The sequence below is a fragment of the Coturnix japonica genome, chromosome 32, assembly GCF_054131305.1.
Source record: "Coturnix japonica strain WE chromosome 32, WE-NBRP24, whole genome shotgun sequence".
Classification (NCBI taxonomy): domain Eukaryota; kingdom Metazoa; phylum Chordata; class Aves; order Galliformes; family Phasianidae; genus Coturnix; species Coturnix japonica.
Window position 1 is genome coordinate 2,920,024 of NC_140694.1, and position 288,358 is coordinate 3,208,381.

General features: G+C 42.1%; 3 protein-coding genes and 1 long non-coding RNA gene across 8 annotated transcripts; 2 read left to right on the plus strand and 2 right to left on the minus strand.

The window, feature by feature from the left end:
- Positions 1–3,425: 3,425 nt before the first annotated feature.
- LOC107319954 (uncharacterized) lies at positions 3,426–5,962 on the minus strand. Its single transcript, XM_085525610.1, has 2 exons — positions 5,365–5,962; positions 3,426–5,270 (listed from the first exon to the last, which is right to left on the minus strand). The coding sequence occupies exon 2, from the start codon at positions 4,876–4,878 to the stop codon at positions 3,430–3,432; it is 1,449 nt and encodes a 482-aa protein (XP_085381736.1). The 5' UTR covers positions 4,879–5,270; positions 5,365–5,962; the 3' UTR covers positions 3,426–3,429.
- Positions 5,963–7,923: 1,961 nt separating this feature from the next.
- LOC146755472 (uncharacterized) lies at positions 7,924–43,581 on the plus strand. 4 transcript variants are annotated; one of them, XR_014938079.1, is made up of 6 exons: positions 7,924–8,125; positions 9,414–9,832; positions 10,165–10,250; positions 10,859–10,968; positions 11,274–11,397; positions 16,015–17,337. It is a non-coding gene; the product is annotated as an uncharacterized LOC146755472 (long non-coding RNA). The 4 variants fall into 4 exon arrangements; XR_014938080.1 differs by having other exon boundaries at positions 9,686–9,832; XR_014938078.1 differs by lacking the exon at positions 16,015–17,337 and adding an exon at positions 42,955–43,581 and having other exon boundaries at positions 7,924–9,832.
- A 4,137-nt stretch (positions 43,582–47,718) lies between these two features.
- Positions 47,719–224,153, plus strand: LOC146755473 (receptor-type tyrosine-protein phosphatase T-like). Of its 2 annotated transcripts, XM_085525445.1 has the most exons (9): positions 49,094–49,291; positions 55,998–56,224; positions 58,273–58,441; positions 126,635–126,760; positions 178,694–178,965; positions 183,104–183,185; positions 186,104–186,219; positions 188,372–188,546; positions 223,344–224,153. In XM_085525445.1, the coding sequence occupies exons 4-9, from the start codon at positions 126,739–126,741 to the stop codon at positions 223,697–223,699; spliced, it is 1,023 nt and encodes a 340-aa protein (XP_085381571.1). In that variant the 5' UTR covers positions 49,094–49,291; positions 55,998–56,224; positions 58,273–58,441; positions 126,635–126,738; the 3' UTR covers positions 223,700–224,153. The 2 variants fall into 2 exon arrangements, with proteins under 2 accessions (XP_085381570.1, XP_085381571.1); XM_085525444.1 differs by lacking the exons at positions 55,998–56,224; positions 58,273–58,441 and adding an exon at positions 47,719–47,770 and having other exon boundaries at positions 49,071–49,291.
- Positions 159,955–161,431, minus strand: LOC146755474 (uncharacterized). The gene is given in 3 exon segments (XM_085525607.1): positions 159,955–160,395; positions 160,397–160,435; positions 160,437–161,431. Coding segments are annotated over 3 exon segments (693 nt in total). The 5' UTR covers positions 160,650–161,431.
- Positions 224,154–288,358: the final 64,205 nt, after the last annotated feature.

A 288,358-nucleotide genomic window follows, 5' to 3' on the forward strand; every position in this document is an offset into this window, starting at 1 on the left:
TCGTGATCGTGCCACTTGGTGTGTCGTTCCTTGGTTGGTCCTTCCGTGAAACTTTGTATCCATCGGGGAGCGCTTTGCCTGTAACTATGCAGAGTACACAATCTACCCATAAAATTAGAGTGTTCTGCAACCCTTGTGGCCTCCATATTCCACCATCACATCCCGGTCCTAATGAACAAGCACTCCACCACAATGCTACCACATCCCGGTCTTAATGAGCAAACATTTTATCACAGTCCCCCCTTTTCTTTTATTGTACTATTTTGTTTTGCTCATTAAACCGTTTTAGTTCTTGTCGACTCCTGGGCTCTTTTTCTTTGTTCTAACTGTTTTCTTAGTTCAGGCATTGTATCTATTGCTACCCCCGTTTGATCAACGTAGGTGCAACATTGTTCTTTAAGAGCCACACATAGTCCCCCTTGCTGCAATAGGAGAAGATCCAACCCCCTTCTATTTTGTAACACTACTTCTGATGGGACCACTTAAATGACTCATGTGTCTGTACCTCTGTACCCCAACCCTCATTAATGAGACTTAATATTATTATCAATTGAGCTAGTTTTAGATAGGCAGTTTTCCCACTGCAGTAGTGAGTCTTTAATTGTTCGGGGGAGTTATTTCCAGTCTTGGGGTATCTTCTGGATTCTAAATCTTTGGATTCATTCATAATGGAGCAGACTCCTCCACATGTTTTATCTCCTCTGCCTCGCCCATCGACTCGGTTGCCTCGAGCCATGGGGTGTATAATCTTCTCGGCAGCAAGAGTATTCTTCAGGAGGGGCTGGTTTTGCTTCCCTTTTAAGTGGGTCTTTGGGGTACTGCACCCTATTCTTTTTCCCACTGGTTATACACTTAAGTGATGCTGGTAAGGATCCAAATTCACCCTCAGGTTTACCCCCTTCTATTAAAATTTCCACGGCCACTCTGAAGGCTAATAACCAATTTGTGTATCCCTGTCTTCGCAGTGGGTCCACTACCCTTCTAAAACATATCCCAACAGTTGCATTCACAATAGTCAAAATATTCCCTTCTACATTAAATTTTATACTGATACGTTTATACAATCATTTTTAATTCATGTTCTCATTTTCCTTGACGGAGGGTTTCGTGACAGTTTTACTTTCAAATCACCCGCTGGACTAGTGACTCTCCATTCGTGATTTTGTACTGGACCCTTAACATGACTAGCATGTGTCCATCCTTTTTCAGCAGTTCTGATGGCAGTATTGGTAGTCAATAATACCAGATAGGGACCTTCCCAGCGAGGCTGCAGTGTGGTTTCTCTCCAGGTCTTTATCAGAACCCAATCTCCAGGCTTTATTCGATGGAGGGTAATGTCCAGAGGGGGTCTTTGAGTCAATTGTCCCTTTTTCCACAATTCCTGTTTATACTTCCCTGTAATCTTTTTAGTGCCTGTAAAACAGCATACAGCTCGCAAGCTTGAGCTGACCAAGTGTTACTCAAGGGTCCTGATTCCAATACCCGGAGGGTCTTTCCATCTACTATTGCATAACCTGATCTTCTCTTTCCCTCCACTACTCTAGAGGATCCATCCACAAATAATTTTTCCCCTTCTCTTAATTCTTCTTCTTCTAAATCTGGTCTGATTTTTGTTTGTTCTTCTATCGTATGTAAACAGTTATGAATGAGTCCCACATTTTCGGGTTTTCCATATAAGAATTCTGCAGGATTCTGGAGACTTGTGGTCTCCAGGGTTAAGTTAGGGGCTTCCAGTAAGATACCCTCATACTTTAGAAGACGAGAATCAGATATCCATTTTTCAGCTTTTTGTTGGAGCACATTTCTAATATTGTGGGGAGATAGTACCTTTATATTGCTGTTAAAAGTAATTTTCCTGGCTTCTTCTACCAATAACGCACACCCAACAATTGCTTGTAAGCAAGTGGGCCATCCTCGGCTCACAGGGTCTAATAATTTTGACAAATATCCAACGGGTTTCTTCTTCCCTGCCCAATCCTGTGTTAAAACCCCATACGCTGTACCACTGTCTATGTTAACGAATAAATAAAAGGGTCTTTTTAAGTCAGGCAGGCTCAAGACAGGGGCATTGATGAGATCCTCCTTCAGCTTTTGTAGATTCTCTTCATCTTGTCTATCCCACTTTATTAATCCATCGGTACTGAGCTTTTGATATAGAAACTTTACTTTACTGCTATAATTTTCAATCCATTGTCTACAATATCCCACTAATCCCAGCAATTGTCTTATTTGTCTCTTATTGTTTGGCGACTTCAGGGACAATATTCCTTGTATCCTTTCAGGATCTATCTTCTTTTCTCCTTTACTCAGGTAATGCCCTAGATATCTAACCTCCTCTTCCACAAATTGCAATTTCCTTTTTGATACTTTAAGTCCTTTCAGTCCCAAAAAGTTCAGCAATTTAATACTTTCTTTCCGAACCTTTCCCTCATCCTCTCCAGCAATTAATAGATCATCTACATACTGTATTAATTTGGTATCAGGATCTAGCTGATACTCTTGCAGGATCTGTTCTAGGGCTTGCCCAAACAAATTAGGGGATTCTGTGAAGCCTTGGGGGAGTACAGTCCACCTTAATTGCTGTTTTCTGTTAGTATCTGGGTCTTCCCACTCAAATGCAAAAAAATCGCGGCATGTCTCATCTAAAGGGCAAGCCCAAAAAGCATCTTTTAAGTCTATGACACTATACCACAAGTTGTCGGGCCCTAATTTACTTAGCAATGTATAGGGATTAGCTACAACTGGGAACCTAGATACAGTGCGCTTGTTAATTTTCCTCAGATCATGAACCAACCGATATGTTCCATCAGGTTTCTTTACCGGTAATATAGGGGTATTAAATGGGGACATACAGGGTTCCAGTAATCCTTTGCTCACTAATCTATCTATTTCTGGTTTGAGACCCCTCCTTCCTTCCAGGGAAATAGGATATTGTTTTATTTTTACTGGGATTTCAGGGTTCTTGATTTTTACCGTGAAAGGGGGTATTTTTAGTTGTCCCACACTCTCGGGGGTATACCAGACATCAGAATTGATCTCTTGTTCATCCTCTACCCTAAGAGGGCAGAGTTTGATTCTCAATTCTTTATTCTCTACTTCTAGTCCTATGCCTAATGCAATAATCAGATCCCGTCCTAACAAATTGAACTCCGCTTCAGGCAGTATCAAGAAATCACCCAACCCCACTTTGGACTCTGCTTCTATCATTACATTTTTAACTATTCCTACTGTAAAAGGTTCTCCCTTTGCTCCTATTACTTTGGTAGTTTCCCGGGAAGGTTTGCATCCGAGGGGGATCTGTTGTATAGTAGACCTTTCTGCTCCTGAATCTACTAGAAACTCTACCTCCTCAGCTTGGGGACCAATTTTCAATTTTATCAAGGGCTCCTGTTGTTTCTGGGTCCCCAATATATAGAGCCCCTGACACCCCTAGTCTTCTTGGAAGGACTTTTCGTCTCTCATTCTAACCCTGCAGTCCCTCTTCATGTGTCCCTTTTTCCTGCAATAATAGCATATTCTCTCCTCCTCCCTGTTTTCAGGCTTCCTAAATTTTTGCTGTCCTGGAATTCGATTTTGCGTCCATCCCCCCATTTTCCTTTCCAATTCCCTACTTTCTCTGACCGCTGCTACCATCATCCTAACCTGCCTATTATGTCTTTCTTCCTCCCTTCTTACATATACCTTCTGAGCTTCCCTCAAAAGTTCATCAAGCCCCCGATCCTGCCAATTTTCTATCTTTTCTAGTTTCTTGCGGATATCTTCCCAAGCCTTAGCTACGAACTGTGTTTTGAGCAGAGCCTGGCCTATTGGTGTATCGGGATCCAATCCTGAATATAGTTGTAAATTCTTGCGTAACCTTTCTAGCCATTCAGTGGGTGTTTCCTCCTTCTTTTGTCTTTCATTAAAAGCTTTATTTATATTCTGACCTCTTGGGACTGCCTCCCTAATGCCCTGGATAATGATAGTTCGCAGGTCCTGCATGTGAGTCCTATGATGTTGATTTTGATGGTCCCATTGCGGATTCTGTAAGGGCCATTTAATATCCGCAGCAGGCCCGTGGGCATGTTGAGCATCCCAAATGCGCATCCCTGCACGCCTAATCATACCTCTCTCTTCTGCTGTGAACAGTATACTTAGAATAGATTGTAGTTCCTCCCAGGTATAAACATTTGGCCCTAAGAACTGATCTACTCTGTCTGCCACCCCCAGGGGATCTTCTAGTATATTACCCATTTCCTTCTTAAAATCTCTAACATCCCCTGAATTTAAGGGCACTGATATAAACCCCATCTGAGGTTGTGGACCTCCCATGGGCATTTCTCTTAAAGGGTAGAGGTTATTTTGTCGTGCCTTTGCCCGTGTCACAGGCCCTCCCCCTTCTATCTTTTGTACTTCTCCCTCTCTCGAATCCATCTGCCCATGATCCAACTGAGGAGGAGAAGGTAGGGGAATTGCTGGTGGTACAGCATATGGTGGGGGTCCCACTAAGGCCTCCTCTTCCCTTCGAGGTTTACGTTTTTCGACATCTTTTTCTTTTCGTGTCAAATTAAAAATGGGGACTCCTAAACCCTCTGGGCGAGTGACCCATACTGCTGCATAGTCACTTTCTTCTTGATTGAAAGGGGTTTTGGAGTTTACCCAAAAATTTAATTGCTGTTGTACCCAATCTTCATTAGAACCATACTTAGGCCACCATACTGCCGGGCCAATTTGTTGTCCGCTCCAAATTTCTATACAATAATAAATCATCTTTGCTTTATCTTTATTTCTTGTTCCTGGATAGTGCGTCCAGGCAATTAGCATGAACCCTAAAGGTGAGTCCTTAGGAATGGATGGTCGTTTAGAAGGGGTGGGTGGTTTAGTTTTACACTGCCCCATCTCGTTCTTTACTTCTTGCTCTCTTGTTTTATTCAACGTCTGTAGCTCCCCCTAGTGCCCGTAGCTCTAGGGGAACACCTAAATAATAATCATCCCTAGTGTCCGTAGCTCTAGGGGAACACCTGAATAATAATCATCCCTAGTGCTCGTAGCTCTAGGGGAACACCTAAATAATAATCATCCCTAGTGCTCGTAGCTCTAGGGGAACACCTAAATAATAATAATCATCCCTAGTGCTCGTAGCTCTAGGGGAACACCTGAATAATAATCATCCCTAGTGCTCGTAGCTCTAGGGGAACACCTAAATAATAATAATCATCCCTAGTGTCCGTAGCTCTAGGGGAACACCTGAATAATAATCATCCCTAGTGCTCGTAGCTCTAGGGGAACACCTAAATAATAATAATCATCCCTAGTGCTCGTAGCTCTAGGGGAACACCTAAATAATAATAATCATCCCTAGTGCCCGTAGCTCTAGGGGAACACCAAAGAATAACCCTCCATAGAGCCCATAGCCCTAGGGGTTGTGGTGGTGAAAGGGTCCCGCTTATACCCTGTACCCACCCTTCGGCGTGCCCTCACTCAGTGTTGCATTCACTCGCTTCCCCCAGGTCGTGGCCCACGCCCTCGCGGGCAATGGGAACCGCACTACTGTGGGGTCCACACTCGCTCGGGTTAGTGCCGGCTGCCGGCCCCCCTTCACAAGCACACAACACTCGCCACACGCCGGATTCCCAACCCAGACCGGACTATACTCACCTGTCCTGCGTCTTCGTCCGGACTTTCGTGCACGAAATTTAAAGGGTTAACCGGTTTTTCCTTGCCTTTGTGTTTTAAATTTCGGATCGTCGGCAGGAGTAGGGCGGGAGGATAGGAGCCGAGGCCACCTATTTAGGCGGGGCGCCCCCTCAGGCTCGTACCCACGCCAGTATTCCCATCCGAGTCACGGCACCAAATTGTCATCAATTTACAAGCAATGAGCCGATAATGTTCCAATTAGAAACTTTTATTAATTGTAGCGGGTAAAACAAAAAGGCAATTCAGCGCTGGGCGACAGGGGAATCCTCGTTCCTCCAACTGCCGCACCTTCCCGTCCCTTGCAACTTCTTTTGTAAGGTCCATCCCGAGTGTATTGTCCTTTAATTGGTCGGTCGTGATCGTGCCACTTGGTGTGTCATTCCTTGGTTGGTCCTTCTGTGAAACTTTGTATCCATCGGGGAGCGCTTTGCCTGTAACTATGCAGAGTACACAATCTACCCATAAAATTAGAGTGCTCTGCAACCCTTGTGGCCTCCATATTCCACCATCACATCCCGGTCCTAATGAACAAGCACTCCACCACAATGCTACCACATCCCGGTCTTAATGAGCAAACATTTTATCACATGCAGGGTCTCCAACCAGCAGACCAGGCTGCCCAGAGCCACATCCAGCCTGGCCTGAAATCTGTCCAGGGATGGAGCATCCACAACCTCCCTGGGCAACCTGTTCCAGTGTGTCACCACCCTCTGTGTGAAAAACATCAACCTAATATCCAACCTAAACGTCCCCGTATCACTTTAAAACCATTCCCCTTGTCCTATCACTATCCACCCTTGTAAACAGCCATTCCCCTGCCTGTTTATACACTCCTTTCAAATACTAGAAGGCCAAAGTGAGGTTTCCCTGGAGCCTTCTCTTTTCCAAGCACAACAAGCCCAGTTCCCTCAACCTGTCCTCACAGGAAAGGTGCTCCAGCCCTCTGATCATCTTACTGGCCCCCCTTAGCATTATTTGCAATTCTCTTTTGCCTTCCTGCAATGACACCTGCTTCAGGGCACATTTCATCCCACTGTTAGGCCTTGTAAGAAGCACTATGGCAAGTCCATATGCAGAAAACAATGGCATTCCATTCACTAACAGAGAAACTATTCTGCCCTTGCTCCTGACTCTTGTCCCTGCCTCCTCCTGCACTGGGCAGTGTTTGTGGGCAATGAAAGAAATACCCACATTCTGGAAAATACAGACAAAAAAGAAACAGGCAGAAAAGCGGCACTAATACTTTGTCACTGGTGGGAATCTCCACAGAAAGTGCTGTGCTAAAGGTGTGAGGTTAAGGGATCATCACTGTCACGATAAAAGTCACAGCATGGAAGATTTAGCGATGGCGTGCTGACTAGAAGGAAAAAACAACACTTACCTTGGAGCTTGTTCATTTTCTCTCCTATCATCGGATATCTTCTCATCATCTACGTAGCTCTGAGGTTGGCCAAAGCCTGTTGCCATGAGCTTTGCTAAACGCAACAGTGCTGTGGCTCAGAGGTATTACACCGGCACATAGCATAGGAGAACTCCATAACCCAAGTGTCAAGGGAAGAAGAAAGGGGAACTGTTACAATTAATTACGTTCACTAAATTGATAATTGTAGGCTTCTTGTCACACACTACTGCCTACAGCAAAACAGCACAGATGTTGACAACTGTGATTTCTGCATACAAGCAACCACTCAAGGCTGAGCACTCTCTCCTGTCTCTTTGCCATGTCGAGAAAGACCCAGAAGAGCTCAGTGTTCTCTTGCTGTTAGTTTACATCCTCCAAGCACTTCCAAAGGCACGCTGCTCTGTAGAAAAAGCTGAGCTGCCCAGAAAGTTTGTGCAGGAAGAAGGCAGCAGTGTCAGTGCACGTCATCCTGGGGGATCTGAAAGCATTTGTGAAGAGAACAGGGAAAGAAGAGGGAAGAGAGCAAAACCAACAGGCACTAGCACTGCTGCCCACAGGGGGCGTGGCTTGAGGCAGGGCCTGTGCCAGAGGGGGGCCTGGCACAGTTAGGGCCAGCTCAGGGCCCAGAGCAGAGGGGGAGCAGGCAGAGGCAGGGCCTTGGGGCCCAGGATGGAGGAGGACCAGGCACAGCTGGGGCCAGCTCAGGGCCCAGAGCAGAGGGGGACCAGGCACAGCTGAGGCCACTGCAGGGCCCAGGTGAGAGGGGAACCCAGCACAGTCGGGGCTGCTTTGGGGCCTGGGCCGGAAGGGGGCCCGGCACAGCCAGGGCTTATCCCCCTTTTTTGCACATATGAAATGCTCCCAGCTGTGTTGCACAGCAGAACATCTTTCAATGGAGATGAAAGCCTGTGAAATGAAAGAATCCTTTCTTATTTCTTTCACATTTGTGTTTGTTGACTGCAGTTCCAACCAGGTGGACTCGCAGTGTCTTGCAAGTGCCACCTGGAAGCAGGTACAGACTGGAGACACAGCACCCTCAATGTCCAGGTGAGTAACAGCAACCAAGGAGGCCTTTGGGCTCTGCAGGGTCCAAGTGTGGAGCATTACACACAGGAACAGGTGAGTATAAAGACAGTGGCAGAGCTGCAGAGCTTGCCATAGTAGGGAGGCACAGTGGCTCAGCTCATTTCCCACAGTAACACAGGAAATAAGAGCCATGAGGGAAATGCAGATGCCTTCTGCCCCCATCAGAGGGGAGGAATGAGCTGCACTTCCACAGAGACATTCATTCCTCTCACAGCCACTCACACCTCAGGTGTGGAGGGACGAGCTGGGGCTGCTGGTGGCAGCTGTGGAACACTGCCATCTGTGGTGCTCCATCCTACCTTGGAGGTGGGCATGTAGAGCTGAGGACCTTTGTCACTGCACAAATGACTGCAAGCAGAGATGTAGCAGAGGGAACATAAAGCATTTAATAACTTATCACACAAAGCAATGAGTAATAGAAATGACAGTATTTCCAACCAAATATTCCCCATCCTAGCAGTCATATCTGATCTCTACAATCCCACCCAAACAATTTCCCAGCCCCCTCCAATTCCTCCTCACTATCCCACCCCTGAATTTCCCTCCCCCAATTCCCACACAGTAATTGCCCACACTAATTACCAGTATGCAGGGCATGGGGAACACCTGTTCCTTGTGTGCAGACACCTGGAAAAAAAAGAAGTGTCAGGGAACTGGAGGTCTGTAGCAGGTTGTGGAGGCTCTGCATAGAACGTAACCCCAGACCACAACCCCATCAGCTGCTGGAGCAGCATCATCCCTGTCATTGGGGGATGTTGCCAGTGGTGGACAGGGACACAGGGAGAAGCCACACCTTGGTGTAGCTCTGATCTGCTCATGTCCAGTCCAATCCTCTATAGCACTTTCCATCTTCTGTCCTTTGTTCTTAACCGTATCCTTCCTTCTCTTCTACTCTTTTCCTTTCCTTTAGGTGTCTTACCTGTATCTGCTTTTCCCCTCTTCTGTTCTTTTACTGCTCTGGTCAGCATCCAGTGTCTGCACCGCAACTCTAGGTTTTGGGATGGAGAAAGGTACACAGGGCATAGATTTGTACAAGAAAAGCTCTCTTGCTGTGCTCAACAGATGACAAAAAGGAACCCTCAGGACCACAAAGGCAGCTTGTTTCTCCAAAGGCCACAGCGTAAGCTCGTGTAACTGGGAAGGACTCTGTTATACATCTCCTAGAAGTGCCTTTGAATGAATAATTTTCTGGTCTTGTTTCCAATTGTTGCTCAGAGGAAATGAGGTTTTTATCCTTGTATCTTTGCAGGAAGACAGAGAGGAGGGAACCTGTTTGGTGAAATGCTCAGGTGCCGTTTCCTTCCTTGCACCAACAGCCTGTTTGTGTCCACACGATGCCAGTTGTCCTCCTGACAGTTTCTACCGGTCCTTCTCCGAGTCCTTCTGCTAAGCACTGCTATTTCTGTATCCTCGGGGCCCTATTAGGACTAAAAAGAGGAGCAGATAACAGATGGAAGGATCTGGCCTTCTGCTGGGTGATAGCCGCCTGCATGTCCTGTTCCTGCTTTCTCTTTTCCCCAGGTGGCATTGTGCTTCCCAAGGAGCATATGGACCTTTTAGATGGGAGTGTGCAGCAAGGAACACATGGGGTCTCAGCTTCCTCCCTGCTCTACATCTGAGTGAGGGACACTGTGACCTGCTCAGGAGGCAAGATGTCATGTCAGGGAGGTGTGTTTTCCTTGTTGTTTTTTATCATCTGTGCTTTGCTTTGCTGTGTTATTTTTTTTCCTTTGTAGCTCTATGGTTTTCTTTCCTATTTGGTGTTTTCTATGTCGTGTTTTTTTTTTTTGTTTTTTGTTTTTTGTATTTTGTTTTTTGTTTTTTTTATAAGTTTTTTTCTGTTTTTCCTTGTCTTAGTTTTTTTCTTTTGTTTGGTTTATTATTTTTTCTTTGCTTTTATTATTATTATTATTTTTTTTAAATTCTGTGTTATTTCCTAAAATCCTTCATGGTTTATTTGTTGTTGTGTTTTTCATCTATGCTTTGTTATTTTTCTTTAGATACGCTGTATGAGAACTGTTGAATCACAGTCTGAGCCACTGATTATCACCTAGGGAAGGGACCTGGTCAGCCCTGGTTAGTGCAGGTGAGGGCAATGCAGCTGAGTGACTGGAAGGGATGGAGCCTGGCTGCACCTCTCTTACAGCTCATTTTTGAAGGCTGACTGCCCCTGGGTGGAATTGTTTTTGATGGTTTCTCCTCTGTGGAGTTTGTTCTGTGCACTTCCATCCTCAGTGGTGGGTGAGCCATTCTTTCCTTACCTTTGTAGTATATTCACACTGTGCTAGTCTTTCTGCTGTTACAGATAGTATGTGTTTTTTTTCTATTTGTTTTCTGTGGTTTTTTAAACTTTGATTCCCTGGTTTTTGGCTTGCTTTTTTCTTTATATTTCTTTTTTTTTTTTTTTTTCTTTTTTTTTTTTTTTTTTCTTTTGCTGTGTCCTATTCTGCTTTACGGTGACATTTGCAAGAGACTGTGAATTCTTCTGGTTCAAATTGCAGTTGGCTTAATCAAATGTGTAAGAAATATATAAGGGCTGCTGAGGCCAGGCTGGAGTTGCATTTCTTTATGAACTGGGGTGTTGCTGCAGATGCACTTATCTCCTGTTTTGTCTCATTCGCGGCTGTTCAAGAATATTAGATTGTGCTATGTCAGTGTTTGTTGCCATCCTGCTTTCTCTTCTCTGTCTTGCAGGTCAGCTCGTGCTAGAAGTCAGTGGTATCACTGTATGAATGGAGGTCAGTTTAGGAGCAGCTGCTGATGGAAGGAATCAAGACCAGGCTAATAAATGGAAGCATCTCCTGGTAAGGTGTCAGAGGTGGCAGTAATGATGTCTGTCATCATAAAAACCAGAGGGCAGGATCATCCGAGTGCTTGCTGACTGATACTTCGGAGTATCTCGTTCTCCAGCTGAACGATAAGAAAGCTAAATATGCTGAGCCATTACAGCTTGTGCTGAAGTTGTGAAGTGCCCCCAGATGTTTCCTTTAGTGGTAAATCATGTTCGGGCACTGTGGTAGTCCTATCTCTGTCATGATCTGGAGCACCGTGTCTTGTTGCGAGCCTTGTGTGCCTGTTTCCATGAACCTTGCTTTCTTTCTCTCTTCAGAGTAAGGGCAGGGTGCTTCCTTGCTCTTGGTGGATTCATCCAGGAGGCTGTTAGAAGGCCAAATGCAATGTTCATTACATGGAGGGACAGGATGGGAATGGACTGTCGTTGCCACCAGGCAAAAGTGAGTTTCTTATGTCATGAATGATATAATTTTGATTATTCTGAGCAGTTGCAGTGTGGTAGAGGATGTCACGAAACCATTTATTTGGGAGCGCAGGGAAGAGTCATGAGAACCGAAACCGTAGTTTCTGTTTTGGCTGTCAAAATGGTGGAGTTTCTTTGGGAGGGCAATAGCTGGGCTTCCTGTTAGCAGGCCCCCTCTGAGAGATTGGTCTTTGCTTGCTGCTTTGCTGTGCCTACCTGCCTGCTCCCTGTGCTTGTTCCTATTACCTTTCCGCGCTTCTTTTCCCTTGCTTTGATGCTTTCCCTTTCAGGGCTCCTTTTCTCTTTCAGTGCTTTGCCCTTTTTGTACTTCTTTTCCCTATCAGTGTTGCTTTATGCTGTTCCTTTCCCTTTCAGGTCTCCTTTTCCCTTTCGCGGCTGCTTTTCCCTTTCAGGGCTGCTTTTCTTTATCAGTTCTGCTTCTCCCATTCAGGGCTCCTTCTCCCTTTCAGGGCTGCATTTTCTTGTTCCTTTTCCCTTTCACTGCTGCTTTTCTGTGCTACTTTTCCCTTTCGCTGCTGCTTTTCCCTTTCGCTGCTGCTTTTCCCTTTCGCTGCTGCTTTTCCCTTTCGCTGCTGCTTTTCCCTTTCGCTGCTGCTTTTCCCTTTCGCTGCTGCTTTTCCCTTTCGCTGCTGCTTTTCCCTTTCGCTGCTGCTTTTCCCTTTCACTGCTGCTTTTCCATTTTAGTCTTGCTTTTCCCTTTCGCTGCTGCTTTTCCCTTTCGCTGCTGCTTTTCCCTTTCACTGCTAATTTTCCCTTTCACTGCTGCTTTTCCCTTTCACTGCTGCTTTTTCCTTTTAGACTTGCTTTTCCCTTTCACTCTTGTTCTTCCCATTCAGTCTTGCTTTTCCCATTCACTGCTGCTTTTCCCTTTTAGTCTTACTTTTCGCTTTTAGTCTTGCTTTTCCCTTTTAGTCTTGCTTTTCCCTTTTAGTGCTGCTTTTCCCTCTCACTGCTGGTTTTCCCTTTTGGTCTTCCTTTTCCCATTTGGTCTTCCTTTTCCCATTTGGTCTTCCTTTTCCCATTTGGTCTTCCTTTTCCCATTTGGTCTTCCTTTTCCCATTTGGTCTTCCTTTTCCCATTTGGTCTTCCTTTTCCCATTTGGTCTTCCTTTTCCCATTTGGTCTTCCTTTTCCCATTTGGTCTTCCTTTTCCCATTTGGTCTTGCTTTTCCCTTTTAGTCTTACTTTTCCCTTTCACTGCTGCTTTTCCCTTTTAATCTGCTTTTCCCTTTTAGTCTTGCTTTTCCCTTTCCCTGCTGCTTTTCCCTTTCACTGCTGCTTTTCCCTTTGACTGCTGCTTTTACATTTTAATCTTGCTTTTCCCTTTAAGTCTTGCTTTTCCCTTTTAATCTTGCTTTTCCCTTTTAATCTTGCTTTTCACTTTTAGTCTTGCTTTTCCCTTTTAGTTTTGCTTTTCCCTTTCACTGCTGCTTTTCCCTTCCACTGCTGCTCTTCCCTTTTAGTCTTGCTTTTCCCTTTCAGTTTTGCTATTCCCTTTCACTGCTGCTTTTCCCTTTCCCTGCTGCTTTTCCCTTTTAGTCTTGCTTTTCCATTTTAGTCTTGCTTTTCCCTTTCAGTCCTGATTTTCCATTTTAGTCTTGCTTTTCCCTTTCATTGTGGATTTTCCCTTTCACAACTGCTTTTCCCTTTTAGACTTGCTTTTCCCTTCTGGTCTTGCTTTTCCCTTTCAGTCTTGCTTTTCCCTTTCAGTCTTGCTTTTCCCTTTCAGTCTTGCTTTTCCCTTTCAGTCTTGCTTTTCCCTTTCAGTCTTGCTTTTCCCTTTCAGTCTTGCTTTTTCCTTTTATTCTTGCTTCACCCTTTCACTGCTGCTTTTCCCTTTTAGTCTTGGTTTTCCCTTTTAGTCTGTCTTTTCACTTTCCCTGCTGCTTTTCCCTTTGACTGCTGATTTTCCCTTTTAGTCTTGCTCTTCTCGTTTAGTCTTGCTTTCCCTTTTAGTCTTGCTTTTCCCTTTCACTGCTGCTTTTCCCTTTCAGTCTTGATTTTCCCTTTTAGTTTTTCTTTTCCCTTTCAGTCTTGCTTTTCCCTTTCAGTCTTGCTTTTCCCTTTCAGTCTTGCTTTTCCCTTTCAGTCTTGCTTTCCCCTTTCAGTCTTGCTTTTCCCTTTCAGTCTTGCTTTTCCCTTTCAGTCTTGCTTTTTCCTTTTATTCTTGCTTCACCCTTTCACTGCTGCTTTTCCCTTTTAGTCTTGGTTTTCCCTTTTAGTCTGTCTTTTCACTTTCCCTGCTGCTTTTCCCTTTGACTGCTGATTTTCCCTTTTAGTCTTGCTCTTCTCGTTTAGTCTTGCTTTCCCTTTTAGTCTTGCTTTTCCCTTTCACTGCTGCTTTTCCCTTTCAGTCTTGATTTTCCCTTTTAGTTTTTCTTTTCCCTTTTAGTCTTGTTTTTCCCTTTCCCTGGTGCTTTTCCCTTTCCCTGGTGCTTTTCCCTTTCCCTGGTGCTTTTCCCTTTCCCTGGTGCTTTTCCCTTTCCCTGGTGCTTTTCCCTTTCCCTGGTGCTTTTCCCTTTCACTGCTGCTTTTCCCTTTCACTGCTGCTTTTCCCTTTCACTGCTGCTTTTCCCTTTCACTGCTGCTTTTCCCTTTCACTGCTGCTTTTCCCTTTCACTGCTGCTTTTCCCTTTCACTGCTGCTTTTCCCTTTCACTGCTGCTTTTCCCTTTCACTGCTGCTTTTCCCTTTCACTGCTGCTTTTCCCTTTCACTGCTGCTTTTCCCTTTCACTGCTGCTTTTCCCTTTCACTGCTGCTTTTCCCTTTCACTGCTGCTTTTCCCTTTCACTGCTGCTTTTCCCTTTCACTGCTGCTTTTCCCTTTCACTGCTGCTTTTCCCTTTCACTGCTGCTTTTCCCTTTTAGTCTTGCTTTTCCCTTTCAGTCATGCTTTTTTCTTTTAGTCTTGCTTTTCCCTTTTAGTCTTGCTTTTCCCTTTTAGTCTTGCTTTTCCCTTTTAGTCTTGCTTTTCCCTTTCAGTCATGCTTTTTTCTTTCAGTCTTGCTTTTCCCTTTCTCTGCTTCTTTTCCCTTTCTCTGCTTCTTTTCCCTTTCACTGACACTTTTCCCTTTTAGTCTTGCTTTTCCCTTTGACTGCTGCTTTTCCCTTTGACTGCTGCTTTTCCCTTTGACTGCTGCTTTTCCCTTTGACTGCTGCTTTTCCCTTTGACTGCTGCTTTTCCCTTTGACTGCTGCTTTTCCCTTTGACTGCTGCTTTTCCCTTTCACTGCTGCTTTTCCCTTTCACTGCTGCTTTTCCCTTTCACTGCTGCTTTTCCCTTTCACTGCTGCTTTTCCCTTTCACTGCTGCTTTTCCCTTTCACTGCTGCTTTTCCCTTTCACTGCTGCTTTTCCCTTTCACTGCTGCTTTTCCCTTTCACTGCTGCTTTTCCCTTTCACTGCTGCTTTTCCCTTTCACTGCTGCTTTTCCCTTTCACTGCTGCTTTTCCCTTTCACTGCTGCTTTTCCCTTTCACTGCTGCTTTTCCCTTTCTCTGCTGCTTTTCCCTTTCTCTGCTGCTTTTCCCTTTCTCTGCTGCTTTTCCCTTTCTCTGCTGCTTTTCCCTTTCTCTGCTGCTTTTCCCTTTTAGTCTCGCTTTTCCCTTTTAGTCTCGCTTTTCCCTTTTAGTCTCGCTTTTCCCTTTTAGTCTCGCTTTTCCCTTTTAGTCTCGCTTTTCCCTTTTAGTCTCGCTTTTCCCTTTTAGTCTCGCTTTTCCCTTTTAGTCTCGCTTTTCCCTTTTAGTCTCGCTTTTCCCTTTTAGTCTCGCTTTTCCCTTTTAGTCTCGCTTTTCCCTTTTAGTCTCGCTTTTCCCTTTTAGTCTCGCTTTTCCCTTTTAGTCTCGCTTTTCCCTTTTAGTCTCGCTTTTCCCTTTTTGTCTCGCTTTTCCCTTTTTGTCTCGCTTTTCTCTTTTAGTCTTGCTTTTCCCTTTTAGTCTTGCTTTTCCTATTCACTGCTGCTTTTCTCTTTAATCTTTCTTTTCGCTTTCACTGCTGCTTTTCTCTTTTAGTCTTGTTTTTCCCTTTCTGTTGAGAGTGTTTTTTACAGCTAGTTAGCTGAGAAGGGTTGTAATCACGGTGCAGCTAGGCAAGCAGCTATAACACCTGCAAGGACAGCAAGAATAACAAGATGCCTTGGGATGGTGAGAAACTAGCCATGGTTCTGGGAACTCAGCAAGGGAGTAGCTTTCAGTTGATAACAACAAGCTGTTAAGATACTCGGGGATAGTATGTAATTGGGAACCAATGATGAGCTGCACTTTTGCAATATGTATGAGCTAATTATCCATATTATAAAGGTACACGCAGCCAAGGGTTAAATGAGATTCGCTGATCATATGTCAATGACAGGTGTGGTCGTCTGCTTTTCTCCCGCCGTTCTGCAACAAACACCTATATACAAATTTAAGAACACAACGGAGTAACTGTTACTGTTTATTAACAACCAGTTTTAATAATACGATAAAAGTATGTCCTGAGAAAGGGGAACAAACATGCTTCTTCAAGGTTTTTTAGCTGTTCTGGATCTCAGCCGTCGCTTGATGATCAGATGATCACTTTCCTTCTTTTGTTCCTCAGATTCCTGAAGAAAACATTTCAAAAGTTACTCATCTTTTCACACAAGACTGACAAGCTCTTCTTGACCCACGCAAACATATTTCTTCCCCTAAATGGATTTCAGAATGGAATTTGCTTATTATATTTTATTCAGAAAACTATGGGATACCGAGATCATTTTAATGCAGCTTAATCACTCCGCCAGCTTCCTCTGCTCCATATGTGCGCGTAGCAGTACCTGCTAAAGGAGCGCTGCCTCAACACCACGTGCGTGAAGGCCAAGCACAAACAGACATTTTCTGTTGGGGTGACCTTCAGTGAGAACTGACAACTGAGGAGTGAGAGCGAGAGCAAACCCAGGCTCTGTGGGAAAGCATCTGGCGTGAGTCTCTGCTGCCAGCCTGCACTGCAGCAAGCACAGCCGTGGCTGCCAACTCTCACAGAGGGTGGATTAGGGATTAGAAAGTGCAGGAAGAGAAGACAAAGGCAAGGGCTGTGTGCTTGCAAGCCCTTGCTGCCTGCTAGGGTGCAGTCTTGTGTAACTTAAGTCTTGTGATTGGAATAACACCCACTACAGAGGGGTGTAAGATCTAGGAATATAAAGGTATGCTAAAGGATTCAGTAACTTTCTAGAATGAGAAATATGAGTGCAGACAATCAGCATTTCTCTCTAATTTAGATAGGTGATCTGACCTGTCCTTTATCTGGCATGTAAGGCCATGAGAGGTAGCACAGTGGATTTTGCTGAAGAAATGGGCCAAATTTGGTTGGCTGCTCCACCTTTTATCTGTGAATTGCACGCATAGCAAGGCAAGAGACCCCAAAAGATGGGCAAAGAAGGAAGACGGACATCAGTTTTTATGTTGGTGCGCCGAGCCTTCACATGGGATTCTTGCACTTTCCCAGTGTCTGAACGGGAGTCTTGATTTCCAGACATGGGAGCAGATTTCCCATGGACATGTGGCTCACGGCTGACAGTAAGGCTGGTGTCCATGCGAGGATGAGCTTTGCTACAGAGGCTCAAGGAGATGCGGCAGTAATGGCATGGCCCACCTCTTGTTCCCCTCTTGGCAGGCTCTCTGCCCTCTGATGAGATTTCTTTGGCTGGGGAACTGCACAATCACTTCTTCCTTACCCAGATGCTCTCCCAGAACTGGTTGCATCTGGCTATCCGTGGAACTTCCAACTTTGCTGGCAAATACATTCAAAGCTTCAGGAGGTAGGAGGGAATGCATATACGAACATACACTTATGTATATCCATTTGCTACCTTGCAGGACAGTATCATCACAAGTGCTGTTTCTATGGAAACAAGACTAAAAATACAGAATAACAGAAATTAGAGTCTCATCTAACAAGTATTTTCTATCCTGGACAAGGTTATTCTCATTTATATACTGTGCCTGCACATGTTTGCATGGAGACGGGGTTTCACTTTGTTTTGTTGGTGCTCTCGTCTGCTCTTACATGCAGAGCCTCTCAGCAATAGTCCTGCTGTTATTTCTTCTGAAAAGAAATGCTGCATTGCATCAATATGTGCTGCTGAAGCACCTCAATGAGATCAAGAATTGACGTTAAGGATTCTTCCCCATCTCAGCTGCTTTGCAGCTGCGTCTCCAGGGCACTATAGCAGGTGCCCAAAGCAGGCAGCTTTTGCCCTTTGGCTCAGGGCAGCCACCTGCTTTGCTCCAGTGCTGGTGGTGTCGGAAGGGCACTGCAGGCACTGATCTGCCCTCACCTCACAGCTTTCCCAAACAGGCCTTTGGGGCAGCAAAGCACTGAAGCACCAACAGTGTGTTGTGTGAACCCCGTGCCCTTCCCCACTTGAGCTGCCCGGGCCCACTAAAAGCTTTAAAAACCCATGAAAGTGCTCTTGCAATTTGCATATAAGCAAGACTGCACTTCAGAAAATCTTACATTTTACTTCATAAACATAGGCATCTGCTGCTAATTAAAGTAGCAGCGTATAATTATACCCTTTCTTATTAGTAGATATAGAGTCTGACAGTTGCTTAGATACAAAATAAGCGACCACGGATTGTCTTCTGCACTTTAACAAGCAGAGAGAGCAGGAACAATAGAAATGTAAACTTATTCTATATTATCTCTGGTAAGTGCGCCTGGGAAAAATGTTTAATCTCATTGGTAGCTTGTAATTTTAGCTCTAAGGTTCTTCAGCAACCCCCCTGTTTTCCACAGTAAAATACCAACCAGTTGGTTCCTTGCCCCATCCTTGGAGGTGTTCAAGACCAGGTTGGACGGGGCCCTGGGCAACCTGATCTAGTAAATGTGTATGTTTGGTGGCCCTGTTAGGCAGGGGGGTTGGAACTACATGATCCTCGAGGTCCCTTCCAACCCGGGTCATTCTGTGATTCTGTGGTTCCTCTGGGGAGAGCAGTGAAGCTCCTTGGGGAAGGTGTCGGGCAGGAGGAGTGATAGTGGAGCTAGTAGACACCATTTTTCAGAGACCCCATCTTCTGGCTTTTTATTTCCAGGGAAGTAATGTCTGCTTCCTGATTAAAATAAAACCAGTGCAATCCAGGATTGTCACTGTAGACAGAGGCAGATAAACAGGAGCAAAGTGAACTGTGTGCAGAGCGTAGGTAAGGTTTTTAAAAGGCGGTGATGTTGCCAAATGTGGTTGCCTTATTTTCTAATGGGTTAAGTTTGCAGCCAAAGCAGCCCGGATGTGACAAGATGGATCTTCAAAGTCCTTACTGCTTCTCGTCAAAATACTCATGACGCTGTAGTGAAAAATCACTTCCCTGCCCCACTGAATATGTCAGCTGCATCCTGAGAGGCACATTGCAGTGCGTGACCTTTTCTTTCCTCTTGTTCTGCTAATAACCCCCAACTTTCCTTGCTCGCAAATCTAAAACTCTGTTGATACACCTACAGTCTAAATGCTCTTGTTATTAAACTGTAGGGAAGGTAATCAGAGCAGCTAATGCCACGATAATCCCCCTGATCCATACTGTTATCTTTGGAGATATCAGAAATGATGCTGCCTGTAAAAGCGATGATGTATGTTCTGGTTAATTCTGCACTGGGAAACATTTGAAGCTAACCTTCAGAGTGTTACATGCTGGAGGCTGCAATGGGATTTCAATTGCCTTTCTTATTGACTAACAAAAAGTGCAATATTTCTCAGCAGAAACCACTGGCTTATTTCTAAAAAGTCATAGTGATAATAAGAAAGTTCATTTTGGGAAAGGTCCTTCTTCCCTCTGCAGCACTGTGACACCTAGGCAGAAGGCCAAGGCTCATAGGGATGGGCAGCAGCCTCCCTTCCTTCTCCCTGTGTGGGGCGTTAGGAGTTGAAGAGAGACATGAAGCTTCCCTTTGCGATGTCAGCTGGAGCAGAATTTTGGGTATGGCTTCCCGTGCTCTGAAGACAGATTTGGTGGGCTGTTGCTGTTCTCTCTTTTCTGAAGCATCACCAGTTTTAGGTTCTGCGTTACTGTTTTGGCAATGATGCCAAGGAGATGGCACAAACACTTTGCCAGCCTACTTGGTGCTTTCCAAGCTGGCCAGATCTACAGCATGGGCATTGCTGGCACACCTTCTGGTTCAAAGTTTTTCTGCTATGGCAGCACTGGGATGCCAGTGGAGAAAGGCCAAGGCAACTCTTTCTCTCGCTGTGCCAGTCCCTGGAAACCACCTTGCCACCTCCTCCCAGCCTGCACACAAACCAATTGATTTGCTCCACTCTCTGAGCCTCCTGGCAGCCCACTGTGAGCTGACACAAAGGAAGACCCACAGATCAAAAGAAACCAGCACAGAGACAAGGGGAAAGCATTACAGGAAAGCAAAGTGCTGCAGTGAAGTTCTCTTAGCATCTTTTTCCATCTCTGTTTTTGTTACTGGGCGATTTCCTTTTCATTCCCAGTGTGATAGAAACTTTATCATCCCAGTAACATTAATTTGCTAGATCCACCCCTCTCTGAAAGACTCCTGACAAGAGGACTGCATGGCAAACTCCTGTGCTCTCTGCCTCCCCATCGAGTTTCTCAAATATTCTGATGTTGTCTCAGAAGTGCCTTTCTTCTGCTGTTTTTGTTTCTCAGCATGAACTTTATGGTCCCCAGAGGTAGATTCAGAGCTTAAAGGTAAGTGAAATGCAGTGTCACTGGGTGTGCTTCAGGCTCTTCCGCATGAAACGCGGAAACAACAATCTCTTCACCTCCTTCCAAGCATAACTAAAGCCCTATTTTCAGTAGAACAAACTCATGCAAAAATTCCATAAGGTTCTTAATAGAGCCAGCTGAGTTTGCTGCTCACCCTTTCAATCCGTGGGCATTTGACAATTGTGAGATGATGTTATTTTAGCGAGTATCTGACAAAGCATCTGGTAAATTTTGCCCCCCTATTTTTCAGGAAACCAGATTTCAAGGTAAGGTGATCTTAGAGGTTGCCTATTGCAGCCGTGCTTGACATTTTGGCTGCAGGCAAGACATGCAAGTGCACGGCTGTGCTGTGCCAAAAAGGTATTTCTCTTTTGTTCTTGGTGTGAAGTCTCATCTAACTCAAGTACAGGTGAAGAGGTTACCCAGTGTTAACAACAGTGGGCTTTCTCCGTGCCTGCTTGCAGGTATAGGTTCTACTAACAAACCATGGGAGACTCACATGTGGTAAGAAAAGCAACCTCCAATGAGCTTGCATAGTTTCTCTGTTCCTTACTATCCCGTTTTTTTTCATGCACTTTTCATTACAGCTCCTTTTTTTGTACTTCACTGATCCCTCATTCTTTTTAGAAAGACTTTTTTTTTTTAAATAGCTTTTAAAAATACAGCTTTCTTATAAGATGGGCTCCTCAGGCAGCACGCCTCCCTCGAGACAACAAAGTAGGCATCTCACACAGAGCCCTGAGAGGCTGTGGATGTCCTACCCATCAGTTCACTGTTTGCTTTCCCATCACCCTGCTGAGGATTCTGCTACTTCAGTGATGCTACAGCAGCAAATAGACTTCGTCTGTTTTAGGCCTTCGCAAGGCAAAGGGTGACAGCTCCCAGCTGTCTGCACAGGGCTGCAGGAGGAGGCTCTTCATATGAGCAAGTGCTGCCCATGGATCAGCTGGTGCAGAAACATTGCTTCCACAGGTCCATGAGCTCTCTGTGCTGGCCAGTGTCTGTGTGGGCTGAGGAAAGGGGCCCAGGGGAGAGAGGCTGTAAGGTGGTTCAGTACCAGAATAGGAAGGGACGTCAGGGAGCATCATTTTGGCTGCACCTGGGGGCTCCTGTGTGGGCTGGTATAGGGCTGATACCACTTCACCACATGAAGGGGCTAGGCTGAGAGCCCCCACAGCAGATGTCTCTCCTTACATACACATTACAAGTTGCTGTAGATCCAGGAATGAGTTCCTAGTGCAATGTGTATGGTCTGGGAAGGAAGGTATCTGAGAGGTGGAAATGTAATCCTCCAGCAAGAGTGGAGGTAAAACATCAGTGTACCAAAGGGGTTTTGTACATCCCCATATATGCTGAAGCAATATTTAATTTGTGCTCTCACGAATGCACAGAGCTCATCAAAGCTGTAAATGCAATAAGCTTTTGTAAACTGACTCACAAGAAAGGAGGAAAACTGGGGACCTGGGAACTGCTCTGGAGACTCGGCATATCATCTCGATAAACTGCCGTTACCATCAGTGCATCAGAGAGCCTAGAGCAGGGTCCTGTTGGCAGTGTTTCTCTATTGGCTATGGGATATCTAAGAGCTACAGCTAACTGATTCCTTGCTGTACCTCAGTGTATCTAGCATCTCCAGCATTAGCAGTATGTCTGCTAAAAGGCGTCTTGGAACAATCTGAAATACAATAAGTGCTGTTGTACAGAAAGCTGTTTTTGTGTCTGCAGTCCAGGCAAAACGGGTAAACACCTATACTGTCACAATGGGGTCATGTTGTTCCCTCAATAAAAAATAGGGTTTTCGCAGCATAGGTTGCTAAAATTTGCTAGTCACAGCATATTTGAAAAAGAGCCTCCAATTTCCCTGTTAGCTAGTGCTCTTTCTCTGCCATAAACAGTAATGCTCGATCAAACATCTTGATGCTGTTATAATGAGCTGTACCTAATACCTTAACGAAAACATCTGTGTAGGCTAAAAGGGAGAACAGACTTTCTGGCTCTCAGCAGATTTAGAGCTCTGTATCTGATGCAGTCCAGCCAGATAGTCTCTGTTCATATCTTTCCCTGTTGGCTTTCTTCTTTTCCTACATCTGCTCAGGTAGCACTGGGTGTCCACGACCAGTCACAAGTCACCAACCTATACAGATGTTCTGCTTAGGGCTGTGCCACCTGTGGAGAGGAAATCCAGCAGTGATGGGAGTTAGTGGTTTCTTTGCAAGCCCACCCCATGTGCCATGTCGTCCTGTTTTCCCCTTCAGTAGACCTTTGATTTCTCTTTTTTGCAGGCTGCTTTCAATATTCTGTTTCTCCAGATACTGGTGCCCTTCTCTTGCATTCTCTGTGTACCCCCATGCATGTAGTACCTCATGTAGTAGCACGTAATACCTCATTCATAAAATTTCCCAGGCACGCTTCTAGACCCAGATAGCAAGGGCATTTGTTAACTGAGACAGGATTTCAACCTGTGTGATGCAGTATCTGTGGAGTTGACAGAGCCTGCGGAAAGCTGACAAGAGATGATTTCATTCAACTGTGAAGCCTTGAACCATGAAGATCGCAGCGCTGCTCATCCTTTCAGAGCACTGTCATCATTTGATAGATTAATCAGGGTTACTTAGCAGGGATGCTTACCTGGCAAGGCAATTCCTTAGCTTTTGTACCCCTTGAGTAAAAAACTCAAGAGCAATGAGCAGCTGCATCTGGCTCCAGCAGCACTATTAAACTCCAATACCAATGGGGTATTCAGTGAAGGGTATGAGGGCTCCATGTCTTACAGTTGATTTTTTTCTCCCTTGAAGATACCTCTGTATTTTGTCTTCGGTGAGGTGAAAATTTCACTGTAACCCGCATTGTTGCATCTGATAATATTTACAGAGCTTTCTGCCTTAGTAGCCTTGAAGAAATTCCTGTCTCTGGTTTATATTTGCTATGAGCAGACCAGTGCACGTTACCATTGTTGTTTAAAGGATATTTGTGCTTCAAGACCTTTTGTGTAGCATCTCTTTCCAGCTTTGGAGTCAGACTTTCTGCTCCTCCCCTGCAGGTCTTCATGCTTCCTAAAGCGTGCCCGTGGGCACAAGATGAAGCACACACGTACCAGTGTCCTGAGGCTCAAATGCTTTCTGTCCTCAGGAAAGATCCTGAAAAGCCTTTTCCTAAGTGAAGCTCTGGCCCTTGTTTGGGTTGGCTATGAGCTGGCAGAGACGAGATCCTTAATGCTACCTGCATGCATGCTTAGATTGGATTTTATGGCTTGTGAGCCTTCCTGCAGCCCTCTGTGTGGCAGCCTGACATTTAGGCTTCTTTCTTCTTCCATCTTAAAGAGGGGTCAAAAGCAAGTTAGCTTTCTGCCTTCTTTCTTATCTGATCTGGTCTTTGTACCATGATCTGAGCTTTTGTCACCTGCGTGGACAGCTTATATTAACACTGATTTTAGTTTCCAGTCTTTGATCTGCTCTCTTCTAGCTATTAATCGTCTTATCTCGTTCATCAGTAAGACTGCTTTTCCCCTGAGGGGAGATATTCTCTTCCTCTGCCCCGTTTTCCTTTATATTACTGCTACAGCATGTTTGCAGTGCCTGAACTTGGCTCTGCATTGTATTTTCTCTAACTTCTTGCTTACAGATGCAGATTATCAAATAACATTCCATCTGCAAATGGACTCTTAAATTAAGCTTCATAGTATCTGAATATCACCACGCTGCAATCACATCAAGACTGAAGGGAGAAACACGTTTTGCAGAATGGCAGTGTTGTATTTCAGATTGGAGTCAGCCTCTTGTGAAAGCAGCCAACACTTTTGCTCCAACTGGAGCATACTGATGCTTCTCTTCTGTGACTCACTTGAGGCTGCAAATCTAGCTCAGTAACATCTTATTCTTGGTAACAGTGATCTTCAGAATCCCTCCAGTTTTGGAAGGCTTGTATCACATTTTTTTTTCCCCAAGGACTGAGCCATAGGTGGGCTATGGCTTCTAGGCTGCAGACCTTGTGTATGTTTTTATAAACCTAAAGGAAAGAACTAATATCTTTCCTAAACAACTTAGTACAAGCTGTGCTACGTTACTTGAATACCCTTTCCAATTAACATCTTCTGTGTACAATTCTTGAACGGCCACTAATTTGTGTTTGCTCCATTTTAGTGTAGCACTGTTTAAGACATCAGTTTATTCATTTAATTATTTTAGCCACAGCAGTGGCACTCCCAAATATACTTTTGTTCCACTGTCCAGGTAGCTTGTCAATGTGCATATTGTTAATGCTTTTGTTTTCTTCTTTGCTTTCCCTTCTTTTTTTTCCCTCCTGCAGTTCTGCTGCAGTCAGCCCTAGAAATATCTTGAAGCATAGATTTCTTCTCTGTGCTAATTCTTTAAATGCCAAAAAGTCTTCCTGCTTCCATATGGAGGCTTTTAAGCTTTTTCTTATGCAGAAAACAAACATTTTCTGACAGCTGCAGAGGAATTCAGCCTGCTCTGGCATTTCACTACAGACACCTTTTTGCTTGCTAGATAACCACTTTGGGATGAGAGGTAGTCTTAAAAGTAGAATTTTATCGAGTATTTCCTTCCTTTCTCATAACAAAATTCAAAGCCTTTGGTCTACAAATACATATGACTTGTACCTGCCTCACTGCTTCTGAGTGTTAGCAGCAGGGTGCAATGAAGCCCTGTTTTCCTGAGTTACAGAAGGTCTTCTCCACCTGCACAGAGGCTTTTTCACCTCCCGCTAGTGCTGTGCAGTGGGAATCAGGGCTCATTTGGAGCAAGTGTAGATGACCTCTGGGTGCTCACAATGCAATGAAAGTACAGTAAGCCCAAATACAGAGCTTGCTGTACCTAACACATTTACTTTGCAGATCCCTTTGTTCAGATTCCTGTTGCACAGAGTGATATGCTTTATCCTGCATAAAGATGGGTCACGCTGCTCCTGGGAGTGCAGGCTGTACAACTTTCCACTCTCTTCTGAGAGCATCGTGCCTGACAAGTCTCTCTTCGATCTCGCTAGACCCTCAGTAGCTTCCAGATATCCAGACAAGAATAAATGCCAGGATGTTCTTTCATTCTTCATTGTCAGAAAGGATTGCAAGATCATTTTTTCTACAGACTGACTGAACTTGCTCTATCTATCCAAGCCTTTTCCATCTTCATATTAAATTACTTCCTCATATTTCTACATCGGGCTATGATGAGTACAGCATATGGGAAAGTTAATAATGAAAAAGCAAAGAAGTTAAAAGTAAATCTGGAGTTTTAAATTTATTCACGTTAAAAAGCCAAGTGCTACTTTAAAAATTATTTCCTATGTTTTCACAGTGTTATTTCAAAAAATATCTCCACTAAGAAAGCTAAAAATCAAATGTGAGTTGAAACTTTTTTAGTTTCATATGATGTTAATGAAGAATCTGGGCAAAACAACAAACTCTGAACCCAGATTGCAAAGTCTGTACAACCAAAGGAAACAAGGGGGGGTACCTACTGGGGGTGATGGCTGACAGGCAAACCGAGAAGAACGTGAACCCGAAGTACTTCAGCCAATAGGAAAAGGGGGAAGGGCTCACTACTGTTGGGGTATAATGATAAAATAGAGGCTGTGTCCCTCGGTACTTTGAGACATTCCACAGGGGAATGCCCCAGTGAATTCAAAATGAGAGAGCTGAAGATTCGCCTCTGTCTCTTTTTGGGATGATTGAATAAGCCTGCTGGAGCAGAAATTTTCCAAACAACTGGTTCAATGGTTCACCCACAGGTCTTAGGAGAATGGGAGGAAACTGGGGAGAGGCTTATGCATTTCTTTCTGCCTTTCTCTTGCCTGTGACACAGAGGTAGTACTGCAGCATGCAGAAAGGCTGCTCTGCTGAAGAGTGCTGAGCACACTGCCAGCTGCAAAAAATGTCATAGTGTGAGATTTAAACAAGAAAAAACAAATTAGTTCTCCTCACCCTATCTTGGAATTTTGAGGTGTCTGTGGGACTATTTTCTAAGGGCTGGAGGGCTGGAGGTTTGTGTTCTCTTCTCTCCTTTTGCTTTTTAAAAGATAGCTAAATTTCCTGTGGGATTATGTGGCTTAAAAAGCCGTAAGAGAGGGAAGTCTGAATCCTCGGGAGCAGTCATTGCCCTGCACAATGCAGAATGTGCAGGCAGGTGGGTAGGAAGGCTGTTAGTGTACAAAGATTTGTCTTCGTGCATTTTCATCCTGTGAGGACTGTTCAAAAGCTGCTCTTGTTTAAGGCAATTGCAGAGATTATCATTGATGAAGAGTGATTTAACAGTTCCTAGGTGCCATACATTCACTGTGCTGGCAATCCGGGCTCTCCAACAGCCTCCCCAAGGGCGGGCCTACAGCTGGTAAGGACATGCTTAGAGGCGGCATTTTTTCTGACTACTAACTTGAAAAAGTGGGCCAACTACTCCTTGGTGTGAGCAAAGGAGGGACATCAGAGAGTGAGGGTGGCTGCAAGACCCCTCCCAGTGCCACGCTGGCCCCTCTGCCCCAACAGCTGTGTGAGGCCTCACCTGTGGCCTTTACCCACCCCTGCCTAGGCCCTGTTTCAGCCCTTCTGAGGTCTGCACCAAAGGATAGCTGCTACAGATCATGCAGGTATGTGTATGTATGCTGTTTTGGTGGGTACCTAGCTCTGTTTAACACAAGTTTGGTTGGCAAAAGATGTCTGGGTGCCTCCTCTCTCCTGCTCCACCATGCAAGACTTGCGCTATGCAGGACACATGGCTGGAACTTGCCTGCTTGATGTGCTAAAGCTAGCCAAGTCTCTGTTGTGTCAGCTTTATAAGTCAAGAGGAGCTCCACCTGAGGCTTTCTTTTCCTTTCTCTGGCCAAGATATCTCAGCCCTGGAGCTGCCAGCTGGGGTGTGGGTGGTAGCCGGTGTGCAGGACTCCACCAGAGCTCGCTGCTTGCTTTTCCCAATGTTAGCAGGGAGAGATGAAGAGTTTGAAAGGAAAGAGGATAACTTCCTCAGTTGGAAACTAGGGGTGTTGGTAACTCTGGGAGTCCTTTCTAGCCTTGTATTTCCCATCCCCTTCCCCTGTGGGAAACCTGAAGGAGCAGAAGTAATCTACTTCCCGCTGCTTAGCTGTATTTATTTTCCACTGCCTGCCTCTCTGCCTGCAGCACCACTAATGTTCCCAAAGCACCTGAAGTCATTTATTTTCTACCTCTGCCTATGGCAGTGGTATTGCACCCTAGAAGGTTTTTCTTGAAACCTTCTGGGCTTTGTTGGGTGCGCTCTAGGCATGTGAGAAAATAAATGGGCATAGAAGCAGTATGTGTTAAATCCACAGCGGGTGTCTAGACTGCCAAGGCTTGTATATGTTTTCACTTCTAATAAGTGTACATAGATATATTACTAAGTATCTAGTAGACAAACATACTCTAGATGCTGGAAACTTGCTGCTCCTATGGTCCTCACAGGAGCAGTTTGAACAGCATCACCTTCCCTTTATAAACACTGTAACATTTCTCTAAGAACTTAGATTACTTTTGATGCTCTCCATTTAATTAGGAAAATCTCTGCTTGTTTTACAAGCTTTTCTGGGTCATCCAAAGCCCTGTGTGAGAAAAGATGCTTGGATGTTGCTGGGGTTGTGCGGGTCTCCCTGCTCTGAACTGAGCTATGCATGCATAGACCAAGGTTCAGCATTTTGGTTAAGAGGAAAGGAGCCAGTCAGCTGCTTTTTCAAAGAATGATGAGGTTTAGAGTGATTAAATGTCTACAAGCTTCTAAGGTAACAAGGCTTCAATTCTTCTGTGATTATAAATGGCTGAGAGTCAAAATGGGACTATTTATTTCCATGAGTGACTGCGTAGGAAGTGCCTAGTTCATGCTGTGAATAACTTGTGTTTTTCCTCTTCTTCATTCCCTCGGCTTCTGATGGTCTCTTGCAGACGAACTTAGACACATTTCTATTAGCTGTCCCCAGCTGGTGTCACTGGCATCTCCTAGATCTACACCAGCAGTTTTTTGGCCTCAGTCATTAAAAAATACATGAGTAAAAATACAAGTCACTGGCTCCAAGGTGGACATAGTGAGCTAGGCTGCTTTCCCCAGTATCTAGCCAGTCTGCATCTAATGGTGAGCCTGCAACCAATAAAGTCCTGAGGAAGGCACATAAGATGTAAAGCCTTCCCCCTCTTATTTCCCTTGGACTGTTTTTCCCATCTTTCCTCATGTGTTTTGCTAGCAGAAGCACCTGTTGTTTGTCAGACAGCTACTTAAGACTTAGGCTGGAACAGGCACATGATACAGTCAAAACTTTTGTAATTTGAACTCCTATGTAACTTTCCTACTTACCACAGGGGAGATAAATCCTCTTACCCACCTGTCAGGTAGGCCCAACAGAGCAGCTGGAAAGAAGAAAACAAGCTGTGCATGACCATCCAATCCCTGCTGACCATTGCGGGTGTTGCTGGGAGCATGCTTTGCTTTCTCCTGTGTAGAAGATATTACCTGGAGCTTTACCTCTGGGGTCTTCCTAGGCACTCTGGTGCTGAAAAGTCCATTCTGCTCAGCAAAGTCATCAGAGGTGAAAAAAGCAGTTTGAGCAATTGATAGAGCTTAAAGTTACAGATGAAAAGGGAACTTCTCATCAACTTTTTCTATAATGTTGCTGCCCCCAGGCTTGCTCTGCTGATGACTCTCTGTTGGCCTGTGCTCCTTGGGGTCATAGGAAAACTGCTTTGTCTGTTGAAGATGGGGGTGGAGGAGGAGAAAATAATAAGTTGGTCTTTCTTTTTTCTTATTTTTTTCCTCTCTGGAATTGAAAAACATGCAGTTTTAGAAGACATTATGTCAGTCTGTTCCTGCTACGGAGCAAGATTAGTGTTGTATACAAATGGAGATGTTAGGAGAAAAATGTAATGCAAAACAATGTCTTGTTCCCATGCAAGCTAGAGTGGCTGCATAATAAATACAAGGCATCCAGTCTGTGTTTAACATACTTTTTTGAAGCCATGAAAAAACCTTCAGTAAAAGTCTCCTAAAAAGCTATGAAATGAAAAAGTAGCAGCTGATTCTTACAAATGTTTCTTCCTGGAGGTTTATGTTTATCTTCAGTATTTTTGTTTAGGATTGTTTGACCCTCACACAGCCCTGTGCAGAGGGCATATATAAAATCAGAACAGCTCCATTTTGAAACACGTGGGGTGGCTTCTGAGCTCACTGGCTCTGCTGTAACTAACACTGCAGCACCTCTCTATCTCTCTCTTAAAACTGAGACATCAAAAATGTTTTCTCCAGCCTCCTCCTCCTGGCCACACTTCACCAACATGTACCTTGCAGAAGATGAGGGATAGCAATCCATGAACTTTACGGCTTCAGTGCTGGGGTTGTTCCTGGGCCAGCTGCTCCTCTGGGTCCTGCTGATGGTCAAGGTATGCATCTCTGGAAAAAGCTGGCTTCTGAAGCAAGAGGTATAGCATTGAGACCTATTTGAGATCAGTTCAAGTGCACTGATGAGCTGCAAAGCAATAAGGCATCCAGTAGGAACACGTAAGGTGGTATTTCAGCACTTGCCAAGGAAGGGCATTTATCTGCTATTAAGTCAGCACCCATCAGGATAACAACTAATTGAAACCAAAGGGACCGCTCACAGCGTAATATACCAGGCAACGTGAATAATGATAATACTATTTGGCCCTCAGTTAGTCATCTACAGTTTCCTTCTAGAGCTAGAGAGCTCTGGCTGTATCTCCTGCTGCTGCACGTGGGCTCTGTGTGGATTAATTTGTGCCTCTGAAGAGGGGTGACTGCTGCTCATGTCTGCAGGTGTTTGGCCCAATCTTACCCCTTCCATTTAAGAACTGAAAAATCAGTTATTTTTTTCTTCCTCCTTTACCACAAACTATCTGGGGTCTCTCAAGTGTCTCAAATAAATCTTTCTGATTTCTCTTTGTGCCTGCTAAATTATGGCATCTTTACTGCAGGATAACAAGCCTGGCTGCCTCCCAGCTGGTTTCTTTGCTGGTTGCCCAGCTGTTAGCCTGACCAGAAAGGTGACATGGATGTCTGTCACAACGCAGGGTTTGCCTTTTCTTTCACATTACTTATGTTGCTGTAAGTATACTTGATGAGGTTCAAACACATGAAGTCTGTGGGAATGAAAATTCCTTGTTATTGCCCATTAACATCTATGCAGGGAGACTGGTACTCAACAGTACCAGTGGATGGGGATTTTTTTTCTTACTGCTGGGCTTGTTTCTTTTTGTAATATATCTTCCTGGAAACTGATTTTGGTTCTCCCGTTGCTGTCTGTGAACTTTAACAAGTAGACAGACTACTGTGATGGCTGCTGCTGCTGAACAATATTGGATGAGCAGACAGGGTTAGTGCTAAGTTTTGGAACACACTCAGCATGTGCCCCTTGAAGTCTGGATTCTTTCCTGGGACTTGAGGTCCTTCTGTGGACTGCTGCTGTGGCATTGCCTCTGCTCATTAGATTTGATACTTCTGTAAGTATAGAAAGGTGGCTTACTGTTAATAAGCTTCTCTGTTAATCTCAAGCGTGTCCCCTTACTCTGTAAAAGCTCCTTGCAAACATAGACTCCGAATCTCATCTTGGCTGTGCTTCTTCATTTCTGTTTGTGCCATGCATTGCAGTAACGTATCATTTTCTGAATCCTGCCAGGAAGAATGTCTGCTATTCTTCATAGTCTTCTTTATAAGATGGCTTCTGTAGTGTTAGTCCTTGCCTGCTCTGGGAAACAAATACTTTGCTGACAGTGTTTTTCACTGATACATCTTGCTGTACTATTTTTGAAAGCTGGTCTCGTCTTTGCACTTGGGCAATTCTCCCTTTAGAAAATGTGACAATGAAACCCATGTGGCACCTTTTGTTTTCGCCATAGCTGCTGATGAGTCATTGGTAGGAGACGCTCTCAATGAATTTTAAGTTTGCGCAGCACCAAATGAAAGTACTTATTTGGACACTTCCAGTCGATGTTGTGCTCAAGCACAATAGCAGCAATTAACTTGAATGTGATTATTGTGAGGTCTGGTTTTGATCCCACCAAAGATGTCCTCAAACACATCCTGCACTGTGAGCTACCAGATCTGAGGGTGGGAGGGCAAAGCACAAGGATGTGTATTTTGGCCACTTCTGAAAACAGAAGCATCTGGATGTAGATTCTGTCTAAAGGTCTCACCCTGCAAAAATGTCAGCCATCATAGTACCAGATTAGATCTTCACTTAGCTCCAGTATGTTTATCAAACTGCAAGGTTTTGCTTCCCCCATTCCCCTGCTTCTGCAGTCTAAAGCTGCTGAGGAGTTTCATAAGAATATGTAGCTGTAGTTCCTGTAAATGGGTGAGAAAAATGAACTGCCAACAGTCGTATACTTTATCAATTAGCAGACTGGAGCTGGAAAAAAGAATTATGCCCACCTGTCCTCAACAGTTTCCTGTTTACTGGATTTATTGAGCCCATTCATCTTGACTGAAACATACATCTGGATATGCAGGACTGCTGCTTAATATGTGTGAAGCGGGGGATTTAAAAATCAATCATATTGAGGAGCAACTATTTTCAGTCCTTCACTCTTTCACATTTCTGCCTTTTCACTGTGTTCTCCAAGCTGTGAAAGCTTTTAATTTCAGTGTGTTTGACTGACACCCCAGAGGATGTGACTCATGAGTTAAGGGATGGACAGGAAGTGTTCAGTGGTTTCTCAGTAGGGATACATCTGTCCTGAGGCAATTCTCCTTTTTAAGTGGCAGGGGGCTTTAGTGGGAAGAAAGAAGGTTTTGACCAGGAATTATAAAGGGTATCTAGTAGAGGCTTCTAAGAAAAATGCTCACATAAATTCTTCTAATTCTGTGCTAACAGGGACTTGTCAGTGAGCATCCAAAGGTAAAGTTTGGCCAAGTTTGATCAGCACAGAGAGCAGAAAAGGATGTGGCAGCCCAGAGTGCCTTCTTTCCCCAAGTTTCTCTGGTTGGAAGAGCCACTTCTCTGGTCTTGACAAGAGGTCTAGAAAGAAAAAGACAGATTCTGCCTACACTAGAAATAAAGCTATGCAATATGCCTACGTTCTGACACAGAGCTCCATGGGCAGTTTTCTGTGGGCAATTTCTTATTCTTTCCTTGCTTCCTTATGCTGTTCTCTTTGTCATGGTGTCAAGATGTCCTGTGGATTTTATGACTTGAATTAGCTCATGCTAAGTAATTTACCTGAATGTTAACTATATAATAACACAGGGGAGGTTCAGGTTGGATATCAGGAAAAGGCTTCAGCCATGGGGAGGCTGGGCACTGGAACAGGCTCCCCAGGTCAGTGGTCATGGCTCCAGACTGCCAGAGTCTTAAAAAGGTCTATTGGTCAGTTTAATCCTACAGCCTAAGCTGACTAGAACAAGATATGTTGCAACTATAATGAGTCTATTTATTTCAGTGTATTCTTATTTATTTATCTTTCTGTTCCATGGGTTCAAACTCAGCTATAGCCCTAATCTATTTTATATATGGTTTTCCCTGGCTTCAAAGTTTTGGTTCAGACCCCTAGGAAAGTGCAGAGAGTTTCTCCAGACAGAAATCCCTTCAGCTTTCTGATGTGTCATGGAAAGACTTTTTTTGGGTGCTCATATGTGGAGCCAGTGAAGCGTTTTGAAGCGTCCCTCACCTGCAGACCACTCTTCTGACTGCTTTGTGAGGGAGACGCTGGGTAAGGGATCTGTGAAAAGTAAAGCAGCTTGAAGCTTTTCTTGTGATCTTGCCAAGCGGGATAAATGGCTTCCCCATTTAAACAGGTCAGCCTCTAGGAGGTTTCTTTTCCAATTGGCTGCTGTGTTAGGGAAGACTCTGGGAAGACATTCTGTGATGTCTCGGATGTCTCGGAAAAGTTCAGAAAATGCATATAATGTTTCTCAGTGTTAAATTCTTTCATTACCATTGAAGGAACTTCTGGGATTTTGCTTTTTTATTAAAGAAGTCTACAGGTGTGTAGGAATCAAACTTCATAAGCTTATGAACTTGAAGCAAATGAACGCATTTCCTCCAGTTTCCTATGGCTCTAATCTCAATAGGCTTTGATAATATAAGAACAGGGAAAGGACAGCTTGTGGTGATGGACAGTTTAATCTCACCTGCCTGCTGTGAAATACACTGGTCGATCTAGAGAACTGCAAAGTATAAATTGCCTTTTTAATACTGATAAACAATAAAGGGGTAAACAAAAACTTAAGGAAATATTACATCCTAATTGTAGTTATCTGCTGGGATCAACAAATCTGGTTCATCCCACAGCTTCTGCTGTTTATTGAGTCTCTCAGCCCCACAGTAATTATTTCCTTAGCCCTTAGTTTGTTTGTGCTGTAACAATGGCTTGAGGATGAGAAATTCTGTCCATGTTTATTATGCAACCAAAGCAGCTGACCAGCTAAGTATCTGTCTGATTTTTTTTTATCAAGGAGTTTGTAAGCAAACTTATAATCTAAATGATGCCCTGATGTAATGTAAAGAAAGGGAGGTGATGGATAATCCTCTACCCCTCTCCATCCCATTCCTTACAAGTCAATAAGCTGCATTCCGTGCTACTTCAGGCTGTTTGCATGGAAAAGAGGTAAAGAGGGAATAGACTGAAATTATGTAACTTGTTTAATCGTAGAATTATAGGGCTGGCAGCAATGCTTCAAGTCTCCCTCACACCCAGCCTTTACTTGTGCCCTCGGAAGAAGCAGGATCCTTTCAGAAACTCCGAGCTGAGTCTCGCCTCTCTATCACAAGGCAGAGATGGATCTTACCAGATTTTCAGGCTGATCTGATGAAAGAGAGATGGAAAAATGCTACATCCTGTCACTTTACAATCAGGCAGCCTCCAGGTGCCACAGCTTGGGAGTACAAACACCATGAAGAGCATCTGTTTGAGAAGATCTAACGCAGGGAAAGAGAATGAAATTGAGACTGGGCAGAATATCAGAGCAATGTTTCACAGCAGTGAGGACTACTGAGTATGACTGGGAAAACAGCAGAAATGATCTTAAGAGTGGGGTGATAACTATGAACCAACCCATGCACACTGCCCTGTAAAGGAGGAGGAGCTTGTTATCTGCCTGGTGGGGAAACTGTACATCAATTGGTTGTTTGCAGTCTAATGAAGGATCCAAGTGTGCTGCCCAAAGGTGGACATTTTCACTGATTTATGCCAGAGGAAGACTCCTGGTAGCACTTCAGCTCAGTCTGATTTCAGTGTGTTGCACTCATGTCTTATTCTAGTGAATTAGGCCAGAGTAGAGTCCTTTGTTAACATAGGGTGGTCAATTGTATTTTGCCTGTAAAGCTTTATTTTTTATGCCTTTTTCTCCTTTTGCTTCAGGATCCCAAGTCCCGAAGCATTTAGAAGAGCAGGCTCAGTTAGAAGCACTGTAAGGGCGGTGGAGATGTGTGGCTGCTTACAACTGTCATGGACAGATGTCATGGGAGCTCAGCATTTTGAACAAGAGACAGGCAGAGCTGTGCTGTCATGTCTAAGGAATATGATCCCCGTAAGAGGAATGATATCTGCTATCCTGTAGGGCATCATGTTGATGGGTGATGTTAGCCTCTGAACTGCTTTTCATGACACTTGAGTGGGTCACTGGTAGCTCCCCAAAGAATTAACTGCTGTGGTGACGTGGGAAAAGATGTCTGACCTTGGATAGCTGGCCTTTGTGCCTCAAGCACAGCAGCTGGTGCCCTCCCTCTGCAATTGTTTTGTGGGAGTCTGGGAGGGCAGGCAGGCAGGCATGGAGACATCCCTTTCACAGAGCAGAAAGGGGCTTGTCTGGCTGTGCTTGTATGCTTGAAACGTGGAATGAACTTAAATATCCCCTTTAACTTTCTTAGAAGAAATCCCATTTGCATGTTACACCATTATTAGCAGAGACAATGGGACAAACACTGGTATCCTGTTAATTATGGGCATGCTAATGATATATACTTCTGCAGTCAAATAGCTCTGTAATTCTATTTCCTGTCTTAATTTTTGCTTTGCTGTTTGAAATGTTAATGAAGCCAGAATTCTCAAAGGTCATCCTCTGAATATATCGGCTTTTTTATTTTTTATTTTTTTATTTTTAATTTTGTTTCAGAACAATTTAAATGAGGTTTTGTTCTTAATGTTGCTAACAGTGTTAACTTTTCTGTTTAATTAATGAAGGTGTAGGAATATGCCTTGGCCCTGGTCAGCGAGCTAAATGAGAACAGCTCTGTGTTCTTCTCTAAACCATTCCCTGCCATTTTCTGCCCTGATATGTGTCCTGTTGCCTTGTTTCCCCCAGCAGCCCCTGCCTCTTTCTCTTCAAAGATGACATGGAAGAACAGTTAAAGGAAAAAAGAAAAAGAAAAAACAAGAACAAAAAAAAAACAACAGAAAAGTGCAAATTTAGCAGAACTGAGCATTGCATTTTCCACGAGGCCATTTATCATCCTCAGAAAGTTTAGGTTCTTCACAAATAAAAAAGCAAAGAACTGGTAATTGCAGTTTTCGGCTAATTGGCAGAACTGTGTCATGCAAAAAGGAGAATTTCTACACTGCCTTTGCTGACGATACTTGAAGGTTGTTTTAAACTTTCTACTAAATTAAGTGATTGTCCCTTGTCCGGGTTCAATGTTAATCCAACAGGTGGGGTTTTCATTTGTTTTTAATACTCTTAGATGACGGGGAAGTGGCAAGTGTAAGAGGTTGTTTCCACCAACTCGATTTGTGTGATAAAGCTCTCCAGGTCTGTTGTATGCACCTTCATATTGTAAGCTAGGTTCTGCTTTCTTTTTCACTGGAAAGCAAATGGAAGCTCTGGGTTATTTGGTGCTTTTGTACATGACCATACAGCTTTTTGGTGCCTTAAATATCTCTCATGCAGCCAAAGCTTCTCAGTGGTTAGAAAATGCAGGAGCCGTTTGTCTGGCTTTTTTCAGTCTGAACTGCTGACAGTTTCCAGCTTTAGGAAGCTCTCACCTGGCTCCCAGTGTTTAAGTCTCTGATACAGTGGGGCTGAAAAGGAACTGGCCAGGGGGAGGATATGCAGGTATTTGTTTCTAATGAATTCATCGAAACTGGATCAGAAGGGAGTGGTGGAATTTTTAGCTAGCTAATCTATCAGCTGTACTTGCATGTACCTACAAATCTGTGCATGAGAGGCAAGCCAAGAGCTTCTGCAGTAAACTTGCTATTTTTCACATATTTAGATAGCGTGATCATCCTGCATGTGGAGGGCAAATGTGTGAGTGGAATTTTACCTGCTTCTAATATAATCAACAGAGAGTTTGCTTACTTCTCTCATACACCGTGAAGGTGACTTTGGTCTACCTCTTACATTTCTCACTTTACAACTGAGATTGTCAGTGTCTTTTAGCTTCACTGCCTAGGGCTGGATAGTTCCTCAAATATTATTTTACAGCAAGTGTTTCCACCTACAGCGCTGAATTTGCATGTTAGAGCACTTCAAGGGCAGCTTCCCAGCCTACAGACCCTGCTGTTCAGGTAGATAGAGGACAGTTAATCAAGTGTCTTAATGGAGTTCAGCAAGCTTTGCACAGGTATTCCTGGTGTGTCTCAGTGTCAAAATGGGGCAGTATTTACCCTGTGGTGAACAACCCTGGATGCAGATATAACAGCTGCTTGGGGAGGAGTCTGTGGCATTTGTAGCTCAAGAACACCCACTAGCTTAAAACCAGGGTTGTGGCCACATAAACTTCTAATCTAACACAACTGGAGAGACTATAAGCCTCTTAAACCAGCTTTTCCTGGTTTGTGGACATCACTTGTCCATCAGCCATGGTAGTAGAACTGCCCCAAAACTGGGGAGGAGAACCATGCTACTGGTTAATGTCTCCTGCAACACTGCTGTTCTGGGGGGTGAAGCAGTTCGATTATCTGAATGCTTACTACACTGATATTGCCAACTTTTCTTTTTTTCCTCCACTATTATAGATCTAATCATAAAGTCCAGCTTGTACCCAAAGCACTAGCACATCCATCAAGACGCATTATGTTCTCTAGGGCTTTTTATTTTTATTTATTTTTTTTAAATAAAGACTGTATATTCGGCATTATATAAGAAATCAGTTTTGAGAGAATATTGATGTTTTCAGCAGATTTTGGTATTTTATATTTACAAAGCCCAGAGAAGTGCAGAGGGAGAAAAATATGACTAACTTTTCTTGAGTACTCCAAATAGTTAAATTGAAGTGAAGCTCTTTGTTGTTCCCCAGCAAAACAAAAACAAAAGTCTCTTTTGTTTTGTGTGGTAATTATGGATTTTCATGAGCACTCCTTGGTAATCAGGTTTAATGACACCAAACCCAAATCACATTATAGTCATTTTCCAAGGCTGTGTTGGAGACATGCCACATTAACCCAAAAGAACAAAGCTTTCGACAACAAGAAGAGTAAAAAGACAAAGGGAAGCAGCAAAGAAGTAAGATTTTTCTTACCTGTGATTGTACCCTTTGCACAATGTGATGCTGCACTAGAGGAATAAGCACTGATAAAAATATTGGAGAAATAATGTTGTCCTTGGATATCTTGGGAATCTAAGGGATAAACTTGTGTAAGGATTTACTCTTAATTTTATCTTCTTTACTATCATGTCTATTTGATTAAGCTAATAAAAAAACCGTGCTGCAGGTTGCATTATGTTATTTTAATATGCTCTTTTTCTTCTTGCTTGCTAAGCCTGACTTAGCTCAGTTGTCGAGTGCCAAGGGTTATGGGTTAGACTGTTCTGTGAGCTCATGAGCTGCAGAAAAAGGTTGGGGCTTGGTGGGTTGGAGGAACTTTCTATAGGAAACTAATGGGGGAATCTCATGTCTGCTGTGATGAGTAATGCTTTAGCAGATGCGCATGAAATGATGGAAATAGATCAACTGTACCACCACATTGAGCACTGAAAATAATTTTGGAAAGCCTGTCTATCCAGGCTATCCAAATAAAAACTTGATAGGAATTTCATTGCTGAGCTGAGGAGGGGATGTGGTCAAGAAGTAGGTAACTTAAAATTCATACAGGGAGCATGCTTTAACATAAATGCATGTTTTGAGTTCTGGTAAGATATGAAGTGTGCACACTGGCACACTTGTATCCATTTTTCTATTATGTCATATGCACTTATTAGTGAAAACCTCCATGTAATTTTTAATATGTGCTGAGTGAGTAAGATAACTCTCAGTGTGAATATTCCTGCACTATAACTTTTGCTTTCTGGCTTCCACAAAGCACCGTAAGGACTTCATCTGTAATTAGTGAGTTGTTCGCATTGCTGTAAAGTGGTAACCTGCTGTAGCTATTGTCTTCTTGGCTGTACACAACTTTCAAAAATATGGTCTAGGATGTCATTATTCTTTTCTTTGTGGTTCAGAAAAGGAATCCATTTTCTTTGATAAAAGACCCATTGATCTTTGTGATCTATAAATCATTCTTTCAAAAGAAGCCCTTTGAAATATCAATTCAAGGTATTCTCACAGAATATAACTTTATAGCTTTTTCTAGTGATGGAAGATAATCCTTGCGCCTATCAAAAAGGAAAATCCATACTATTTTTCATTGAATTTTGTGACTTTAGTTGAAGCTTTCTGAAGGCCCAACATTACCATCTCTAGCCTTGTATACCATATGAAGTCAAAGCCTTTGTGTCAAAACAGCATTTCCTTACCTCCAGCAGAGCTTGAGATAATTGAATTAAAAACAGGACTGTACGAAACAGCACTCCTTGCAGCACTGCAAAGGCTTAGCACCTTTCATGAGGAACACTTGTGCTGTGTGTGATTTCTTCCTATTTCTATTTTTATTTTATTTTATTTTATTTTATTTTATTTTATTTTATTTTATTTTATTTTATTTTATTTTATTTTATTTTATTTTATTTTATTTTATTTTATTTTATTTTATTTTATTGTCTTTTAAGGAACTGGTTTTCCATTACAGTAAACTGCTTTTAGGAGCCCTGATAAACTCTCTCCATAGGATGCATTTCTTAGATGCCAGCTTGAAAGTGTCTTACATCCAGTGGAAATACCTGATCTTGCATAAACCTGTCCTGGACAAATCTGCCTCTACCAAGGCTACAGGCCAGGGTCTGCTAAGACTGTCGTATTTGGTGAAACAACTGGAGGGGAGGTGGTGAGTGAGTGGTGTCATCATGCTCTCACACCAGCTGTCAGTCCTGTAGCTATCAAGTTTTTTGGCATAAGGGTGCATTCATGTTTCTCCTTATGCAATAAAGGACTGAGACTTTTCTTTGTATAATCTGAAAACCATGGCCACATCTTCAAGGAAAGCACAATGTACAATAACAATGCTGGCTCTATTGCTAGTGGAGGCTAGAGAGCGGGCCTGGGGTGGCTGCCTTTCAGTGCTATAAGTAATGAGCAGTCCTTAAGTGAACAGTTTAGAATTCCTCAGAGACGTTCAGAAACCTGCTGCACAAACCAAGGAATAAACGCAATGCAGCTCTTTTACATAAATAATCCTTTCTGCTTCTAATCTTCTGATTTATTCCCGTGGTGGCATATTGTTTGCGGTGTTTATCTCAAGGGATTGCTATTGATCTCTATTGAAGTGCTGAGGAAATGCATTTATCTGCATGAACCTGTGTCACTGTAGAGGCGCTCTCTGTCTGAGTGTACAGTTCTCCTCTTCGTGGTGATCACGCCTTATCTTTATTTCTCTTTTCCCTCCTCAGTTTATCTTTTGGGTGGCTGGCGCAGAGCAGTGGAATGCTTGGTGTGGTTTGTGAAACTGATTTAGGAAGTCAGCAGTGCTTCTAGTCCAGATCTTACCTCTTCAGTCTGTGACCTGACTGTGGATATAATGTGATTTGGTTTGGTTTTTTTTTAATAACTTTCTCACAGAGACATCTATACTTCAAGCATGTTCAGTGAAATTGGGGCACTCAGTAGAGGAGGGGAGAAGATGGTAGTGAGGAAATACTACCCAAACTGCATCCTTATTGAAGCTAAATAGGGTATTCCCAAAGGTTGAGAAAAGGACCAAGATCTGAAAGTAGCTGGAGTGCCATGCAGAAGGGGGAGGATTTTGTAGCAAATGTGTCCCTCTGTCTGTATTCTCCTCTGAGAATGTGAGGTCTGAAGGATTCTTCAAAGAGCAGAGCCTTCATCACAGGGTTGTCTCGTCTAAAACTGCAGAATAGAGTGAGAAACCTTTTAGGTCTGGTCCTCAAATGAGAAGATTAAAGAGAAAACCACACTTCTATTTTTGTTCATTTGTCCTTCAACATTAGAAACAAGGCAAATGTTAGATTTCTGTTAATTTTTTTTTTCCTGTTATTTTTTTTTTTTAACCTGGCTTGTATTATAGGAAATGTCAAGGTAACTGACCAAAGCTTTGGTATCATTCCTATGGGTTTTCCTGCCCCTTGAAAAAGGCAACTGAGCAGTTTTTGTGAGACCTAACATCCTGAAGATCCAGATCCAGAGCAATCAGATATGTCTTTGCCCCATTGCACAGGCTGCCACAGCAGCTGGCTTCAGGGCCTTAGGCAAAAAAATCTCCTTGGTCTTCAGCAGGATGCTGTGGAAGGAGTCTGAACTCAGATGAGTTCCTTAAAATCACCCGTAGAATTCTCCTTCACATTTCTGTAAGGAGTTCAGATGCCATTTCACTGTCTTCCTTGGGATAAGTCAGCTTTGCTGTGGAAATCAGTGAGGCAGGCCATATCCTTGCTAGTTGTTCTGCAGAACCAACCTGTTTGTTCCTGTTGGCTGGGTGAATGGGATTTTGGAAAGATGCTTTATGTCTTTGAAGTATTTTTCTGGTTAAATATTGTTAATCGTCAGAACTATTCAGTTCTTAAAGTAATTTGTGGGTTTCTTTTTTTCTTTCTTTTTTATTTTTTATTTTCTTTAAATCCATTAAAGGCATGAAATGGAAAAAATTCTTTGGTTCAAGATTATTCAATGTAATTAGAACAGTGTCACTCATCTTAGTAAAATCCTCTATAAAAGTGTTTGTTTTTTTTTCCCGCTCTCGTTAAAACTTAAATCCATGATACATAGGAAAAGATACAAGGTATTGTTCATTTACTCTGTACCTCGCCATATAATATATTCCTAGAAATAGGAGGCTCTTGGTTTTAGTTTTATAAGTTGAATGCAGCTACTGCTACTATAGGTTGCTGCATGTATGGGAGGCCTGGAAGTGCTTTCTGCTGGTATCGGATTAACTACCTCTGTAATGTATGAAATCCTCATGTAAAGGATGGCTGTGCAAGAAGTGTGGCTGGGATGTGAAATATGGATTCACTGGACACCATTAGGCAAGGCAAGCTGCAATGTTATTATCTGCTTGTAGATTGTCTTTAATACCGGAATACATGTTGAGCATCCTTCTGGCCATCAACCAGATGCTGATTGTGACTTGTTGATTTCTCGATTCCAGCTTCAGCCATGACATTCCAGGCTATGAGGAATAAGTTACTCTTACTACCAGTGCTCGGGATGATAAAGAAACTGTTATTGTTTTTCTTCTTCTCTGCTTTTGTCTTTAATTTGATTGCATAAAACCTTATTTTTCATTTTCTATTTTGTTCCTGTAGATCTCATGGTTCAGTGGAAAAGAAATCATGGGATGCTACTTCCTTCTACAAGCTCATCACTTTAAATTTTGATCATTCGAGTTAGTATTATTTCAAGGACTGTTCATTAATTAGGATTTGGATTGCCAAATGTGACATTGTGCCTTGTGTAATCATGTATCAACATATCAATGACTGTGCTGTTCAGCAAACTCTAATAGCCATTTTGGGCAGATAAAAATTACAATAGAAATTAAAAGCAGATTTAAGTAGTTTTATGCTTATGCTTTATGCTTATGGCTGCATATATCTAAATTTTCCAAGTGTTTCATTTGATTATTCTGGACTCATCTATTATTATTGAAAGATTTTTTCCCCCCTTTTCTATGCTTCTCATGACTTTTTTGTTTTTTTTTTAAGTATCACAATTTGTTCCTCTCTCTGTGTGATGAAGAGACCTCCTCCTAGTTTTCTTCACAAAAGTTTGGCTTGATCTCCACTTGAATCCTAGGAATGAATTTCATTTGTAGCCTGAAGATCCATAATCATTCTTTGTCTACATAGCTCACACCCTGTCAGAGGCTGCTGTTTCTTACAAATTGCTGAATACCTGCAGTGTTTTGCCTTCTTTCTGTTTGTAATGATTGTGTAACAGCTTCCACCATTCCCTAAGTGCTATTACTGTAGTCTGTTCTCAGTTTGCTGTGCTCAGTCTTGCACTTCAACAAGCCTTTGATATTTCCAGTTGTCCCATGTGAAGTCTCCAACAGGCCTGATTTTACCTACCAAATACCCATTTTCCTTGGCTTTGTGAGTTACCACTCATCTGACAGTCTCTTAGATGGAACTCTATCCCTGTTCCTTAGTGAGGTTGGTGCACCTGGCTGGATTGCCAAAGAAGTTTAAAATGAAACTATTATTTGGAGACATTTCTCCCGCTGTGCCATAAACTGAGGTTTCCCGTGAGCCCATGAGAGGTTATTAACAACAGGCAGTCATGGAAAAGTCTGTTTTGCAGGACACAAATAAGTTCTATGAAATATAGTCCAGTACATTATTATTACTGTGGAGCAAAGGAATCAGGTTTTATTTGTATGATCTGGAAGCTTTGGTTTTTGGCTGGATAGAATGACTGGAAGATACTGGGAGAAGCTAAATACCAGTAATAAACACTCTTCTTTAGTGCTTCGAGCTTGTATTATATTTTTCTGTATATTTGTCTGTTTGATATGATTGTCATAACTCAAATCCACTTGTTCTTAGGTGTTTAGGAACTGCTGTGAGCAGCTACAAGTATCATCCATTTATTTGCTCTCCTACAGGAAGATGTGTAAGAATACGAAGTTGCCTGAAAGAGACCTTTCCTGAAGTACTGATTTTGGTTCTCACTCTACAATGTGACAAAGCCACCTTCCTAAGACCTTCATCTGCAGGTAATATAACATCAGCTGAGTCCATGGTGCTGCTGTTAGATGCAGCCAAATTGAAAATGTATCATAACTAACAATGCACATTGTACATCAGCATACTGAATACATGCATATGACACAGTCTGTAGCTTGGGATCTCTGGATTCCACAGGTTGGAGTATTGGGCACCATCACAGGTTGTTTACTCACCTGTATGTAATGTATGCTCACTATTTAGCAAATATGATAAATCTGGTATCAAGTTCAATGATATGGTTGGTTGAGAGAATCAGGCTCAAAGAAGAAGAAATGGTATCAAAACCAGCTGTATTCTGAAGTGCTTTTGGGGTCCTACAGTTGATAGTTTCTGAAGTGCCCAAGCAGCAGGTTGTTTTTGTTTACTTTAAAGCTTGTTGCCTTCTGATTATTTTCTTTCTCTGGTCACTTTTTCTTAAAGGGAAATAATCTGAGTACCAGGTTTACCCACTGTATTTGTTTGTGCGTAGCTTCTTTGCCTTGTTCATGTTTTTGCTTGAGGGGAATGTTGTCTTTGGATTGACTAGGTACTTAGATATTTCTCCTATGTTAGACAAAATATTGTATCCTTTACAGGGTGGGGAGTGCTACCATTTAAGACGATGGAATCAGTCTGTTCCAAAACTGTTTTATATGCATTAGGATCAAGTTAAAGAAGTTTTTTTTTCTGTTGCTATGACCAAACTGTTTCGGTAGCTTTGGACCATTTGCATCCTCATCTTTGTATATTGTCATTCTGAAGTCAGTGTTTCTACTGCAACACTGGAGCTTTTACAGATTTTGTATTGAGAAACTCTTCCTCAGTCTGGGAGCGTATTTCTTGTACAGTCCAAATTATATTCACAAATAACTTGCCTTTGTGTGAGCCCCTACCACCTCCGTGCCTCAGCATGCACTGTACTTTTACAGGATGAATACATTAAAATGCTTAGGCATTCACGGCTGACATTTGTTCTGTTTAATTGAAATAATTTCATCACCTTCTAAACTAAGCTTTTATGACACATCAAAACTTTGGAACATTCTCTTTTCAATTATTTATAAGCCTTACAATATATTTCTAAATTTCTAGTTTAGTTGTCTCAAATCATGTTTTTATGTTTTCTCATAACAGCCTGCTCTTCATCTTAAGAATGCTGTCTAACCTCTAGCTTTCTAGAAAATGTGTCTCCTATGAGCTGTAGGATGAATACACAACACAATCCACTCCATTAAAATGCACACACCATAACAATGCTAAGCTTTTGATGCAGGAGTGCTTTCAAGAAACCCGTGTTTCTTTGTGCTATAACATGTCCATTGCTGAAAGTGGTCTAGTACCTAGAGCTGCCTAAATGAAGATTGTGTTGTAGCTCGACTATATTACAATGACAGTAAATGAAGGACATATTTTGTATTCACTTACCGTGTTTTTTTTTCCAATTTACTGAAATCATGGAAGTATTTATGGTTAGGTTACCTTAACTGAATGGTATATAAGCCCACTATATGGTGGTACATCTATTCTAAGAGTCTGTAATTGAATAAAGTAGGAAAACAGGGTAAGAGTTTATTGACAGAAGAGTGGTTCTGTGTTCACAGACTTCTGCACCATCTTGTCTTATTAACTGAAATGTTGTTTCCCTAGCATATAGCTGTTCTATGGTTGTCGTAATCATTTTGCTCTGAAGCCTCTAACAGCACCCTCAATGTGCTATTAGCAGCAGGGTCGTTCTGTAAATGAATAAGACAAAATATCTGTTTTTTTTCCTTTTTCCGGTGAAATTTCTCTGCCTACACAAGTTCTGTGTCCCTGGGAGCTGCAAGGAGTCAATCTTTGGTTCAGGTTGGGAGGAGTTTTATTTCTTTTTTTTTCTTCCTCCTTTTTAAATGTAGTTCAGCCAGCCACTTGGAAGGTGAAGATAAGATAGCACTGAGGTTGTCTGCAGACTCAAGTCACGAGGACTTGTAGGCTTCTCTCTCTGCTCACAATATAGTGTTGCAGCGGGCACTTCTTGGGATCCATGATGAAGGTGTATATTTGATTCTAGTTTCAGTGCTTTTCTCTTGGTTTCTGAAGCTGTGTTCTTGCTAAGCAGGAAGGTGTTTTTGTAGTGTTAGAATTAGCAATCAGTGTTGGAACTAATACCTTTGCTGTGAGCTGGGCAAGAGCGCTTCAGAAATAGCGCGTGGTTGTCATTAAATGCAGTGAAATGCGGCAGTGTCTTCTAAAAAAATTAACTTCCAGGATTTCCTGTGGAGCTGACTATTTTCTTGATCTTCATGTAAGTGCTCAGAATTAGTGCTCATAAAAAGATTTTAGTACTAATCCTCCTGTAGGTTCCTTTGAAATACAGTGTTAACTTTTTTTTTCTTTACTCCTGTAAAAGTTCTTAATGTGCCTCCTACGCTTCTTTCAGTGAACACACAGCCTCTGATTTATTAATGCACAACGTGTCCCAGAAATCAGTTTAACTGATTCCCATCCATCATTCAGCACCATTTCTTCTATTATGTTGCAGAGCGGGTGTCTTTGAAGCCCTATTTTGTATACACTGGGTGATAGTTCCGTCTAACTTTTCTGAAAAAGAGATAGAACTCACCAGTTTTATTATTTATGATTGAAGGGTGCATTAGTAACAGCAGAGCCAGAAACCTACTTTCCATAAAAATGTTGAATACTGTTTTTCAGAAGCTGCCTTTCATTTACGCTTAAGTTTTAGGAAATAAATTTAATGATCAAGAGAGGACTGACAGCACCAGTTCAAACAATGTTTAAGGCCAGGTCTGTGTACAAAAGCAAGGTCTGCAATCATACATTGTGCATTACGAATTAATCTAAACCGGAAATGTTATTTCTTGAAGGCCTGGAGCAAAGACGATATTTATTCCAGGCAAGTACCTTCTGTTCTGCCATGTTGTGTCTGTCCATTGCTCTTAGCTGCCTGTCATCTCTGCTGAATGCAAAATACACTGATTGTCACTTCTGCCCTCTGACATTATTGAAGCCTAAATAGAAGGATGTAGAGCTAGTATTTGTTATGCTACATCAGCCATAACATACTTCCTGTACCAAAACAGTCTCGTAGTCTCTGATGTTCAAAAGTAAGCAATGTCAGGGAAACAAAGACAAGCCCATCACTTGGGGACTTGTTTTATTAGCCTCCTCTAGCTAAATACTCCCTGACCTACATCTGGAGCTTGTCTGCAATTAGGAAATAACTATGTCTGCTGTGTTGAGCAAATCAGGAGAGAAGCTCTCAAAACAAGTGAGCAGTGGGTTATACCTAAGCTGGGGATATTTAAGGCAGAATCCTGAAGTTCACATTCAAGCACGGAAAGTGAGTGACGTGGTAACTTTCTGGTGCGCAATCCTACACCCTGGTCAGAAAGGTGACTGAAAGCAGCCCTCTGTGGGTTTGCTGATGGAAAAGCTGAGTTACCAGACTTTGATCCATAATCAGCACCATTATTCACTGAGACGGTTGGGATGGCCCATGTTAGAGTCAGGCAGTCTCTAATCTTTAAGTAGGAAGTTTGCAAAGCCTTGGATCAGTTACATTCTAAGTAGGAATAAGCTCTGTTTTTTTGTGGGGATTGAATATCAGTAAGACTCCAGCAGCAGGGCTCCCCTTTGCTCCCACAGTGAGGTGGTGTCCACAGCTCTGTACCTTTTCCCACATTTCATGGTGTCAATGTGGAGTTTTTAACAATCAGCAGCACTTAAGTTAGCTAAGAGGCAGGCAGTGTGTTGGCACTGCCAAGAATGTCAGCAAGCAGTTTGTGGCCACCCCACATAATTGACACATCAGTGCGTTATTCAGAGTTTGCTCCGTACAAACTGTTAAACAATGAGTTAGGATTGTCAGCAAGGATAGTCAGTTTGGGAGTATGAAAATGTGTGCATCAGCATCTCTAAAATAAGAGAAGAAGAAGCAGCTTTGAGTCTGGGAAAGATTTACAGGTAGGCAGCACCCACTTGCTTTAATTAAGACTGAAAGAGAAGAGCTGAAGGTGACCTGTAGGGGTATAAATGAAGCTGGTGTGTGTAGTAGCAGAATAGGGATTAAAAGACCTGAGGAAGGGAACTGACTATCAGTGTTTGCTAGTGAGGAAGAGGAACCTGCAGCTTTTGGATGAGTACAGAGCTCTTCACTATTCAGTAAGAACCCAAACAGATTGAATGCTGTTTCCTCCTTTCTGGCTAAACAAAGACTGATGGAATATTACAATAAACTTCAGCCTTTTACTGCTTTAGTCAGTATAAAATTATAGAGAACAGGTCAGCCCTGTGAGTGCAGAGGAAATAGGTCAGGGGTAAAGCATATGAACAATAGCATCTCCATTTTCATAAGATATATTATTCCTGTTTTGAGGCAGATTCTGGTCTTTGTGAAGTGCCAGAGGGCATCTGTTGTGAACTCTGGAACAGGTAGATGAATGGTGGCTGAATTTAACTAATATCAGGAAGCCTTCATTAACTAATGAACTGAATAAGTACAAAGAGAAACTGAGCTTGAATAACTCAGCTTCTCCTCTGAAAAGAAGAACAATGGCATGGAAATCAAATAACATACTCCTTACGTGGGAATAAATTTCTGGCCAATCAGTCCTTGATTTGTTTTCCAGGTTGTACCCGTGCTGGCAAGCTTCATTTCTCACGAGTTGCTGGTAGTTGCTGGCTCTGGGATTCGTGGGTGGTTTATGCCAGAAGGTGAGTCCCAGTCTTGGCATTTGAGCTCTGTGTTCCACATGCAATGTAGTTGTCAGCATTTGGGCTCATGACCTTATTCTGACTGACATATCCTGTCCTATGCCCTGGAAAACCCATATGTGCACAATCCACTGTCAAACAGAGTTCATAGAGAGGACACGTTATTCATATAAACCTTGTTTTGAAATCTTTGGTCTTTGCCCTTTACCTGTTTATCTGTAAGTTTATTTACAAGACTGCTCTGTGTCCATTTGTGTCTAGATGATAAGTGACAAAATTAGATCTCACTTAAGGCTTACACTTGTTTACTTCTAGAAGATGGTGTGATATAGGTGCTAGGAGAGGTGAATCTATTGCAAAACAAAACAAAAATATTTCATTCAAAATTGAGCTTAGATACTTTCTTCTTGTAGTTCAGACTCTTTTACAAGGAATACAAATATGCAATCAGGTAATAGTGCAATCAGTGTCCTAATACAAAGTCAGGGGTCACTTGCTAGATGATCTCTTCGTTTGACACAAGTAGTAGGTGGCCAGATAGATAGTAGAGGACAGACAATTGCTATAGATAAAGAAACAATACAACCAAAATCAATTCAAACTTTTTTACTCTTATGACAGCAATATGAGTCATGCTGAAAAAACCTTCACAGCTCACCTTTGTTTGTTTTTTTTTTCCCTGGTAAATGTTTCAAAGGCTGAATATGAAATTTGGGTACAATTATTATTCCATTAAAAATAAAGATGTACTGCATCTGATTTCACTGTGTATCCAAACAGTTTTTAACATTTTTTTTTTTTTTTTCCAGAACAAAATTGCACCAAGTAAATTTGTGCTAGAAACTTGCACTTTACACAGGAAAGAAACATTATTTTCTGGGCTGAGTGTACAGATGCTGCTGCTTTGGTACACGTGAAGTTCTTTTGTGTTTTATAGTCAAGTGTGTGATTTTTTTTTTTTTTCCACGTGGATGTACTTTTCTTTTGAAATGCCATAAAAATGTATTTTCTCCGCTTCCAAACAAAGACCAACAAGTATGTGATGCACTGACATGTCAGCAGTTACACAGGATAATTTTCCATGAAAAGGATGCTAATTAAACTTGAATCAAAATGAATTTGAACTAGAACTTGCCTTCTGGTGGGTGAAGCATGTAACAAAAGTAATAGCCTATGAAAAAATGGGACACGTGTATGAAGGTTTTTCTTTTGTGGTGTGGCACTCAGGAAAATACTCTTCATGTTGTGGAATTTCACGGTGCAGTGGTTGGTAAGTTTCTCTCTATTTCATTCCCCACAGATACTCTTGAAGCAGAACTGCTGAGTCACAGCCTGCACCAGTGACGGAGCTCCTGGTGGGAAGGCAGGGCCTACCCAGGGGAGCTTAAGTGCATGTAATGTGTCTGAGTGATTGGAAGGGCTGGAGCCAAGATCTACCCTTTCCAACACCTCATTTGAGGGTTGGTGGTGAAGGTGAGGATATCTTGTTGGAGATTCCTGTATACCTGAGGCCTTCTCAAAGTAAGTAGCTACTTTTCTTTATTTCTGTGTCTGCTGTGTTTGAGCAAATCCTCACTTGTTGCAGCCTGTGACCTTGCTCCTCTGCTGTTGTAGTTGTGCTTTCTGTTGTGTTACAGCCCTAAATTGTGCTCTTAGTCTGTGGTAGCTCTATGGGCTTTTTCCAGACCTTATTTAAAAACAAATGGAAAATGGGCAAAGTGGGTGTGAGAGTCAGACGAAAAAGTTTGGGTTTCACAGTGTCAACAACATGTATTGCCTCCTTTGGATTCCTTGACAGGTGACAAAAGATCAGAATTTCTATATTCTTCGCTGCACTATTTGTTACAAGGCTATACTACAAAAGGAGAACTGTGGTTTCTTTTTCCTATTTCCATTTCTTTTCTTCCTGTTCATTAAACTTCTCTTTGTAGAACATAGTTTATCAACTGGATGTATATGAAAGGATGCAGCCTTTTCAGCCAGAAATTTGACTCAAGCACTGCTGTTGAGAGGAGAATGCCAGTTGTGCTTGACAACTTAGTACTCTGTTGAGTGTGGAGTAGCTTTTGATTAGTTTTAGTTTTAATGTAGGCATTCTGCAGGTGAGAGGAGGTTCATGTAGAATCAAGGTAAATGTTTTTGAAAGGCTGTTTCATTTGATCAAGCAGCAATAATAAATTTGCAATTGTTGCATATATATTTCTAGGCAAGTCAGTAATTTGCTTCCAAAGTGATTTGGTTATGTTTGGCCACTCATAATGAAAAGCCTTATTCTGATTAATCTACAGCACATGTCAATTAATCTCTTGTGTAAGACTGAACTATAGTGCCTAATGTGGTTCTTCAAAGTGATAACCCTCTTATGCTTTGCTAAAAAAGTACTTGTCTTTGCAGTTCTGAAATAGATTAAATTAAATTTCACATTGTTGCTGTGAAGAGAGGAGGTAGGAAGAGCCCAGTCTCATAGAATCATAACTGGAAAGCAGTTTTGCTCTTCATGAACACTCTTGTAACCTCACTGTACTAACCTATGGGCAGAACCTAAAGGAAATGACATAAAATCCAATTTAACTTCAGACTCTTTCATTTTATAAGCAAGAAGAATTTGTGAATCTGCATAGATGCAATTGAACAAAATATGTAATGCAAGCCCTTTTTCATTGACTTAATTTAACCAATTTCAGCCACGTGTCAAATCACATGAGGGGGATGCTCTAGAAACTAGTAAAGTCACAAACCTCTTAACTAATCTTGTTGATGCTAATTTAAATTCTTGTAATAAATTTCTATTATAAAAATATCAGAGGGAAATAGGAAATGCTGGTACATAATGCTCAGGAGATATGAAAACTAGTCTGATTGGCTGGGAAACTTGTGCCTTTCAAAATTCCACACTTACGAGCAGTCCTATGAATGTTTTGGTCAGTTGCTGGCATTTAATGAAACCTGCAGAATTCATGGCATCTGTAAGAGTCCCACATTGCATTAGTTGATGATGGGGCTTGGGCCAACAGGCTCAGTGTCTCTGGATGATGGATCTCAGGTTGAAAATCACTGTGCTCGCTCACCCTTCTGATCATCCTGGACGTCAGATTCATGGGAAATCAAAGTTGCTTTGTTATGCTCATTTCTGAATGGAAACGCTTTGCATGCCTCTCATGTCTACATCTGGGCTTTGGGTCAGATGCTTTGCACACTCAAGATTTCATTCAGTAGCTGTGGCAGAGTGCATCATGTTAGGTTTTCATTCGTCAGTCCTGGGTGCTTGAAACTGTAAGGAAGAGCCATTCTCACAATATGAGTGAGAAACCTGAAGTTGTGGGGTCCTCAGCGCATCAGCTGCAGCTGACTAGCTAGTTAAAGATAATCTGGTCTTTCTAATTTAAAAATGTAGTGTAAGATGATAAGTTAAAGGGAACACTGTTACGGTTGTACATGACGCTAGAATAGATTTGTCCTCAGTGCTGTTACAAAACAAGTCTCCACAAACAAATTTTAGTGTCTCATTAAAGACTGCTTTATTGAGAGCATAGTGAACAATGGATATTTAAGGTTATTTTTTGAGAGCAGAAATAATTTACGTTTAAAGAAAACTTTGACTTTATTTCTTGACCATCTTAAGCTATAAATCTTAAGCTGTGTTTTACTTGCTCTGTTATTACCAGAAATGCAGTGTAGTAAAACATGAAGTACTCAAAAAAAACCCCGCAAACATTATTGAAGTCTTATATGGGCACTTAATGTTGAAACATCTTTACTACCAGTTTATAGACACTTAAAATATCATTGTCCTATAAGGTCAATTGCTCTTGCAACTTCACTAATGGCAGTTACACTGCCTACCCTGTATTGCATTAAATCTTCGTGTACTTATTTAGAGTCATGTGCTTCTTCCACTTTCAATGCTCTTACATATGTTATAGGAATCAGAACTTTTAAAGCAGGCTTTTAAAAATCGGATGTAACTTTTAAATCATATGTGCCTTCCTTTTGTTTATTTCTAGAGCTGTTAGAGACACAAATGAAAATGCTTTTGTAATATAATTGATGTCTGACTATAACATGAATCTTGTCATATTCAACTTTTACCTCTGTTCTTGTACTTGTATCATTCTGCTCTTTTAGCAGTATTGAAGAGGATAGTGTCTGGTCTTGATAGCTTGGGTACAAAAAGGGATCTATGGCGAGTCCTAAATGAAATCATTTATCTGCTTTAAAACTATACTTCAAGGACTGTTATGCCTTCAGCAGAGATTTGCAGGGGAGGGGAAGAGATCAGAAGGAAAAACTGAAGCGATGGGTCATCATGACATAGTTGCGTACAAGCATCAATAAATACACTTCTTAGGGGCAGTTGCTGGTACGTCTTCCTCCCAAATATGAGTACAGAGGTATGGTGTCTGCCAGCACCCACTGGGCAGCTCAACACACAGCTACATGCCACACACACTCAGGAGAATGCACAAAAGGTAATTTGTGTAGGCATAAATATATGTACCGAGAATATAATTCCTTAGGAGCAGGCAAGCTGATTGTTTGATTCAAATTGTTTCTTAATTGAAACACAAAACAGCTCCTCTTTAATCTTCAGAGTACTTGAAATCATGTCTAGCTGGGAATATATGAACAACAGTATATGAACTGCATCTTTGAGGAATGATGTCTCTACTTTTTTCCAGTAACAGATGCCATTTGGATTAACAAATAGGGATTCTCCTCACAGCAGCAGTATCTGATGGGGTTATCAAATTCTCTGAAACTAAAGAGAATGTGACAGTGACATCAATCAGATGTTATTGCTGCACATACAAATTCATTTGCTAGCCCAAGTGGTAGTTCATTTTTGTGCAGCTGGGAAATTCCTTTCAAGATTTGGTAATAGCTCAGCAGTGTGTATGAGTGGATTTGTATACATAAATGACATATATGGGTGCTGTGGCAGCAGTACAAAGCCATACAAATCTGGAGCTGTTTGTTCCTGATTTGAGGCTTTCCATCATCAGAGCTTTGTCTTTTTGGCCTGTGTTAAACATGGGGCGCATAACATCAAGTTGAAACTTGCCGTGGTAGATTCACAGATGTTTCACCTATGTATTTGTTAAATTAAATGTAGGTCTGTAGTGACAAATTTCAGTCTTGATTAAACCTACATCGGATTATAGTCTGGTGCTGCAGTTTTCACGTTCATTTTGTAGTGGAGTAGGTATCAGGCTTAAAACCTTAACTTATATCCATAATATTTAGAGGATGTTCAACACTAGATTCTGTTATAACATTGCCTTTATGGTTTTAAATGGTAATTGCCCTAGTGGCTATTTTATGCACTCAAGTATAAGTGCTCTATATGTGTATAATACCTGGATTTAACAGTTGTCTTTGTTCAGAGCCATATCAGGCATAGCAACAGCTCCTGTGGGTCAAAAGCTTTTGCCTTTTGAATACCCTCCGTGCCTCTCTGAGTTGACCTTCTCTTAGGAAATAGGTTCACAATAGGGCTGAAACGTCCTGCATACATTTCTCATTTCGTAGTGGAGCATTGCAACTGCTATGTCCTCTTGGGCTTTGAGCTTTGAAGAGCTCCTCTTCCTTATGGCTGCTTTTAGACAAGAAAAAATATGCCAGCAGACTCTATATCTGTGCGTTAGCACTCCATGTACTGCATTCCCTTTCTGGGCTGTTGCATTAATTTCACAGTGTTTTCCAATATCTAGTAGCTCTGAATCAAAAGAATCTTGGTCTTTTCTGTTTCTAGCAGTTCTGGATTTAGAACAGTCTAGAAATTAAACGATGTCCTAATCTTTCCTTAGTGGCAAATGAGGGAAGAGTACTTGTCTGTGTGGGCATGGCCAAATTGTGGCACTGGGACTTACAGTCCTGATGTTAATCCATGGAGAGAACATCCTCCTATCCACACTGTTATTAGGCCATGAGAAATTAGTTTATTATGAGCAGGATTTAGGAAAAAAAATTAATGAAGTGTCATTAAAATATATATATATATATATACACATATATATTTTTTCTTAAAGCACCCTGTAAAGTAAAAGCATGAATTCAGTTTGTTTGTGGAGCAGAGGCATCTCGATATGTATTCGCACTTGTTAATGAAGGGGGACAGCTGCCTGGAGATGCAGAAATTGTAGTTGAAAGGAACTCTGAGAAACACTTATAAGTGTATGTCTATGTATTTTTAGATAGTCTTTTGTACAGATTTGTATCTATTCACTGTAAGAGAAACGCTATCCTTTTACAGTCTCCATTGAGTGGTATTGGCTTTGAAAGGTATATTCCACCCCTGCTTTGTTCACATATGCACATTATTTCTATTTTAAGGTTTGCTGTGAGTAAAAGCAATCACTGGGTAGGATTCATCTCCTTACAACTATGTCTCTTTAGAGTCAGTGGAGATCACATCAGGACAGTCAGTAGATTCTCGAGTGCAATTCCTGCTATCTTAAAGCAACACTTAAATAGGTCAGATTAATTGTGCCTGAGAGGTTTATTTCTTTCCACTGATTATGGAGGGAGAGTAGATGTTTGTATCACAGTCATCAGCTCTGAAGCTCAGTGATGTGCATCCCACCTGTGGTGTCAGCACAGAGTGGTTCCTGCAGTGAGGTGCTTCCCATCTACTGGCCTCCCGCTCTGCATTTCTGTGGTTCTGCTTTCCTGCACACCAGTATGATTTTTGCCTTGACATTAGAGTTCATAGATGTGAAAATGTAGTCTCCAGATGTTTTAATTCTGCCTGTCAGCACAAGAACCACATTCTAAAACACTTCATTTGACATAATGCATAGGAGAGAAGTGGAGGTGCTGTAGGAGACTTTGTCAAATGGGTCCTTTGCTGTTACAACTAGGGCAAGTTAGCCCTGTTTTGAGCATGGTTGGATTATGCAACCTCCAAAAGCCTCTTCCAGTCTGGTTAATTCTATGACTCTTCATCCAGAGTTTTTCAAATTCATGGTTATTAGTGGCAGGTTTTAAGTCGGGCAATCTGTCTTTTAACAGGTCATAACATAGCAGCCAGTCTTGGGCCTGTACCTTGCTATCTGACCTACTCCTGGGGCTGGATGAGGAGAGCTGCCTGGATTTTCTCCATGAAGTTCGGCAGGATCTTCTGTAGGTACTCAGCAGAGCATTGCTTGGCAAACTTTTTTTCCCCTTTCCTTCCTCTACAAAGAATAAGTATATAGAATAAAGTGAAAGAAGATATTTTTCTGTTCTGCTAAGGCAATTTTGTAAGACTTGGCGTGAGTATCCTGGGAGTCTAAGCTAAAGATGGTGAACATATGGGAAAGCCCAGGAGGAAGCACAGAGTTTTAGTTTTCAAACCTTACTCTTGGATTGCTACAGTAATGTAATGAAAGGACATTAAATGAGCTGAAGTTATTAAACCCTAAAGGTTACAGAGTCCTATTGGGGGCCACATTCAAAATGTAATTAAGCCAAGTCCAGATATTTTAATTTCTAGCTGGAGATTTACACAACATAAGTAGATTCTTCTTCCAATTCTAAACTTTATTGAAAATAAGCTTGTTAACTTGTTTATTTCTCTCTAGCAGTAACTGAATAGACATTGTTTAGAGCCACTTGGCTCTAGTAAAACAGTAGGTACCAGTATCAAAGAGTCATGGTTCAAATCAGATCATGTATCTGGGAAAACAGATGCTTGCACTCTGCTATTAAAGTCTCACTCCCCCAAAACCATGTAGTCTGCAAATGGTTATCCATTCTGATCCTCCAAGGCTCTCCCTGCCTGTTGTTCCAGATGGTCCATTGCTGGTATAATGCTCTCCATTACAGTGTGTGAGAGAACAATGGTCCTAGAACTGTTAATTCTGCTTATTAGGAATATAGGATTACACTTATAAGAGGTTGTTTCCATCTAAAACATTCCGATTTCATTGTAAAATGAACTTGAGTGAGTTTAACTCTTCAAGAACACTATCTTTAAAAAACAAAACACAAGAACAACAACAACAAAAAGTTCACCAAACATGAACACCACCGAGAAAAATCCTTAAAACAAGCCAAAATCCAAAACCAAGGACATATCTTTATGGATTTGACTTGGCTTCCTATTGCTGGATTGGCTCAGCTTTTAGTAGTCCCTTCTCTCCTTCTGTCTGACTAGCTGCTCTTCTCTGAAGGAGTCGGATTGGCTCTGCTATCTATTTTCCTCAGGGAGAAAGCTGGCATGTGGTTCAGGTGCCTTGTGCTGCAGTTTGCAGGTCTGTGCTGGAAAGCTGACTCTTGAGATGACCTGGGTGAAAAAGAAGACGTCACTCCCTCTGCCCCACATCAGTTTATTTCTTGGACTAATTCTGTGACCTGTTTGGGCATTGTGACTCCAAACAAGTTTATTCATGAAACACATCTTGAGTGTGTCCTGTGACTGCCTTGGAGCTGGGAAGATGATTTGAGGGGGCAAGAAGCCAGCAGTCTGCCTTGGTGAGTTGTGCGCACACTAGCTAGGGTTTGAGTGACCTGGAATAATCAGGCACTGGCAAGGTATACCTGGGTGCTGTGAAAAGGTGTGGATTAGAATTCTTAAGGTGAGGGGAGACTCAGTCCTAAAACTCGCTCCTTGGTTGTTTGTCTTGACTGTTGGAGGCAACGGGCTGGCACTGAAAAAATGCTTAAGTTTTAAATTCAGAACAAAAACCTGCAGCAAGCCAAATCACCTTATTTAGAACTTACTAATTGCTTATAACTTTGCTACATCAGTGAAGACATTAGTTAGAAGCAATTGTGGGGCAAGGAGGAAGATAAGAACATGTTTTTAAGACTGTCTTAATATTCAGTCGTACTAAACAAGGTTGCTATGCTTGAGACAACAAGAGTAGAGGAGAACTGCTGAGAATTGCTCTCCTGCTGGAAGGTGTTTGTGTTTGGAAGTACAAGCACTCTGCCCAAGAGACAGCGGGCTGCAGGCTGGCGTAAAAGCTGCTTCAAGGACAGAATCCAGTGAGAATGGTTTGTATGCAGGTGGAGGAGAACATGAACCTTGGGCACCACTCTCCCTTTTTTGTTTTGTTTCTCTACTCTGATAGGGTTGTGTAGGGCTGGGCTTCTTAGAGGAGTAACTGTATTAAAAACAGCAATTCCTGAAAAGGTCAATTTAGGATACCTTCGTCTTGATCGGTAAACAGACAAAAAAATAGATGTGTGAGTTTTGCTCTTGAATCTCGATGAGCAGGAGGCATGTGGTAATGTGTGAGAAGAGCCTCAATGTGCAGAGCAGCCCAGAGAGACCAGTTCAGCAGCAGATCGGGATGTGGGAGTCAGACAACGCTCCCACATTAATTAATGAGGTGAGGAAATAGAATCACATGTTTTCCAAGTTTGTTCTCCAGAGAAGATTTATCTGGAAAAGCTTCTGTGTTGATTTAATGGAGATGTGCACACTATGAGGTGTTTGTATGAACAGTTCTGAGCTATTTGGATGCATGTCCCAAAAGCAGAGTAGGGCAAGCGGTGAGAAACTTCTCCCCTGCTTTTTTATTTGCTTACCTTATTTCTCACTGAATGAAGGTGCATTGGGTCTGAGGGCAGTGTCTGAGCCAGTTATTCCTCTGTCCTTCCGGGGTACAGTGCCAGTCCCTGCCTGTTCCCTGCCGGGTGTTTCCTGAGGGAAAACTGAATGAGGAGTGGGGAGTGAAGAACCTGTTTCCCCCAGGAGAGCAGCTCAGGGATTTGTATTGAAACAGGCCAATGATTGAGCTTAGTCCTTAACCAAAGTGTTAATGCTGGCAGCTTGCCTGCACAGTATAAAAAAAGAAGTAAAAAAAAAGGTAGGGGGAAGGATGAGGGTGAAGATGTGGATGGAAAAGAAAACACAGCAGCCTGTACAACCCATGCAAAAGAGACAAAATGAATGTGCTACAAGGAAGGCAAGCTTCCTGCGTGAGGTCAGAATGGAGAGGGGAGCAGGTCACAGGCACAAGCTTGAGAAGGTTAGCTTTGAAAAGCACTCCAATGGCTTTTTTCTGTGCTAGGGAGCAGCAGCTGTTGGTTGTGCCTCTGCTGAGGTTGAATTTTGATCTACTTCAAGCTGCAGTAAAAAAGATGCAATATCCTCTGCAAAATGCCTGCTGAGCACAGAGCTGGGTTTGTAGGGATTGCATGGGTAGATCAATCTATTGGCTTATTAGCTAAAATGATCAGGAATTGCATCACAATGGACTATCGATGTCCCATAGCAGCTGATGGCTCTGAATTCTCATCTCTTCTCTTTGAATATCTATTTTATGTATGTATGTATATGTATATACATACATACATGTATATAAATATAAATTTAAGTTTCTTCATAAATTTTTAGGATACAGTGCACTCGTACCTTGTAACAATTGTATCTTCTGAGATAATTGTGCCCTTAATTTTTTCTGCTGGTTGTTTCTTCTAGGCTTGCCATCTGTGGGACTGGCAGTCCTCAGTGGCTTCAAACATCCCAGTGAAATTTGATCTGATCTTTCCTTTTTCTTTGTCTAAACAAGCATGGTCTAAACTAGTTGGTTCAGGGTGCGTGGCACACAGAGCATGCTTGACTGAGAGTTTCCAGGCAGGGTGAGGATCCTTATGAGGAAAATCCATTCTCTTCAGTGAAAGCTGCCTTCAGAGCCTGGGAGCCCTGGGACAACTGCAGCCGTGCCTTGCAGTAATCTGGTAAGCAAGAGAAAGATGAGGCTGATTGGAAAATAAACCGAAATGATACAATATTTGCAATGGATAGCTTTCCTCCTGTCTCTGCATATATTGAAAGTTTGTGCTATTTGATGATGCCTCTCCTTTCCCTACCAAATGTTTTACTGTTTTGCTGCTTGCTCTGAAGCTCTAGCAGAGACCTGCTGTGGTACGTAACTTCTAATCTGAGGGTCAGCAGGTTGGGCTCATTCAACAGCAAACTCTGTGGTCACTAAAGTGTCACTGATGCCATGTCCCGAGATACATCCCAGTAAGGTTTTCCAGAAGTGAAAAGATGACAGTTCTGACAAAGGCCGATGAAGTGGGAATTATCAAAGCAATGTAAAAGGGGAGTGTGTTCAATGAAGAAAAGAGAAGTTTCCTTTTGGGATTGGGGGAAAGGACTGAAATGAAATGAAGCTTTCTTGTAAATATTATAGAGAAACCCTTTGCTGGCTTGGCTGAAAGACAAAGTTAGCATGAAGTAAACCGGACAATGAATTGTACAGACAGTTGGATAGGCAGGCCTTGGATTTCTTCATAAAGACCATTTCCTGTGTGTTGTTAATCCTGTTGATTTAAAAACAAAACAACAACAAAAGGTTTCCTTAATTGTCCAGAAGTTTGCTGGACCCAAACCTTGATGGTTATTACGTATTTTCCACAGATTGCACAAATCTAAGTTTAGTTTGGATGTCATTCTAGCTGACTCTTTTTCAGCCATGCAGTGGAATTTGAATGTGGGTTATTATAGTGGGTCCCTTTTTCCTTTACTGACAATTTTCCCAGCGGTGTAATCAGTCTGTGATAAGTTTTGATTCTGCGTTAACTCTTGTGAGATTGTTTTTATGGATTCATAAGGAATCAGACCTTTGGAACCTGCGTTAGCAGAACAGAAAAACTTTTCCTCTTGTCCTCTGGATGCAGAAACGTCGTGTCACCTAGAAAAAGTGACACAGTAATCACAAGCTGAATGTGAATTTGCAGAAGAAGGCTGTTGTATGGTCCTTAGCTTAGAACTGCATGATGCTTCTTCAGAAGGGAGACCCTGAGGAGGCGTTCAAAATGGAGTACTTGATATGCTTCATGTAAAAACCAATGCCTTAGTGGAAATCATGTGTTGCATTTTAATATTTCTGGTTTTGCTAAGGGAGAGGAGAAAAAAATAATCCAGGTTGCTATTTCTAAATGAGTTCTAGCAGTGACCCATACAGTCCACCTTCTTCTTTTACACAGGCACACAAGGGATCTCTCACAGTAAAGAGTGCTAAGTTTGCATGCTTAAATTTAAAATCCTGTTTAAATAGAGTTTAACTAAGACCTTAACTCTCTTGACATTAGACCTAATAATTATTAGGCAAAGCAAGTACTGTCTTTTATTAAACTAATGGGTAGAGTTGGAAGGAAAAAAAAGACAAGCTCCTGGGTGTAAAAGAATTTGCCTTTTTTTTTTTTTTCCCCCCAACATCTCTTAGCGAGAGGTGGGGAGAATGAAGTATTTTCTCTTTCCATTCAGTGCTTTTCTTGCCCATGTCCTTGATTGACCATAACTCTGTTATATACTACATTATGAACTATTGCTGTTCTGTGGTTGTGTGATTAAAAATGAGAGAGGTCCTGTTGGGGGAAGCTGCAGTCTGACTGGGACTAGACTCCATGGTGAGGTGCAGTAAGCAAAGGAGCAGCATCAGGAAGAGACAGTGAAAAAAGCATGTTTACAAAGGTCAGTTCTCCATGTGGTTTTGGTTTTGAAGACCAAGTACGTAATGCAGTAAGCTTCAGAAGCTATCAGCAGCTTCTCCTAGCTGACAATTCAGGTACTGGGGATAAAAGAAGTGATTTTGAAGGAACTGATGAAACTTGTGAGGTTACATGTCAACATCCAGTAGATGTGAGCTCCCAATTGCCAAGCTGGCCTCTGTGTTCTTTCATTTTTTGAGGCCTGTGGCAGATGTAGGAAAACATGAGGAATTCTGACCTGTGAATTAGGTTGGGATCTTTAATTAGGCAGGGAACACTTAGGAAAAAAATTGGCCTGAATGGGGATTTTTGAGCAATGAGCTGATTTGAGAGGTTCAGGTTTGATATCCTGCCAACTAAAGTTTTGCATTAATACTCAGGCCTCTCTTGCTGCGTGAAGTAGGATGAAATCTGTTTGGGTTTGCCCAGTTTAGCAACATTTTAACTGGTACAAAGCACATATAAACTGTCTGCAGGCTGCTCAGTGACCCTGACTCATGCTGGATACAAGCAGCAGTTAAAGTTACAGCATCCCATTCTCCAGCTATGCCTGGTCTAACAGGGCAATATCTGCTTGAGACTAAGAATGGTGTGGGTCTTCCTGGCCAGTTGGAAGAAAGCTTTAGCACGCAAGCCTGGATGTGGAAACAGTCTCGTCTGCAAGAGTCTCATTTCCATTGTTCTGAGACCTCATTTTCTATAACGATGTGGAAACACTGCTAATGAATTTCAATTCATGTTCATCAGATCTCTTGGATTTGATCAAATATAGGCAGGTCTAGTATAAGACTCAGTAAAAGGGGATTTAGTTTCTCAATAGCAGGAGTTATGTTCTCTCTATTGCCCTGTATTATCCAGCATCAGAACTAAGCTTGGTAGAGCCTGTTGCAAAGGTGGAATGTGCTTAGCTTAAAAACTAGGTCATGGTCTGAGTAGGCAGTGATTAATATCAGGGTTCAGACCATGTGTAACCCATTTCTGTGAAATATTTATATTCTCAAGAAGGATTTTATCATGGGAGGATTTCCCAGCAGGTTAGGCATATACCAATGTAGCCTTCATTTTTCATGCTGTGATTTAACTGGGTCTATTCAAGAAATGAGTAATTGCTACATCATTGTGATTTTTTGCTTTATCTTAGAACTGCAAGTTTACCTGTTGCCTACAGGGTTCTAATATGAACCTGGTGAACCACGAACGAAATGCTGTTTTGGAATGTAGCTGAAATTAAATCTTGATGTGGATCCTTTGCATGATTTCTAGAATAATGTTCTGCAGGGTATCCCATAACACTGCTGTGATTCTAACACTTGCCTGTAAGAATGTTTCCAATGGCATCCCTAACAGCGACTGGGAATCACTGTATGTTTTCATCTGAGATGTGTACTGACAAAACTTTTAGAAGAGTGTTTTGAGAATGTGATCATTTTCTATCACTTCTATTTTGTTGGAGTGTTTGCTGTGATCATAAACATAATAATAAGAAAGCAAGAGGATGAAAACTGAGACACAGGCAAGATCCACGTACTCTACCTGGTGCTAGTATTGCCTCGCTATGAGAATCATTGTTCTCATCAGCCACAGAAAATGTAGTTTAGTTTTGTCTTCTCAAGCTTATCTACTTTACGCAAGCAGCTCTAAGACACCAGGCTCTGTCATGCCTGGTATGCCTGGTAGATAAGTCTACTTCATGCAGTCATTTAAATTACAGTGCTTATCCCTTTCATAGCATAACGAGTCGTTTTTTCATCTTTGAAGTGCTTTCAGACTGTTTGCTCTTAGTTCACCTAACACCTGAGAGACAGTGACTGAGAAACGGAGGTTAAGGGGCTTGCTTCAGGCACAGAAACAGTTGGTGTCTGGGCTAAATTCAGGTTTCTGTACACTTGATTCCCATTCCAGAATTAGGAGCCTCCATTTAAAAGCCAACTAAAGCTTATATCTCCTTTTTGTTTCTTTACTTTTTTAAAGGGTAAAAACTATTTTGTTGCTCCACTGCAGCAACGCTAATGCAAGTTTTAATGTGGTAGCTGTAAGAAGGTATTTGTTACAGGTGACAGCTTAGAGTTTCTCATAATGACAGCTCCACACAAATAATAATCCAGTAGTTCTGTGTTAGGGTTGTCCGATGGCAACAAAATTCTGAGAATCAAAGGTATGGATGTAATTAGGAATCTTGCTAATGATTCTGTGCGTTTTTGTTTTTTCCTTCTCAATGAAATGAGATTCACACAGATTAATTACTACCTGCTATAAATAAACCCTGAGAATGGCAATCTGCATCGCAGTGGCAGAGGGTAGCTGTCATTTAATATATCACAGCTTTCCACGCACCTGTTAACCCGGTACTGTTCCTATGGCAACTACACTGTCACGGTTTGAACTAAAAATCCACCTGCGTCCGTGACAGGGGCCGTGGGCCCCGGAGGGGCCCTAGGCCGAAAGGAAAAAGTTAATTAGGAAAAGAAAACAGCGGCAACGATCTAAGGAGGCACACTTATTTACTAAATACTATATCGAAATACAGGATAACACAATATAATACAATATAATTGAAAATTGAGCTAACGAATCAAGCGAAATAGGAGAGAGAATGAGTCCCGTAACCGAGAGGCCTACTGTGAAATCTGGGTGAACGGCTGAAGGCTCCCACACACTCCCCTGAACGCCAGAACTCGAAAGACGTCAGTCTGTTCTGCGACTGAGTTAATATAGAGTCCAGGTCCCGTGACCCATCGTGTTGTTCCCTGGGAGATGTAGTCTTCTTCTGTAAGTTGCAGATTCAGTAAAATTATTCATGCTTAATATGATGTTATGATGTGGAATACTGATAGCAAAAATTACAAAATTATTAAACCATGACATTCCACCCCTTATTCTACATCATTACATTATGTTTATACATACATACACACTCATATGTATAATTGTGAATAATCAGCAACCTTATTTTTCTCAACAATTTATATTTCTTCCATACAAATCCCTAAGTTGAGAACAAAACTCTATAACCTAACCTACTATTCATTAATTTTGAGAAAATGGCAAAACTGCCAGAAAAAGGAAAACATGTCAGCGGTAGAGGGGAAAGGCAGCGCTAGTAGGGCGTCCCCCACATCAAGGTGCACTCATCCTTTCCCAGCCACCACAGCAGATTTCCTTTTGACTTATACTTCTTTCCATGTGTGCTCTACACATGCATGGCCAGTGCAGGATATAGAGTCCAGATGGAAAACTTGCTTACAGAATGCCTAATTAAGGTATATAGAGAAAAAGTGTTTCCTTAACATTAATCCACTCTATCTTAAGTCCTATACCTAATTGAACTATTCTGTACCTAATTGAAATATTTTCTGAGACTCTACCTATATATCTACAGGAAAATCATTGGCTGCACTCCCCCAACATCAAATTCCCTTGTGGTACACATTGAACATTCCCATTTTTGTCCATCACCCACCACGTGCACCCAGGTCCCTGGGCAAAGGCAGTACCCCGGAGAGGTTTGCCCTTTCCAGATGCTGGAAGGACCCAAACCGTCTTTCCCAACACGCTCTTTATGTGTACTACAGGAACCTTATCTCCCTCCACGGTACGTAGGGAGCTGGATTGATTAGGACCATTGCGATTACTAGATCCTCGAGTGTTGACCAACCAGGTGGCTTCTGCTAAATGGTTCTCCCAATTTTTATACGTTCCGCCACCCATTGCTTTCAACATAGTTTTCAACAACCCATTGAATCGTTCAATCTTACCAGAAGCTGGTGCATGATAGGGAATATGGTAAATCCACTCAATGCCATGATTTTTGGCCCAAGTGGTTACAAGGGAATTTTTAAAATGGGTCCCATTATCTGATTCAATTCTTTCTGGAGTGCCATGCCGCCATAGGATTTGCTTTTCCAACCCTAATATGGTGTTTCGGGCGGTAGCATGGGGTACTGCGTATGTTTCGAGCCACCCAGTGGTTGCCTCCACCATGGTGAGTACATAACGCTTACCATTGCGAGATCGTGGCAAGGTGATATAATCAACCTGCCATGCCTCTCCATATTTATACTTTTGCCATCGCCCTTCCCCCCAAAGAGGTTTCATCCTCTTGGCTTGTTTAATTATGGCGCATGTTTCACAATCATGAATAACCTGAGCAATAGCGTCCATAGTTAAGTCCACCCCTCGGTCTCTGGCCCACTTATATGTTGCATCCCTTCCTTGATGACCTGAAGTCTCATGGGCCCACCGAGCTAGGAATAATTCACCCTTGTTCTGCCAGTCCAAGTCTATTTGAGCCACCTCAATTTTGGCAGCTCGATCAACCTGAAGGTTATTTTTATGTTCTTCAGTAGCCTTACTTTTAGGCACATGAGCATCTACATGGCGCACCTTTACAACAATGTTCCTTATTCGGGCAGCAATGTCTTTCCACAGTTCAGCAGCCCAAACAGGTTTACCCTTTCGTTGCCAATTATCATCTTCCCACTGTTGCAACCACCCCCATAAGGCATTTGCCACCATCCATGAATCAGTATAAAGATGAAGCATTGGCCACCTCTCCCGTTCAGCCACATCTAAAGCCAGCTGAACAGCCTTTACCTCTGCAAATTGACTTGATTCTCCTTTACCTTCAGTGGCCTCTGCAACTTGTCGTGTGGGGCTCCATACAGCAGCTTTCCATCTGCGATGCTTCCCTACAATACGACATGATCCGTCTGTGAATAGGGCAAATTTCTGTTCGTTTTCTGGTAGCTCATTGTATGGTGGTGCCTCTTTAGCACGTGATACCTCTTCTGTAGGTGGTATTTCAATTTTTTTACTCTCAGGCCAGTCCATGATCACTTCTAGAATTCCAGGACGGCTGAGTTTTCCCATTCGAGCTCGTTGAGTAATTCATGAAATCCACTTACTCCAAGTGGCATCAGTAGCATGATGGGTGGAGGGAACCTGTCCTTTAAACATCCAGTTTATTACTGGCAAGCGAGGTGCTAGAAGAAGCTGAACCTCTGTCCCAACTACTTCAGAAGCAGCCCGAACCCCCTCATACACGGCTAAGATCTCCTTCTCAGTCGGAGTGTAGCGCTCCTCAGACCCTTTATATGCTCGACTCCAAAATCCTAGGGGTCGGCCTCGGGTCTCTCCTGAGGCTCTTTGCCACAAACTCCAGGTGGGACCTTTCTCTCCAGCAGCAGTGTAGAGGATGTTCTTCACATCCTGTCCCGTCCGTACTGGCCCCAAGGCCACGGCACGGGCTATTTCTTGTTTTATCTGCTCAAAAGCCTGCTGCTGCTCAGGACCCCATGAGAAATTATTCTTCTTCCGTGTTACCTGATAGAGAGGGCTCACTATGTGGCTGTAGTTTGGGACATGCATTCTCCAAAAGCCCACTACTCCCAGAAAAGATTGGGTCTCTGTTTTATTTGTGGGCGGAGACATAGCAGTGATTTTGTCAATCACATCTGCTGGGATGTGACGACGTCCATCTTGCCATTTTATGCCTAAGAACTGGATTTCCTGGGCAGGCCCCTTCACCTTGCTGCGCTTAATGGCAAAACCAGCTTTCAAAAGAATTTGGATTATCTGTTTCCCTTTCTTGGAAACCTCTGCTGCTGTATGGCCCCACACCACAATGTCATCAATATACTGCAAGTGCTCAGGAGCATTACCCTGTTCCAAAACAGCTTGGATCAATCCATGGCAAATTGTTGGGCTGTGCTTCCACCCCTGGGGTAAACGGTTCCAGGTATACTGAATACCTCTCCAGGTAAAAGCAAACTGTGGCCTACATTTTGCAGCCAATGGGATGGAAAAGAAGGCATTAGCAATATCAATGGTGGCATACCACCTAGCTTCTTTTGACTCCAATGCATACTGGAGTTCTAGCATGTCTGGTACAGCAGCACTTAATGGAGGTGTGACTTCATTCAGGCCACGGTAATCTACCGTCAGCCTCCATTCCCCACTGGTTTTACGCACTGGCCATATGGGGCTGTTAAAAGGCGAGTGCGTTTTGCTAATCACTCCCTGATTTTCTAATTGGCGAATTAGCTTTTGAATGGGGAGCAATGAGTCCCTATTGGTGCGGTACTGCCGTCTGTGAACCACTTTGGTGGCAATTGGTACCTCTTGGTCTTTTACCTGGAGCAACCCCACAGCAGAAGGATCATCTGACAGACCAGGTAAAGTTGACAGCTGCTTAACACCATTTGTGTTTACAGCAGCTATCCCAAAGGCCCATCGATACCCCTTGGGATCCTTGAAATATCCCATCCTAAGGTAATCGATTCCCAGTATACATGGAGCCTCTGGACCAGTCACAATAGGGTGCCTTCGCCAGTTTTTACCAGTGAGGCTTATTTCAGCCTCCAACATAGTCAATTCTTGGGAACCCCCAGTCACTCCATGGATATATATTGGTTGTGTCCCTTGGTGACTTGAGGGCATTAGGGTGCATTGTGCACCAGTGTCCACCAAGGCTTTATATTTCTGTGGTTGAGATGTGCCAGGCCACTTAATCCACACAGTCCAGTATACTCTGTTGTCCCTTTCCCCCCCCTGGCTGGGGGCAGGGCCCCTCTATTGTTTACCTCGTTGACTTGCAGCAACTGGAACTCTCCCCTTCTTGGAAGAGTTCACCTTGGTAGTTGTTTCACCTTGTAATTCTTTCACTCGTGCCTGAAGTGCAGAAGTGGATGAATTACACCACTTCTTCATGTCCTCCCCATGACTACAGAGGAAAAGCAACAAGGCAAGACGTGTAGTCTCATTGTTGATTCGAGGTGACTTATCATCGTCATTTGCTTGAATACGAGGACGTCTCTTTTTAATGGTTGAGATTTTCGATGATACAGGTCGAGAGGAACTCATGTTGTTTAGCTTCCTCAATAGGCGATTGTGGAAATCCTGGTTTCCATCATCTTGTACCACCGTGGATTCATCTACATCAGGCACATTAGCCAATTTGTCAATAATATCATTTTGTGTTCCCTCCACTTCGTTTAACCTTTCCACAATTTTGACAATGGCTGAAGTATACAGATTAACTTCTGTGGCGCTTATAAATAATTCAAGTTCCTGAAGTCTGCCAATTAGTTCATTCACAAAGGGTTTCCTGTCCCCTTTGCCATATACTAATGCAAGTGCACTGGCATGCTTTTCTGGAGCTGCTTTTGTAAAGTCACGCCACATTTGTCGTGGAACGCGGACTGCTTCAGGATCATGTAATTGGTCTGGATCATTACGATTGAACTCGCGGCTGTATAGCATTTCCACCAGAGCATTTTCTCTCAAAAATTGGATACCTTTCTCAATATCAGTCCATTTCTTTCTCTCAGGCTCCAAGTCCCGTTTAAAGGGGAATCTATCTCTTACCGCTATCAACATCCGCTTCCAGAGGGTGTAGGACCGATTTTGGCATGTGCCAATACCTCTGTCCACACGTGGGTCCCTGGAAATGCTACCCAGTTGGCGAGCTTCACTGCCATCGAGCCATGCACTGTTGGCACCATTGTCCCAGCAGCGAAGTAACCAAGTGACCATATTTTCTTTTGGCTGACATGTGTAATCCTTTCTTAGATCTCGAATTTCACTCAGTTTAAAAGATCGATCAATAATGGTCGTAATACTTTGCTCACCTTTTGCTCTATCAAGAGTCCCAGGTGTTGATGGTGGCAACTGTGTTGATGAGGCTGCCCCATCTACAAGTTTGGACTTGAGAAATTCTCGTAAAGAAAAAGTAGCTTTTGGCTCCTCTTCTGACTCTGACCCTGACCCTGATGCTTGTGTTATTTCCTCCAGGTAACCCTCCTTCTTTTTCCTCCCTCCTAACTTTCTCTGCTCCTCTATCATCTTCTGCTCCTCTATCATCTTCTGCTCCTCTATCATCTTCTTATACCCCTCTAACATCCTCTGCTCCTCCAACTTCTTCTGGTCTTCTGACTTCCCCTGCTCTCCCGAGTCCCCTGAGTCTCCTGAGTCCTGCTCTCCTAACTCCCTCCGCTCTTCTAACTCCTTCTGCATTTTCTCTAACTGAGTTGAAACTTGTTTTGTCTTTCGCCCTCTTACAGGGGCAACCAACATTGTATCTGGTGTCCCGGATGGTTGGTCCAATTGGACTACATGTGCCCCCGGTGGCTGGTCAGATTGGACTACATGCGCCCCCAGTGGCTGGCCCAATTGGACTACATGTGCCCCTGGTAGTTGGTTAAATATATTCAACTCACCCTGGAGGGCACATAGCTGGTCTCGGAGAGCGTTCCGCTCAAACTGAACGGCACCAAGCTCAGTCTGGAGGCTGTTGTAGTTGGACTGGAGAGTGTTGTACCTGAACCGGAGGACGTTATGCTCGGCCTGGAGGGCAGTGTGCTCAGTCTGGAGAGTGTTGAGCTTGGTCTGAAGAGTGTTATGCTCGGACTGAAGAGTGTTGTGCTCGGTCCGGAGGGCATTGTGCTCAGTCTGAAGAGCGTTATGCTCGGACCGGAGGGCATTATGCACAGACTGAAGAGTGTTGTGCTCAGACTGGAGGGTGTTGCAGTTGGATTGGAAGGCATCATGCTTGGCCTGGAGGGTGCCGCACTCAGACTGGACGGCGTCATACTTGGACTGGAGAGTGTTGTGCTCGGTCTGGAGGGCATTGTGCTCGGTCCGGAGGGCATCGCGCTCAGTCTGGAGAGTGTTGTACTCGGACCGGAGGGCGCTGTGCTCGGACTGGAGAGTGTCGTGCTCGGACCGGAGGGCGCTGTGCTCGGACTGGAGAGTGTCGTGCTCGGACCGGAGGGCGCTGTGCTCGGACTGGAGAGTGTCGTGCTCGGACCGGAGGGCATCGCGCTCAGTCTGGAGAGTGTCATGCTCGGACCGGAGGGCGCTGTGCTCGGACTGGAGAGTGTCGTGCTCGGACCGGAGGGCGCTGTGCTCGGACTGGAGAGTGTCGTGCTCGGACCGGAGGGCGCCGTGCTCGGACTGGAGAGTGTCGTGCTCGGACCGGAGGGCGCCGTGCTCGGACTGGAGAGTGTCGTGCTCGGACCGGAGGGCGCTGTGCTCGGACTGGAGAGTGTTGAGTTGGGATTGCAGGGAGCTTTTCTCATCCCAAAGTTTTTCTGCGTCAGCTCTAAGATTCTCTTTCTCGTACCAGATTGAGTCTCGTTGGTACAGGAGATCTTTTCTCTCAGCTTCAAAAACTTTTTCTCTCTCTACCTTCTCATCCCAAAGTTTTTCTGCGTCAGTTCTAAGACTCTCTTTCTCGTACCAGATTGAGTCTCGTTGGTACAGGAGATCTTTTCTCTCAGCTTCAAAAGCTTTTTCTCTCTCTACCTTCTCAGTCCAAAGTTTTTCTGCCTCAGCTCTAAGACTCTCCTTCTCGGCCCTGAGACTCTCTCTCTCAGCTTCAAAAACTTCCCTCTCAGGAATGGTATTGACTAAGGCCCGATAAGCATTAGCTAGGCCCAAAATCATTTGTGCCTCCTGAGATCTGCCTGAGCCACAACATTCCTGCCTCAAATATGCAATCAAACTCTCAGGATTCTTCAAGTGTTCAGGAGTGAAGCTCCATAACACTGAAGATGTCTGTCCTTTGAGAATCTCTTCAAAGCCTCTCCACACTCCCTGCCACTCAGTATTCTCTGGTTCTAGAGAAGACTTCCTCCGGATGTTATAAATCCAGATACTGAGTGAGATTATTACAATAATCAACAGTAAGATCAGGGAGATTGAGAGTGTGGCCCACTGATCATTCAAAAACTGCATAAAGGATGCATAGAAAGAAGGAGGAGCACGCTTAAAAATCACCATTTCTGTATAATTAGTTGCATTAGTTGCTCCTTCTGGAGCTGTATACAGATACGAAGTGAGCATTGCTAACCATGCTTTCAATCCATTATACAATTGTATAGCTCCATAAGAAAAAGTGGCTAGCTTAAACATGACCCAATATGTTTGGAGCGTCTCAAAAAAGGAACCAATGGCACACAGTCCCTGGTAAAACAAATTTAGTAGAGAAAACATTTTTTTTTCCTCCAATAGAGAGAAAAAAAGTAAAAGAAAACAAAGCTCAGCAGTATTTATAAAATATACCGGAGTATTGGCAGTCCGCCTGGACTTTCAAGGTCAAGCTCGCAGGTGCAGAATCGCAAACACGAGATAGCTCCTTAACAGGGAAAAAACTCGTAGCTCTGTTAAAAGCTAAAAGAGCAACAGAAGAAAACACAGAAAAACAGCAACTCAATTTGCCCGCATTCTCCACCAAAATCTGTCACGGTTTGAACTAAAAATCCACCTGCGTCCGTGACAGGGGGCCGTGGGCCCCGGAGGGGCCCTAGGCCGAAAGGAAAAAGTTAATTAGGAAAAGAAAACAGCGGCAACGATCTAAGGAGGCACAATTATTTACTAAATACTATATCGAAATACAGGATAACACAATATAATACAATATAATTGAAAATTGAGCTAACGAATCAAGCAAAATAGGAGAGAGAATGAGTCCCGTAACCGAGAGGCCTACTGTAAATCTAGGCGAACGGCTGAAGGCTCCCACACACTCCCCTGAACGCCAGAACTCGAAAGACGTCAGTATGTTCTGCGACTGAGTTAATATAGAGTCCAGGTCCCGTGACCCATCGTGTTGTTCCCTGGGAGATGTAGTCTTCTTCTGTAAGTTGCAGATTCAGTAAAATTATTCATGCTTAATATGATGTTATGATGTGGAATACTGATAGCAAAATTACAAAATTATTAAACCATGACAGCACTGTAGACAGCTGGACTGTGGACTGCACTAGAGTAAGTCCTCAATTCTCTTTAAAAATCAGTGGAGAGGAGCTGGTGGTTCTCAAGGGTGATTCCTCTCACCCAGACACATACATGAGGGTGAGATGACGTGCAGAATACAAGTACTGTTGTCTCTTTACTGTCTTTGCAGCCAGCAGAGGTGGCGTAGATCTCTGCGTTACCAACACATTAAGAATTAAGTGGATCCTGGCTGACATGCTTTCTGTTCCTCCCTGGAGTTGGTGGGATTTCAAAGCATTCCGTTTGAAGTGAGGGCTGTACAACACTCACCAAACCCATCCCGAGCTGCCAGCGAGATGTGAAAGCCGTTCCGCATTTGTCCTAAACTTCAGTGGGCGGCGAATTGCATTGCTTCCACTTGTCAGGTGGAAAAGCCTCACTTCTGGGGGCTCTGACAGGAAGGAAGAAATATATGCATTCTTTTGATCTCTGTATAGAAATGCAGCGTGGAGATTTGGAACGAGCTGCTGTCCGGTGACATCCCCAGCTCAGTGTATCAGCTTAAATGCTGACTCCATCCAGATATCCGGATGTTTTTAAAGATCTTTGTTGTATTCATTTTTGAAGCTTTTCTAGGAAGATAGTTGGTTCTTCTTGCATTTCGCATGCAAAGCATCCAGTTTAAAATACAAATCAGTTTGAAAACAATCCTCTTTTTGCTTTTTTTTTTATATTAAAGAACTTTTAAAGCTTGGATTTAGCTTTTTAGGCTCATTAATATTCACAAACACTGCTTAGTTAAGCTTGCTTTAATTTCTCTGTGTGCTTTCTTAATAGGGATTATAGTGATGTTTGCATTTGCATGTGAGACTTTTACTATTGTGTAAATTATGGTCCTTATTATGGGAAAAAGAAAACTAAATCTACTTTGCTCCCTTCAGTTCTTTAACTCTTAATACCCCATGGGTGTGTTTCTTTTGTGCTTTCCTTATTTATCAGGTGGGTTTTTCAGTTCCCTTTGGGGTTCTAAGCCATCTTTCAGAGGATGAGGAGACTTCTGGTCTCCAGGGAGGCCTGTGACAGGGACCGAAGGATGTCTACCTCTAGAAATTACTGCTTGCTGTCAACCCTGCAAGAGCAAGAGAGCATGTATGGACACTGGGCTGCCTTGTGCTCAGCTCTGCCTTGCTGGAGATCCATGTGGATAGGAGTCAGTGAGTGCCCTGTCAGCAGGGCACGTGGTTGTTGAATTAGAAGCATTAATGTTGGAAAGACCACTAAGGTCATCTAGTCTACCCCCAAACTGTTCACTTAGCACTGGTTCCTGTCATATACCTGCAGGCCATAGGTGTTTGGTCCAGAAGCTGTCAGTGCACCAATGCAGTGCTAGTGCTGAGCAAACACTGCCTCTCAGCTGGGCTTCTCACCTTGGACTTGGTGCATGTGGCTCTTGGCAAGCAAGGAAGGTGGAAGAGAGAATAAGTGATCATCTCTGGGTAGGACCCAGACCACTGTCTGAGGATGCACAGGATGAGCAGCAGCAGCAGTTCAGTGCTTGGGATAACCCTAGGAAAGCTGCAGAACTCTTCTGAGGTGTACCAGCACTCTTTAAGCACTACTGTTGCTTATCTGAGTCTCTATAGCTAGAGCATGAAGAGAGTATTCTCTTTCCTTTCCTCCTTGAAAACCCCAAACTAACAAATCAGACACAGGGAACTTGTACACCTAGGAACGTTTCAAACAAAAAGAGCTTCATTTCCACTGGCTGTTGTGAATGGATGCACTTTGCATCTTCGCTTGGCATCTCTGACAACGTGTACTCTGTAATTTCATGCATCCCTGTAATTTATCACTCACGGTGTGGCTTGTGTAGCAAGAGATGCAACCATCTATAAATCAAATAAAATACCTTGCATAAGTAGTCCTTATATCTTTCTCATGTTATGTTTTCAGGAAAAAAGATGGCTTTTGGTTGGGTTTGCTGGGAATGGGGTTGTTCAGGTTTTTGGAGGGGGAAGCTGTTCTCTGGCAGTCACGTGTGACTTCTTTTTGCATTAGGAGTTGGCAGAAGTAACACATTAATTCACTAAGCAGTTCAGAGCAGCAGGTTCAGCTTCCTTCTGCTGAGGGAGAGTTCTAGTGCAACTCCTTGGGATGTTTTCTTTCCTGCATCAGCTGGAATGGGCTGCATGCTCCAAGCTGCAGAGCATTGATAAGCCTTTCAACTTCAATAAATAAACCCTGTCTGATGGATTTGGGTTTTTACATCCTCCTCATCAATATCTCTTGTTCCATCAGTCACAGGATGCAGCTTGTGTTTGTTCTGACTTATTCCAGCTTAAGAAATCTTGGGAAATGGTGGGGAAGAAGGGGGGGGGTAATGGTTTCTGTATATTTAGCATCATGGAGATCTTCATCTGAAGCATTATTAGACTGTGCTGTCCTACCTCTGAAGGCAGCCTTTGCTGATTAACTCAGCAAATAATTAAGCACACGCACCCCTTAAAACTTCAGTTGTATGAGAGTTCTGCACGTTTGGGGGCATTTTTCTGCCCTTATGGAAGAGTAGCACGAGTTTTTCTTCTGCCTGTTCAGATGCTTTATGAAGCCAATTTGTAATACATATTACTCTGGGGACACTTGTAAATTCGGGTAATGTCTGTCTGTATGAACAGAAATTGTAAGTTTAGGAAGTGCAGCTTAACAGTATTATCAGCTGATCTCTGCTAAACTCCCTTCCCTACCTCTGTTCCATAAAATAATAGATATCTGACAGAGGTTCTGATGCTGATTCATTCTGTTGTTTTTTTCCTTCTGGTTTGCTGTTTAAATAGGCTCCAGCATACAGTGCGTAAACAGCTGTGCTGGAAAAGGCAGATCACTCGATCCTGTCCAGTTAGCGTGTGCCTTGCTGCCTCAGATCAGAGTGCTTTAGACAACTAAGATGAATATCAATGTTGTTTGAAAGATTTGGAATCAAAAGTAGAGAATTTGCCATAGGTTACCCAAGGTGTCCCTGCCTATAGCAGGGGATTGGAGCTACATGATCTGAAAGGTCCTTTCCTACACAAACCATTCTGTCATTTGATGCTCCAAGGCAAAGTAAACCTGCCAGAAGGTACCAACATTCTGAGGCTTAGTGCTGAGGTTCTGAGGAAACGAGGCTTTCAGAATTGCCATGCCATACAACAGCAGAGAAATGAAAGTGATGGAAGAAGCAGAATTGCCACATCTTTGCCTCCTTGTCTCCCACCATGATTCTACAAATGCTGTCTGTAGACCACAGCTAAGCACAGATCAGTCCTGAAGCAATGGCTGTTTATTCTGGTTAGTGTTTCTCTAGGACCAGCGCTCTGTTTTCACTGTCCTTGTGACAGTGGGATTTCAAGGGGAGAAAAAGAAAGTGTGGTCACAGTGTTAAGCGATTAATTACCTGACGTTTAATTACTATGAATTTCTGTAAGCGTGTAAATTGTGTTATGGCTTCCAGGTGTTAACTGTACCCACAGCATCTGAGCATGTGAATGACCATGAGGCACGTGAGATCTGCTGGTGCTTCTGTGGAACTAAACATAGCATCAGGGTCTGAGAATTCCTCTTGTATAGCTGACACGTTCATTTGTTATCGTGAAAGAAAAGAAGGGATGTAAGAAAGTGACTAACGATCTTATAAGAGCCATAAAAACATTCAGTTGCACAGATGTATAAGCTCTAAAGCTCAGTGCTGGTAAAGATGAGATTATTGTTTCTGAAAGCATGCTGAAATAATGCACTGTTTGCTTCTGAGGCTGTGCTAAGTCCCTTTGTGCCGTCTTGTTTTAAGAGATGAGAACTACTAAGCAACAGAATATTTTAGCTTTGTACTGGCAAGATTTTTCTGATTATGTAGGAAGGTAATCGCAAAATGGCTTTTTTGTTTTTGAAAGCAACAGCAGTAAAACATGTATCCAAAACAAAATCGTACATGGTTTGTTTTTTTTTCCTACATAGAATATAATTTTAAAGCACTCATTCAATGTGGAATAGTTGTCTTGAACAAGTCCTTTTTTTATGTAATATGCTCAGATCTGTGCTACTCTGTGGAAGGATCATTGGTCCCAAACATATTGCTCTGAGCACACTGCAGCTCTGTTTTGTGGGTTGGCCTGGTGAAGAGAACAACTGCCCAGGTTAGATATGTAACCTTTAGGGATGGGAGAACTGGACATGAGACTTCATTTGGGGTGGTGATGGAAGCAGGAGCTGTGAGATTGAAACAATGTGGTTTTATTTCGTCTTATAGTTAGGTGAAGTTCTTACAGCTCTGGACTTGTGTATGGAAGATTGAACAGATTAAGTGCTTTATTGAAATCCTCTTTGCATTCCCAATCATGCCATGGCAGTCACTTCTGCTAGAAACAGAAGAATAGTTCAAACTCAATCTAGGGCTTGTCATACCATAGGAAATGTTTGTTAAGAACAGTAGTGTTACGTTATCTAAAATGAGGCAATTTTAACATCATGTGTCTCTGTAGACTTGACTTCTCAAGCCATTTCCACAAAATTCTTCCTCACAAAACACAGAAGCTGGATAAAATGGGTCTTCAGTTCTCTGAGAAGCAAACTCCCTTTTGTGGCCCACTGAACCACATTAACATCCTAAGGGAGATCTTGTAAAACGCGTGATGCAACATGCTGTGTAAAACCTCTGAGGCCAATGGGTGTCAATCTAGCCTTTGCATATGATAATTGTGCTATTTTTGGTTTAGGGGAGGAAACCATTGCATATTTTCAGCTTTAATAGATCTGCTGGTTTCCCTTCTCTTTTCCTTCCTTTCTCTGTACTCTTTGCCAACACTTGATTTTCCAGCTGGAAACCTTGACCATCCTCTAGAGATGGAGCATCATTTCTGTCAGATCACAATGTTTCTTCAAAGATCTTTTCTTGCTTTGCCTGTGATTGTTGCTACTCCAGTGGTACAGAGGAATTAATAGAAGAGTAACAATATTGGATGAATCAACAAGCATGCTCTTGTTGGTTTGTTTTCTTCTAGAAATAAATCCTGGCATGTGAACATATAAACAATATTAGTGTAGGTTTTGTCTATATTAATCTCAGCAATGGGTACACTTAATAGTCTGGTTGTTTTCATCAGCAACCTTATTAGAACTGTTTTATTAAGACTGCTTTTCAGCTTTTTGGGGGTCTCCCTTTCATGTGTTCCTCTAAATCAAGGAATGTAGTCATTTTCTGAAGGATTATTGATCTGTATCTTCTTGCTTCTCTTTGCTCTTCTGCTTGTTTATTAAATCTCATGGAGCTTCCTGCTTGAATGTTAAAGCTCTTCATCTAACCATCAGGTTTCAGTAAATACTTTCTCATATGAGTTTTCCTAAGCTCAGCCACTGCTCTGATTTTTATTGAAGCAGTCTATCCCAGGATGTTTGGCTTCCCGTTTTCCGCAACAGCAAATTTATTACCTTCCTCCTATTTGCAGTGTTGAAACCATGGGGCATTATGTGATGATTAAGGACCGAATCACCCAAGGATGCCGCTCAGCTTCAGCAGTTTCTTCTCGTCCTTTTAAGACACAAAGTTCAGAAGGCTGTAAAGTGAACCATGTACTGTAACCATCCCTATAACTTGTTGGTTCCCAGGAATGAGCTGTAGGAGAGGCCATCTGCTCCCACACCTCCTGACAGGCACTTCTGCTCCTTCTTTACTTATTTTCTCTCTCTTACAGCTTAGAAATGGACTGTGACTGTTATCAAACCGAACAGATTTTAGCTTGCGCGTGTCTTTAAGAGATTCATCTCAAACACAGAGATGCGGAGGATGCAGCTCTCCCCCATCGTGTTCTGCTACAGCGTTTAATCACCCTTACTGTTAAAAAATGTGTCCTTCTAATCTGAAATTTTCTGGAACAGCAGCTGTGCATCTGACAGAGCAGTGCTTCATGATCTTCCCCTAAAGTGATCTAATAGTGTTTAACATCTGTGGACCACTTGGGGTTGCCAAGGTTTTACACACCCGCTGTGAGAGTGTTTGCACACAAAGGATGCCCCGTTTCTCTGCTGCTCTCGTGCACATCATTCTGGCAACTTCTTAAAAACGAGCCAACATCGCGGTATCTGCACAGCTATGCAGCAGATTTACTGTGCTTTAGAGTACCAGTGTTGATACATGTTTGCAATACTACTCATTCTTCATCCTTGTATCCATTCTGACTCCATCCTCTGCACTGTAGCAGTGGGAAGTATGTAGGATTAGCTGGTGGCACCGTTTGGGCAGATGCTGAGGACTGTCAGTAGTAGAGAAGTGGAATCCACACACATTGTGTGTTCTGGCTGGTGCTTCAGCTCACAACTTTGGTGGGTTCTGTGTGCGTTTGTTTGGCTTTGTTTTCTTAAACAAAGATCTCTTGTTACTCTGAAACAGATTTGCTTCGTGGTTGTTTGTGCTGCTTTCTATTGCTTTTCATAGACGAGAGTTCTGTTGGTACTCTGAGCTTGTTATCCACGGAGAGCTGTGTGTGTTTGGAGGCAGAAGAGAGTCTGTGCCTGAAGGTTGTGTTGTGTCCCTATGGCTTTTTGCTGTGCTCCAAATGGACCCCAGGGCAAGGCTGCATGGGACAGCACTGCTCCTCCTGGGACAGCTATGGGGAAGGGGCATGAGGGATGTGGGTAACACTGACCTGGGGGACAAATCTGGGGCTGGAGGTGCCAGCTGTGTCTGTTTGGGAATGTGGGGTGCAAGGGGAGGGTGCTGTGCTCAGCGTGAGAACAAAAATAGTCTTGTTGGCCAAGCTGGGCTGATGTTCTCTATGGGCTGTGTGGGCCTGGCTGCTTGAAGTCTTGCTAATTACCTTTGTGTGGCTTTTGGGATAATGCTGCTTCTAGAAGCATGGCCTGTAGTCCTTTATACTAAAATTTCTCCCTTGGTTCTTGCATTCTGTGCAATCAAGAGCTGTGTGTGAGCGCACTTGATCACAAGCATCTCACTGCTCCTAACCTTTGGTTGCTTGGTTTCCACAGCAGCATCTGAAAGCTTCTCTTGTCTTTCATCTGAAAGTTCGGCTTTGTATGAAAACCTGGAGGTTTATATTCATGCTGCCCCTGGAGCAGTGGGCTACACACACAGATCTCTGGGGGAGAGGATGTTTCAGGGACTATAATGGACTTGGGGGACACTGTGAGGGGAGTGGATAGTGGATGCTTGAATTAATTTCATGTTGTTTCAGGATACTTACCAGCCCATGTTCTGCAATGCTGCAGTGCTTCAGTGGTTGTGGGAGGGATGAGATTAGAGGAGCAGAAATTCAGATTATCCTTTCCTCTTAATGCTGTTATTAATTCTGGTCTGTATCGGAGTGGTCACTGTAATTATCTCTATACGCTGAGATTGATTTCTCCTTGTGCTCCATGGAGTAGAAGCTGGGCTTTCATGTAAATACATTGCAAACGTCAGACAAACTCAATATTGGTTATGAGCTGAGAGGACCTTTCCTCAGGCGTTGGTGTAAGACTTTGTACTTTGTTTTTACTCAATCTATCTGCCTCTGGCCTTCAAGTGAAATATGCTTGTCCTTCCTGCTCTCCATCTCCTGTAATCGTTCTTCAAGTGGAATCAGTTTTTTCAGATTTAGAAGCACTGCTTTGTTGGATACCAGTCCAGAACGTATTTAACTTGAAATTATATTACATTAAAGTTTAGTGAAGCTGAATCTCTCTGTTTATTTCTCTGCCAGTCAAATCAATATCCTTCATCTATTTGCTGATGGGGAGGCAGCAAAAAAGGAATCGTTGTGTAGGTGGTAGTGACTTGATTGGCACATGGTAGAAACAAACAGGTGAGAGATGTTTTCTTCTTTTGTTTCCCCACTTTGGAACTTTCAAGGAAAGGAAACAAGTTTCCCAGTAGGGTTTGAAGTGGTTCTTGCAATGATGCAGTTCTATCCCATGGGATAGATGTGGGGCACGTGCTTGCCCAGCTGGTGCTACAGGAGGCTCTTCTGTAGTGCAAACACTCAGGAGGGCAGGATTCTGCCCTCCCCAAGTCATCCCAATCAGATACCATTCATTCCTTCAGTGGCATGTGGATGTATGTGGAAAAAGTAGTGAGTTAGCTTGGAAAGGGAAGCGTGAGTGCAATGGACTGCTTCAATCTATTCCTCCTCATAAGAAATGCTAAGAAAGCCACTTGAATTTTTAAAAATGGAGTTGTAGAATTTCATTATTGCTCTTTTTGAGTCAATTAAAGCTGAAATACCACAGGCTGTGGAGCAGGGAAGGAGCCAGGGTGGAACTGTAACGTGTGGTGACTGCAGTCACAGCACCCAGTGGAAATATTAGCAGAGGTTAAGATCTCAGAGTTGTGCTCGTGGTGCCCTAATTCTGCTTCCACAGAGGTCAGTGGTGAAAGGCTCTCTGGTGTAATTTAGAGCCAATGTAAGCTAATGAAGAACATTTTGACAAGTCCACGCTGCAGACGTTGGCCCCTGTAAGGCTGCAGTCAGCTCTGTAAGGCTGCCGTCTCTGAAGAGCTTGCACTCAACCAGCACGACAGTGGCTTGATCTTTTTTTGCATCTTAATTTAGCGTTTTAATTAGAGTTTGTAACGATGAGTGTGAGCTGGTGTGGCCTTGCTTTGCTTTCCCAGGTAAGAGCTGATTCTCGGTGGATGAGAGATCTGCATGCTGAGAAGGTTAATGCAGGGTTCGGCCCTTCATAGCTATGGCTGCAATGTAGATAGGAGCATTAATGGAGCAGGTTTATGCTCTATATGGGTTTTTTGGTTGTTTTCTATATGTTTCTGCCATTGGGTGAATCATGCAGGTCCTCTTCATTAAATTTAGTTATTACTTTTGTCTGCGAGTGTTTGGTGTTCAAATAACTGGGGGGAGGGGGAAGGTTACTTAAATATTTAGGCGCATAAAGCTGTCTTTAATATGCAGTCTACAGAACAAGAAAGCAAGCTTACAAAAGTATTTTACATTTACAATGGATTTATCTGTGTAATGTAATGGTGTTTATCTACTTCATGCAAACTCAGCTGTAACTGCATTCTATTGGAGAAGTCAGGCATTTAGCGGCAGCCGTATGGAAGCTGAACAGCAGCTCTGCACTGGGCTACTGCTTCCTAAGTCCATGTTTATCTTAGCTGAAGTTGGTTTTGCTTCTGATCCACGTAAGTGCGGAGCCAGCAAACTTTGAAGTGAAAATCAATCCGTTAATGAGCTCAGTTCCTGGTCAGAAACAATTATTTGTTTCTATTTTGGAACAGACTAAAGCTTGCAACTGCCTTCCTGTATGTTTGAAGCGAAGTTGCTGAGGTGGATTATTTTGTACTTTGTGAACTTGCACCAAATGTGTTTAATGAAGTTATACCTGGCAGACACATCTGACAGTGGTTTTATGAAGTTGGTGTTCATATACTATTGAAAAAAATAGTATGGAAATGCCAGACGTGTTTTCCAGGCAGATTCAGACATGGCTATTGATTCATAGATGCAGATACCTTCAAGTTCTGAGATGAGCTTCTGGCATGGATAGAGCTGTGTTAGAGACAGAGCAGAGGAGTTTTGCCCTTTCATTGGCAAATACACAGCCGGTAACAGCTCAGGCTCACTTGTGGTCCAGAAATCAATTATCAGGCTTTTACTCAGCTCTTTTGTAACTTCCTTTTCCTTAATAAATGATGCAGCTGCCCTGATGCCAGGGTTCTCAATAAGGGTGAGCATCCCTCTGCAGCAGTGGCTGCTTTCCCCGTGCCCCCTTTTGTGGTAAAGCAATGCAAGTAAATCTTGGTGTGTGCAATGCAAAACCTGTACCCTCTAGAAATATTTCCTTATTCATATAGACGTCCATTAGCTGCTGGTGGTACTTCAGGGCTACTATCAAGCTCAGGGCTACAGTGAAAACTCCAGGGCTGCTGGTCCTGATGCTTTCACTAGTCAGAACAAAGCTGGTAAAGTTTCAATCTGGGCTCAGAACTGTTGTTTAATCAATTTCTTATGAAGTTTGAAGCTTGCACTGAGACTGTATGCTTGCATGCTTATGAAAGACTAAATTAATTATGCTTGGCTTTCTTAGGCTTTTCTTTCTTGTATGTCTGCACTCTGGGTCCCACCAATGGCTTTTTGGTATTCTGGCCATTGGAAACCGAGTTTAAGTTCGGTTACTGTGAAGAAGTTGTTTGTCAATGTAATTGCTGTTAGCAGCTGGAGAAGAGACTGAAGTATGGATTATAGCTGCAGAGAAAAATACAAAGCTGAGCTGTTCTACATTGCAAAATAACCAGCCAAACCTTCAAACCAGGGCTGCAAAACGGTGGCAGCTGCTGCACTGGCACTGTGCTGCAGAGTGGAGCCTGCATAGATGTTCCCATCACATCAGCTGAGGATGCAGCTCCACATTCAGCTCTTTGCTCCTGTGAACAGAAATGTTAAAGGCTGTGGGGTACCAGCTGCGTGGTGTTGGGGGCTGTAGGCACTAAGGGAGGGGATACCCATTAGATGCCTTGTTTTAAAAGAGAAAAACTTTAATTTAGTATGGTCATGGGAGGATCCTGGCTGGCAGCACTGCAGCCAAATCCTGTTCTGAAATGTGTTGGTACAGACATAGAGTCGCTGCTTAAAGAAATCTTGCCTTTAACCTTTGGGATTTGCAGACCTTGCAAAGAAGGTAGGCTGCTCTTGTTAGCTTCTTCTGGCTAACCTGTTTTACACTCAAGTCTTTGCTGTGCAGTGGAAGGATGCTGTGTGCCTGTGGTATTGTTATAGCCTTGTAGTGTGTCTGCGCTCTAGTGCAGAGCTGCTCAAGTTCTTTGAGATCTGAACAGATCTTGAGCATAAAAGCGGTTTGTAAAGACCCATTCATAATACTGAGATGGAAGATGGCTTATCTTGAAACAACAGGGAACAGCAGCTGCCAGAGTCTCCATAGAGCACTCAATGGAAGGATTCAGCGATGTGTATTTTGTTGCTGTTTGCTTCTTTAAGAAGGCTTGAGCATCGTTCCTGCACACTCCATGACATTCCCCACCAGAACTGATACTAATTCTTCAGCAGATGAATTAAGCTCACTCTCAACTCAAATTCTCTCACCTGAAAGCAGAACTGTGCAGTTAAGATCTGGGAAAGACTTTGTATGTGCAGATAATTTACATCTACTTAAATGTGTGTTTAGGAACTGATGCCATATATCAGTGTCTAAAATCTCTGCTTTTTAGAGCATCTGGGCCTGGCCGTCTTATTTGTGAGCAAGTCAAATTGAATTAAACACATCTTTGTGCTCATGCAACCCTGGGCCATGAGCATCTGGGAAGGAACTGCTCCATTCTGCACATCCTAATGCAAACAGCCCCTCCTGCCCCATCAGCCAAAGGTAGGCTGGGGAGAAGCCATGACTAGGAGTGCTGCAGCTCCAGGCCATCCCCAGGGGGTGCACTGGGTTGTGCCCTCCTGTGTGTATTTGCTTCTCTGCTGTTTCAGGGCATGAGCAGAGAAACTAAGCAATTCCCAGGGGATCTGTCTGGTTTTCCTTTTAGCAGACAAAATGCTTAATTTTTTTTTTTCTCCTGAAACCCTGGGGCATTGCAGACTGTAATTTACAGAAATTAGTATCTTCAACCAGAATTGGTTTAAGTCCATGAATTTTGCAGAGCTCAAGGAAGCCATAATGCCTAAACAAACCAGTGCTGAGCTGAAAGGGGTTGAGGTTGGGATCAGTGGTGAGGTTTTCTGCAGTGTTGTTTGGGTTGGTCTCTTTCAAAAGGAACAATTTGATAGTGCGTGGTGCGTTTGTGTTCAAAGTGCCCTGCACACATCCCAAGTTAACCCTGCCAAAATCCTTTGCAGTGCTGTGGAATGAGGTCTTCTGAGGCTCTGAATGAGGGACCTGTAGTGCAGTGTCAGGCTGGAAGTTGTAAGGAACAGCTGTACTGGAGATGGAGTATTTGAAAACTCATGACTGTGTGCTGAAGCCACATCCAGCCCAAACAGACTGATTAATTTCCTTAATTTTTTTGACGTAATACTGCTGATATGGATGAATTTTGGATCCAGCCCCAGAAAATATCTGATGCATCTTACTGAGTTGTCATTGGTTTTGTTTTTCAGATTTATGTTTTTAGGGATGTGTCAGAGATGTACATCTGTCTACACAGCAGTTTCTAAATGCTGTGTCTTTTTGGAAATGACCTCAGGTAACATTTGTATTAAGAAACAGCTCAGCTTTGCCTCGCTGGTTTTGAAAGCTGCCTGTGTTTTCTTGCAGTTTTAAAAGCCCCGACAAACCTATCAATCCTCTTTATAAAGGAAAGAAAGATTGAAAATACAAATAAATTTTGTATGCCAGCTCTGGCGAAGTCGTAACAAGAAATGAATGTAGCTATAGGAAATGTCACTGTTTCTGATTTCTCTGATGTAGCCGTGGCTTGTAGATATAAATGTGTGCCCTTTGCTTGTTTATCACCTTTTATTCTGTAATCAGAAACAATGCCAAGCGTGTAACACAGCTGCTCTTTGCTGCTCAAGTGGCACGGGCTTTGGGAGAGGCACTGCTGCAGCACTCTGTTCCTTTGTGCCTGAAGGAGGAGCGATGGCAAATTATTGCAGATAGAGTGTTTTGCAAGTACAAGGAATCCCGTCTAATCCATAATTTAACCTTTGCAAGAAGATTGCTTCTGTGAGGATGCTACCTGGGCCCATCTCTGAGTTCTTCCCCTAAATGAAGTGGATGTTGCAGGAGCTTTAGTTGTAGCTTCAGTTTTTGAGGAGAATCTCCACTGATCTCTCATGGCTGCAAAGTTTTGGCCACTCCCTCTGCACTGTGTGCTCAACCAAAGCCACCTCCTGATTCTTACATTGATTTTGGGCAGCGGCTTCATTGAGGAAGTGAACTTCATCCTAAAGTAAGGGCCTGCTATGCATATAGGATATTGTTCAGCTTCTGTGTGCATAACATCCCTGGAAGGTGCACACAGCACAGCAATGGGAGATGAACCCTATGCTGAGCTCTGTGTGCCATCTGGGGGTCTGGTGGCCATGGCAGCCTTTCCCACTGTGTGGTCCCAATGCAGCAACCTGAGCACCAGCAAGGTCACAAGCTGAGCATGGAGGTGTTTGGCAGCAGCTGGCACAGACTGCTCCTCTGATCCTCATTGCTGTTCGTTTGCTGTTGCCTAAAACTGGGAAATGAACCAGGGGTTTTTGTACCTGTGCATCAGTGAGCTCTTTCAGCCTACAGAACAGTGACAGTATTGTGGCACTTTGAACCTCTTGTTTAACACTGACTCTGTAAACAAACTGAAGATTTCCAGTTGTGTGTATCAGATTGTTACACCCGTGTTGCTGTGGCCTGTTCTGCTACTCGTCACCTTTGCATCCTGTTCCCACTCTCAGGAAAGCAGCCTTCTCCTTGCATTGTCTTATGACCCAGCAGAAGTGTTTTCTGCTGTGTCTGGCTTCCTCTGGCACTGTAGCATCCCCACCTGCCTCCCCAGCCCCTCGTGCTGAACATGAGCTTAGTTCTCTTCTCCAAATTAGCTTTTGTCCTTATCTTTGCCATGCATTCCATTGATTAATCCAGAATGAAAATACAAATCACTGATGTTGGGCTTTTTTGTGTGTGCAACTCACTTAAAATGCATAAAAATCCATCAGAGGCAATGCAACATCTGTGCAATTCTTTGTTAATGGCTATTTGCTGCTCTTGCAGTGCAGGAACAAAGGGACATCCAAGGAGTTTGGAAGGTAGCACATTGTGCATTTAGAACTGATTGAAAAAGAGAAGTGCACATTTTACTTGTGCCGTTCTGTCTGGAGGCGTTTTTGGGGAAGTAACTTGGCTTGGCGAAAGATCAGACGCTTCCTTGAAAATCCATGGTTAAATTATGTAGGATGGAGTTGGGGAAGAGATACAAAGCTACTGCCCCAGGGCATCAGCCTGCGCTCTGCTGTGGGTCAGGAGTTGTGGAAGGGTCCTTGATGCATCTCCTTCCCCGCAGCACCAGGGCTGAGCACGGGGCAAGTTGCTCCGTTGCTTTCATCCGATGTGTTACTCTTGCTTTCGTTTACCTAAGTACACCAATTAATTGGTCATAAAGTTGTTCAGGCTTTTCATTAATAGGGAACGTGAGTGATTTACAGCCCCTTGGAATAATCCATCAGATGAGCCGTGGAGCTCAGGCTGGCTGTTTTCAGAGAGAGGCTACGCGGCGATGCTGCTTGCATAGCAAGGAGTCGTGCTGCAGCCATTGGTATTCAAGGAGTGCTGCCCAAAGGGAATTTTTTAAAGATAATTATGACGTTTTCTCCTTTCCTTCCCCTCTTCCTACTGCACTTTGCCGACACGATGTGATGGAGACATAGCGGCGTGGGCTCCCTCCCCTCAGTGTGCGAATGTTACTGTTCCCGCAGCACAGGGAGGCAGCCGCTGTGGAAGGGAAGAGCCTTCCTGGATCACAGCACTCATAAATATCAGATGGAACCAGCAGGAAGGAATTTAGGTTGGGAGTAAAATTACACAAAGCCCCGTGTTGGTTTTACGCAGGTGTGGGGAAGCCTGAACAATTATTCTTTCTGCGCTGACAGTTGAATATTTCTTCCCTTTGCCTTACTGTGGTATTTCAGTTTCCTTGGCAACCAGGGTGGGTTTTTTTTTTTTTGCAGGCTGGCAAACCCTCCCAAGAGCAAATACAGGGAAGCAGGTGTTGGCCGTGGCTTTGCACATTGCTTGGGCTCCTCCAGCTGTGGTTCTATAGGATGCTCCTTGGGCCATGCCATGAGCTGAGTTCTGCGCGGCATCGCCGCGTGCCACCAATAGTGTTACCTGAAGGACTTAGGCTGCAGACTGTGCTGAAGTTATCAGCATTCCATTTTTCAGAGGGTGAGTTAAGTGTGCAGAAGGGCTGAGGAAATCACACCTTGGTTTTCTCGCAGAACGTGGTGCTGTAGTGATATTTTAGGAAGGTATTATTTCTTACCCGTTACCTGTGAGTCACCGTGGTTGCGAGCTCAGCCACCTCATTGCCTTGTGTCTTCCAGATCGTCTCATTGATCCCAATTGCTTCTAATGAGCTGCAGTAATAACCAGCACACCTTATCTTTGGATGCTAAGGAGTATGAAAACTAGCTAATTTAGATCTAACCAGCTTTAATTTAGATCTGTGCTTTGCCACTGGAATAAAAAGAATCTGGGCAACTACAGGCAGAGCTGTGCAGTTGGTTTTTAGCATGGATTCTGTTAGGAAAAGAACCACAAGCTTTTCTTCTTTTCTGCCTGCAGAGGCAAGGCTGAGGTGTCTTGATGCTTTGACCAAAGGGAGATAAAGCTCCTGCAAGCACCATGCTTGGTGCCATGTATATGCAAGGAACTCTATTGCATTTATGTGATTGCTGTGTTTGCACTCTGCGAGTTTCAGTAGGGAAGTGGGTTGTCTGGCCATGTCTCATTGACCACAACTAAAAAAAGCACAAGAGTAGTCACTAAAGAAGTTGATGCTTTGCTGCAAGGTGTAACGTCCCATTTTCTTGCTGATGAAAGGAGGTAAAACCAAACTGCCAGAGTTTAAAAAGGGATTCTTTTCCTCCTAGTACTATATTTGGTAGTAAGAAGACATGAACTGTAATGGAAATGTAATATGGCTTTATAAGCAACAGGTGAAATTAAGGAATTTCAGTTCTTAGTTAAGTGCTCACATTTCTTATGTTCCCCAGTTCCCTTCAGAGTTGAGCTAAAAGCATCCCTAGATAAGCAGCTTTCCAGACTATGGTGGGATGGGAAGTGCTCCAGATAACCCTACTTGGTGAAGTTGGATGTATCTGTTTCTGCTCCCAGGTGGATTCTGGTGGCGCAGAGGCCAGTGGGTGGGTGAGCTTTAAGGTGCTCAGATGTGAATGTTCTTCTCTGTTCATGCCTGATTGACAGAGCAAAATCTTAAAGGTCACACACTGCCCAAATGTAAATGTCTTCACTGACAAGCACATGTAAGTGGGGCCCGTACTCAGTCTCTTGTGCAATACTTTCATCTCTCGGTACGGTTGCTGTTTTGAGTAGTTGGTGTGTTCTGCAGGTCAGACTTCAGAGGAGTACCCAACTGTGAACGATTCCTTTAAATCAGTGCACCTGTCTGCACACCATGCTGCTGAAGCAGTATTTGTTTCTGCTACACCTGGAGGGCTCCTTCAGAGCCAGGAGCTGAGTCCTTTCCAGCAGTGATCATCTGAGTGTGATCCTTCTGGATGGTCTCACTCTGCTGTGCCACTGCAGCAGGAATGAGAGCTGAGGAGACAGTTGTAGTGCTCATCTGAACTGAGTCCACGTGCAAAACAAATCAGCAGGGCCCGTGGCTTCTCCCTACTGAACAGAAAAGAGATGGATTCAGGTACGGTGCCACTTACCCTCTTCTTCTTGAGAAGCATTCTGGTGCTCTCTCTACTCCTTCAGAGATTAAAGTGCCCCAAAATGAGCCCAGTCTGAGCACTCAGAACTGTGGGAGGATGCAGTGCTTGTTGTGCTTACAGAGAAACACTAATACAAACTGCTCCGTGTCTGGTTTGGCCACCTGCACAGAGAGCTGCTGTGGCTGTTCCTTATATGAGCATTTATAAAACCACTTTTGGGTGATGAGAAAATGAAAGCTGGGAGTTCAGCACAGCATTTGCTGTGTCCCTCTCCCATCACAGATTATTAATCCTCATAGGAGCAGCCTACTCTTTTAAAATAAAACCCAAAGAACAGCAACAATAAAGAACAGTGAGTCAAGCAGATGTTACAAGGAACAGGAAGAAGGGGAACATGCTGCCCTTCACTAATTATTGGAGTAGTGCTTAATATCTCACTCTTCTGTGGGCGTATGTTAGGCAGTGAGCTAAGGAGTACTCAGGGCTTTGATTTTTACCTGGAAGATGAACGCCCTTATTCTCAAGAGCATCGCGTTGGTGTGACTGTGCAGGGGGGAGGATGCAGAAAACCTGGAGTCAATCAAAGGACCCCCCAGACATTGTTCTGCTGTCACCTCTGCATCCCATAATGGTTCTGGGATGCTCTCTGACCTGCTGGCACCAGGAATCTCTGCACACTCAGCTGACACACAGCTGGGATTACAGAAGTGCATTGCCTGACTGTGAGCAATAACGAACAGTGAGCTTCGGGAAAACCTGACTAATAAGAGACCTTAAGCACACGTGGGTTTTTAAAGCTCTGTTATGTACCTTTAATCTTCCTGAAGATTATAGGGTGACAGGATTTTCTAGAAACGGGCAGGATTGTTAAAACAGTGTGCGGAGATCAGCTGTGAAATGACTACTTTTATCATAACCTCTCAACGAGACCTCTCTTTATGCTGTTGGGAGATAAGCGTAGGTTGTACCTGGGAAGTTATAATAAATGCTAATTGAGTTTAAGAATCTGTTCTAAAACTGCTGCTTTTTCTATTTCTAAGGAGGGGGAAAGAAAAAAAGGAGGGGGAAGAGGGTAGAATTGTGACTCTTTTGAATGGTGACTGAGCTAATTGACAAAACACGTTATTAGACTGTGCGCTGGAATGCTTTTCTGTGCTCTGTAATGGATCCCCCTAGTTTACAGAAACATGCTTTGTTTAGAAACAACCATGGCTGCATGAGATCTGGATTCACCCACCCGTATGGTTGCAAACACAAATACGTGAGGAATGAGGAGAAAAATTGCTACTGCTCTGTTTTGTAGCTGGTTCCATAAAGCTCACCCTGCTTGCAGCGGACACCAAGCTGCAGCTGGATCCTGCTGTCACCCAGCAGCACCAGTTCTCCTGGCTCTGCAGTGCTGCTGAGATGTGATCTCACAATTGTCAGTATAAGGCTGCACCTTTCTCTGTTTCCTTGATTTTTTTTAATCTGGGTGATGGGCAACAACTCTGACTCTTCTACTGACCGGGTAAGCTGTGGTGGGTGGGTATGTAGGGTGTATAGATAGCCTTTATTTAAATAACAAACACCAACAAACCCCGTCTCCCCAAAAAATATCACTTCCAAGGAACTTTAAAGAATAAATCCTGGCTCACCCCTTGGCATAGGAGATCAAGGACTAAAAAAGTGGCCTAGACACAAATCCTACTTGTCTAAAAGCTTACCAGATGTAGCCCGGTGGGCTGACCTGGCTCAGCTTCTTTGATGCAGCCTGATGCCTTCAACTTGACTTTCTAATGCTGTCCCTTTGCTCCCCTGAGAGATGCTTGCTCTTCTTTTCATCTCGTTTTCAGCTGTGACAGAGTGCATCCTTACTTTGCTAGAGCCAAGGCAGGTTTGTCCCTCCTAATAAGCAACAGACTCTGTTGTCCTTCTGTCTGTTGAGGTGTTTTGTTTAAGGCATCATCTTTTCACACTCCTCTGCTTCCTGCAGCTTCTAATTAATTTTGATAGTGAGATACTTATTGCCACAAGAGTATTCAAAATGTAGGTACAATTAACTATTGGGAAATTGGCCCTCCTCCTCCATGGAGGAATGGAATGGCATTGACTATTCCTGGCAGTGACTTCTGTTTTCCATCATGGATGGAGGTCATTGCCAGGAACTGCACAGCTTCTTCCCTTTGGGTTTTGTGGCTGTTTCTGGAGCAGGTCCTGCTCCTGTCTGCATTCTGCCCTGGCTAAAGTGAAAGGAGCTGTGCCAAAGCTGCTTCCTGATGAAAGGAGCAGCGACACATTCCCCTGTGGGCCCTTACAATAGGCAGGGGAAAAAGCACTTGTGAAGATTCAGTCTTGGCCGTGTGTATGTAACAGGCAGTGCTCCTGCTTCTGACCCTCCTTCAAGTCACCATGCCATCCAAAGAGCTCTAGTGAGGCTGAGATGGCACTGGAAGTGTGTCCTCAGGTTGTGGGCTCTTCTGCCAGCAGTGCCAATAGCAAAGGAGCATGCTGCCTGCTGAATTACCCGTTTGACAGCTTATATGCACGTAAGCTGGTACTGGTGATTTATTTATTTACTGTTGGCTCTCCATGACCCCTCTACTGCAAATGTTGTATGACTGCAGCCAAGCCCCTCTGTAGGTCCCCATGTCCCTAAGAGCTGTGTTGGCAGCTAAAGGTGAGAGCTGGTGCCTGCCCTTGACCTAATTCTGGAGCTTGTGTGTACAAATCCATCCCATAGTATTCATTCCCCCGGAGCAGACTTCAAGTAGAACGTCATTACGCATAAAACAGCAACTAGGGAAGGGAGAAAATATCAAAGGGCTGATGTTAATGCATGATGCAAAGTGCCATGTGCCACAGAAATTTAAGTACTCTGTGTAGCTATGGGGATTGAACTCGGTGCTTCAAGGCACAGCAGCATCCAGAAGCCAAGTTGGATGAGATCATCAACAGTAATGCATTCAAACCTCTGTAGGTTGAAAGCAGAAGGTGATGGTGTTTCAGGGGTTGCACGCTCCTGCTATCAGTAGGAGAAGCCCAAAGTGTGTTTTGTGGGGACATAGAAACCCTTAACCCACCTGCCTGACTGGCTGGAAATGGAATTGTGAAAGTCCAGGTCACTGCTCAGGGTGAAAAGAGCTGTTAAGGCTTAACATAGCCTGAAGTTGTACCTTCTGTGTTTGTGTCGGATAAAGGTGGGAAGAATCTGAAATCCTGTGCCAATTATTCATAGTGGTTATTAATCACCGATGAGGGTTGGGATCAGATGATCTTTAAGTTCCTTTCCAACCAAAGCTGTTGTATGATTCAAGCCATGCTATTGCCAGGCTGTGTGCATGAATGCAGTTTTGGTGGGGTCCTCCTTCACACAGTTTATACCTACAGATCATCAACTCTGTCATTTGTTAATTATTAACGTGATATCAAAAGCTTTTGTATTTTAAAAGCCACAGAAACCTTTGCTATTAAGCAGTACCTACCGCAACTTTGAAGTTCTTTGGTTCAGGGATTAACCATGCATAATCCTTTGGGTTTCTTTCTTTTGATGGTTAAAATGTACTAAGGACTGCTTCAAAGAGAAAGCAATGACGTGGCATGATAAAACAGCCACATTTAACTGTTTTTCCTGGTACAAACAGCAAAAACCTGCAGATTTGAGGTTGTTTGGAAGGTGTAATAAACACTCTCTGATGACATATGAGGCTAAAGGTTACTCAGCTTTCTTATGATGTTACATTAGGAATCCTGATGAGCCATTTCCACAGAGGGAAACTACTCATTACACAGAAGAAAGTGCAAATATGGGAGGTAATTTCTTGCATGTCTGTAGGGAAAGACAGGTGGTCTGCATTGAACAGAGGGGGAGGGCTGTCTAATGGAAGGATGAGTGGGGATGTCTGCCATTCAGAGCTTATCGGGTCAATGAAGGAAATACTTTCCTGTTTTCTTTCTTTTCTGTTCATGTGAAGAAAATAGCAATACAGAATTCTTCAGATGTAATACTAGGAGGGTGGATATGCTCACTGAGGTACAGGGCAGTGGAATCTATTTTTACCTTAAATTGCAAGTACCGGACCAGAAGCATAGTGCTTTTTCAAGCTTATAAGCTCTCTTACAGAACTGTTTGCCACAAAAGAAAATATGAGATCTGTAGGTAATTGTATTTTGGATGCAAGATGTAGAAATCATTTGCAATTTCACATTTTACATTTCCATATGTTTCAAATCACAAGACAATGAGAACCGTGTTTGTAACTTATAGCAACCGTGTGAGATCATATAGTAGCCTCCATTCTAGGACAGGCAGAACAATTGGGAACCTATGCGTTGCATGTTGGTACCTTTTCAGCTTTTATGGCATGTAAATCCAGACATCCTTAGCTGAATTTGGTAACTTCTGTAACCTAGTTCTTATCAATAAGTATAGGATCTTATATGTGTGAGTCTGTCTGTATGCCTGTAATCTATAGTCACAGCCTGAGATCCCTAAACTTCAGCCATCTCTACTAGTGTTGCTATATTCCTATTTTCCTGATAATTAGCAATTAGAAATAATTAGAAACTTCAGACAAATTCAAAATAGGAATTAGTCTCAAGTAAATTCTTAGCAGTGGAGAAGTAGGTAGGACTGAGATGCCCAGATGGGGGCTGCACTCAGTGCTTCTCTGTTCTGCTCCAGCTGGTTCAAGTTTCTGGGAGGGGACAGGGAAGTGCTGCAATGAAGTCGTGGGAATGTGAAGAGGTGCAAGGCCGCACGTTAGAAAGTTTACTTCTAAAACCTCAGACGTTTGACTTCAGACATAGTGAGGGCTTGAGCAGGGTGTACCCCCCATGCTCCAATTGCTCCAAAAAAAGTTTATTTTGGACAGAGCACTTCAGGCTTGAACTGCTGTTGTGAGTTTGTGCAAGCAGCAATATACAGATGAAGGGCTTTGGAAGACCTCCACCCCATCTCTAGCTTCTTGATGCAGGATTGCTCTGTTTTTGATGTATGATTCCTTATTTAAGGTCATTGAAGCTAATGCTGCAGTCAGGTCTTTCATGATGGATGTTTTTCTTAAGTCTATTTCACCCACCTGATTGCATGGCCTCAACCAAAGAGGAAATAAGGCAAATGAGGCAAGGAAGCTACTGGAGATGGTCCTTTGGGTTGTGCTGAGCCTTTGAGCTCCCATTTATAACCTGCTGAAGTCACATCGATACCACCTTCCACTATCAGTCCCTCCCCCCCAAAATCAAATGCCCACCTCTTTTCCTTTTGTCTCTCCACCAAAAATTAACAAAGAGTTAAGTGTTATTTGGAAGTTCTTCGTCTCAAAGTGTTCTCTTAGCCATTTGTCTGTATGTTTCCAGGGTATCTGTGGCTAGGGAGTTTTAAACGAGTAGAGAACAACTCTGGTTTGACAGCTGTGTGCTTTGAAACAAATCTAGTTGATTACTTCTGCTTTTTTTTTTAGCTGAAGTTGACTACAGACATCAGTCCTTAGTGCTTTTACTTCAAAATATATGTATTTATTTCAAAGCTCGTGCTTATTTGCAATCCCAGCTTTGTACACAGTTGATTATTTTCATATTATTTCCCACTTGAATGAAAATCATCTCAGGCAGTATTACAGATTCAATTTTCATTGCTAGTGCACATCTGTAAATATATTTTCAGTGAATATTGTACACATAGTTGAATGTTTTCTTTCTGCAAAGTGTGTGCCAGGAATGACTGTATTTAAGAGTCGTACACCTGGTATCAGTGTGATTAGAGGTAAGATTGCTCCCCAGTTTTAGAAGGAATTTACACTGCTTGCTCACTTGTTGCCATGGTGCCACTGGTTTTGTTTCTGTAAATGTAGGACGTACTTTCTTTGTAAAGGGCCTGTGAGTTCACTATTGGCTGCTTGGAGTGCAGATTGCTTTAATCCTCATAGTTTAAACAGGCAAGTGTGAGGATGTAAATAGAATAGGCAGAGAAACATCTAAGTGGCTTACCAGAAAGAATCCTATGGATGCATCCCCAAAAGTTTCAGTTGTTGGCTCCAATTTGTGTTCATTCTCACTGCTTTGCTTTCTTCAAACACACAAGGCTAACAAGGCAGGTCCTGAGCCTCTCAGAAGAGCAAGGAGCAGTGTGACTTACTCTGGATGAGTGGTAGGCATTAGAGAAAGCAAGAAAATACTTTTAACATTCTCTGTCATTGTTTCAGGGTCTGAATGATTTGGCTGAAACAAGGCATCTGTGTCATGGAGCAAATATTCATCTGGTTCTACTTGTTGTGGAGGTGATGGGGGCAACTGAGAAACAGTGGAATGCCAGCAGTGTGAAGCAAACCTTCAACTCTGTCTTATCCCCCTGACAGCACATTTAGGTGATCGTATTTGTGACAGTGGATGAGGAATGGTAGAGCCTGATTTGTGTACGTGCTCCAAATAAAGTGCTGATTTCAGCATCAGCTGAGATGTGTTAAAAGTAGTGGTATTTTTATTCCATCCTGCTTTAAGTCTGACCGTCAAGAGCACTTGGGTATTTTCTGCAGTGTTAGGAAAAACATTGTACTTTGTGCTACCTGCTGTCTGTGCTCCAGGGTCTATTAAGGGCTACCGAGCTCGAGGGCTTGAGGTTTGGTTTGCTGGTTGCAGAACAAAGTGAGAGAACAGCTGATGGTTCTGTGTGTGGTTGTTGCTCTGTGGCACAGAAAGGTTGGCACCTGTAATGAAGTATGGATGTCTAAACAGTACAGTGCACACAGTAAATAAACTTTGGTCATCTGAGGGTGAACTGACCAAAGCTCTGCAAAGCAGGAAAAAGTAGATTTGCTTTGGTTTTTTTTTGTTTTTTGTTTTTTTTTTGTTCTTCTTTTGAACACACTATTGCATAATAGTTTGATTTGTGGGAAATGTTTGAGAAATAGAGAATCTTCCCTTTTCCAGGTACTTGTGGGCTGTCTGTGAGAAGCAGCAGCTATAGCACTCATGTCCTGTGGTGCAGAGCGGGCCCATATGTCTTCACCTCTGGGGGGAACTGATGCTGTTTACTGTGAAAGATAGTCTCTTGTTTTCCTCTAGAATAGTCAAATCCTCCTCTGAGGAATCCCTAAATTACAAGATCAAATCATTGCTTGGATGCACCGAGAGTGAGGATTCTGCTTGAGAAGCACAAGCTTCTTGAATTGCTGCATTGTGCAAAGGGAGAAGGAATCCTGGCTTTCTGAACTGTAGCTCAGGTAATAAGGGAAGATGATCCTGATGGCCACAGCTTTTCAGTGCATCTGGTGCAGGGAAGAGCACTGTGGGAGAAGAAGAGGAAGAAGGATCCAAATGCTTCAAATGGAGTAGGACAGGGAAAAAAGCACAGTTTTCTCAGTTTATGTTAGAATATTGCTGTATACCAGAAGCACCAATGTGTTAAAATGCCCAGGTATTGTGCAATGGTTGCAGAACGGGCTCAGATAAGGCCTGGTGCTTCTGGGTTCTGTTTCACAGCACTGGAGAGTTCATACTGCAGTATATATCTTGCTTGTTATTTACCAACCATCCTTTTTGCAGTCCTAGAAAATTTATCAAGTTAACTCCCCTCTCTCCCACACACAGTTTTAGTATGTCCACTTGTATGGGAGAGAAAATGCAATTAAACTCTTGCTTTTATCATGGTGTTATTAGGGTGAGAAAGTGCTGACAAGGCCTCTGCCTTCAAACTTGCTTCAATCTAATTGTTCTCCATTTGTGGTTCTATAGTTGACTTTTTAACTGAGCTTTTCCTCCCCTCAAATTCAACTTGAGCTGCATTTTTTCAACATAATAATGTTGCTTAAAAGGAAGGGGGGGGGGGGGGGGGGGGCACAAACATGGCTCTGTAATTTTGTCTTCATTTGAACTCTTTATGATGTTGTTGGCATTGGGAAAGAAGATGGAGGAGTGTGGAAGGGGTTGATGGAGGAGGTGAAACTCAATGCAGCTACTCCTGTTGATAAAAGGTGGTAAAAGGTGGGCAGATCCAGGCTCTGGTCAGCTCAGCATAGCAGCAAGAGCTGGGGGGAGAAAATAATGGTTGTTGCAGTAGTAGATAACATCTTCAAGCAGTATTAATTCAATTGGAAGGTTGTAATAAAACCATTTATTTTCAAAAAATACCAGCAGAGGCCAGTTGTGTTTTCCTCATATGCAGAGCAGTTGTCAAAGGAGGTCATCAAAATGATGATTCCTCGTCTGCCCTGCTTCTTATGTCCTTGACTATTTTTATTCACTGTTTTCATAGCTAGCACATCCTGCTATGCAGAGTTCTCTGCAAATAAGCCCAAATTAAAAGTCTATAAATATTTATTTTTCTCCCCGTGAAGCAAAAAGATTTTGCGTTGCTTTTATTACAGCATTATCCTTGGTGTCAGGTAATCTATCTGAAAAGATATAAAAAGAGAGTCACACTTAGAAGGCTTTTTCACGTTGTTGAAACTGAAGGCAAATATTGACTCTGCTTTTCCCTCTAGAAGAGAAATCTGGTTGTTTTTGTATATAGGCTTCTTATCTAAGATTCAATTTGAAGGGGAAGTGACTTTGCTGCTTTTGTCAATTAGCAAGTCAGCAGTTTCAGAACTTACATGTGATTTTAACATAGTTACCCGAGGATGCATTTGAATTTGGTGTAGATACACTTATTCCACATTATGAAATTGTTTCTAACATCGTTTGCCTTTCAGAGAATTTCAAACCTAAATTGCAAGTGAAAGCTTTATAGTTACAGGCGCTGAAAGTTTGCTCACTCGTGAATGCAAACATGACGGCGGGGTGTGTGTGTGAATGCAATCTGATAGCAGAAAGCAAAGCATTGCATTCTGCAGTTGGACTCCGTTGTGTCAGAAGCGTGAACGGAGATGTGTGTTCCACCAAAGGGAGGACTTATGGTCTCTTTGCTAATCTGCAGAGCATTGAGTCCGCTTGGTGTGTCAGCTGCTGGGGAGTTCTGTTAGGAGTTCAGTGAAGGAAAAAAGAGGGAACACAGATGGATGGAAGTCTATGCTTGCTTCTATGTTGGAAATGCATCTGCCTAAAAAGAAAGTATATGAATGATACAGGATCATAGTGTTTATTTTGTTTCACATGCCCTGTGAAAAAGGGGAAACAATAACCCTTTCTTCGAAAGCAGTATTTATCTTGAAAGTGCCTGTTTGCTGTTGGACGGTGAGCATTTGAGGTCCCTAAAGAAGTTAAAGCATCCATTACTTTCTGGTTTTCCAAGAGTAGCTGCACAGAAAGTAGAACATTACTTTTATAACCTGTCTTCCTTTATAGATTGATGGATAATGGTGGTATTGTGAACTTTCAGTCAAGGTTTTGCTGAGCCTTTTGTGTTTTCCAGGTAAGGCAGATGTGCTGAGTGAGAACAATGTTACAAAGAAAAGTTAAAATACTGAATGTCCTAAAATAGCTTAACAGGGAAAGATGATACACAAGTCTTAGGACTCTAAGTTACTTCTATCTCTATTCAAGGATTGTCAAACTCTCTACAGTCTGCATCCCTGAACTGTGAAATATTCAAGGGGGAAGTCACCAAAGCAGATACTTGGAGCCAGGTGTTTAGAAAGCTGGCACCGTCGTGAATGGCCCAATTCAAATTGGGTGTATAGATAACAACAGATTTTATTTTTACTATACTGTAGAAGCTAAACCATATTTTAGAAACTGAATTATGCCTGTAGTCCTTCAGTTCTCCCCCTTTAGCCTTCTTACAAGGGCTTTATTCAGTGACCCTACAGGAAACCAACATTTTAGTAGATAAATTAGTGTTATTCTAGCAACAAATCTCAGGCTGGTATTTGGATTCCTAATTCTCAGCCTCCCAGCGTACTACCAAACCTTGGTTATCTGGGGAACCCATTACTGATTCTTTAAAGCATGCAGTGTATTAAAAATTCCAAAGAAATGAAGAGGTTTAGCACAATAACATGAATTTGTTCAAATCCTGACCATCATTTAAGTCTCTGGGGTGCTCTGATAATACAAGTGCATAGAAAGTTGCATATTCAGCTGGGTATAGTTTTCATCTCTGGCAAAATGAAAAGGGTTTGGATATTCATTCCAGGAGACATTTTTGAAAAGGACTTGTGATTGATATCTTAGTCAAAAAGACTTAAGGCTCTTGGAAAACACTTTATACTTGTCCAGAAGACACTGGTGCTGAAAGGCAGCAATTTTAATAATTTAGAACATTAAGAACATAATCATTTATAATCCAGCAGTGTCTTTGTACATGTCTGTGTTCTGAGGGGTTTCAAGCAGATAATACTTATTTGAAAGTCATACAGAAAAGGAACATGACTTAAAAATCTTAAGAAGAGATAATGATTAGCTCTGTAATCTGTTTTGCATCTCTTTTGAAAACGTTTTCAGTGTATCATGCTAGACAGTGGTGTGTGTGTGTGTGTGTGTATAAAATAGCTTAAGAGTTCATGAAGGCTGCAAAGGTCATTAAAATCAGGTGAAGCTTTCTCCATCTGCTGTAGGAAATCGCATGTTAATGGGCAGAATTAGGTGACCTTTGCAGGAGCCTGGAGATACGTGAAGCTATTTGGAAATTCTACAGCGAATGAAACAAACAAGATCACCTGCTAGATGTATTTATTTCTCTGTGTGCAATCTCTCTTTCTGAGAAAATCTTGAATGACTAATAGTTGTTTAAAACTGGGTCTAGAGGAGCCTTATAGAAGGTTTTAAGCTCACTGGACTGATTGTCCTTGCACATAAATGTAAGTACATTGTGGACCATTAAAGTGAGTAATCATCAGATGTGTCTTATGCTTCTTATTGACACCATCACAGTTGGTAAGCAATGGAAGTCTTGCTTGCATTAACATAGGCAGATGATATGAAGAATCTTGCAGTATTTTTATTGTAACAGGAGGACTGTGCTCCTCAGCAGAAGGCTTCATTTCCATCACGGTTCCCCAATTCTCAGTCTTCTATCCTGGGGGTGTTAAGAATAACCATTTAACTTGGACGGCTCTGTAATGGAGGACTGTGGAAATGGAGAGGATGATGATAATGCATTCCATTGTGATTTAGTAAAACAGCCTTAAAAAAGGGCTTGAGTTTCTGTGATGTGGTTTTGTTTCTCTTATAGAACACCCCAGATGTTACCATAGTACCATGTTGTTGTGCTATAAAACAAGGTAGATATTTAATGTTTTCAACAGGGTTCTGTGGCTTGCTTCCTAACCAAGCACTCTCACTTGGTGTCTTCAGCCAGTCGCTCTTACATGAAAAACAGGTGATTAAACTGTTACTTAACAGATGATTTCTATTTTCAAAACAGAAAAACAATACTTATTATCAATCCACATATAAAAGACGGGGAGTGAACTTCCTGACTTTTACAGTTAGCAAAAACAGGGTATTATGGGTATTCTTAACTATGTCTACATGTATTACATATACATATATATTATTATTTTATGTAAATGAACTTTTAAAGCTACTTTGAGAAATAACATGCTTTATAAACATAGTGCGTGTCAGCATTGTTGTAAAATTACACCCTAGTCTCCATGAATGAAGACCTAAGCTTGAAGTAGCTGATAATGTACTTATGAGTTACTAATTTCTAAGTCATTGATGTTTCATGTCAAAACAGTAACTTAAGATTTGAAAAAGTCAAATAGAAACTTGTTAAATGAAGGGTTTAGAGCAAGTATACTTGTTCCTTTGTTTCTCATTATTCCTTTCCTATCTATTAAATACTGCATCAATTTGACAGTACTGGAAATCAGAATCTATTAAATAATTACCCAGTTTTAGCAGTACCAGCGTGACAGTCCACTGACTTTATCTAAGAGATTAAATCAAGTAGTCAAAACCTTTACTGTCATAAACTCTGTGGGACTGGATGGGTGAAAGATTGGCTCAAGCTGGTACAAATTTTTTCAGTCACTACTGAATCGCGCAGTGTTGATTGCTACAGCCAGATAAAGATTTAATTTAGATCAGAAGTATTTGGAAACATTCATAAAGATCCTACAAGATAGAGTTTATGAGGGAACCAGTGCATGGGCATACTGTTAGACTGGATGTATCTTTAGAGAAGAAATATATTAAATGGCTGAGTCTGTGACTAACCTGAGTGTTGTTAACTTTGTGTATACCTTTCTTCTATATGAGGAGTTGGCTAAAGGAGTAAAGGATGATTCTTGAGATCTAACTTCTTTTCACTGATGCTCCTGATGTAAAAGCAATGGATGTGCAATCCATAAGCACTCACGGACGCGCAGTTGGAAGAGAGTAAATTAATCATACTGGAGGAACGAAAGCTTTGAAATGGGGTGAAATCGAAATTGGATGTAATTTAGTATTGCAGTGTGTAATGTCATGCATGTCCGGATTAATTAGATTCTTACTTAAAGATAGAGAATCAGCTGAAAGTGACAAAAAACTGCTGGAGCATTAATAAAAGGAGATTGAGGTGAGTGAGAGATTGGTCCTAACGCAGGGAACGAATTCCTGTAAGGAAGGATGGTAAAATAAGAATGCTGTTATGCAGATAAAAAGTAACTTAATTTGGCATGTTCTGTACAACTTAGGTGCTCCTTTAGAGGAAGGATTAATTCAGAACATTACAGATGCAAAGAAGGGCTATGAGGATTATTGGTAAAACTGACAACTTTCCCTGTGAGAAGACCACAAGAGTGTGACTTTATTAATCCGGAAAGACAGTGGCTCCTCATGGAAATACACAGAAAGAAAGGAAAAATAACAGAATGCTCTAAACACTCCAGATTGCTCTATTTTTCTAATGGGCACCCCTTCACTGACCAGGTCACCAAGTTACACATCCAGAAGCATCGTGGTAGGATGGCTTAACATCTTGGTGCTTTCCTCTTGGTGAGGTAGCTCAGGTTTGCTTTCTCCCATCGTGTAGGTAAATGTAAACTTTGTTCTCACATCCCCATCTCTTGTGTTCAGGAGAGTGTAGCCTGTGCAAGTCTGAAGATACCATTCTCACAACAGTGTTTTTTGATGAGGTTTTTTTTTCTTGATGTGGAAGCCTCACTCTAGAGCAGTCTGAGAACTTTTACTGAAGTGAAACAGTGTTTTGTACAAACCCCTTGAGACTTAGAAGTATATTCTTTTCTACATCGTTTTGTCCTCCCTATGGTGCCCTCTGTCGAGCCTTAAAAGGCCACGTCAAGATGATCTCTGGTGACAGCAGCAAGAAAAAGTGATGATACCAATGGATGCCATGCCATTGGCTATAGTCCTCTTGAGAATGGCTTGATATTTTCTACCTCAATCAGTACAGGTAGAGATGATCAGGTAATTAAGCTGGATTTTCTGCTAATAGATGATGTAATTTTTATTCCTGGCACTTGACTCAAGCAATAATTGCTTAGTCCTTCATTAGTTGCTGCTGTCATGCATGCAGTATTCCCAGTGGCTACTGTCAACTCACTCTGAAGAAAGAAAAGGTCTCTACTTATTCTTGTTTTCAGTGTTGAGTGTAATCAAATTCACTCAGTGTTCGTGATGCCATCCAATCTGCAGAAGAAGCGTTACGTCAATTAGCTCTGTGTACAGCGTGAAGACTGTGTGATTCTGTGAGGAGTGGGATCGCTGAGGTTGGAGCAGTGTTTTTGGAAGTTGGTGACATAATTATAAGTCAGGTCAAATATATTCCATAAATCAATGTTCCCAGCTGTCCTGCACTTGAATGCAGATGATTTATGGATATAAAATCTCTCAGAGGAGGAGGGAAAAAAAAGAAGAAAGGGGAAAGATTTCATTAAAGTAAAACTTGAACTACTCAAAACGATTTGGTATGATCTTTACATTTGAAACCAAGCCCATCGCCTTGATTCTTTTTAGTCCTTATGCTAATAAAATAACTGCTAGTTAAATATTGCTCTTCAAAGTCCATGTTAATTGTGGTAACAGTTCTGGGAAATTCTATTAGTTTCTGCCACAGATAAGTGTTTTCAGAGGTAGTTAAATAACATCTTTATTCCAGCTGGGACCTCATTGTCAGGTTTCTCTTCATTAGATAATCTTAAAATAGCCTTAAACTACTAGAACTGCTGCAATACAGTCAAGTATACCGATTCTTTTTCTCCCTGAGAGACAGTTCTTCACAAGGAGAGGGAAAAAAAAAAGTACTGTTGGCTGATAGCCTAGTGAGAAGTCTATCTTGTCCCAAAGTGCAGAATGTGATTTAAAACAGTTATGCCTCCTGGGTACAGCCCGACAAGCGCTGTCACTTACATGGGAAAACAATACGCTGTAATCCCTTTCTCATCACTAAAGTGTCAGTTCAGCACATGAGGTAAATGCCATCTCTGCAAAGACAGCGTCACTGTCCTGTGCTTGTATGGCTTTGCGTAAGGGCAAAAATCACCCCATCTCTAAGTATCCCCAGGAAAGTAGTAGCCAGCTGTCGGAGTGCGGTTCAGCTGTAGAAGCATCACAAACGTGAAGGTTCTGAAAATGGTTGGGTAGATTCATGGGGAAAGAACAACTGACTTGAGAGAGGCTTGTTTGGGGCTGGGAAGGAGTTTTGAAGAAGATCTGTTGTGTGCATGTCCTATTTCTGCATCTTTCCCAAGTGACGTCTAGCAGATGTCTGACCTTTGGTCTGACGTGCTGCTGTCACTCTTCTGTTTTGGAAGCAGCATGAAGTGCTCTGCTGTCTTTTCCTTCTGCCAACCTCAGATATGTGCAGGTTCAGGCGATTATGATGGAACCCAGGGGCATCAACAAAGGTCTGATACGGTACCATGCTTGTTCTCTTAGGCTAGGAAGTGCATGAATAACAAATGGAGATACCTGACTAGCTTATTTTTGTCACTATTGTGCTTGATGTGATATGCTAAAACCTGCATCTGAAGCCTGAAAGATCTTAAGTTGCTTTTTCTTAAGAGAAGGACCATGGGGCAAACGCCAAGAAAGCATTACCTTCATTTCTTACATTTTTGGCAGTAGTGCCTTACGTGTTCTTGCTAACTGAAGTATCAATGGAGTTACAATGTGGTTCTAATTTAATGGGTATATTTAGTACCAATTCATTTGATCAGAAACTGAATCTAATTTCTGAGTTAATATTATCATTGTAATGTTTTGAAGCATTAACTATTTAATGAATCAGATTCTACACAATTACTTTAAAATTACAGTGTCTGGCATGAAAATATTATTGAAGAACACTGAGTTGATTTGAATTTTTACACTCAATTTTAACTGCATAGCTGAGATCTTTAGGATGGCGCTTTCATCTCTGCTTCTGAGTATCTGCACTTTCACCTGGGGACACTGGGAATGCATTACATGTTAATGAGGTTGCCTGTGTCATCTTGTAAAGCGAGTGCATGCAGTTGTGTGCATAAATACCCTTTCCTCTACCAAAATCAAGTGGGAGAGAAATTTTTTAGGGCTTGATGGTGTATGGATAGAACAATATCGTAGAGTAAGTGTTTGTCTAATTAACAGAGGCAGCGTTGTTAGACCTCTACTGTAAAGAGAAATTCTGTAAGCAAAGGGATTTACTTTCTTAGAGTGATGCAAAGACTTCTTCCAGAATTAGACTTCAGCAAATGAGCTTTTTGTGCATGTGAGTCGCACCTGTGAGCCAGAACTATTTCAATGTAGGAACAGTGATGAAATCTTTGACTGCAGAACTGTTTTGTATTGCACTCTATGTAGAAAACGTCACAAAATCCTTGTAGGTTACTCAAAGGAAATATTGATGTATTGTGACCTACTGTATGTTAAATGCTATTCAGACCAGGTTCTAAACTTGGATCTTTAGGTGCCTTTCCCTGGGCCATCTCAGCTGTACCAAGTATGTTTGCACTAGAGCATGAAGCACAGGTTAGACCTGTGTGCACTTGGGATAAGAAGCTCAGGGTACCTGGTTCGTGTCTCTCAACTCAATGACACAAGGTTTAAACCGTGACCAAATATGACAGCAAAAGGTTTCCTGCTAGAAATTGGCTGTTGAGTATCTTGAAAAGTAATTGTGTTGATGTTCTGCCTTTCATATCTTGGGAAGAGGTGCTTTAAACATATAATGCTTCCTGGCATGGTTCAAACTGATGCTATTTTAAGAAGTAGGAACGGAGGAATTCAGAAAATCCTCCTTTAGAAATAGTTTCAATTTAAAACGTAGCATTCTAAGTTTCAGACTCAAAATGGAGAAGATCCATCCCAGAAATGGGAGGAAGGCTTTGGATGAGGGCATACTGTTTATTATTTTTCTGCTACCATTCAGGTTTTCTATAACAACAGCACAGCCAGAACCCATTTTGAAATGAAATGCGTAGTGAACTTAAAACATTACAAATGAGCCCATTTGTGCAGTTTGGAATTCCTCTAAAACCAAGGATCTGAGCGGATAGCATTGAACTGTTCTCAATCTTCTATTAGCAAATGATTTTCTGCATCAGAGGATGAAGGAGAAGCTGTTTTCTCCCTTAGTGGAACTGCCTTAGTATTACATGGCTGATGGTCATTATTTGAGATTACCTTTGCTTTGTCTCTGGTTGCAGCTGTTTCAGGACAACACTGTGCGGTGAGATGTGCTCTGGTGGCCTCCTTTTTAACACAATATGAGCTGCTATTAGAGAGTTGCATTTGTGTTAATGCCTTTAATTTTTTCTCCTTTCCCCTGCTGTCCTTCTCTAATACACAGTTTAGGAGCCAACAGCTGTGTCTCTGCTAAATGCGTGTTCTGGGTCTGGCACTGCAAGTTGAAGATTCAAAGCTGTAATTAGAGGGGCACTTTAGCATTTCTGCTCACATACCTAAGTTGGATATTTGGTTAAGCAGAAAGGGAGCTCTATATATTTTCAGGGACTCGTTTGCTATCAGGCAGGGATCTAGTCTTTCCTGGCACCTATCTGTGTTTTTCTCTTTGGACAAAGATATTTGTGCTACAGGCTAAAAGTAAGCAAATCTTCCCATGATTCCCATGTTTGCAGTGTGCTGCAGAGGATAACAAGGCTCCTGGTGCTGTTTGCCCCCACTGTACTATGATTCTGGAAGGCATTTCTGTTATTACAGTGCAATTGGGGCACTCAAGAACGTCAAAATGTGTGAAAAATAGAAAATAAATGGACTTAAAAAAGAAAACAAAAATCAAGTAACAGATAATTAACTTTTGAGTCCAGCTGATTGTTGGTGCCTTGGCCATCACTCAGCTGACCAGACTTTGCAAGGTCTTTCGCGTAGTCCATCCAGCATTTGACATCCTGCCCCCAGCCTGACTGCAGGGCACCTGAGAACAGAGCAGCTGGCTCACTGCTGTTATTTCAAGGCCTGAGTCTCTCCTGACACATTAAATGAAGATCATGATGCAACTGAAAACAGTTTTAAAAACACATCTCCTACTATCCTTGAACCCTGCACTTTACATGTAAATTGAAACTGCTGGCAACAAATAAGAGAGTATTTTATGGACCTCAGTCTATGGAAGGTGCAAACTCATAGCTGCAAAAATTGATAGACCTCAATAAAATTTATTTATGCAGCCAAACACTCGGAGTAACTTCCAATAAGCACAGAATTAAATTTAACAAGATATGTCAATTGCAACACTCATTGCAAGTTATTATTATTGTGATATGAGCCAATGAGATTCTGTCTGAACAGGTTATATCCATTTCTCTAGGTAACTCTCTGGTATTTGACTGGTATGCAGTTGAGCTATTACATTTTATATACACCAGCTTAAATATCAAGAAGCAATCTTTGGAGATCTATGCCACGCTGGATGCTTAAATTGCACGAGTGCTTCAGAAGCAGTTTAACAAAAAAAAATCAGTATTGATCAGAAAGAATCAAACTAGGATGTGGCTCTGGGCATCCTGGTCTGGTGGCTGGCGACCCTGCACATAGCAGGGGGGTTGAAACCGGATGATCATTGTGGTCCTGTTTAACCCAGGCCATTCTATGAATCTATTCAGTGAACCTATGAAACTATTGGATTTAAGTTTCTAGAGGAAAACTTTGAAACAGGTATTTTTAAAATTACCTGTATGCGGGCACAATCTGTAATCAAATCATGACTACCTTGTCTTTATGCATGCTGTATGTAGCTTTCTATGAGTATAAAATGGAGGGGTGGTCTTTGGATCATGCTAGGTGTTAGTGGAGGTTGGCTCTGGAAATGTGGTGAAGGATCAGTGAATGTCAGATGCAGAGAGAATTAGAGAGGTCATTGCAGACTGAATGACAGCAACTACCACAGAGAAAAGGAGTTATTTATTTCACTTGGGAAAAGCACTGAGGTAATAAAATGCCTTCTGAAAATCTCAGCTTAATTTTTTGCTCTCTAAAAGTGATAAAAATCTGTTTCAGTTACTTTTGATTGCAACCAGATTGCGTTTAACTGCTTTCCTTTTTCACTGTTGTGGCAGTTAACATGATTTCTGTTCCATTGCCAGAACTCACAAGGACAGTAGCTTAGAAGTCTTCAAAGAAAGCATCTCAGCTACAAGGAGATCCTCCTTGGGATTCCTGATAGTCCATCTTTTTGTTTTCATTCATCGCCATGCACAATATGAGTGAACCGATGACTGCTGCTTGTTTGAAGCTCTAACATACTAATTCTAGGCTTATTAAAAAAATTAAATAAAAAAGCTAGGGTTCATAATAGAATAAAGAAAATAAGTGCAAAAGAGCTACCTTCAGGCAGCTTTTCCGCTGCCTTAGTGGATGGGGAAAGTCATAGATATGTAATTTAAATGACTCTGCAGGCTGAATATCTAGCTATTCAATGTGACATTATAAAATGCTGAAATAAAGTCAGTCAGTAGAGCGTTCTGACTGATCCAAGAGCTCCAGTGGAATAGCTGATGTAGAATGTGGTTGTAATGCACCGTACACATAACATTAGATAACCCCATTCAGATTTACAGAGTTACCAGACCCAGCACTTTTCAGATGCTGGAAGGAAAGAAAAGCAACGTTACTGAATGTTGAATATTAATTTTGGAATATAAAACTGTATTAGGAGGAAAAAGGTGGCTGTGGAACTTAAAAAGCAGAAATTGGAGCCAAGTAAAACTTGGTTATATTTATGGTACAAAAATAAAGTCAAGTAAAGCGCTATGAATGTGCATTTTAAAAAAGGAATCTTAATTTTATCATACTGTGAATAGCACAGAAGCCTCCTACAGGAGTGGAAAGCTACCTGACTAATGAATTAAAAGGATATGATTAACTGGAAGTGTAACAAAAGCCATTGGGGAATGTCTATTTAAGAATGTTTCATGATTTTGAAAACCTGTGTTAATCTTGGAAGTTTAATTACATGAAGATAGGCCGGCCCGAAAACTTCCTGCAAGTTAATCCTGGTGTTTCAGCAGCCTGAAGCTAAGCTTCATTTGCAAAGCCTGGATTCCTTGAGAGCCAGCTCATGTGCCATGCTGGGTGAACTGACTTGGTGCTGTAGCTTAAAACAACATTGGGTTTATAAACGTGTATATATTTAAAGCAATTCAACGTTACAATTGGAGAATAGATAAAACCTCCCTTGCATATGTCCAAACCAACTAATACTTTGTGTTGAAAGTAAGATGGAAAGGAAGTTAATGGATCTCCACTGTGGCAGATGAATCCACCCCATGACAGTGAGGACTGATATGGCAGCAGAGAACCAACAAGTCATTGTACTTGTAGGGGAAATGAATGTGTTTGAAGCACTGGAGAAATCATTGGTGTTTCCTCCTGAAGCCCAAAATTTCTGGATAGCTTGAGAAATGCAGCTCTGTCAACACAAGACTTTGAAGGGTAAATGTGGATTTGCATTTCACAGTTGTGTTATCTGAATTTCTGTTAGGTATGAGCTCAAGCAACTGACATAAGAAAATTATACCTTGTTTTATGCTGGGGAATCTGCTCCTTAATTTCTTCTGGTGTAGACCCTCAGGTGACTGAGGGACAAAACCTTACCAGAGCTTTCCCTGCAGTTTAAAGAGAAGCATCTTCCTCATATTCTGAATATATGCAGCGAACACGTGGTAGGTTTTGAGATGGTAAAGGCAACTTTTCTCTTTACAAAAGTCTTTTTCTTGAAAAAACAGGTAATATAGAAGTAATTCAGGAAAATAAGGAGGTATTGATTGAAATTAACCAGTTACAACAGTAGATTGATAAGATGGCAGAAGGATGATTTTCTGAGGAATGAGCCTTTCTGAAACTTCCTATCTTGTACTATGCAGAATCACAAAGCTTATCACTTCTAGGCTGTTACACATGAAACTAATGATGACTCAAGTGACAAGCACCCTCTGCCTTCTCTTTGGTATGATGCCTGTTGAGAGCTGAGGTCACTGGACAGTGCTCATCAGAAATAGGTCTGTCGAAGTTGGATCTGTTCAGCTTAGCATTTCTGGTTGCTTGTACGTGTATTTCTGATGACTTCTGTGTTAACCTTTCTGGATGGAGTAGAAGGTATATGAAGTTGTAGCTACCACCCCTTGGCTTGAGGTTTGGTTTGCTGGTTGCAGAACAAAGTGAGAGAACAGCTGATGGTTCTGTGTGTGGTTGTTGCTCTGTGGCACAGAAAGGTTGGCACCTGTAATGAAGTATGGATGTCTAAACAGTACAGTGCACACAGTAAATAAACTTTGGTCATCTGAGGGTGAACTGACCAAAGCTCTGCAAAGCAGGAAAAAGTAGATTTGCTTTGGTTTTTTTTTGTTTTTTGTTTTTTTTTTGTTCTTCTTTTGAACACACTATTGCATAATAGTTTGATTTGTGGGAAATGTTTGAGAAATAGAGAATCTTCCCTTTTCCAGGTACTTGTGGGCTGTCTGTGAGAAGCAGCAGCTATAGCACTCATGTCCTGTGGTGCAGAGCGGGCCCATATGTCTTCACCTCTGGGGGGAACTGATGCTGTTTACTGTGAAAGATAGTCTCTTGTTTTCCTCTAGAATAGTCAAATCCTCCTCTGAGGAATCCCTAAATTACAAGATCAAATCATTGCTTGGATGCACCGAGAGTGAGGATTCTGCTTGAGAAGCACAAGCTTCTTGAATTGCTGCATTGTGCAAAGGGAGAAGGAATCCTGGCTTTCTGAACTGTAGCTCAGGTAATAAGGGAAGATGATCCTGATGGCCACAGCTTTTCAGTGCATCTGGTGCAGGGAAGAGCACTGTGGGAGAAGAAGAGGAAGAAGGATCCAAATGCTTCAAATGGAGTAGGACAGGGAAAAAAGCACAGTTTTCTCAGTTTATGTTAGAATATTGCTGTATACCAGAAGCACCAATGTGTTAAAATGCCCAGGTATTGTGCAATGGTTGCAGAACGGGCTCAGATAAGGCCTGGTGCTTCTGGGTTCTGTTTCACAGCACTGGAGAGTTCATACTGCAGTATATATCTTGCTTGTTATTTACCAACCATCCTTTTTGCAGTCCTAGAAAATTTATCAAGTTAACTCCCCTCTCTCCCACACACAGTTTTAGTATGTCCACTTGTATGGGAGAGAAAATGCAATTAAACTCTTGCTTTTATCATGGTGTTATTAGGGTGAGAAAGTGCTGACAAGGCCTCTGCCTTCAAACTTGCTTCAATCTAATTGTTCTCCATTTGTGGTTCTATAGTTGACTTTTTAACTGAGCTTTTCCTCCCCTCAAATTCAACTTGAGCTGCATTTTTTCAACATAATAATGTTGCTTAAAAGGAAGGGGGGGGGGGGGGGGGGGGCACAAACATGGCTCTGTAATTTTGTCTTCATTTGAACTCTTTATGATGTTGTTGGCATTGGGAAAGAAGATGGAGGAGTGTGGAAGGGGTTGATGGAGGAGGTGAAACTCAATGCAGCTACTCCTGTTGATAAAAGGTGGTAAAAGGTGGGCAGATCCAGGCTCTGGTCAGCTCAGCATAGCAGCAAGAGCTGGGGGGAGAAAATAATGGTTGTTGCAGTAGTAGATAACATCTTCAAGCAGTATTAATTCAATTGGAAGGTTGTAATAAAACCATTTATTTTCAAAAAATACCAGCAGAGGCCAGTTGTGTTTTCCTCATATGCAGAGCAGTTGTCAAAGGAGGTCATCAAAATGATGATTCCTCGTCTGCCCTGCTTCTTATGTCCTTGACTATTTTTATTCACTGTTTTCATAGCTAGCACATCCTGCTATGCAGAGTTCTCTGCAAATAAGCCCAAATTAAAAGTCTATAAATATTTATTTTTCTCCCCGTGAAGCAAAAAGATTTTGCGTTGCTTTTATTACAGCATTATCCTTGGTGTCAGGTAATCTATCTGAAAAGATATAAAAAGAGAGTCACACTTAGAAGGCTTTTTCACGTTGTTGAAACTGAAGGCAAATATTGACTCTGCTTTTCCCTCTAGAAGAGAAATCTGGTTGTTTTTGTATATAGGCTTCTTATCTAAGATTCAATTTGAAGGGGAAGTGACTTTGCTGCTTTTGTCAATTAGCAAGTCAGCAGTTTCAGAACTTACATGTGATTTTAACATAGTTACCCGAGGATGCATTTGAATTTGGTGTAGATACACTTATTCCACATTATGAAATTGTTTCTAACATCGTTTGCCTTTCAGAGAATTTCAAACCTAAATTGCAAGTGAAAGCTTTATAGTTACAGGCGCTGAAAGTTTGCTCACTCGTGAATGCAAACATGACGGCGGGGTGTGTGTGTGAATGCAATCTGATAGCAGAAAGCAAAGCATTGCATTCTGCAGTTGGACTCCGTTGTGTCAGAAGCGTGAACGGAGATGTGTGTTCCACCAAAGGGAGGACTTATGGTCTCTTTGCTAATCTGCAGAGCATTGAGTCCGCTTGGTGTGTCAGCTGCTGGGGAGTTCTGTTAGGAGTTCAGTGAAGGAAAAAAGAGGGAACACAGATGGATGGAAGTCTATGCTTGCTTCTATGTTGGAAATGCATCTGCCTAAAAAGAAAGTATATGAATGATACAGGATCATAGTGTTTATTTTGTTTCACATGCCCTGTGAAAAAGGGGAAACAATAACCCTTTCTTCGAAAGCAGTATTTATCTTGAAAGTGCCTGTTTGCTGTTGGACGGTGAGCATTTGAGGTCCCTAAAGAAGTTAAAGCATCCATTACTTTCTGGTTTTCCAAGAGTAGCTGCACAGAAAGTAGAACATTACTTTTATAACCTGTCTTCCTTTATAGATTGATGGATAATGGTGGTATTGTGAACTTTCAGTCAAGGTTTTGCTGAGCCTTTTGTGTTTTCCAGGTAAGGCAGATGTGCTGAGTGAGAACAATGTTACAAAGAAAAGTTAAAATACTGAATGTCCTAAAATAGCTTAACAGGGAAAGATGATACACAAGTCTTAGGACTCTAAGTTACTTCTATCTCTATTCAAGGATTGTCAAACTCTCTACAGTCTGCATCCCTGAACTGTGAAATATTCAAGGGGGAAGTCACCAAAGCAGATACTTGGAGCCAGGTGTTTAGAAAGCTGGCACCGTCGTGAATGGCCCAATTCAAATTGGGTGTATAGATAACAACAGATTTTATTTTTACTATACTGTAGAAGCTAAACCATATTTTAGAAACTGAATTATGCCTGTAGTCCTTCAGTTCTCCCCCTTTAGCCTTCTTACAAGGGCTTTATTCAGTGACCCTACAGGAAACCAACATTTTAGTAGATAAATTAGTGTTATTCTAGCAACAAATCTCAGGCTGGTATTTGGATTCCTAATTCTCAGCCTCCCAGCGTACTACCAAACCTTGGTTATCTGGGGAACCCATTACTGATTCTTTAAAGCATGCAGTGTATTAAAAATTCCAAAGAAATGAAGAGGTTTAGCACAATAACATGAATTTGTTCAAATCCTGACCATCATTTAAGTCTCTGGGGTGCTCTGATAATACAAGTGCATAGAAAGTTGCATATTCAGCTGGGTATAGTTTTCATCTCTGGCAAAATGAAAAGGGTTTGGATATTCATTCCAGGAGACATTTTTGAAAAGGACTTGTGATTGATATCTTAGTCAAAAAGACTTAAGGCTCTTGGAAAACACTTTATACTTGTCCAGAAGACACTGGTGCTGAAAGGCAGCAATTTTAATAATTTAGAACATTAAGAACATAATCATTTATAATCCAGCAGTGTCTTTGTACATGTCTGTGTTCTGAGGGGTTTCAAGCAGATAATACTTATTTGAAAGTCATACAGAAAAGGAACATGACTTAAAAATCTTAAGAAGAGATAATGATTAGCTCTGTAATCTGTTTTGCATCTCTTTTGAAAACGTTTTCAGTGTATCATGCTAGACAGTGGTGTGTGTGTGTGTGTGTGTATAAAATAGCTTAAGAGTTCATGAAGGCTGCAAAGGTCATTAAAATCAGGTGAAGCTTTCTCCATCTGCTGTAGGAAATCGCATGTTAATGGGCAGAATTAGGTGACCTTTGCAGGAGCCTGGAGATACGTGAAGCTATTTGGAAATTCTACAGCGAATGAAACAAACAAGATCACCTGCTAGATGTATTTATTTCTCTGTGTGCAATCTCTCTTTCTGAGAAAATCTTGAATGACTAATAGTTGTTTAAAACTGGGTCTAGAGGAGCCTTATAGAAGGTTTTAAGCTCACTGGACTGATTGTCCTTGCACATAAATGTAAGTACATTGTGGACCATTAAAGTGAGTAATCATCAGATGTGTCTTATGCTTCTTATTGACACCATCACAGTTGGTAAGCAATGGAAGTCTTGCTTGCATTAACATAGGCAGATGATATGAAGAATCTTGCAGTATTTTTATTGTAACAGGAGGACTGTGCTCCTCAGCAGAAGGCTTCATTTCCATCACGGTTCCCCAATTCTCAGTCTTCTATCCTGGGGGTGTTAAGAATAACCATTTAACTTGGACGGCTCTGTAATGGAGGACTGTGGAAATGGAGAGGATGATGATAATGCATTCCATTGTGATTTAGTAAAACAGCCTTAAAAAAGGGCTTGAGTTTCTGTGATGTGGTTTTGTTTCTCTTATAGAACACCCCAGATGTTACCATAGTACCATGTTGTTGTGCTATAAAACAAGGTAGATATTTAATGTTTTCAACAGGGTTCTGTGGCTTGCTTCCTAACCAAGCACTCTCACTTGGTGTCTTCAGCCAGTCGCTCTTACATGAAAAACAGGTGATTAAACTGTTACTTAACAGATGATTTCTATTTTCAAAACAGAAAAACAATACTTATTATCAATCCACATATAAAAGACGGGGAGTGAACTTCCTGACTTTTACAGTTAGCAAAAACAGGGTATTATGGGTATTCTTAACTATGTCTACATGTATTACATATACATATATATTATTATTTTATGTAAATGAACTTTTAAAGCTACTTTGAGAAATAACATGCTTTATAAACATAGTGCGTGTCAGCATTGTTGTAAAATTACACCCTAGTCTCCATGAATGAAGACCTAAGCTTGAAGTAGCTGATAATGTACTTATGAGTTACTAATTTCTAAGTCATTGATGTTTCATGTCAAAACAGTAACTTAAGATTTGAAAAAGTCAAATAGAAACTTGTTAAATGAAGGGTTTAGAGCAAGTATACTTGTTCCTTTGTTTCTCATTATTCCTTTCCTATCTATTAAATACTGCATCAATTTGACAGTACTGGAAATCAGAATCTATTAAATAATTACCCAGTTTTAGCAGTACCAGCGTGACAGTCCACTGACTTTATCTAAGAGATTAAATCAAGTAGTCAAAACCTTTACTGTCATAAACTCTGTGGGACTGGATGGGTGAAAGATTGGCTCAAGCTGGTACAAATTTTTTCAGTCACTACTGAATCGCGCAGTGTTGATTGCTACAGCCAGATAAAGATTTAATTTAGATCAGAAGTATTTGGAAACATTCATAAAGATCCTACAAGATAGAGTTTATGAGGGAACCAGTGCATGGGCATACTGTTAGACTGGATGTATCTTTAGAGAAGAAATATATTAAATGGCTGAGTCTGTGACTAACCTGAGTGTTGTTAACTTTGTGTATACCTTTCTTCTATATGAGGAGTTGGCTAAAGGAGTAAAGGATGATTCTTGAGATCTAACTTCTTTTCACTGATGCTCCTGATGTAAAAGCAATGGATGTGCAATCCATAAGCACTCACGGACGCGCAGTTGGAAGAGAGTAAATTAATCATACTGGAGGAACGAAAGCTTTGAAATGGGGTGAAATCGAAATTGGATGTAATTTAGTATTGCAGTGTGTAATGTCATGCATGTCCGGATTAATTAGATTCTTACTTAAAGATAGAGAATCAGCTGAAAGTGACAAAAAACTGCTGGAGCATTAATAAAAGGAGATTGAGGTGAGTGAGAGATTGGTCCTAACGCAGGGAACGAATTCCTGTAAGGAAGGATGGTAAAATAAGAATGCTGTTATGCAGATAAAAAGTAACTTAATTTGGCATGTTCTGTACAACTTAGGTGCTCCTTTAGAGGAAGGATTAATTCAGAACATTACAGATGCAAAGAAGGGCTATGAGGATTATTGGTAAAACTGACAACTTTCCCTGTGAGAAGACCACAAGAGTGTGACTTTATTAATCCGGAAAGACAGTGGCTCCTCATGGAAATACACAGAAAGAAAGGAAAAATAACAGAATGCTCTAAACACTCCAGATTGCTCTATTTTTCTAATGGGCACCCCTTCACTGACCAGGTCACCAAGTTACACATCCAGAAGCATCGTGGTAGGATGGCTTAACATCTTGGTGCTTTCCTCTTGGTGAGGTAGCTCAGGTTTGCTTTCTCCCATCGTGTAGGTAAATGTAAACTTTGTTCTCACATCCCCATCTCTTGTGTTCAGGAGAGTGTAGCCTGTGCAAGTCTGAAGATACCATTCTCACAACAGTGTTTTTTGATGAGGTTTTTTTTTCTTGATGTGGAAGCCTCACTCTAGAGCAGTCTGAGAACTTTTACTGAAGTGAAACAGTGTTTTGTACAAACCCCTTGAGACTTAGAAGTATATTCTTTTCTACATCGTTTTGTCCTCCCTATGGTGCCCTCTGTCGAGCCTTAAAAGGCCACGTCAAGATGATCTCTGGTGACAGCAGCAAGAAAAAGTGATGATACCAATGGATGCCATGCCATTGGCTATAGTCCTCTTGAGAATGGCTTGATATTTTCTACCTCAATCAGTACAGGTAGAGATGATCAGGTAATTAAGCTGGATTTTCTGCTAATAGATGATGTAATTTTTATTCCTGGCACTTGACTCAAGCAATAATTGCTTAGTCCTTCATTAGTTGCTGCTGTCATGCATGCAGTATTCCCAGTGGCTACTGTCAACTCACTCTGAAGAAAGAAAAGGTCTCTACTTATTCTTGTTTTCAGTGTTGAGTGTAATCAAATTCACTCAGTGTTCGTGATGCCATCCAATCTGCAGAAGAAGCGTTACGTCAATTAGCTCTGTGTACAGCGTGAAGACTGTGTGATTCTGTGAGGAGTGGGATCGCTGAGGTTGGAGCAGTGTTTTTGGAAGTTGGTGACATAATTATAAGTCAGGTCAAATATATTCCATAAATCAATGTTCCCAGCTGTCCTGCACTTGAATGCAGATGATTTATGGATATAAAATCTCTCAGAGGAGGAGGGAAAAAAAAGAAGAAAGGGGAAAGATTTCATTAAAGTAAAACTTGAACTACTCAAAACGATTTGGTATGATCTTTACATTTGAAACCAAGCCCATCGCCTTGATTCTTTTTAGTCCTTATGCTAATAAAATAACTGCTAGTTAAATATTGCTCTTCAAAGTCCATGTTAATTGTGGTAACAGTTCTGGGAAATTCTATTAGTTTCTGCCACAGATAAGTGTTTTCAGAGGTAGTTAAATAACATCTTTATTCCAGCTGGGACCTCATTGTCAGGTTTCTCTTCATTAGATAATCTTAAAATAGCCTTAAACTACTAGAACTGCTGCAATACAGTCAAGTATACCGATTCTTTTTCTCCCTGAGAGACAGTTCTTCACAAGGAGAGGGAAAAAAAAAAGTACTGTTGGCTGATAGCCTAGTGAGAAGTCTATCTTGTCCCAAAGTGCAGAATGTGATTTAAAACAGTTATGCCTCCTGGGTACAGCCCGACAAGCGCTGTCACTTACATGGGAAAACAATACGCTGTAATCCCTTTCTCATCACTAAAGTGTCAGTTCAGCACATGAGGTAAATGCCATCTCTGCAAAGACAGCGTCACTGTCCTGTGCTTGTATGGCTTTGCGTAAGGGCAAAAATCACCCCATCTCTAAGTATCCCCAGGAAAGTAGTAGCCAGCTGTCGGAGTGCGGTTCAGCTGTAGAAGCATCACAAACGTGAAGGTTCTGAAAATGGTTGGGTAGATTCATGGGGAAAGAACAACTGACTTGAGAGAGGCTTGTTTGGGGCTGGGAAGGAGTTTTGAAGAAGATCTGTTGTGTGCATGTCCTATTTCTGCATCTTTCCCAAGTGACGTCTAGCAGATGTCTGACCTTTGGTCTGACGTGCTGCTGTCACTCTTCTGTTTTGGAAGCAGCATGAAGTGCTCTGCTGTCTTTTCCTTCTGCCAACCTCAGATATGTGCAGGTTCAGGCGATTATGATGGAACCCAGGGGCATCAACAAAGGTCTGATACGGTACCATGCTTGTTCTCTTAGGCTAGGAAGTGCATGAATAACAAATGGAGATACCTGACTAGCTTATTTTTGTCACTATTGTGCTTGATGTGATATGCTAAAACCTGCATCTGAAGCCTGAAAGATCTTAAGTTGCTTTTTCTTAAGAGAAGGACCATGGGGCAAACGCCAAGAAAGCATTACCTTCATTTCTTACATTTTTGGCAGTAGTGCCTTACGTGTTCTTGCTAACTGAAGTATCAATGGAGTTACAATGTGGTTCTAATTTAATGGGTATATTTAGTACCAATTCATTTGATCAGAAACTGAATCTAATTTCTGAGTTAATATTATCATTGTAATGTTTTGAAGCATTAACTATTTAATGAATCAGATTCTACACAATTACTTTAAAATTACAGTGTCTGGCATGAAAATATTATTGAAGAACACTGAGTTGATTTGAATTTTTACACTCAATTTTAACTGCATAGCTGAGATCTTTAGGATGGCGCTTTCATCTCTGCTTCTGAGTATCTGCACTTTCACCTGGGGACACTGGGAATGCATTACATGTTAATGAGGTTGCCTGTGTCATCTTGTAAAGCGAGTGCATGCAGTTGTGTGCATAAATACCCTTTCCTCTACCAAAATCAAGTGGGAGAGAAATTTTTTAGGGCTTGATGGTGTATGGATAGAACAATATCGTAGAGTAAGTGTTTGTCTAATTAACAGAGGCAGCGTTGTTAGACCTCTACTGTAAAGAGAAATTCTGTAAGCAAAGGGATTTACTTTCTTAGAGTGATGCAAAGACTTCTTCCAGAATTAGACTTCAGCAAATGAGCTTTTTGTGCATGTGAGTCGCACCTGTGAGCCAGAACTATTTCAATGTAGGAACAGTGATGAAATCTTTGACTGCAGAACTGTTTTGTATTGCACTCTATGTAGAAAACGTCACAAAATCCTTGTAGGTTACTCAAAGGAAATATTGATGTATTGTGACCTACTGTATGTTAAATGCTATTCAGACCAGGTTCTAAACTTGGATCTTTAGGTGCCTTTCCCTGGGCCATCTCAGCTGTACCAAGTATGTTTGCACTAGAGCATGAAGCACAGGTTAGACCTGTGTGCACTTGGGATAAGAAGCTCAGGGTACCTGGTTCGTGTCTCTCAACTCAATGACACAAGGTTTAAACCGTGACCAAATATGACAGCAAAAGGTTTCCTGCTAGAAATTGGCTGTTGAGTATCTTGAAAAGTAATTGTGTTGATGTTCTGCCTTTCATATCTTGGGAAGAGGTGCTTTAAACATATAATGCTTCCTGGCATGGTTCAAACTGATGCTATTTTAAGAAGTAGGAACGGAGGAATTCAGAAAATCCTCCTTTAGAAATAGTTTCAATTTAAAACGTAGCATTCTAAGTTTCAGACTCAAAATGGAGAAGATCCATCCCAGAAATGGGAGGAAGGCTTTGGATGAGGGCATACTGTTTATTATTTTTCTGCTACCATTCAGGTTTTCTATAACAACAGCACAGCCAGAACCCATTTTGAAATGAAATGCGTAGTGAACTTAAAACATTACAAATGAGCCCATTTGTGCAGTTTGGAATTCCTCTAAAACCAAGGATCTGAGCGGATAGCATTGAACTGTTCTCAATCTTCTATTAGCAAATGATTTTCTGCATCAGAGGATGAAGGAGAAGCTGTTTTCTCCCTTAGTGGAACTGCCTTAGTATTACATGGCTGATGGTCATTATTTGAGATTACCTTTGCTTTGTCTCTGGTTGCAGCTGTTTCAGGACAACACTGTGCGGTGAGATGTGCTCTGGTGGCCTCCTTTTTAACACAATATGAGCTGCTATTAGAGAGTTGCATTTGTGTTAATGCCTTTAATTTTTTCTCCTTTCCCCTGCTGTCCTTCTCTAATACACAGTTTAGGAGCCAACAGCTGTGTCTCTGCTAAATGCGTGTTCTGGGTCTGGCACTGCAAGTTGAAGATTCAAAGCTGTAATTAGAGGGGCACTTTAGCATTTCTGCTCACATACCTAAGTTGGATATTTGGTTAAGCAGAAAGGGAGCTCTATATATTTTCAGGGACTCGTTTGCTATCAGGCAGGGATCTAGTCTTTCCTGGCACCTATCTGTGTTTTTCTCTTTGGACAAAGATATTTGTGCTACAGGCTAAAAGTAAGCAAATCTTCCCATGATTCCCATGTTTGCAGTGTGCTGCAGAGGATAACAAGGCTCCTGGTGCTGTTTGCCCCCACTGTACTATGATTCTGGAAGGCATTTCTGTTATTACAGTGCAATTGGGGCACTCAAGAACGTCAAAATGTGTGAAAAATAGAAAATAAATGGACTTAAAAAAGAAAACAAAAATCAAGTAACAGATAATTAACTTTTGAGTCCAGCTGATTGTTGGTGCCTTGGCCATCACTCAGCTGACCAGACTTTGCAAGGTCTTTCGCGTAGTCCATCCAGCATTTGACATCCTGCCCCCAGCCTGACTGCAGGGCACCTGAGAACAGAGCAGCTGGCTCACTGCTGTTATTTCAAGGCCTGAGTCTCTCCTGACACATTAAATGAAGATCATGATGCAACTGAAAACAGTTTTAAAAACACATCTCCTACTATCCTTGAACCCTGCACTTTACATGTAAATTGAAACTGCTGGCAACAAATAAGAGAGTATTTTATGGACCTCAGTCTATGGAAGGTGCAAACTCATAGCTGCAAAAATTGATAGACCTCAATAAAATTTATTTATGCAGCCAAACACTCGGAGTAACTTCCAATAAGCACAGAATTAAATTTAACAAGATATGTCAATTGCAACACTCATTGCAAGTTATTATTATTGTGATATGAGCCAATGAGATTCTGTCTGAACAGGTTATATCCATTTCTCTAGGTAACTCTCTGGTATTTGACTGGTATGCAGTTGAGCTATTACATTTTATATACACCAGCTTAAATATCAAGAAGCAATCTTTGGAGATCTATGCCACGCTGGATGCTTAAATTGCACGAGTGCTTCAGAAGCAGTTTAACAAAAAAAAATCAGTATTGATCAGAAAGAATCAAACTAGGATGTGGCTCTGGGCATCCTGGTCTGGTGGCTGGCGACCCTGCACATAGCAGGGGGGTTGAAACCGGATGATCATTGTGGTCCTGTTTAACCCAGGCCATTCTATGAATCTATTCAGTGAACCTATGAAACTATTGGATTTAAGTTTCTAGAGGAAAACTTTGAAACAGGTATTTTTAAAATTACCTGTATGCGGGCACAATCTGTAATCAAATCATGACTACCTTGTCTTTATGCATGCTGTATGTAGCTTTCTATGAGTATAAAATGGAGGGGTGGTCTTTGGATCATGCTAGGTGTTAGTGGAGGTTGGCTCTGGAAATGTGGTGAAGGATCAGTGAATGTCAGATGCAGAGAGAATTAGAGAGGTCATTGCAGACTGAATGACAGCAACTACCACAGAGAAAAGGAGTTATTTATTTCACTTGGGAAAAGCACTGAGGTAATAAAATGCCTTCTGAAAATCTCAGCTTAATTTTTTGCTCTCTAAAAGTGATAAAAATCTGTTTCAGTTACTTTTGATTGCAACCAGATTGCGTTTAACTGCTTTCCTTTTTCACTGTTGTGGCAGTTAACATGATTTCTGTTCCATTGCCAGAACTCACAAGGACAGTAGCTTAGAAGTCTTCAAAGAAAGCATCTCAGCTACAAGGAGATCCTCCTTGGGATTCCTGATAGTCCATCTTTTTGTTTTCATTCATCGCCATGCACAATATGAGTGAACCGATGACTGCTGCTTGTTTGAAGCTCTAACATACTAATTCTAGGCTTATTAAAAAAATTAAATAAAAAAGCTAGGGTTCATAATAGAATAAAGAAAATAAGTGCAAAAGAGCTACCTTCAGGCAGCTTTTCCGCTGCCTTAGTGGATGGGGAAAGTCATAGATATGTAATTTAAATGACTCTGCAGGCTGAATATCTAGCTATTCAATGTGACATTATAAAATGCTGAAATAAAGTCAGTCAGTAGAGCGTTCTGACTGATCCAAGAGCTCCAGTGGAATAGCTGATGTAGAATGTGGTTGTAATGCACCGTACACATAACATTAGATAACCCCATTCAGATTTACAGAGTTACCAGACCCAGCACTTTTCAGATGCTGGAAGGAAAGAAAAGCAACGTTACTGAATGTTGAATATTAATTTTGGAATATAAAACTGTATTAGGAGGAAAAAGGTGGCTGTGGAACTTAAAAAGCAGAAATTGGAGCCAAGTAAAACTTGGTTATATTTATGGTACAAAAATAAAGTCAAGTAAAGCGCTATGAATGTGCATTTTAAAAAAGGAATCTTAATTTTATCATACTGTGAATAGCACAGAAGCCTCCTACAGGAGTGGAAAGCTACCTGACTAATGAATTAAAAGGATATGATTAACTGGAAGTGTAACAAAAGCCATTGGGGAATGTCTATTTAAGAATGTTTCATGATTTTGAAAACCTGTGTTAATCTTGGAAGTTTAATTACATGAAGATAGGCCGGCCCGAAAACTTCCTGCAAGTTAATCCTGGTGTTTCAGCAGCCTGAAGCTAAGCTTCATTTGCAAAGCCTGGATTCCTTGAGAGCCAGCTCATGTGCCATGCTGGGTGAACTGACTTGGTGCTGTAGCTTAAAACAACATTGGGTTTATAAACGTGTATATATTTAAAGCAATTCAACGTTACAATTGGAGAATAGATAAAACCTCCCTTGCATATGTCCAAACCAACTAATACTTTGTGTTGAAAGTAAGATGGAAAGGAAGTTAATGGATCTCCACTGTGGCAGATGAATCCACCCCATGACAGTGAGGACTGATATGGCAGCAGAGAACCAACAAGTCATTGTACTTGTAGGGGAAATGAATGTGTTTGAAGCACTGGAGAAATCATTGGTGTTTCCTCCTGAAGCCCAAAATTTCTGGATAGCTTGAGAAATGCAGCTCTGTCAACACAAGACTTTGAAGGGTAAATGTGGATTTGCATTTCACAGTTGTGTTATCTGAATTTCTGTTAGGTATGAGCTCAAGCAACTGACATAAGAAAATTATACCTTGTTTTATGCTGGGGAATCTGCTCCTTAATTTCTTCTGGTGTAGACCCTCAGGTGACTGAGGGACAAAACCTTACCAGAGCTTTCCCTGCAGTTTAAAGAGAAGCATCTTCCTCATATTCTGAATATATGCAGCGAACACGTGGTAGGTTTTGAGATGGTAAAGGCAACTTTTCTCTTTACAAAAGTCTTTTTCTTGAAAAAACAGGTAATATAGAAGTAATTCAGGAAAATAAGGAGGTATTGATTGAAATTAACCAGTTACAACAGTAGATTGATAAGATGGCAGAAGGATGATTTTCTGAGGAATGAGCCTTTCTGAAACTTCCTATCTTGTACTATGCAGAATCACAAAGCTTATCACTTCTAGGCTGTTACACATGAAACTAATGATGACTCAAGTGACAAGCACCCTCTGCCTTCTCTTTGGTATGATGCCTGTTGAGAGCTGAGGTCACTGGACAGTGCTCATCAGAAATAGGTCTGTCGAAGTTGGATCTGTTCAGCTTAGCATTTCTGGTTGCTTGTACGTGTATTTCTGATGACTTCTGTGTTAACCTTTCTGGATGGAGTAGAAGGTATATGAAGTTGTAGCTACCACCCCTGATGAAAGAAAACTCAATAGCCCTTGAAAAGATTTACCCTGTCTTAAATGAAGTGGCTCAACACAAAGTTGATTTGCACACCCTGTGCTACATGAAGTCTGCAATCTGAGAAATTTATTACAAATGGATTCTTGTAAGACAAATCGTGTGGAATAAATTGTTTTTCTAAGGAGCCAAATGCAGCTCTTTCAGTGAAGTATAGACAAAAATTATTGATCAGAGAGCGTTGTTTGGTTTTGTTTTAATTTCTGGAGTCTTACAATTCCCAAGCACTGTCTCATTCTATGACCATCTGTTTCTTCCTGAACTCTCTTCTTATTTTGTGAGGCTAAGAATGAAATGAATCAATTTCAACCCATTTTCAGAACAAGTATTCCAGGGAAAAAGCATTGGTTGGAATGGTGTGTGCTGTTATAATTTCTATCCCCAAAGCAAAGGCATGGAAGGTGACAAACGGCACTATTGAGGTTCTTGCTCTCTTCCCCCCCTCCCCACACTGGGAATGTTGTAAATGCCTCATTGAACTGTCTGAGGGTGTGTTATTTTCAGTCTGTATCTAGAAATACAGGATAACCAACGAGGCTTCTCCCATTAGTATATTTCTTTATCCCTCTTTAGAAGTATTGTTTTTTATCTAGTGAGTCTGTGAGAGTTTGACATTGGATGACTTTATAAAACATTCTACTAATTGGATTTGTTAAAATAAATAAATCAAACACTAATTGGAACGTGCCCTGCCATTATTTTTGCTTACTGAATTAGATATAATGGCGTGAAGTCCTTTTTATCATATTTGTGCACTTATTTAAACACCCCCCTGGCGCACACTTCTGCAAATTCAATTATATATTCAAAGGAGGCACTCAATTTATGCAAGGCTGGTTTACATTTAATCCGGGGGCAAGACTCAGTAACTGATGATAGGTCTGTTCAAGATTAATTAGCATCACTCAGATGAGCAGTGGCATTGTTACAAGCCTGCAGTGTAAAACAAGGGATATTTAATCTGTCCTGTGTGAGCTGTTATTTGCTTCAATATGACCCTTTTCAGGAAGGGAACGACTTCATCCTTTTTTGGCTTTCATTTTGTGTGAAAAGAGATGGTCAACACCACATGCATTATCTTAACAATATCAGAGTCATCTCAGTTTCCTTTCTTTTTTTGCCCTACTTAGCAATTGTATTTCTTCACTTAATTTTTAGCTGATTAATGGAAAGATTCTGGTTTGCATCCCGAAATCCTTAGCCCTGTTAATTATTAACGAAGACACCAAACCCCATTTTGGTTGGTGTGCAAGTGCTTTACTTTTCCTCTGAGCTGCTTTGTGACGCTGTGGGTAGAGCTGTGACGTGCAAACCTAGAATCTAAATTCACTTCATGATATCTTTTATAATGAATTATCTTCTCTCTGTTAATGAAAATCCCTGTTCTGCAGTCAAGCAGTTTTGTTTCAGCAGTGGCTGATTTTGTATTAAGATGGAACTTATCTATGTGGTTTTTCTTCTCTTGTTATGTTCCTGCAGAGCTGTAGCTTTTAGGTATCCATACAGGTGATGTCTTAGGAAATAGTAAATATTAAGCTTGTGCTGCTGCCAGTGAAAGGAACTCACCTGCAGGTTTCAGCCTACTATGCCATTTTGGAGTCGCTATCCCTACTTAAGTAGGCATTTAAAGTCCGTAATTACATTTTTTTGTTTAGACTGAAATTAATCAGTGGGGAGTAATTGAATTTCTAAGGACCTGGCAATGAGCTGCTCATGTAGCAGAGCGGATGGCTCCATCCCAGCAGGTTAGCACTTGTGCAAATGCCACGTGTGCCTTCACCTTGCTGCCTTGCCATCTTGCTTGGGAGCTTGTTCTCACGCACACACACTTGAACATAACAGCACACTCATCAGTTGGGTCAGCAGTATTCCCCAGAAGAGGCAAGATGCTGTGCTTCTCTTTAAACTCTCTCTTCTCCCCTTATGCACGGTTTGCTCTGCTCAGAGCCTGCTGCAGCCTGGACCAGGCTGTGGGCTCCATGGGCAGTGGGGTGCTGCTGGTTGCATGGATGGGGTGATCCTATTTGATCTGGTGGCCATATGCATGGATTAAAGCAGAGTTTGGTGCTCTAAATATCTGCAGTGGGTGTCTATGAGTGGGGGCTGGCAGCAGGGCACCTCTGGGAGGAGAAGGCAGGGCTGTGCTAGGCTGGGCATGACCACTTCCACAGGGCACAGATTGTTTGAGAAAGAGCTTTCTTGCTCACGGGTGATCATGGCTGCGTCCCAACTAGGTCCACTTTTAGTTCTTGTCCCTTTTGCCACTCTCTAGCACAAAGCCGACAGGTGCTTTCCTCTTCTTGATCACCAGGATTGAGCCGTTGTGTGCTCCCTGTGCAGCCACTCTGCTTATCCGAGCATTGAGAATCGACTCCAATGCTTTTTTTCCCCCCTGTCCTCATTTCCTGCAAATTCACCTCTCCAAATTCCAATTCTGCTTCCAGTAAATTAATCCATCTGGTTTATTGCCTTGTCACTTTGCATTTGGTGGTTCCTTCACTAACTTTTCTTTCTTCAGAAATGTAGATGTGTTTGCAGCTGCTTTTAAGGCTCTCCATGGTTTATCCTTTCTTATCCAATCTCACTACACGGGTTAGCCTTGAATTTCATTCAAGGCACTTTCAAGCTTCTTAAGGTGTTGTCTCTTATCAGTGGAAACTCCCAATTAATTTCCAGAAGCTCTCACTATCCTTGTTCAGCTTGCCCTCCAACTTCACCCGCCTCTGTGTACATAAAACAATCTATTTGGCTAATTGTATCTGTATATCAGCAATTAGGTTCCCTGTTAAATAAGGACTTCTACCCTGTATTTTGTTGTCGTCTCATTTTGCTTCTGAGACTATCAGCACCTGCGTAATTTTCTCTGTACGCGAGTCCTCGTACAATTGCATGTCTTGATCAGAGTATTTATTTGCAACTCCTTCAAAGGAAGAGCTGAGAGACAGCACCACTTACTGTACTGTAGCGTGCTTTAGAGAGGTGTTGTGTAAATGGAGTTTGTCTGAAGTCCTCCTATTAGAGTGAATCTATTAAAACTAGAATGCCCTGCGTGGAGATGGAGAGCAGAGTATTTGATATTGTCTCTTGTGCCTGCTCGCTATGGGAGAAGGTGATTTTTGGCTGCATTGCATGCTTCTCACAGACAATCCAGAGCACCTGTTTTTTCTGTCAGACATTTTAATAAGCACATTTAATATTTTAAACTTGAACTTTTTCACCTAAATTAAATTAAAACTTGAGGGAAACAGCTGAAGTGCGGTCCTGCTCATTTTGACAGCTCTGAAAGCCTCACAAGAACTGTAAATTTAAAGCAAAAACTACTTTTAAATGCTGTAGGAAATACATTTGCAAGGTCTCTGCTGGAGCAGGCAAGGCTGCAAGGGTCATAAAATCTGCTAAACTCAGAACTATTTATATTAAAATTACACAACATAACAATTTTTTTCTGTTACGACAAGCTTAATCTTTAAACTTGAACAACACCGACTACGGTCAGGTACTCTATCCAACAAATCCTTCAAGCGTGTGCTTAAATAGGAATAATTTGTGTGAATTTTGACATGAATTTTTAGAAAATCATTTGTGGTTGGAGTGCACTTTAAGTCCTTTAGCAGAATAAGGATTGTATGAGGAATTTTGATGTAACTGAGATGGGTTTGGTCTTCCTTGGGACACGTAGAGAAAAAAAACACATGTTAAAACTAAAGAATGCTTAAATGACCCACTGCTGGGTAACGGTTATTGAATTGAAACCAGAGATCACTTGTGTACTTGCTATTCGTTGTGCATGTGTAGGGAATGCAGCCTGTGGGAAGGTAAAGAGCCGGGAACGTCTCTGTGCATATAACTCTGATTAGTGTCAGGAGCAATTGGCAGTTTGGCTGGCACAGCAAGATCGTGTAGCCCTGAGCAGTGCTCAGTCCCTGCAGCTCCAGAAGTGTTAGATATGTCCAGCTGACTTTGGAGTAACTGCCCAGAGATTTCTCCTTGCTTCTGTAAGAGAAAACAAAAGCAGAGCAGTGACACTGTTGTCATAATTAAGGTCAAAACCCAAACACCCAAATTACCTCATGTAATAGAGCCAGTACTACAATATGTTTGGCAAACCAAGATGGGGAGATGTGAGGAATGTACCTGAGGCAATGGAAGGGGAGGTTCAGCAGTGTAGTAATGATCCACTAGTACTAAATGGGGATAAACTAATTGAATTAGTTTGCCTGACACACGAGCATGTGTTGAAATATATATTTTTCCCCCACCGTCAATGCATTTATCTTGATTTGTAAGTGTTCAGGCAGCTGCCAGGTGGCAGTGAACCACATTCAAGTATTTCAGGAACCGGAGTAGGAAAGATCACTTAGTCAACAGTCTGGAAGGTGTGAATGCCAGTTTCTATCCACTTCTTGTTATTCTCCCATTGTAGAGAAATTAAAGGCTTACACTGTGAGGTCCAGTTCTGAAAGGCCTGGAGAAGTAGTCATGTGTCACATAGGACTTTGTGTTATTAAGCATAAGAGGTGGTTGCAAGGAAGGATGCAAGTTCTCAAAGTGCAACCCAACCCAGTGTAATTTGAATCTCAAGTGAAATCAAGCGTGTATTGCTGTAGTATAGGGATACTTTGCTTGTCTTTGCCATTTGGGTTCTTTCTTTCTCTTATTTCTTTAAAAAATCTGACCTGGAGGTTTCTGTAAATACCAGCACTGGGACCCAAATGCGTGTGCTTGTTATGTGCAATTGTCCGTGAAAATGTTAAGAAAATAGGTGGAAATAAAGGGAGCTGATGGAGGAGAAGAGCAGCAATGTGAGAAGAAAGACTTCTAAGGGATACAAAAAGGTTGAACGTTCAAAACTGTTTTCTGGATACCTTCTCTGCTCTCTGAAATATATTATACATGACTTGTTTGTTCCCCAAATTTCTCCCTCTGTAAACCTAGGTGTGAGAAATTAAATGATTTTAGTGTCATGATTATGTATAATATTAATGCAGGAATGTATGTGTTTTTCTAGCTTTTAGGTGGTTGTTCCTTTGATGAGCACTACAGTAATTGTGGTTATAGCGTGGCCTTGGGAACCAATGGATTTACCTGGGAGCAGATCAATACCTGGGAAAAGCCAACGATGGATCCTGCAGTCCCAACTGGTGAGTGAGAAGCCTCAGCAGCAGCAGAGGTGTTACTCTGTGAGGATCAGCTGTTAGCCCTGAACAGATTACTGACATATATTGTGAGCACATCATAACACCACTGTCTTTTCAGTATTCTCTGAAGAGTTCACAATAATGATAACTTCCAGTGGTTTTATTTCTTAATGGAAACTAACATTATATGTTGGTGTATATGGCATAAATCCCACAGAATGCTTTGTTGACCCTGAAGAAAAGCATATTTTAGGAGAAGGCGCTATATTTTTCTGAAAACCATAGTTTGTGCTTTTTTGGCAGTTGAAATAGCTGAAGTCCCTGCTCTAAAGCAATTGACACAATGGCAAACAGAACTGGCCAGCCAACTTGACTGCAGTCTTAAAGTATTTGTTCCAGTTAATTGATTGCACTCTGACAAGCATGAACTACTTGGCAGAATTAACATCTTGTGTTGTTGTTGTGGTATTTATATGACTGTAAATTATTGGGCTAAGAAGCCTGAAATTGCCAGGTGCCTGTTAAGGGAAGCACAGAGAGCTGATGTAACAATAGTTCCCTGCTGTAGCCGTGGAGAGGCAGGCTGGTGTTCATCCCTGTGTGTTAAAGCTATTAAAAGAAACAAAACAATAAGAAAACTTGTTTGTTTGTTTGTTTTAATTACAGCCTAGATTGGAAACTGTTAGTAACTGAATCTTTCATAGCATGTGACTTGTAGGACTATTTGTTTAGACTCTGGTATCCCAAAAGTTAATTCTGAAAGTTACGTCTCTGGTCTTGTCTGTAAGAATGCATTTCATTATTCTGAATGTGTTCTCAATGAGGGCAGTTTTATTTCTACATCTCCTCACCTTCAGCTCTTGTGTGTGTCACAGTCCCTGTTCATGGTAGACCTAACTAGGGAGAGATGGCAGTTATTTGAATTTACAGATCTCAGAATGATCTGAAGGAATAGGAACAGACATAGCTGTGATGCCATCTGGAAGGCAAGGAATTAATGGGAGGGCTTGTACTGGAAAAGTTCAGTACTTTGCTAACTCCAGATGTGAAGGAAAAATCTATCTTCCTGGCTTCCATCTGAAAGTGTTTTATCATCTGAAGATGCTGGGTCTGTGGAGAAATTGATAGGCAATCAACAGGCTGGGATGGCAAACAAACCCCAGAATAGTGCAGTGTGTTTCTTAACAAGGCCTTCAGAATTGATTTTCCCAATTAAGAAGTAGATAGAGATGTGTGTGGTTCTTTCTCTTAGTGCTGTGTTCCATATTATCAGGTAGCACTAATAGTTAGATCCATAAAAGTGTTAGAGCAACTGCAAATTAATGACAACGACAACAAAAAGCAACATAAAGAAATGCAGATATCTCAATTGTATGGAAATACAGAAGAGGGAAAGCTTCTAACAACTTATAGTGTGCTGATATTGAAACGCCATTTAAGTGAGCTTAAAGGGTATGAGGGGCAATGACAAAGTGCTTCGCTTTACTAATTGTTTTCTCAGTACTAGTCATGCAGAGCAGAAAGTCAAATCAGTAGGTAGGAAAATAAGGTTGACCACAGCAAATGTGTACAGAACACATTTCTCCACTAACAAAAATATGGTTTCAAAAGCTGTCCAAATGATGCTAACGTCGAGGTAAATTATGGTGGTCAATTAAACTGCCTTAAGCTTGCAGAGATGCTAGCGCTATTACTGGGAGTCTGTATTGCTGGATGGAATCTTAATGCATATGTTGTTTGTATTGGTTACTTGTTTGAAAGTCTGTTTTGTGAGAATAAAGGATTACTTAAAAATCATCTAGTGGCAAAGCCAGCCAAATAAACTGATGAACAGCATGTTCCACTCCTACAATCAGAGACATCTTTAAAGCCAGAGTACCAGAACATTTGGTGATTGACTTTCTATTTTGTTTAATTTATCCACAGCAGCTGAAAGCAGCAGGGTGGAAATCCATCGAGTTTGCAAGGGTGTCAAAGGTGGTAACAGTGGTTGGAATAAGCAACTGTGGCCAACTGGAGGCAGGAAATCTCTTTTAGCATGGGCAGGAGCAACAGGAGTGCAAGAATGCATAGAGTTGTGAGCAGTAATGTGTGTTTTCTTGATCAGGATGCTGTTTTAGGCACTATGCAGTTCTTGTGTGACTGGAGACAGCATAAAATACTGTATTGTGAAAGTGGTAAAGCATGAGTGAGCAGACATTAAATTGGTTCCACGATACTAAACAAGTCTGCAGCGCAACCTGCTGGGAGACGTTGGCAGAAAAGCGTGGCCTCACCCCATCCTGGTCAGCCCACATTAATGTTGCTCTCAGAGCTATTTCCTTGTTTAAAATGTCGGCTTTCATAAGCACCAGCTTATGAAAGCTGGTCCCTTTGAATTGAACTAAGTCACAGAATTCCATCCTCCTGAATACTAATGATAACATCTAGTGCTTTTTACAGTCCTTTTCATCGTTAGATCTCAGAGTGCTCTTCAGAGGAGGTCAGTATCATGAATGAGAGCCTGAGTCTGTTATACCATGTAATTCTCTGCTCAGACACTGCTGCAAAGGTCTCTGCTCAGGGATGACTTCCTATTTTTATTTATATTATTTTGAAATCCAAGTGTGCTCCTCAAAGGAGGGGGACAAAAAAAAGCACAATTAAACTGCTCTATTAGCCATGTAAAAGTTTGTAGGCAATTTGTTTTACACCACTGCTAGCAAATAAACTGTTTGTCGTGAATTCTGTGGTTAATTCCTTAGGGCTGGAAACTGTGTTAATTGGAGGATTAAGAACCAGATGTTTGTTGTTTCAAATAAACGTTTCAGACAACCTGAAATAAATGAATTTGTAGGTATCTAGTCCCCAGACTTTGGTGCAACTCTTTCCACCTCCTTGCACAATAGCAGGAGCGATTATAACAGAATATTCCATAACAGATGGGTGTTTACTTAAGCTTGAATTTCCTCAGTGATGAGTATTCTACAGCCTCTGGGCTACTTGTTCCACTCTTTGAGTTATAAAGGTTCTCAGTACTCATCTTCCATTTTCCCTTTTATGGCTTAATCTCATTATTTTTTTCTCTATCTATGACTAGGAAGAATAATCAGTTGTTGCTCTCTTTTATTATCTCTGACGTAGCTGTGTGAGGTTAAGTCTTTGTTTCCCAGGACTAAGTATGACCCAGTGCTTTTAACCTCTTTTAATTCAGAATGTTTTGCTTCCTTCTCTCTATTTAATGCCTTCAGTCATTACCTTCTTATCTTTTTTGGGTATTTGCCTAAAGCTCTCTTATCAAGCTGGGGTTTGATACAATGTATAAGAGTCTTGGCAGGATGTGTGGCTGTAATTCTGTTCCAGAAGTTTAGACTACAGTACGTAGTTATATCCTGCTCCTTGTATTTGCTTGATGCAGTTTTTATTCTTTCTTTCCCCGCAAATAACTAGTCTTTATGTGCTTATGTATTAGATGATTTGAGATGAACATGGGGGTCTAGTCTGTGTTGAATGACAGAAGATGCTTCCTTGCTGATAAAAAGGCCTGAGCTGTTGTGTATATCAGAGGCAAAAGCTTGGTTCATGGAACAAGTTCTTGTGTTAAAACTAAGAAAAACACTGGCTTTACTTTGCATGTTATGACACTGCAGCATTCCAGGAACCCTGCACCTGCCTACCCTTGCAGCATTTGTGAGAATATATTAATAATGGAAGTATTTAACATTTAGCATTTGCATGTTCAAAGTATTTTACTGGCATTTACTAATTAACTCCAATGGAGACCTTGCTGGGCTGACTAGACTGGAGCAATTACTTTAATTGTGTTAAATACAGTCGTCCTCTGAATGCAAAGCTATGGTACAATGTGCCTTTGTGCATCAGTGTTAGGCTGGCTGTTAATCTGCTGGTTTGGCTGTGTGAAGTTTGGTGGAAAGCAATCAGCACACAGCAGTTTGAAGGTCTGGCCTCATCTTCCCAACTGCTGATTTCCTTTCATTTATACAAACTGGCACTTAGTGTAAGTGCTAGTTTACTTTGTATGTATGTGTGTGTGTATATCCATAGTTATCCTGTAAAGATGAGCAATATCGCTGCTGTTTTGGGCTGAATCAAGTAGACATTGTGTTTATCTAAGAAACAAATTTAGATGAGCTTAGAGCTGAATTAAAAGGTTAGAAGAAATCAGAGCATTCAGAATTAGCACTGTGGCATTAGTGTGTCACTTACCGAGTGCAGGCAGCTTACCTTTCCTCACACCACAAAAATCAACAAGACCCATTATCAGCCAGCAGTATTTTCATGCTAGAAATGGATGCATTGTTATCTAAGGGTTGAACTCACTTGAAATGTGTAACCGACAGTTTGGAAGCTGCAAATGTTTGTGGAAAATGCCACGAGTACATAATTTTGTGGGTTTTCTTGTGTGTATTTATGTTGTGCTTCTCAAATAGCTGCTAAGTAGCATTGCACCACAGATATGGAAGTGTGCATGTACTGCATTTGCACTCTTGCTGTTTACAGCTGAGCTAAAGCATTTGAACTGTTTCACAGTGCTTCAGAAGACAGAGTATGGTAGTACCAAGAGACTGCAAGCTGCCCTATTGGTTTAAACCCTAATGGCAAGTGCAACATTGAAATAAGAGGTTCACTCTTCAGAGATGGCAGTCAGCATTTGTCCTATAGTCTTCACATGAATATGGAGAAGGGTTCTGTGCTGACACCTTATAATTGTAGATGTTTTGAGATAATGGTAAGGTTAAGACACAAACATGTCCTGTGAACTTCCGTATGTGAGTTGGTATTGCATGACACAATGAAATGAACCTAACTTGAGAGGTGCTTGGTGTTTGAATTGCATTGCTTCTCTTGAACTTGTAGTGGATTTTTTCTTTTCTCTTGCAGCAGAGATAAGGGATGGGGACTCTTCTCTCATCTAATTGGGCGTGTACTTTTGTTCCAGTAGCTGGAGGGCTCACTAAGCTTCTCACTGAAAGAACAGAAGGGTTATCATCATTAGCATTGCTTCATGAAATAACCATTTAGCAAGTGAACATCATAGGCATGATGTATATCTGAATACCAGATGGCTAAATTCTACTTGGACTCCACTGAACTGAGTGAAGTTTTATGTTTCTCTAATAGGCCAAATGCTTTCCTGTGTCACCTTCTTCTTTGCAGCGAGTGGCACTGTGAAGTTAGTGTGAATGAATAATTGTGGAACAGCTTTCTTTGGGGAAGATGATAAACTTTCCATCTATGCCTACACAGAAGACTGACAGGATTGTTCAGTTTCATTCAGAGAGGAGTGATGTGCAGTCAGTGTTAGCCTACCCAAAGAACAGAGGACCTCTGTACACACATCAGGCATTTCTAGTTTTATTTCTTCAAGGCTAGAGTAAACACCAACGTGAGTTAGACTCAGCTTTTTTAAGTTTGAAAGGCAGTGCAGTAGAATTAACATTTTCCTGTGTCAGAGTGGATTAATACTTGCTTACAAGAAAATAAACAAACTTGTTAAAGGAATAAATTAAAACCCAATTGTGTCTATGATGAATCATGATCCAATTTTGTCTGAGAGGGGAGAAGGAAAATTGGCTCAGCTGTCTATGTATTGTTTCTCCAAAAAGTATTTTTTGTGGGGGAAAATTACTAAGAATGAGTGAAATATGTTTGTTCCCACTCTCTGACTTCCATAGGAGTAAATAGATTAGCCTGGGGACTGGGGACTGAACTCAAAGTAATTTCTCAGCTTTTAAGGTCTGAGCAAAAAGGGATCTGTGGAGACTTTTCACAGTGCATTTTAATTCTGCTCTTTACCATCTCACTTAGTGTCTGTATTTTGGGGTTGGCTTTTATAGTAACAATTGTAAATAATTCTTCTGAATTTTCATCACTAACTTAAACTGACTTGAGTCTGGGGGGATGATTTACATCTTTCCCCTGATTTTATTTTAGGTAAGTGTACCTAAGAATGCTTAGAATTGGGAAAATGAATGATTTTCATCCATACAGCTGTTTATCCATACAGCTTTGTGATGGACAGAACATTGTAAACAACTAGAGGGAACTTACTTTGAACTGCACCTTTTAAATTGCTCACACTTATGCTATCTATCGGGTCTCCCCAGAAGCTATTACTGCAGCTGATTCTTTAATAGCCGCTTGCAGCCCAGTGTTAGTATTTAGCTTTCCCTCAGAGGAATATATTGTCATCCATATTTTTTTTATTTTCTCTGGTCTAGGTTATCTGTAAGTAAATCATACCTGCATTACTATATAATTTGCTTTTCAGCCAAGGGAAACTAGCAGTGAAGACCATGAGCAATTACTTCTGTTGCACACAATTGCTTTCAGGAAGGCAAATCTAAGCAATTAGTCTTGAGGGTGATTCGTACCAAATATTAGATTTCTATCTGGTGTTCCTGTATTCTAACACCAAGTAGATTTCTTCTGTGGTTAGACCTACTGATTTTGGGTGGACCATAAATAGTAATGAATTAAAGTACGTGTGAAATTACAGACTTGTAAATTAACAATCTTGCGCTGAAAAATAATAAGCATAAGTCAGCCAACTACTCTGTGATGTTATATGCAGGAGAAGTTGATTTAATTAAGAACTCTTAGCTCTCCAGAGGCTCGCTTCTGAAGGAAGCTACATCCCGGTTATTAATGTTTTGTCAGTCCATTGTGAAATAGAATCTTTCCTTATGCGTCGTTGTGAGAGGTCAGAAGAAGCTTCCATGTAGTTGGCACTTTGGTACTGTCATCTTGCTTAGCAAGGGAGCGTAGTTTGCTCTGAACATGCACATATCAAGATAAATCAAAGAGGGTGGAAAGAATGACTTCTAGGAAGGCCTTTTAATGACCGTGAAGGAAACATGTAGGGAATGCATGTAGTTACTGCAACTTGATGTGTTAAATGGTACGTTTGAACTGTTGTGAGTCTATTTCTGATCCTTTTCAGTGGAAAAAGTCAGAAGTGGGACTGTTTGTGAGTGCCAGGACCTTTCCATTATCACCATTAGAGAGACCATGACACTTAAAAAGCAATGCCATAACATCGTTCAGCATCATGCTAGGAGGAAGGACAAGAAATCCATTGTTATACATGTTTATCTTCCATAGTTCCAGGCATATTCATTTTTCTCAGAACCTGTTGGCTCTGTCAGGAACTGATGTTTTTCAGCATCTTAGATTAGGAACAATGCAGACTATGAGGGCGTGCTGTCCACGTGCCATGGGGTAGTTGTTTGAGAGCCAAGTTAAGGCGCTGTATAACCAAAGTAATGGAAAAACGTTTCTAATTTAAAACTTGAAAATGTTAGAGAGTTGGAAAGAAATGTTTCTTTTCATGTTAGGTTTCTTCCAAGTGGATAAATACGATCTAGTTTAAATGCCACAGAAGTTAATATAGTTGTGTTAAAATAAGGCTAGCGTAGAAAACGAGTTTACTTATCCTGTGACTAAGATCTTTTGTTTTAAGTAGTTAATTCTATAGCTTCCTATAACAAAGGGAAGATTGATAGTTTTATACTCCACTTGTTAGAAGGTTTGGAGCAAGAAAAGAAGTGCGCTATAGGAAGACGAGCAAGATGTGTGAGTAGGAAGAGGCTCGGAGAAGGTCTTTCTGGTGAAGCTAGTATAGTAAAACTGATAAATGTGAAAGTAGTGGCTACTAAGGAACAGAGGAAAAACAATGACTAAGGTCATCTAGAGAAGGTAGACCCAAAAAGGAATAAGTCTGAGAGAAGAATGACCTGAGCAGTCTGTATGGACAGATGGCCAAAGTCAAGATAGATTAGATATGAATAAGATATCTTTGGATAAGATTGTGAATGAGGAGCGAACGTTGAAAGATAAGGATTTATGAAAGGAAATGCTGAGGAAACAGTAGGCAAAATTACATCTCAGAAGTGATCAGAAAGCAACAGAGGAAAACCTTGGAGGCATTCAGAGCAGAGACTGAATGGAATACAGGAAAGGCAAAAGGTTTAGTCAAGGTCCAGTCCATCATCTGCTTTTATAGCAGAGTCTTGGGCAGTTCTCTATGGGTGTTCAGCTCCTCGCAGCTGCTTAACACCAAGTCAGTGGAATTTTCCTGAAGTCCTTTGAATTTAGTGGATACTGGATACAGTCACTGAAGGGTACTGTATGTTGTAATGATTGTCTGACTAATGCAGTACTTTTCCTGTTTTATTTCTTCCCAGTAAGCTCATCTTTCTACTTTTATTATTACTATTACTTCTCTCACAAAACCAGACTCAGCATCAGAGCACAAAGCTGTATTGCGGTATCTAAGATTCCAGTGTCATTAATTATTTAACTTTACCATAGGCCTAATTTGTTGTGTAGTGAAATAAGTGAAAGCCTTTCCACCAACCTCAAAATAAATGAGATGAGATTTCATAATAGGCAGAGTACATAGTCTAGGCTTTTAAATACTTCAGTCCTTAAAAGGATGCAGGTTGTTTGGATTGAATTGTAATAACCTCAGTTAAGTGATCCTGCTGAGAACTGTGACTACTAAGAGCCCTAAGTCATTTTTTGTTCTTAGGAAATACCAGCATTTCCCATTTCCAATAGTAAATCTTTAGTGCATGTAATTCAGCACATAAAAGGAAAAAAAAAAGAAAGGTCTGTTTTCCTGAAAGTCATTTGTGTGTGTACAAAAAGAAGCTGATAGCAACAGCTTTCGCATATTCTCATGAGAAAAAATAATGTATGCATCCCTTGCATTAGGCAATCCAATGCCTTCTATAGCATTCACCTCTTTCAGAAGGAGTGGGAACTGTTGCAGTTGTATTCCTTTGAGATGAAAGTTGTAATACTACAAATTATCGCTTGTTTTCAGTATGGACTAGAAAAATAAATGCAATTTATGCTTTTAAATGTGGAAAATTAAGCAAAATAAAGCAATTTTATATGTTTGAGGATCTTTTCAAATGAAAAGCTGCACTCAGTGAATTCTCATCAGTTCCTTTTCTCACTGTCGTGTTTCACGATGTGAACTCTGAATTGAATGAACAGCTGCAGTAAAATGGTACCAGTCAAGTCACAGGGAATTCACAGGGAGTTGAGACATTTCAGGCTGTGACACAGCCCTTTGGAGCTCTCATTTACCTTGAGAAATGGTTGACTTTTAGCATAATGTCTTCAGTACAGCTCACAAATAGAGAGGTGTCAAGCCCTTATTTGCAGTACTTATACTTAGTACTAAGAGTCAGCCTTGTACAAACAGAACAAAGACTCTTACTATCACTATTAGGGGTTTATATTTCTAATTGTGGAAACAGATTTTTTTTTCTCCTGGTCTTCCCCTTCAGTCTTACTTACAGTGCAAACATGAGAGTTAATATGAAGGAAATGGCAGAGTTGATCTTAAGGGTGTTTTAGGGAAAGCAGAATAGGAAATGAAAGACATGGCTCAGGTGTCTAAAAGCCTTCTTAGTTCACCTGAAATAAGGCTATTCTTCACATTAAAGATCTGACTGTATCCCTTTGATCCTTGAAAATGCCACCTACTGCAGCGTATGGATGTTGGCTGAGCCAGGATGCAGTTTCAGCTGATGTCTTGGTCCAGTCTCATGGCTGTGCCTCTGTGCACACAACAGAGGCAGTGGGCAGAAACATGCTGAAAGCACAAACAGAGGGGCAGTGAGTGGCCGGCACTCCTCAATATCCTGAAATAACAGACCTGATTAATTTGAAGATTTTTCAGAACAGATCTTCTTTTAATCTGTACAATTACAGTGGTGAAGGTTGAGCTGTGGGGAATCTGGGCAGTACAGCTGAGGTTGCCTTCTTGCTCACCCTGAGCCAAACTGATCAAGCTACAATAACTTAAATTAAGTTCTTGTTATACTTGATGCAGCGTAGGCTGATTGAGTGAAGATGCACCACAGCCTTCATTACGTGCTCTCATGGCCAGTCTGATTACTCCATCTGACCATAGCAGACAAATATCTTTCACCCTTTCCATTTTATAGGTTTAAGCTGTTTAGTAATAGAGGGAATATTAAAAAGAGGAATCATAACCAGATCGTATTTTAGCTTAGTTCTCATTAGCTGTTCATCTAGAACAGATTGCATAGGACAATCTTCTGGAGTGTGTCTAATTGCTGCAACATGGTAATTTAATGGGAACACATTTTTATAAGCTTGTTTAACCGCATCTGTGCCAACTGACCTCACAGCTTGGTGTGCAGTGATGCAATGCGAGCAACTAGCCTTTAAATGTAGGGTCTTATTTGTATGGCCCCTTTTGAACTTCATTCGCTGTTGAGCCTTTTCTAATGTGGCATCTAGCATCACTGCAGTATCTGAATTCAAAGTGTTCATCCTCCATCCCACTCATCATCCACAAACGTTTGTTCTTCAAGATAACTTTTAGGTCCTTAGAGTCTTATCCCTTACATTTTTCCTTCTATTCTTTATACTGTGAGCGTTTCTTTTCCTAAAATGTTCTTTGTCATAATTTGTCTAGGAACCAAGTTTTCTTGTTGTCTGGAGTGTTTTTACATGGCAGCAAACAAAGCAGCTCTCAGAACTCTGTGGTCCTTCAGCCCATCCCAGGAAATACACCATTTCTGTGCATCTATCTCAAAACCTTGTGACTGTTTCTGTTTTTCCCTCGATTCCTTCTTCATTGACCTCAGGCTTCCCTGTTACTCACAGCCTCAAGTCCAGTGGGCCACACTTGATTCTTGTAGGCTGCCTAGAAAAAAAGGTATGTGCATTCTGTTGCAGCTTGGCTGAATTGGTACAGAAATCATCCCTCAGCCTTTTACCCTTTAAGTGAGAAACAGGGTTTTAAAAGCTAATTTGCTTGTTTTCATGGCACGATCTTAATTCTACAAGGGAGAATAGATGATCTAATCTAATTTAATTTTGCTCTTTGAGAAGGAGGGAGATCACTTGGCCAGCTGCTGCTCTGAGCAAACATGGAGCATGTAGGCTACAAGATAAGCTTTGAACTCTATCAAGTCTCTCGGCAGTATATGCTAATGTGCGCTGTTGGGAGATTTCTGAAACTTTCTCTTCTGATTGTATTAATTAGCGTGCCACTCCAAACCAACAAAGCAGTTGGAATGAGCTGTAACTCTGTAAAACAAGTGAGTGCTGTTACACATAGGGCTTCCTCTGTCCCTGATGCTTTAGTGTGTTGGCAGTGTGGACTATGAAGATATATATTTGGCCTGATTTATGGAGTATATCTATTTCATCTCTTTCTAGAACTTTAAGCATATTTTAGCACTTTAATCTTTTCCATTCAAGCTGTTCATTTGTTAGAAAAGTGTACATGCCAATCTTGCATCTAAAGAGAAACCCTTTTCTTCGCAAATATTTAAACATTTTACATGAGGTAGGAAAGCATCTCTGAGTATCAATAGCAATACTAAATTTCTTTCTGCACTGTGACAAACCCCCTGAAAAACCAAGGCCTCTACAATTCAGGGCCTCAGAGTTCTTCAACTAATCTTCCCCAAGGTGGATTTGTTCTTTTTTGTAATCTGATGTTTGTCAGGGTGGAATAAGTTTATCAGTACTGGCTGTTGAATCTTTGTATGTAATAAGACACAGAGATGTTCCTGTATTCTTTTATCTTCCTCCATGCAGTAACGGTCCATGCAGTTGACAAAGACATGACTTTATTCCAAAAGACAGAGCAAACCAAGGCTTGGAATATAGGAGATAATTCCTATAACTTAAATGTATAGAAGTCCATGCTTGTGCCAGCAGAGGAGTTAGGGTTATAGCACTTGGGAGCTCATACTGCTTGCTGTGTATAGCAGCTTAAATAAGACATAAGATGAGAAGCAATAGTTTGTGAGATAATGTCAGGGAGTATCATAGTGTACAGTACATTAAAGCTGTATCCCCATTTGGGGAGTTTATTACTCTATGAAATTGTGAACTTTACCTGTTTCACTGTAGCCTTGTTTGTTTTTTTCCCCTTACATCATCTTTAAGATGTTATTTCACGTGTGCGGTCTAAATCAAGTCGTTACCTTTCTCATCTCATGTGAGGTCTTGACAAGTGTAGGTTCTGCCTATGGCTTCACCTCTAGCCTGTCCTATTGCTGAACTTGAAATAGCAAAGTCTGCAGGTTTTAACTTCTGTTTCATACCCATAAAGAAAGAGATGAAAACATTTAGCTAAAATCATTATATCATTGCTGTGTGAACTGGTTACAAACTGTTGTTTGGATCTAAGTACAGTTCTGGGAGAGCCTTCCCTGTACTATTGCTAAAGAATTCTTTAGGCTTTCGTATTCTATTCAGCTCCCTCTTTAGCTTTGTTTCCCCTTTTCGGATAAGTACTGATAAAAACTCACCAACAGCCTCCCTTTGAAACAGAGGTCATACCTCCCATAGTAAAAATAAAGCATTGCATCAGTTCCTTCACAAGGACTCTATTCAAGCTACTTCTTTATGGGGGAGAAAGAAGCTACTAACATTGTTATCAGAAATCAACTCTTTCCTCATGTTGAAATTAACCTAATGATTCTCCCATATTACTTCAGTTAAAAGAATATGATCAATGTTGGGCTTCCTTGGTCACACTTAAAGCTTTATTTTTTTCCTCAGAATCTCAGATATCAGATTTAATCCTCCTACCTGCACTTCTTGAATACTTTTTCGTTATTCCCAAAGTAAAAGCAATAAATAATTTCCTTTATGTTAAATATATTTAAAGCTGCCTTAAGCTCAGATAGGAAATCTAAGAAACATCTCTTGGTGCCATATACGTACAGTATGACAGCCCATCCAGAATTCATCTGGCTATGACAAATTATTTCCACAGGCATGAATGCAGTGTCTTTTATGCATGTACTCACATACTACTGCTTAACTTGAGAAAATGATAAAAGCATATCAACTTTAGAGCCTACTCAATACTTTACATAGTAGATATTTATAGGGCATCAGCTATGCTTTTTCATTCACTTAACCTACGCTTACTTCTGGAACTGTGTTGCCTATGTAGTTGCTTATTTGCTTGATTTAAGAGATGTCACCCTTTTCTTTTGTACCTTGCTCACAAGGCACAGCTGGACCACAGCTGAGCTTTCTTGTGCATCTATGATAGGAGTGTCATCCCGCTGTAGAATGATTACAGGGCTTGTAGAACATGTACCCAATTTGCAACTAAATGATTTTTGTCTGCTATCACATCGTGCTGCAGCTTGAGATCCAACCACCAGTCTACATTTTTCCTCCCTATTTACATCGTCATAAATTATAATACTTATTTTGCCAACCAATTCCGTTATCAAAAATACACAGATGTCATCTTTCTTGCCTTTGGATGTCTAACTGAAAGTTTGCTATGAAAACTGTTACCCTGGGCAGTGTGGTCATTTCTGCTATGTTTGTTTACTTTTGTTTCTATTGTTAAGGCAGTAAATCAGTAGTGTGGTGGCTGCTGTTATACTGCGAAATCCCCAAATCCTTAAACAGAAATGATGTAATCCCAACACAAGAAGTGCTAAGAAAAGAATGCGTAAGTGTGGGTAGGCACACTGGCTAATTAGCTCAAGTGCATAGGAGAATTCAGCTCACTTTTGAGTAGCTGGACATGTAGGGCTAACAGCGATTGGATGTTTTAGTGCAGAATCAAAATGCTTCATTGCAGAGTAAGCCATGTTTTCCATAGTCTTTTCACCACAACTTCAGGACACTTAATAGTTCAAAGCACTGGACTGTAAAAACTCTGTAAATGAGTCTTTAAAAGTTAGAATGAAAACAGGGGGATGGTGGTACAACCACAACAGTAGTCAGTCAACATTGCAGTAGTGCAGCCTTACTGAATTGCTGCCAAGGAATGTAGATTAGGAGCCATTCTGTTTTAAAAGCTTCAGCTAAGATAATTAATTGCATTTATTTTCAAGGTGATGTCGTGCTTGTTTGTGGGAATGAGCAACAGAGAATTAGAAAAAAAAACATGGAAATTTCATCAGTGATTACCAAAGCGATAGTGATTTACTAATTGCCTTTTGCTGTTTCCTGACAGTTTGTATCTCTTATAAGCGAAACAATCTGCCTCCAGTCACTGAAAACATTTGTGTGTTGAGAGATTAGGATAAATATACCACAAGTAATTGTTTAGTTGTAAATTTGTTCTTTTCCCTTTGTGGGGAGTTGGATTTGCCTCCTGTCTTCTGTGGGAAGTGCAAATACTTACCCTGTAACCCTTAAAGTGTGCTCAGAAGACCCTAAGCAAGATTTTGGCAGAACAGAATGTAGCCAGGAGCAAAAATCTCCTTCCAGATGTGGTGGAACGGAGCCCTGGCAAATTCTTTGCTCTCCTGGTTTTGGCTCTGGGAAATTCTTGAGAGCTGCGGTTAGCATCAGTTAAACAAAGACTGCAGACTGATGCAGGTTCTGTATGTTGTCCCCATGTTGCTGCTGTTGCTTCTTAAAGGTCTTTCCCCTCCATAGCCCTGTGTGCTTCAGCTGGGAGTTGGAAGGCAGATGCAGCTACATGACTGTATTTGCACTGTGTGAGCGGGGGCTGATCTAGGGCAGTATTTTCTGCATTTTTCCTTCTCTATGCTCTGGTATTTCTTTGCCAGCAGTGTGTGGATAGCACATTAATCAATATAATGAGATTTATGTGGTTCTGTTGAGTTCTGTAGGAAAACATATTGAACGTAGATTGAATGATGGAAATGAAGGCTCAGACAAATGTCTGACATATGCGTTTCTTCAGGCATTTCAGAGTTTAATACGCAAATGGGAAAGGTGTTGATTTTGTGACCCTTTGTGAATTGGCAGATCTAGATCCACAGAGGCAGAGATCCTTCTGCTGCCATCAGTAACTCAGTTCCTGAGTGTTTAATAAAGTGCAACCGAAACCTCTGGATAAATAAATAAGTACCTCGTACTGCAAATCAGTAACTTCTATAGTAAAACCATATTCACAGGTTTTTGCTATGTGACTGTATCCTTTTTTTCCCCCCATCCTGAAATAGTTTTTTTCTAATTAAAACTAATGTAAAAGTGCAGACAAAAGTAGTGAAATGCCATATGAAGCTGCCCCATAACCATGGGCCAGGCCTATCTTTCTCACTGCTGTAAGAACAATACGGTTCTGTGTTTGTGCTGATCTTGAAATCATCCTGCAGTACTTTGCAGTCTGAAACAAATGAAAATCACCATACATTGTTGCATGGCAGATCCCATAAACAGCAGGTCTGAACGACAAGTGTGTAGTGTAATGGGATAGGAATAATTCAGTGAGAAAGCAAAAAGCCTCCTTTAAGGAATGCTTTTTGGAATATCAAAAAACCCAACCAACCAACCCTACCCACAGCCTTTGTGCACAGCGTGTGGTTACTTTCATGCACAGAGCTGGGCTGTGTGAGCAGGGAGATGACAATCCTGAGCCTGGATGGACAACCTGGACACAGTCTTCCACTTTGGATGCTGTATGTGAACTGAACCTGGTCTGCTAGAGATGTTAATTAAGTTGTAAACCTGTGGAATGGATTCCAAAAAAGCCAGACAGTTGGAGCATATAAACAGGAGGGGCAATGGCTAATTACAAGGGTGGACAGTGATAGGACAGGGAGGAATGGTTTTAAACTGAGACAAGAGAGGTTTAGGTTGGATATTAGGAGGAGGTTTTTCACCCAGAGGGTGGTGATGCACTGGAACAGGTTGCCCAAGGAGGCTGTGGATGCCCCATCCCTGCAGGCATTCAAGGCCAGGCTGGATGTGGCTCTGGGCAGCCTGGGCTGCTGGTTTGTGACCCTGCACATAACAGGGGGTTGAAACCAGATGATCATTGTGGTCCTTTTCAACCCAGGCCATTCTAAAATTCTATGATAAAAAGGGGTATATTGATGGAAGACGGCTGGTAGATTTGCTTCATTTTCCCATGGTTCCTCTGCTATTGTTCTTGAGGAGCAGAAGGGAGTGAAATGGAAGTAGTCCTCTGGTTCTCTATTACAAGCCTGTGTATTGTCTGTGTCACCTTAAGTGGTGGAAGAAATCTGTAACTACTCAGGACACCCCCTAAACTCTGTATTCAGCACTTACTTGTTTTAATCCCAGCAGTTGCTTAGTTGCATTTAAAGCCCCCGGGCCCCATTGAGTTAACTGTTGTGACTGTCACCAGGTTGTTTTTCTTTCCTGCCCAAATGAGATGTCTCCCCTGAAAATAACATGAGTCTCACATGCAGAAAGCACAGCTTTCAAATGTTAAACCAGATGGCAATTATCCTGAATTAGTCTCTCATTTGCAATGCTCTCATTTTTTTTGAGGTCTTCTTTTTTTTTTTCCTTTTCTTTTCTTTTCTTTTTTTTTTTTTTTTTTTTTAAACTTAAAAACAAAACAACAACTAAAACAACAGCAAAAGCAACCCTTCAGCCATTTGTGATTATTCTTGTTTGGTATTTAAAGACTTGTTAACTTTTAATTGGTTGCCAAAGTCACGTACTGTTTTTGATACAATGGAAAGGCAATAGAATCTTTCTGGGGACGAGATTTGTACTATGACATTCAATGGCAAGGATGTACATGAGGGACATGGTTCTAATCTATATGGAACAGTAAACATCAAGTACTTAACTGGAGAATACATGCTTTTACATTTGGACCATCTACATTATTTCCCTCCAAATACTATGTTGGCTATATACCGTATTTCTCTGCTTTCAGAGCTTTTGTTTTCTAAATTACATTTAGAGCTATAAAACAGAATGCAAGCAGAAGGCAGGAGACTCCCTGTAAGCTTATTTAACTTACTGATGTGGACTGAAGATGGGTTTGTGGAGTTTCTAGCTCTGAAAATGGCCGTCAGAAAGCTTTGATCTCTCTCCCACCTTCAGTCAGGTCGTACTGTTCCAGGAGTAAATCTGAAGATACAAAGCAATTTCATTTTCATTTTGAAGTCATTTAAAACAGAATTGGGCCTTTTTTTTTTTTTTTTTTTTTGTGCAGTGAGATGAGTAATGTATAATTCTGAAATACAAATACTGATTTCTCATATGTGGGCTATTCCAAAAGTAATGCCTCCTATTTTATGATGCTGGCGTGCAACATCAGAGGTGTATGTTGGTGGGATGGCAGCAGAGGTTGAACCTTCCCACCAATATCCTGTTAAATTTTGTTGCTGTGTGACAGATGGCAGCAGAGGGTCAGTCTGACAGAACGGTGTTGACATGGGAGTATGTATGAAGCAGAGGTTTGGAACTGAATTCCTCCATGTGGAAGAAATGTTACCCATCAACATTCATTGACATTTGCTGAAAGTTTATGGAAATCAAACAGTGCATGTTGGCACAATGGGGTGGGGGGTAGAGCATATCAGCAGCATGGAAGACAAGCCTCATTCTGGACAGCTGTCACACCATGGAATGAAGAGTGTCTCCATCAGCTCATCTGCGTGAATGAGCAACTTGAGAACTGTGTACAGAGCTTAATATCATCTTCAGTGTGTTGGAAGTGATGGTGACTGTGTTAAAATATTGGAAAGCCTGTGCCAAGTGGGTCCCAGAAATGCGCACACAGGAACAGAAAGAGCACCATATGCAGGTTTGTCAGGACATATTGAACCACTGTGAGGATGAAGGTGACAGTTTTCTGGATCGCATCATTATCGGTGACAAGATGTGGCATCACTGCTACAAGCTAGAGTCAAAATGGCAGTCTGTGGAGGAGTGATGTGAATTCTGCATCGAAGAAAAAGCTCAAGATGCAGCAGCCCTCAGTGGGTAAAGAAACATACACTGTCCTTTGGAATAGGAAAGGGGAGGATCCTTCTGGAGTACCTGGAAACTGGACAAACCATCAATTCTGACCATTACATCATATCTGAATAAGCTGAAAGCTTCAACTTCTGGACTCTGCCAGAGACAGTCTCAGTTTTACAAGATAACACAAAGCCACATACCTGTTTAGGGACCATGGAATATGTTGCCCATCTTGGTTGGACTATCCTACTGCACTCACCATATAGTCTGGATTTGGCTCCCTCTGACTTCCATCTGTGCAGGGTGATGAAAGATGGGCTGTGTAGACAAGATTTTTCTAGCAGCAATGCCATCATAGCAGCTGGGAACCACTGGGCCATCTCTGCTGGTGCAGATTTTGACATGCATGGCATGCAGGCTTTTTCTTGTCCATCACTGGTGAAATTGCACAGTGAATGACTATGTTGAAAACGAATGTTTTATAGGTGAGAATTTGCTCTAACGAATGGTGATATTATGCTCTTTGTATCTGTTGTTGTTTCTGTGGAAATAAATAGGAGGCATTACTTTTGGAACAATCTCTACATAAAAAGTCCCAGGTATCCATATAGTTTCTTTGCAACGAAGTAATCTCTTATGGATCAGATAAGAAGAAAGCTGCTCCTTCCACAAAATCATTCTGCCTTTGGTAGTTGCTGTGTGACCACTTAGGGGTTTGGAGTGCAAAGTGAAACATTCAAGGATTGCTTTATTCCAGTATGTTTAGGATTACTTTTTCCAGCATGTAAAAGACACAGATATTCCTGTGTACATTCTGAGTTCTTTAAAAAAAAAATACAACCATGTATTCCGATGCTGAATATGCAGAATATACTGAATAGCTTTAGTTGGTACTTGGAGGCAGTTAGAATTTTTTCTTTATCAGCTGAAAAATCTCATAGAAATCTGCAGAGTGTTCAAGGAATTCAGGTACTTCAATCCCACCCTCATATATATAACTCAGTGTTTTGAAATGTAAATCCTACTGGTATCTTAAATATACATATATATTAAGTACTTCAGAGAATGTTACCTATAAAGCATTTATTTGTAGCCATGGACTGTTTTAAGTATGTGCAATAAGATACCATGTACTGCTAACATAATTCCTAATCATATTGTAAGAGCCCGCAGACAGGTTTCTTATATCACAATCAGTGTGTTTTATAATGCATTGTTCCCCAGGGCTCGGTGCTGGGGATGCTTCTATTTAACATCTTTATTAATGATCTTGATGAGGGGGTTGAGTGCACCCTCAGTCTGCAGATGATGCCATGTTGGGAGGTAGTGTTGATCTGCCAGAGGGGAGAAAGGCACTACAGAGGGACCTGCATAGGCTGGATTGATGGGACAGGGTAAACTGTATGAGTTTCAATAGGGCCAAATGTCTGGTCCTGCATTCTGGTCTTAACAACCCCAGGCAACCCTGTGGGCTTTGGGAGGAATGGCTGGAAAGCTGCGTGATGGAAAGGGACCTTGGTGTGCTGATGGACAGTCAGCTGAATATGAACCAGCAGTGTGCACAGGTGGCCAAGAAGGCCAATGGCATCCTGGCTTGTATCAGGAGTGGTGTGATGAGCAGGACTAGGGAAGTCATCCTGCCCAGTACTCTGCACTGGTGAGGCCTCACCTCGAGTGCTGTATTCAGTTTTGGGAACCTCAGTAAAGAAAGGACACTCAGGTCCAAAGAAGGGCAACAAAGCTTGTGAGGGGTTTGGAGAACGTTGCCTACGAGGAGCAACTGAGGGAACTGGGGCTGTTTAGTCTGGGGAAAAGGAGGCTGAGGGGAGACCTTATTGTTCTCTTCCAATACCTGAAAGGTGACTTCCAATCTAGATGCAGAGGGAGATATTAAATGCAAGAAGAGAATAGTTGTTGAATTGAATCTTGAATCAGGACCGAGTAGGCAACATAAACAGTGTATTTAGTTCTGTATAAGGCTGGAGATAAAAGGATAATGACCGTAGGAGGAGGAAAGAGAATTGCATCAGCCTCTGGAATGAAGGTTCTTGTTTGTGTGCATTAAAGGAACTATTATTATTCCATAGAAATATCCATGGAGATCTGAAGTAACTATGTGAGCTGGGATTAAGTATATGTATTAGGTCTTCGTAGCATATGAAGTTGTCAAAATGATCAGTCCTAGAACTGGTCTATGGAATCTTCTGACATATGAAAATGTAGCAGGGTGCTGAAAATACAGACCCAGAGTGTTTAAAGAAAAGAAAAAATGGTATTTATAATCAAAAGAAGGAAAAAAGGATCAGAATTTGTTCCTGCCAAGAGATTAGGACAAGAATTGATTTGTGATTTCTGGACAAATGTAAGGAAATAAAACACAAAAAGCTGAAAAACAACAGTGTAAGTACAAGCACACAAAGGCAGTAATAGAAAAAAAAAAAGGGGATTATAAAGGATAAAGCTGATGCCTTTAATGCGCTGCTTGGCAGTATTAAAAGCACAATGAAAAGCAAACAAATTCTGCAGTGGATACACAGAAGTAGTGAAAAGCCAAAAGGTATCTTCATAGCTGCTGGATGACTGTACTTAGTGGAGCTTACCCCATTATAGAGAAGCTGTTAGAAGAGAGATGAGGATTCAGCAAAGGTCAAACTGAAGTGGTCTGGGGTCCTGAGGATCTGAAAGTATTATGAGAGAACAGGAAAATAATATTTTAATAGCATTGAGAAAACAGAGAAGGAAAGTGATCAACAGAGGGCCTTGTTGAATTATAAGAATGTGCTTGGAATAAAATGAGCAGATGCTACAAGAATACTTGAGCTGGTGATGCATTTAGGAACAAGGAGCTGTGAACTAAAAGTGAGAGGGGGCCATGCACATTAATTTAACCACATTTCCTTAAAGAGTAATGCATCAAATAGACTTTCAAGAAGAGTAGGGTAAATGCTCCAAGCAATTTTAAAACATTAGCTAAGTTTTAACTTTCAGAGTGTGGGGAGAAAAGTGGTTTTCCAGCAGCCCTTCAGTCCCCCATAAAAATTTTCCAGACTTGCTTTGAAAAAGAGCTTTATACATCTAACTCCTCCTAACATCACTGGAATGGAGTTAGAGAGTAGAGAGTAACTGACTACTGGGATTGTTCATGAAAGTCCAGGCTAAAGAGTGAAAGAAGAGGAGGATACTGAAGTTATGTGGAAAATGAGCATCCAGTTGACCTTGCTGTTTAGCTGGACCTTCCCCCAAAGTCTCTGTTGCTTGACAGTTTTACACATGAAATACTCTATTTCTTTTTTCTTAGTAGACGCTCTTCTGAAGACACAGACATCTCAGCCCAAAAACAGCTTCTGCAAATCGAAGTTAGTAAGCACTCTGGATTGTTTGCACCTTGCTCAATATCTGCAGCAGTTAGACTTTTGGAACAAGAACACAGAATCTTCTCTAAAAAGCTAGAGATGAAGTCATTCTCCAGTGGAATAAAAGCTTCTAGTGAAACACGCTCATTTTAATTTAAGATGAATGAGATTGAAACTGTATTGCCTCAAGATAATTTCCGGCTGCACTGTTGGTCAGTCCTAGCTCTTTAGCACTTATAGCTTGGTTAACCCTTCTAGTTCTTCAGAGATTGCATTAATCCTGTTTTTTTACTCAGCCTTCCCCAGGCACAGAACTTTATTAGGGAAGAACAATATGTATTGCTGTGCTAGTGACTGAACAACGCACAGCAGAGCTGAAGGCAAAGGATCCAAACCACATTTCAGCTTTGTCCACATTTAGTTCAGTATGTAGAGCACCATACACAGTACTACTATTTTTTTCTGTTTTCTGCTATATTTTTAATTGATGACTTGCTCTAATTATACTACTAGGTGTCAATTTAAACTATACTCATCATCAAAACAAAGTTTGGTACGTTCTGTATTTGACAAGTCATGTTCTCGCTGAACAGTCGTATTTTGTGGATTTTTTTGGTGTTACTTTGACTAAAAAGCAGTCTGCTCATTAGCTTGCCTAGATACTTGCTGCTCTAACAGGTCAACATTTTCAACACCTTGGTTGTGCAGGTGATGTTTTTCAGACTCTAAAAACATTGCTCTGTCCTGAAGCAATGATTTTTGTCTTGGTCGAGTGAGAATTTCAGTAGTTATCATGGTAAATAGAACTAAGTTATAAATATGGATTTTTGCATCTGAAAAAAAAACCCAGTGTTGCCAAACGAATTCTTGCAGGCAAAACCTAAATACTTATTTTTATTCATGAAGCCATCAGTTTTTCCAAAAGGTATGCTGCAAATGCACATATTGAAATCTGTGGGAGGGTTCTATCAAGCATGCAATTACTACAGCGTGAAGTCAGTAATATTTGATAGAGACTGAAAACTGGTACCGTCAGTGACCCAGTTCTTTGGACAATGGCAATGGGAATATCTTCCATCTTCTGCACCCTTCCCATTGACGTGACTCTGGTGGTGGGTATTCTGTTGTTTCCCACAGGTGATGTTCACAGATTAAATTGATCTTGCTCTGAGGTGATATCCAATGTAAACGTTCTTTTCTGTTTCATCGTATCTCTTTGGAGGATTGGTTTACTGCAGGAAGAAATGTCAAAGTTCTTCTATCAATCAGGCAAACATCATCTCTTCTGACAGGAATTTGCTCAGTTTGGTCCTGTATATGGTGAACATAGAAGTGCACTTGTTTCTCCCTGGAATTTTTAGTTTTGGAAAGTCCTTCAGCAGGGAGTGCTGCTTAATCACTCAGTGTGACTTCGTCTCTTCTAGGTAGGCTTTTGGTGAAAGCCAGGATGAATGAATTGGTCCTCAGAATAATTTTTAAGGGAAAAATTGGATGTTTACCGCTACATGGCATGAACTTCATGGTGCCTCTTTGCCATATGATGTCTACCAATTGGCGTGAGGTTTTAATTCCCAATTAACTAGAAAAGAAATACACTTGAGAAGTGTTGAAGGTTTGTGCTTGCTTTGAGGCAAATGATCTTTGCAGATAATGAAGGCAGCATTGTATCCTTACAGCAAATTGAAGTGGAAATTTGTGGGCTTTTCTGATTGTGTGGTTTTGTTGCCATCATTTATTTCTTGGTTGTTTTTCTTTTCCCCTCTTAACCAATAGGCCAGATTTCCACATGGTGCTTTAGTTCTCTTGGAGCCTGGCTGGTTTTTATCAGTTGAGAATTTATGTCTTGAAGGGAGTGCCTCTATCAGATGTACTTGTTTTCCCAAGGAAAGAACTTCCCATTCTGCAACCTGCCTTCTCATTCCCAGTGCTTTTCAAACGTTGTAATATCTTAGCACTTTCTAAATGTTGCAAAGGATTTGAATAACTTCTACTTCAGCATATGGTATGTATCATCAGTGTAATCCACTACAGGTTCTGAGAGCTGATAGCAAACTGCATGAGAGAGTCTATGCGGAAAGTAAATGAGATGGGGAAGAACTTTAAATATGAAATTAGAGCAACAGTGAGATAAATCAATAAAACCCATTTAAAACATTAGGATAAAGTAATTTGCTTTGAATGCTCAGGAGAATTTACTATCTTGTGTTCAGTTTGTATCCCATGTTTACTTAATTTTGTCTTCTGCCTGTTTGTAATGGTTTTTTTCTGTGTTTTTTTAAAATTTTTTTTTGTTTTTTATAACTGCGCATATTTGAGGTAATTCAAGTAATGAGAGAAATTGATACTTGCAGTATAAAAATGACTGTCCAGGTGTCTTGGATGGCATTGAAACCAGTTCTGGAAGTAAACAAGTAACATTCAGGATGTTAGTTCTTCTTCACCTGCAACTTATTCTGCATATCTTGTAGAGAAACTGATGCTTCAATTTACTGTGCCACCTGGACTCTTTTACTTTGTGCCTTAAGCAGAAAGACTCTGTACTCTCTGGAGCTTTGTTATACCTCATGCTGTACTTTCTGATGCATCAGCTCATGGAGAGAAGATAATGGCACAGAGTTGTTGGATTTTTTTTTTTCCATTCCAGTGAAAATGCTTTCATTTAATTTGTGAATGTTTCTGTCACTCCACTTAAAGCAATGTTCGTGTATTTGGTTTTGCACAAAAGGTGGAAACGCTGCCTAGTTTCTCTTCACAACCTCAGTCCTTGACTTCAGCAAACCATCAGAGGCTGAATTCCTCTTACAGCAACAGCTGCAGGAATTAGGAATTTTAGAGGGTCACACTTTATCACATGCAAGTACAGTGTGTCTTGCTTCACTGGAGCTGGACTCTCGTAGATTTAATTGAACTATGTTGCCGTTGGGTTTTTTTTGGTTTTTTTTTTTTTTTACTGCTGCTTGGTCTCACTTTATTGGATATCTTAGCCATAGCTGTTAAAAAGCAACATTAGAGCTGAGCAAAAAATAAAATTGCAGAAGAACAAAATGTTACAGGAGGCAGATATCCATGTGTGTTTTATAGAAATAGGACTTAGGTTGCCAGAGGCGTTGTTTGTGACTTTATAGCCAAGTTGAATGCTCTAAACCATGTACAAAACTAAAAAGTGACATGATATAATATGATATCTAAACTAAAAAAACTAAATGACATGATATAATGCAAGATTTAAAGATGTAGACAAGAGTTGTTTGTCTTGTCCTGAAGTGTAGAAAGGACCTGTGGTGTTTGTGGAAGGAATCACCTTGGATGGACATGTTTAACCCTTAACAGCTTAATCTTCTCATGCTTTCTCAGCTGTCTCTGTTGAGACATGGGCTACATGACAAGTTTAATGTTTTAAACAGCTATTTAGAAATGTATTAGAAATTACTTGAGAAACTATTATGTAGGTTTTAGAACAACACCAGCAATACATGCCAGCAGTTGTTTTCAAATGGCCATTAAGCAAAACTTCCACGCTTGATCACTCTTTTTTTGAGCTGACATGGTGCTTTTGATGTTGCTATGAGATGATGATGGTAGAGATACTTGCAAAGTATACATGCTGCTGTCTAAAATCCCTAAGGATTAGAAGAGCAGTTGAGGCCAGTTTCTTACTGGGTCTCTGTAGCTTGCTTGAGGCCCACGGCTTAAAGAGTCCTTGAAGCAGATTTTGCATTGAGCACTAAATAAAACATTTTCTGTCACTGTTTCAGACAAGAAATTCCTTAAAATAAAAATACTTCTAAATAATTTACAGGTTATTGAGGATATATCTTCCAAATTCAGAATGTTTACGAGTAAAATAAAGCACTAATCATACTAATGTTTTTAAATTGAAATTCTTTGAAGGCAGAGCTGTCCGCATACATTGGGAATATGGTTGCTGTGCTTTTGTTACCTATGCATCAGTGGTTATATATTTTTTTTCAGTTTGAGTCTGCTATTATGATGAGGCTTCTGTCTGTTTTCTGCATCTAAAGGAAAGGATTGGTTCAGAATATTGAAATACAGAGGTTTTGTTTTTTTTTTCCTGCAAATCTCTCACAACTGGTACAGTCCAATCAAAATCAGCTTTCACGCTGTGTCTGGTGTTGCTGCCAAAGGCTGCCTGCCCTGGGCTGATGTTGATGTTTCTCTTCCACTTCTGAGAGTGTTTGTCATATTGTCTCAATCAGGCCAAATGAAATACAAACTGGAAGCAAGAGAAAGATTGGGAAATCAGTTGTGGTGTGAATGAATATGTTTGGGGGCTCTTGGGGGCTGAAGCTTGGAGACTGGGGCAAATGGGTGCTATTGAGAACTGCATTGCCTACCTGGAGGAAAAAAAGAGCTGTATGGTGTTTGCTATTTATGTTGGAAGCAGTTGTTCCTTGCTCATTAAAGGCTCAGTGATCTGATCCAGAAATAGACTTTGTTGCTTGGAGGCACGAGTTGTGATGAGTAGAAATGAACAGTGAGTAACCCATCAGCTGAAAAATGCCACAAACAGAATCCAAACTATTAGAAACCCCAAGAAAATTCATAGGTGTCAAGTTAGGTTTGTGAATAATTCATAAATAACAGTTTCCATGTTACAGAGTAAATCACTCAGGAAATTCTGCTCACCACCTTCTCATAGTAGTGACTTCTGAGCTAGTAGGTACGTTTATTATTTCTTTTGTTTGTTTCAAAACAATCTCTTTATGATTAAGTTAGCTGAATAGCTGTGCCAGGATTGCAGCTGGCATCCATTCTGCTCTGCCAGCATTTCACAAGGAGCACCTCCATGACCTGTTGTTGAACAGGTGACCTAACAGGAAAAAGAATCTTGTTAATGACATGATAGCCTCATAGGAGTTTAAGTCCTTATTGAGCTGTGTGGAGGATGTAACATGGCTGCAAGCAGTGATATGACACGTAACCAGAATCAAGAGCATGGGGATCATTTTGTAACCTCTAATTCCTGAGGGAATCTCGAACACATCCTTCCAGCAAGCACAAGTCATGGCTGCTGTAAATACTAGGGTCTGCTTTGTACAAAGATTCAAGTAGTGCATAAAAGCATTCTGCAAATATATGTATTTTGTTACGTTAATCAGTGTGCAAGGTCGTTGTGTGTGTGTATGTTCCATGTGTTAACAAGATGAGGCAGAAGCCCCAAAGAAAATAGAAAATCAAGTCTATAAATTATCATTTTGAAATTAGACAGTGTCAGCCTTGAAAGTTCTTCTTGTAAATGTAAATAATGGGACTTGGTTATTGTTATCCCTAATGATTTATTCATCAGGTAGAAAAATACCTGTATTGACAGTGCAAGATAAATCCATGTTTCTTCACAAACCGGTGACCTAACAGGAAAAATAATTTAGTTAATGCCAGGATAGCCTTTGACATTGCTTCCTCAAAACCCCACTTGCATGTGTGCAGAAAGAGCAGTGCAAAGCATTTCCAATCGTATTACAAGGGTTTGCAGAGCAGAATGGTGTGGAAAGGTGATCCAGAACGGGGAGCTGGTAAAAAGGGCTGGGATTCTAATGCAATGCTTCAGTGTTATTTTTCTGTAGGTTTGCTCCCCTCTTTGAAAGACATTTCATACTATTAAAATGTCAGTGATTTTATTCATTCTACCAAGCATATGATCACCCTTGCAGAGATCAATGTTCCTCTGACTAACAGTTTCATCTTTGCTTTGTTTTTGTGTCACTGCTATAAGCAGAACATCTGGCCTTATGGGACAAGGAAGGCATCTGGCTTCTTGGAAGAGGCAGCAGAACAACTCAGATTTTGCTGCTCTGAAAGTAATGCCTCCTGTTTAGTTCCATGGCATCTGCAACAGTTCCTCGCTGCCTTCCATCCCCCCTTCTTGGCTTTCTGTGCCCAGCGCTGAGCACAGGCCGTGCCCGCAGCCTGCCCTGGGCTGCTGTGTGCCCAGGCTCCTACCCAGCACTGATACCTGGACTGGGCCCTCACCCTGCGGGGCAGAGCCATTCCCACTGGGGAGAGCAAGAGGGGACATGGGAGTCGCCAGGCAGACCCTCAATTACCCACATGGAGAGGCACAGACTGTTTTTGCTTTTTTAAGAATTGCTCAGGTTTTTATTGTTATTACTTTGTGTTGTCCTTTTAAATCGGTTGTGGCCCACTGTTGAAACAAAAGTCCCAATGGAGCAACTGCGGTGGACCTTCATGCTGCCCTTGAGCCCTTCTTCCCGTCCAAAGCCAAGTCCTCTGCTTCTCCAAAGGAACAGCCGCCTCTATAGCTTCTGTGCCAGCGCCTGGAGGCCGCAGGGAGCTCGGGGCCGTCCGCTGGACTCCTCGTGCTGTGGTGGTGCAGCAGCTGAGAGGACACCAGTCCCAGTCCTGCCCTCTTGTCAGGGCTCAGCTGGAGGCTGCAGGAAGCTGAAAGCCATCTGTTGGACTCCTTGTCTTGTCCCAGCGCAGCAGCTTGTAGGACAGCAGTGCCAGTCCTTCCCGTCTCCTCAGAGTTAGGGGAAGAAGAGGTGAGAGGTCTTGGGGAAGGCTGAGGATGGAGGGCGGAGAAGAAAGGGCGGCAGGGAGCAGCAGCTGGCGCAGGGGCTCTCTGGCGGATGGTGCCATTTCAACGCCAAGATGGAAATGGAGAGCCCCTGATGCGCCGCCGATGGAGGTAGCAGCGTCGCCAGGCAGACACGATGTTGGGGTGCCTGCCCTGCCTCGATGGAGGTGGATCCACCTCCATGGGCTCTTCCTCCACAGGGATGTCCACCTCCATGGGCTCGACGCTGCTGTCTGGTGGATCGACATCCATCGGCTCAGGTTTGCTGCTGCTCCCCTGAAGCCGCCGCTTCTTTGGTGGAGGAGGATCCATCCTCCTCCACGAGGGACAACACAAAAGGTGTGAAGGGACTTTATATGTTGCTCCTTGGGCCACAAGGGTGTCACCAAGTCGCGAGTCTACTAAGGACTGAAGTTCTGTTGTCAGGGTCCCTGTATTTATAGCGGTTGTCAGGGAGGTGGTTTGTGACATCAGAAAGCTGTGGCAGTGTGACCGTTAGAATGTCCCATGGTGACCAAAACATGGCTGTGTTGGGCGTGGGAAGGCAGTGGCCTGAGAGCAGCCATAGTTTTCAATGGGGATGGAGGGTGCATATAATCTGAAAGATGAATAGAAATAAAACCAGCTCACAGTAATAAACAGACAAGCCAACAAACTTTGAGGCAGTGCATGCTATTGAGATCCTTCAGTCATTTGCTTGAGTTCTGTGTACAGTGAAGCACATTTGAAACATTTATACACCAGTGCACACAGCAGGTGGAAGTAGGTAGAGCAGCTGGAAGTCTTGGCAGTGTCCCATAGCTGCAGTGTCATTGGCATTAGCAAAATGTGTTGGGAAGAGCCCTGTGCCTGTTGTGTCATGATGGACGGTTACTGGCCCTTCATCAGCGACAGGCAGGGCAGTTGTGGGAGAGAAAGTGAAGTGTCATCTACCATAGGCCATGGTAGATGCAAATTAGGAACGGTGCTTGTAGATTTGTTCCTTTTAAACATTGAAGTTGAAGTTTCAAATCCTTGGTGGTGGTTGGGAATTTGTCACAAAACTTCAACCCAGGATATCAATACCACCAATATCTGCCTCTAATGTTCTGGGCCACATAATAAAATAGGAGGCCTTACTTTTGGAGCTGTTCTCATAGCTTGCATTGAATAGGATGAGCTTGGAGTGTGACCTTTGCTTCTGAAATCCTCTGCATCCTCTGGTAGCGTGTCAGAACTAAAGAGTAAGCTGGTGATTAGATTTTTAACAGATAGGAGTTTAAGTCCTTATTGAGCTGTGTGGAGGATGTAACATGGCTGTAAGCTGTGATATGACACGTAACCAGAATCAAGAGCATGGGGATCATTTTGTAACCTCTAATTCCTGAGGGAATCTCGAACACATCCTTCCAGCAAGCACAAGTCATGGCTGCTGTAAATACTAGGGTCTGCTTTGTACAAAGATTCAAGTAGTGCATAAAAGCATTCTGCAAATATATGTATTTTGTTACATTAATCAGTGTGCAAGGTCGTTGTGTGTGTGTATGTTCCATGTGTTAACAAGATGAGGCAGAAGCCCCAAAGAAAATAGAAAATCAAGTCTATAAATTACCATTTTGAAATTAGACAGTGTCAGCCTTGAAAGTTCTTCTTGTAAATGTAAATAATGGGACTTGGTTATTGTTATCCCTAATGATTTATTCATCAGGTAGAAAAATACCTGTATTGACAGTGCAAGATAAATCCATGTTTCTTCAAAAATAGGTGACCTAACAGGAAAAATAATTTAGTTAATGCCAGGATAGCCTTTGACATTGCTTCCTCAAAACCCCACTTGCATGTGTGCAGAAAGAGCAGTGCAAAGCATTTCCAATCGTATTACAAGGGTTTGCAGAGCAGAATGGTGTGGAAAGGTGATCCAGAACGGGGAGCTGGTAAAAAGGGCTGGGATTCTAATGCAATGCTTCAGTGTTATTTTTCTGTAGGTTTGCTCCCCTCTTTGAAAGACATTTCATACTATTAAAATGTCAGTGATTTTATTCATTCTACCAAGCATATGATCACCCTTGCTGAGATCAATGTTCCTCTGACTAACAGTTTCATCTTTGCTTTGTTTTTGTGTCACTGCTATAAGCAGAACATCTGGCCTTATGGGACAAGGAAGGCATCTGGCTTCTTGGAAGAGGCAGCAGAACAACTCAGATTTTGCTGCTCTGAAAGTAATGCCTCCTGTTTAGTTCCATGGCATCTGCAACAGTTCCTCGCTGCCTTCCATCCCCCCTTCTTGGCTTTCTGTGCCCAGCGCTGAGCACAGGCCGTGCCCGCAGCCTGCCCTGGGCTGCTGTGTGCCCAGGCTCCTACCCAGCACTGATACCTGGACTGGGCCCTCACCCTGCGGGGCAGAGTCATTCCCACTGGGGAGAGCAAGAGGGGACATGGGAGTCCCCAGGCAGACCCTCAATTACCCACATGGAGAGGCACAGACTGTTTTTGCTTTTTTAAGAATTGCTCAGGTTTTTATTGTTATTACTTTGTGTTGTCCTTTTAAATCGGTTGTGGCCCAGTGTTGAAACAGAAGTCCCAGTGGAGCAACTGCAGTGCACCTTGGTGTTGCCCTTGAGCCCTTCTTCCCGTCCAAAGCCAAGTCCTCTGCTTCTCCAAAGGAACAGCCGCCTCTGTAGCTTCTGTGCCAGCGCCTGGAGGCCGCAGGGAGCTCGGGGCCGTCCGCTGGACTCCTCGTGCTGTGGTGGTGCAGCAGCTGAGAGGACACCAGTCCCAGTCCTGCCCTCTTGTCAAGGCTCAGCTGGAGGCTGCAGGAAGCTGAAAGCCATCTGTTGGACTCCTTGTCTTGTCCCGGCGCAGCAGCTTGTAGGACAGCAGTGCCAGTCCTTCCCGTCTCCTCAGAGTTAGGGGAAGAAGAGGTGAGAGGTCTTGGGGAAGGCTGAGGATGGAGGGCAGGGAAGAAAGGGCGGCAGGGAGCAGCAGCTGGCGCAGGGGCTCTCTGGCGGATGGTGCCATTTCAACGCCAAGATGGAAATGGAGAGCCCCTGGTGCGCCGCCGATGGAGGTAGCAGCGTCGCCAGGCAGACACGATGTTGTGGTGCCTGCCCTGCCTCGATGGAGGTGGATCCACCTCCATGGGTTCCTCCTGCAGAGGGATGTCCACCTCCATGGGCTCGACGCTGCTCTGTGGTGGATCGACATCCATCGGCTCAGGTTTGCTGCTGCTCACCTGAAGCTGCCGCTTCTTTGGTGGAGGAGGATCCATCCTCCTCCACGAGGGACAACACAAAAGGTGTGAAGGGACTTTATATGTTGCTCCTTGGGCCACAAGGGTGTCACCAAGTCGCGAGTCTACTAAGGACTGAAGTTCTGTTGTCAGGGTCCCTGTATTTATAGCGGTTGTCAGGGAGGTGGTTTGTGACATCAGAAAGCCATGGCAGTGTGACCGTTAGAATGTCCCATGGTGACCAAAACATGGCTGTGTTGGGCGTGGGGAGGCAGTGGCCTGAGAGCAGCCATAGTTTTCAATGGGGATGGAGGGTGCATATAATCTGAAATATGAATAGAAATAAAACCAGCTCACAGTAATAAACAGACAAGCCAACAAACTTTGAGGCAGTGCATGCTATTGAGATCCTTCAGTCATTTGCATGAGTTCTGGGTACAGTGAAGCACATTTGACACATTTATACACCAGTGCACACAGCAGGTGGAAGTAGGTAGAGCAGCTGGAAGTCTTGGCAGTGTCCCATAGCTGCAGTGTCATTGGCATTAGCAAAATGTGTTGGGAAGAGCCCTGTGCCTGTTGTGTCATGATGGACGGTTACTGGCCCTTCATCAGAGACAGGCAGGGCAGTTGTGGGAGAGGAAGTGAAGTGTTGCCACCCTTCTGGGATGATGACACTGATGATGTATTCTTTAAGGACCTGAGAGGTACCTGTGCATCAGGTGCTCTTGTCCTTACGATGACTTCAACTTGCCAGATGTTAAGGGTGAATACCACACAGCTGCTATAAAACAGGTCCAGAAGTGTCCTAAAAATGGCTTGATGGTAATTTCTTGGTACAGGTTCTAGGGGAACCAATGGGGAACGGTGCTTGTAGGTTTGTTGCTTTTAAACATTGAAGTTGAAGTTTCAAATCCTTGGTGGCTGGTGGGAATTTGTCACAAAACTTCAACCCAGAATATCAATACCACCAATATCTGCCTCTGATGTCCTGGGCCAACGTAATAAAATAGGAGGCCTTACTTTTGGAGCTGTTCTCATAGCTTGCATTGAATAGGATGAGCTTGGAGTGTGACCTTTGCTTCTGAAATCCTCTGCATCCTCTGGTAGCATGTCAGAACTCAAGAGTAAGCTGGTGATTAGATTTTTAACAGATAGGAGTTTAAGTCCTTATTGAGCTGTGTGGAAGATGTAACATGGCTGTAAGCATTGATATGACATGTAACCAGAATCAAGAGCATGGGGATCATTTTGTAACCTCTAATTCCTGAGGGAATTCCTAACACATCCTTCCAACAAGCACAAGTCATTGCTGCTGTAAATACTAGGGTCTGCTTTGTACAAAGATTCAAGTAGTGCATAAAAGCATTCTGCAAATATATGTATTTTGTTACATTAATCAATGTGCAAGGTTGTTGTGTGTGTGTGTGTGCATGTTCCATGTGTTAACAAGGTGAGGCAGAAGCCCCAAAGAAAATAGAAAATCAAGTCTATGAATTATCATTTTGAAATTAGACAGTGTCAGCCTTGAAAGTTCTTCTTGTAAATGTAAATAATGGGACTTGGTTATTGTTATCCCTAATGATTTATTCATCAAGTAGAAAAATACCTGTATTGACAGTGCAAGATAAATCCATGCTTCTTCACAAACAGGTGGCCTAACAGGAAAAAGAATCTAGTTAGTGCCAGGATAGCCTTTGACATTGCTTCCTCAAAACCCCACTTGCATGTGTGCAGAAAGAGCAGTGCAAAGCATTTCCAATCGTATTACAAGGGTTTGCAGTGCAGAGTGGTGTGGAAAGGTGATCCAGAACGGGGAGCTGGTAAAAAGGGCTGGGATTCTAATGCAATGCTTCAGCATTTTTTTTTTTCTGTAGACTTGCTCCCCACTTTGAAAGACATTTCATACTAGTAGAATGTCAGTGATTTTATTCATTCTACCAAGCATATGATCACCCTTGCTGAGATCAATGTTCCACTGACTAACAGTTTCATCTTTGCTTTGTTTTTGTGTCACTGCTATAAGCAGAACATCTGGCTTTATGGGACAAGGAAGGCATCTGGCTTCTGAGAAGAGGCAGTAGAACAACTCAGATTCTGCTGCTCTGAAAGTAATGCCTCCTGTTTAGTTCCATGGCATCTGCAACAGTTCCTCGCTGCCTTCCATCCCCCCTTCTTGGCTTTCTGTGCCCAGCGCTGAGCACAGGCCGTGCCCGCAGCCTGCCCTGGGCTGCTGTGTGCCCAGGCTCCTACCCAGCACTGAGACCTGGACTGGGCCCTCACCCTGTGGGGCAGAGCCATTCCCACTGGGGAGAGCAAGAGGGGACATGGGAGTCCCCAGGCAGACCCTCAAGTACCCACATGGAGAGGCACAGACTGTTTTTGCTTTTTTAAGAATTGCTCAGGTTTTTATTGTTATTACTTTGTGTTGTCCTTTTAAATCGGTTGTGGCCCACTGTTGAAACAGAAGTCCCAGTGGAGCAACTGCAGTGCACCTTGGTGTTGCCCTTGAGCCCTTCTTCCCGTCCAAAGCCAAGTCCTCTGCTTCTCCAAAGGAACAGCCGCCTCTGTAGCTTCTGTGCCAGCGCCTGGAGGCCGCAGGGAGCTCGGGGCCGTCCGCTGGACTCCTCGTGCTGTGGTGGTGCAGCAGCTGAGAGGACACCAGTCCCAGTCCTGCCCTCTTGTCAGGGCTCAGCTGGAGGCTGCAGGAAGCTGAAAGCCATCTGTTGGACTCCTTGTCTTGTCCCGGCGCAGCAGCTTCTGGGACAGCAGTGCCAGTCCTTCCCGTCTCCTCAGAGTTAGGGGAAGAAGAGGTGAGAGGTCTTGGGGAAGGCTGAGGATGGAGGGCGGGGAAGAAAGGGCGGCAGGGAGCAGCAGCTGGCGCAGGGGCTCTCTGGCGGATGGTGCCATTTCAACGCCAAGATGGAAATGGAGAGCCCCTGGTGCGCCGCCGATGGAGGTAGCAGCGTCGCCAGGCAGACACGATGTTGGGGTGTCTGCCCTGCCTCGATGGAGGTGGATCCACCTCCATGGGTTCCTCCTGCAGAGGGATGTCCACCTCCATGGGCTCGACGCTGCTCTGTGGTGGATCGACATCCATCGGCTCAGGTTTGCTGCTGCTCCCCTGAAGCCGCCGCTTCTTTGGTGGAGGAGGATCCATCCTCCTCCACGAGGGACAACACGGAAGGTGGGAAATGACTTTGAGTTGCTCCTCGGGCCACAAGTGTGTCACCAAGTCGCGAGTCGACTAAGGACTGATGTTCTGTTGTCAGGGTCCCTGTATTTATAGCGGTTGTCAGGGAGGTGGTTTGTGACATCAGAAAGCCATGGCAGTGTGACCGTTAGAATGTCCCATGGTGACCAAAACATGGCTGTGTTGGGCGTGGGGAGGCAATGGCCTGAGAGCAGCCATAGTTTTCAATGGGGATGGAGGGTGCATATAATCTGAAAGATGAATAGAAATAAAACCAGCTCACAGTAATAAACAGACAAGCCAACAAACTTTGAAGCAGTGCATGCTATTGAGATCCTTCAGTCATTTGCATGAGTTCTGGGTACAGTGAAGCGCATTTGAAACATTTATACACCAGTGCACACAGCAGGTGGAAGTAGGTAGAGCAGCTGGAAGTCTTGGCACTGTCCCATAGCTGCAGTGTCATTGGCATTAGCAAAATGTGTTGGGAAGAGCCCTGTGCCTGTTGTGTCATGATGGATGGTTACTGGCCCTTCATCAGAGACAGGCAGGGCAGTTGTGGGAGAGGAAGTGAAGTGTTGCCACCCTTCTGGGATGATGACACTGATGATGTATTCTTTAAGGACCTGAGAGGTACCTGTGCATCAGGTGCTCTTGTCCTTACGATGACTTCAACTTGCCAGATGTTAAGGGTGAATACCACACAGCTGGTATAAAACAGGTCCAGGAGGGTCCTAAAAATAGCTTGATGGTAATTTCTTGGTACAGGTTCTAGGGGAACCAATGGGGAACGGTGCTTGTAGGTTTGTTGCTTTTAAACATTGAAGTTGAAGTTTCAAATCCTTGGTGGCTGGTGGGAATTTGTCACAAAACTTCAACCCAGGATATCAATACCACCAATATCTGCCTCTGATGTCCTGGGCCAACGTAATAAAATAGGAGGCCTTACTTTTGGAGCTGTTCTCATAGCTTGCATTGAATAGGATGAGCTTGGAGTGTGACCTTTGCTTCTGAAATCCTCTGCATCCTCTGGTAGCACGTCAGAACTCAAGAGTAAGCTGGTGATTAGATTTTTAACAGATAGGAGTTTAAGTCCTTATTGAGCTGTGTGGAAGATGTAACATGGCTGTAAGCAGTGATATGACATGTAACCAGAATCAAGAGCATGGGGATCATTTTGTATCCTCTAATTCCTGAGGGAATCCCTAACACATCCTTCCAGCAAGCACAAGTCATGGCTGCTGTAAATACTAGGGTCTGCTTTGTACAAAGATTCAAGTAGTGCATAAAAGCATTCTGCAAATATATGTATTTTGTTACGTTACCTTGGCTATTTCATCATCCTGAGCAAAGTAAGTGTTTTGGCATAGATATTTGTTGACTCCAGTAATTAAACAGCTGTGGTATGAGGAGTGAATTCAAGAAATCCAAGCCCTGTCAGTGCAGCCACCTTTGACCAAGGTGCCTTGGTTCTGTTGTCTCCCCTGAATAGAACAGAATGGTTCAGTTGGCAGGGACCTACTTAAAAAGCTTCTTGGCCTCTTTAGGGATGAAACAAATTTGTGAGGGCATTGGAGTGTCTCTTGAATACTGACATGCCCAGGGCGTCAGCATCTCTGTAGGAGGCTTGTTCTAATGTTTGGCCACCCTTGTCGTAATGGAATCTTTCCTTGTATCAGCTTTGTGTACTGAAAACTGTGCATTGTAGGATATAGTTCAAGAAGTTATTAGGGATAGTCTGGACTACAGTAGCTGAGAATAGAAAAATACAACATCAAATGTGTAGCTTCAGTACTACTTATGATTTATGGGAGAATGTTCACTGCAGCAGAGGCCTTTGCAAGCTGCCCTGGAGGCTGGGTGGCAAGGCCTGCCTTTCCTTGTCTTGACGTTCCCATGTCCTTCTGCATGTAATGCTCATCCACTATATGCTGAGGAAGGAAAACAATGTTTTAGAGAGTTATCTTTTCTATGAAAATCTGTTTTCGTGTTAGATATGGTTGGAAAATCAGCTCACTCTAATTCAGAAGGAGAGAAAAACTGTGTAATACATTTTCAATGGTCATGTTTGCATAATATATGCAATGCATAATCTTTCTTTCAATTTTTTTTCTTAGGTCTTTGAGGTAAGCTTTTCTTCATGCTTTGGTGACTTCCATTGCTAAAAATGAGACAACACTTCTGGTAAAGGTTAAGAAAACCTTCAGAGCCTTATTAAGGCTTGTACCTTGACTGATCTGTAGAGCATCTTAGACGTCAAAGTAGTAAGAACATCTTCAAAAGATTGATGAGTAATTAAAATCCACGCCTTTTCAGAGCTGCAAATGCGTTGCTATACCAAAGGCTTTACATGCTACAAGCATGTCTACAATTGCCATACAACTGTGTGGTTGAATGCATGAAATCATGTCATGCAGCACATGTATGGGTTGAGAATGCAGAAATCAAGATGTACCAGGCTTTTGGAAATCATAATTGTTGTACTTCACATGATTTAAAGGTATCTGGAGCTGTAGGCAGCGTGAATGCCGTATTTAAAGTGCTGTGCTTTCACTGACATTGTCAGAGTTTGGTACAAATCCTTAGTTGTGTGTACCCTTATGGCACTGGTACTATCTGGAATTTTAGATACTTCTGGATATTTTATTTCTAGCACCATTGCATATGACATAGAGTCATTTGGTAGTTTCCTAAATGGAAAGAAGTTAAAATCTACTATTGTATTGAGCCATATTGAAAATACTACGGAAAAAATAAGTGTGCTCATGGCCAAGAGAATTAGAGTAAGATGAGCAATATATACTCTTCAGCTCTTAACAAACTGTTTGATAGGCAAATTGTTGCATGCTGAGTCTAAGCGGTTCTGTGAGCAGGAGGAAATCATCCTCCACTGTTCTACCAAATTAGCACCCTGGATGGAGGCTGTGTGAATGCAAAATAGAAATGGAGCAAATGATCTCAGTTCTTGTTAATTCCTTTATGCCTTATTGTAAATAGAACAACTAAAATCTTGAACTGTTTAAAGTAAAAGCGTTCTGAATAGAATACGTTAGGAGGAAATTAAAACAGGATGGAATTCAGAAAGATCTCTTGGAGGAAAGTTTGCACTCAGCATACGGTATGTGTTTCACAGCGCTGTGAAATCAGACTTTCATCAAGTTATCTATGTTGAAAATGTAAACCTTCAGCCTGTTACCAGTTTTAGTGGAATATGCTGAGCCTTTGCCTTACTAGGGTGAAACATAATTGCGTGTCCTCAAAGCACAAGCTGCAAGTGGTACACATTCAAAATGGAAAGATGTGTTTTAAATGAACTGTCTGTAGGTTTGGAAATTGGATTCTTCCTTTACAGTATGAGGAGGCAAAATAGCAAAGGAAATTGTCAGGCAGCAGGACTGCTCAAATTCCATTCCTCTGGGGGCTCACATCATGGTGTTCTGAATACCAAAAGTAAGAGGAAAGACTAAACAAATGGAAAAGAGCTTGGGGTTTGTGTTTATTTATTTATTTGTTTTTAAATGTAGTTTTTATGTTTATATCACAAGCAGCAGTTGTCTGTTTTGGGTACTTTTCCTCCCCAGCTGCTGAAAATGATACGGATACAGAGCCAATCTGAGCATGGACTGTGTTTTAAGCTGTTATCATTTTTACTGCTCTTCTAGACAATGTTTTTTTAATGTAGTATATTCTCTATTCCTTTCAGTTCAGAGCTGGGAAGGGAACAGCTCTGTGCGTGTAACAACACTGGGCTCTTGACGTTTGGTTGCAGTACCTCCATGTTGTTGTGTATCGCTGGCTCAAAGATGGTAAACTTCAGGCAGTATTCCACAGTCAGCTTTTGGGTACTGGGCTCTGCATTCCAGTGCGTCTCAGTGCTTTAACAAGTAACTACAGAAGACAGTTTAAATGCTCTTAAAAAATAAAACTAAAAACTGAGTAATCTTGATTGCTTGAGAAATGCATGTGCTATCCAAACACAATACCACTGCCTTGAAAAAATGATTAGCCCGATGATCCAATAGGCTACCTGTACGTACACTGACATTTAAAGGAAAATCTAATGGGTTTCATGAGGTTGCTCACCATGCTGCATTTTGTAGATCAGCGCTCCTTGTGAATGGCAGCTGTGAGCAAGCTAAGCAAGTTATTTCAATTGAGCATCCATAAAACCTCAAGAGTAGAAACACCGTTGCATGGCTGTCAGAAATGCTGAGCTTATTTTAACAATCGTTCCCCTGGGGTATGAACTTCCTAATTTATTCTGTAAGTCTTCACCTGTGGGTAGACTGCCATCCCAGTGCCTGTGGGCAGAATAATGCATGCTGACCCTGCTGTAGCACACATAGAGTTATGCTGCTTGCAGTCAAAGTGAAAGTGGCCTCTAGAAAGGGAAGAAGTCCTAAGATCCCTCTGATATTTTTACTATGTGTTTGCCTATGTAACTGCCTATGTTTTTGGATCATGTTATAAGCGTAAGTAATGCTAATAAATACAAGTTTAAAAGTGATACGTTTTATGTTGTACATGATCACCAGAGGAAAAAAAACTGACTTACGCATTTTGAGGCATTTTCTTATTTCTAAAATGGAGCAGAATGTGGATGCTAGAGAAATCTCCATCCCAAAATCTCTGCCAGGGTGTTGACTTGAGAGCTTCCTGCAGCTGCAATAATAGAGTTCAATATATTAAATCAGGAGGCATAGAAATAGGATTCCAGAGTACATTTCTGTAATAGAGATTAATGGGAAAACTGAAAGCCTGAAAGCTTAATTGTGTCCCCATGCTTGGAATGCTAGCTTGTTTGCATGAATTTGTGGAAATTCTAGTTAGCTCGGTGTAAGTCCTACAGAAATTGCTCATTTGTTTGCAAGGCCACGAGGAGCAATTATTTTTCAAAGATAGATAATCCTACTCAGAAAGATGCTTGTTAATAATTTGGCCCTGATCCTGATCGTGCTGAGTTCAGGAGGAGCTTTATTTGTCTGCTTCATTTAGAGCAGTATCAGAACCTGAGAAAACCGCTCAAGTATGTTTTAATTTGAGTTCTTTCTACCTAAAGTGTTTACAGCCTGTTTCAACAGCGTGCTCATGGAATGGTAAGGGGGAGCTTTGCCTATGGAAAAATCTGTTTCCTTTTGAACTCATGCCAGTACTGAAAACTTCCTTCATGTTCTAAAAATACAACTGAATTTTTCACTTTACCTCTTGGCCATCTTAAACGTTCTGCTGTAATTGCCCAGCCCTCCATTCAAGTCTCGATACTTATGTTGTTTCAAGGCTGTCTCGCACAGAGTTTTAGGTTTTTTTATCTTGCTGTTCCAATTGAAGAATTAAGAAGGGTTATGTGTAGGAAACCATGCTACTGTTTGTCCTTACACTGAAGTAAGTTTATTCAAGCGTTGCTACATTTGGTGGCATCTTTGAAGACTGAAAGTATGAACTAAGAGAGATTGTTAGGGCTGCCATGGAATAAAGCAAATAAGTCATAGAATCATAAAAGATGACTTGGTGTCATCTGCAAACTTACTGAGAGTGCACTCAATCCTCTCATCCAGGTCATCAATAAAGATCTTAAACAGGACAGACCACAGTACTGAACCCCTGGGGAGCACCACTAGTGCCTGGTCACCAGTTGGATTTAACTCTGTTCACCACCACTCTCTGGGCCTGGTGTTCAGCCAGTTCTTTACCCAGCAAAGAGGGTACTGATGCCAGCCATGGGCTGCCATTATCCTGAGTGGTCAGGTACCCATCTGCATCCAGTAAACGATGGAGATTCTCATTAGCCCTTCCCCAAGAATAGAGAACTCTACCATTGCGGGATTGCTCTGCATAAGACAGCTCCTGGCCTCCACATCTCCATCAGTTCTTCTGTTTGTGAACACCAGGTCTAGGAGTGCACCTCCCCTGGTAGGCACTCTTACCAGCTGTGAAGTTTGTCTTCCATAACTTCTAGAAGCCTCCTAGACTGTGGGTCTAGATTAATGTGCAGCGTTATATTTCCAGTATTTATCAGGGGAAGTTAAAGTCCTCAATGAGAACAAGGGCTGGCAATCATACAGCCTGTGCCAGCTGTTCACAGAAATGCCTTGTCTGTCTCTTCATCCCGATTAGGTTGTCTTTAACAGACCCCCACCTGGATGTTCGCCCTGTTGGTCTTCTCCTGGATCCTTACCCACTCAGATTCAATCTTATCATTGCTGTCCCTTTGAAGATAAAAATAACATTCCACTTTAAAAAATAATTAAATAATAAAAAGAGCCTATTAAGAATAACTTTGAGGTCTAGTACAGACACTTGAAATTGGGGTAGAAAGATAATTTCAGACTAAGGTAATAAGAGATTCTAAGTTTATTTAAATCTCCTGGCTGCGGGAATTGAGGACTGATGAGTCAGCTAGAATCAGAATATCAGTAATTGGGTTCTTTTTTAGGTACAGAAATCTACACTTCAGGTAACCTAACTGATTACTTTGCACTAGCATTATTTTTTTTTTTCTCTTGGGAGGTGTGGGGGGAGGTTTTTTTTCCTTCTTTGATTCTTGGTCAAACAACCACTTGTGGTTTTAGTAACAAACAAGAAAACTTCATAATTCTCTGAGGAATTTTTTAGGGGAAGGACTTGATTTGCTAATGTGCTTTTTCACAGCTGCTTAATTGGCTACTGAAGAGAAGAGCCAGGAGTCTCTTTCTTTAACATAAAGAAAAAGAGATGATCCTAGAAAGCTTGGAGGTAAAAACGATTAAAACAATAACAAATAGATGAATCCACTTAGGTGAATCCAGCATGACAGACTAACCAGCAGAGCACTATGACGTTCTAATTTACAGAAATTTCTTCAATGCCAGTGTAATAATGGATTAAAAACTGGATTTACCGGGGATTTCAAAGCTTTTGAAATACCTCCCGAGAGTTTATTAAATAAAGTAATCCTCATGGGAGGGTTAAATTTCTGTTTGGGATTTGAAGGCTACTGAAGATAGAAAATAGTCAAATGTGGCAGAAGGTTAACAAAGGATTGCCCAAATGACTTTCCTAATAGCATATTAAACTGCATTCTGTAAGAGGAAGCGAACAATTAAATAAGTAGCATGGCACTGACTGCAAAATTTGTTGAGAACTGTGAGGAACTTGAGCTGAAGGAAGAGCTGGCATACTTGGGTGTTTAGAGGCTCTGAGGATTTCTCAGCAAAGTTATGAACTATTTACGTCACATTCTGAACATCTCTGTTTGTGTACATTTAACCCTTCTGTCACTTCTAGCTCCATGTGTTTAACCAAAGTGCCAGGACTTGGTGCAGTGTTTGTTATGTGGTTGCTAAATAATGCTCTTCATTTAAGCGGGGTCCCGGTGGCGTCAATTCATGGCTACATTAACCAGTTATTTTGGTGTGGCTGGTACAACATTTGAGTTACCTTCTGGGGATAAAGGTGGATTTAGGTTATGTCAAAGAACTTAGCAGGTAAAATATTGGAAGTTTTCACCCAAAAAGTGGTATAAACTCAGTCTGTATCACCTGCGGAGCTTGGAATGGATGTTGCACAGCCATGTTTCTCAGCAGGGAAGAGCATGGCCAGAAAATGTGATTCAGTTAATGCTATTAATTTCTAATCAAAATCTAACATTGTGTGTATAACGCTATTAGGTTCTAAATGAACTGCAGTCCACAGGGCATAAATGTATACACACTTTTGGGCAATTTAGTAAAAATAAATAAATTCACACAGGCGTCCAACTGGGCTCCAAAAACCACATGTGAATAATAGCCTCTGTGGATGTTAATAATCTTGTTGCTGCTTACTATCAAAAAGACCATGAAGTGAGTCATGATCAACTATTGCAAACTATGCACATTGAGTGTGCTGAGCGTACTTGTTTGACTAAAGCACAGGGATGTGTCCTGTGGCTCAAAGGCAGCTTCTTTTAAGCTACTCAAAGAAAAGCTTTGTTATTGAGTACAGCTGTCAAGTTGAGTAAAAATGTTTGTCAATATTCAGTAACTATTGGGCTTTTACTTAGGCTTCTGTGTAGTGATTGATCCAGTTCAGTAATCGTTAATTGCAACTGCATGGTTTGGGACTTTTTATGAGCACAAATATTGCCTTGTGTTCTGAGCCAGCCACCTATTCATCCTGTTACTGAGAAATGTCTTCTGCTTGGATTAAACTAGTATTTTATTGTGGAGAGTTTAAACCTTCTCTGAATGGTAGTGTTAGTCAAGGCAGTATTTCATTTTCTCTTCCTGAGGCATAAATAATGTTCAGCTAGAAAATGACCACCCTAAGAGGATAACATGCTTGGAAATGAGGATGGTGACTCTTCTGCTTAGGTTGCTGTAATTGTACCAGGGGTTATGATAGGCAAACAAACATTGCCTGTTTAAAAGAAAAAATCTGGTTTAATTTAGTTCCCATGGGAATGAGCAAATCACAGTGATCACAGCTGGTAAAGGTGTGGGCTGAAATGACTGAGGCTCCTTTTTGCTGTGCCAATACGCCTCCACAGTGGCCTGCATGAACCTCTGCTTTTGCAGTTTAGAGCTGCTCCTTTTGAGAAATTCTTGCTCTGCCATACAGTGTGGTGACTTGTGAGATGGGCTTCATTATTTTCTGAATTCTCTCTGCCAAACTCCATCGTTGGCTGCACTGCAGTAAACCCAGAATAGCATCACTGACTTAACAGCAATTAACACTTTCTGTTAAAACCAAGCTCCGTGAAGTTGGGAGTTTGTTACAAAAATAACTCACCAGCCAACCTTTGTCATATTCTGAGTTGAGAGTTGTGGTGCTGATCTCTTAAGTGTGTAAATAAGTGACCATATGGTCAGAACTCTGTTACGTAAAAACAAACTCCTTAAGAAACAATTCCTCTTCAGACATTGTTTGCTGCAGTTGCCTTTTGGCATTGCATTTAATATGTGTTTTCTGTCACAAATACAGACGGTAATAATCTCTCCGCGGTTGCCTGGTGAATGTTACATAGACAGACATATGGAAGTTTTACACAAGTTGCAGAGGCCGTAAAAGTTGGCCAGCAATGGAGCTGCATGCCTGCTAATGAGGTATTTGGTTCTGGCTGGCGTACAACACACTTCTTATACTTTGGAATGACATAATAAATTATTTAGCCATTTGTCTTTAATGATTAAGCAAAGATAGAATCCAGTGTATTGAAAATAAGACTGTGCTTGGATTACTTGGAATCTAGTACCTTCTAATAGACTAATAGTTTTGCTAAAATACTTCTGGTAGCCCTCATGCCAACTCCAAAGGTTATTCCAAAGTTCCTTTTGGAAAATACGCAAGTGTTGAGGTCCAACTTGCATGGCCATTTAGAATTTTTATGAATTGCAACAGCAAGAAATCCAGGAGTCTATGAACATGTGCTCCAGATGGCTGTCTTGTGGGGCACTGGAAACAGGCAGTGGGTTTTGTCTGATGCAGAGTTAGGTGCTGTGGAGCATCTGAGAACCTTGAGCTCCAGCAGCAGGGTAAGTGTCTGGTGGTGTTCCATCTCAGTGGCCTTAGATGAGTGAAAGTAAAGTAAACTAAACCAAGCCGTTCTGTGAACCTTGAGCCATCCATCCGCGCACCTCTCAAATGAGGCTGCATCTAACAGATGTCTGCTGCATACTTGAAGAATGAGGCATAATGGAGTTTGCAGTCATCTTTTAGAACGTGTGTAGAGGAGAGAAAAAATGTGTTCAGAAGCAAACCAGAAATGAGAAACACTGTAAATACAAAGTAAAAGTAGAGAATAAAAGTGTATTCTAAAGAGGGGCTGTTGTTTTTGAATGATTTTGACTGGTCTGACATTGTATCTGAACAGTGCAGGATAGTTGCTCTGTGCGGGTAGTTACAAGTTGTTATATCATGTCTGTTGGCCGTTACTTGTATATGAAACATTCAGACAAAACAGCTTTCAAAGCCAGAAAGAAATTATGTTCCTGGTTTAGTGCATACTGTGTCTGTTCAGGCGTATCAAAGCCTGTTGCCATTGGCTGTCCCAGTCCAGAGGGGCAGCAGAGCTTCCCTTTGCCTTGCTGCCCTTCCTCCAATAAGAGCTGATGTAGCATTAGCTGTAATGTACTCATTTAATTCTTTAATGACTTGTAATCAACAACTGAAAACATGCTTTCCTTGAGCCTTGGTTGGAGAGACCTTTATTTTTAGCCATTGAGTTGTAATGAGATGGGGAATTTTATTTTTAAAGTAAGTTCCATATTTGTAAGCAAAGCTATGAGGTGCACGTTCTAAACAGCAATTACTTGTTCAGAAAAATCTGTACTGACTGCTACCTCTGAACTCATTTGTTGTTGGCATTTCCTCACGAGAGCGTTCTTTAGCATCTGTCTGTAAATTATGCTCATTACACAAGCATTTGCATGCCTGGAACCTAAATAAATGGTCAGTGTGTTTTCAGAGAGTGGGTCCGGGGGTTCTACACTGAAATGCTGCGTTTCCCATGAGTGAGAGAAGCACTTGGCAGCAGCCAGTTGGCCATGGGTTAAATCAGGTGAAGAAGATATTTAGTATTCTGCTGAACTCTGAGCCTTCTTGGAACTACATTTGCAAGAGGCTTTGAGGCTTACTAATGTCCCTACAACTCATTCCTGTGGGCCTCTCTTTCAAGGCTCAGCTGTAATAAAGCTCTTGAGTGCTGAGAACAAGATTTGCAATGTCTTTAAACATAGATATTATGCTGAGTTACGGCTATTCCCTCTATTTTGCTTATTTGCCCATTTAATAACCTATGCCTTATTAAGTGTTTAAATCAGTTCTCTACATTTTACCGAAGTGTTAAGGTAGTAATTGATAGGATGAATAGTAATCAAACTACTGGAACTGAAAATCAACAATAACTCCTCATGGTTTTAGTGTATATTTTCATGCGATTTAAAAAATGATGATGCAAACAAGAAGGTATAATTAAAATCAAAGAGACTTCTGATCTTTTGATTGTAGAGACACGTGTTTATTATTACAAGATTCATTTATCTGATAAACTGGGGTAACTTCATTGCTAATGGATCCTTTTTTTGCAGTACTGCAAAGCAATTCATACTGTATTTATAAATAATGGAATAAGGACAGTCTCAAAGCATGCTACAGCAGTGACCTTAGCAACAATGAATGAAGGCAGTGAATCCATTAAAAAGTTGTTCGCCATTGAGATTTATAGAATAGTTTGTGATTCCACAGCACTGTTTGCTTCTCAGGAACAGGCTGATGGCTGTGACAGTCACTCTTTCAATAAATAAACATTTACAAAACATGGAAAGACAATTCTGAAGATGACTGTGGAGCATTGCGGTACGCAGAGCATTTGTAAGGTACATGTAACACATGAGCGATGGCTTTCATCTGGGGTCTGATACCAAGGATTTTTGCTTTGTAAATTAAAATTTGAGGGAAAGAGGTGATTGGAGCACAGATGTTATTCCAGCAAACACCAGCTGCCGGTGTTCTTCCTCTGGTTGATGATGGAAGCAACTTGCTTGTGAGGCTTGAGTGGTAAGCAATAGCACTGGACAGCATTGTGCACTTTCAAGTGTGAAATTTTATCATGAGTCTTTGTGATAAATCATCCCTATTACAGACCAGGGCTGTTAGATGGCACTGCTTTCAGGATTCATCTGATGGAGGCTTAGATCGAGGTTCTTTGGTTATCAGAGTTGTAGTTAAGTATCACTACTGTGTTTGTGCTCCATACAGATGTTAGTTAACCTCTAAGTGCTGATCTTCCACTGCATCTAGCAGTAGTTTGGGTACAGGTATACCTGCATTGAGTGCATAGCTGCTTGGGACTGCTCTGGGCTGGTGGTGAGGCCACAAAGTCCCTCTGCTAATAAGAGACCCTGCTTCAGAAGGGTCAGTGAGGCGACAGTGCCACAATCTTCACATCCTTTCAATGAGTACAGCAAATATTTGTAGTCGCTGAAGCAATATGTAATCAGTCTTGTTTCCAGAGAAGATTTATCTTATAAAAACCCTCAGCAACATAATTCTTTTCACGACATAAATATCCAGAAGAAAACGTCTTTACAAATAAAGGCTGTCTCTTTAAAAAATATTTTCCTATTATCCAACAGTTTCCCAAGTGAATGAATTGTCCTCATGAATTATATGGGACTGAACTTGCAGTTTATATTCCTGTTTATCTGTGAATCAAGCTCTTTCTTATTCCATGGCAGATTAATTCAGTGTGGCCCACATTTGAGAGATAAAACCCACGGGTCTGATTTTGTCCTAATATTTGAAGAAGGGATAGCAGCTATGAGATACGCCTTGTTTAATTCTGAGTTTGTACAAGCGCTGCTCGCTGTGGTTCATCAGTCAGGAGAAGAGATTTCTGAGCCTTCTTCAGCTGTTATTACATGTAGCTGAGAAGGGCAGGGGTAGAAAAATGAGGAAAGTACAATGGTAACTTTTTGTGAAGAAGAACTGTGAATTTCATGGTTTTAACTTTAAGCAATTATATGGAAATACTTTCTTTCTTTTTTGGTTTTGTAAGATGTGAAGTTACCAGAGCTCTCTTGGTCCTGTAATTCAACTGCAGAAGAAGTGCTATGAAACTACGGAGACCAGAGTCAGGACAAAGCTTCATGTGTTTCCAGGTCAGGGTGTTGTTATGGTCTGGGCTGGTGGTGGTAGCTGTGGAGGTGTGCACTGGTTGGCTGGCAGTAATTGGTGGCATCTCTAGTTTGGCTTCAAACTATGGGAACAGTTGATACAGTCAAGGGTAGGACCACCATCCAGAGGGGTAGAGGCAGGCTGGAAGAAATACTGTGAATGTGGACGTAGACTAGTCAGGTAGAGGGCAGCCTGAATATAAGTCATCAGCATGTTCTGACTGCTGATGCCATCCTGGGCTGTATTAACAGGGACCTAGCCAGCAGACAAATAGAAGTGGTCCTTCCTTGCTTGCCACTCATTAGATTGCCTTTAGCCTATTGTGTCCAATTTCGGGTGCCCCAACATCACAGACTCTGATGAAAGGGAGGGAGGAAAGTGAAGGCCACCGAGTGAGTGGTCAGGGCAGGAGCCAGCACCCTGGGACAAGAGGTTGAGGAGTGATGACATTGTTCAGGCTCGGGCAGGAAAGATTTGGGGGGGTCCTGGGAGCAACACCTCAGTGCCTCCAGGATGGGGTAGAGTCATTACTGCACTGAGTGGCTGGAGGGTGAGAGACAAGGGGTATGGGCTGAAATGAGAGGTTATAGGGGTGACAAAAAAACAACCTGAGGGCAGCCAAGTACTGGAGCAGGTTATCCAGAGGGACTGGACCATCTGGGAGGCTTTAGAGAGTCAGTGGGGAGAAGAGATGACCCTGCTCTAAGCACAGAAATGGACTAAATATGATGCCTTAGATATTACCTGAGGCCCCTTCTGACTGAAATTATTTCAGGTTGCTTCATTCCATGCTAACAGGGTCAGGTGTCAGGCCCTTCCTTTTTGAGGGTAGAGTTGTTCTTTGGTAACCAGAAGCACTGTGTCTGAAAAAAAAAAAAGTGCCTGTGCTGTGATGGAGCTGCTGGAAAAGCAGATTGATGTACTGGGAGAAAGAGTTTGCTGTTTCAAAGAAAGTGCTGTACTTTCTGATTTGGGTTCTCAGGGTTTCCGAAGGCTGTTTTTGCAGTTGAGCATTTTGACAGTTTTCTTTTCAAGTTTACATTCAGTCTTTAATGGTTGCTGTAATTTTACTTTTAAACAGCGCAGTTCTTCAAAGGCAGCAGTGAAAGAGCATCAGCTGAGGTCTGTCTGGTGATCATGAGGGGTTCTCAGTGGCTCATTTCTTCAGCTGTCATTTGTCAGAACACACTCATGTAATCTTAATGAACAATGTGCAAAGCCATTAAAAACTCAATTACGGCTTTCTTTTTTACTGCAGACGTGAGAAAATGCAATCATAAAGTGCTGATGTGTAAACACAATAGCCACCATCTGCTACAGAGCAGCATTTCAGCTCAAAAAGAGGGTATATGTTGCAGATGCATCAATAATAGGAAGCTTATCAAGGCATCATTATGCACCAAGCAGGGGAAAAATTGAAATTTATGGCCAGCTAGAGAGCTCTTCATGGTTTAATTCCCCAATTTTCGGTGGTATGTTTAATAACTATAAGAGAGTGCCTTTTTATGTTCACTGTCATTTGAATGGATTTTTAAAAATGAATTTATTTACCATCTTTCTTTTCTCCATGCTTTTGACTGATCTGAACGCAGCACATTTGGTTTTAGTTATTCAGGAAGGTGGCAAAGCCAGCAAGATATTAACTGATGTAACCTGTTGGTTCAAGAGCACTAAATTTAATTGACCTCATATTCAGCTCCTTTAATGAGCATTTACTTCTGTGTCCAATAGAAACAGAACAACCCAACAACTTTCACACAGCAGAGATCATTTCTTCTCTTCAAACTTTCCCATTTCAGTGTCTATTTGATGACATTTGAACTTTCCAGATGGAGGTAAACAAAAACAGCACTCAGTGTTTTTTTCTGCTCTCATTACTGTTCAAAGTCAGTCCAAATCAGAGTTTCTTCAAGGAATCTTTTGTTTTATACACATTCATGCCTGGAGAAATTTAAATAGGTTTTCAGTCATTCATTGATCAATAATTTCTGTTTGTGACACGTTAATGCATTCCCTAGTTCTTTATATGAGTGAGAAATGTGACAAATGGCTTGTTGGTGCCAGACCCGCTTGTACCTCTTTTATTTGCACATACAGGCCTATAAATTCAAAAGAAGTCCCATCAGCTTCAATTCTGCGCTCATGTTAAAGAAGTCTGTCAGGCTCTGAATCGCAATGTGTCAGTTTTTATTACAGCTAATAAGGCAAAACACGCTTGTCCTTAAAAGGCTGTTCTGAACTCTGTTTGTTTGTTTACTTATTGCTGATCTCAGAGCTACTGGTAAGCAATGCGTCCTGCCCAGAAAAGCTTTAGTGGCATGGACAGGTAGTCAGTGCATCCCAGCTGCTGGTCCAGGAGCACACAGAGCAACCTTTGGAAGGTCCTTGAGGGGAGGGGATGGGTTATGCATTCAGGTTCACAGTGCAAGAAGGGAAATGAGAATCACATACAGCTAGGTTTGTTTGGAGGGTAATTTGTGGTAGAGGGTATAAATTATTCACAGCAGTGAGATTTTGTGAGATAGCAACGTTCTTGTACCCACTGTCAGTCATGGCATGGGTGAAGTTTAATAATATCCCCTCCTAAGGGCAGGCTTGGGGTGTTGAGCACCAACTTGACCTGGCAGGAAAAGACCTTCCTGAGGCAGCTGCTATTTGAGGTCTCTGTGGAAGTAAGAGCAGGTAGAGACACCAGATGGCACAGTTAAAGATGGGAGCAGCACCAGTAGTGGAATTTTTTTTTATCTTTTTCACAATCATGTAAAACAGTCTCTCCCCTCAGGACTTTACTGGAGACAGTTATGATCTTAGAGCCTTTTCTCTTGTATTTCTAGGCATGCTATGGGGTGTGGGTTTTTGTTTCTAAGGCATCCAGAAATGAGAACCAAGGCTGTGAATAACATGCAAATGGCAATGATTTTTTTTTTATTTTTTTTTTTTTTGGTAAGGCTATTCTTCCCATAACGAAGGCTGATTATTTTATTAAGTGTTTTTTTGCTTGATGGATATTTCACTCACTCACGTTGTGTCAGTCTCTATGTACAGGCTCTATACTCCAGAGTTATTGTACAAAAGGCCATTGTCGTTCTGCAAATAGGGTATGATTCATTTTTGGTGGGTGTCAAAAACTAAAATTGTAATTATTGCTTTGAACTTTTACTAAAAGCTGATGTTTTTCTCCCAGAGGAATGCTCCTTATTTTCATACGTGAATCTGTAAAAGTGAAATCCTCCTTAAGTCTTTCTATCATTGAAACGCCTGCCTGATGTAGTACAGTTCAGGACCCTGTTGTGCTGGGCACTGTATAGCTTCAGAGTAGATCTTTAGGGCAGGGATCCATCTACTATCCAAATAGATAAGGATTTCCAAATAGGGAAAGGATGAGGAAGACACCCAGAAGTGAAATGATGTGTGCTAAGATCTGATCAAAGATGGAACAGAAATGAATGACCTCTTCTTTACTGAATGTTTGCTTTGGCTGTAGCATCACCCCTGTATCTTACCTGTTGGAAACTGTGCTTCCTGGTCATAAATTATCCCAGGTGATACAGTCTGAGCCCAAATCTCAGATTGCCACTATTTTAGTTTATTTGGGTGGATCAGAAGATTACTGCAGCACTCAGTGAGAAACTAACTGACGAAGGGGGTTTTGAGTTTGACTGAGAGCAGGAGTGAATCAACAGAGAATGTTTATCAGTCTCACCTTACAGATTTGATTATTAGAGAAAAAATTGAAGGCTTGGATTCAGCTTTTCTGTTTCTTGAGCTCTTTACTGTGAATTTGGAATCTCTGGATTGGGGGCCATTGGGATTTTTAACCTATCCAAATGAAAGATCGGATCGCTAGAGAGCACCTTACTGTAGCTTTTTTGCTTGTACCGCCTCATCCCCAGCTGTGCCTGCACTGTGCTCGAGTTTTCCAAGGTCTCAGGAGCGTGTGTGATTTCTTGTGAAAGATGCACTTTCTTCTGCATCCGTGCTTTGCAGTCCTTTACAAAATGTATACACATATCACATAAACAGAAACAAACCAACAAACCACCAAAAGCAGTTTTGTGTGAGGAAGTGGCTGGTATCTGGTGGCTTAAAAGAAAATAAAATAGAATATGTATGGCTGTCCACTGGACAAAACTGATCAGAATGTTTATCTGGCTCATCTGAGTGTCTGTCAAACTGCTGTGGCACGGAATTGGGGAAGTCAATAGGTTAGAAGTGAGGCAAGGCTTTTCAAACACAGTGTGCTGTGAACTGCAAGAGGCCAGTAGAGAAATACATTTGTAGCATGACTTGGCAGCTGCAGCAGGACTCTGAATGTCAAGAAGGCTGCATTTGATTAAAAATTATTATGCCTAGCTGCTGACACATAGATTTTTTTTTCCCCCGGATCTTGGTATTTTCTTCAGCTTTTTCTGTGAGTGTCTGCACACACATAAAGCAGATCCCTTAAACAGAATTGAATCAAATAACTCTCATAATGTTTTTTCTTATTGCTAACATTTGTCACCTTGATGCATCTGTAAAGAGATGAGTTGAGACACAATGTGCTGTAAAATAACTGCTTGATGAATCAAAACATGAGTTCAACATCCAGTGCCATGCTTAATATGATGCAAGCTTCAGGGTTAACAAACTCATAAATTGCCTTAGTATAGATTTCTCTCCTAAAATTCAGCCGGTCCTTCCCTCCTAGAAGTGTAATTGTCCTTGTTGCTGTATTGCTAGTTGAGATGTTGCTCTTGTGCTAACAAGCCTAATTCATCTAGGCTCTGTACACTGGGTTTTCTTAACACCTTGCTGCTTTCCAAAGCTTGTACCACCAAGATACAGTGTTCCCGGGTACAGATTGGCACTAAGGTGGTAGAGACCATGCAGGCAAATGCCAGCTGAGAATGTGATCTTTTATAGCATTCTTTTGTGTTGAATGTGCCTTTGGGAAAGTAGGTATTTGGGGCTGTACGCTGTAGGAGAGCCCTGTGGCTTCTTGGAAGGTAAATATGACTTTGTTTAGGGTGACTCTTTTATTGCAGTGTTATAAAACAATAAAAGCAAAGTTGTATTTATAATTTCTAAGTTATCTAATTAAGGCGGTTATAGCTGGCCATGAATCTATTTGTATTTATACCCTGTAATTTAGATCTCCTTTCTTTTCTGTTACCTAACAACTAGCATAAAATAGCTAGTTTGAGTTCTTAGGAGGAACTGTTTTGTTTGCTGGCTTCTAAAGGAATCATTGACTTTTCTAGGGAATCTGCTTTAACTGAAAGAGCTCAGCAGATGTTTAGTATTCATTCTTTTTTCCCTTGTCTGTGTACAGGCTCCTTCATGATGGTGAACAGCTCTGGACGGGCATCCGGGCAGAAAGCTCACTTACTTTTGCCCACGTTGAAGGAAAATGACACACATTGCATCGATTTCCATTATTACTTGTCCAGCAGAGATCGTTCGAGTCCTGGCTCTCTGAATGTCTACGTGAAAGTGAACGGAGGACCACAGGGCAATCCCATATGGAATGTCTCAGGAGTTGTAACAGAAGGATGGGTGAAGGCAGAGCTTGCCATCAGTACTTTCTGGCCGCATTTTTATCAGGTATGAGTTCACAGTATTTCTCTGTCTGTTTCCATTGAGTGTCTGGCTGGGTGTGAGCTATGAGCTGTTGTTAGCAATAAGTCTTCTGAAAATTAAATACAGCTTTTTTTCCCCGCATTTTTTTTTTTTTTTTTGCATCAGATAGAGTTTTCATATGACAGTTTTATAGCAAGAGATGATAGAGACATCTTGACTTAATTCTTCTCACCCTTTTTCTTTACATATGTTCTCAGGTCACAGAGGAAAAGCTGGGCAGGTGAAGTAAATTATTGGAAAGTTAGAACCCACTTATGTATCATGAAATATGCATGTAAACGGACTTGGATTGGCACTTCCCATGCACACAATGGACTCATATACTCCTTGTTAAGCAGTGAAGACATGAGAACTCTTATCTTCTGATTTTTATCGTTTTACATTCAAGGGAAAAAAAACAGTGCCTGGGAGGTAATTGCACCCTACACCTTGCAGGAAAAGGAGAAATACATATTATAGTGTAAGAAAAAAGAGCATGAGTGAGATGGGAATTACAGTAAAAGAAACTATGAAAAGGCATTGAATGCTCTACGGATAGAAAACAGTAGGAAGAAAAGCTTTTTTTTTTTTTTTTAAATAACTGGGTAGTAGGTCTGTAAAATCTGAGCTAAAGTAGAACACTTTAATGTTCTGCCTCCAAAAAGGAGCCAAGGATTTCAGCAGAATAGATAAGAGCACACTGTACAGGGTGAAGGGGAATATGGGATAAAGAGATGCAAATGCACTGGAAGTGGTGTTTTAAGGGCTGTGCACAACTTGTCACTCACTCTGAAATCATATTAAGGTGATCGATACTACTTTCATATTAACATCAACCAGAATCTGCTTCGTAGTAGGTGCTGTACAGAGAGAACAGAAATGATCTTTCACCCAGGTAATCAGTGCTTGAAAAACCTGGAAAAGACAGTCTGATCTCAAACTACGAGATCCAACTGTTAGATATACCAATACCAGACTTCCTGAACCTCATTACATCTTTTGCAAGTTTTTTTAGAGGTCAGGTTTGCTTTTCCCGAGGAAGAAAATCCTTTAAATCAAAGAAGAATTTTGCACCACTGTGCAAAAACGAAGAGCCTAAAGGCAGCAGTGACTGCCTGGGAGTGGTTCCTGCCCAGAAAATGCAAATGTTCTCTCTCTTTTTCTCTCCCTCTCCTGAGCCTCACCTTTATGATGGATAAAGTTCTAATTTCCCTCTGCTAAAGTATGGCTCTTAAAATGTTGTCAGGGATCTGATAGTCTGCTCTGTCCTTGGTCCCTAATTTTGTCCATTGGTTTCTGCAATCTAGTGACTCTCTATGTTTAAGGAAAAAAAGAAAAAAAGAAAGAAAACTTTAAGCTCTCAAAAGTGGGGGGGAAATGCAATCATGGAATTTTATCAAAATTACTGTTGGTTACATCGTAACACTTGTGGCTGAAGGAGTCCAGAGGTGGCATGGTGATAAAAGCTTCTGTGTACCGATGCCTGGGGAACGTCTCATTGACACTCACAATCCAGATTATGCTGTGAGAGTGTTATTTGTCAACTTTAAATCAAAACTGCACGCCCGGAGAACAGTTTGTGCAGAAGAGGCCTGAATGGATATTCTGTATTTCAAAAGTACAAGGTAACACAGGGGGGAAAAAAGTATTTCTCCTAAATAATGAAATCTACGTCAAAAAAAATGTTTATTTTCTTAATACCCAACAATTACACCATCAGTAATTGCTGTGTGCATTGAGAAATCTGAAGCCAACTGCCCAGGATGTAAGGTATTGACAAGTGCCCAGAGCTTTGGAGGTGTGAGTAGCAGCAAACCAGTGCTAGGCCTATTGCCAGAGGGTCGTGGTTTGGGTCTGGCAATTCTGCACAAGGGTTGTATGAGTCACCTACATCCAGAAGCACTCTGCTGAGGTATTAATGTGATGGTGGTAGAGGTTTATCAGCTCTGCCCATGAGTTAGTTGTGCCTGGATTCCCAGTCTGCAAGCGTTTGTAGTGTAGTGAGAAAAATCTATAATAGCTCTAGGAGAAAGGTAAGACGTGTGCTCTTGAATTACTGCATGCCACGAGGATTAACTTAGTCCCAGAATGCACTGAGCACAGCACTACAGTCTGCCAGGAAGGGGTGTTTTGATGTACTGATCCTGTGTACTGTATTGATCCATGCCTGAAGAAGTCTGTCGTACCACGACAGATGAGCCACGCTACATCACTAACACAGACATTGCTGGTAGATAGCAGCAGTGAAATGTGGGTTTGTTTATGGGTAAGGAAACATGAAATGAATCTTGGTATTTGCAGTTCTCAGGAGCATTTAAGAATGTTGAAGAGCCAAACTTTGCATTTGCGAATTATATTAATTTCTGAGAACTTCCAAAAATGTTAAGTATTAAACACTTGTTCTTCAGCCCAGGTGCTTCTGCTCTGCCCACTCTGACAGGGCTGAAGTGGTGCAAAACTGTATAAAAGGGTGAGAACAGTGTGGAAATCTGAACTGAGAAATAAAGAGATCTGAGAGTAGAGTTAAAAAGGTAATAAAATAGCTGTCCAAACAAAGCAGTGTGAATTGAGACCCTCTGCTCTTGTCAGTGATTTTGGCAGCAATGTGAAGATTAAATCCATGGTCTTTTTAGAAGCTGACACAGCTGCTACCGACTCAAGGTTTAGGTTATTTTGTGCTCTATTAAAGACACTGAACTGTGTCACTAATTAACAGAGGTCAGTCCGCTATGTGTTTGTTTTTACCTCAAAGAAGCGGGGAATTATTCTTTCCAAGTTCTTGGCTTTCAGGAAATTGAGGTAGTAATTCAGCAAAGCTTGTAACTTCTCAGCTATAAGATAAGCAAAGTAAAGTTTGGTGGCTATGAAGGCGCAGTTTAATCCTAGTCTGAAGGGAGTCACAGTAATTGCTGTGTGACCTTAGCAGTAAGTGCCGTGTTTATCATGAATGAATTTTCATTTATCAAATAAATTGTCATTTCCATACTGAGGACATGCATTCTATTCCTTGTTTATACAGTCCTTAGAAAGTATTCTTGAACACAGGAAACATTTATTGATGGTTTGATCATCTTCCAGATATTTGCTACCTCCTCTTATCCTTCGGACAACCTATTTTTTGCCCACCTTCATCTGCTGCAGAACTCTGTTTATATTGCTAGCACCTGAGCTTTTCTTACTTTGTTTTTTCCCCTTTATTTCTTTATTCTACCTGTTTTTATCATGGCATTTTTCTAAAGGGCTTATTTCAGGAGTGCTCCCACTTGGAATGCTTTGAACTGAGGGAGTAGATCTTAAGATATCATGGGAATATAAGTAGAAACTAAATTATGGAAGCCCAAATGCAAAGCAAAATGATTAATGGCAACCTGATTATGAAGTACATGCTGCTCCACTTTTGTAGCTTGAGCTGTGGTGGTCGGCATTCAAAAAGCTGAATCTTTTGTTGAGTTACATCTTCCAATGGAGGAGATAAAGAAAAGGCTCAATAGTGACAGGCTAGGAATGCCAAATTTTATTTAAAGTGGGAATAGCAGTGTTGAAGACTGGCTTTTAGTAGTTAACAAACTTAATGGTGTTCCGGTAATGATTTTGATAGTCACGAATTATCCTGCAAAAACAGTGGCTGCTGCAGTAGTAGTAACTGTGCCAGCTGAACACATTAATTAGCTTTGTCCTTGTAAACTTTACAGCATTTAATACTGTTTTTTTCCTGAATTTTATTTTGCTTATTTGGCAATAGTTAATTAGTTTGAATTTTACCAGTCTCCCAGAGTCCCCTTGCCCTGCCCCAAACTCTTTGCACACAGTATTTGTATTGTACTTATAGAACACTTCAAATCAGATGTAATTGCACACGTGTGTAATTGGTTTCTTTGCTCTTCCAAATGGAAGCAGTACATAGTTCTCACTAATCCTAATTAATATTGCTCTTTTTGTTATCTGTGTCAAATTGATTTTCTGTCTTTGACATGTGTCTTCATGCTGTATTGCATAGGTACCCCTTTGTTATTAATGATAAAATGCTTTGAATGTATCAGACATTGGAATAGGAGTGGAATGTGGTGACTGGCCAAATGACTAGTGCAGTTCTTTCTAAGAAAACCTTTTCTTTGTATTTCAGGTGATATTTGAATCTGTCTCTTTGAAAGGACATCCAGGGTACATAGCTGTGGATGAAGTCAGAGTTCTTGCCCATCCATGCAGTGAGTATTCTTTGTTCTTCTAACCGTCTCAATGCGTTAAATACCAGGCTTTGCAGTCTATAATACTGGGCTTGGCAGTCTTAAGTTGTGACTTATCCAATAGTGCCAACTGTAAAATCTCTTCTGTTTTGGTATCCCCCAAAACAACTAAAGACAGCCAGCCTTGTGCAATTAAATAACTTGACAATTTGTGCAAAAGGCAAAGGTGCTCTGATTCGGTCACTTGTGCCAGGATGTTTGTGGAAGTTTCTCATTGTAGAAGAGTCACAGGAACATAAAACTCTGTTTTGTTGTTTCGGAATTGTTCTGCTGTAGGAAAAGATCTAAATGTTTCTGATAATGTCCTGCGTGGTTAACTTAAGGAAATAAGACAAATTGGTTCGATATATAAAGTAGTAAAATAAGAAAAGACATATCCTAAAGGTATCTCTCAAAAGAAAGGTTTTTGATTCTGCATGAGTTATTTAATAAATAAATCTCATTTAGACTTACACAGCAACGAAAACTAATGCAGGTTCATTACACTGTTCAGAAATATTTGTTCTGTTTCTCCTACCTTAGCTGTACTATGCCCAGCTTACATTTTTCCAGCATAGAGAGACATTAAGCCTCTACATTTGTGTGCGCACTTCTTTGGTTTCTCTGTGCATCTACTGAGAGGCTCAAGGACTTTTGTATCCCTACACTGTGTATGGAGCATACAGATTTTTAACAGCTTTCATGTTCATTGATGAGTTTAGACATATCTCTTTAAAATATAGTATTTTTAAAAAGTAATCCATAATAAATTAATGTCTTTTAGTGCTTGAATTATTAATTGTTATGTAGCAGATTAAATTGAATTTATGGGTGATACTTTGGCTTATTATATTTAGGTTTGTTTATAACTTTGATGCTGTAGTATTTCCAGGTGGCCTGATGTCCTTTGGGAAGGTAGCCCACCACCCCCATCAGGTTGGAGCTTTAACAGCCCCTTTCACTGGTTCTTAGTTTCAGTAAATGAGCAGCAGCTCTTCCAAACAAAATTCTGTGGGTGAGGTTCACCCATTTTATTTCAAAGAATAGCAACCATTCGCAATGTGAGGTACATGGCTCTGCTCAAGTTTAACAGGACATTTCTGATAACTGCAGTATGGTTAATTGCAGTTTAACTGAATTATATTTGTATTTACCATGTGCTTGTTCCTCGGGCCTTTGGGTGTATTTACTTCATTAAGAAATACTTACAATCTGTGTTGACCAGATGTTGCTGATAACTGGCAGCCTCCAAACAAATCCCCCAAATGATGTGTATGCATTCCAAAGCATGTTTGGTGGTGACTGATCCCTTTACTGGGAAAGAGGCCACAGAACCAACTGTGAGGCAAAGACAAGAAGGTTATGGGATTAAAAAATATATAGCAACCCCAAATCCTGCTTGGTGAATTATTAAAACTGATGTTTAAAACTCCATCTCCAAGTACATGCAGGTTCCTCTGGAAAATTAAATGCAATCTTGGTGACCCAAAGCTGGAATTACTCAGACTATATCCAGTGCATTTGAAATCAGTTGGCAACCTGCAGTGTGTGCAGGTCCCTACAAGCTATGAGTTCTCTGCAGTCTTTGCAAATACTTCTGTCTGATTCCCAGTGTTGTCTTTGCTGTTCAGTAGTGACACTGTACAGACTAACTTTGCCCCTCGGGTTCATTTTACAATTGTTAAAACTCAAAGCACAGGAATGAGGAAGCTTCTGATTGAGCCTGAATGGCACTTGAAATTATTGGTGTTATGTTTTAGTTTTGAGGCTGGTGTGGCTATATGTGCCTGATTTGGAGCTCACTCATACCTGAACATAGGCAGAAGTCACTCCTAAATAGCCTGCAAGCAGCACATAGTACTTGCTTTGCTGCCTGTCACCCAGAGGTGGTTTACCAGTTGGCTTTGACACGCTGCTCTGACCCCTAGAAAGCACGATAGTACAGAATCCCTGCACTTTGCTTGAGTTGTCAGCAAACTGGGCATATGGAGAATGTGGCACAGGAATTAGATAAAAACCTCTGACGTAGCATGCGGGCAAGGGTTTTCTGTTCATGTGCCTGTAGTAGACAACCATCTATTTGCCAGGCTTCCTGCACACACATGCCTACATCTTCTGAACCTATTTAATTCCAATAGAAAAATGTAGGTTAGTTTGTGCTCTGAAAATATGTAATTCCTTGGCTACTTATATCCAAAAGGTAAAGATGAAGTTGAAAAATGCTGACCCTTACTGTATTAGAAGGCTGTTGTGTGTCCTACTCTGAGAGTATTTGGTTGGTGCACAAACTTCCTTCTGAAGCCCAGCAAGCACAAAGCTAATCAGATGATCTTTTTCTGCTGTCACAAAATATGTTGGTGATATCAGCATTTGGATGTTGGTGGTTTAGTGTTGAACGAATACTGAATTTATTGTCATCAAAAAGCAGATATTGGCGTTATTAACCAGTGCAGCAATCCAACACTTATCAGTAATATCAATGTTTCATTTAATATCAGTGATTTTATATCAGCGGCATTGTTACTCCACAGTTACAGGATGTATTTGATAGTCAATACAATTGAAAGGAGAAAATTCTTTATACAAATTTGTTTTGGCCAGCCACACTTGACAACCTCAATTTCATTTCATTTTGCCCTTGGTAGAGCCACAGTTTCCTAAAGAGAAAAAAATGTTCTCAGTTACTCTTAATAGAAGGGAGTAACAAATTGTTTTGGTGACCATGAAAGATCTGTAAGATCCCCTTGCTCTGCACCAAGTAGCTCAGTACTGAGGGACAGCTTTATTTTGCTAAATCTCTTTGTCAGGAGTAGGATGACTTGCTTTGTTCTGATATCTGTGTTGGTGTAACACAATCGCTGCCTTGCTCTACCCTTCCTATTCTTTGCATTTCTTGTTAGGAAAAGCACCTCATTTCTTACGGCTTCAGAGTGTGGAGGTTAATGTGGGACAGAATGCGACATTCCAGTGCATTGCCGGGGGGAAGTGGTCCCAGCATGACAAACTCTGGCTTCAGGTAAAGTGATGCAATTTTTTCAAGTAAAATAAATAGACAGAGGACAGCAGGGTGGTGGGGCGAATGTTTATCATCAAAATCCTTTGAGAACTGCCTTGAGTTGTTTCCAGATCAGAATTCAAGATGATAAAATGCAGAACTGTGCTTCAGAAGATGGAAAAAGTGGCCAGCAAAATGTTAGTTCTAAACATACATCTTCAGACCTGTAAGCACTCCTTCATAAAAAAGAAAAGGCAGAACAGGTGCAATAATCCCTCCCTTCTGCTTAATTTTTGGTCTTCTTTCCTTTTGCCCTCCAAAAATATTGTTGACAAAGGCTGAGGGAAGTATGTTGAGATGAAAACATTCCTTAAGGTATGTTATAAAAGGACAAAGCCAGTTTGTACTCATTTTGTTTCTTCCTCCCAGTTTCCGTTGGCTTTTGCTCTGCATTGGCTCTATATTGATAGCAGAATGTTCCTCTGGTTGCTCACTAAATGACCAAAGAGTTCCTTCTCTTTGTGTCTATTTTCATTCTACTGGTTGGACTTCAAAAACTGTGTTGTGCTATTCACGTAGTGACAAACTTAAGTGATTTTCAGTTCTGGAGTTAGAAATGGAGCTTTTAGCAAACTGGAAGGGTGGAGTGCTGTTTGCCAGTGAAGGACAAAGTTATTACTTGTGCCCTTTGGAGTACTTGGCTCTGTGGAGTTCCAGCATTGCCATATTCTATACTAGAGTTCTTCTGGAGACTTTGAAGATAGTTGAGTTGAAAATTGTTTGAAATTGGTAATCACAGCCTGAACCTCTGATTAATCAGCTGAGGCAAATGTTAGGTCAGCTGTGGGAGCACAGGTGAGACTAATTTAGCTGTGGTCCCAGAAGGGGTGGAGCTTGACTCCACCTCCTCTAGACCTCATTTAAGGGCTGACCACCACTGAGGCAGTATCTCTTGGAGATTGCTCCCTGGTGGAGGTTGCTTCAGCATTTCCCAGCGAAGGCATCCATATTAGTGAGTTTTTCCTCATAAATAACCTTCTGAATATCTGTTACCATCTTTGTATCATTCCACCTTGCACTAGTCTAAATACTCAGGCAAGAATCAGTTTACTAATGGTGTAAACAAAAATTAATACCGGGAAAAAGATTGTGTTGGTGAGAAATGTGGTTGGCGTTCTGTAAAAATAACAGTCATTCTAACTGTACATTATTAAAGCTGTTATCTTAAAATATACCTTTTAGCCTGAAAATTATTGGCCTATGTTGTACTTTTAGCATTAACAGAAACATATTTTGGCTTATTCTATATCTTTTTTTGAATTATTTCTGTGAAATCTTTCCACGGAAAGATTATATGTGTGTGAAAAAACTTCTGATCTGAAGCACTGTGAACCTTTTTTCCAAAGAGAAGAAGGGATTTGGGAGGAAATCATCATTGGTAGGGGGATCCTGGTTTCCATTCTTTTAAACTGGAGGATTTAATGAAAACAGCCTTGGAAATACTTCCCAAAATTGATTACTGGAAACTGGCACAATGACTCTGTGTTTTCCATTGAGGTTTCTAATAAAATAGACCAACTGAGCAAGTTCAGGTGTTTATGCTGATTTCCAGTTAATTCATCATCTGTCACTTTTCCAGTTGGGAAAATGCTGCATGGCATTGGTGGAGAAAGATTTATTGAGGATTGCTGGACATATAAACATTGCTGTTCATCCAAGCAATGTATTTAAATTGTTCTGGAAACAAAGTTTTATGCCTGAAAATGACAGGTTTATAAAATCTGTTCACTTATAGTATTTTCACAGGAGTACAAAATGCATTCATTTGTAGTATTTTCATGTCCTGGATAAGCTTCTGGATATACCCAGTACAAATAGTCTTAGCTGTCACTCTCCAGGCTTTTCAGTATACATAACACATCAAACGCACAAAAATATGTCAGAATTTAAGTAGATACAAAAAACTTAAATATATAAGAACATTTAAGCCCACTACTTCATAAAACCCAGAAAGCCTGTAAATTTTTCAGGGACGTTACCAGCTGTCTTTTCCTGAATGAATTGTACTCGTACAAAATCTAACCTAGTGAAGGTCTGAGCAGTTTTAAGAGTAACGAAGAGTGAATAATTTGTGTGCCTTTGTGATGTGAGTTGTTTTCATCTGTCTCCACAGCAGTGGAATGGGAGGGACACAGCATTAATGGTTACTCGAGTCGTCAACCACAGGCGTTTCTCTGCTACCGTCAGCGTTGCTGACACTTCGCAGCACAGCATCAGCAAATACCGGTGTGTCATTCGCTCAGATGGAGGATCTGGAGTTTCAAATTATGCAGAACTAATAGTGAAAGGTAAGTTGTATTAATACTGCAACTTGGTGTTAGTTGAGCGTTTCCTCCTGTGTCAACTGTGTGTAAAATTTGACGTCCTATTGGGCCTTTCTTTCTTTCAATCCTATTAGATTCAAGTAGGAAAAATGGGTAAAAGTGACATGAATTTCAATCATTTTCTTAAAACAAGTATTTGAATCAAAGCTTTATCTGAATACAGCCTTCTTCATGAGCTCTTGAAGTAATGTATGGTAGCTGTGGATAATTTTAATGCAGTCAGCAGAATAGTTTATCTGTCAGTCAGCTTCATCTGGCTTGCTTTACATTTCATCAGACACAAATAATCCTATGGTAGTGTTGCATGTCAGAAGAGTCTGTTCAAGACTGATGGGTGCAGGTGATCTGGAATGATTCTGTTGATGTCCTGAAGCACACAGTACAGATATCAGTAGCTCTTAATGGAAGCTGGAGGTTTCAGCTCTCTTATTAACTGTGATTCAGGAGGTGATGCTGTGCCTGACACGTGCAAGGTGGTATTTGCTTAAGAACATCCATGATGCACGGAATGAAATGCTATTTACTGCGCTGCTTTATTAATGTTACCCAAGCTGCACCACAAGGATGCTCACTGTGTCTTAGGAGAACAAACCAGAAGGTGACAGTCTCCCCTTAGACTGCTTTAGTGTCTATTGAAGGCAATACTGATGTGGGTGGAAGGAATCTTCTCAGAGAATATAGTTTTATTGATCAAAACTTTTGTACGTTATGGAGATAGAGGACTGTTGGAGACATGAGATCACTTTGTTCTACTGTAGTACTTTTTTAGCAACTTTTTCTGTCACTTAGCACTAGCACCTTCACAATGTTTTAAATATCCAATGTTGTAGATATTCAGGCTACACTGATCATGAAGAGAATGTTCAGATTAGGTGCGAAATGCTTTTAATTCCCACCAAATTATCTACTATCTCACTTGTTAGAGGAGTTAACTTATGATTAAAATGAAATCGAGTTGCCAAAAGCAGCATATTGGTACTGTAAAATTGTTAAGTAGAGGGAAGGCAGTCTTCCAGAGCAACCAATATTAGAGTATGCAGAGTTGGGCATGTGCCTGACACTTTCATGTTTAACAGTATGAGGAGGAGAAAAATAGAAGAGTGAGTTGTAAATGTGAATGGCTGGACATCCAACATGATGGACATTGGTAGACTCACTGCTGAATTACCCAGGCAGACACCTAGGCAGAGAAACTTGAGGAGAGGAATATTGTTATGGGAAGGCACACTCCTCTGCTCTGTGCTGCTGTATTAGTAAGCAGGCAAAGTTAAGTGGTTCATTTGAGGTTAGCTTGATGCAGCACTGTGAAACACTGGGATTGCATGGATGAGTACTTCTAGTCTGGCTAATTTTAGCGTGGGTAATAGCAAATTCGCAACACATATATACAGACTGAAATGAAAGCAAATTGGAATTGTTTAATTCTGAAGAGATGTTTATTGAATTGCAGTAATGTACTTGGGTATACATTAAATTAGTCTGTAATTGAAGTTCTGCTCAATTGATAGTCCTGTCCCTAAACCTACTAAATCCAAGCTAATTCTTTGCCTCACATGCTTTTTCCCAGTTAGCTGAACATAAAATCATGTAGGATTTTTTCAACAAAGGTCAAGGTTGAAAAAACTATCTATATATCTTTCTCATGTGAAGATCTGTTTGCTTCCCTTAGCCGTAAGATATTTTATTACAGCAATGAGAAAGTGATTTACAGTTCTTGATGCTGCATAATTTAGTAGACACAGATTGAGGAATCTTTATTTGAAATACATTTACTACCTCAACACTTGAAATTGGAACCGTAGATACTTCTTTCAGCAAATAAACCAGTGATATTAAACACAAACCAGCCCCTTCGGTTGTCATACGTGACTATGTGGACATTATATTTCCAATACTGAGAATGCTAGAGAACTGCCACTGCAGAGCTGTTCACTGTCTGTGCAAATACCTTCTGTAAGTGGCAGTAAATCTATTCTTCTCTTTGCACTTCAGAATCGTAATCACAAAGCCTGCAAAACCCATCATTTCCATCTGCACACCTTACCATCCTTTGGTGCTCCTCTGGAAAATAGCTCTCCTCTATTTCTTAACTTTCACAGTCTCTCATACAGTAATTTTGTGTAGGGCAGGCTTCGAGTATCCTAGAGCTTCTACATCTTGCTGTACTGATCGCATGCAGATGGAATGCTTCTAGTCCGTAATTTTCTTTTAAGTAAAAGCTGCATGGCAGTTATCCATATTCTGAAATAAATGCATATTTTGCTTGTGTAAAGATTGTTTAAAATACTACAAAACTGTCCAGGATCTGAACACGTGAGATCTGTATTAATGATACAATTCGAGTGTCCTTCCAGAAAGCCTCTTACTTCATGTGGGAGTGTGAATAACATTTTAAACTGTGCGTGTGTTTGTATTGGCAAGTTGTTTGCGATTTATTTTTCTGATCCATTTCAGGTAGTTTGAGTGCCCAAATTAATGAGTGGTAGAAATTTGTAACTTCTTTTTTCTTGAACCTGTTTGTTTTTGCAGTCTTGGCTCACCAGCAGGTCCCTTGAGATCATTTTATTGCTACCTGATGATTTTTATGAGATCTGTTCTATGCTGCCACAACAGGAGTTGCAGTATGCGACAAAACCCCTTTACAGACCTCTCAGGATATGTTCTTTTTCCCTTCAGTTTTGCCTTTGTTGATTTTTATAGTGTTTGATTACTCAACACAGATGTAAGACAGTCTGTTCCTTAGCTGAGTGGCTTTCTGTCATCCATGTGATGTTTGGGACAGCTCATCTGTTTATCAGTCACTTTTTTCTTGAGGTTTTCAGACATGAAGCTGATACTTGCAATGATGCCAGAGGGAGAGGTGGGTTGTTGTTTTTTTCCCCAGTGTTGCTTACTGTTTTTTCTCTAATTCTTTTCTGGTCTGATGCCTGTCAAGACAACAAATAACAATAAATAATTATGCATTAAGACAAAATACCTATGTATGTGGTTAAGTTGCTTCAGTATTAAATATATAGAGATATACCTTGCAAATTCACTATTAAAAATTATGAAGTAGACAACCTCTACCTGCATTTTGACCAGTCTCAGTATGTACCATTGGAGTTGTATCCAGAGTAGTTTCAATTAATTATTAAGCTTCAGGAAGAACTATTAGGAAAAAGAACTTTCCAAAGCCTAAAAAAAAAAAGAAATAAAGATATGTCTCGCACATCTGATCCAGGCTGGATCTGGCCATAGAGATGTTGCATCAGGCCCTCCATAGGTCTGCTTGGGTGAAACAAGTGGGAGTGTAGATATGAAAGTATATTATATGGCATTATGCATGTACTGCAGATTAGAGCTTGCATCTGGACTGAAAATACAATTGACTTCAATGTACTTCCTTAGGATGACATTGCTATGGGGGCCTGTAGTGACAGGATGAGCAGAAATTGCCCTCTTCCAGTTTAAAGCTGATTTAGATGTGATATCAGGGAGAAATTCCTTACTGCGAGGCTGGTGAGACACTGGCACAGGTTGCCCATTGAGGCTGTGGATGCCCCTTCCCTGCCGTCATTCAGGGCCAGGCTGGATGGGGCTGAGCAACCTGGGCTTAGAGGGAGGTGTCCCTGCCTACAGCAGGGGGTTGGAAGGAGGTGATCTTAAAGGTCCCTTCCAACCCATTCTTTGATTCTGTGACCATAAACTCCATAGTCTTTCACTTCATATTCATCCACAGTACATGTATAATTTTGTACCTTAGGATACTGGTATGAAAAGTACTCATTAAATGTATCATAATACCCTTGCCATCACAAGATAATATAGCAACTATTGCCATAACAGTACTCAGATCCCTGGGCTGGGGGTACTGATAAGAATAGTAGCAATGTTGCAGTCATCTTCTTTTGCCTGAGAGTAGCTGGAAGATCCTAACCTGGCCCCTCACTTGGAGCCATTTAGGTGAGAAACTCATCTATGGTCGGAAATAAATGCTTTTTAGATTTCACTGTTAAAATATTTTTTTATAGTGTGCAGAAATTCAGATAGGAATTTTCGTGCCTCACGGCTATTAATCGGGCTCATCCAGGTTGTGAAAGTTGCTGAGTAGATTTGAATTCATCTGCCTGAGTAATATGCATTAATCAAGGTCCTGCACGTTATCACTTTATGAACAGGGAAGCATCTCTCGTTGGCACTGTCAGCGGTATCAGGAAAGCTGTGATGGGGAGGGCTTTCCTCAGGCTTCATGCTCTCACACTCTCATGTTCTCTCTTTGCCTTTTTACACAACTGGATTGTCTGCAGAGTTAATGTGTGCAGCACCAGGAGAAGTTAAGTGTAGATTTGATCGGGTGTGTGTTAATGTTGCTCTTTTGGATTACCACAGAGTGTATGTGTGGATGTGAACCATTTGTGAAGGTTATGAAATTAGTGAACATGAGAAACTGACTTTGTGGTTGCGGGGTGCCTGAAGAAGCTGCTGCCATTCCTTTATTCCTCTGTAGTCACAGTGATGTAGGGAATGCAATGCTCCAAACCCTGGTGTTCAAATCTGGCTAATAATTACTCGAACTCTTCACTCTGTTTTAATCATCTAGTTTGGTGTTGTCCAATAGCTATTGCTTTAACTCAGATCTAATCATTGGATGTCTGTGTGCTGAGAAAAGGGGAGATGAGATTTTGAACACTCATTCCCTCTCACTGAGAGCTTTGCTTCCTCTCCTTTCACTCTGCCTTAATAGCTTTTGGAGGAGGGGAGAGCGCTGAGGACAAAGCCGTTGTTTCATAGAAATAGGCAGTTAGAAAGAATGATACGTGTTATTTCAAAAGAAAATATTTCCTTCTCCTTCTGTTTAACCTCCAAAATAGAACTGGAAATGAAGCCTTTCTTGGGAGCTGATTGATAGACATACATGATATTATAGACTGGATCCATTTTTCAGAGCTGCACTGTGCAATGTGGACTTGCAGTCGTGTTGCCATGTTTGTATTCCTTGTTTTCAGTGTTTACGTTAGCCAAGGATGTGTGAATTAGAATGGGTGTTTCCGGGAAGAATACAAAGCTACAGCTGTGATACAAGGACATTTCCTAAGCTAATTGTTGACAGTTCAGGTCTCCAATTTCTTTTCTTTCTGCCATAGCTCTTCAATTTCTAAGCTAAGCAAGCAGAGATTGCTGTATGAACTTTATCTTCATTGTAGGCACTTGGGAAATGAATACAACTTTCCTGTCACAGCACTGACTTGAGTTTCAGGAACTATCAGTGTTGTGCATATAGGAAAGAAATTGGAGATTGGGATGGGGGGAAGGCTGGGCGTTGGAGGGGGGGGGTGGAGGTTGGTGGTGTTTGATTTGTTTGTTTTCCTCCTAGAGATGCATTAAGGAGTTATGTTTTAATCCTGACTGAGCATGGTAGACAAGTAGGCATGGGATTGAGTTCCTTAGGATTGTTCTTAATATGCATGTTTCTAAGCGTGATGCTCATGATGTATAAAGTTCTTAACTGAATACAAGATAAAAATGCAATAACAAGTAGAAAAAAAAAGAATACAAAACAATCTTTTTGAAGTGAAGGAGCTTGAGTAAATCCTTGTGCTTTCTGAGTGTGGTTACCTGCAGCCTCCCTGATGTATCTCAGGAACCGGTTGTGATGGTGCAGGGAGCAGACGGCTCATGTGAGCTGTGGTTCTGCTGGCTGAAAGCCATGGGGCAAGCAGTCCTCACCAGTCTTAGGCAGAGAGAGCTGTTACAGCTTTGTAGGAGCAAGGAGGCTTCTCCCAGGGTTATCATCTTCTCTCTCTCTAGAAGAGGACTCTAGAAATAGCTAGGAATGATTAACTTAGTAAAAGGCTTGTTTGTTTTTAGTTTTGTTTCTTTAAATCTTTCCTCTCAACTTGACCTGAGTAACTGCAAGATTTGTTGTGGGAAGAAGCCTTCTTGCTGCTTTTAAGTAAGATAATGTTATGAATGTATTGAATGTATGAAATAATTGTGCCCTGTCCTATACCCTCTTACCTGCCTCTACCAAACAGAGGAGAGGAAATCTCCAAAGAGCAAAAGTAATGAAAGGAAAAGCATTGCTGTGTGATAGACTTTGTCATCTCACTAGACTGCCCTGGCATTCCTTGACTTTTCCATCAGCTATTCATGTAGACCTGCATATTTCTATATAACCTTATTCTTCTACCTGCTGTTCTGAGAAGTGTCTCCCCACATCAGACAAATACAAAGGATAAAGTGGGAATCGAAGTAAATAAATGAGCTGTTTAATCATAACAATTTCAATCTTAGTATGTTAAAATTGCCAAAACAATTTACATAAGGTTTTGGTCTTCAGAGAAAAGATGTGGTCCAAAAGTTGGTGGAAATAATATGTTGTTTTTTGGTTAGTGTTCCAGTAAACATCTACCTATTAGCTTCCTATTGTAGAGAAAGCTCCCAACAAACAGTTCAGCTGGTGGAAGGAGGAAGCTTGCAAGAACAAATGAATGTGTTTCAGTCTGCCTAGGATTACACTCATGCTTGAAAAGTACAGACAAGGTAATTTCGTATATTTCATGCTGCCTTACATCGTGGAGGAAGATAGCAGTAATGCAATTTTCAAGTATCTATTGCTGCTGGGGCGTACAGCGTATTAACTTATGTTGAGGGACTTTCACTGCTGGAGGCTTCTGTTGTTCTGTAGTATTCATATGACAGTCTGTAGTCTTGCTAATACCAATTCTCATTTGTTTATTTTTAAAGGGATGGGAGGGGTAGCAGTTACTTGGCCAGTGTTGTTTATTGTCCCCATTAGCTTTCTTGCTTTGTGGCTAAAATATAGTCAAAATACAAAATTGTCCCTTTGTTAATTGTTCTGCAATCTATGCTGCTGTTTCTAGTAGGGTTTGATCCTGCTGGGTTATGCCTGTAGTTGATATTTGGCAGTCAGAACACACAGCCCTCTCCGTGCCCATTTAAAATCATCAGAAAAGTTGAAGGCAGCTGCAAAGAAATTAATTCAGGTGTGCTGCTATCGGAAGGAAAAAAAGCATCAAATGCTAAGGAGATATCTTAAAAGCCTTTGCTAGCTGGAAACGTTCTTGCAGTTAGGATAGCTTGGCAACTCAGACGATCAGATGTACACCATGCAAAATGTATCTGGAACTTTCCATTGTTCTTTGTTTCTTTCCAAGGTACGGTGTTTTCTAACAGCTGATTGCTTGTGATGCTCATATGATATTACAATTCAAAATGACGCCCCCCCACCCACCTTATGACTCAACTATGAAATTTAGCAGAAGGTTTGAGTCACATGCGTCGTTAACTGTCTCTCTTCCACTCATCTTTCTTCTGCCTCTTTAATTGTAGGGAAGTTATTAATGAACTTTCAAACCTCTTGGCAAATGGAACCTAGAACTATTCTTAATTTGCCCATGCTGTGGTTACAATCCTGTTAAGTGCTTTTAATTCAAGAGAAGGCACTTGAAGTACCATCTGTCATTGTACTGGATATTGGTGAGGAGTCTGGTATGATTAGGAGACCTTTGACACTTGTTAGATATAATTGGTGGATATGAGCTGTTATCTCCGCAGGAAGGATATCCTTTCTACATCAAAATATCTTTTCTGTTGCAGGAGGGGGGAAAAAAAGCCCAAAATTGTAGTGCTATACTTAATATGAAATGTGGGCAAAGATTCATTAGATTTCTCAGTGTGCAATGGTCATTATTAATAAGAGAACCTGTCAGAGTAAACTGGCAAAACAGCACGGATTCCATTTATATGTGAGAAATGGTTGAATTTCAAATGAAGGGAGTAAACTCATTCTATTGGGATGCAGGTGCCTCAGATCATGATGACTGGAGATTGTAGGAAGTTTGTGGTGCTAGACACACAGAGTGTAAGGAAGCATAGTTACTGAGCACTTTCAGGAATGCAGTAGTTACTGCAGCTAATAGGCTTGCTGCAAAAGTATTACATTTGCTACTGGACAACTGAATGAAGTCAGGTGTGCTGAATGGAGGCCCTTCAGCCAGCTTCTGTTAGATATTGAGGGAAACAGGGCTTTTAAAGTTCACACAGTATTTGCCTCTGAATGATGGAGCTGAACTGCTTTGCATTCAAAGCCGGCAGAACTGAACTCCAGGGAGAAGCTGGGTGTTGGTTACGTTAACATTCGCCCTATCCAAATGAAAAGATTAAAGAGCATTTTTCAGCGTTAGGGAAGGAATGCTCACTCTGCAGTCAGCTCCCACTCAGCTTCGAGATTATTAGAGGTAGGAAAATATCCGAAGTTGCAGTTTTGCATTTAGATTTTGCAGTCCCACTTCTTCCCCCCTGCTCCACTGAGGAATTTATCTGAGCCAATGATTTCCCAGCATCCATGGTAGCTGTCAGGTGAGGAAATGCAGATCCCAGATGATCACCAACAAACCCCAAAACCTGTTGTGATGCTTTTCAGCTTTGATCTGATGTGTTAATCTTCTGCCATGATAAATATCACCACTTGTTGCCCTCCTTTACTGGTGCTGGGATGCTTTGCTCACTTCACATCCTTCCTGTTACTTCTGCCCTGCTGTGACTTTGAGAGATGCCTTCAGATGTAGGGGCAGAAACCTGCTGAGCAGCAGTTAAGTAGTGTGATTGCAGCAAGCCCTGCCTCTATTGTAATCCTTAGCCTATGGATTTGAGGGCAGAAAAAAAAAACAAACATCAACATAATATGAAGTTTCTTGGCTTTGTACAGACTAGACCTATCTCTCTACAGGTGAGATTTCCCTCCCGAGCATCTCTCACTTCTCTTTCTCGGCAGGAAACTTTCTATCAGTGCACGTTTGTATGTGAGGAGGATGCAAATAGCTGCACGACTTAGGCTCTCTCTCTTTGGATCCTATAAATCAGTCTTTGCGTGTGCTTTACTGTCCTATTTATGAGCCTGCAGCTAATACTGAATCACATGGCAGACTACAACTTACAAACTGCTTGTTCCCTCAGCAGGATACAGACACAAATTAAAATGGAAAAGGGTTGAATTGCTTATTTCTTTAATTCTCTCTTTTGTTTCTGCTGTTTCTAAGTTTCTGACTGGCCCCTGTGAGCAGTGCTGAGAAGATCTTATTCCCTCTTACTTGGCATTATGGTATTATTCAGTCCTTTGTTCCAAACTCAGTATTTCTCAGTATTTTCCATGGTTTTGAGGCTGGAATTCTCAATATAAGCACTTTTGTGTTTCCTCTTGCATTTTCTTTTGCCATCACTCTACTACTTAGTCTTCCACATACCTTTGTCTACCTGTTGAGCCTTGCCAAATCACTTACTTCTGCTTCCTTGTGTGTGTTATGGATGAACTTCTCTCAAGTCTCAGCAAGGAACCTTAAGCATTGGTAGAGGCAAGCACTTGGGCAATGGAATTACTGCTTACCCCTGGGTAAGGGCTTCCACAGTGATGCTCCCAAGAACTACAGGAAGACACAAAAAGCATCAGCTGAGAACAGCATAAGAGCATGAAAAAGTAATTCTGAAGTTTAAAACTGTACAGTTGGTGATGTGTTCTGGGAGACAATTATTTCAAGTGGTTTGTGTACACTAAATCAGCAGCCTTCCGTATTTACTGCATTTACGGCTGTATGCTGTACGATCTGTTTATAAGTAAAAAAGTAAGGTGTCTATCCTTAGTGAATCCACTGCACATCTCTGTGTCAGTTCTTATGCTTTTATATGCACCTGCTGCTTCTCTTTCCTGTTAGCTGCTCTCAAGAGGAGCAACTCAAATGACAGGCCATAATGTTATCCACTCATTGACTTGTCTGTCCACATCAAAATGTTTTGCTGCAGACAAGGTGATAATTTCCCTTACATCAGTCAAACTTCTGTCAGTAAGATCAGACAAATGTCCCTCTGGTTGCTGCAAGGTATATTTATCCTGTTTCCAGTCTGAACAAAGAAAGGAGCAGTAGGTAATTCTGGTGGAACGGAATAGAGCAAATTACTGATAATTGACAAGTAAGACACTTGAGTTGCTAGGGTTACTCCAGAATAGGAGAGGTTTATGTATAATTACAACAGTTCAGTTCCTTGCGTGGGACTGCACTATTGATTCCCCTTGCTTTAGATATGTTTGTGAGAAAAGCAAAAGAGAAAAGCCAGTGTATTTCAAAACAAGTAGTGAGAGTGTTGTACACAAAATGTTCTTTCATTTTGGCTCCTCCATTAAACTGAAATTCCTTGGGCACTAAGCCCAAGAGTTCAGAGTGACATTTGTAAGGTTACGGTCTTCTATACGTTCTTTCTCTTGCCATTTGTGTCCAACAAGCCAAGAGTCCAGACAGTTACATCACAAATTGAGAGGAGAGTTCAGTTAGTAGTTGGATGTGTGAGGTGTTTATATCTTTGGGGACAAATGAGTCAACTTTTCTGATCAAACTATGATTTGATAGTGTTCTACATCAAAATGTGTAGAAAAAAATAAACAAAACCCAAATAACAGATTAGTAGAAAGCGTGAGAGAATCTAACTTAAAACATAACTATTGATTGTTCCATGTGTTCTTATTGTCCCATCTGCTGTTGCAGAATCTGTCATGATTTAATCATCTTAAAAGTTCATTTTTAGGATAGAGATGTCTTAGTCATATATATCTGTCAAGTCTTGACTATGTGGGCAATTCTGGGATTCACCAGTGACTCTCTTCAGTTGTTTTCTCTTGAATATTACATAGTGGTTATTTGAAAAAGATGTAATATCTGGAGACCTACACTGCTGTTTTTTTGTGTTCTTTTTAATTTTATGTTTTCTGATGCTTTATATATGTCTGGTCTGGGTGGCAGCTCTGTTTACTAATACTGCTTCCAAATTGATTCATGTCACCAGACGTGCACCACATTTCCTGTGCCTTTTGATGCTTGAAGGGAAAAACGTGTTCTACGTACACAGCAGTGAATCAGTTTGGGTATTTACTCTTGTAAATAGATGGAGACAGGAGACAAGCTTTCGCCAAACTCAAAGGCAGTGGATCTGGTGGTATTTATAATTCTAGGAAGCTTTCAAACAGGAATGTGATGGTTGGCTGACAATGGATGGCATCCAGTCTGCCAAAGCTGAGTTATCTGAACTTGAGCAGATCTTTCTCTCAATGGCTTCAAAGGCATCTGCCTTTCAGGGTGAACTGTGTAAGAGACTGAGGCACTTGTTCTCCAAGGCCATTTCATTAGATGACTGGAATTCATCCTCAGGATAGCTATACTTGTACAAGTTAATGTGCATATCATTTCGAAAGCGGCTGTAGCTTTAGGCACAGCAGGCTTAAAATAATCTCTGTAGTTAGGACAGTGGATGCCATCATACTGGAGTACAAGCACAAGTACAGATCTCACTCCACATTGTGTCACACGTGCAAAAGTAAGCATTTACCATATTGCAAATCTAAGCCTATATTTGTTAACATGCATGCAAAAATGAACCCAGGGGACTTTAAGATGATATCTAACTAAATGATTGTGCTTGGGGCCCTGAGGCTAATGGCATAAAATGTGGCAGTGCATTAAGATCACTTAGCTGAAATAGCACCTCAAACAATTTATATGTTAAATGAGTTGTCACATATCTTGCTGGGATCTGCAGCCCTCTTTTCATTATATGCATTAATATATTCCTGTTTGGAACCATCCTTTTTTTTAGGGGGGGGAGGAGGGGGGGGGATGAGGTGGGGTGGAAAAAAGGGAGTATTCAATAAAACCCCACTGGGTTCAATTTTCAAGAAAATTAACAAATGCCAACTTAAATAGTGTAATAAAATTGTGAAGGATGGGGTGTGGTTAATATTGCATGAAATACGTATCCAAGAAGAAAAAGCAAATGGATTTTTGTAGGAATGCATGTTTGGATCCATCTGCAGTTTATAATAGATGTTTTGTTCAGATCTACACAACAGAAAGTTGAATTAGTGTAGCAGGTGTACGTTTTTTGTTTAAATACACTGATTGGCACCTGCTTGCCCCTGCATCCCCTCCTCTGCTCTTATTAATGATCAGTATCCTGTTAGAGTGAGAAAATTCACTTTTCATTCAGTTATATACAATTCATTTGCACTGACAATTGTTTTGAGATGGAACATACTTCAGCAGATTTGAGCAGCATTGCTAGTCAGTGCCCACAGTCTGTAGTTGTGGTGGTTGTCCTTAGCTCTGTGGGGCTTTATATGCACTTAAATCCATACTTTCTTCTCTTATTCTTCTGAATGTCTGCTACGACCACAGCATTCTGAGTTACTTATTGTCCTCCTCTATCTGTCCTCCATCACCTCATTTTTCTTATTTCACTCCTTCAGTCCTGTCCTTGCCTCCTAATCAGGAAAACACACCTTTAACCTGTTGCTAATGCCCTTAGAAAACAATGATGCTGTTTGGATCTTTGCATAGACATGCTATGGTCTGTATCAAGGGAAAAGAAGTTTTTCTCCTGTTCCCAGACACAACTTGGAAGGAAACGTACTTAAATCATCTCTGTCACACGTGTTTCTGTGAAGCAGAAGGGCAAAACATGATACTTTCTAGATTAATACTGCTGTTAGTCAAGGTCGTTGTATCATCCATCAAGAGGCTAATCCTGCTGGGTAGGAAGGTTTGAATTTTCCAAGTCTTTCCAAGTGAAAGGCAAGCAGACCATTAGCATAGTGCCTGGGATATCTCTGTTCACATCAGTTATAGGCAATTAGTGTTTTATTTTCCAACTGAATAAACAATTTCAAATATAATTAGTCAACAGAATGTCTTTCCTGTTCTTTAAATGCAGCCTTAGGGAGTGTTGGTTTCAAGCAGGTTAAAGTTCTTATTAGATCAGCTGGAATGTTGTAACAAGATTTATTTTGGTGCTGTATGGTAGAAAAGAAAAAAATCACTGAGAACAGCTTTTTCTTTGTGACTTTTTAGGAGAGAAAAAAAAGCCTACAGGAAATACTGCTGCCACTTGTTTCAGATAGGACTTTTAGGGACTTGAGATAGAACTTTTAGGGCTGTGAATGTCCTTGCAAGATCTGGGAAACCCATTCCAGAAATTATTTCACTCTCCAAGGAAGTGTTTGTTGATCCCTATTGTGGGCCACACAAATGGGAAGGAATGCCATGTACCCACTGAAATAAAATAATAACACTTTTACATTGGTTGTAAATTGCAGATATAATCATGCGTCCTTTTCCGTTATCTGGAAGCAGTGTGTTCCTTTAAAAGCTTACTAATTTTATTTTAGAAAGGGAACATAAGTATCTGACTCACTCTCTCATTCGTCTGCCGTAGAAAATGCCTTCTCTTCAGTATTCAAGGCATCTAACAATGCTTATTCACGTGCCTCTTGTTTCTTTAATAACTAAATAAGCATTTCTGAATAAGTACCATTAAACCAATTAGCACAAACATCTATTGTATTGTTGTCGGTAAAGGAATAGCCTGTATTTACTCTTTCTGATTCAACCCTTCCTCAATTAATAAATATCTTCTGAGGAGTCCGTGCTAGTAAATCTCCTTTGACCTCTCTCTTCTGCTGTACCAAGGCCATGTGTAAGCGCTTCCTTGGGAAAGGAGTTTAGTTCTTACTCTATGTAAGCTAAATAAGCATCACTGAGTTTGAGTTACCTCACAGCCTGTGGCTGTTTTCCTGTGCCCACTCCCAGGTTTGGGTGGCATATTGGCTCTGGTTTCTCATCTTCATTTAGTGTGATGGAAGACCCCAAAGTCATCCATTGGACATGGCTGCTCATACTCTGCTCCCTGCGTGCTTGATGTCACCCACCTGTCTGACTACGTATTGCTCGTCATGCCCAATGAGTTTTATGAGTTTTTACATACATCCAGAAAGCCATCTTTTCCTATTAATGCAATTTATATCAATGTGTATGAAATAATAATATTTTGTATAATTTTGCTCACTTATAGTTACACCTAAGCATTGTTAGTTATTTTTCTGAGTGTATTAATAAGGAAAACATTGGTGTACAGAATAGTTTCCCTCAGTTATCCCAGTGGCAAGGCAATTAGTGCATCTCTGCTGGCCACTGACTTGAATCTTGCATGGTTGTAGTGCTTTTATTCACAAGCTGTCACTGTTATTCTCTAATCTATCTAGTTCACAGGGAAATAAAGTATGCCATCTTTCGGGATTGCGTTGGAAATGGAAATAACGAATAAAAGATATTTAGTTTAAAAAAAAAAAAAAAAGTAATGCCTAAACTAAACTGTAGCCTGATTCTTCAGGGAGAAAATAAAATACCTGCTGACAGCTCTTACCATAGTGACGTTCTTGCTTCTGTCAAAATATCAGACGCCCCATCATTTCCATTGGCATTTGCAAGACTCTTTAAAGAGATGCATAGGAAAGCAGAATGTTTTGATGGGTGAATTTTTCAGTTGGAATCCCTTTCTGTAGCCACTGTTTCAATTGAAAAGAATTTTTTTTCTGTCTGCATGCACTCAGTTTGATTAGAGAAGGTTTGGGAGCAAGTGAAGTTGAAGGGCAGATAAGATATTAAAATTCAGCAAAGTGTAAGTTTTTCCACCTGTTGTGCAACTGGACAGTGAGAACTTCTGCTATTATTAGAGAAAAAGAGATATTTATAGTGCAGATGAACTGTGGGACCTGGGATGCGCTGCTCATCACTTGGGTATCTGTGTGTTATTTACAAGCGAGTGAAATTCCTCCTTTACAGAGGTGTAAGGCAGAGTGAAGGACATAGCAATGTCCACTTTGAGATAAAGATAATTGCTCAGCATTCAAGACCTCCTCCTTTCAGGTTCTGGTGCTTCTAAAGAAATATTAGTCTTATCTCCCTAGGATGTGTGTGCCTATTTCTGACGCTTGTGGAGAGCGGCCCACACTATCTGTGTTGTGGTTAATCTCATCTGATTAATAGAGGAGAAGTCAAACATCTGATGTAATTGGGACTGAGGCACTGAGCACAGGTGTGTGAGCTGTCATTGAAATAGGAAGATGGATGCCTATGGAGAAATAAGCCTTTAATGTGTCATTTAGTACTGCAGTGTTTTCTTGTCTGCTTAGCTTTTCTAGATATGGGGCAACCACAATCCTTCTAGTTACAAGAAAACAGCATCCTGTGATTTCGTAGCAAAGTGGTTGTTTGTGACTTTCTTTCCTTGGAGTATAGATTCCTTTACTGAGTTGGAAGAAGGCTCCCCTTCTTTTTTCCAGACATATTGCCTAAATAGGAGGGATGGTTATATATATATACTGTGCCAACAACTAACTGGTACTGGGGCAGGGTACACACTTGATAGCTGGACGTCCATGCTTAGTACCTGGTGCTGACAGAAAGGATGACAGACTCAAATACAGTGTATTAAGTAGTAATCTGCCTAACTTCATCTACTCTTTGTCAATAATAAACCCCATAGGACACCAATTTTTTTTTTGTCCGTGTCCACACACATGGCAGAGAGAGGATGAAACTATGGAGAAATAGGAGCGAAAGAGGCAAAAATGAGAAAGTAATTCCCTGTCCAATTACCCTTATCCACACCGCTGTTGTTTGCAGTCACTTTGTCTGGCTGTGTCGTGCTGATTGGCAAAGAGCTGCAGACAGGGTAAGAACAAGTCCATTGCAAATAGGTCTGCATGACTCCAATTCATTGGAAATTTTCATTTAATACTTACTAAGTATTAAACTTTCTTTGCTTCTTACTTCCTTGATGAGATGGACTGGAACATAAATGCAGTCAGCTCTGTGTTTATTGTAATGTGGCTTTTAAAGGAAATAACAGATCATGGGTAATTATATCCCTCCTTCCTCATCTCTGTTCTTCAGAAGCGATTTAGGCTGCCTCATTATAAGCCCTGTTTTCTTTACTCTGAGAGCTTCCTTAGGAGCTTTGCTTTCTGTTTGGCACCTCTGCAGTGTGGAAGTCACCTTTTTACTTCATGGATTTTTTTGTGTGTGTGTTTTTAACAAGAAAGGTCAATAGGGCTGGTATTTTAGAATGCATAGTCTTAGGTAATGAGTTTGGGAGACTCCTCTGTGCTTTTGAAAAAGGAAAACCATTTTAACGCTTTCCTTCACATTGCTGGCATAGTGCAGTTTTTGACAGCTGCTCCTTTACTGTGATTGCCAGATTTGCCTTTACTGTACTTACCAGATTTGGTGATGTATATTAAAGGCTAAACATTCTGATCTCTCAATCCAGCCGTTGGGAAAACCATTACTTAAAGAATGATGTGATGACAACAACTGCAGTAACAGGACCTGTCATTACATTTAAAGACTAAGAAGGAACCGTTGCTGCAATATCAAATGCATACTTTTGTACCTCACTGGTTCATCAATTGAATATGTGTTCAGTTTATTGTTCAGCTTATTAATGGAAGTAAACAACCCCCTAAACCTTCACACTGCATTATGAGAGGTACTGAGCTCTGGCAAACAACTGGAAAAGATAACCCATTAAACAAGCTGGCCTTAAAACTGCCTATAGCAGGCATGAATCCTGGAGCATACCTGGCAGTCCCAAGTTCCATGTGTTGAACGAATGAAAGAAGCCCAGTTCTTTGCACCTCTGTGGTTCTGTATGGGTGCACTCAAGGTTTGCACCAGGTCTTTTTTGTTTGGAAAGGTGTCTTGTCAGATGAACAAATATCACCATATAATGGATGTGTAGGTGGTGATTATAGGATGAGAAACATCTAACTTGGGTGATAAAGTACGTGCCTCCAGCTGTGAAGTGACTGAGCAGGGAATATTTCAATGACTGAATCCTGAATGCTTTATGTTGGTAGGAACCATCTACTTCCTTGGGAAGAGGAGGAAGAAGAGTTCTTAGAGCCCCAAGAGTGAATCCCTGTTGTTTTTGTTAGCTTGGTATGACAAAAGGAATTCAGTGGTGTTTAATATAGGTGGGATTAATTATTTACTAAGGCTGGATCTATTTGGTTTTAATGTGGATGCGCTTATGTGGATTAACCAATAACTATAAAGACCAGGAAAGCAGGAATAGCACAAACCAGGTCTTCCTTGATGTACTTTTATTTTATTTTTAAGCTAAAGCACATCAAAAGATTTATGTCTGACAGAGTGAATTTTTGTGTGTTAGTGCACCATCCTGTCCTGTTGTTGGAAAAAGAAGAGACTGTAAATGTAAGTGTATTGCATATTCACTTTGCAGTTCTTCTTAACTGTTCCCTGAGTGGCTTGTCGTTTGAGCAATCATAAATGATCCATGATCACATTTGCCACTGCTCCTTCCAACAAATGAAGCAATAGCAGTGTACCCTGTAAATCCCGCAATACAGATGATCTTAGAGTGGAGGTAATGAGAAGATATTTTTCCAAGTATGAACCGTATTGCTGCTTCTTTTTTTCTTTGGAGAGGGTCCAGAGGAGGGCCACAAAGATGATCAGGGGGCTGGAGCACCTCCCCTATGAGGACAGGCTGAGGGAGTTGGGTTTGTTCAGCCTGGAGAAGAGAAGGTTGCGGGGTGACCTCATTGCAGCCTTTCAGTACCTGAAGGGAACTTACTCCCAGGAGGGGAGTAAACTCTTTGAAAGGGCTGATAATAGCAGGACTAGGGGAAATGGTTTTAAGTTGAAGGAGGGAAGATTTAGGTTGGATGTTAGGGGTAAGTTCTTTACTAGAAGGGTGGTTAGGTCCTGGAACAGGCTGCCCAGTGAGGTTGTGGATGCCCCGTCCTTGGAGGTGTTCAAGACCAGGTTGGACGGGGCCCTGGGCAACCTGATCTAGTAAATGTGTATGTTTGGTGGCCCTGCTAGGCAGGGGGGTTGGAACTACATGATCCTTGAGGTCCCTTCCAACCCGGGTAATTCTGTGTGATTCTGTGTGATTCTTTTTTTTAATCAGCATATACATCTGTATCTTGTCTAGCCGTGATTGTGTTCAACTGTTGAGTTCAAACATCACTTAATCAAGATTCTCAGTCCTTTATTGACATGACTTGTTAAGTTTGCTTTGAAATAGGCTTTGTATAGGAGAGTTGTGGTGTCTGTTTAAGTGCTTGGTTGAGTCACTGCATTTACCTTTTGTGTTAAATTACTCTATGGGTAGTTCTACTAATAATTTGTAGCAACATCCTGAAAGAAATACAAGGAACTCAGGTCTGCCAACTAATTCCTGCTCACATGCAGCTGCTAGGCATTTTTTCTTGTTTACATACAAGATAATAGTGCCTTAAGATTTATTTCATAACGGCTTCTGAGATGCATATGCTGTTATTATCTACATAAATTTCTTTCAGTGAGAGATCTCTTATACAAACAACTAATTTTAATGTCCAGGCACTTTCAACTGAGCAATGAAGAATGAAGTAATTCCTTTTAGCTGATATCACATTAGGACATCTTTCTTACTTTCTTAATTCCAGTGATTTGAAAACAAGATAGGCTGCCCAGAGGCAAATGAGCTGGTAGTGCTGCTGCTCTTCTACCTGAGCTCTATTGCAGGAGCTCATTGTCCTGCAGAGGTAATAGGTAGGTAGATTTTCATCGTTGTGTCTTTGAAGTATGGTTAATATGAATCATTAGGATCATCATAAATCTGTGCTGTGATTTCTGAAGAAAGGAATTGGGTGCAAGGCAGTGGTAAATTAACCTAGCCGAGTAATTAATTGTATCAGATGGAAATTTCAAATTCTCCACTTTCGTATACCTGTCCTCCTTTCATGTGGTTAACTGAGGTCTCCCAAAGGATTACACTGATTGAAGAGCCAGATAACTGCTGTTACCAGAAGTGTGAAGGAGGCATTGAACTCAATGAATCAAATAAATGAAGGGATTTGTAAGGCACAATTCAAGTAAAAAGCACTTCAAAGATACTTGAAAAGGCCACATGGGTCAAGTTAGCTAATTGTGGATCTTAACCTATGCGCTACATTCTGGCCCAGATTTGTGCATACCTGTGGGGGTGGGCCATGGGAACAACACGTGTGCTGCTTTCTTCATGGTCTGTTACGTTGCCTGCTGTCTTTATAAAATTAAAGCTTACTGAAAGCTTTTGCATACCATACACTGGTAACGCTTGTCTTGTTGAGATTATTTTTCCCTTGTGTTAGCTAATATAAGATTTCTGTTTTTATTTTTATAACCTGAATGCTTTCAAGGAGCTGCAGGTCTTCTCTGTGTTTTTGCAAATTCCTTTTAGGAAGTACTGAGGTAGATCTGTCCAGTTACCCCTACAGCTCTCAAAATGCAGAGTGCTGGATTTCCTGGGGAAGGAGTTGCAATTTTCCATACTGGTGTGGCAGAATACGAGGCTGTCATGGCAGCTAATTAGATGGGAGAGGCAGTGCTGCTTTTTTCCCCTCATGCTCTTCCATGTTATGGTAATCTCTTATAAAGAAGCACCTTAAACTGTAGTGGTTAAATTTAATAACTGTCTGTAAAAGTCATTTAGCTGTAGAAATCCTTTGCTATGGAGCAGAGCTTATTTACAGCTTCCTGTGTGCTCGTTCCCTTTATAAAACAGTGGGCAATGTTCTGTTGTAAGTACACCTTTGTTTAGGAGAAGGTATGAAATATCAGGACTGTGATTTCCATGAGATAACAAGATTGTCTAAATATTAAGCAATGAATTGTGAGGACTAGAATCCAGAATTGGTACCACAGGCAGTTAAGAGTTGTAAGTGAAAATTGCGTTGGTTGTGTAATGGATTGGCAGCTAACACAGTACTTGAAATTCATTTGGCATTTACATGCACGGTAAATTCCAAACGAGCTCCTAAGAACCCTATAAAAAGAAAGAAGTGCATGTGTGGACTGCTAGTCCCTCCCTGTAATCCTCATAGTATCAGGTTATCATCTGTGCATCATCGGGAGTTTTTTAATGCATGTGCAGAGATGAGTTACATTCCCAGTTATAATACATTTCCAACACCATCAGAGGAAGTAGACTGTTGTTATCTTCTCATCTGATGCTTGCACTTTCCACATGAATTTATCTCAGTTTTTCTGCCCTGCTGCTTTTATGCAGTGAATATTGGTAGATCCCAAGAAAATACAGCCACGAATTTTATTACCAATGAAGTGATTGCCCAGCAGATCGCATTCACACTGGCAGCTTGTGACAGATGTATATATAATGGTCCTAAATCATTGCATGGATTCACTGCGTTCTGTGTTTTACTTGAATAAGTTTCAATAACAGTTATCCAAATAAATTAAAATGCCGCTGTCAAGATCACCAGCAGGAGCTGAAGGCATGGACAAAACATATTAAATATCCAATTCCTTGTGGAAAACCTGTGAAATAAATTTTGCTGAATCTGAAAGCGGCAGATTCATCTCCGCTGTTCGTTTTTCTTCTCTCACTTTTATTAATCAAGTCAACTTGTAATTGAGCTTATTCCAGAAGGTTGCTTACAGTTCTGGGTCTAGTTCTGTATCTGTTCCATCAGTCCTGGTTTACTTTTTTTTCTGAATTATAACTAATTTTCCTGGAAGTTATATACTATAATACTTTATCTAGGGTTTCCAATACCTACAAATGAACATAGCTTCTCAGAAACTCCAGATAGATTTGACTGCCACAGTTATTTCCTTTTATAAAATTATTGCCTAGTTCTTAGAATTGGGGTTTTATGTGATCTTAAAACTAAAAATCTACTGACAACTCTATTTTAGACTCTCGTATTTTATCTTAGTGCCCCAGAGATGCCAGTTCTGGATGTTGTCAGTGCGTGCCTAGTGGTTTGAGTAGCTCCCCATCCACTTCCTTTGTCTCCAGTCACTTCTTATCCAGTTGGCAATGGCTTATTTTGACTCCAAGCTGCTGGCTCTGCTTCTCCCTGTGCTTGCTGGGGAGCTGAGCCAGACCCTCAGGGGCCGGCTTCACTCCACTGCCTTGCTTGCAACCACTGTCTCCAAGTAGCATCCTTTCCACCCTTTCCTGTCAAACTCTCTTATAATCTCCTATTTCCCAGCACCCCAGGACTTACTCATTAATTCATGCTGGAGCAAAAAGTAAAGGAAGCTGTGCAATGGCTTCTTTTCTCTTGACCTCACTTTCAACACTTGGTCATCACAGTTTCTGACAACCAGCGGGGTGCTCAACATTTATCTGTACTCACATTCATAGATCTGTTGGTGTTGAAACATTTCTAGAAAGCATCAACTCTTTCTACGTAGCTGACAGTGGTTTTCGTATCTCTCCAGGCTCATTATAGCCACCTGTTCAACAGACTAAGTTCATCAAATCATTTTTAATCATGTTTGTTGGGCTGTGGAGCTGTGCCAGGGTCCTACTAAGCAACAAATGGGTTCAGAGCAGGCACAGCACAGATACTGCTAGAAAATAGTTCCCTCTGGTGCTTATCTTCTTACCAGCTTGCCTATGAAGGGTAAGAATTTATCAATATTTCAGATTACTCGGGGACAAAAGAGCAGGAACTTGGCTTATTTACCTCACAGTGGTAACTCCATTTATTTTGCATTTGTACCAGAGTAAACTAGGGAAGAATTAGGCACAGAGCCAAGTCATCTTTGTGTTTCTTAAATAATCAGCCAATTCTGCAAGGAGTTATGCTGATGAATATTTAACGAGTGAGAGGATCAGATGCTATTCATTAAAGCCAAATATTATACCATAATCCATATCTTCCTGTTCTCAACCAGGAGATGTTTTTAGGGGTATGCTTTGAAAAGAACTCTGAGGAATGCAATCTAACCGGTGCTTACAAAGCAGTAGATTTTGCTGTGCAAGTACTTTGGGTAAGATTTGACCTGTAGTGTTTTACTCTAGCTCCTCTAGGGTGCATGATTATCTGCAGCAATTCACTTGTGATTAGACACTAGTCTAAGAAATAGAGGGTTTTCTATTGCACTGGAGGGAGATCTCATCAGGTATTACCCGCAGTTTGTTTGGACACTAGGTTTCTGCTTGTGCAGATAGAAAGTAGGAAACTGAACTTTTAACTCAGTATAATCAGGTCTTATCCATTCATATAATAACAGGACAGTTCTAAATGTTTTCTGTTGCTGCTCTTTGTTACAGTACCTGTGTTTCAGTGGCATAGTGCAATGCTGCTTCATGTTGAGAGGCATTAAGAATCTGAGAGTTTCAGCAGGTACATGGCAGGTATTACTGACAGTAATAAAAGTGAATTTTGACCCAGTGCCTCATAATTACATAATGAGAAAATTGCTGACTTTTTTAGCACAGATGTTCATGATTATGTAAATGACAGCTTATGGAGGACTTGTCTGCTTAAAGTTCTCCATTGATCTGCATCAGCAGGAGTTCCACACGTACAAAGTAATGGGCAAAAAGAAACCCCTTATGTACCCTAACTCAATTTTATGTACGTACCAAAGGCTGAAATAATCAACATATGGCCTTTGCTGTGTTGCTTCAATGTGAATGACAGCTTGAGAGTTCACAGCCTACCTTTCTAAATTCTGTGGCTTTTTTAATCAAACCTGTTTTTCCATCAGTGACTCAAATGGATCTAAATTAATGACTTCTCCACTGAGTTAAGAAGTACAGACCTTGTACAAAGTGATAAACGTCCCTTACTGAGGAAAACATATTTTTTTCCAGTCATCATTTTCATCTAAGCTAGGCATAACACTTTTTCATACTGAATAGTATGTTGGTCATTTTGCATTTTAGTTGCTGATTCTTCACATTCACAGGATGACACATTGTTCAGGCTGCTGCTAATTACGTATTAGCTATTAAGGTAATTGGCAGCTCTCAATTTAGCTGTTGTGATTACAAAGTACTTGGTAACAGGATGATGGTGCAAAAAGGTTCCAGCCAGTCTTCCTGCTGGGAGTCAGTGCTGCTCCTGTTCTCCTGTCTGTGTGTACAGGTATGAGCCTGGTGTAGAGTTTCATCTGTGCAGTGCTTATCACCATAACACAGATAGTATGGCAGTGCAAACGTGTGCAGGTGTGTAGTCATGTATACATGTGTAATCCACTCCTCTCTGTCAGCAGTGGTCTCAAATCACACTTTGGAATAATGTAGTGTTTAATCAGATCTTGTTTCGGCCAGAAGGCATGTGTGAACTGCTCTTTCTTGATGATTCTTGACCTGTTTGATGGCCATGCTTAGGGAGTGTTGCTATTAGAAGCTGACAGATTGTATATCAAAGCTTGTGTACCACAGCACATCATCTTGAAAGGATGAGTCGCTGTGACCTGAATCCTTTGAAGTGTTTTTGAGATTGTAGTTTTTGGTTGTTGTGGGTTTTTGTTTGTTTTCAAAGCTGTCTTTGCATGTCTTAACAGATTTTCCCTTCTGTTTTTAGACTTCGCTGAATGTTTGTCTGTAGGGAACTAAACTATTTGGGAAGCACTCAGCTCATTACATCAGTACATTCAGGTAGATTCTGAACCTACTCAGGATTGCCCAGGTTCAATTTGCATGGGTAGATGGAGTAATAATGTACTTTAAGCAGAAAACTCTGGACAGAAAAGTGTCCTTCAGTGAACAAACTACTAATAATCTGATGAGTCTTATATGCAGATGGTTCTCAGACACCTGCAGATTCTGTTTAGGTAAGATTTGTAGCAAAGTGAATATTCCATCCATTAGTTCCTCCATAAATCATTTTAGTCTATCATTTTATATCATTGGAACACACACTTTTATAATGGAGATTTTATTTGGAGGAAGTTGATTTGAGGTCATGCAGGAAGTGTGTGAAACTTGATGCGACGTGAATGAGAAATAGCATCTTCTCAAGAAGGACAGGGTTCTGTTGCATAAGCTCAAGTACAAGATCTTGTCTGTGGAGGACACAAGTTGTCTTAATACTAATTTTGCATTGACTTCTAGATACAGTACACTACATCAAAACCTGCTTTAGCTCTTCTACAGTTACAGTCTGTATTCCAGGAGCCATGACCAAATAAGCTTCCAGGTTTGTCTGGTTATAGGAGATCTTGTTTCAAACTAACTCCCTCAGTGACAACAGGACAAGCAGTGAACATGTACTTACTGAAAGAGTTTATTAACTAATTACAGACATCCTTGGGAATACTGGGAGACTGCTTGACAAAAAGCCAAAGCACACCCAAACCAGTAAAATGGCAGCACCTTTTTTGGGATCTTGGATTTCTGCTGGTCTTCAAGTCTAAAGGAAATATCCTACCAGCCTTCGCTTAGTTGGACTATTAGATTTATTGATGTGGTCTGGCCTCTTGGTTAGGGAGCTGCACTCTGTGTTTGGGACATTTTCTCCATTGTGCTGCAGCTGAGGAAATTACCAGCTCTTACTTCTCATCCCCTGTAATTTCTCTGCGATTGGCTGCTCACTCAGTTGGTAGCTCTAAGAATAGTTGGGTAGAAATGTCATTCATTGTTCACCACTGTAGATTGCTGTCTTAGACCTTCAATCTCTTTTCTTTAATGGCTACAAAATAGATTCTTTCATACACAAAAGAGATTTTGAAATGCCTCTTTTATACTTTTTCAGGGGGAAGTTTATGATACAGGGTGAGACTTTTTAAATAAAATGGGGATTTATCAGGCCTGAAAATCCCGGTGTCAACAGGCGCAGTTTCCCAAGTGCAGTGCTCTATTAGAGCTGTATACCTATGATAGGTTTCAGTGTTCATGGGTCCCCATGCCACAAACCAAGCCCTTCTGCAAGAAATTCTTTGTTTTATTCACATGATTAACGTAAGTAGCAGATACATAGAAAACAAATTGAGTGCAGTTTGTATCATCTCTGAAATAACGGGGCTTTTAGGGCTGTACGGATATTGTCAGGCACTTTTTGGACTGTAACATTTCAGCAAGGAGAAGGTCTTGGTCTGAAGCCCCATTTAACTTACATTAAGATTACTTGGACTAGACAGTGAAAGTGGTTTTTTGAAGAATTCCTTATCTTGTTGGAGTGTATTTGGGGTTAATAGGACCGACTCTCAGGTATTCTGTTAGGTACATTCAGAAGTAGAAAGTTTGTTCTTCATGGAAATAAAAACAACAACACCACACATTGGAAATCATAAGTACTAATACAAATAACCAGTTTGGGGAGTATTTCTTGGTGTAATAGGCAGATTTCTTTCTTTCTGGCTGGTATGAAGTATGTACAAGAGTCTGGCATATAAGCTAATAGTAATAGTAATAGTAATAGTCTCGTGCGGGTTGGAAGGGACCTTAGAGATCATCGAGTCCAACTCCTGGGATTCGACCCTCTGTGCTGCAAAGTGGCACTTCTACCACTTGCACCACAGGGGGGATTCGAACCCCAGGCCCTGGTGTTGCAAGGCGGCATTCCTACCACTTGCGCCACCGGGGCACACGAGCTAAGGGTGGAAAGAGATCCCTTTATGATCTGGATGTCAAAATGGAGCTTCATGGTGTGCTATTAGGACACACTTGGACTTTTTTACACTTTGCATGAGTATCTTTCACATACTTTTCAGAGGTGGCTGATGGTAAAGGGCAGTGGGATGTTTTAATTCCCCAATTTGCCTTAAACGAAATGAAAAAACCCTGCCTGAGGCTTTTCCTGCAAACCTAGCAGGTTGCTATGGATTAAACTACTTAATCAATCTGGACAAACTGTTCCATGCTGCTCATAGTAGTCAATACCACCAGTCACTTGCCATTTCAGCAGCTTAGAGACAGACAATCCTTCATTCTGCAGACAGAGATGTGCCAGAAAGCCAAAGTTGCTAAATAGCCTCTCTAGAAGAACCTATAAAATCTTGTTGTCTCCATCCTTTCCCATCATCATAAGCTAGTAGCATAGCAACTGATGAAGCTGCTTGAACTTGAGTTGACCTGAAATTACATGTTTCACGGTTTATGTGTTTACTACTACTACTGCCTTTCTACTTTTTTGTGCTTGTTGAATTTACATTTGCAGTCCCTGTGGGAGATTAGCAGCTTGTTCATGCAGAAAGCTGAAATAGATTTAATAACACATGATATATGAGCTTAAGTAGCGCCCAGAGTTAGAAGCATGAGATAGAGCTAAAGCTGGCCCTGACTACTGGCTGTTGAGAATTCCTTGTTTTTGAATGGGATGTGGATGCAGTTTTCAGTATCTTTGTACAGAGTATTTGCAGCCATAAGAAAGGAGACTTCATCTGTCTTGGATATGAAAGTTACCTTGAACATTGTCTGAAATTGTCCATTTCTCTCCATTGACTATAGAGGGAACTTGAGATGATTAGTACAAGCTTGAATATATAGAAGCTACACATTAAATTTTAGAGTATTGCCATCAGTTCATGGATATGTAAGTTCTTAACACATAGGAGTGTGTTGTGTTGAGTCTCTCGTGAAAGATGTCCATAACAAGAATGGTATTCCATAATAGTGTCATTCCATAAGCAACAAGGAGCATGATGCTGTTTCTCTTGTCATGATGTCATTGTGTAGCTATTCTGTGGTTGAGAAGATCACACAAACATTAAAAATGAGTTAAATGGCCATTACTCGCAACCCTGGGGAGCTTGATGCTCGCATAGATTAGCTGGAGACTGCCTGTGCACTCCTATCTGTGTAAAGAAAGGTTGCCTTCTAGCACTCTGAGAGCACAATACTTATGAGCGTGTCTTGCTACAGTAGTGGAGGTTTTTGATTCTTTTGATACAGTTGTGTCTCGTCAATACTGAGCCATTAGGGAGCCTTGGGAGAGTCTACAATCACCTTCTTTTTTCCCTCTTTTACACTACAAATGATGACTCAAAGAGAAGCATTCAGTTCTAATCTATGTGGGTTCTTGTAATAAGCTTTACAATTAGAGCAGTCTTCCATCTAATTCACTTAATTTACGCTGGGAAATGAGATACTGTTCAACTAATCCGATGCTATTTTCTTCTTTATTAGAGAATGAAAGCATCCTTGGAGGCTCTGGTGGGATTCAGATTAAGCTTCTGAGAGACAAACAGTATGAAAGGCTAATGAAATAGCATGCTATGGTAATTCCCAATCAGTATCCGTGCCCCACTCCTTTAACCTATAACAGAATTAGGAGAAGAGTTGGTAGGGGGTGATGGACTGTACCAACTCTTTCTGGTCTCGGGGTAAGTTCATAAATCTCTGTTTAATAGGATGACACTGATAAACTTTGTTAAGTAGGGTTTGTTCCACCTGTCTTATCTGGTGACTGCAGTGCTTTCAAAAAGGTTTCAAGAAGTTTTCTGAATTATCTTACCTCTTAACAAACTTCATTGCATTCCCCTCTTTAAACTCAGGCAGCTCTGTTGCTTAATTTAGAACAGACATATTCAAATCACTGAGGAGTATTTCCACTGCTTTTTAAGGGGGAAATGTATAGAGAGTGTGTTCCTCATTCTCATCAGGCTGCAAGTTCTTTAGAACAAAAGTACTACACCTACCCTGCTGTGAGATGTAAAGGATATAATTCCATACGTTTTGACTATTAGCTCTTTGGGAGTGTCAGAAGATGAGCATCTTGTCAAATATTGGTTATCTTGCTCCAATAGCTTCTTTTTTCTTTCTGTGATTACAGTTACTATCCCCAGAGATCTGCTCTGCTCTTGTTTTATTGCCATTGCGTTGAGTTTTTTGACCACTTTGTTTAGTTCTTTGACACCATTCTGGATCGCATATGTTTTCTCCCCTGCTTCTTCTACATATGGGCTTTGTTTTACTGCTTTTTTTTCTCTGTATGATCTCCTGTACTTGTGCCTTTTCAGCTCTCACTTCTGTCCTTCTCAGCCAGATCGCTGTGATTGTCTTGCTGTCAACTTGCAATTCCATTTCTACACAAAACCTCCCACTTTCCACCTTTCCCACTGTAAATACCAACAACCTTTTGTTTCTTATGCTTTTGGAAACTAAAGCATTTCCTAGCTTAATCTGTCACATAGATCTGCACTGTATCTGCTCCTTCTGCTTCCCCATGACATTGATGCCAGTACTTTTGACCGAGTCTTCTACAACTTCAGTTTTTGGGAAGGAATTCCTGCCTCATGACGTGGTGGACATTGGCTAGTATTTGTAGGTGACCTTTTTGTTGTAAGACAGGAGACAGTTGATCAAATCATGATGTTGTGTCCAGTCCCTTGCAGGCAGAGATATTAGCCGTGAAAGCAAAAGTGAGAAGCAGATGACATGCTATGACGTGTGGTCTGTATCATACCATACTGAAGCTACTTACTGTGTGCTAGTAAATTCTGCATTGGAAGGAGTATCACATGGAAAGGACTGACATTAATTTGCTAATGCATTAAACAATATGGCAGCATCTAATTGCATCTCCCCAGTTACTACTCCAGTGTCCTGGATCTTTAGCTAAGTACCAGCCTGCCAAGTTCCCATTCTTTCTGTAAGTCTTTGATTGTTAAGCACATAAAAATCTTCTGATTGTTCCCAGGAATGGCTGCAGTGTTGATCTCAAGAGGGCCAACGAGACACCTGCACACCCGCTGGGCCTCTGCATGCAGTGCAGGAGTGCTTGTGAAGGATGAGAAGTGAAATGTTTGTAAGGGTGGTGATTGCAGGTTGGGACTGCTGTGTTGGGATACAAATGGGATAACGGGATACAAAACCAGCTTCTCGCAAGAAAGGCTTTTGCATCCTTAGGATGTATGAATCTTTGTTCTGTAGACTGTAGAAACCCGGCACTGTCTTCTCTCTCTTCCGTGGATTTTTGCTTTAATTAAATATTCAGAATTATTGATTTTAGAGCTGGTTCTGGGCACTTTTCTTTGAGAGTAGGCAGACTGGTGCAATTTACCCATGCAGGTGAATTAATGAATCACTTTATTAACGCCACTGGCACATTTCTTCCAACACAGTTGACATATGCCATTGCTGTCAGCCTATTGCATTACCAAGAGACTGATTTGAATGTCTCTCTTATAGACAAAAGAGCTATTAGTACCGTGTCTGTCAGTGCAGTGAAATGGTCTCATGCTAAATTTCGTCAAATCCTCATGCTGTTTCTTTGTGCAGTTAATGGAACTGGAAGTTCAGACAGTCACTGGAAAGCAAAATTCAATGGCTGCATTTATAACAGTAACGTGCTCTTAATAAGCAATATAAATACCATGATTCAGAGCTTAAAATGCTCATTACAGGGGTGTAAAAGTAGAAGGAGTCACACAGATGCTGTTCAGACATTTACATGACTGGCTCGAAGCTGTCATTACAAACAAGGTGTGCAACACAGCTGTGCTAAGGTGACAGATTTATCTTCAAGGACAGAGGTACGAAAAATCCCAACAGTGGCACTTCAATGTGTTGCCACTTCATTTCTTAAAACAGCTGGGTTTGCATTCTTAAATGTAAATTTAATTATGTACATTCTCAGTAGCCACTGTTTGTGGCTGTTGTGCCAAAAAACACACAATTATGTTCTGTTCTGCAGTTTTTGTTTTATTAGAAGAAAAAAGGGTTCTAAGAAGCTTGACATTTGCCTTCTGGCCTCATCTTTACCCGTTTCACCTGCTCAGTGAGGATGCCGTGAGAAAATTGTGGTTACAGTTCCTATTAGTAGGGGAATAAGCAATATCAGGTTTGGAAACACAAATCCTGCTTGTCCAGCAAATAGCAGCTCCCCATCCCCAGCTCTTTAACCGCCAAAGAATGAAAAGCACTGTGTGTCTTTGAGCTTGTAGTTGGAGCCTGTGCTCTTGGCTGTGTGCATGTGGGTCTGGGCAGGCTGCAGCTGTCTTGCTGCTCTTTGGGATTTCTGGCTACAGACAGGACATGTACTACTGATGTTACAGGATATCAAGCACTGTGACAGGTATAGACTGGATGGCTCAGGGAGCCTTGTAACAATAGGGGTTCTTTTTTATCTTAAATCATCTCTTGGACAACATGCAAATGCAGGGTTGATTTTTTTCTAATGCCTTTCTCTTATGAATTGTATCACAGTAGACAGTGAAAACAGTTCTGATGTTTCAGTATTCAATCGGCTATTGACATTTCTAAGCTGAGTTCTTGCATTTGGTGCATTTTTAAGTTCAGGTGGAGACTCTGGTCAGCTGGAGGTTTGTCCTGTGAAACTACTTGGGATGATACAGATACTGGGAGACTCTTTTAGGGAGCTTGGGAAGTCCTTACGTAGTACTATGTGCTGTAGAAAATCAACATGTAACTCTTCTGTTCTTATGCTTTGCTAGAAGTAGACTTGGAACTGGTTTTTGAGTGTGACAGACCTTTGGGCTGATCAGGTTGAGCTGATGTTGTGTTCCCATGTGTATGGCTGTCTATGGAAGCAGGGCAAGAAAAAGTATCCAGTATTAACTAACTCTCTGTAAAGCCATCAGCTACTTTCCCTTTTGTTTTACTCTCAGATCAGTCTCTTCTATCCCTGTTTAAAAAGCAGCAACATTCCATGGCTTCAGTTTTGCCAATTAATTTTCTTGAATCTTTTGTAATTGATGTAAGCTGTTCACATAATTCCCTTCTGTCATGAGATACTTGCATGAAGTCTCAAAACACCAAAAAGCAAAAAACAGCCATCTAATTGCAACAGCAACCCCAAAAAATAACATCAGCAGCGTGCCAATTTGGCATAGAACGTTTTTTACTTTATTATAGAAATCAGAAGCTCTGATTTAGAGCAAAGCAACAAACAAAAAAACCCCTCAACATTCTCCTGTTTTCACGTCTCAATTTGAGACAGCTTCTTTGGCAGTTCCTTTCTGGTGCCTGGGAGAACAATGGAGGTTTTCTAAAGGTCTCTTGGTAGAGTTTGCCCTTTTCCTCTGGACAGATCAGGGACGTCATGGTGATGGAACTTCAGCCTTCTTTCACAAGGATTGATATAGCAAGATCTCAGCTGTGCTCCTTTCCAGCTTCGTGCTCAGGTCTTTTTCTTAGTGAGGGGATTATTGCTTTCCATCTGGGATTGCAGTGGTTTAGAATAGGCAATAAGCAAGGGCTTGTTCAGGAATCGCCTCTCTTTTTTCTTAAAGATGATACAAACTTTCAGACAGAATTAATGCAAGTGACATTCACTGCAACATTTAAATAGCTCATTGGTTGTCCTAGTGGGTATTACCTCTTCTATGATTATCTCCATATGGAATATAATCAACAGTTTCTGTTTGTATTTAGTAATGGATAATAAAATTAATGGCTTTAGCTCTGTTCCAGTTAGGCTGAGTGTGTTTCTTGCAACTGTATTTTCAAACATTTTTTGCCATGTCTGCTTCCTCCTATGCTTCTGCCAAAAGGGAGTTTTTCCCTCAGTTCTATTTGGCTTTTGAACAGGCTGCTTAGTTTTCAGCAATCTCATCTTGCTTTTTCACACAGGGGTTTTAGATGTGAGAGGTAAGTTGGGCTGAAGTTGGCAAAAAAGAGTTCAGAAAAAGCACTCTGTGAAATAATCTTAATGTACCTCTGGGTGCATTTCCGAGATGAAAGTCATTGCTGATTGGGGAGTATTTGTCACACTGCTGGGAGAACAACTACATGCCTTTTACTTGAATGATAGTCAATCTAGTACATTTTACAGTTGCTTACACATTGGTCATCTACTGATCTACTACTTAAAGGATTACCCAGCACCTCCTATGAAGATAACTGTAGTTTCTTTCACTGCAGCAATCAAAATCTGTAACATTTCATGTTTTCATTGGGAGCTCCATTAAAAGCTCCAGAACTGTTTAGACCTCTACCAAGGACTGATGGACCAGCTGCTTCCTGCCACGTTTCTAACAGACTTGTTGATTTTTTCCAACATAACATTTTCTTACATCATCTTTATGGGAGAGAAAAAAAGTAGCGTGTTGAAGGTGTCTCCAGCAAATAATTTGTCTTCTATAATACCGTTTTCCTTCGCGATTGATCTCAACGGACAGAGCTTAGCAGTCTTCTATTGACTTTCTCCATCTTTTGGTCCACTTTACAGTGTTTTACCACTGAACTATACAGATAACTGGAAAACTAAGTATAGAACATAAACTCTGTTCTCATTTCAAGCTTTTTCACCCATGCTGCATCCAGTGCTTTGTCACGGAGCACTCGGTTCATCCTCTTTTCTCTCCCTCATTTTGGAGCCTTTTGAGCTCAATTAAAGCAATTGCTTAGAATTGTCAGGTAGAGAAGTATTCCAGTAGAAGGGTAGAGATACCCAGAAGCGGTTGTCCAAGAGTAAAATGGGTGCTGTATGTGAAGTATTTCTCTTCTTATGGAGGGCAGAAGAGTACACCCTGAATTCCATCACTGACTGCATAATTGGAACTACTTTGTGTGCAGGGTAAAATCTATGCATGTTCAGTAACTATTTTGGGCTTGTACTATGTCTTTTCTTTTCTTGAACCCTCATTTTTGTGTCCATCCTGGGACTGGCATTCAGGCTAGATGCCGTCCCAGTTGCAGCAGCCCAGTTCCAGGTGTGCTCTTCCCTGCAGTTTCTGCAGGAAGAGGGATAAAGGCTGAAAGGGAGCAACATGGTGGACAAAGCTTGCTATATAAAATATGGGCTGGATGGATGAAATGATGCTTAAAATACTGCTGATTGCAATTACATGTGTACAGACCCAATCTGTTTCCCTGTTAATCGAGGTTGCAGAAAGGTTTTAATTACAAAAGGAAGCTGTTAGCATGAGGCTGGTCATCTGTAACTGACAAGTGGGTTTAGTTATAATGGCCAAAAAAAAGGTCCTGGTTTATGTTCTAGTTGTGCTAAATAGTGAATAACTAGTTAAGATCACTTGCAATAGTTTGGCAAAGAGTGATATTGAAAAGTAGCTTCCTGTCCAGTTGGTGCCAGTAGGAAAGAGCCCATTATGTGCAGTGAGGTGTTACTGAGTCTTGAAAAATTGCAATTACATCTGCTCATCTTTGCTCCTTCTGTTTGGAAAATGAGAACAACAGTTTCAACTCCTAATATTCCATTATTCTGCAACATCTCTTCCTCTAATGTTATTAGAGAGACAAAAATGAAGGGGTAGATGAAAATGGAAACCCTGTTTTGGCAGAGGTGGAGGGGAGGTGGTTTAGATCTGTCCTGAAGTAGGCAGGGAAGTAATGCTGGATGCCGTCTTAATTTAAATTGCTTTGGCAATATTAGTTTCTAAACTTGCTAGACAAGACTTTAATGTCTGGTTAGCAGGACAAACTGTTCTATTAATTAAACTCAGGCCCATAAATCTGTTCTAACTGGCAATCAAATCCCAGAGTAACCTGGATCATGCTGTTGTTGAAGCATCACCAGCCCAGGAGAATGATGCTTAATATTTCATTTGTCTTGTGCTCAGCTGTAATGTGACTTTGCAAGATGTCATTTTTTGCACTGGGAATAAAAATCAGTGAGTCCATCTTTTAATGCTCTTGCACCAAGAAAAAAGCAATAAACAATTTAAGATTTATAATGATGTGATTTTTAATGATAATGTATCAACATGCATTTCTTGAAAACTAATTATTTTATTTTTAGAGAAATAACTTTACTGCATAGCTGATTGTGATTAGATAGCCAGAGGAGGTGAATTAGGTAACGTTTTAGTTGGTACTTTTGTATTTACGCTGGTTTCTGTATATTTGTTTCTCTTCACTCAGCAGATGTTAACCTGCAAAACTTCTCCAGAGGGGAAAGTGCTCTGGTCCTCCATCCCGTGTTGCTCCATCTCCTTTCTTCCCCATTCCCGTGGTTCTGCCCTCTTGCTGTTTTCTGTGCTCAGTGAGGAATCAGCTGTGGGAGTTGCAGAGTAATTCCCATAGGGCTCTAAAATTAATGTCGTGATGTAACATTCATAGGTTTCTTTTTTTCTCAGAGAGAAATGTCCTTTTCGTTGCCTTGTTTTCACAAGAGAATAGGTTTTGTGTCCTCTGGGCTGAAGGCAAACTGCATTAGAGTGTGGCAGAGCAAAAGCTAAATGAAATTAATGAAATTGCTCATAATCTTGCACAGTTCAGCTCGGGTTTTCAAAACCACAAAGCATATGCTATTCGTGTGGCTTCCAATACCCAGGTGTTATTTCCAACAGAGGGGGATGATCAGGCAGGCAGGGCTCAGGAGACCATCAGTGGCTTTTGTCACAGGGTGCTGCTGAGATATCAGTGCTTGTCTTTGCTTTTCTATCACAGAGGTTATATTCAGTGGCTGAGTTCCTCGTGATGCTTCTCAGACATCTGGGCACTCTTCCAAGTCTCACACAGACTTTATTTGGGTACTTCTGCTCATGAAATTAAGCAAGTTCACAGTCAATCCTTGGTGCCTTTGTTTTTTTTAGCTCTGAGCTATCAAAGCTCTCAGTCAGTTTTAGTGGTGCCTGGAGTGCAGGACCACTGAAAGATCCCCAGTGTTTGTAACTGCAGTACCTTCTCAGACAAATAGCCAGTGCTTTCACTGCAAATCTGTCCTATTTTTCATGTATGTTTGCCTCTATAAAACTTCAGAATGAACAAGTGATTTGAGTTTTCTGCTCTTTGCTAGTTGTGTCATTTTAAGCACTACACAGGTGTGCTCAATCTGTGTTATTTAAGACTTCTTTTCCTCCTCCTAGGTTCTATTGACTGCCAGTATGTGTATGCGTAAAGGAGGAAATAAGTACAAACCTTCTGTTCTTTTAAATGTATGACTGTTGTGCTTTATATTTTCAGCAGAAGTTGCTTTGTAAGCACTGTATTTTTTGAAGTGGTGTTTCTGCATTGGTAATGCTACCAGTTGCATTAATACAGCAGTGCAAGGGGCAATAACTTCAAAACAAATATAGTGCCTTTTTATTGTTTTATTTCTGTAAAGCAATAAATACTTTCATAAAAAGAATATTCCAAATGAAAGATTTGGTAAATAACAGGAAAAATTCAATAACTAACAATGGACTGGGGGCAGACTTGCTTTACAGGTACATAGTGGAAGGCCTCAGGCCTCTCATGATTTCTTTTTGTCTACAGAACCCCCAACTCCTATTGCTCCTCCTGAGCTGCTGGCTGTCGGAGCCACCTACCTGTGGATCAAACCCAACGCCAACTCCATCATCGGAGACGGGCCCATCATACTGAAAGAGGTGGAGTATCGGACGACCACTGGGAACTGGGCAGAAACCCACATTGTGGACTCTCCCAATTACAAACTGTGGCATCTGGATCCAGATGTGGAGTATGAGATCAGAGTGCTGCTGACTCGCCCTGGAGAAGGAGGCACGGGACCACCTGGACCACCACTCACAACAAGGACAAAATGTGCAGGTAGTGTTTCTGCTGCTTTCCAGTACTGCATGGATGTTTTGGTTTGCTTACTGATGCATTAACAGACAGGACTTTACCTGTCCTTCTTGTAGATGTGCTTCTTTGGAGATCTGAATGAACTTTATGGATTTTGATATGCTGTAGGTATGTTTTGACTTTTTATCCATGGACAAGTGTTTGAGAGTGTTGTTTTTATTCATGCAGTGTGTTTGCTTGCAAGACTTTCTTCCACAGGGTATGTCTGCTTTCTGTTGAAACGGACAAGCAAACGAGAGCTTTTCAACTGATTCTCCAGTAGGCAAATAGATCTTAGGACTTGACTATTATCACATTTTCACCCTGCAAGTTTATAGCAAAATATGTGTTCTTCTTAAGTAGAAGCAGTTCAGTGTTGGCTATTCTGTGCAACAGGGATAAGTGGTAAGCATTGAATTGTTAGAATATATTTCTGTATTCTATTTGATTGTGCTGATTGTTCCTCTACCTTCTGACAAAGAAACCTATTTGAACACTGCACAGTGTCTTCCTTTTTGCTTTTCATATTGGAACAGATCAGTTTTGATCCAAGGTTATGAAAAATCTTTCTAAAGCATTTTGGACTTATCAGTTAAAATTAAAGGATCACATTCTTCATGTTTCAGGTATATTCGTCCCATTTTCATAAATGGATCACTAATGGAAATCAAGAATAGTGCTCCTCACTGTCTCTCACAGCATAAGTATCCCTAGCATCATCCTCTTCCTTTGCCAAAGAAGCCTGGCAGGTTGAGAGTGCAGGGCAGAGCTGGGGGCACATCCCTACTGCCTTTGCTTTTTGTGTGGCTTATACAGCAGTGAACATCTGGAGTCTCTTTGAGAAGTTTTGATTGGTAAAAAAAATAGAAAGGAAACTTTAGCATAAGGATTTGGCAGTTGGGTGTTTGCTATATTCAGCACTTATACATTGGCAGAAGACAGATGTTTGGAGGCTTTACTTCAGTGGTATGGATGTTCTGCTGGCCTCTTTGGGAAATGGCATGTGCTGTGCTTCCAGCTGTCCTCATTCACTAGTGTTGTGGTCACGTCGGTGTCAAATTTTCTAACCTTCAGCAGAAATAACCTGGCACAGTGCATCTCCATGTGGAATTATGACATGCTGAGGTTGGGTTTCTTGCAGCTTTGCAGGCCAACTTTCTGCGACAGCCAAACTTGCAAGCCTGTCTGGTAATACTTTCTAGGTAATACAGGATTAAAAAAAAAAGTGGTTAACTTTGTGCATTATGACGGCTTGTACAGGAACCCAAATTGCTCAATTTCTTGCTCTGATTATCAACTGATGTCATAAAGGATGATGTAGATAATCTATTAAAATTGGCTAAGTGGTGCTACTTGCTGTTTTCCGTCCTAGTTTGCTAATGAAAATCTTACTGGAGAAGGTCATTCTGTTAATATATGTTGCAATTTAGAGCTTGTTAAGGCTGATGATGGTGGCATTTATGTTTTGTTTAGGGCACTGGGTGGGGGAACTTGTAGCGATCTTTATGGACTCGAAGGAAGAGACCTCCCTACTGTCTGAAGGTGTATGCCTTCTAGAAAGGGCTAACTGAAATGATAGACAAGAAAACATGTGGTATTTCCTGATTTTCATATGTGGTGGCAGGACTACAAAATAACCTATTTCTGGTATAATTATACAAAATTTTCATAGTAAAGGCTTTCAGAAATGTACTGAATGAAGAAAGCAGCGCTACCTCCTTGGTTTTCCTTACAGCACCCAATGAATGACATCAATTGAAAGAGAGTTGTTGTTTTCTAAATAGTTCAGTGATGAGCAGTTCCACTTTTTTTTCAGCCCATTATTTTCTTTTGTCATTGTGTTTTCTTAGCAGGGAGGGAAGTACCAAACTCCCACACATTTGTATGTCATCAGTAAGTGGTGAAATGGTCCTGTTTTATGTTGTTTGAAACGAGTCTTGCTTTAAATAAACAGAAATAATACAAAGTTTTTATTAAACTAGATAATATCTTATTTTTTATAACATATATAATATATATAATGTATATAATTTTTTATAATTTCTTTTTTTATCCCACTGGTGGAGCTTTTGCTTTCACACAGGATGGTATTGCAGGACTTCATTTATATTTGATATTTAGAAATGATACTGAGAAGTAAGTCCTACCTTGCTTTCTTCCAGGAAAAAGCCAGATGCAGGAAAGGGCAAACCCTGCCCTTGCAAATAAATGATTATTTTTGTTTGTAGTTTGTTTCCATAGGCTGTGATAGGTCCTGACTTGGGGTATGAGAAGGTTAAATGGTCTGGCAGTGCATTGGCAGTCACAGGGAAGAGACAAGAGAACAAGAGAAAGACTGTTGGAGGTTAAAACCAGACACAGGGTTGAGGAGCAGTTAGAGGAAAGGATGATATCAAATGTTAGGTTGTTTTCCCCCCAAAAATAATAGGGAAGGGATAATAGGGTCAAAATAATATGTCTGAACACAGCTCCCAGTAATGATCTGTTCAGCTCAGCACCATCTTCTGAGTGAACTGAGCAACCAAAGCATCTGTTCATGGTAAACACTGAGTTTTTACAGTTTCAAAAACATTTTGTATTTACCTTTAAGGTGATAACTCCCCTTAAATGGGAAACGTTACCTGTTGATGTTGGAAAATAACATTTGGGGTTACTTACTTATGTTTCTTGTCTGTTTTTATTGGTAAATGTTGTAAGGGACTTTCTATTCTTACTGCACTAGACAAGGCACAAGGCTCAGTGGCACATGTTCCGTTCGTGTTTGGTTTTTGCTATATTCCCCAAAAAAAAGGCTTGTATAGCACAATGAAATGAGTTGTTCTTCTCTTGATAGCTTCTGTTCCCAAGAGCCACAGAGCCCTGCAGGTGAGCTGCTGAGGATGGCACAATCTTACATCTGCGTTTTGATATGTGGATCCCACAAAGCCTGTGGGACTTGTACCTGTTTGAGCGACTCTGTCCGTGAGCTGCAGCGTTTTGTTGATGATTGAAACTCTCCTTTCATTCCACCTCAATAGCCTTTGGCATGGCAGCTGGAGAGATAAGAATAGACTTAGGAAATATGATATTCCTTTTTCTTGATCCCCAGTTGGTGCTTGGAAACAGTCTGATGGTGTTATTGAAAAATAGGGACTTCATCTTAATGGCTTATGTCCTTTTACGAGAGATGATGACTTTCTCTGTCTAATTGATTCAATAGATAACGCACGTTTCTTGGTTTCTCCTTTTTCCCTCCTCACTTCCTAATTTTTGGGGAGCAGAAGAACAGCATCTATCCTTTAAATAACAGCAAGAAAGGGCGTAGTGTTTCCTGATGACATGCATTTTGTGGCTGTCGACGTGCTGGAGTGGAGCAATTTCCTCATCTGTCAGGTTTTAATTTCTTGTAGCCCATAATAGGTACATTCAGACCTCCTGGACAGTGCAGACATGGTGTCAGTTTGAAGAGCTGAGTTCCATAGGAAGAAGTTGTTTCTGTTTTGTCTTTGTGCTGCTGGTGCCAGGGGTGTCCCAGGCAAAAGGTGTCTCTTGGAGGAGCTGCCAATACCAGGTTAGAGATGCACCAGCTGTGGAAGTGTGGTCAAAGCAAAGTGACACCTTTCAGAGAACAGAGGATTGATTGTATGTAACTAGGAGTTATGGACACTAGAAAGGAACTGAGGAAAATGCCATCAACCAACTGTGTTGTCTGAGCTGTAACAAGGTGATGACTTACAAGGAACAGAAAGAATCTGGGAGCAGGAAGGGGTGTAATTAAATGGTGAAATGAGAAGCAGGATGCTTCACAGTACAGGACTCTTGAAGAGCCAGATTGGAGTATGACAGGTTATGTGGATAGGCTTGAGAAGCCCAGCCAAAGTTCAGGCAGTACATTCAGTGCATTGGGAAATGATAGTGTGCAGAGGAGAAGCTGGGATTTACTGTGGGAGTTCATCAGCATGGCACAGATCTAAGGCTTGCTTCTAGCAGCTCCCGAGCCTAGCAAAGCGTGTCTCCTTTTGCCCTGAATCAGGACACATGTGGTGAGGAAATTTCTTTATCCTGATCCTGCAGGAGATCAGCTTTTGTCCCAAGGCGTGTGGATTGACTACCCTTATCTTAGTCTGCATAAATACTTTCATGAATGTAGAAGCAGTCATGATAGGGTTTTGGTCTGGAGGTTTTTTTCCAGTGGGATTTTGCTCATGATGGATTTAAATTCTAGGGATTTATTTCATTTTATCTGCAAAGGCAGTTTGTTATCCTGAAGTGGTTATTTTTATTTATTAGTCTGAAGTCTATTTATTCATTTCCACATCCCCCTGTTTCTGCTTGGTGCCGTTGGTGTTAAATCTAATGACTTTCTACAGTGGTGTTTGAATATAGCACTACAGAATGAATATAGCACCATATTCTGAGTGGGCTGGCTGGCCAGCCTTTCAGAAAGGCATGAGGCTTTCATGGTAAGAGGAGGAGATCTTGCTGGGGATGGGACAGCATCTCTTTCCCAAAGGAACAGAACCTACCTGGCACCTGTTTCCATGCCAGCTGTGTTGGGACACTCTTGATATTCCTTGTCTCTCAAGTCCCATCTGGGTTTCACCCTGAACTGACAGATCTGAAGAGGCGGAAATGCAGAGGGGGGAGATAATGGCTCGATTCTCCTTTTTAAGCTCACTTAAAGAAGGGAGAGCAACAAAACAAGCGGATATTTGGCGCGCTGATGGCTTCTTTCCGCTTTGCTTTCGCAGCTTCATTTTAGCATCCTCGATTTGAGGGTCTCTTCACCACACGATCCTAAAAGTGCCATTGCACAAAATGGTATTCAGGGGTTTGTGTGCAACCAGAACTGCTGTACCAACATCACCATTTTACACCAGTTGAAAGTCGGGCCCATGATTTGCACAAAAAAAAAAGGGCCGGGAGTGGGGTTGTGTTTTTTTTTCCTGATTGTCACTCAGTCCCCTGCTAAAAGCAATTTATGGAAATTGCATGGTGTCTTTTAGTCTTCAGTTAAGTGCCATCTCTCGTAAAATTTCATCCCTTATTACCATATTATTACTGCTTCTCTGCCTTTTTGAGGGTGCGATGAGATGATCATTTCCAGATGTTGCTTTATACGAGAGTGAAAAGCCCAGTTAGTGGGAGGAAACTGGAACGGAGAACACTGTGTGTGTTCCTGCCGTGCCTGTGGGAAGCACTGAGCTTCCACTGGGGAGTGACCCAAGAGAGGAGGCTGTTTTTCCTCTCTATACAGTTCACATTGTGAAATGACAGACCCCACACTTGCAAAGCATTCATGAAGCTCTGTGTTTGTGTAGTCATGAACCTACCTTTGTCCTGGGACTAACGCTGCTTCCTGCTTACGCTTCTCTTTTTGCTTTTCTAAAGGCAGCTGAAAAATAAATGCCTTTTCATTTTGATGTACGCGAGTCTGCATGAAAAAGCACCCAAATAATAACAGATGCTTAGGGTTTGTATACCAAAAGTGCCCAATTTTAAACATTTCATAGAATAAAAGGCACTTTAATTGGCTTTTTTAGAAGCTCCAGCATGTAACACAAAAGCAAGGTAGGGGCTGAACTGAATAGAACACTGCATCTTTAGCCTCGCTTTACTCTTTTAACCCTGAAATATTTGTGAAACATTTAGAAAGTGTTTTGTTCCATACATTGTCAATTGTTTTACATTGCCGTGAATATTTTACCCTTTTACTTTTTCCCCACTGGATGTTGAAATATTAAGGTGAGTGTGGCTTCCTGCCCAGTGCTCTCCAGCTTACCCCTATCAGCTGGGATGGTGCACAGCTTATGAGAGAAGCGGGGAAAAAAGAAGTAGAAAACCCAAACTGAACATAGAAATACAACTGATCCCTACTGAGGAGAGCCAGCAGGTGGAGTATGAGAGTACAGAGCCTTTTATGTGCTGGTGTGTGAGTTCACCTTCATAAATACTTTTCATTTTCATTTGGATCTCACCCTGGTTGAGCTTGAAAGTTCGTTGTGGGTTTGTCTGTTTGCATGGGTTTTTAGCCCCTCTTTTGTTCGTGGATGCTTCTATGATCCATTACTTTATGGCATCTGAATATGACAAAGCCAGGAATGAGCTAGACTTGTCCTCCCTCCTCAGAGGGTGCCAGAATCCCTCTGTATCTCAGTTTGCATTTTGCAGGTGGAGAAGCAAAGACCCCGAGCTCCACAGTCTTTGGATTGTGGTGCAGTTTGTTTGCCATGGGATTGATAGGAGACGGAAGCTTTGCTGCCATCTTAATTCTTTGTTATTCCACTGAGCTCAAAGTAAGTGAAAGGAAATGCTTTCACCTCCTTTAAACTTAATCTATAAGCTTTTAGCTTATAAAAGCTTTTTATTGTGATTTAATAAAAGCTGTGCTTCTAAAGCATGTTTAGTAGTAGACTGTTTTTTGACTCTAGACATTTTCATGTAGGCCATAGCTGTGACCATATCAAAGTATTCAGATGTTGCTGGAGAGGCGTACAGGCCTGAGCATCATAATCAGCCTGACAGTTGTTATTACAATGTACTTCATTCAACATCCACAAATCCTCCCCTTAGCTGCCAATAATCCTTCAAGTATTAAACTAAAATCTTGGTGCAGAAACCATTGGAAAGGGATTTACGTGGAGAACCACAAGTGCCAAAATAACAAACTCTGAAACCTTAACATAACAGATTTCTCCCTGTGGCACTTGGAAAATTTTTCCAGCATTTACTAGAAAATGAAGAATAATGCAGGAGGGAAGGAGTCCTTGAATATATCCAGATCTCCAGAAGCTGATTTGTGAGTAAAGGAAGGGTGAAGAAACATATTTGGTGAGCTTGAAAGATTATTTATCAAGGAAGGCTATTTATCGAGGAAGTCCATCACTTTGGAGATGAAGTCTTAGAGTGATCTATTTGTCCAACGTGGAATTTTTAAGGTACGTTTGGTTTAGCAATGCTTGTAATAGGTAAGTTGTTAGTACTGAGTTATTTTTAACAGAGAAGGGAGTGAGGCAAAGAAACAGGACATCAGCTACAAGGCAATGAACGCTGCACCAAAGGCAATCTCAGGTACCAAATACTGTATGTGCTGTGATCATTGTGAGCGTGGATACTCAGTCCTCCACAGGTTATTGTCTTCCTTCTAAATCACCCTAATTTCAATGAAGAGAACATGAAACACAGACATGAAAGCTGAATTTTGACCTGGCCTAAAACCCACAGAGTTAAACTCAGCCCTCTGTGCGCTGCCTGTGCTCCTGCTTGTTCCAAAGTGGTTTTCAGTCACTGCTGGTTTCAGTTTGTGCTGTGCATGTGTACTGCAAATACCTGCCTTCTTCCTACCTTCTCTCAAAGGTTTGTGCAATATATAGCTTTCCCTTGATCCAGCTGGCACAGCAGAGCAAATATTTACTTCTTTTCCCACAGAAGCAAATAACCTCAGTGTAAAAGAGCTGGAATTGCATTCTGTGCAAACAGGTGAGCAAGCAGTACAGCATGTTACAGCCTATCAGGAGCTGAATCTCCCAAAGCTCCTGCACTGCTGCAGCACAGCAGGGGTGCAATCTCAGGCTGCAGGCAGTTCCTTGTATTGCAGGGCTGCACCTGGGGGCTGGGGGCATCAGCAGCATCACCCTGTTGTTGCTGCCTTTTCTTTGGGACACTGGGGGTCCCTTGGGAGTAGAACAAGGAGGTTTTAAAAGCAAGCACTTGTTGAAAGAGGGGAAGGCACTGCATTGTTTAGGTTGGATATCAGGAAAAACTTCTTTACAGAAAGAGCTGTTAAACACTGCAATAGGCTCCCCACGGAGGTGGTTGAGTCACCATCCCTGGATGTGTTTAAAAACCATTTGGATGTGGTACTCGGGGACATGATTTAGTGGAGGGTTGTTAAGATTTGGGATAGTACGGTTAGGTTATGGTTGGACTTGATAATCTTTAAGGTCTTTTCAACCTGAGCAATTCTACCATTCAATGATTGCTTAGATGTGTTAAGCAAAGGGTACGTTTCCAAAAGTGCAATGGAAGAACCTAAAATGAAAGCAGTGGGGGGATATTCTCACTGTACTGAAAAACACTCTAAAAATTGGTTTCAAATCACAGGCTGTTTTCTGGGGATGTGTGTGTTCTGAGCTGAATCACTTCAGTGCTGAGTTTCTTTGTGCAGGAAAAGGGTTGTTGTGGTTTTTTTTGATGTTGTTTTTCCTTCTGATTGGAGCCGTTTGCTACAAAATATTTACGTTCACCTGAAATTTTCTCAATCATTTCACTCAGAGACAGTAATTAAAAATGAAGAATGTTCTCCTCGCGTTCATCCTTAAGCCATGTGATCCTCCAGTAACCCTGAGATCCTTGGATCTTGTTTTCCTATGCATGTGGCAAGAGAAAGTTAAAGTAATAGGAGTTATAAAAACACAGAACATACCTGAGTCTTAACTGTAGATGACACGGATGACAGTGGAATGAACAAATGTAAAGTCAGTCTGCATATGTGCAGTGAAACTTAGTTTGTCTAGCAAAATATCTCGGTGGTGTTTGACTTGCAGTTTGTGTGGCCACCATAAATATTGGCGTAAGTGCAATTGTGCACATGTTGGAAGTTTTTGCATAAGAAAAATGCTGGGTGAAGTTGGTAGGTGTTGGATTGAATCTGCATTTAAATATCCTAAAGAATACTTTGGCTTCATGAAAATAATTATTTTAAAGAATGGATAATGAGTTTTGTTTTTGCAATGCACTTGCCTTCATTCACAGCATGAAAAATAACCCTGTGTATAATTCTGCATTTCTTTGTCCATAATTGCTGCATTGATTCCTCAGTTTCAGATCTGGAAGCGGTAGTATCCACAGAAGTACATATGGAATCATATAAACAGTGAGATAGAACGGATTATGAGGCATTATGCTATTCACGTTATAGATATATTATGTATTTTGTTTCCTCACAGGAGTAATAGGAAGATTAACGTTAGAGCAGCATGATGCTACAGCTCAGCTTGCGGGAGACACCAGAGGTTTCTCTGGTGCCTATGCATTTGTATTTCAAGCCAAAGCAGCAGCCGTGCTCTGGGAAGCAGGGCCCAACAGCTGTGGGGCAGGCACTCTTTGTCACTGCCATCCAGGAACAGGTCTGTGACCTGGACACTCCAAACCTGGTGCTGTGGCCGAAGCTCTGCCCTGGGCAGTCTGTATTGGAGGTGGGGGATTCCTCTGAACCACCAGCTGGGGGAATTCAGGGCTTCCAGCTATTTCGTTGGGAATGGCCCATCATTGGAAGTGCTTGTGACAGGGTTTTATAAAAGAAATCTCAAGCAATTGCTGCTATAAGAATATGGAGAGTTAGACATCCGTATGCATTTTTGTTTTCTCCTGTCTCTGTCTCTGCCTCAATTCTAAACAAATTCCTGCCTGTGAAGCTTTCATCTAATTCAACCTTTCCTTTCAAATAATATTTTCTTCTATCTCTGATTTCTGAAATCAGAGTTGAGTTTTCTCTTACATGCCTGGAATCGATGCCCTCCGGTCCCTGCAAACAGCTTGCCTGCACTCGGTGATGGTTTTCTCTCTGCTGGAGTTCCTGTCCTCAGTTAGCTGTCCCACTTGGCACGGTCACTTTTATCTGTTTAACCATTGACAGTTTGATTGCTCAGACCTTTCCAGTTGTCAGCAAACCTTAACAGTTACCCCCTTATACCAACATCTGTTTGACCATATATTTTCCATTTCAGGTAAATAAAACCAGGTTATCCTCCCTGGGGTTAAGGGGGAAAAAGATATATCCAAGAAGGCATGATTAAACTGCTGCCTGAGTGACAGACTTCATAAACATCATGAAGAAATCTCCAGTATTCTCCATTGCAGGACAAAAATGGCCATACTTTGCATGGCAGCTGCATGGGATTCATGAAATGCCATTGCCTCAGATAATGTACTTGAATGTGTTGACAGCTTTGAAACCTAAATACCTTAAAGGGTTTATGAAAAAAAATCCTACCTTGGGTTGTCCCCTGGGTTAAGGACTGGGGCACTGGTGGTGTATCACCTTCAGCATTTCCTTTCAATTGGTCTTTCTCAAAGGAGTCAGGCTGAAAAATAGCAAATTGTAGCCTGCAGCCGTCCATCTGTTCCCTCCTGAGAGCACAAGGACAGTGTGAGATGCTCTGGGCACCCTTCACACAGCTGCAGGTTGCCTTCTTGTGTATTCAGAGCATGGAAGGAACAACAACGTGATCGGATTCTGGGCAGCAAAGCTGAGCGATTCCCAGATTGTGTTGACAGGTCTATCCTTAAAAACCCTTTCTGCTTTGCTTTTGTGATTTTTATGACAGTTCTAGTACCATTGGTCCAAAGAGCTTGAAAATTTTGGAGTCAGAAACCATCTATCTGATTCGCCACTCCCTGCATCCAACAACCTCAGGAAAACTGGTCTGGTTTTTGTTTTTAAACCTTCTTTTTGCTTATGCTTTCATGTGTATTTAACAGTCATAAATGGATGTTTTGTTCTCCATGCAAAAACCACAGGCATTGAGCTGTGCCTCCAGGCTGCCATCTACATGCATCCTCTCTTCTGCATTGCTCCACTTCAAGACTGAATACATTTCCACAGTGGTAAAACCAACAGCTTTTCTGTCTAGAAGGCAAGTTGGGGGGCAGGCTGCTAAAAACTGCTTTGTTGGTTCTGCTGCCTGTTTGTCCTCGAGTCCAGCCCCAAAAGAGTCAGCAGGTGGTGGGATGTGCTGCCCCAGGACTGTGCTATTTGTTTGCACTGCAGGGCTGATGGCAGAGGGTCTGGTATTTGCTCCTGCTGTCTCTGTAGAGCACCAGGAGCATCTTTGCTGCACTGCTCTTTACCTGGTCGCAATTAACTCAAACAATTCCTTTGAGCTTCCTGGGCTTCTTGCAATGCTAATTGCCAAATCATGTAGCTTGCAATAATTTTAGCTCTACTTACACTAAAATATTATCCTAGACTATCTAGGGAGCCTTATTCTGTGTAGTATGTTGTCTGCTTGAAAGGAAGCGTGGGAGCTCAGGAACTGTGCCAGTCAGTGTGATCTGCAAAGCTTTACGTTTCCTACACTGCTGAGACAACATATGGGTGTCAAGATGTACCATACTAGAGAGACATTTATAAGGGGAGGTTTGACATGAAGCTTCAGAACAGCACAGCTTCTTGGCAGCCTTTGCATTGCATTATACCAATGTATATTTATTTTTTATATATATACAGAGCTATTATGGTATTAATATGCAGTGCTGAATTTAGTGGAGAAGAGCAGTGATGTCTGGAATGCTGTTGAGTTTACTGCAGATACAGCAGTGCTGGGCTGAGTGCTGCTCAGCTTTCACATTAACATCTCTTGCTTCTGTTTCCATTATTTTCTTTAAATTTTATTATCTCTTTTCCTTCCGCTGAAAAAGAAGTATTTTTAAATTTCAGAGTTGAGCTGATGCTTCATCCTCACGGGAATAAGAGCTCACCTTCTCCTCCCTCCAAGCACAGTCTCAGATCTCTGCTTTCTTTAAGCACTGTGCCAGCTTTCAGCTCTCGAGTGCCTCCTTGCTTTGACTGCTGTGTCAGGTGGGTAGTGCGTGAATTCCAGGTATTGTCCTAGGAGGATGAAGCATCACGGAATGGGGGTTTTTCATCCCTCATACTGTGTCATCTGCAAAGCCTTTGGGTTATATTTAAGCTCCTTAGGGCCTTGCATGTCACTGGAAAACACCACGTTTTCAAATAATCAAACTCTTATAACATTCCTTAGATACGGTTTTATAACTCCAGGTCAAATTGCCCGAGAACCTAAATTTTAAAAATTATCTGTGTGGGGAAAGGCAAAAAACCTCTGAATAAAATGTGTGGCAATTAAACATCTAAGCAATGTCACTTGCTTAGTAGCAGCTTTGTGGAAGATCTCATTATTTGATACCATATAGAGTATCCTTTGTAATAACAGAAGCTGGAGACATCATGCTCCTGCGGTGTGTTGTATTGATGCATGTTGTCTGTGTGCATAGAAGTGCTCAGTAGAAACTGCAGTCCTGTCTTTTTGTGCAGTGGGAACCTGAACTGGACCCAGGGCTCCAAAATACTGATGTAATACTAATAAATGTAGAAGGAGATGTGAAATGTGGTAAGAGCATCATTGAATTGCATCAGACTTTGGCAACTGGATGGATGCACTTTGTGCCCTTCTCCATCCTTGAATGTGCACGCACAAAAAGTGGGTGAGCAGCCATTTCTGTGACAAAACTTGAAGACTGAAGGCTTCTGTTGTTTTTAGTGTCGCTGAGGATGCACAAAAGAGGAAGAATCTTCTAATTCTACCCAAGTCTAAATACTGGTGTTTGGTTGGTGTTCTGTCGAATGGATGGGGCCAAGCTCTTCTTGGTGTTGTGTAGCAATAGGACGGGGAGCGATGGCCTCCTTAATGTTGAACATAGAAAGTCCAGTACTAACGTGTGGAAGAACTTCTTTATGTAAGGGTGATGAAGTGCTGCGGCAGGCTGCCCACAAAGGTTGGGGAGTCTCCTATGGAGTTATTCGAGGCCTGGCTGGATGCCCATCTGTGTGACCTATTGTAGGGAACTGCTGTAGCAGGGACTGGACTCAATGATATCTTGAATTCCTTTCAACCCCATGAGCAACAAAACATTTCCATTGTAGGGATGTTAAGCTTAATATTTAACGGGGAAAGTAAGAAATTTTCTATTTAACTTTCTGTGTGAATCAGTACCAAGGAGCAATTTTCTGTATATAATATCTGTAAGTATCTATCAGTAGCTTGCAAATGTTTGATCAATTTCTTTCTGGCCTGTAGCCCATTCAGTGAGTCTGTAGCATTGAGCGTTAATAGTGTATATATATATAGTGTATAGTGTAATATATGAAGTGCATTAAGAGTCCTTTTCCTTGCTCCCTGGATGGGACTCGTTGCAGGGCCAGCAGGCTGTGGCCTTCCTCTGCTCTTCAAACACAGCCTCTGACATCCAAACAGCAAATGGAGCAGCTTCCTTCCTGTCCCTGCATGCCATACAAAAAATAGTTTTAGTGAAAATAAGTGATCTAGTTTAGGTTCTAAATACAGAAATAAACAAGTCTGTGGTAAATGAGGTTTCAGTCTGACTCCTGACCCACGCAGTAACTGTGGCATTTAAAATGCAGCGCAGGTTCAGCTCTGGGTTCTCGGTTACTGTTTCTGCTATCCTGAGATGAGACAAAATGAGGTTTCATCTGGTGCAGTCACTGGCAGTTTGAAGCGTTAACTGCTGTGGAAGAAGATTTGAAAGGCAATTTCCCTTCTCAATTTTCTCCTAAGTCATTAAAATTCATCTTTGGTTCTTGAAACATCCAGATTCTGTTCCGCCTTGTTATCTGGATTGGAGATCTTACGATTGTTCGCTGCATTGAATATCCCTTAAATATATAGCAAACTGTTTGACACCGTTTTACAAATCGTCTGTGATTCTACAGATTTATCTTTAGAAGTTTAATTTTTTCCCTGCCAAATGAACGCTAATCTCGCAATGATCTGAGCTTAGTACTGCTGAAACCTGAAGCTTCCTCGTTGCTTTCATTACTTATTAGCATGATGCACTGCTGCGGCACTTTCTTGGAACTGTTCTTTCTTCAGGTTGGACCCACTCTTGACTCCTCAGCCCTTTCGTTTAATGTGTTTTGCTGTGATGCTGACGGCTATTGGCAATAAAATGAATGGAGAGAGGAAGCAGAGTGCACAGTTCACTCATCCATGCCTCAGAGCACCTATTTGGGAAGAGACCTGGAGGAAGTTTGTCTTAGAAGTGCAGAGGAGTATAAAAATAACTGTGTCACCATATTTGAATTTAAAATAACTTTTTTTTTTTTTTAATTCAAAAAAGCTCATGGCAGGAGTTGTCAGGCTGTGGGTGTCAGAAGGGGATGAATTTGCGTGAGCGGAGGCTAGAAGAATACATAGGACTTCCTGCATATCTTTTCTTTAGGAAGCTAGTGGGAAGGGAATAGCCTTTTGTCATGCTCGTGTCACATTTTATTTTAGCTTAAGACTGATGAGAGAGGAGAAGAATCTGGCTGTCAAGATCAGCCTGTCTCCTCTTGCCTGCTTTGTTCCTCCAATCCTCAGCTTCCACTCCTTGCAATGTGCAGCAGAAACAAAGCTCCAGCTAATCCAGGCATTCAGCTGGCGATGCTCACTGCCCTGCTCATGCTACTGGCTTTTAGTGAACGCGATGATGTGCCTTATTCTTGTCTTCTGAAGGTTACTCTAAACCATGTTTGTTTCTACTCGTTATGTTCAGCTCCGCAACTGTTTTAAGTATGGACATTCTAGGGTGCGCTGATTCGCCTGGGATTTGGGAGCTGGATTTTTTCTGTCTAGACAACAACCTTGACAAATGATCATTTCAAAAAGTTAAGGTTAATGACAACACACTTTTCAAGGTGCTCCAATAATAAATTACTACGAAATGAAACATGGGCACACAGTATGTATTTATATCCCAGTTTTGACACCTCTCGGTCATAGAAGAGATTGGCAACTCTTCTGTTTGTCAAGTACAGCGGGAAAGAGAGGGGATGAAGAGATTCATCTTGTTCTCTGAAGTTACTTCTCGTTTCAAGGCAGACACCAAAAGAGAAGGTTAAATGAATGGCGAGAACCTCTCTTTTCCTTTCATTTCATTCTTCAGCTGTGCCTGTGATTGTGCGCCGCGCATCAAGTAGCCAAAGGCCCTTCTGAAAACTCTTTTCATGTGAGAATGATGCCAGACAGAGCGCTTGTGAAATAATTACAGAAAATGAGTGTTGATGCATGTTTTGACTGTGCTGCAGAAGTAATTCTGTCTTCTCTAGCTGAAGTAATTACATTTGTTTCTAAATAGAGGAAAAAAATGGTAATTGTAAAAAAAAAAAAAAAAAGATAATAAAATTAATAATAATAATAGATCCAAATTCTACTTTATGTAGTGGCAGATAGTTGGGAAGCAAAAAAAGTAATTGTTATATTAGTGGAGTCATTGTTGTGTGTTATTCATTGAGTGAAGTACTGTTATTAAACACATCGAGTCGTGAAGGATTTGTGGGTTTTACGGAATAGTTTGCCTGATGGTTGTTGCTTTCTGTAGCTTTATGGAGAATCAACGTTTTTACATTGTGCTTGGTTAATACTAGACAGCATAGAATGCTGCAGGAACTCGTTAGCTGCTATTACTTTTTAATCTTTTTAAAGGCAAAGATGATCTTCTGTAGTTTCAACTAGAGTTTTCACCAGGGGAGGAGCAAGATTGTCACTTGTAGTTCTATACCTGCGAAGTTTCTGCTCCATGCACATGGCCAGGGGTGAGGCTGTGCTGTCCTTCCTTTTGGACTGGGCTGGGACTGCCCTGTCAGCAGCACTGCTCTCAGCCCTCCAGCAGAACAAGCCTGCAAGTTCTGCCACTCAGTATCTATTTCACCATCTATCTTTTCAAAGAGATAAAAAGTGTGTGTGGTTCCTTGAGACTCGGCTCCCTGAGGTTTTGGTGCAAATCAAGTGATGTAGACCTTACAGCCTTCAGTAAGGACAGAGGTTTAGTGTGTGTTTGGGGTGGGCATTTCAGGAGCACTCCGGGGAGAATCCCAGGCTCTAGAAAACTGCTGAGACTTCTTGATGCTGTGTGCTGTTGGTTTTTCTGTCACAGATGTGGCCTTGCAAGCAGCACATGTATGCTGAGTCTGTTGGATGTACTAGAAATCTTGGTGGTTTCAGAAATGCAGATGACCCAGGTCTCAATGGGCTCAGCGTTGCTCACAGTTTAGTGTGATGGACACGTAATTCTTCATGCTTTGCTGGTGCGTGGTTTTCTTGATTTTATCTTCTGTCTTTCACATTCAGGGAAGCCTTGTTCTATTGACCTTAACTGGAAATTGGACTTCCACTGGAAATGGGGATTAAACCTTCTGAGATAAACTTTGGCTAGACTTTTGCCCAGCATACTAGAGTCCTGTTGGCACATATCTGAAAGCAGAGTTGGACATCTGTAATGCAGATTGCATGTTACTGTGAGTTGTTTAATGAGAGAATTTGAATTGTTGAGTGTATTGTTAAATTTAGAAGTTAGTGAAAGGAAATACAGTGGAACGTTGCTCTACATTCTTAATGAGGCACCTGATACTCTGTTCAATATTAGTTAATTTACTAGTTTCCTGAAGAGACTTCTTAATCTCTTCCTAATGCCTGTACTCAATCTGACAGCATTCATTTACATAGCTAGTGTTTGATTGCATGTATTTAACAGGTGCACATCACCGTAGAGTCATGGACTGAAATAGCCACACATCAGCAATGGATTTCACCGAACACTTTTGGTGCTTCTGAGATATGTGATGAAATTCTGCATCTCCCAGTCGGTCACAATCTGGAAAACCTGTCTGTGTAAAATCACATAACGTGGTTCCAGCATTAATGCTGTGGACTTGCTTTGTGTTTCAGTATTCTATCCATAGATTTGCCACCTGCTCTTTGCATGGTGAGCTGAGCAGCAAAGTAGGCATCAAGCCTTGATTCCACACTGCTAGCAAGGCAACTGAGATGTCAAATAAAGAATAAAGGCCACTGAAATTAACAGGGTTTAATGTCCTCCAGGGATGAATTCTATTTGCAAGGCGATTCTTTCCGTTTTTAAGGGAGAGCTGTCAAAAATGATGCGGGGACCCTACCTGCTTTTTGGAGAGCAGGGTAGAGTCACGGGAGCTTTGTTTTGGTGTAAAATCTTGATGAGTTAACCAAAAGCACTGTGCAGACTCGCACACAAATTGTCCCTTAGTGAGTCATGAAATTATACTCACTTTTCATTTCTATTTTTTTCTTGCTTGTGCTGGAAAGCTTTGGATGACACACGATGCTGTCAAGGCTGTCAAAACTTCATACAGTATATTTCAGCTAAAAGAAAAACCCACAAAACCAACCTCTGGTGTGAATGGGAAGAAGGAGAACCTGGCAAGCTCTCTGACATCAAGGAATGAGAAGGGCGTTGAGAGATTTCTCCCTATCCAAGATCATAAGCAACATATGTTCAGTATGGTGATTTTTTTGCTATATATATTTTTTTTCTTTGATAGTAAAATACAACTACTCTCTTTTCACTACAATGTTTGATGCTTGTGAAATGAAGATCACTTATTTGTGCTAGTGTAGTTTTGATGGGGATGAACTGGCTGTGCGGCTGCTTTCAGGTCAATGGTGGTAACACAGAGCTGTGGACTGGCAGGACTTGAGGTATGAAGCCTGTTTGTGGGGTCTTGTGAAAGCCCACAGACCCTCTTGGAAGTACCATTCCCATGCTGAACTTCAATAACCCCAACATCTGCTGGGAGGGCAGCATGGCAGGATATGAACAGTCCGAGAAGCTTTTGGAGTGCAGCAAGAACAATTCTATGAAAAAGATTAGAACTTGAATCATTTGGTAGGTGATTGTTGGAACTGGATGCTCTTTGAGGTCCTTTCCAGCCCAGGCCTTTCTAGGAGAAGTTAAAATGAGTTTGTTCCACCTGAAAACGTGGGTCTGGAGGGGAATGGTGTCTGATTGCTGTAGCTGTTATGTGAACTGTAATAGAGAGAACACAGTGAAATCATCCTTTTGATGCACAGGGAGAGGATCAGAAGAATATATCTGTTGAATTTTGAAGTTGAATGTAACTTTGAAATTCTGTTTTGGATGTGGAGTTGTTGGACCAGATGACTTGCAAAGGTTTCCCCCAACCCGAATGACGTCAGGATTGGCTTTTTTCCCTCTTTGGCTTTTATCCCTCTTCATCACAACCCTTACTGGGTTATAGAACAGCTTCTCTTGTCCTTTAACTGACACTTTTCATTTACTGTTCCACTTATTCAACAAATTCTGCCTTCTGACCAGGAGTGTGTTACTCTTGATTTTTAATGTTGCTGCACCAGCTATTGGCTGGTGTTGGTGGGGGGGGGGGGAAGGATGAGGAAGCTGCAAACTAAATCAAGGACCAGAGGACTTTTAGTCAAGGATTCAGGAGAACAGGGGAAAAAATGCGACTTTAAGGTCACCCTGTGAGGGGATTGTTGTTCTGCAAAAGCCAGCTGTTCTCCCATGGGTGCTATGAACAAAGGCCTTGCTGCATGCAGAACTGATGGAGAACTCTTTCTGCAAATACCTTCTTTACGCTGTTCTTCATGTAACTTTATTGTGTTTTTAACTCTGAGGTAACAGCATTTTGTGTTAACTCTATTATGCCACGTTTATAAATTGCCAGAGCTCCCAGATGTATCACAAACTACCAAAAAGCAGCAGCATGAGAAGTGTAGTGATTTTACTCAGTGGGGAATTGCAGACACTGGACTTTGAAAGACTTCATTTAAGGGAAAAAGAGATCTTCAAAGCTGGCATTTCCCAAGTAAATAAGGCTTCATCTTTGATATGCCCGCTTCGTGCTGCCTCGTTGGTCTAGAGAAAGATGTACCTTAAATCAAAGTGGACAACTGAGAATGAAAGCTGATAAAAGATTATAATAACAGAAAGGAATCCCTGACAAAAGAAAAGACAAAAAAAGAAAGACATTGTGCTATCTGTTACAGCAAGCGTTTGTCGGGGTGGATAGCTCATGTACAGTCTAGACTGAGATTTCTTTGGGTGAACTTTTATCATGCGCTCAAAGCTCTGCAGGGTGATGTGAAAAATCATGGGGCAAGGGAAGTCCCCAGCCATAGGTTCTCTGTCACCTTGGAGACTCCATAATGTTACCATTATGAAAGAAAAATCACTGCTGGGCTGGTGATGGTTTTGCTGAGCAGGCAAGTACACAGTATGTATAAGCACATGGATGAGGATTCAATAGCCTCATATTTTATGACTGAAATCAGCATGATTAATATTTAGCAGAGCAATAGATCCCTGACCTTGAACAGCCCTGCACAGGCCATCATTACAGACTGGCCATGGAGGAGGCAATAGCACTTCACTAATGGAGAGCATTTGTCACTTTTAGGGAAGTTTGTTTGAGCTCCCAAACTTGGGCATTTCAAACTACTGAAAATTAAGATTAAACCAGTCTGGAGCTGAGTTCTTTCTCCAAGAGCTTGAAGTTGATGCTGGTTTGGGATAGGGAAGTGTTTCTTGTTTTAACATGTTTCCATGGCCATCTTGGCAGGATGGCACAGTCATTGGTGCAAGACTGAAGCACATGTTGTGCATTGGTGCAGTGCTGGGGCTCAGTGATGACACTCATAATCTCTTTTTCTCTTACAACCTCAGAACAGGGAGTGCAGAAGGGATTGCCAGATACATGGGGCAAAGAATCTGCCCTTCTAGGGGTACAGGATGTTGGTGGTGATGTGAGGTACAAGAGCAGGATGAACACAGGTATATCTAAATAGTCTTTTGGAAGCTTGCAGTGCGGGGAGGACCTCTCAGTTTGTTTTACCTGCCCTGGGACCACTGCCAAGTGCTATCTCTAATGGACTGAAGGGGCAGAAAGTGTCCTTGCTGTCTTTGTGACTTGGTTTCTTTGCCTGTAAGCACTGGATGTTTTGTAGGGTTGGTTCAGCTGGAAGGCTGAGTTGTTGGAAAGCCTGAAAGGACCTGGAAGTCACTGGGGAAATAAAGAGTTCATTTCATTTTCCCATCTGTAAAACAAGGATTAGCAATGCTGCTTTGCATAGTGTTTTTTTGTTTATTTTAGGTACTGCAATTGTAGGAGCCCTACGATATCTGTAGCACATTGCCATCCTCTCTTTGGTAAACAGCAACAAGATGTTACCCCAGTTATCCTGGTGCACTTAACAGTGTTTACAGTGTGCTTCAGCTGGGTGCTGCCTTCATGTTTGTTCCCTGCCTGATCTGTGTAGTAGTGTTGCACAAAGGATGCTGAGGCAGACTGAAGTGCAAAAAGATCTTCTAGTGGCATCTGTTGTTGCCATCAGGTCTTTCTGAGGGATAAAACTAGAGAAAGGACAGTGAGCCTTCCAGTGGCAGCTGGGAGGAGAAGTAGTTCAGTGCTTCCATGGTCATGGAAATGATGCAGTTTCCATCAGGATCTTCTTAAAGTCACCGCTGGTTGCAGCCAAGTGGGTTTGTGTTGGCTGGAGCACTTCAGGGGCAGGAGGTGCTGCCTACTGGGAGCTGCTAAGGGCAGGTCCGGTCCTAGCACTGCCTGGGTTAAGGCACTTGGGATGCTGTGTGCTGCTACATGTGTCTCAAGTGGGCTTTTGCCCCTCGTGCTGGGGGCATAGGCCTCTTGTCAATGAGGATTTTCCATAGCATCTGCTTTCCTTGCTGGGAATTCAACAGCAGAAGGTGGTGATATGAAATATCCCATCTTCCAGATAAACACGTTGATGACTTCACAAGTGAAACACGGTGCCAGGTTCTGAAGCAGGAGAGCACACGGTGCTGCAAAGAGTAGGATTTGGCAGACCCTCCGATAAATACTGTGACTTTGCATGTTGTAGGTAATGGCCCTGCAACAAATTATCTCTGATAAAGCAGGGCTGTAGTAGCATGGGTAGATTCCCACTACTGTCCTGCTGCTTGTAGACATCCTTGAAGAACCATTCTCACATCAAATACTTTCGGAGTCCTTTGTGCTGAACTGCAGCAGAACTGTGCTGTGCACGGTCCTGCGAGTGACATGATGGCTCATTTTGTCTTTACAGTCAATGCCAAATGAATAAATAATGTTCTGCCACTTACTATAAATAATGCCCTATTTCCACTATGAAACCACATGCATCCTGCAGAACTCTGACACACCAAGGCCACGGAGCTGCTTCTGCAGAGGTGCTTTGCTGGGCTGGCAGAAACGATGTGTGTGTGGCTTCAGGCATAGAGTCCGGTGGCCCTGCTCTATCTGACAGCCACTCAGTTCTTCTGGAAAAGAAACTGAAGATAGAAAGTCAAGCAGTGACAGAGTGAGCATTGGCTGGGGGCTGGAATTCACCAGCTGCTAAATGAACAGCGAGGAGCAGGACGGCTCCATTAGGGAGAAACATCGCACAATATGCTGTGCTTAAAATGTGTCGTTTCATAGCAAATGTTACCGTTTCTGTGTGTCAGTCCTGTAATAGATTTACGTGAGCAGCCTTTGGCAGGTGCTGAGTTCTGTCCAAACCCATGGAGATCTTCAAGTCTGGTTTACATGATCAGATCTCACTAAGGATGCAAATCATCAAGGATGGCACTTGGCAAATTCTGGGGCACTGCATAAATAATCTCAAGGCAGAATATGTTACAGGTGACGCTCATTAATATGCTGCAAAGCTGGGGATTGAACCTACCTGACATGAGATGTCTTGGGAAATAATCTCTGGCTGCGTTGTTCCTGATCAGTCACATGTGGCTTGTTAAAGCAGTTGGAAAAAACACCAGACTGATATGTTCTGCAAGCAGAACAACTTGTGTGAGCAGCAAGTTTTTCACCCAGAGGGTGGAGATGCACTGGAACAGGTTGCCCAAGGAGGCTGTGGATGCCCCATCCCTGCAGACATTCAAGGCCAGGCTGGATGTGGCTCTGGGCAGCCTGGTCTGTTGGTTGACAGCCCTGCACACAGCAGGGGGTTGAAACCAGATGAGCATTGTGGCCCTTTTCAAGCCAGACCACTCTGTGGTTCTATAAGGGTTTCTATGGGGAGGGATGGTCTCCATGACCATTTAGGTGTGAGGAATGACCCAGCATTATTCTCAGCCTGCTAATGTTGTTAAACCAAAGTATGTGCACAGCTACAGTGTGCTGAGGAACATGGAGGTTGTAAATGTGTTTGTAAATGCTTTGCTTTAATTGTATAAATAACGTTTCGCAGGGAGAAGTAAAGAACCATAGGCTGAAGCAGCCCTAACAGTCATATTTCTCTTACAGGGAACTGACAAGTTTAAATGTCAGGGCCATAATAATAATTAATTCAAAATGCTTAATTATCATTTTGTAGCCAGTTTTCCTCTCTGTGCCACAATGCCAGGCATAAATTGCCAGCTGCTGAAATGTGGCTACCAGGAGAAGCCACGGCAGGCATTTTAATGTTGTTTGGGAACGTTATATACTAACCAGTAGCTTGAGGTACGAGGGGGGGGAGGCATCTCTTAACTCTCCATTTTAGTGCACATAAAGGCAGCACGCTGATGTATCCCCAGCTCCAGAGACTGACCTCCCCATGCTGGATGTTGCACTAGGGATGAGTTTTGGTGCTTACATGTGTTTACAAAGGCAGACAAATGCTTCAGTGCCCTGGGCTTTCTGCTGTGTGCTTTGAGTAAGAGAATTTGTCAGCAAACAGTGTGGCATACTCCAAGAGAGCAGGGAAAGCAATTATCTTCCCTGGCACCCTCAGTTCCAAGCCCAGCAATATTGAGGGGCAGGGAGCTAATTGCTCCATCTGTTGCTTTGGGTCTTTGGGAAGGAGCCGGGTCTGTCTGCCACACCCCATGGAAGCTCCAAGTGTCATTGGCTTCATTAGAGCCCACACGATTTTCATTGCATCGCTGCATTAGCCTGGGTTTTCTGTCAGACTGGGGTCGATGAGGTTTGTTTTCAATCACAACTTGTGTTGGATGCATTTTTTTCTGCCTGGTGGTTCAGTTGCGATCATAAACCAAAGTTCTTTGTGCCTGCAAACCGCTGTGCAGAGATGCATGTTGGTGTCTGTGCAAACTTTAGTGGCCCAATATCACAGCGGCATTTACAACAGGATGCTCAGTACCCGGGTTTGTACTTAGGGTCTGTTTTACTTAGTGGTAAAAAAGAAAATGGGCATTGGCTCTTCAGGTTCTGTATTGGTCCTGCAGTGCTTTCCTGTCCTCATTCATGTATATGATGCTCTGATACGCATTAGCATTGGTTTGTACATTTATGAACTGTTTTTGTACGCTGGGATGGCAGTCACATCAAGTATAGCAGAATAGCAGCCGTTACAGGTACAGCAGTACTGAAATAACCTGAGATGGAAGAGACCTGAGAGGACTGTGCTGCTTCTGATGGTGAGGTCTCAGTTGTGTAGAAAGCCGAGCTCTTCTGTGCTGTGCCCAGCTGAGCTTTAGTCTGCTGAAGGGGGGTGGGTTTGCCACGAGGCTCTTGTACAGATTGCTTTTTAGTTGCCTCTTGCTTTTTGTTGCTTACATTATGCATACCCCCAAACTGGAGGCAGTGCTGCTGATTAGCTCATCAGGCGCGCAAACTGTGCAGCACCGCACTTTGATCTTTGCTGTATTAGAGATTTAAATGATAAAGCAAGCCTGATTTTCTGTTGAGGAGTCAGAAATAAAAAGCACAAATTTAAAGAGCCCAGGAGTCTTCCCAGTAGGCTAACATTCTACTTAAAGATATTTTATATGGCAATATGTTCCCGCTAAATATCTCTCCAAATACCATCGTTAGCCTTCCATCCAGAGCCACGCTGACATGCTGCTTTCAATCAGACCCAGGCTGCAGAGGATGTCTGAACAGAAAGCAAACCTGAAGCTGAAAGTTGGAGCTTTCAACCCACCTGACTGGCCCAGAAGAGCCCAGGGAGCAGTTCCCTATGATCCACTTGGTTATGGGACAGCTGCACTGGGAGCCTCCAGAACAGCTCTTCTTTGCTATTCCACTGCTCTGCCCCTCTGTGATGGCAGCAGCAGCTCACAGAGTTTGCTTATCCGTGTCTTAGTATCATCACAGCTAGAGACAGAAAGCACCTTAACACAAGGAGCTGGTAGCACGGGTCCATGTCATACATCCTTATCTGCAGCATGCCCTGCAGGAGCCATGTCCATTACACAGGTGAAGGTGAAAAGGCTTATTCGACCTCAGTGACCTCTTCATTTTTTGTAGTTCATGAGGTTGAGAAAATAATGTTACATTGCTTATGTTACATTGCTTATCTTTATGATTAAGTTTTAGAAGTCGCAGCTTATCTCAGCCTGCTTTTTAGACAGATGCTGCTGTTTTCCACTGAAACTGTTAGGAGTGCAAAGATCAATGCTTTTGAGTTGGAGTAAAGGTGATTGAACATGCTACAGGAGAAAAACAAAACCAGGTTTGCATTCAAGGCTGCTGTTTGAAGAATTGTTAGCTGTAGTAAGTGATATTGATTCATTCTTGGAGATGCAAGTTTGGAAAGAGCTCTTTTCTTCTTGCACCTCTTGCAGAGGAGAACAGAGGGACATTCCCCTCTTCTCAGCACCCAGCTGCAGGAGTGAAGCTGAGCTGGCTCAGTGAGTGACACGACTGCTGCATCTTCATGGCTCCTGAGCAGCAGCTGCAACTTGTTCTGTTCCAAAGTTCCCAAGCAAGTCTGGGATGCAACATTTGTTTAAAGCTTAATGAATGTGTACGGTCTGTAGTACTAAAGAGCCTGGGAAAATCAGCATTAAAACAAAAAGCAAACAACAAAACAAAAAAAGGCCAGAAGATGAAATAATTACCTAAAAAGCAGCTTGTAGATGCTAGAAAAATATATCTCCCATTTTCTTCTATGTGAAATTTTGCAATCTCAATTCTGTTTCCTGAAGACCCATGTACTTATTGGGTGCTCCAGCAAGAAGCTCAGTGAGGAACATGAGGCTGAAATGCTGCTCCTTGCTGCCTGAGCTGCCCCTGAAGAAGGCTGAAGCATCCCAGACAAGTGTGCAGAGGTGAAGGAGGATTTCTTCCTGCTGTTGCTCATGGGCTTGTTTTGTTGCCAGCTTCCACAAGAGTCAGAACAGAATCCTCTCATTTCACTTCCAGAGGTCAACAGAAGCAAAAATCTGAGGCAGTAGCAGTCCTTGGTTGGATTTTTGTAGCTCAGCATGTAGCAAACGTGAGGAGGACATGCTTGTTCCCCCCTTTTAAAAACAAATAAAGAAGTCTTAGGTGCTTTTGCATTGCATGAAGGTTTATTTCCCAGGTAAAAACCATACATCCTAGAGAACACTTTGGTGTACACCATGGCTTGCTGAAGAAATAGAATGGGAAGACAGAAGGCATATGCAGACAGGCATATGCGTGCATGCATGCATTCACGTGGACTATAACAGTTCATTTCATATACATGAAAATCAGTGACACGTAGTAAATGTGACCTGACACACTGCAGATAACTGTGTGATTTGGTGGTGTTCCATGTTCTGAAACTTGGAACCATTGTTGTAAAGAGATTTTGGAATATGGATGATGTTGGCAGAGCACACCCTGGCTGTTTGATTGGCTCAGAGACCGTTGCCAACCAATTGATAAGAGGAACTGCATCAAAAAGTTCAGTTCCTGCATGAAGCTTGAAAAATACAAAGGTGCAGATAATTCCACATTTATCTGCTTTAAATTTTGATTCATTTCCCTAGCTGTTCTGTTGATGGAAATCTGTGTAATCTGCATATAGGCCTGCAAAGAGAAACTCAATGATTTTACAGAGCTTTTGGGAGAGCTTAAGCATCAGGCCAGTAGGAGAAGCACAGGCAGCTCTGCTTCCTTGCCAGTGCATGTGGGATGAGGGCCCTGCCCCTTGTTTCACAGCACTCATGTGCTCCGTGAGTGGCATTAAAGACCCACATCAAGGCTTTTTTTGTTTTGCTTTGCCTTGCCCTCCCCATGGGTTATTTGAAGTCTGCTGGGACCAGGCATAGTATGAAGTGCCCCATGGCTGCTGAGGACTGTGTTCTGGTTGGGGGGAAAAGAATGTTCTGCTGCATGGCAGAAGGGGAAACAGCATCTTCAGGAGCACCCCTTGGTTTGGGTAGGATTGTTGTCCTGTGACCCCAATAATTACCTGCATGCAGCCACCCACCTTGACTTTATGAAGCCCCCGTGTGTATATAGCTTGAAGAATTAGGCTGTATTTGCATCTATGAGATGACAAGAAAACCAGAAAAATATAGAAATCCTTTTAAATGCAGTATTGGTAACCATTTTTTCAAAACAATTCATGGAGTTGTAGCTCATCCTCTATTTCTCAATAGGAAACCCCAAGTGATCCCAGGTTGGCAGCCCTGGATCTGTGAGCATTCCTTTTAGTTTCCAGAATGAAATTTAAATGGGAAATGAGCTTGGTGCTGGATGGTGTGGGGACAGATGGAAGAGGAAACGCTGGCAGAAGGAAAAAAATACCTTGACTATGTCAGTACAGGCGAATGTGCAGCACTGCAGCGCTCATACAGTGCAGTGATGGAGCCATCAGTAATGGGAATGCACAGAACAACAAGGCTGGGGAGCAGCAGATTTCTTTTTCGCTATTAAGCCTATAAACCTTTAGGCTACTTCCTATTAAGGCCATGCAATAAAACATTCCCAGCTGTTTCCAGAACACATTTTGTGGCAGTGACCACAGCAATATAGTATGAGTATTGGCTGCATTTTATAGAGGCTTCTGGAAGTATGAGATACTTGAAAAATACACTGGAGTAATGCTTGAAAACACTTAGGATGTGCCCTCAGGCCACTGCTATAATGTTGGGACTGCTTGTTTCTTTCCTATATTGTTAATCTTTCCTTTTTCTGCGTGCTTGGTTCCACGCCAGTCCTGCAGGATAGGAAATCAAAGTGTCACCAATGACGGAGCTGTCTGAAGGTGAGTGTGCACTGCTGGGTGCTGAGCATCCCATCAGCACCTTCCTGGCTCTGGAACTAAAATGTAGGAGTGCATTTCCATAGCTCCAGCATAAGGTGGCTGAAGTCAGATGTGTTTTGATGAAGAAGCCCAATTGAATTGCATTGCCTTATTCTTCTCAAACGCTTTGGTTAGAGTGAGCAGGCATTTAATCGCCCTTGTGGGTCACTGCTTCACACTGTTTCCTTTCCCATCCATCCCTCGAAGTCACTGCTGAGTTTCAAACCAGGTTTTTCCTTTTCTCTGGTGTTACACGTTCAGCTACGCAGCCAATTGTGGTTTGTTTCCATATCTTGTTCTACATCTCTCCTAGTGGTTTCATTTCATGCTTTAATTAGAAGAAAGGAGCACATCAGTTATTTTCAAAGGAACCGTTGTTAGGTGGAAAAAGCATTTGCTGCAGGTTCATTGCTTCATAGTTTTGACCCTTATACGCTGTTTGATTTAAACAGTTATTCATCAGGGAAGATGACAGCTAGCTCCTGAGTGCTTGAGGGTGCTGCAGGTATTGCACTGCTGATCTCTGTGTGTCCTGCAAAACACCGTGAATGGTGTCTGAAGGATGAAACCAACAGGATCCTGCTTCTAAAAGCAGCAGAAATTAATAAAGAGCTGTTGGAGTGGGTCCAGAGGAGGGTCACTAAGATGATCAGGGGGCTGGAGCACCTCTCCTGTGAGGAAAGGTTGAGGGAACTGGGCTTGTTTAGCTTGGAGAAGAAAAGGCTCCAGGGAGACTTCATTGTGGCCTTCCAGTACTTGAAGGGAGTGTATAAACAGGAGGGGGAATGGCTTTTTGTGAGGGTGGGCAGCGATAAGACAAGGAGGAATGGTTTTAAACTGAGACAGGGGAGGTTTAGGTTGGATCTTAGGAGGAAGCTTTTCACCCAGAGGGTGGTGATGCACTGGAACAGGTTGCCCAAGGAGGCTGTGGATGCCCCATCCCTGCAGGCATTCAAGGCCAGGCTGGATGTGGCTCTGGGCAGTGGCGACCCTGTACATAGCAGGGGGGGTTGAAACCAGATGATCATTGTGGTCCTTTTCAACCCAGGCCATTCTGTGGTTCTATAATGTCTATTCCTAATGTGTTTTTTTAAGACTTTCCCACATAAAATTCTATAGCAGCGATAAAATATACAGTGATATGAAAACACTGAATATAGAGGGTAATAGAAAAATTAAATATTTTGTGAGGTCCTTCCCCATCAGGGATAACTAGACATCACTAGTCTGTCTGAACTTCTAATCAATATGAAATTCAATTTGGAAGTGGATAAAAGAGCTAACAACTTCTTTGCAAAGAGAAGATAATACATCTCAGTTCAGCGAACATACACCATTCTGAAGTACAGCAAAAATGTTTGGGCAGTAGAAAAAGATGGGAAAAGCATCCCTGAGTGGTGTTTGCATAACAGAAAGGCGCTGTTAGAGTCTTCCAGTGCTTCATGGGGAGTGAAGACCTCAATGAATACAGTATGTAGGATGAGGAAAGGCTGATCTCTGGCATTTGTGGTATCAAATAGAGATGAGGGTCTTATTTTTTACCTAAATAGCCTCAGTAATGTTACTGGTGTTCTAAATTCAGCTGCAGAACAGTGACTGGAGCTCCCCATGCTGCCCCATACAGACCCAGAGCCCAAACCAAACCACTGGGCACACCCAGACTGCAGAGGATAAAATGCATCATCAACACAGCGCTGTTTCTTGTGCACAGGGATATTGTTTGGATGCCATCTGAGGGCTGCTGGTCACAGAGTTTACTTGTTCAGGTCATCGGTTACATCTGTGAGATTTTATTTTGCCTTTCATTGTGTAAAACCCAGAAACTGGGTTATAAGTAAGTGACACCTGAGCTCATGATCTGTGATATGTTGGAGGAACTGCATTTGCGGAAATTCTTCCTCAGAAGATCCCCCAAACATTTGCCAACAGATGACTTTGTTCTCTTGGCTCTTCAGTGAGGTTTAAATGCTATCATGAGGCTCAAAGCCTCGATGGTTGTGAGGGCAGTTTGCATAGAGAGCATTAACAGGTAGCTAACCTTTCCCACTGCAGCTCATTATAGGTGCAATTAATGCTCAGGTTTCTTCATAGCTACGATATAAAAAATGTCAGTAGTGTGCAATAGCTGGTTCAGTGCTGTGGAAGAGGTGTGTGTGTAAGAAAGGAAAATGCATTGCTTGGAAAGGGAGCGCAACAGAAGTCAATGGGCAGCATTTCAAAGTAGAGAGTGGTATCATTTCAGGGGTTGTTGGATTTGGGGATTGGAATTAATTTCTGACCAAAAATGCTGTTTGTGGGTGGTTTTCTTTGGTTGTTTTTGTGTTTGCTTTTAAAATGTTTTGAGCAGTGAACTTTCCCAGTGTGAACTAGAAAAGGGGCAAACAGAAAGCAATCTTAATATTGTTTAGGCTGTGATAGATGTGTAAATATTTTATAAAACCATGGCCAGCCAACAAGCAAATATTCTGTCTGCCCATTGTGACTAATTAGAAGATGGCTGAGCCTTCTAATGCCACAGTGCCTTCAAATACAATGCACAAGCAGAGTAGCAAAGCACCATCCGTTATTGACTCGTATTGTTTTATGCTTTTACCTTTGTGCTGTATTGCTGCAGATGAGATTAGACGTCAGTCTGCTCAAACAGAAATCTAATTGAACTTCTTGATTTAGTGCCTCGTTCTAATAACGTTGGAATAGATGGACTAAAACTTTGTTATTGCTCCCTATATATTTAAAATTAAACAAACAATAAAAAAGCAGGCAGAATCTGGATTTTATAGCTGTAGCCTTTGGCAAGAGCAGTGTATGCTTCTATAAATTCTGTTTGATATTGTTGGATCTCTTATGTGACAGCAGTGTTGAAATGAAAGAGTATTACTGCAGAGAACCCAGGCACGAATAACACACCAGCCCGGCGGTGCTCAGATACAGAGGGGCGGCTACAGCTTTGAAACCAAGGTGTTCATTTTGTTTTCCTTCCTGGAGGATGAGTACAAATGTGTTTGGATGCCGCTCATTTGCAGGCAGGAACTTGGTTGTTCACACCACCCCCATTGTCTGTTTTGTTCTGTTTTGTTTTTTCATTTCTCTATAAATGAATTGCTAGAGGGAAATTTGGCCAGAGAAAATGTTTTTAGATGCCTTTGAAGATGTAAAAACAGCAAACGGAACGTGCTGTGGCATAAACATCAAAGATCTGCCCAGGAGGAATCAAAGGATTTTTGTCAGTCTATCAGCTTGCCCATAAGCTGCAATGCTTCAACTGCTGTATGTTTCCTCATGCAGGGCACCTCGCTATTGATTTTGGTGCCACCCATGCATGAAAAGATGCATGGTACATTACAACTGCAAAATTCTACCTCTCATTTCTACACCAGCAGTTCTCCTAAGTGATGTCAGCTCTTCTTCCTTGGGTCCCACACTTCTAAGAGTTCGGGGATGCAGCTGGCAGCCCTCCTTTCTCTGAGCTGGGAATAAGGCAGCAGGTCTTGTCCCAGAGCTGCTCTTGGGTGTTGTTAGCAACCTTCGGCCCTAAGAGGGATTGGGGAGTTGCATTATTAGTGTTAATCTCGTAGTGCTACTGTATGTAGGCAGAAAATGCTTTATGCCAATATACTCGCATTTTATGTCTCTGTTTCTGTTCTGCATACTTGTGCTGCATCAGGGCAGTCAGGTATTAATAACAGTGCTAATGGGACACACACATTTTATTCCTTCCAGATTAGTATGAATACTTTTCCCTAAATGGCTTTTCAGATAGAGGAAAAGTTAACTCTGTGCAGATGAGCTGGTATTGGTTACTAATGTAGTTTCCTTCTGGTTTTGATGCAGTGACCTCCCAGGGCAAAGTGAGAGATTTTTCTCAGTGGAATGCAGAGTGAATTCCTTTGCATTGAACCTGAGGTGTTAACAGTGCAGGTTCAAATGTTCAAAGAACATTGAAATTCTGTCTCAGCAATCCCTAATGACTCTCTTTGGATGTGTTCTTAACTACTGGATGTTAGAAGGGGTTGGTGCTTTTTGCTTTAATTATCTTCTGCGAGTTAAGGAGAAGTTATGCAATAGCCTCTTATTGCTATTTATGCCACTAGTTCCATTGTGATAAGATCCTGTTTTTGAAGAGTAGAGCAAAAACGAGGCATTTCTGGGTGAAGTCTTTCATTTGGAACCATGATTAGGACTTCTTGAGAGCCTCCCGGTTTGGTGCATCCATGTAAGGCCGTGGCTGCATCCCACAGCCAGCAGCAAATCCCTGCCATGGAGCACTGCAGAGTTTGGGCACCGATACCTCCTGGGGCAGAAGACAGAGTCCAGCCTGGCACTGTAGGAGAATGTCAGCCCAGAGCACAGTTTGGAAGGAAAAGCCAACTGCTTGAACATCATGTATTTTCTCTTCAGGTATTTTTTTTCCCTTTGGATAATTTTCAAATTGCCATAGTTAGTCTCTGTGCCGGTTGCTCAGGTTTCCATGCCTGCAGCGCCACATACGCAATGTCAGGGGAAGTTGTTGATGTTGAATTGATAAAAGAGTGAAAAGAAGAAAAAGAACAGCTTTGACAACCTGACAGTAAAATGCCAGTTTAATTGCTGTGCCCTCTAAACTGTGCTGCTGGCTCTAGTGTGGTGTCCCTGCCAGCTGGGCCTGCAGAAGCAATGAGTGGTTTGATCCACCGGTTCTGTTTCTTTTCTAAATGAGAAAATTTCTCTTATGTTTCCCCACATGCACCTTGCCCAGGAGCTGCTCTGTCCATTTAACACCTCTCCTTTGGCATTAATTGAGCTAGGAAGGTGTGATAAATGGAAAGCATAGTCTGTTTGCTTCCTTTCCGCTCTTGCAGTCATCCAAGACTGGCCCATTATAGTGATTCCCTTTGTCTGATGTTCATGTGAATGCTAACTGATGGTTAGGTGCTCTCTCTAGTTGCACTTCTAGCTACTGGAATTGAAGACCTTATTTCCTTTCCCTTGGATCACACCAGCAGCTTTTCTCTTGTCTTATGAATTCTTATTGCTTTCAGAGGTGGAGAAGTAATATCCTCGTCCACTAGGTGAGAAGTACGTGGGAGTATTTACAAGTGGAAAGATAGAATGAGATTGGTTCCTTCTGTCAAGCTAGATTAGTAGGACGCATCTTCCCAACGGAGCTGGAGCACTGCAGGGTGTCCCTCTGCTGCCCAGTGCTGCACACAGGCTGTTTAACAAGTTTTCCATTGCTTTTCTGAGAATGATTAAAAAGATGGGAAGTTTTGCAGTCAGCTGGTGCTCCCGTAAGCAGGAGCTACACATTTATCTTCTCGTGTTGCGTTTTTCCGTGGGAGAACTGTAGATATATAACAAATCTGATGGACATCTGTATTTCACATTATGAAATACCTGATTTTAGAATGGTTTGCTAAAGACAGAAGAGCAATTCTGAACGTAGCAGGGCTGCTCAGACTGTTTGCGGAGAAGTATCAGTTTTAAAACTGGGTTCTGTTGCTGAGTTGGCATTGTATGTCAATTGTTTCTTCACTTCTTGTGAGATAGGAAGCCAATAGAGTATATAAAGTGAATGAGGGAAAGATCACCACTTCCTATGCTGTGCTTCGGTGGGGAAAAAAAGCACATAGAATATTTTGTTCTGCTCTAAGAAATAAGACATAGAAATAGGAGGTCTCAAACACATGAATACCCACATGTGCAAGGTCATGTTGTGCACTGCTGTGCCGGTCCAGATGGACAGAAGTTGGTGTCAGGCTATGGGAGTGTAGCACTGCAATGACAAACTTTAGTACTTAATTGTAGGCTCTGCAACTCGGTGTGTTTGGGGAGTATATGTTTATTTCTAGGAGGAGGAAAAAAGGCTTAGTGCCTGTTGGTGTGAAATAGTCAGCAGTTTCTGTCTGTGAGAGGACTTCATAATAGCAAATGGGCTGCTTCTGGAATGGGGACTCAGTCGATTTCTTATTATTGGTTTTTAATTTTATGGTACATTCATGCATTTCCTCGTGCCCTGGAGGAGGCTGCTTATTGCCAGGACCTTCTTTTTACTCTTCTTTGACAGGCCAGAAAGGCGCTTTTATAAATCTAAGTTCATTATCCAAACACAAGTGTAATTATTAACACGACAAAGCTAAACTCAGAGAAAATGCAGCTCATTCAAGGACTGTTTCAAAGGATGCCCACTGGGTCAAACCCAACAGATCAAACATCCTGCAGCACTGTAAGGATTAGGTGTCAAACTGCAGGATATCAAACTTGCTGTCCTACGGTCCCGCATTGCAAAGTGAATTATCTTGAGCCGATCAAAGAACACCTCCCCCCTCTCATGCTTACTGCAGTGCTTGGAATGAAAAGCTTCTTAAGAGTAGTTTCCCAAGGTTATGTTTCTTCACTGCTGTGTATTGAAGAGGGATGCATGTTGTGTGTTTGGGAAGAGTGGGGCAGTGGTAGGAAAGAGGCTGATAAGATAAAATGCAAACCCCACGTTGTTCAAGGAGTGTCACAGATAATGTTCATGTCTCAAAGATATCTGGAACTTTGGAGACTGAGAGCACAGGTGGCAGAGCATGCTGATGGTCGGTGGTGTTTCTGCTGTGTGTGTCTTTATGCAGCCTTTCTCATCTGCTTTTGCCATTAGTCTGCCATATCGGATGCTCAGAAAGATGCATGGGCTCCTGTGTGAGGCACAGGCAATACATTTGGTTTTAGGGACTGCTTCCAGTTCTAGCAGAAGTGTCATGTAAAACCAGGAACTCTTCTCTTGCATATGATTAATAAAATAGAAAACATTGATTGATTATATTTCCAGCACAAACATGAGAGCTTTTGATCCAGTTAGCCAAAAAAAAACCAACAACACCAAAACACCAAACAAACAAGCAAAGAAAAACCCCAAACTAAACAAAATCAAACACCAGAAAAATGCTTATCTGTAAATATTAGAGTTGCAGTGGCTGGTCTGAGGTAAGTTACTGCCTCCAAAGTAACAGCCCTATTTGTAGTATTGCATTTCAGCTTTCCAGAACTCTGAGAGTCACTGAATCGTTCAGGTGGAAGAGAACGTTAAGATCATTAAGCTGGTTCTAAATGTGGGTCTTAAAATAGTGCAGGAAGAGAAGAAAGATGTTAAAATATTCTTTTACGCTGTAACTCAGTTCATTTTGTCTGGATCTGAAAGCTTGATGTTGTAGATGGGGAAGATCGTTTCTAATAAGCTCCAGCTGGTCGCCTGGTTTGGGGATGGGATTCAAGGAAATGGGAGAGGAGAGGAGAATGATTCCCTCTCTCCTTAAGCCCCTCCTACATGGTCTGGCAGGTGGGAATGTGGCTCGTGGTTGTTTCCCCTCACTCATTACTATGAGATACTGGTTATCTTCCTCCCTATTTTATCAGCTTCCAGATGTGACTGTGGAGTACATGAATTATTCCATGCCTCAAAGTCTAAAATGATACATCTGATCTCTCAGGAGAGTGAGCTGTTATCTAGGAAGGAAGAAAACAAGCACAATGGACAAACCCCAAAAGCTCATCAACCAAGGGCGACATTTCTGGCAGCCTGTGTTTTATGGCAGGTTGCTTACAGCAAAGTTTTTGGGCTCTTGTAGTAGATTTCATCTCTTCTACTTCTATTGTTGGCTTGTGAAGTACCTGCAGCAAATCCTAAAGAGATCGCAGTACTCAGACTGCTTTTGCAAATGTAATGCAAAAAGGCTCCTATGAAGAAGTGGCCTGCAGGTGTTTGGGGCAACAAGACAGCATTATTAAAAATGGAATAATTAATCTCCCAAGGCTTGTTGTATGTTGCTTTTACAGTCAGCTGTTGTTTCTAGGCAAGCTTCAGATGCTGCAATCAGTACTTGAAGTCTGTGGAAAACTTGCAGTACGGTGTGTATCTGTTCAAGTGTGTGTGGAATGGGCTGAAATGGTCTCTGCCACCCTTCTTACCCTATGAAAAAACGATGCCTGTTGTCCCAGAAGCAGGTCAGTCTGGACAGCCACATCTTTGCATGCTAACCCTGAATCTTTTAACCTCTGTCAGGGACAAACTTTGTTTTCCATCATAACTTTCAGCTGTTGAGCCGAGTTCCCCTTACCATTGTTATCTCTCAATTGTAATAAGGCATTAATAAGGCTGCAGCTGAAGAATCAAATCCAGTATTGGATGTTGCAAAGTAAGACCTGGAAAGCAATAGGAAGAGCCCAAGGGAAAGCATTAAGAACAATCAGAGGTCTGGAAGGCAAGATTAATCATTAGGGTGGTTTTGTCTGGAGAACAGCATGTAAAGCACATAGTGTTCTTCAAGAACATTAAAGGAAAGAAGAGAGTAATTTATTTCCCATGTCTATAGTGAGCATAGAGAGATGCAGTCAGGTTAAATGGCAGCTTTGCAGTTTGACCTAACATTAATGTCTATAAGCCAAAGCTTGGTATAGTTTCTGCTTCAAGATCCATTTGGCAAAGGTAACAGCTGTGCTCCGAAGTATAATTCGGTATCATGCAAGAATGGAACATCAACAACAAAAATAGAAATTATTTATCTAAGTAAACTTTTTTTGGTAGTAATGCTTAGAGTTGTGTGTTTATGATTAAATGCCTAATTAAATATGAGCATCTCACCTTGATAATTAAGCAATAAAGACACATCAAGCAGTGCATTTCAGGGTGATTATAGTCTGCCTTGGGTGTTACTATAAGGCATGAGGCCAAAGATTAAGTGGCTTAAACCACCTGAGAAATTCATTAATATCTAGTAATTTCCTGCTTGGAGTGTTTTGTTGCTATTGAGAACCAGATTCATACATAAGAGCAAGGAAAGCAGGTCTTAGAGGGGAAATTTAGGTAGTGTGGTTAGAAGTGGCTGAAAGCCATAAGGCTCTCAAAGCAGTAGGTACATGTGGTGTTAGCTTATATTCCTTATAAGAATAGAATGTACACAAATGCATATGTATCTTACCTGCTTTTTCTGTTTGACTTCTCTTAATATATTCTAAATCACTCAGTAGCCCCTATGACTTCATGGAGCTCTGTGCATGTCAGTGCATTAACCTTGACTGGATTCTCCAGGTACCACTTTGAGATAAACATTAGGCAATAAAGCATATTGTGGCTGGTATTAAGCAGAGAAGAGTGCTGAATGTTTAATAGGCTTGTGATTCCATGTGTTAGCTTCATAAAATAACCTACATCGGAGTCCTTCCCCTTGCATCCACCAGAGAGCTTATATTAGTGGGGTTATGCTGGCTTTACAGCACAGAATTATATATGTTGATGTTGTTATTTTTCCTTTTCATCATCCAGGCTTTATGTTCTTCACTTACCTTCTTCAAGCATGTTCTAATTTTGTTTTCTAATTACTCCAACCAAGTCCATTCCCTTGCCAGCACCAATACCTGCGTACAACTGGTTGTCAGTGGGGACTTGGTGAGAGCCTTCCAGCTGGTAGTTTGTGTGCCATCCAATCTGTGATGCCTGTTTATTTTTGCTTGGATGAAATATAATTGCTCCTCGGGTTGACATTGATAAATGGTGTTGACTGGAGTGTGTTCTGATTGCTTCAGTGAATGATGTGAACCATGTGCTGATTTTTGACTGTTAAACAAACATCTCCTTGGAAGACAGTAGATTATTAACCTCTTGCAACGACGTGCTAATTAGCCACTATAAAAATGGGAGAAAACAGAGTCTTATGCTCATTGGTGTTCAGTGGGGATAAAGTTTCTTGAAGTTCTTGGTAAGATCAGCAGGAAACATGCAGCAGTCGGTTTGTGCTCCCAGAATAGGAGGCACCCTTAATTTTGATGCTGAATATTAGAGAAAGAAGTGAAACTAATTTATGTACCACGGGAACTTCTGAATTGAATCAAATGGATTCTGAATCCTGTATTTTGCTGCTTTCTAAAGCAAAACTGGCATATCTCAGCACAGATGTAATTGCTGTTTCAGAATTAGAACTGAGATTTGGGCTGCAGTAAATGTCTCCGGTTACATTTTGGCCCAAGTCCTTCATTTGAATAAACAAACTTTAGAAGGGTTTTGGGAAGTGATTGAAAGGGATAGATTAGAATTTCCCTGCCATTTCCAATCAGAAATACCTTCCAAGCTCTCTGTTTCTGTCCGCACTGTTTGAAATATCTGACCCTTTCTCTAGTGGTTCTGCAAACATTCTGCCCAGCTCTCATCCCATCTCCCCCCATGCCTGTTTGATAGATTTGTTTCCTCATCATTTATTTGTGACATTTGTCTATGCTTCCTCATTGTCCCCACATAATGCACAAACTTTGGCATTAAAATTCATTTTCAGATACTTCTTTTTCACAGTATTTTTGGATGCTGAGTTCAAAAGGAGGACAAAAAGAGGCAGGTAGCTGCCTGCTTCCCAGCATCAATGACTGCTGGACCTACCGACCTTAGGGGTCTTAGAGGCACATAGAATCTTACAACCATAGAATGGCCTGGGTTGAAAAGGACCACAATGACCATCTGGTTTCAACCCCCTGCTATCTGCAGGGTCACCAACCACCAGACCAGGCTGCCCAGAGCCACAACCAGCCTGGCCTTGAATGCCTCCAGGGATGGGGCATCCCATCTCATCTCATGTTCTGCTTGAAGCATGAAGAGATGCGAAGGGAAGAAGCTGCATTCATGAACACGCTGTTGTAATCCACAGGTATCTTCAAGATGCTGCAAAGTTGGAAGGATTAGAAATAATAGTACTCCAAATGCTCAGGGAACTGGAAAGAGACGTGGGTTGTGGAGAGGTAATTAGATGTACGTGTTGTGCCTCTATTGGCCAACATCTGGGCAGAGAGTGAAAATTAATAATTTACACATTTGTAAACATTGAGAGGGAAGAAGAATTTGGGATGACACCGAGAATATGGCTATGAATAGTTGAATGGAAATAAAGAAAGCAAAAGCAAAATAATAATTATAAACCTCGGTCTTGGGAAATGCATTAGAATTAGTAACCTCTGCCTGGGGCATTTAAGATTAGAACGGAAATTGCAGTGCCAGCTCATTTCCTACAGCATGCTTTACAGAGACAGAGGACATTATCTTAATGATCTGTGGTCCTGAGGCAGAGCTAATTTAAATTTCATGTTTGTGTAAGTGTAATGTTTTGGAAAAGAGGATCATTTATATTTTTCTGTCACTTTTTCTGATATCGGGTCTTAGATATGAACAAACGTGTGAGCGTTTGTGTTGATGGGTTAGAAGGATGCCAGTTCAAAACGTGTTGCTTCAGGAGGAGTGGTTGTCATACAGAACCTCTTGCATGGAAACAGAATGGATGTGGTGGATGATTGGAGCAGTGTGACAGCACATATCTTGTTGTGCTTGTTCATTTTACAACAGGTTTTTAGTTAAAAGGCCTTGAGTAACAGGTGGCCAAAAAAAAAAAAAAAGTCTAAGGAAAAGCTGTATTTAAAAGGAAATCTGTTGTAAAATAGTTCGGGGACTTCTGATCACGATGTGATTGATCTCACTGGGACTTGCTCGAAGAATTTCAGTCTTTAATCCTCTCTGGTACTGACCACTCTATTGATCACACTCATTGAAGTCCAATCACAGGTCAGTAGCTGCTAATTTACAAATGTGCTTTCAGTCTCCAGACCTCATGAAACTCATTTGGATGCATTAGATAACGAGCAAATCCGAATGCCTTTAGTTTGACTGACAGAGAAATCTCCAAGGCATTGTACAGGGACCATAAAAAGCACCTGTGTCAGAATGCCAGTGCACGCTTTTTTACCCTCCTGTTTGCATGGACTGCTTAAGGCCCTTTTTGATGAAGAAATAATTAATGTATTGCTTCCTAACCCCGATTTCCTTCATCTCTTTGGTCGTGTTTCTGATGTAATGATCTCAGTACCATCTCCACAGCACCCATCCAAGCTACAGTGTTTTTCTGTTGCTTTGGGAGAAAGGCGAGGACTTGAGACCTGTTTCTTGTTTCAGTTGCTCAGTGTATCCCAGAACAGCCCCCATTTACATTCTTTAGTCTGTAGCATAATGTGCATACAAGTTCTTATAATCTGGATGCAAAGTAAACTGTGAAAGTAGATGGAAATAAATGTGTTCAGCTTGCATTCAAATGCAAAGCTATTCAAGACCAATACCATAGTACAAATTGCATACAAGCAAACCAATGCATTCCTGTTTAGTAAGGGAGATTTCAGTGCTATTCTAACACTGCCTACCATGGCAGGGCAATTACACAGCAACTAACCACCCTCCCCTGAGTGCCTGTTCTGTGAGCCTGAGCATGTAATTGAAAAAGCCACAAGTACATTGAAGAGCCACCTGTTTCCTCTTAGGATTATTTAAGGATGTAAATATCTCACTTCAGAAAATCTTAAGAACACATGCAACTATTTGCTGATTCACGAACAATTTATCTCCAAGGTTACCTACGCTAGGACAAAAAGAAAAGGATGTGCAGCAATTGTACTAAAACACAATCCAAAATGGTTTGAAAGCAGCAAGGAAACCTCATAACCATGACAGCGGTTCACACTGTAGGGCTCATCCTGTGCTCCTTCAGCACAGGCATTTCATTCCTGCCCTTCTCTTCCTTACGGCAAATTAAAGTCTATCAAGATTGAAGATGTGTTAAGAGCATGTTCCAATGAAGATAAGCCAGTGGTGGCTGCTGGTGCCAGGGACGATCAACTTCCTCTTCTTCTTGAGCAGCTTAAAGCAAAATGGATGCCCTCTGCACTGAGATCAAAGTGTGTTTTCAGTGTTGGCAATGGAAACCCAAAGAGAGCAGCTGGTTTGAAAAGAGTTTGTCAGCAATTATATGCACCAGGTCTGTGCTAAAGGGCAAACGTACATTTCTGACAAATGGGACCATTCTACTTTTGAATAACACTTCTGGAAGTGCCTTTTGAAAAGCTTCCCATCTTTTATAACCATTTGAGATTCTAAATAGGTCAGTATAAGCATATCAGCTACGACTATCAGCTGACAAAAGCCTTGCCTGGAGTGGACAAAATGACATCCAGATACAGAACTCAGTCCTTGCTATTGCAAGCATTGAGAATGAACTAAAGCAGAAGTTTGCTAAAAATTCAAAGATAGAAATGCTAAACTAAACAACTGCTGATACATTCATGGAAGGAATACCAAGGTTTGTTTTAATGTTTAGAATTCAATGGCAAATTTAGAACTTGGAGCAGCAAGTGGGGGGCTGCTCCGCCAGGGCTGGGAGTGGGGAAGGCCCTGAGCCTCCAGCAAGACGCTGGCACAAACCAAGCATCACCTCTGCTTCCTATGCAGGTGTTCATTCATAAAAATACACCTTCTGAGACTGAAACACAACAGAGAGAAGCTCACAGCTCTGCTATCTTTAATGTGTAAGGGTTGCATCTACTTAGCTTCAGCTGTTTGCCATCAGCATGAGGTACTCATCAAAGAAAATCCTTTCTATTCCCATTTGATTAATACTGCAGTTCTGGACTGGGAAAAGGAAGTTTTGAGGTAGAAGCAGTCTGTCACTAATGAAAGAGAGCAATTTCCCTTTGTCTTTGCTTGGCTATAGATGATCTCTGTGAGCACTGATATTCAGGTGTCAAATTGGATAAAGCCAGGCTTACTCTGTCATTCTGTGCTCCTGAACACAGCTGTTGTGGCACAAGTTCTTTCTCAGTGGTTCTTTTCTATACGAGGGGATAGACCATGCTTGTGGCTGTGTGGGCCTCACCTTAGTACCATTGACAAGCTGAACCTGGAGTCATTATTGGTATTCCAGTTGCTGAGGCAGAAATCCAACTCTTGAATAGCTCTGGGACTGGGGTGTTCTATTCCTGTTGCATCTGATCCAGCTGCGGGATGTTCCCAAACTGACTGACATTTTGCAAGAGATTCAAATGAAACAGAAATATCACATCACAGCAATCTTTGTGTCAGGGTAAGTTGGAAGCTTTCAAGTGTGAAGCAGAATGGCTGCCTCTTTATTGTATCCGTGGGCCAAAAATTTCTTTCCTGCTCAAGGATTTTTTTCCTACTGGATATAGGTAGAAATTGAAGGCCAGGACACGTGAGTGTTCCCTTTTCTCATGTCACGGCTATTGATGAATAGCAGACCTAAGATGTTTTTAGTATTATCCTGTACTCCATTTAAAACTTAGGGGTTGGAAAAGTAGGAAAGAGATTTGTATGCACACTGTAAGCAGAGCAGCTTCCATCACACTGCTGCTTCAGATGTGGAATGATGGGATGTGAGCTCCTCTTCTCAGGTTGCCTGATTAGCAGACCAGGATTAACTGACAGGGCTGACTTTTTATCACAGTGACGTACAAGATTGGAAATGCCAAAGATGTATTCTTATGTAAAGGCTGGTATTTCAGCTCATGAGCTAAGTAAGACTGATTTATGGTTATTTCTACCTGGGTATTAATTTCTGCCTATAATAGAAGCACCAGATGTGTTCTGTCCACTGCTGCTGAATGCAGCTTTATTTCACTTCTCAAAGCCATCTCCTAGGAAGTTGGATTTGTCATATCTTGGATAGGAGGATTATTATCACAAGCACAATAACTCTGTGGCTGAACATTTCCTTTCCTCCGTTTCTAGTTCTTTCCTCAGTACTTGTTCTCTGATGGTTTGTTTGCATATTTACTGCATATCCATGTTTTTTACTGCTCTCTGGTGTTACTGTCTGTGGGTTTTGCGGTTATCCAAAGGTGATTTGTAAATGACCTGTTGGACACATAGCCCAGAAGAGCCTGGGATTCAGCAGCAGCTCAGAAACCAGCATTTACTGAGTTGGTACTTGCATTGCAGCATATGTGGCTACTGCAGCCTATTTCAATGGCTACACTGCTAAGGATGCTCAACCCATGAACTTCAAAGCTCAGCTGGATATATACATACATACATACATACATACACATATATATATGTATGTATGTATATATCCAGCTGACCTATATATATATTATATATATATAAAGGAAGTAGGTAAGAGTGCTTAATGGGTGACAGACATGTTGCTTTGTCCTCTTATGTCTGAAGATCCAAATTTCCTTTGAGGAAGGAGAGAATGCAGGATGTTCTGTGCTTGTGTAGGGGGGTCTCAGTCCTATAGCAGAAATTGATAGTTTAGATTCTGGCTTAGGAAGTCAAACCCATCCGCTGTTCGTGGGTTGCTGTAATGAACAGGTCGTGTTAAGGAAAGAAACTACGGCATGGAGCATGTTTCTTTTAATTACTGTCCACTTTGAAACGTGTCAGCACGTGTTCAGCGCCTCAGCTGGGAGGAGCTGCGTCTGCCTCGAGGGCGGGGACACGGGTTGGGTGCAGCTCCCGCAGCGGTTCCTGCTGCTGCCGTCGGGCGCTGACAGAGCCGGGCAGCCCTGCAGCCCGAGGCCCGGCCGCAAGTTGGATGCGGAGCCGCGTCCGGGCGGCTGCGGCGGTTATTGAGGCTGCGGAGGCCGTGGCTCCGTGCCCGGTGGGGGCCGTGCCGGGAGATCATCACCGCCCTTGTCCCCCCTGGGCCTTCTGGGCCCAGCACCGAGCACAGGCCATGCCTGGGCAGACCCTCAAGTACCCACATGGAGAGGCACAGACTGGTTTTGCTTTTTTAAGAATTGCTCAGGTTTTTATTCTTATTATTTTGTGTTGTCCTTTTAAATCGGTTGTGGCCCAGTGTTGAAACAAAAGTCCCAGTGGAGCAACTGCGGTGGACCTTCATGCTGCCCTTGAGCCCTTCTTCCCGTCCAAAGCCAAGTCCTCTGCTTCTCCAAAGGAACAGCCGCCTCTGTAGCTTCTGTGCCAGCGCCTGGAGGCCGCAGGGAGCTCGGGGCCGTCCGCTGGACTCCTCGTGCTGTGGTGGTGCAGCAGCTGAGAGGACACCAGTCCCAGTCCTGCCCTCTTGTCAGGGCTCAGCTGGAGGCTGCAGGAAGCTGAAAGCCATCTGTTGGACTCCTTGTCTTGTCCCAGCGCAGCAGCTTGTAGGACAGCAGTGCCAGTCCTTCCCGTCTCCTCAGAGTTAGGGGAAGAAGAGGTGAGAGGTCTTGGGGAAGGCTGAGGATGGAGGGCGGGGAAGAAAGGGCGGCAGGGAGCAGCAGCTGGCGCAGGGGCTCTCTGGCGGATGGTGCCATTTCAACGCCAAGATGGAAATGGAGAGCCCCTGGTGCGCCGCCGATGGATGTAGCAGCGTCGCCAGGCAGACACGATGTTGTGGTGCCTGCCCTGCCTCGATGGAGGTGGATCCACCTCCATGGGTTCCTCTTCCAGAGGGATGTCCACCTCCATGGGCTCGACGCTGCTGTCTGGTGGATCGACATCCATCGGCTCAGGTTTGCTGCTGCTCCCCTGAAGCCGCGGCTTCTTTGGTGGAGGAGGATCCATCCTCCTCCACGAGGGACAACACAAAAGGTGGGAAGGGACTTTTTGAATTGCTCCTTGGGCCACAAGCGTGCAACCAAGTCGCGAGTCTACTGAAGACTGATGTTCTGTTGTCAGGGTCCCTGTATTTATAGCGGTTGTCAGGGAGGTGGTTTGTGACATCAGAAAGCTGTGGCAGTTGTGACCGTTAGAATGTCCCATGGTGACCAAAACATGGCTGTGTTGGGCGTGGGGAGGCAATGGCGCTGGTTTTGAAGGAGGATGAAGGGTGCATATGATTTGAAGTGTGAAAAGAAATAAAACCAGGCTCACTGGTGATAAACCATGGGAGAAGTCTCCAGAATTTTAGGGATTGTGTGTTACTGAGATCCTTCCGACATTTCCATGAGTAATAGGGTACAGTGAAGCACACTTGAAATGTTTATACACCAATTCACAGTAGGTGGAAGTAGGTAGAGCAGCTGGAAGTCTTGGCTCTGTCCCATAGCTGCAGTGTCATTGGCATTAGCAAAATGTGTTGGGAAGAGCCCTGTGCCTGTTGTGTCCTGATGGACTGTTACTGACCATCAGTGACAGGCAGGGCAGTTGTGGGAGAGGAAGTGAAGTGTCATCTACCATAGGCCACCAGCCTGGGATGATGACACTGATGATGTATTCTTTAAGGACCTGAGAGGTACCTGTGGATCAGGCACTCTTGTCCTTATGGTGACTTCAACTTGCCAGACATTAAGTGTGAATACCACACAGCTGGTATAAAACAGGTCTAGAAGAGTCCAAAAATGGCTTGTTGGTAATTTCTTGGTACAGTTTCTAGGGGAACCAATGGGGAATGATGCTTGTAGGTTTGTTGCTTTTAGACATTGAGGTTTATGCCCTGTTCATCCCTGGAGATGTCCAAGGGGGTACGACTTATTTGGGGCTTGGCTTGTGCTTACCGTGCTCTATAGAACACTGTTCCGAAAAGAGAGAGTTTCCGAGCTGAGGTTCAAGCCAAAAAGTGAAATCCCCAAGTCAATTTTGATCAGTCACAGGAGGCACCAGTAACAATATCAGTTGCCCCTGGGGAAGGCAAGAAATGGAAATGGATGTCCTCACGTCTAGAACGGAAAAAAGAAGTGGAGGAGGAGTCAACAGAAGATCCAGGTGACAGGTTTGGATCAGCACCGAGAAAGGCAAAAGGAAAAGTTGCATGAAGAAGAGAGTGATGAGGAGGAAATCTCTATTACTGTTTGTCGACCCCTGAAGATGACTGAAATCCAAGGCGTAAGAAAGGAGTACACACGGCACCAGAATGAATCTCTTGTTACCTGGTTGCTTCGCTGTTGGGACAGCTGGGACGGTAGCTTGTTGTGATGTGACAGTCCCTTCCCCATATTCTGGAAGAATCTTAGTGTAATACAGTGGGTGTAGACAAAAAGGCGTAGGTTATATAAGGATGTGTCTGTTTCAATAAATCGCCATTTTGCCACTTCATCTCCTTGGTGTCACTTGGTAATTGGCCTAGCTGCTGCTTCAGTTGAAGGCGAGAGATCGTAAAGAAATTAATGATCATAAAGCCTTCATGTGTATCATTAAAATTCTCAGCTATTAGACACAAACGCTTTCCAGATCGAGCAAGGAACAACAGTACAATTGCACCACGTGTTTCCTTGTGGTGTTACCTATGTGCCCACAGAGAAGACATGAGGAAGTGGCATGACCAGCCTACTCCTGTACTATGAGCACGGGTGAGGGAACTACAAAACAGTCCAACCACCAGTACGGCTGCTCCAGTTATCACAGGTAACCAATAGAGGGGCCCTGCCCTCAGTCAAGGGAGTGGAAGGGATAATAGAGTTTATTGGACTGTGTGGATTTGATGGCCTGGCACATCAGAACCACAAAAATATAAGGCACTGGTGGATACCGGTGCACAGTGCACCCTAATGCCCTCCAGTCATGAAGGGACAGAATCAATCCATATTTCTGGATATCTCTCAAGAATTGACTGTGTTGGAGGCTGAAATAAGCCTCACTGGTAAAGACTGGAAAAACCATCCTATGTGAGTGGCCCAGGGTTTCCGTTCATACTTGGTATTTATTACCTCAGAAGAGGGCATTTCAAGGATACTAAGGGGTATCACTGGGCCTTTGGAATCGCTGTTGTAGATACGGACAACATTAAGCAGCTGTCATTTTTACCTGGCCTGTCAGAGGACCCGTCTGTTGTGAGGCTGCTACGAGTAAAAATAAAAGAGCAGCAGGTACTGATTGCTACAAAGACAGTGCACAGACGGCAGTATCGCACCAATAGGGATTCCTTGCTCCCCATTCATGATTTGATTCGCCAGTTGGAGAATCAGGGAGTGATCAGTAAAACTCACTCACCTTTTAACAGCTCCATATGGCCAGTGCGTAAAGCCAGTGGAGAATGGAGGCTGACAGTAGACTACCGTGGCCTGAATGAGGTCACACCCCCACTGAGTGCTGCTGTGCTGGAGAGCAAATAATTCAAATTCTTCTATGAGCCAGTTTTGCTATTAAGTGAAGCAAAGTAAAAGGGCCTGCCCAGGAAATTCAGTTCTTAGGTATAAAGTGGCAGGATGGATGTCATCACATCCCAACAGTGATTGACAAAATCACTGCCATGTCTCCACCAACTAGCAAGAAAGAGACACAATCTTTCCTGGGTGCAGTGGGCTTTTGGAGGATGCATATTCCAAACTACAGCCTCATTGTAAGCCCCCTTTATCAGGTGATGCAGAAAAAGAATGATTTTGCATAGGGCCCAGAGCATCAGCAGGCTTTTGAACAGATTAAACAGGAGATAGCCTGTGCCGTGGACCTGGGGCCAGTACGGACTGGACAGGATGTAAAGAGCATCCTCTATACTGCTGCTGGAGAGAAAGGTCCCACTTGGAGTTTGTGGCAAAGAGCCTCAGGAGGGACCCAAGACCAACCCCCGGGACTTTGGAGCTGAGCGTACAAGGGGTCTGAAGAGTGCTACACTCCAACTGAGAAGGAGATCTTAGCCGCGTATGAGGGGGCTCGGGCTGCTTCCGAAGTAGCTGGTACTGAAATGCAGCTCTTTCTGGCACCTCGACTGTCAATGATGAACCGGATGTTGAAAGGGGAGGTTCCCTCCACCCATCATGCTACCGATGCCACCTGGAGCAAGTGGATTGCACTGATTAGACAACAAGCGCGGATGGGGAACCTCAGTCGTCCAGGAATTTTAGAAGTGATCATGAACTGGACTGAAGATAAAAAGTTTGGAACATCACCAGGAGAAGAGGTGTCATGTGCTAAAGCGGCCCCACCATACATCGAACTACCAGAAAATGAAAAGAAATATGCTCTTTTCACTGATGGATCATTTCATATTGTAGGGAAGCATCAGAGATGGAAAGCTGCTGTTTGGAGCCCCACACGACAGGTTGCAGAGGCCACTGAAGGTAAAGGAGAATCAAGTCAGTTTGCAGAGGTAAAAGCTGTCCAGCTGACCTTAGATGTGGCTGAACGGGAGAGGTGGCCAATGCTGTATCTTTATACTGACTCATGGATGGTGGCAAATGCCTTATGGGGGTTGTTACAGCAGTGGGAACAAAATAACTGGCAACAGATGTGTAAACCTATTTGGGCTGCTGAACTGTAGAAAAACATAACTGCTCAAAAAAAAGATATGATTGTAAAGGTGTGTCACGTGGATGCACACTTGCCCAAGAGTTGGGCTATTGCAGAACAACAAAACAACCATCAGGTAGGTCGAGCTGCCAGAATTGAGGTGGCTCAAATAGACTTGGACTGGCAGAACAAGAGTGAATTATTTCAAGCTTGATGGTTCCATGAGACCTCAGGCCATCAAGGAATGGACATAACATATAATTGGGCTAGAGACTGAGGGGTGGACTTAACTATGGATGCTATTGCACTGGTTATTCATGACTGTGAATCATGTGCCATAATTAAACAAGCCAAGAATATGAAGCCTCTCTGGGGGGAAGGCCAAGGCAAAAGTATAAATATGGGGAGGAGTGACAGGTGAATGACGTCACCTTGCCAGGATCTCATAGTGATAAGTGTTTTGTGCTTACCATGGTGGAAGCAACCACTGGGTGGCTTGAAACATACGCAGTACCCCATGCTACTGCCAGAAACACAATATTGGGTTGTTAGAAACAAGTCCTATAGAGACATGACACCTCAGAAAGAACTGAGTCTCATAATGGGACACATTTCAAAAATTCCCTTAATAAATACTCAGGCCAAAGTTCACGGCATTGAGTGGATTTATCATATCCCCTACCATGCACCAGCTTCTGGTAAAATTAAAAGATACAATGGGGTGTTGAAAACTACGTTGAAAGCAATGGGTGGTGGAACACTGAAGCACTGGGAAAAGCATTTGCATGTGGTGCAAGGATGCTGTTAAAGTTCATATCCCACATGTGCCCTGTGTCTCATCACAGGATGTGGGGTGTGAGAAGGGCCCAGTCTGAACAAGCAGTCAATCCCAGTGAAACTCTGACCTTCAGATCTCTCAGTTCCATTGCCCTCCTGTGCACACTCTCCCATAGTTTGATGTTCTTTATGTTCTGCATTGCCCAGAAGTGCACCCAGTGCTCCAGGTGAGGCTGTAGCAATGCAGAGCAAAGAGGGACAAACCTTTCTCCCACCCAGCTGGCAATAAATTGCTTGATGCACTTTAGGGGACTGTTGGCCTTCTTGGCTGGCTGGGCACACTGCTGACTCACTTAAAATTTTATGTTGAGCAGGACCCCCAATCCTTTTCAGTCAGACGTCTCTCATGTGTCCAATATACAGACAGTGTTTATGTCCAGGTATACCCAGGTGCACAATCAGGCACTTGTTCTTGTTATGCATTATGCACTTGGTGCTTAGTACCAACTGGTACCCAGTTCTCTGACTTGTCCACATCTCTCTGCAAGTCCTCTCCACCCTCAGTGGAGGCAACAGCACCTCCTCATCTGGTCTTATCAGCAAACTTGCTCAGAACATCTTCTAGTCCTGCATGCAAGTCATCTGCATAAACATGAAAGGAAAGTGGCCCCAAAATGGAACCCTGGGGAACTCTGACAGTGACCATCTACCAGCCCGATGGAACCCACTGACTATAATCCTTTGGGACAGAACTACTGGCCAACTGCTCACCCACCACTGCTGGTGAACCTGAAAGGCAAAATGTCAGCGTGCTGGGTCAAACAGACAAACACCAATATGGTTACATATAGCTGCGTCAATTTATTGCCCGAAAAGCCATGATTTTAAAGGAGACAGACAAGGGTGTCCAAAAATCACACACGCTAATTGGAGGAAAGCTACTGCAATAACAACCCTATAACCCCCCTTCAAAGCCACGAGCCATTCATTCTTTTCCTAGAGATGTCCTTGGTTCTCATGCTGTTTATCCTGCTCCGCAGCTGCTGCTCTGTGAACTCCTTATCTCAATCCATGGCTGCTGCTCTGTAAAATTCTTCTTGTATTACAATACACCACGTTCTGTTTCTGTCTAGCTGTATGCAGGAATTTCTGTCCAGAAGGGTGCTGAAGAAATAGTATCAAAAGCTCTACTGAAATCCTCAAGGATTGCATCAACTGCCTTCCCTTGTTCAGCTCAATGGATAAAGGTGTCATAAAAAGACTTGAAATTAAATAGGACCATCCCCTCGGAATACTGTGTTGTTTGACCAGTCACAGAATTGTACTTCAGGTGTTTTTCCATAACTCCCACCATCATTTTCTCCGTAATTTTATCAAGCACTGGTGTGAGACTGAGAGGTCCATAGTTCCCCTTGTAATCTTTCTTGCTCTTCCTTACGTTAAGACAACATTTGCCAGCTTCCTGTCAACTGGTATGACCCTAGATTTATTAGATGCCATTGAAATGCGAGCCCAGAGCATACTAAATTGTCATCAGTGCAAGAACGTAGATGTGCCATAGCTTTGCAATGCCTTGAAATCCAGACTATGCCACAGATGGAGCAGAGAGGAAGATCTGCCTCTTCTGTTCTGAGCTCATCCTTTCGGTAAGCTGAATATCACTACGTACTACATGGGGACAGGTGCAAAAGACACACTGGGTGCCCTAAGAACGAGGCTGTGGTGGTATTTAGGATGGCCAAGAATACCTCCCTTCTGGCCCTCAGCTGATGCTCCAGAAGGAGGTGTCTATCTCATAGATTTTCCGTCACAGTTTACAAGCACTAGCACAAAACTAGGATCACCCAAGGCACCTTGGGCATCACTGAGAGACTGTCTACGAGCAGTGCAGTCCCTGTGGAATAAAAACCAAGGATTCAGATGAGGGACTCACACACAGACACCTCACTGTGCGCATCTGAACTCAGCTAGGTGAACTTGCAGCCCCCGTGGTTCTTTCAAAAACTGATCCCAATTCAGCCCCAGGGTTTCCATCTGAGGATGAGATGCCTAATGCTAGAATAAGGATGGGATGGTCTGTTGATAACAGGACAAATGGAAATGGATTTAAATTAAAAAGGGGAGACATAGGTTAGATGTGAGGAGCCTATTTTTTTACACAGCAACACTGGAAAATGTTCCCCTTAGAGGCTGAGCATGATGATGGATGGGATCCTGGTTTTACTCTGGGTTTACCCTCACGTCAATCCAGGTTTCTACTCATACTTTTCTCTAGGTGAACTCTCACTTTACTCAAGGTTTTACTCACAATTTACCATCAGGGTGTGTGATCGGGAGATGGGCTGGTGGAGTGACTTGCTGGCATCCCCGAGGGAAGGCTGCCAGGCAGATACCCCCAGAAAAGTGGTTGACTCCCTGCCCTGTCACAGTCGGAAAGACCTGACTGATGAGGAGGGTTGGAAGAGAGTCCCAACTCAACATCACAGGAGCCCCCCCATGCCTGCCTAGCCCTCGACCCCTGATCCATCTAAGCAACAGGTTTGACACTCTGAAATCTGAAGGAGATAAGAATAGGGAGGCAATGGAGGATCTGCCTAGGAGGAAACCTAATGCAAGGCAGTCACTACCAAGCCTTGTGACTTCCTCTGCCATGAAAGAAAGAAGGGTGGCCGTGGTGGGTGACTCCCTTCTCAGAGGAATAGAGGGCCCCATTTGCAGACTGGACCCGAGTTGTCAGGAAGTCTGCTGCCTTCTTGGTTTCAGGTCAGGGACATAATGAGGAAACTCCCAATGCTGGTTAGGTCCACTGATTATTTTCCACTACTCATAGTTTAGGTGGGCAGTGATGAAATTTCTTAGATAAGACTACAAACTATAAAAAGAGATTTCAGGAATTTAGGCCATTTAGTTCACAAAGTGGGAGATGAAGTGATTTTTTGTTCTATAGCTTCAGGGGCAGTGAGGGACACAGAGCAGGCTTGGAAAGCAAAGCAATGAACAATTGTCTCAGAGGTTGGTACTGAGCCAGAAACTTTGAGTTCTTTGATCACAGGACAGTTTACTTGGCCCATGGCCTGTTATCCATGAATGGAACTCAACTGTCTCAAAGGGGAAAATGATTCCTAGCACAGAAGGTAGTGGGGCTTATCGAAAGAGCTTTAAACTAGCTACGATGGGGGAGGGGACAAAACAAGGCTCCCCAGAGATGAGCCTAGGGGAACTCTTCTTGAGCTGGGAGAGCGGCAGATGCCTCAGCTGAAGTGTGTCTACACCAACGCACGCAGCTTGGTCAACAAGCAGGATGAGCTGGAAGCAACTGTGCATCTGACAAACCATAACCTAGTTGCTATTACTGACCCATGGTGGGACCACTGCCATGACTGGAGTGCTGTGATGGATGGTTACAAGCTCTTCAGAAGGGATAGAGGAGGAAGGAAGGGTGGTGGTGTGGCCCTTTATATTGAAGAGAGTTTTGATGTTGAAAGGCTTAGGCTTCAGAAAAATCAAGACGAGTGCATGTTTGTAAGGATCAGGGGAAAGGCCTGTAGGTGTGACATCTTGTTAATGGTCTCTTATAGACCACCTAATCAAGATGAATTGATGGGTGAGGCATTCTATGAGCAGCTTACTGAAGTCGCACGATCGCCAGCACTCATTCTCTTGGCAGACTTCAACCTCCCTGATATATGCTGGGAATATAATAAAGAGCAGAGGAAGCAGTCCAAGAGGTTTCTAGATTGTATGGAAGACAGCTTCCTTACCCAGCTGGTATGAAGGCCCACCAGATGTGGTTCCTTGCTAAACCAGCTCTTCACTAACAGTGAAGGACTGGTAGGAGTTGAGAAGGTAGGGGACTGTCTTGGGCAGAGTGGCCATGAAATGGTAGAATTCTCTATTCTTGGAGATGTCAGAGGGTGACTAGCAAAACTACTATCCTGAACTTCTAGAGGGCGGACTTTGACCTGTTCAGGACACTTGTAGCACAGGTCCCTTGGGAGTCGCTCCTTATGGGTAAAGCGGTCCAGGAAGCCTGGACACTCCTCAAGATGGAAATCTTAAAGGCACAAGATCAGGCTGTCCCTGAATGCTATCAGGTGAGCCATAGGGGAAGAAGACGACCAGTGCAGTTGAACTGGGAAAAACTGTTGAGACTCAGGAAGAAAAAGAGAATCCACGCCCTCTGGAAGAAGGGACAGGATAATTGGGGAGATTACAAGGAAGTTGCTAAGGTATGAAGGGAGGAAGTTAGGAAGGCACATTACTTCCCTGTCCCTTAATCCATGCCCAGAGCTTCTCAGCCATGTCACTGCCAACTGTAAGCTCCATGCAGAGTTCAAGTGGGACACAGAGGGCACAGCCTTCTTCTGGTGGATGCAAGTGTTGGTGGAACCAGATGGGACAAAGCCCTCCCACCATGCCCTCCTGGGAAAATGGCCACCCCAAGAATGGCAGTCTGCCTCCTCCATGACCCCATCTGAAATGCTCCTGCACTGATTGATTAAAGGGCTTTAAACCAGGTCAAAATGGGGAAGGGTGGGGAATTGGATGTGACAGAGAAGGGCTGAGGGATGTTGTTGCTGTTGGAGATTGAATGGAAAGCCTCTGAGTTGTTCTATAGGATTGTGTGAGGATTCCTCAGAGAAAGTCTTGTTGTCAATACCCCGTCCTAAATCTTATTGTGAACCCTCTGGGGGTAAACCCAACCTGCTGCTGCCCTAAAGTGCCTGTAGACCAGTGCGGGTAGCATGGGAAATAAACGGGACAAATCAAGAGAAAACCACAGAGCATTTCCTTTCATGCAGGCTGCTGCTTCTGAGCAAGGCCCTGAACATCAGTACCACAGTGTAGATGCAAGACCCAGACAGGCTAAATCAAAGCATGCTTCTGGAAGGGGATGCTTTCTGAAGAATCCTTACACTAATGAGAGGACCACAAACATTCACTCAGCGAACTCCAAATCTCTGTGCCTTTGCAGGCCTAGGGTCTTGTTTGTCTCTCAGGGACATGGTGGAATGGTTTCCACCTCTGAACTGTAGCAAAGTAGGTACAGACTCTTCATTACGATTAGGCAATGAAGATGAAGAAAGGCTGCTGCCATCTGTGAGAGGGCACTGAGCTCTGCCTGGGGATGGCAGAGGAGCCAGCTGAGAACTGATGGGAAGGGCTAAGAGAGGAGAGCGGCAGATTCTGTTCCTTGCTTCCTGATCAGGAAGAACAAGAAGAGGGGACAGGCAGGTATCTGAGTTACAGCTCAGATGGAATTGTTTTCTTCAGACTGCCTGCTATGGTGCAGTGTTTTGGTTCGAGGAGAAAACCACTGATAACACTCTGATGTTTACAGCTGCTGCTAAGCAGTGTTGTACAGAGCCAATGCCATGGTCAGTGGAGGGCACATGGAGCTGGGAGGGAACAGAGTGAGGTCAGCTGACTGAAAGTGGCCAGAAGTTGTACTTTTTTTCCCAGTTCTCATCCCCATCCCACTGGGAATTGGGCAGTGCACAAAGCACTGTGTGCTGCTGAGCCACATGTTGGGTTCAACAACCACCATCATTTTGGTGCCTGATGTGAGGCTCCAAGGGTTGAGATAGCAGCACATCTGTCCAGAGCGAGATAACTCAGGGCTTTGTGGGAGCTGGAGAAGTGCAGGCCATGGTGCTGATATGTGTGGATGTGATCCCTATGTGTGGAGCTTGTTGAGTCTTCTCATGAAGCTTCACTGCACAGCTCCTTACTTGGTGCTTGGATGTTGCATTAGGGTATTTATTTTGCTATGCTGTTTGACCTTAGTTTGTACCACGATAAAATTGGCAGCTGACAAAGTGAAGTTTTGTGCGCATTCAGCTCTGCGGTCATCTTTGGGTTTTAGAAGTAATATTGCTGGTATGATTAGGAATTACACAATTTACATTGTCGCCTCTGTGAATCCGGGGGTGTACTGGATATTGTGTTGAGGGACATGATTTAGTGGGAGCTATAGGTAATAGGTGAACGGTTGGAATGGATGATCTTTCAGGCCTTTTTCAGCCTTGGTGATTCTATGATTCTAGGACTGAGGTTAAACAATTATTCAGGAATATCACTGAGAGATCTGCCCCAAGGTGAGAAGGCTCTGCATGGCAGGGGGTGTGGGACAGTCTGGGCAGCTGCCTGGAGCGGTGGGCACCCCCAGGGCTTTGGAACTTCATCTCCGAGCAACTGCAGGATACTGAGAAACTGGTAGAATATTGGGGGCAGGTCTGCTGTGGCTCTGGTAGCCCCCAAGAAACACACATGACTGCAGTGTGCCAGATCCAGAGAGCTGGAAATGCTGACAGTGCTGCAACCTCTGCAACTCCTGGCACAGACCCTGCATCAGCTCCAAGGTTTTGCTACACGTCCTGCAGTTGCTCCAAGCTCTGGGACAGATCCCACTGTCACTCCATCCCTCATAATGAGCTCTGCAGTTATTCGTGCTACGGGTCCTGTAGCTGTTCCAAGTATGGTAATAAGAAAATGGTACAAATTCCTCCCAAGGGAGGAAGTACAGCCCTGCGGTGGCTCCAACCCCTCCAATGAGCCCAGTGGCTGCTCCAACATAGTCACAGGTCCTGTGGTGGTTTCAGCTCTGGCAATGAACTCTGAGGTCACTTCAACTCCTGCAACAGCCCAACAGCCACTTCAGCTCCTACAGTGAACCCTGTGGCTGTTAAAACCCCTGCAACTAGTCCTGGACTTGCAGACAGATGCGCATAGGGATTAGTTCATATACGTTTGCAACTGCGTATGTTGTATATGTGTGAAAATACACTAAATATATTATATATGTATAAATACATTTGCCATAATTATTATCCTTTTCTTTTTCTCTTTGTCTCAACCCATAAACCTTAAACCACAGCACTGCCCCGAGACGCTTACGGAACTCCTTGGGACTATTCAATCTGATCTGGTCACACACTGAAGAGCATCAGAAGATCTCGAGGTTTTCTCAGGGAGCAGCTCCTGAGGTATATTCCTTACACCAGCTTTGGAAGAGGCCTCCCTCCAGTTCTCTAGTCCTGCACTAAAGGGGCCCTCTTGTTATGGCAGTGCCAGCAAGGAGACCAGCTCTGACACAGCTGTTCGTATTGCCGGATACTGACTGCAGGCCTGGATTGCTGCTGTAGAGGCAACAGGACTGTCGTGAGACACACAAGACCTTCAGGACTGCACAAATGAGAGGACTTGAGAGCACTGTGGTGGTGTAAAGAGATCAGAAATGAAAAATGCCCGTTGTGCTCCTCTCTGCGGCTGTGCCTCCAAAATCCAGACAAAGTAGGAAAAAAGAAAAGCTCAGTAAAAGTCTATTTTGAAACCTTTTTAGGTATCTTTTAACGTATTCGGGGAATCTGGATACATGTTTACATGAGCTCTTGGAGTGAAAAAATGGAAATTAGGTAGGAAAAAAGTGTAATACAATTTTATTTATAAGTTCAATAATATATATATATATTTTTGCACGTTGCTATATCTCACATAATCAAACAATCAAAGATGCATAAAAAATAAAGAACCATCACTGGGAATCCTATGAGGAAGTTGTGCATTTTATAGAAGCTGGAGCAGTGCGTATTGCAACATCTTTCTGAGAGCGTGCTTGATCTCCCTGTTCCTCATGCTGTAGATAATAGGGTTCAGTGTTGGAGGAACCACTGCGTACAGAAGTGCCACTGTCAGATCCAGGAGTGGGGAGGAAATGGAGCGGGGTTTCAGGTAGGCAAAAGAAGCAGTGCTAAGAAATAGGGAGACCACGGCCAGGTGAGGGAGGCACGTGGAGAAGGCTTTGTGCCGTCCCTGCTCAGAGGGCATCCTCAGCACAGCCATGAAGATCTGCACATAGGACACCAATATGAAAACAAAACACCCAAAGGCTAAACTGGCACTAAAAAATAGAAGCACAACTTCCCTGAGATAGGAGGCTGAGCAGGAGAGCTTGAGGATCTGGGGGATTTCACAGAAAAACTGGTTGACAACATTGCCTTGGCAGAGAGGCAGTGAAAACGTACTGGCAGTGTGCAGCAGGGAATAGAGAAGCACAGTGCCCCAGGCAGCTGCTGCCATGGTGGCACAAGCTCTGCTGTCCATCAAGGTCCCGTAGTGCAGGGGCTTGCAGATGGCAACGTAGCGGTCATAGGACATGATGGTGAGAAGGGAATACTCTGCTGACATGAAGAAGGTAAAGAAAAAGAGCTGTGCAGCACATCCTGTGTAGGAGATGGCCCTGGTGTCCCAGAGGGCGTTGGCCATGGCTTTGGGGAGAGTGGTGGAGATGCTGCCCAGGTCGAGGAGGGCCAGGTTGAGGAGGAAGAAGTACATGGGGGTGTGCAGGCGGCGGTCGCAGGCTACGGCTGTGCTGATGAGGCCGTTGCCCAGGAGGGCAGCCAGGTAGATGCCCAGGAAGAGCCAGAAGTGCAGGAGCTGCAGCTGCCGCGTGTCTGCCAACGGCAGCAGGAGGAACTCACTGATGGAGCTGCTGTTGGGCATTTGCTGTTGTTGGGCTTGGAGTCCTGCTCAGAGTGCAGAAGATAATGACAAGCCCAGACCATTCTCAGAGACACTCCTCCTGCTATAATATGAAATGTTTTAATTCTCCTACAACAGTGTACATTTAGCACCATTACTTGCATTTAATTTCATTTTGTTCAGCATTTCTTAAGCAGAAGCAGTATATGGAGCTCTATCTTTCCACTTATTTTCTTATTCCTCCTCCCTGGATATTTTCATGTGCTTCATGTCTCATATCTTTAACCCAACTGCTCTTAGAGACCCAAAACAGCCTCTGTGCCATTCAGTGTAAATTCTAAAAAGCTGCCTGCTTGCAGGTTAATTATTCATGTCTACTGAAAATGAGGATATTTTCAATTGGTTCCATCCTTCAGGAAATGGGAGACTGAGAGCACATCATGTGTGACTGTTCTCAAAACAAGCAATTGAGTGAAGAAAAATTCTCAGAGCTGTGACAGCCCCTTTTACATTTCTGCCTCCAATCCTTTCTGCATTCCCCCAGAACAGGAAATTGAAACCCCCTCCCTTGGCTCTCCTCTGGCAAAGCAACCTCAGAAACATTCAGTTGTGCAGTGGAGCTGTGATCCCCCTGCCCCAGGCAGCAGCTGTGGCAGCACAAGCCCTGCCGGGGTCTCCTACCTTCCACCCGTCTCCCCGCAGCACCCTGGGCAGCTCCCCGGGCAGGCTGAGTGCTGAGCCTGGCAGGCAGCAGAGTCCCATACCCGGCACACAGCCCCTGGGGCACAGCAGGGACCCTGCTCTGCAGGACAGCCCTGGGCACACACCTGCAGCCCCAGTAACACAGCCTGCAGCCGTGCTGGGACAGGCAGCCCTCAGGGCTGTGCTCTGATGCTGCAGCACAGAAGCCCTCAGCTGGAGCCGAAGTCTTTTTCTACAGTAAAGAAACATGCACTGCTTGCAGCCATGTCTTCTATGGGATGTCCCAGGTTTAGTTAACCCTCTATGAATAGCAGCTGCATTACCTACTGCAAGGGTCTTACTGTGTCATGGTCTGTGAGCAATATTCCTGCAGTGATCTCACAGCCCGCTCACACCACACACATGCTGTAAGCTCTCTCCATTTTCTCTCTTCTGTTTCTGTCACCTGCAGGCTGTGCTGTGCACAAGAGCTGCTCCTGGGCACAGCTGTCTCTCTACAGCACCATCCTCTTTTATGAGCTCCCTGTGTCCCAGGAGCGTGGCCCAGCTGAGCACCAGATGATGTCATTTATATCCTTCCTACTCATCTCCCCTGAGATGTCCCTGTGTCATCATGGCCATCAGCTCCTGAAAGGCAGCAGTATCATAACTGTTCTTTGAAACCTGCTCCATTATCCACCAGTAAATTTTTAACATGAGATGAATCCTACTAGAGAGTGTTTGATGAATCAAAAATTGCACCCAGACAAGGATAAGGAAGGTTGGACTTCCCCTGTGCAGGGCAGTGATCCAGAGAAGACAGTGCAGGTAACTCATCCCCAGTTAGAAATCCTGGGGCTGAAATGGGATGCAGCTCCCCACAGAAACAAAGGAGCTGGGATTCCTCTGGTTCAGCTCAGATGTTCACAAGTAGTTTTACAGTGCTGCATTCATACCTTATTTAAACAAAACTATAAACAAATAAACAATAAATGTCTGCTGGATTCTTTCACTTTAAGCTCTCTCCAGATACCTCTCCATTTTGCTGAATAAGTTCTGATAACCTGAAATAGATAACAGGAAGGCACAAGGCACAAGAGGCTCTTTAGGTTATAATGGTCCCAGGGCACATTTGCTGCTGAGTCCATCAACCTCCAGTGCAGAGAGAAGTTTGTACAAAGTGCTCAACAAGACAAAGTCAGAAGTAACGGTGAAGTTTCTTGGAGTACTAATGGGCCCACTGAGGGCCATTACCAAGTAAGCTTCCCAAAGCACTAGTTAGAGAAGATAATTGTAAGCCATGACAACAGGCAAAGGCACTGGCATGCTAAGAAACCTCTCCTTTGCCTTACAAAGCAGACAGGTCAAGCCCTGATTGCCAGACCAGAAGTAGGGAGATCCTGTCTCTCATGTTGGCTCAGGGCACTTCCTGGGGCAGTGAGTTGGAAGTCTATATGATGTTAAATGAATGACATGGGAATGCAAGATCCCAGGCTCTGCATGTGGTGCAAGGATACTGTCAAGTTCATGTCCCACATGTGCCCTGTGTCTCATTGCTGGATGTAGGATGTGAGAAGGGCCCCGTCTGAACAAGCAGTCAGTCCCAGTGAAACTCTGAACTTCAGATCTCTCAGTTCCACTGCCCTCCTGTGCACACTCTCCCATAGTTTTATGTCCTTTATGTTATGCAGTGACCAGAAGTGCACCCAGTGCTCCAGGTGGGGCTGTAGCAATGCAGAGCAAAGAGGGTCAACCTTTTCCCTCACCCAGCTGGCAATAAATTGCTTTATGCACTCCAGGGTACCTTTGGCCTTCCTGGCTGCCTGGGCACACTGCTGACTCACGTTCAATTTGATGTTGTGCAGGACCCCCAATCCTTTTCAGTCAGACCTCTCTTATGTGTCCCATATCCAGTCCAGTGTGTATGTCGGGTGTTGCCCATACCCAGATACACAATCAGGCACTTGTTATATTTTAGGCACTTGGTGCTTAGTACCAACTGGTACCCACTTCTCTGACTTGTCCACATCTCTCTGCAAGTCCTCTCCACCCTCAGTGGAGGCAACAGCACCTCCTCATCTGGTCTTATCAGCAAACTTGCTCAGAACATCTTCTAGTCCTGCATGCAAGTCATCTGCATAAACATGAAAGGAAACTGGCCCTAAAATGGAACCCTGGGGAACTCTGATAGTGACCATGTACCAGCCCGATGGAACCCACTGACTATAAGCCTTTGGGGCAGACCTACTGGTCAACTGCTCACCCACCACTGCTGGTGAACCTGAAAGGCAAAATGTCAGTGTGCTGGGACAAACAGACAAACACCAATATGGTTAAATATAGCTGCATCAATTTATTGCCCGAAAAGACATACTTTTATAGGAGACAGACAAGGGTGTCCAAAAATCACACACACTAATTGGAGGAAAGCTACTGCAATAACAACCTGTCATGGTTTTGTAATTTTGTAATTTTGCTATCAGTATTCCACATCATAACATCATGTAAATTATGGATACTTCTATTGAATGTGTAGTCCACAGAAGAAGACTACATATCCCAGAGAACAACAGGGTTAATGATAAGTCACGGGACCAGAACGCTATATAATCTCGTTCCCAGGCTGGAGTGCCCTCCTTGTTCTCTCGAACTTCTCGGAGAGTGGGAAGCGTTCCAGCCGTGTCGCCTAAAGTTCACAGTAGGCCTCTCGGTTTTCGGGGACTCTCTCTCTCTGTTTCGTTCGATTTGTTAGCCTCAATTATATTATATTTTGTTATCTTGTATTTCGATATCATATTTAGTAAAATAAATTTTTCCTCCTTAGATTGTCGCAGTTTTATCCTACTCCCCTTTTCCCCTCCTTTCCGGACCCCGGGGTGGGGGGCCCACGGGGTGGCTTCCCCTGTCACGGGCATAGGTAAATCTAAGTAACCCGTGACACACCGTTTGTGTTTACAGCAGCTATCCAAAGGCCCATCGATACCCCTTGGGATCCTTAAAATATCCCATCCTAAGGTAATTGATACACAGTATACATGGAGCCTCTGGACGAGTCACAATAGGGTGTCTCTGCCAGTTTTTACCAGTGAGGCTTATTTCGGCCTCCAACATAGTCAATTCTTGGGAACCCCCAGTCACTCCATGTATATATATTGGTTGTGTTCCTTGGTGTCTTGAGGGCATTAGGGTGCATTGTGCACCAGTGTCCACCAAGGCTTTATATTTCTGTGGTCGAGATGTGCCAGGCCACTTAATCCACACAGTCCAGTAAACTCTATTGTCCCTTTCCCCCCCCTGGCTGGGGGCAGGGCCCCTCTATTGTTTACCTCGGTGGCTTGCAGCGACTGGAACTTTCCCCTTCTTGGAAGAGTTCACCTTGGTGGTTGTTTCACATTGTAATTCTTTCACTCGTGCCTGAAGTGCAGAAGTGGATGAATTACACTACTTCTTCATGTCCTCCCCATGACTACAGAGGAAATACAACAAGGCAAGACGTGTAGTCTTATCATTGTCATTTGCTTGAATACGAGAATGTCTCTTTTTTATGGTTGAGATTTTCAATGATACGGGTCGAGAGGAACTCATGTTGTTTAGCTTTCTCAATAGGCGATCATGGAAATCCTGGTCTCCGTCATCTTGTACCACCGTGGATTCATCTACATCAGGCACATTAGCCAATTTGTCAATAATATCACTTTGTGTTCCCTCCATTTTGTTTAATCTTTCCACTATTTTGACAATGGCTGAAGTATACAGATTAACTTCTGTAGCGCTTATAAATAATTCACGTTCCTGAAGTCTGCTAATTAGTTCATTCATAAGGGGTTTACTTTCCCCTTTGCCATATACTAATGCAAGTGCACTGGCATGCTTTTCTGGAGCTGCCTTTGTAAAGTCACGCCACATTTGTCGTGGAACGCGGACTGCTTCAGGATCATGTAATTGGTTTGGATCGTTACGATTGAACTCGGGGCTGTATAGCATTTCCACCAGAGCACTTTCTCTCAAAAATTGAATACCTTCCTCTATATCAGTCCATTTCTTTTTCTCAGGCTCCAAGTCCCGTTTAAAGGGGAATCTATCTCTTACCGCTATCAACATCCACTTCCAGAGGGTTTAGGACTGATTTTGGCATGTGCCAATACCGCTGTCCACACGTGAGTCCCTGGAAATGCTACCCAGTTGGCAAGCTTCACTGCCATCGAGCCATGCACTGTTGGCACCATTGTCCCAGCAGCGAAGAAACCAAGTGACCATATTTTCTTTTGGCTGACGTGTGAAATCCTTTCTTAGATCTCGAATTTCACTCGGTTTAAAAGATCGATCAATAATGGTTGTAATACTTTGCTCGCCTTTGGCTCTATCAAGAGTCCCAGGTGTTGATGGTGGCAACTGTGCTGATGAGGCTGCCCCATCTATAAGTTTGGACTTGAGAAATTCTCGTAATGAAAATCTAACTTTTGGCTCCTCTTCTTCTTCTAACTCTGACTCTTGTATTATTTCCTCCAGGTAACCCTCCTTCTTTTTCCTCTCTCCTAACTTCCTCTGCTCCTCTAACATCTTCTTATACTTCTCTAACATCCTCTGCTCCTCCAACTTCCTCTGGTCTTCTGACTCCCCCTGCGCTCCTGAGTCCCCCTGCTCTCCTGAGTCTCCCTGCTCTCCCGAGTCCTGCTCTCCTAACTCCCTCTGCTCTTCTAACTCCTTCTGCATTTTCTCTAACTGAGTTGAAACTCGTTTTGGTTTTCGCCCTCTTACAGGGGCAACCAACATTGTATCTGGTGCCCCCGGTGGTTTGTTAAGTTCGAGTACATACGGTTCAGACTTGAGGGTGTTGCATTCTGCCCTGAGGATGTTATAACTAGTCTGGAGGGCGTCGTGCTTGCACTTGAGGGCGTTGCGCTCTGCCCGGAGAGTGTCATACCTGGACCGGAGGTCTTTGTGGTCAGACTGGAAAGCGTCGTGCCCGATCTGGAGGTCGTCGTACAAAGACCAGAGGGTGTTACGATTGGCTTTGAGGGCGTTGTAGTCGATCATGAGGTCAGTGTACAAAGAGTCAATAGCGTCATGCTTGAACTGGAGATTGATGCACTCAGATTGGAGGGCATTGTGTTTGGACTGGAGAGCGAGGCACTCGGATCGGAAGATGTTGTGCTCAGACTGGAGAGCATTATACTCAGACTTGAGGGCGATGTGCCTGGCCTGGAGAGTGTTGTGCTCAGACTGAAGGGCATTATGCTCTGACCGGAGGGCGTTGTGCTCGGACTGGAGAGTGTCGTGCTCAGACCGGAGGGCACTGTGCTTGGACTGGAGAGTGTCATGCTCGGACCAGAGGGCGCTGTGCTCGGACTGGAGAATGTCATGCTCAGACGGGAGGGCGTTGTGCTCGGACTGGAGAGTGTCGAGTTTGGATTGCAGGGAGCTTTTCTCATTTCGGAGAGCCTCTCCCTCATACCAAAAGGTGTCTCTTTGATATAGGAGATCTTTTCTCTCAGCTTCAAAAGCTTTTTCTCTCTCTACCTTCTCAGCCCAAAGTCTTTCTCCCTCAGCTCTAAGACTCTCCTTCGCATACCAGAATGAGTCTCATAGATACAGGCGGTCTTTTCTCTCAGCTCTAAGACTCTCATTCTCGGCCCTGAGACTCTCTCTCTCAGCTTCAAAAACTTCCGTTCTGTCCTGTCCCAGTTTGGTCCGTTCCGTTCAGTCCAGTCCTGTGGTTCCGTTCCCGCAGCAGAGCCCTCAGCAGGGCCGGCAGCCCCATGGAGTCGCACCATGGCTCCCATATAGGGCCGTGATCCCTTATAGGGCCCTGATCCCATAGGGGGTCCTGATCCCATATAGGGCTGTGCTCCCTTATAGGGCCGTGCTCCCCTATAGGGCCATGCTCCCTTATGGGGCCATGCTCCTCTATAGGGCCCTGATCCCATATAGGGCTGTGATCCCTTATAGAGCCATGCTCCCATAGCCGCCCATGCTCCACTATAGGGCCGTGCTCCCGTTGCCGTCCGTGCTCCATTCCCGCCCCCAGCCCCGTCCCCCACCTCCTTTATCCCCCAACTCCCCCCTTTATCCCCCCCCATTGGAGCCGCCTCGTCTGCCCTGTGGGGCGGCGGCGTCTGGGGCTGCTGCCGTGTGGGGTCGGTGGTGCTGCTGTGGGGTGGGGCTGGCACCGGGGGAGCGTTGGGTGGGGGGCACCTCATGGGGATTGGATGAGCTCGGGACGGGGAACGAAGGCACCTGGCGACGGGGAAACTGCTCCTCAAAGCCTTCACCGACGAACCTAAAATAAGGGCACAAGCAAACCGGTTAACCCCTAGTAATCTTTGTGCACGGAGGCCGAACGAAGACCCGCGGGGTGGGTAAGTATAGGCCGGTGAAGCCGTTCGGTTGGGGTTGGGTTCCCCGGGGCACAACGACTGAGACGTCCAATTGCGGGCGAAGCGAGTGCGGACCCCTCGGTAGTGCGGTTCCCACATCCCGCGAGGGACTGGGCGACAAAAAGGGGGAAGCGTGTGTGTGCATGTGTGCACGTGTGTGTGTGTGTGTGTGTGCGCGTGTGTGTGTGTGCGTGTGTACGTGCACGTGTGTGCGTGTGTGCATGTGTGCGTGTGTGTGTGCATGTCCGTGTGTGCGAGTGTGCGTGCGTGTGTGTGTGCGTGAGTGTGTGCGCGCGTGTGCGTGTGTGTGCATGACTATGGAAAAAGAAAAGATGATACAAATGGGAATTTGAGAAAATGAAATGGGAAAACGGACATTACCTGATGGATGGGTGGTTTTACCAAAATCAGTAGCTATGAGGGTGTTACGGAGGTTCCATGTTACATTGGGGTACTCAGGCCTTAGTGTATCAGTTTGCCAATAATTATATGTGTACAGGGCTATATAACATAGCAAAGGGGATTGTTAATGGATATATGACTTGCTGGAGGGTGAATGCAAAGAATATGAGAAAAAGAATCCCAGGAGGGCGAGAATTGGCTTATCGACCCTTCGCAAGGATCCAGTTGGACTTTACTGAACTCCCTAAAACTGGGAGATATAAATATTTATTAGTGATTGTAGACCATCTTACAAACTATGTTGAGGCATTCCCTAAAGCAAGGGCTACAGCACAAACAGTAGTGAAGGTACTATTAGAAAATATAATTCCTCGATATGGAATTAGAGAAGCAATAGATTCTGACAGGGACCTCATTTTGTGTCAAAGGTTACACGTGACACAATGAAAATTCTAAGGATTAAATGGGAATATCATACTCCTTGGCACCCTCAGAGCTCCGGTAAAGTAGAACGAATGAATGGGGAAATTAAAAAACAACTTAGAAAATTAATGATAGGAACTAAGACATCTTGGATGAAATGCTTGCTGTTAGCTCTGTTAAATATATGTGTGAAGCCCAGAACTGATCTGGGAATTTCGCCTTTTGAAATGCTGTATGGTATGCCCTATAATCTTGAAATACCTCTTGGTCACCCCCAGTTACAAGATGATCAATTAAAATCTTATACAATTAATGAATGGGTGCAAGGAACTACAAGAAGGATCTGATTGCACAGCAGTCCCCATTGGAGATAGCAATCCATAGGATACAGCCAGGGGATGGGGTCCTAATAAAAACTTGGAAAGAAGCTACACTAACACCACAAGGGGAAGGTCCCTATGTTGTTTTATTTACTGCAGAAACAGCTATTCGAACCGCAGAGAGAGGATGGACTCATGCCAGACGTGTTAAAGGACCCATCGGTGACGAGAAGTGGGAGGTAGCTTGCGGGAGTGACGACTTGAAACTCACACTGCGACAAGCCCAATGGGTATTCCAGGTAAAGGCTTCCCCTGAAGAACACTACTGCTGCTGAGAAGAACTAAAAATACCCCTCGTAGCTGGTTGCAACCCAGTTGACGAGTGAGGCAGAGGAGTGAATTGTGGAGAAAGATGGGCCTTAGGGGTATCCATTGGTACCTGGGGATTCTCACAGTGATCACATTTTGTATAGCAGCACAACGCCACCCACACCAAGCTTCCTTACATCCCTGTGTGACCTGGTACCTATACAGCCCAGTCTAAACCAAAAGGGTTACTATTTTTGCCTAAGCTCAAACCCAGGGAGGGGATACTGTAACCACCCAGGCTCATATTACTGTGCCTATTAGGGATGTGAAACTATTGCCTCAGATTGGGCACCTGGGGCTGGGCAGGATAAATATCTACAAGCAGGGCATGGACCCTATGGGTGCATACCTCCTAACCGAAACCCACAGTTGGGAAGATGGGCTGTGTGGGGATTTACGACAG

Bases quoted from the DNA above. Each gene is read 5' to 3' on its own strand.
- LOC107319954 (XM_085525610.1), bottom strand. From the start codon at position 4,878: ATGGGGCAGTGTAAAACTAAACCACCCACCCCTTCTAAACGACCATCC.
- LOC146755473 (XM_085525444.1), top strand. From the start codon at position 49,168: ATGTGTCTGAGTGATTGGAAGGGCTGGAGCCAAGATCTACCCTTTCCA. The intron at 183,186-186,103 runs GTGAGTATTCTT...ATTTCTTGTTAG, and splicing joins AGTTCTTGCCCATCCATGCA to GAAAAGCACCTCATTTCTTA. The intron at 186,220-188,371 runs GTAAAGTGATGC...CTGTCTCCACAG, and splicing joins ATGACAAACTCTGGCTTCAG to CAGTGGAATGGGAGGGACAC.